Here is a 247,554-nt window from a genome sequence, read left to right on the forward strand (position 1 = left end):
ACTACTGTAACCGCCTGTTTGTATGAGATTGAACCCGATAGTGCTTCCTTCTAGCGCCGTCTCCATCCTCACCATGTACATCATATACAGCAATGGGGATAAAGGGCACCCCTGCCTCAGTCCCTTGTTTATATCATCTTTCTCCTCGCTCCTCCTCCCTTCCCATTGAACGCAAGCGGTATTTTCTAGGTAAACCTCTCCAAAAGCTGTAGACAATCGTCATCTAAGCCTTCCCCTTCCAGAATATCCCACAAAATGTTGCGGTCTACGTAGTCATAGGCTCCTGTAATGTCTAAAAAGGCCACTTATAACGGTCTGCTTTCTACTTTTGATATTTCAATACACTGAGTAAGAACAGATAAGTTATCATCCAAACGTCTACCTATTCTGAAGCCATTCTGAAGTTCTCCCAATATGCCATTATTCTCTGCCCATGCTTGAAGCTTTAATTTGATTGCCTGCATTGCTAGCCTGTACATACCAATGTAATGGTCAACGGTCTATACGAGTGAATTCTATCTTTCTCCCCCTTACCTTTATAAATTAAATTCATTTTACTTTGTCGCCAACTGTCTGGTATTCGTCTATCTTTTAAAGTTTTTTCCACTGCTTTCACCAGAGCTTCCTTACTTTTAGGTCCTAGTTCATTAATCAGCCTAACGGGAACCTCGTCTAGCCCTGTGCCTGTGCGTTTAGGAATTTTTTCTTCGGCTTTCTTCCAGTTGAAATTTGTTAGTACCAGCTCCTTTTCCACCTGGGTCTCTTTCATGCTCTTCTTTTTTTCCAAATACAACCTCGGCATTGCCTTGGAAAGATTCGGCAGTTATTTTTCGGAGGTAATTTATTGCCGCTTCTCCTTCCAGTCTGTTTTCATCTTCGTCTAGGATATGTTGTTGTATTGTTGACTTCCTGCCTAATAATTTCATGTGGTTCCAAAATATTCTAGGTGCGGCCTTCTTTTTCTCACGTATTTCTGACAACCATCGTTCACTTTCACCTTTTATCTTTGCTTGCACCAGTATTTGAACCATAGACTTTTTCTCTCGGTATATTTCCCATTTACTGGCTACTTAATTCTGCGGCAACTGCGCCTTCTTTGCCTGCCTGCGCTCTTGGGATGCTTTCTGTCGTTCGGCGAACGCTTCTCGTGTCTCCCTGTTCCACCAGCTTTTCGGTTTCTTTTTCCCTTTCCAACGAGCATGTTGTTTCTCTTTCCGTATTTCTGTCGTTATTACACTTAGAAGCTCACCATATTCCCACTGTTTACTTGGCCATTTGCCAAGTTCTTCCTCAACTCTTGTGACTATATTTGCTATTTGTTCAGCGTTCAAATTTGGACTGGCCATTTTTCGCTCCTTGCTCTCTTTCCCAACTACATATCCCATTTTCAATATGATGCGTTTATGGTCACTCCCTTTGCTGCTAAACCCTTCCTCATCGATGACCATTTCTCACAACTTATCATGAATTCCTTCTGTCATCAGACAGTAATCAATGGTCGATTGCCGGTTTCCCACTTTCCACGTGATCTGCCCTTCACACTTAGGCCCTGTATTCACGACAACGAGGTTATGTTGCTCACAAAGGTCTAGCATTGACTTCCGGTTGTTGTCAGTATAGCCATCTAAATCCTGTATGTGGGCATTCATGTCACCTAATAGGATCATTTCAGCACCGTTCCCGAAACCCTTAATATCAGCGCTTATGCATTCCACAAAATCTTTATTCTTCTCTGTGCAATTATTTCCGGTCCACAAATACGTAACACCCAGCCAAGTTTTTTCCCCACTCGTTGTACCTGATACCCAAAGATGCTCTTGACATATTGAATTTACTCTTTTCCATTTGGCTCCCTGATGGATGAGCATTCCGACTCCCCCTCCATTTCTTTACGACTTAGTTTTGTTGCACCCTTCCCAAACATAATTATCTATCACCGGCGGCTCTTCTGAGTCTCTAAGGTGCGTTTCTGTCACCGCATACACTCCTATTTGTTCTCTATTTAACTGCTCCCCAATCTTTGCCCACTTTTCCTTTCTTCTGCCGCCCTGTATGTTTATGTAGCCTATTGCATGGCGAGCTCTCTTTCTTGCTTTCCTCCCTTTTCTGTTATCGACGGCGATGCTCTTCTGAGGGGGACCTTCTTCATTACTACCTACTCTGGCCTCCTGAGGGCCCGTGGGCCCCCTAAAAGAGCAACAGCGCGACCACCATGCCGCCAGCCCCCTTCTCGTGCCAGCCTGTAATTGAAGTGGATCCCGTCTCGTTTAAAACCTCCACACCTTCTCACTTCCCTGTTTATTTCGACAACCTCGAACCCTTTCTCTCGGCTCATTTTCCATATCGCCTCATTTGCAGCCACTACGGCTCTTTGTACGTGACTGTCACGTACAGGCACCTCCATCGCCGTGCACACCACGATCTGCTGAGGGGATATGGAAAGTCGCGCAAGTCGTCCACCCCCTTCGCCAAGCGTTGGGCTAGTCCTGTCCCTTTCCTGTTTTGGACGTCATTTAGCCCACCTGCTACTATGACAAGGTTGCGCACGTGGGCATATTCCGCGAGCTTTTCTTTTGCTCGCTCCTTGACAGAACCCAGTGTCTGCCCTGGAAATGTCCCTACCGCAACTCTTTTATCGCCTTTCACCCTCTCCACAATTGCTTCTGAGCACCCAGCCAGGTTTGAGTCGCCGGCGATAATCGCGCTTTCACTCTTTCCTATCTCTCCCTACTTCCCTTTGTCCTTTTCCGCGTGATTCGAACTCGACAAGGGGCATTGTCCCCTGTGCCCCTGCTTTTTCCGCGTGGTAGCCTCAAGGTAGGTGCCGCTCTTTCCAGCTAACCCTAGTGTTCCTGTATATGCTCCCGCAGGGAGCCGAGTTGCGCATAGGTCCGGTTTATGATCCAGCCCTGCAGTGAAGCCACTCCTCGCGTGCGCAGGAGGCAAATGCCGCGCGGTCAAGTCAAGTTTATTTACAACATGTACAAAGTACAGTGTTGAAGGCCACCCTGGCAAGAAAGCTGTAAACATACAGCTTGACGAAGCCAGGGGGCCACCACCAGGCAACATCAGCATCGCACACATCCGCAGTGCAAACAATAAGCTTTCGTAAGTAGCTTCAATAATACAACACGTGGTATATATCCACTTCCCTGGGCATGAATAGATCTTCATACATGCATAATCATTCCGAGCGCATTGAAATTCGGGTGAATAACATTAGCGCCAGGGAAATATATACTGTTACACTTTAAAAAATGAACATTATTAAAAGCAATAGTTAAAAGGAAGTTAAACAACAGTAAAGAATGTGCAAGTGCAACTTACAAGAAATGAAATGAATATACATGTGACGAGTACATTCTGAATACGTATGAAAACCAACTAAATTACAAATTTTAAACAGTCAGGTGAAATTTATCAAAGACAAAGATATCGCGGAATAGCATGCGTGATAGAACCGTATCTCCATTTACACACTTCTGCAGTTGATTTAATTGCGCGGGTACGTTGTATGTCAGGGTTTGCATAAAGTAATTCGTTCGATGGTGCCTTATCATCCATTTTTCCGATCCTCTTGTTACACGGGTGCTGGGTCGTTCCATTTGTGTTCCATTTGCTTGTTCGTCTGCTGGTCGCGAGCTACACGCGGCAACTGTACGCAAGCGCTGAGCAAGGTGACACTTTTTAATGCAGGCAAAGCTCGAACGATTGGCGCAGACGGAGAGGCGCCAACCCACCGAAAGTTTTAATTTGTGTGTACATATATACACGCACATATACAAACACACGCACGAATGTACATATAAACAATAGCCCCCCCCCCCTCGATCCCTCGAAATAAAATCCTGACTACGACCGTGGCTCGAACAGCTGAAAAGTTCGCGTGCAAACGCGCATTACCTTGCAACAAAAAGCGGTGCAATGTTTTTCAGCACGTATATGAAGTTTTCTCGCGGAGTCGGAAGACAAGAAATGTTTTCGAGGGTGTTTAAAGAAAACTTCACACACGTGTGGTAGACAATTATGTGAGCACATTTTGGCTGCCGAAACGAGACGAATAATCAATGTCGCCAACAGAACTATCGTGCCTGCAATTATGGCAGTGACCGTTGCCCGTCATTCATCACTAAACGTCGTTCACAGCAACTGCGCGTTTTCTATATATACGGTGCAGGCGCGTAAATTTAAACGCATTTCAAATGTCCACGTGCGCACATCTTATGCAAAGCTTATTTTTACGATTCATACCGCAAACTTAACAGCTGCTTCGTAGCAGCAAATCTGCAAATGGAAGAAGATTGAAGAGGCACGAGCTTCTAGATCAAATTTATTTCGTACAAGGGAATGGATGAGCAATGGCTGGTAGTAGCAGGGGATGAGTGCTGGTTCTTGGAGCCTCGGGGGGAAGAATTCAAAGCCACTGGAAAGGCAAAAAGTTATTAAGAGTAACAACAGGTTATTTTTATTGGACTAATCACATAAGATGACAAACTGGCAAAGTAATTATTCACACATTACAGACTGTAATATGACAGCACATCGTTCTTTATCTCTTCATACTACTCAGGTTAATTTACTATAACACAGCGCTTACTAAACGTACAAAAATAATTTTGCATTCCTCACGTCGACTAAGGCTGATCGAACAAGCGACATATTGCGGGCGGTAAATGCTGAAGCTATCGTAGCTGTCTCATAAGCAGGAGCGCACGGTGTCTTCGCTTACTAAAAAACAATGAAAACCAGCACAGCAATCGACTTTACATGAAAAATCAGAACGCCGACAAATTTAAAAAAAAAGAACGGTGCAGAGAAAAGCCAGGGTGCAGCGGGCAAATTGTACCTGCTGGCATTTACTCTGTTCTGAAGACACTTTTCTGGAGCCGCATAGTCAGAACAATCGTACAAGCAACAAAGCGAATTGAGAGTGTTGGTAAGTTAACATTCTTGGCGTATATGTGCAGCGCGACACAGACGTGCCGTCCTTTCTTTGTACCGCGTCTGTGTCGCGCTGCACATATACACCAAAAATTGCACAACCGAACAACTTCTCATGCCAGGCGTACGCATTTCAGCGTGTACAAGAGTGTTACTCGAGATAAATGCCGCTTTAGTGTAAACAAGCTGAACTCACCTCTGTAAACAAGGCGAACGGACCTCGCATATCCCGGTCCCTTTCGGAGCCGGCCGGTCTCGTCCGTCCGCACGGCACCGCGTAAATAGCTTTGCCACCTTCCGTGCGATTTGCGCAGTTTGGTGCGCTGCAACCCGTCATACTTGAATACAAGTGTCAAAATGATCTGCTTCGTAGCACTTCACCAAAGTCATTAACTTAATATCCTCGAGTACCATACCTGCAACCCGGAGCCGATCGTTGCTACGCACGCTCGCTCGACGGTCCGCTGATTGCAATTTCGGTGGCACTGACAGAAACGAGTCGGCGCCGTTTCCGTAAAGTTGGCTTCGGAGCGCGCAGTTGATCATTTGACGTCATTTTGCGCCACGTGATTGCGCTCGGCGAATAGCGGTGCGAGCGGCGCCGGAAAAGGTATGCGCAACTCTGCTCCCTGCGGGAGCATATACAGGAACACTAGCTAACCCTTCACCACGTTGCCCGCATTTCATATACTTTGCTAGCACTCCCTCTCGTCACGTCGGGGGACTGCGTTCCATTGTCACGCACATTCTCGTTGACAATGGCGGCCCTGTTCAGCTTTTCCTCGGCTGCTTGAAGTCTTTTTTTAACCACCTTCCTTGCATCACGCTCCCTTTTCAGCTCATTTTTGAGCTGTTCCACCTGTTTGACAAGCTCTTCCTGGAAGGCCTCCATTTTCTGCAGCCTAGTATCGACATCACAGTGTGTGCCGGTTGACTCGATTCCCTCTCCATTCTCATCCGTGCCCTCATCTGCCTTGAGGGACCCCCAGCGCACTGCCTGCTTTCTCGGCTTTCTTGCCATGTATTGCACGGATTTTTGTGATGCAAATACTATAATAATATAATAAATCAGAACACTTGCCTTTTAACAAAAACAGATACGCACAGGATTCAAATCCTCAAATATTCGCAAAGCCACTCTCACCACTGTTTCAAAAGCAATCAATGCTGCGGAGACCCAAGATATGACACGCTCATGCACTTGCTCAATCACGTGCCCACGCTCTCACTTTCCTACCAAAACACGCACAGTAAGACCACTAATAGCTATTAGTCTGAACTATTAGTGAACTATTAGTAGTCTATTAGTAGTCTCGACTATTACTAATAGTTATTAGACTCTCTAATAACTCGACGTCCGACTGGGCTCGAGCCGCTGATATGTGAGCGCCATCTGGTGGGGCCTCAAAGGGGCTTCCCTCCTCACGCTCACCGTATTTAATCCCCCGCATGCGCTCGGCTACGCCAATGCTCAACGCAGGAACGTGCGCCCAAGAGCTGCGTTCTAAACGAATTCTCCTTCTCCATATATTAGGTAGGAGCCCCCGAGCTAAAGCTTCCTTCGAACATGTTTTAATTACATCCACTCGCGTGTTCGGCCAACCCTGATGCCATGGAAGTAGCTCAAAGTAGCCTTCCATAGACTGCTGGCAATCACTACCTTAGACTCACGAGGAGCCTTTTCAAAAAGATGGGATGTACCTCAAGAGCACTCAGTCAGGATCCAACAGATACGAATCCACCGAACCTGCAGCAATACCGGTTGTCAATTTGCACCCAGCGGCATTGTCACCTCGCTACCCTTTGTATCAAAACGGCAAGTTGGGCCAGTTGGTTGGGATTCATGGTAAGTTTGTTACAGCGCAACACAAGACAAGGACAAAAGAAGGTATAAAATGACGACACGGCGCTGACTCTCAAGTGATATTTTATTGAAGATATGTCTAACATATCTAACATAACCTTTTGGGGCTGGGCACTTTTTCAAGCTCGTCAGAGATTTTTCCGACAAAATGATCGTCCTGCCGAGCTTCCAGAACCTGTCCGCTGAATGCGATAGTCACAGACACTATGGGGTCCAGGTACACTTTTGTCCGGCGACGGCAGCTTAAGGGCAAACTGGAAAGGTAAATCATGGAGGCTTGCCAGATTAGCGCATATGCAGATTTGAGTATCAAGGGCATCTGATGGACAAGGAATAGTGACAGAGTTTCAGTACACCCCCTTCCCAGCCCTCGCCTTCGGTTTTGTTTTCACTCGTGCTGACCCTGCTGCCACTGGTGTCGGCAAGGTACGATATATGAAAGTTATGGCATTCGCCTCGATACCTTTCTACCCACCTCTTTTTCATGCTTGTGGGTGAATATTTTATGAATAAACCTCGGTGAGCCTATTTCATGTTCACGTCCTGTTCATTTTCCGTAGCTTATGCACAAATTGGAAAGGCCTGCTTCCGTCACAAGGGTCACAATGTTCACAACGTTCTTCAGACACTTCAGTTTCTCAGCTTCACTCGGGAGGTGGCCGAAGTGGTGGTCACGCGAACTAGCGGCGCTGCGATCGCGTCTTTTGTCACTTTTTGTTTCGTTTCTGGTAGAAGTTGCTTCATTTCTGGTAGATTTCCGGTTTCATTTTAAGTAGTGATTTCAATTCTTAATTTTGAGCCTCTTTGTCAAAATTTGTCATATCTGACCTATGTATTGTAAATGCGTTTCTGGTAATGAACTTGAAACTTCTGCTTTCACTTCTGGTTTCATGTTGGTTGCGCCGGTGGGTTGCGCTGCATTGTCTGCCGCTATCCTTCTCCGTTTTGTAGGTGTTGTGGGATGTGTCGCGATTTGCTGTCTTGAAAAGCTTCTTGAAGAAGTGTTTCCGCGTCTCATGACAGCAAGAAGTTCCCTATGCCGTGCTGTTTTGCCCCCAGCTGCACCAGCGGCCTGAAACAGGATGCCGCTGGTCGCCATTTTTTCGCACCGCCACAAGATGCTGGGGAGTTTAAAAGTTGGGAACGCATGCTACACCGAAAAGACGAACGCCTCACAAACAAATCAAAAGTCTGTGAACGCCACTTCGAGGACGACGACATTTTGAAATACTACAAGCATGTTGTGGGTGACAAAGAAATATTGATTCCTCGCGGGAAATTTATGCTTGTTCCCGGCGCACTTCGTCGGCTCTTTCCTGGGCTGCCTGAGCATATCTCAAAGCCAAAAAATGTGAAGCGACAACGACGCCCACCAAAAGAACGAGCGCAAGTGCCGGCAAGTACATCGGGCGAAGCTTGTAGTGACAGCGCTTCAACTTCAAACCTGCTGTTGGGCTTGGAAGAAGGAACTCCAGAAATATGCGCTACGCACTTTGTGCTCAACGAGCTCACGAACGTGACACTGCCTTCTGCGCCCTGGAAGTTCGACATTGTTTAGGACGACGCAACACAGAAGCGATGTGGAGTATTTTATATGAGGCAACTGGTAGCCGGGCATCTGCGAGCAATGAAAACTGTTGTGCTTGAAGATGATGGTACTTGCTGCATAAACGGCTACAGCAAAATTCACAAGAGGCTATTTCGAGCTGCGGCTAGCATTGCAAGTGTGGAAAGAATCCCGAGAGAAGCAGACAGCTTGAACATATGCGCGGGCGTGAAAGCAGGCCAGCGGGACACCGGCGACATCAGATAACATACACCGCAAGCAGTGCAATGTACTTTCAAAGCAACTAGTCTGCGCGCGTTGTCTCCGTCTACAGAGGAAACTTCGACTGAGCATTAAGACTCCGAGCGCAACGCTCAAGCGATATCAGAAACTACGCAATGTGAAGAAGGGGCTGCTAGGGCGGCTGCTGCGCATCAAAAGCAAAAGAAGGAAATTTTGGCTCTGAAGAAAAGACTTTCTGAAATGCCCGATAACAGAATCGAGGAAATGTTGGCCGAACTTCTGCCTTTACAGCGACTTGCATTTATGACATCGTTTAAACAGTTGAAAGCAAAGTATCCGTGTGGCACGCGGTACAATGGGGACTGGCTTCTGAATTGCTTAATGCTAAGAACAGCGAGCCCTCGAGCATATAAGCTTCTGACATGAACATGCTGCCCTTGCCCTCCCTGAGCCGTCTCACACAAATTCTGATAGGAATACCATGCAAGTATGGTTTCAATCCTCTCTGTATGGAAGCTATTGGAAAACAGCTGTGCAAGAGAGCAGATGGGAAGAAGTTCGGCACACTGATTTTGGATGAAATTAAGTTACGCCAGGCGTACTATTTCAACAAGTCAACCTTCAAACTTGATGGTTTTGTGGGCTACGGTGGCATTTCAAATGAAGGAACGGACCAACTTGCAGATCATGCGCTCGTGCTGATGTTTGTACCACTTCTGGAGAGCTGGGTACGTGCAACCAACTGCCATCTTTGCCACGAAAGGTGCTGCGCCTGGCAGGATTTTAGCAGAGCTGGTGTTGCAAGCAGTAATGCAATTGCATAAACATGGTGCTATGGGGATCGCCGAAGTCAGTGACGGGGCTGCCTGAGCGCGCGTACCTGTGTGATGTGACACATGCCCTGAAGTGTGTACGCAACCATTTGCTCAAGCACAAATATGGACAGGTGAGCTAGCGCAGTTTATTTCATAATAACCTGTGCTGATTGGCGCCGATAACTTTTTTTCAGGTTAGAGCTTACCGCATAAACTTTGCCCACCATCAACTCCTCTAAGAGTACGAAAGAAAGCATAATCTCAAAGTCGTCCCCAAGCTCTCAGCAGCGCACGTAAACCCAACAAACTTGCAGAGACTGAACGTGCGACTCGCTGCACAGGTGAGCTATTAAAAATAGTAATATGCCTAAATATAGAAGGTGGCTCTTTGTTGCTTTGTGAGTTTTTTTTCAATTACAACTGTTACACTTTGTTTACCTTCCACAGCTGTTCAGCGTAGTACTGCTATTGGATTACAGTTATACAGGGCAGAAGGCGTTGAAGGCCTCCAAGGGAACAGAAACGTTTACAATGACAATGAATGACGTCTTTGATGCACTCAACACAAAACATCCTGCAGAAGAAATACGAAAGGGCTCACCGAAGAGTACAGTTCAAGCCAGTGTACATGCGTCCAACTCAGTGTAATAATATTTAATGGAAGCTCTACGGTTTAGTGCAAACTATAAATTCATTTATTTGCGCAGATAATCAAGAAGTTTATCGACCTGCTCAACATCACGGAACACAACTACCACCACCGAAACATGCTTGTTTGCTTCGAGACGGACAACCGAAGCTTTGCATGTTACGCTTCGGTACTCGACATAATTGATGAGCTCCACAAAGCTGGTGTCCCCTACATACTGACAGTGAAGCTCAACCAAGATCCCCAAGAGGTAATGCGGAAATGCTTGTTGAATTTTTAGTGCATGCACAAACCGCAAATGCAGTTTGTTTTATCGTGATTACTTTTATTACTGCACGCTATAGGACCATTAAATTAAAAAGTGCGTAGGCAAAATCACTCAAAAAATGCTTTCTTTATTCATGTACAAGCATGTACAACTTTCATGTTGTCTGCTTCGTCTAAACCCTTGTGCAGGGAAGATACGCGGCGTAGAAGCTGCAACACTGATTGCGTGGAGGCCTTGAGTGTTTTAAGGGTATGGTCATTGCGTCCGGAACCCTGCAGGTAGAGGCAAAGGATGCGCAGGGTGGGAGTGATGGGGATAGGGGATCCTTGTAAAGTGATTTGGATGGGTGAGTTAGCGGCAGATTTTGGTCTAATTAGGAGGAGCGCGGACTTAGAGGGGGAACATTCGAGTCCGATAGATGATACGTGAGCGGAGATCGTGTCGACTGCTAATTGTAGAGTTTCCTCAATTTCCCCGTCTGAGCCATGAGTGGCCCATGCAGTAATGTCATCAGCGTACAGAGTATGTTTTCGGTGTGGGATGAGATTGAGCTTCTGGGCTAAGGGGATGAGAGCAATGTTAAATAAAAGGGGGGAGAGGACCGCGCCTTGCGGGGTTCCAAATTCACCGAGTGTATAAGAGGGTGTGCTGAGCTGATCAATGTGCAAGGAGGCAGTGCGGCCAGAGAGGAAGGCGCGAACGTAGTTGTAGGTCTTAGGGCCTACCTGTAGTTCCTGCAGTTCCCGTAAGATGGCAGCGTGTCGAATTCTGTCAAATGCCTTAATGAGGTCAACCGCCAGGATGGCTTTAGTAAGATGGGGGATGGTATCATCAAGCACATCGTGCGTAATTTGAAGTAGGGCATCCTGCGCAGATAGATGCGCACGAAAGCCGACCATACTGTGAGGGAAAAGGTGATTTTCTTCCATGTACGTTGTCAGTCGGGCAAGGATTATGTGCTCAAAGGTCTTGCCGAGACAAGATGTAAGAGAAATGGGGCGGATGTTCTCGAGGGTGATGGGCATGTGAGGTTTTGGGATAAATATAATTTTTCCATGCTTCCAGGAGGCAGGGAGGGTACCTGCCTCCCAGCACTCGTTAAAGTAGGTAACGAGGTGAGATATGGAGACATCATCAAGATTTCGGATGGCAGCATTCGTAATTTGATCTTCCCCGGGTGTGGTATCGCGTAATTTCAATAGGACTGCGCGAAATTCAGATTCTGTAATAGGAGCGTCAAGCTGTGGTTGGGGTGAGCCCGTGTACTCGGGATGTTTGCAAGGAGGACCTGGGGTGGTATAGGTGCATTTCACCTGCGCGAGGAAGGCGTCGGTGTCCTGCCGATGATTATGAGTGAGGCGGCGAATGCTAAGACGCGTCTGAGTTTTAGATTGCGTGGGATCGAGCATATGGCGTAACAGGTGCCAAGCGCGGGTTGTGGAGAGATTGCCTCGGAGGCCGTCACAAACCTGAGCCCAGTTAGCTTTGCAAAGAGTGGCACTATGGTGTTCTATTTGGGATTGAAGCTGGGTGAGTTTGAGTTTTAGTTCACTGTTGTGCTTTTGAGTTCTCCACCTTTGCGCTATGTTCTCTTGAGCTTCAAGAAGCTGGGTGAGTTTGAGTTTTAGTTCACTGTTGTGCTTTTGAGTTCTCCACCTTTGCGCTATGTTCTCTTGAGCTTCAAGAAGGTGGGCGAGCTTACTGTCGATAACGGGGTTGTCTGGGGTAGTATCGAGCGTTTGGGTATGTTGGCGAATGTCTTTCTGTAACTGAGTAGTCCAGGTGTCTAGGTCGAAGGGGCCCTGTGCTGGCTGCGCTTGCCTAAATTTACGGAGCTGATCCCAATTAGTGTGCCTAGCGGTAAATTTGCGCTGAGGTCGGCAATAGTTCACCGCTATGCGAATCAGGTGGTGGTCGCTGCCTAGTGTGGCTTGCGTTCTTTCCCACTGTAGGTGAGCCAAATTTCTAGCAAGCGTGAGGTCTGGGCTAGTATCGGCAGTAACACTGTTACCAACCCGCGTAGGTAGGCTAAAATCATTAAAGATGGTCAGGTGAAGTAATAGCGTATTATTGTATAAAACTGTGCCTCTGTGGTTGGTGCGGCGATAGCCCCAGTCCACGTGAGCGCAGTTAAAGTCACCGGCACCCAGTAGGGGGTTTGATCCGGCCATTTGGGTTACGGATTTGAGGAGTGGAGCAAGTAGGTGAATCGGCTGTCGTGGGAGAAGATAGCAGTTAAGCATGAACAGGGGAGATTGTGCAGGGGTGTGGGGTAAAATTTCGATGAAGGTGTGAGCAATAGGAGAGGTAACGTCGTGCTCCGCGTAATGCAGGGTGTTACAGACGTATGTAACCACCCGAGGAAAATCAGTGGAGTCAGAGGGGATAACAGCGTATCCTGGCAGTTGCCTGCAAACATTGGCATCCTGGATAGCGATAATGTCTGGTGGGGACAAAGAATTGCCGATAATCTGCTGCAGAGGGTCGCGCTTTCGCCAAAAGCCCCTGCAATTCCATTGAATAATTTGTAAGGAATTATGGTGCCTCGGAGGAGCCATGTTGAAGGGTGGCGGGGCGAAGGAGGAGTGCAGAAGGTGGGACTGCGGGAGGAGAGGCCGCTGAGAGTCCAGATATAAGGTTAGCTAAACGCTCCTCAACCTTGGCCATGATGCTAGATATGACCCTATCTATTATACCGGTAATGGTAGCTTCAATCATAGTCTGGCACTGTGCAGTGACCTGCGCAGTAATGCGCTCTGTGAACTTGGATTCTAGGTTTTGGGCGAGGTCCTGAAATTTGGCTTCCAGGTCTATAAGTTTGACTGGGCTCTCATCAGGCCTCCTCTTTTTCTGAGGAGGTTGGTCGGACGGGGTGGATGAAGAAGATGGGTATGGTGGAGTGGGGGTAGAGCAGGGGTGGAGGTAGAGGGCTGCCTTGAGCTGCCTTACCTCATCCCGCAGAGTATTCACGTCCGAGTCCTGGGAGGTCATGATGTTCGTCTTGGCAACCTTGGAAGCCCATGTAGAGGTAGACGGGAGGGTCGTGCTAAGCGGGGGAAAGTCCTTCTTGGCAGGGCACTTTGTCTCCTGGGGGGGTGGGCTAAGTCGTTTGGTGGTGGCATTTCTTGCCTTGCACGAGCCGGTGCCCGTGAGGTGCTGCCCCCCACAGAGAATGCAGATCGGGATGCAGGAGGGAACATCTTGCGGCTCATGCTTGTCACCGCACCGCGGGCAGAGACCACTCTTGGGGTGGGGGGCACACGTCGTATCTGTGGCCCGGTCGACGGCAGTTTGTGCTCGCGTCTGGACTTCCCTTGTACGTCGTGCATCTATACACTACACTCATGTAGCGTATGGTGTGAGGGACTGGGCCATGCGCAAATGTGATCAATATGGAAAGGGTCCTACCCATTCTGCGGGCTACGATGATATCAGCTTCCGAGTTGCGAGTCTGGAGGTCTTGTAGCATCTCTTCCGGTGTTTCCGCCCAGTAGGCTTGCGAGATGACTCCGCGCGCAGTAGCGGACGGCGGTGCGATGTAGGCGGCGACAGGGTAACTGGTTTCTTGAAGGACCACTTCCTTGAGTTGGACGAGGTGAAGGGCCGTTGACTCGTAAGGTGTAGCGACCGTGAAGGTGTTATTCGTCGGGTGAATCTGGAGGTGAAACTCTCCTAAGTCCCGGTCAGCGGCGGTGACTCGCAGAGCTTTCATGAGTGGCTGCGCCATGGCTCCGTTCAATGCGAGGCCTCCTTTTGGTCGGAAGACTACCCTTGTAGTGCCGGGAGGGAGTGAAGTTGCTTACTTCGCAATGCGATTGCGTGCGTCACGCGCAGCTGTTGTTGTTGAGCACGGTATGTCGGCTTGAAGGTCGCAGGGGCAGTGTCGGCCGGAGCACCGACGGCGGGCGCGGCAGGCTTATCTCGAACAGGGGCTGCATGAGGAGGCTCAACCAGCGTTTCCGGGCTTGGTTTGCCTCCCTTGTACGCGCGGAGTATCGTGGTCCACTCACTGGGTCTGAACATTGTCGGGTCGAGGTGTTCGCCCTGCAATTGCACCTCCATGGCTGTTGGGGGTGGGTGAGCTACCAGTGACTGGCCTAGCCTCTAGCGAGGCAAGTCCCATTGCGGCGGCTGGCCAGGAGCAGACTTTCCGACATCGATACGGTCCAAAAAAGGTTCGGATGTAGGTTTAGCGGTCGGCAGCGGCGCAAACGGAGGGGATTCGGGCGTATTCCGTGGTCTGCCGAGCTGAAAGGTGCAGTTGAAGCAAAGCCATACAAGAAGCTGTGTAGGATGAGTCTTTCAGTAGGCCACATGGATGACTTGGGCGACCACGGGTACCAGAAAGCAGGAACACAAGAAATGGTTGTCTACTACATGGCTGGATATACACTGAAGAAAGTTATCAAATCAGTGTCTTGCGAACGGTGTGTTGAATCACTGGAAAGTGCTTCTGTGCCACCAAGTGCGCGTGACCCACGACTCTCGCATAGCCTTTTGACAGAGTCGAGGTCATTCAAGCCAGGGTGCTTACGTGAAGTCTTTCAGAATGTTCACCGTCGTCAAACACACAGAAGTAATTCGTCACACACTCGACAGTAACGCAGTTTTTGGCGACTTATTTTGGAGCATACGGGCTAGACAAAGCATTAGGATGTGATAATCATTATGAGGAAGGAGGTGACTGCTAATGTCATCAAGTTCTATCTTGTCATGCGCGTGCACTTCTTTTCCCCCCCCAAAAAATGAACAGTGAGGCATCACTGACAGAGCAGCCAGAAAGAGGGCAAAATTACTGAGCAGAAGTAGCTCAAGATTACTTTTTTTGTGCACAAAGTAAATAAAAAGTGTCACTTTTTGTTCGTCAAAAAGAAAATGAAGCTTTGACCTAAATATGTTCATAGTATTTAACTTCGTTCTTGCCACTGCTCGCCGATCACTTCCAACGCATTCACACGTCCCATAATATCCGCGGACAAACATAAATACAGGTGTCAATTAAATTTATTAGGCGAAGAAGCGTTGACGGGGGTGGATCAATTCACCACAGCGTTGTCTCACACGACTGGTGGGCGTGATGCGTTAATGTCGCTACGTCTGCACAGGTGCTCGCCGTCTCTAATTACGACACATCTTAAGAATAAGCAGCAAAAAATAAAGCCCCCGCTGAAGGGAGAACCGTGGCGCTTTTATAGAGAAAAAGTTGGTTGAAAAGCGGAATCGCATTGCACGACCGCGCATTTGCGGTGTAGTAGCAGCCTCTAAACTAGCTAGACATGTCATTCGAGGGTCCTTGGCATAAAATATTGTGCGGGCAGCCAAAACACAATCGTCAAAGATCGAACGGCACAGGCCTGTTGGGGAAAATGACCCACCGCAGGAGTAGACGCGCGCTGCGCGAGATATGTCACTGCAGCGCCGATAGTGCACAGACACCGTGAAGTCCCCATTACTTTAGCGCGGTAGGCTTGTCACATAACTCAGACTACGTATGTAAACTACATTTACCGACGGATAAGCGCCTACAGGCCAGTCAGCGCAAACGACGCGCGGCGCATGACAAAAGACGCGACTGCAGCGCCGGTAGTTTCAGTGACACCCGTTGCGGCCACGCCGGCCAATGGGCTCGCATAGGGAGCTGCGAAACTGAAGTATTGTCCAAGAACGTTGCCTCGGTCCACTGCGCCACCAACGCAGCTGATGGCCTACGATATGTTGCTTTTGATAGTACAAAGCAGCAGTACTTAGTTCACGACCTCCCCAAGACATTACTATCTCGTGCATCTACAAGTGGAAGCATGATGAGCTGCCAGGCCCTAAAGATTAAACACAGCATTGAATGGTCATACACTTTATTCGACACTAACATGATGGAATTATGGTAGACTGTATTAATAATGCCAAGTGACTATGGCAATGTTCTGTATGGTCCACTCATGAAGGCAACACCTAAACAGTATTTAAGCCAACATCAACACTTCTTTACATTAATAGGGATAAAGTGCCAGATGTGATGCATTAGGTATACATGTATTGATGAAAAATTACTTTTCAGACATTCATACCAAAACAGAGCGATAATTAGCACTGCAATATTTATTTGGTGTTTCCTTTGAGTGAACCATACTGCACTGTCATGTTGCAAGAAGATGTCCTCCCAACCCTGCCCTTTCTTCAGTCCCTCTATTCACAGCTGTTAAAAAAACTTGTGATGCTTCTCAAGCCATGGCTGGAGTTCCTTTCATTCCTGGTGTCTTATGGTTAGGTGTTCCTTTGGGTGTCTTGGCACCTCCTTTTGCCTGGCCTGGTGTCTTCGACCCCCTCTGCCCAGGCGTCTTGGGTCCCGCTGGTGTCTTGGGCGGCCCTTGCTGTGCGGGCGTCTTGGGTCCCCCTTGCTGCTTGGGCGTCTTGGATCCCCCTTGCTGGCCGGGCGTCTTGGGTCCCCCTTGCTGGCCGGGCGTCTTGGGTCCCCCTTGCTGCTTGGGCGTCTTGGGTCCCCCTTGCTGGCCGCCGGGCGTCTTGGGTCCCCCTTGCTGGCCGGGCGTCTTGGGTCCCCCTTGCTGGCCGGGCGTCTTGGGTCCCCCTTGCTGGCCGGGCGTCTTGGGTCCCGCTTGCTGCCCGGGTGTTTTGGGTCCCGTTTGCTGCCCGGGTGTTTTGGGTCCCGCTTGCTGCCCGGGTGTTTTGGGTCCCGCTTGCTGCCCGGGTGTTTTGGGTCCCGCTTGCTGCCCAGGCGTCTTCGATCTCTTCCGCCTCTGCTTCTTCTGTGGGGTAGGAGTGTGAGGTGAGCCCTTCAGAGTAGGGCTACTAGGCTGTTTGCTGGGAGTCTGGCCTTTTGTGGGGGTCTTGGCTGCTTCTGCTTCCTGCTTGGCTGCATTTCTAGCCTTCTTGTTTTGGGGGCTTAAGACAGCATTTTGATTTGCCTTGAAGCCTGCAGCCTTGGTATGTTCTGCAAATCAAAACAGAAATAAGAATTGGCAATTTTCATCCAGGGATGCACAACAAAGCACCCAACTACAAGCGTTAGGTAAACACTACCCTAAGACCAGACTCCTCAATAAAGTAAAATGCTTGACTCAAGAACAGTGAACCACTACATCTGTTTCTGCACTTATTGCTCGAGGCAGTAGTACAGGGAGCTGAATTTCAAGTGAAATTTATGTACACAAGCCAGAGCTTGAGAATGTACAAATCACTAGTGTTAAGATTTTAACCATACTAACTTGCCATGCACATTGTCCGCCAGCAGACACCATACCAAAACACTGCTACCTAGTTTCACTTTGTCATTTAGCCACCCATCACATGGCTTTTGTCAGAAGTTACTGCACTAAATTATGAACAGTTGTGCTAAACAATAATGCCAGCTTAACTCTTTCGCTGTCAGACCTTTCTGGCCATGACGCACCCCCAATGTCGGCTTGGTTTCAGGGAACGAGCATAACAGGGAATGAATATAGCAATTTATTTTTGACTATGATTGGTGTACAAATAACATAGTCAATGGAATATGCACATTTCAGTGTTCTGCAGCTGTTGTTAGTAAACATCATCCTCATCAGCCTGACTATAAATGAGATGAGGGTAACATAGAAAAAAAAAAAAAAACGCTGCTCAATACTTCTTGAGAGTGGTAGATGTTAAAGCATGGGTCCAGGCACAAGCCTTTGTCACACTCGGCGCACATCACACGGGTGTCTTTCCTTTTCTTTTGCCCTCGAACAGTGTTCGCACACACGTGACACCTCCGATGGGTGCAGCTCCCTTTGGCTCCGCTCGCAGGAACCATCTGGGGAAAGTGTAGTGCCGTGAGCCTTGCCGGGTCATCACTGCTCCGTTTTCTACCTCTCCTTCTAGCAGTGTGGAACTCTTGTATCAGTTGGCACACGACATTCAAGCAAAATTCGCCCAATGTTTTGCGTCCACCATTTTCACGCCACAAGATGAAGGCATTTAGAAGGCACATGTAAAAAAAATGCACCACTTGAGGCTCTTCCTAATGCTTTCAGCAAAACTCACATCATGTCCGCCTTGTCCACTAATCCCATCTTCATATTGTATTCGAGAACACATGCAGGCTTTTGCTTGTTCTCGCCCATTACCCTATCCACCTTCAGTGTCTTCCAGACGTGCATCATGCATTGACGTTAGGACATGTACACCTTTCTTATGCCATTTGAGTGCAAGAAGCGTCTTAGTATGATATGACTCCATTTCCCCCCCCCTTTTTTTTTCATCTTTTTTTGAGAAATTTGGAAGACCCTTCCTGTTGGTCCGAACAGTTCCACATGTGTTGTTTTTTTTTTTTATCTTGAAGGCAGTTGAACAGTGCTGGACTACCGTACCAATTATCTACAAATAGTTAATGTTTTTTTCCGAGGTAGTCTTCAAGTAGCTCTAGAACGATGGAGCCAGAAAATCCCAAATCCTTAACCATGGTCATGTTTGTCGTCGCCCCAGTGTACACAACAAATTTCAGAATGTAGCCGGTTTTGACATAGCAGAGAACAAAGAACTTGACACCAAAGCGGTGCCTCTTCGAAGGAATGTATTGCCGAAATGACGGCCGCCTTTTCCATGGCATCGTACTCGTCTACGCACAGGTCTTGGTGTGGAATTAGAAAGAAAGAAATTATGAGGTTTTACGTGCCAAAACCACTTTCTGATTATGAGGCACGCCGTAGTGGAGGACTGCGGAAATTTCGACCACCTGGGGTTCTTTAACGTGCACCTAAATCTAAGTACACGGGTGTTTTCGCATTTCGCCCCCATCGAAATGTGGCCGCCGTGGCCGGGATTCGATCCCGCGACCTCGTGCTCAGCAGCCTAATACCATAGCCACTGAGCAACCACGGCGGGTGGGTGTGGAATTAGTAAGCTACTCAGCTTGCTCTGAATTGCTTCCATAAATGGCCGCTCTGTTCTTAGTCGATCTGCGATATCTGTGGAGTCGCTCAGACGGAGAAGCCGCAGGAGGAGCAGGAAGCGGTTCAATGAAAAAATGGCTGCAAAGAATGATGTGTGCAACATAGGGTTCGTGCTCCAGTAGTCTTGCAAGGCATTCTTTCTTATCAGGCCCATCAGCAGAATGACCGCAAGGAAACGGTACATTTCTGCTACATCTGTCTCCACCCAAGCTCTCAGCTGTGACTTGCGCGCAACTCCTTGTGCGCTTGTCTTCACTCGCGCGAATCGATTCGTTTCACTCACGATATGTGAAACGATTGGCTCATCAAAAAACAGCTTTAACTAGTTACCTTCTTGCGCATCTCGTTGAAGAGCTGCGCTCGCGGACGGTCCTGAACGTGACGTGTCGAAATGAAACGTCGGTGAGAAATCGCCTTTCTTCCATATGGTTTCCATTTGCTGAGCACGCTTCCGGGATGATGGTTCCGCCGTTTCAACATCCGAACCTGACAATGCGGAACTCACCTCTTCCTCGGATGAGACGCTGTCCGAGTCCGAGCTCGGCTTGTATGCTGTATCGGAAGAGCCACCGCTCCAATGAGCAGACGAAGGTCCCGCACACTCAGCCATCCGAAAGTAACCGCACGCAGGGAGGATGCGCTTTCAGTCGCCCGCACAACGGAGAGAAATGGGACGTTGTGTGATCAAGACAGAGGGAGATGAAAAAAGGCTAAAACAAAGTTTGAGGGGCTTTACGTTTACTGCTGCAAGCCGGAAACGAGGGTGCGGCGAGAGAGCGAAAGCAGCAATCGAGTCATGTGTCGCTCTCTTTTTGGAGGCAACAGTGCGTGCCCCTGAACTTGACGCGCCGTAGCAGACACACCAACATAAGAAAAATAAAGACCTTCGAACCAGCGGAGATGGCAGAACAACCCTTGAACCCAGAAGCACACGCGCGCGACGCGTGATCCAGCAACTGCGCCACTCAGCAAAGAGAGAGGGGGGAGTGGCAGTCGCGCCGTACTCTTCAATACATGTACCAACACAGTGCGGGGCAAAAATACGAACTTGTAGAAAGATTCAACAGATGGCGCGGCCAGTCCAGGAGCGCCAGCTTTGCGCTCAGGCACGAAATTTTGAATGCACGATAGAGAACGTACCGGTAGGTCAGTGACACTGTGGGGGGGGAAGCGCGAAGACGTACCGGTACGTCCGTGACAACGAAAGGGTTAAATACGGTACTAAAGTTGTAAACAGATCAGTTGGGAAAATACCAATGATCAGATAAGCGCTGAGGGCACAATCGTATGCCATTTCCTATGTGAAATCAGACTCTGTATCTTGAGAAATTTCCCACACTGTAATAAAGGTTTGTCATTGCTCAACTTGTCAATACTTACTGCGCTTGGGGACAAGTGCCACGGAAAACTCCAGATTTTTGCCATCAATTGTCCGGCACTTCGGATTCTTGAGTGCTTTTATCAGAGCTTCACTGGATGGGAACTTCACCTGGGCATAGCTAAGACAACAAAAAAGTAATTTGAACAACCAGAGTGCACATGTGCTTTCAGCAATCAAAAGAAAAGCTCTTTTAACAACCATACGTATCTTCAACAAAAGTTTACTGCACATGAAAAAAGTAACACACAATATTGAACCAAGGCAAACATGTACCTTCCTTCACAGCAAAGCAGAACACAAAGCATAACATTTCTGTTTCTGTGGTGGGTAGAAGACAAAAAAGGAATGCTCTGCTGCAACTACCGCACCAATGATGCACAGGAGCAGCAGCACGTGTAGCAGGGTGGTTCCTCCCTTGCAGATAGACCACAAGCGAAGATAGCCTTGCCATTCTTTCTGTTGCACATGAAGGCACAAGTCCCAAGGCAATGGATACCTTGGAAACCATTCTTCAAGGCCTCAGTGCTTAGATTGTACAGTGGAATCACGTTAATTCGAACTCCAAGGAGAGCCCCATTAAATATAGTGCCCAATCAATTGTGGAGTAGAGCGTGCAAAACAGTCACTGGGCTCACACTGAAAGTGCCCGACATTTCCTCTATCAGCTCGCTATAACATGTGCCAGAAGAAGCCCAAGTTCCAAGTGCAATAATATAGCCCCTATAGGTGCAAGGGCCAGCCAAGAAGGATGGTAGCTTGATTCGCGCCGTCCCCCTGCATGCCCAATGTGCATGCTAGGATGGAGATGAGGCGAAGACAGGTGAGTACGCGGTAGTGTGATCACGGCCCCACAAGGGGGGCGGGGGGGAGTCGTAGGTGAGTGCGTCAGGCTGGGGGGTCTTCCTGCTCCTTTTTAGCCAGATGGGCTTAATAATAACCGTTGCACGTGTTCTGGAGTTCAAATTTACTGTTTTTCCCTATTCAAACACTGAAATATTGCTGAAACCAACAGAGCAGTTAGAATTATCACACTATTGGAATTAAGAGATTTCAAATTTGGTCAATGGAATGACCTCCCTGATGGCTGTATTCATGACCATATGGCATTTAGAAATAAAATACTAACCATCTCTGACTGTTTTTGCTAACCACATGATCATTTGAAATCATGTTTATAGATTTTATAGGGATATCATGTAGGCCCACTAATTTATGTACAAAACCTAAGTATTCTATTATTACAATGTTACACCATATCTACATTTTACCATTGGATAATACCTGGTTCTTGAATTTCTTTTGTTTCCGTGTTCTAGTTAAAAATTATTGTCTAGTGCACCTCACATAATGCTCCTACATGGAGCCTGTAAGGTATTTCTAAAAAAAAAAAAAAAAAAAAAATGCATGGAGAGCTACCAGGTATGAACATATTGAGTCGGACTACAACTAAAATACAGTGAACTCTCACTTGAGTAAACTTCAAGGGACCCAAGGAAATAGTTCACCTAACTGAAAGTTCATTAAACTGAATATTCACAAGAATATGGAACAGCATAGGGCACAGCAGAGTAATAAGGGTGAAATGCAATTTATGGAGTTATGTACATCAATATATACAAAGTGTGTAACAGTTATGTTGCTGCTTATCTCATCTTGAAAAAAATATATATATAATTTTCATTTGCACTGGTAACACAGTTGTCCAAAGAGTATATATGTTTTTGTGCCCTACCTCTGGCACAAATTGTTGCTGAGACACGAAGTCTGCAGCTTTCCAAGGCATTTTTACGGCCTCTGCCAGAGTTGCAGTACAGTGCGGTCCACTTATAACGATATCGATAACGATAACGATATACTGGCAGCAATCCTTTAGCATGCATAAAATCAATTAATGAGTTGACCGACGACAGTGCACTTTGCGTGGACATCGAGGTCGGGGTCAAGGAGCCACTGTCAATCTCGTCACTGTCACTGCTGCCGTCGCCACCGTCGCACAACTTTGCCGTCTGTCGAGACAGCACATCTTCAGCGATCGCCTCATCGGTGACCTCATCACAGAACGAGGCACCACTGTCTGCAGTCAAAAACTCCTTCGATGCCCCACCTGTGTCACCAGTAGGAATGAGCTCCCAGAGCTCGGTTATGTCAGCAGCTTCCACCGTGTTGGTCTCAGTGGGTTGGGGAAGTTCGTCCTTACGCACAAAGCCCACCTTTTTGAAGCAATTGGTGATGAACCACTGGTAAAGCGTTTTAACATTGGCGTACAAAGGGTCTCTAACCCCTTTTTCCGCTGATAGCTCCTGCCTTCACAATCGCGGTGCTCCCGGTTTTCAAGATGGTTGATATCGTTAACTGGGCGAGCTCATACTTCTTCACAAGGGCGCTCACCTGAAGCCGCATCGAGAGTCCTGCAAAATATCCATCTTCGTGTCAAGCGACACAGCTTTGCGCTTTGTCAGCGCCATCTTCGAACTAAGTTGAACTGTTGGTTGCACGCTACTTCGATGGCGTCAGCCTGCTATCGCGAGACGGTCGACACCACGCCGCTTTACTTGTCACTTTTTTTGTTTTCTCTCTTTCTCTTTCGGAGCGGCTGTGGCCAACGCGCATGAAGCAGCTAGTGCCATCTTGTGGTGCCCTGCGCCTACTCAGCTATTCTCCGGTGCGCAGGGGCAGGGCGGGAAGCGCTGCACGGTAATGGCGGCAGATACGAACTTGCGGAGGTAAACATTGCCTCGTCTCGACATCGTTCGTTTCAGGGAACTAAGCAACGCAAACGTTACGATTATTTGGCATGGAAAACGCCGTCCAGACGGCAAAATTTTGATCGTTATATCCGATATGCGGTGAATATCCATACCTGCCAACCTGGGGAGACCGAAAATCGGGAGACTTTTTATTCGCGCCAACGGGGTGGGGGGTTGCATCACTGTTTCAACTTCCGGCGGCCTTAGCAACTCAGTGGAACATTTTTTTTATCAGTGTTTGTCATTTTTTCCAACCATAGACCAGTGCATGTCCCACCTTTCTTAATTAAGAATGTCCTCTGGAAGGCTGGCAAACTCAGCTTCGAGAGCATCTAAAGAGTCTTCAGCAGATTCATTGGCATCTCGGGGCAGCAGCTGAGGGAAACTGAATAAAGAAACGATGACTCGAGAGCGATGACTGTGAAATAAATTTCAGGTTGGCCACCTCCGCATTCTTCATAGTTGCGTTTTATCAGAGTTGCATCTACATCCATAGCGATTCGCCTCGTCGCATTTCGAAAATATTTTCCGTAGAAGAGGCCCAACGTAGCCGCTGACACTAAGGGGTAGGTTGTGTTCGATGAGGAATCCCGTAAACAGGCACTCCACACGTATGACACTGTCGTCGCACTTGTTCCGGAGAAAGTTCACTATGTTGCCTTGCTGCTCAGCGGTGCGAACATAGCTTTCATGCTTCGCCGTGGAAACGTGCAGTTTCAAGTCGCCGTTGACACCGTGAGACATGCTGACGTCGCACACCGACGTCGCATCCAAACGTTCTACAAAATGCAAAATGTTCTTTTCTTCATGTCAAAAAGCAAGGAAATTCAGAAGTTCGCAATAACTTATGTAAATACCTTTTCTTCGGCTTTGATAGCGCCATGGCATCAAGCACACGAGAATTCTAACTTTACACGGTGCACCGCACACACGGCCTAGCCAACACAAATCATACACAAAAGCAGCAGCAACAAGATGCACCATGGAGGAAGGCATGCATGAAATGCAACACAAATGCAAGAACTACATTGCCTCTGGCTTTGGTCGGCTTACTAGGCGCTGTAGTCGGCTGCTTAGTCAATGATACCGATGGTGCTAGTGCTGCCGTTGTTGGTGATGCTGACGATTACGATGCGGCTGTACATTCCGCGGCGCCGGTTTCGCAAAAACCATTATTGCGCGAACAGAGACCACTTTTCGGGAGATATAAGATAGTAATCGTACAATCGGAAAGTTCAGTAAAAAATCGGGAGTCTCCCGGGCGAATCGGGAGGGTTGGCAGGTATGATAACCTATCGTTATAAATGATTTTTTCCCCATAGACCTAATGCATAAAATGACACTCTCATGTCGACCCATTGTTATACAGTAGAATCTCGATGATACGAATTCCTCGGGAGCACGCGAAATATTCGTATCATCCCGAATTCGTATGAGCCAAAACAAGCCAATCTCGACATGATAATGAACACAAACTTTATTGGCCACAGCTACTTCCGGCCGAAAAAGTCAGTTATGCTCGCTTGCACTTTTTTGCCCTCGAGGTCGTTGACGAGACACGCCTGAAAGGCATAAAACCGTGCAGCGGTTTCGTCGCTCATGTTGCCGGCACTTACGGTGCGGCGCAGAACATCGACGTCAACGGCAGCTGATCGCACTTGTCAGCGTCTTCACCATCACTCTCGGTCTTGACTTCATTCACTTCGTCGACCAACTCTTCAATGGATCTTAACCCGCAGGTCGCGACGTTGTCGTCCGAGGTGACGAAGTCGTGTGCGGAAGCTTCAGTTTGCAGACTCCCCCAGCCTTCAATTCGAAAGTCCTCATCGGGCTCTTCATTTTCTCCCATCGGAGCCGCGTCCCGTCCCGTTTTAAACCCACATTTGCGAAAACAGTTCGCGATGGTGTCCGAGGTCACATTATCCCAGGACATGGCCAAAAAATGCTACGCACCGAGCAGGCTGATCCGCAAATTCTCATCTTTGCGATCAATCTTTGCCAGGACACGCCTTACTAAGAGTCCTTTGAAATGATGCTTCACATTCCGAATTATTCCAGCGTCCAGTGGCTGCAAATGGCTGGTAGTGATGGCAGGCAGGAACCTTACGGTGACGTTGTTGAAGGTCGTTTCGGTGACGTTGTTGAAGGTTGAAGGTCGTTTTTGAAGGTGTGCCGAACACTGATCTAAGAAAAGCAAGATCTTTCTGTTTTTTGCAGCCATTTTTCGATCCAGGATAGTGAGGAACTCGCGGTAAAATTCCGCAGTCATCCACGCTTTCTTGTTGCCTTTATAAAAGCAAGGTAAACGTCCTGCCGATCGAAAGCACCTCGGCTGTTTGGACTTGCCTATGACGGTAAGCTGAATTTTCTCCGAGTTGTCGGCATTCCCGCAAAAAAGCACGGTGATGCTCTCCTTACTTTTTTGGCCGCCCTGGCAAGCCTGGCCCTTCACACACAAGCTCCTCTCTGGTTGTAAATTGAAAAAGAGGCCCGCCTCGTCAGCATTAAATATGTAGCGCGGTGCATAGTCCGAAATCAGCGCCGGCAGCGTGTTCAGCCAGTCGCTGACAGCTGACTGGTCCACTTTTTTTCCTCCACCGCAAATGACTCTGTAGACAAGTCCATGCCTCTCTTTAAAACGGTGCAGCCATCCACCGGAAGCTTGGAAATTTTCGATTCCCAGGGAAAGCGCAATGTTGTCCGCCTTCTCGCGTAGCACCTTGCCGTCCACGTTGACGCCGGCCGCTGTAACTTCGCCAAACCATGTCAGCAGGACCTCTTCCAGCTTCACGTGTGTAGCAGTCTTCACCTGTTTGACATTCACGCCGTAGTGCTGGGCATTCTTCATCACAACGTCTCGCTGCCCAACAATGGTGCACAGCGTCGACGGTGCTATGCCTAGCTCCTTCGCCAACTCGACACGTTTCTTCTTCGGGTTGTCGTCGACCTTCTTGATTATTTCATTTTTCTCCTTAAACGAAAGGGCCTTCCGTTTTCGCGACATGTCGAACAGCAAACGCTTTGGTCTTTCCACGCGCACTTAACTTCCGCCCGTCAGGTTCAGGTAGTCCACGTTGCAGCGCTGTTATACTCGAATCGCACAGGGCAGCAGCAGCAGCGAACACTGAACAGACGCATGCAGCAGCAGCGCGCAGCTTCCTGTGACAGCGATGGCGATTTGGCTTTCCCTTTCAGATGGGGTCGCCCTGCGCGAAAGCGCGGCGTAGCGAAAAAAGAAGAAAAAAAAGCTAGCGCACGCCGATGGCTGCCAGGAAATGGGCGACGCAGAGTTGTCAGGCACGTGACTCGCCCTGGCTAGGCAGGTTTCGTGCCGAGCCATGTGCCGAGCGCACTTTACGCTACGGCAGCGGCGACGTGGAGGTGAAGGGAGGCGTGTGGAGAGGAGGGCCTGTGGCCGCTGCCGCTTGGCCGGCAGAGGGTGAAGGGAAGCGGGCTTGAAAAGACGTGGAGGTGAAGGGAGACCGGTGTGGCGAGGAGGGCCAGTGGCCGCTCAGCCAGCAGAGACTGGAGGTCAAGGGTAGCGGGCGTGGAAAGGGCCGGCTACCGCACATTAGCCATGGTGGCTACTCTCCCCCTCCGACACCAGCCGCGTCGCCCCGCTCACGTGCGCCTGTCGTTGGCGCGTTTGTATCATCCGCGGAGGCTTGAGAAACTGTTCGTATAATCCCAAATCATAGCGTATTCTATATAACGTAGACCATCCAAAACACTTTTGAAATTCGTATCATCGCGAAATTCGGATCAACCGTAATCGTACCATCGAGATTCTACTGTAACCGATATATTGTTATATGTGGTATCGTTATAAGTGGACTGCACTGTATTTGAATCTGCCTCTGCCATTGCATCTTCCCCGTCGCACTCTTATTTCGGGACGAACACTGGAAACAATTCCAGATATGATAGTTCAGCACAGGTAACGAGCTCACTGTCATTGCACATAGTCTTCAAACTAAGTGTTGCTGTCAACATCTAACTGGTGACAGACCTCTGCCCACATCCCGGGCTTGATCACCTCGTCTCGCTGTTCCTCTTGCTCGCTTTCACCGCACAGGGGGGGGGGAAGGGAAACGCCTGCTTTATGCCAGCAGTTTCTAATTGTAGCTGGTGTTACTATCCACCAGGAGCTTCAAGTTCATTCAACTGGAAGGTTTTTGCACAGAATTCATAGGAAAACTGCCTGGGATTTTCTAAAAGTTTGTTATTCTGAAATATTCGTTACGAGTTTACAGTATATTTTTGTGCATAGAGGTTGCAGCACCAGTCTCCCACCATTTTAGACTGCTGGTTGTTAAGTCTAGTAATCATTGAAAGCCAATGACAGCACATGCTCTCAAATGAATTTTATGACGCTTTTAAAGAGAGACAGAATTGAATTGACTTCTGAGGTTTTACGTACCAAAACCGCTATCTGAATAAGAGGCACATCGTAGTGGGACACTCCGGATTAATTTTGACCACCGGGGGATCTTTAACGTGCCCCCAATGCATGGCACACAGGCATTTTTCCATTTCACCCCATCGATATATGGCAGTGGCGCCCGGGCTTTGATCCCGCGCCCTTGTGCTTAGCAGCGCAACATCATAGCTGCTAAGCCACCAGGGCAGTTAAAAAGACATCAGATAACTTGCGGATTCATTCATCATTTCTTATAAGGTCAAAAGCAAACTAAAAGTATGCAAGCAGGACGTGTATGTGCAGAATAATACAAAAAACTTGTAATGTGCCATCGACTGCCTTTGGAGGGAATGGGGGAGGGGGTTAATTTAATTTAACTGCTAACTTGTAACTAGATGCATCAACATTAGGCCAGTTCATATCAAATTATACTAGTATCATTTAACTCCAAACAAGAGGTTCACAGAAAGATGGAGATTCGAAATGATCAATAGTGGTCAAAGAGATGTCTCATGCCCATCTATACACAGCCAAAAACCTGTCGATAGAATGAAACCAGTAGCAGTACTACAGAGAATGCGCATAGTCTTCTGTCCCTGATTCAGATCACTGCATACATATGGCACAACTATCTCAAAACTCATGCCATACAACATGAATGTTGGCTGATACCATAAGATTTTTGCTGACAACTGCTGCGCCAAAATTCAATGCCACCATGGTTCACTATATGTATTTTTATAGAAAGCCACACATGTTGCCAGTGCCTGTGAAGCTTCACAGAAGAAAAATCAGAATAAGTTGCTCAATCAGTCCAGAACAGCTTGTTGATCAAACTTTGTGCTAACTCAGCCTGGACTCTATGCAGTAGGCTACCCATTGATGTACAACCTGCCCTTTTTATGGCACGACGGCAAATGCGCCCTGACCTAGCGGATTAGTCTCGAAACGCTTTGAAAGGTTTGTGAGCACGGCCCGATCTTGGAACCCCCCCACCATCAACAAAGCACCGTGACTAGCATGCCTGTGATGCAATCCATTCGATATGGTGTGTGTGTATGATAGGGATAATACGGAAAGGCTTGAGTTTTTTATCAGTTTTGTGGCACGCATTACCTGATGTGTATTCATATAGGCCCGTTTCCATCTTCCGAAAAATATAGTTGGAAGTTTGTGCCCGTCCTGTGGACGTTCCTTTCATCGTGCTTACTTTTTTGTGCTGCCTTCCTCGGCATGCAGAAATGACTCACCTCCCATGCCAGCCTCTTGTGTATAACTTGAGTACCATTTCACTTAAGTAACAAGCCACGTGACAGTGTTTTTGTACAGGCATCTCACAGCCACCTCTATTCTTGGCAGTTAGCTAGCTGAGAGAACATAATGAAGCCAAGCCAAAGGCACCGAGCATGTATGGTAGCAGCTTCTATGGTAGCAGCTTCATTCTATGACTGGCTTGTAGTATGTTACCAACATCTGCCCAGTGCCATTAAAACTCTACTGTCCTTTGCCTTTTCAGCTCCCTATAGTTCCCTTCAGATAAAAAGTTGGTCAGTCACCATATAGTTCTGGAACCACTGAGTCCAAGTGGATCCTCAGAGCCATTCATTGGCCTGCCACTGCCACCAAAGTAAGACATCAGCATCACTGCATTTTTCAAGACTGACAACAGTAACTCACCCATCTCGCTGTACCTTGAGCACTTCGCCTGTGGGGAATAGTGCAGCAAGTTTTTGCTTGTCTTGGTACTCTTTAGGTACTCGCCGCACATCCAAAGTGTCCGGCTGGAACTGAGGGCACGATGCTGGATTGGTCCATCGCTCACCACAATATGAAACCTTGATGGGAACCCCTTTTAGGTTGGTCCCCCGCAACGAGCGCACAGCTGCCACAGCCTTTTCCTTGTTGGGATACCGCACAAAAGCACACCTGGACACACAAAAGCAAAACAAAACGCAAGCCTTACGACCTTTGTTAATCTATAAACTCGCAGGAAACTGCACATTTTCTGGAGCTAGCAAACTAAGTCTGTGCTTACGCATGTAAGCCTAAAGAAAAACAACGGCATTTGTCAAAAGATAAAAATGTAAGGGTAGATGGAGAAAAAGGTTGGTCTATAAACAAAACCAATACATAACTACATAAAGCAAGCTAGTGCCTAAAAGTACTGTCTGAGCACAGGCAGTAATCTTATACTTAAGATTACACTCAACCTCCAAATTTTGGTATGTAAGCCAGACAGCCATCTTGGTCACCTTTGGTCTCATTCAGTACAAAGGCTGTACATAACTGCATAGAGCAGCTTGATGTAGTGATATGATATTTTCATTTTTATTTTTGCATTAAATGAAGGCTCCAGACGTCAACTCTAGAAAAAATAGTGGCAAGCCTGGTTGTTTTCATGGCACTAAGGCCAGTACTGGCTAAAAAGTGCCTAAAATCGGTTGACGTATACAGTAAAACCTCGTTAAACCGTACCCGCTTAAACAGTAGTTTCGTTTTAAAAGTAGTAAAGTGAAATCCCCGACTCAGCGGCCATTGAACATAATGTGTTTTGTATCCGCATAAACCGTACCAGCTATTGCGTACGCATCGGTTAAAACGTAGCGTTTCCACGTTTCGTCGCGCAAACACGGTGGAGCGTCCACTCTATCGGGCGGTCTGGCAGAAGAGCAAGCCTCATACCGCTGTCACACGGGCACCCGCAAACTCCACTGAACTCCTTCGTCTTTAAGCCAATGGAGTTGCGCTTCGTGTCACACGGTCTCCCTTGTGCCAAGGAAGTTAAATGGAGATTTTGGGCGAAGGGAGTTCAGCAACGACCATTACAGTTGGATGGAGTACTCTAGTTCCCAGGTAGCTACAGTTCCGCAGAAAACCACACTAGTAAAATCGTCGTAACTGGGTCATTTACAACTTTTAGCATTAATTTTTTTTTTTTTGCCTTGAGATACAGTCGAAACCCGCGGTAACGAAATCCCGAGGGAACGAAATTCTCGCCGCAACGAAATATTTTCGGATTCCCGGCGAAGAGCCATAGGAGTCAATGCATTTCCTATCTCGCGACAACGAAACTTTTTTCTATAGCAATCCCTCATCAACGAAATTTTCTGAAACGACAGTCCGCAAATAATCTACTCATGTAACACTAGTAGTGTCCGGAAACTGCTCAAATGCATTCGTTGTGCGCTTAAATTGCATTAACTACCGCCACAGCACACTTGCGTGGCCGCCGCCATCATTGTTTACAATAAAAAAAGCCTCGCACCACCGCTCGTGACAGACGACAGCGATGATGATGATGGTGGTCGTTCGCCCGTCGCAACGGGTGACTGCGCAGTGTCCGGGCCAAAAATGCAATTAGCATTTAAATGATACAAATAAAAAAAAGAAGACAAGAACCGTAGGCGATCTCGCAGTGAGCACGTTTTATTTAATCCTGTGTGCCATTACAGCTTGTGCTAAATGCGGAGCGAAACGCCTGCGTGCGTGGCAGCCAAATCGACATCTACTACACGTGAAGGCTCCGATAACCCGGATGACGCTTTAGTATCAGTGGGCTTTGTGTACCGCCGCACATGGTCGTTTGCTCAGTGTCGTTGGTGCTAGAGTGCGTCAATTGTGTGTCTCTGTGCCGATCGGACCATTTGCTTTGACAGCCTGCTAACATGCCGCCTCCAGCCAAAAAGAGGAAATTTATCACACTGCAGGATAAGGCTGAAATTATTGCCCAAGCTGGAAAGGGCAGGAAGAAAATGGATATCGCCGAAGAATTTGGAATTGCGTGCAGTTCGATATCGACAATTCTGAAAAACAAGGCCTCCATTCTCGGCGCGCTCGGAAATGGTGCGAGTGCGAAAAACAAAACGGTGAGCGCTGCGGCTTTTCCAGACGTTGACAAGGCGGTGTTTGCATGGTTTTGTGAACAGTGTGCCAACAAAGTGCCGCTGTCTGGCAGAGTTCTTCAGCAGAAAGCGCTGGACTTCGCATGCATTCTCGGGCACGCTGATTTTAAGGCTAGCCCTGGCTGGTTGAGCCGTTTCAAAGCCCGCCACGACATAGTGGCCAAAGTCATTTCCGGGGAGGCAGCAGCCGTCGACCCTTTGACAACGTCGTCGTGGCTGCTGACCAACAAAGAAGTATTGGACCAGTACAAGCCCTCGGACATTTACAACGCAGATGAGACGGCCTTATTCTACGAGATGCTGCCATCGAAGACCCTGGACTTAAGGCCAAGAATGCCGCGGGGGGAAACACAGCAAGCGGCGTGTAACAATTTTGTTGTGCACCAACATGGACGGCACAGATAAACGGCCACTACTTGTGATCGGCAGAAGTAAGAAGCCCCGCTGCTTCAAGGGAAATCGTCGGCTGCCCGTACAGTACACCGCGAACCTGAAGGCATGGATGACCCGGGCCATATTTGGCAGCTGGCTCGAGGCCTTCGATACGGACATGCGGAAGGCAGGCAGATCGGTCTGCCTTTTTGTGGACAATTGCAGTGCCCACCATGTCGATGACGTGGAACTGGGAAACGTGCGCTTGGTTTTTTTTCCACCGAACTGCACTTCCGTGCTGCAGCCGCTTGATCAAGGCGTCATTCGTAGCGTCAAGTGCGCCTACAAGGAGAGGATGATTCAGCGTCTGCTGCTGAACCTCCAGTTGAAGCGTCCCACCGTAGTGGACATGTTCATGGCGCTTGAGATGATGGCCGCCGCATGGGTTGCGACGTCGCCAGGCGTGATAGCTAATTGTTTTAATCATGCCGGCTTCATTGCCACTCGGCAAGCATCATGCGCTGATCCAGTGGCATCGCAAGAAGATTCGCCTGAAGGTGCACTAGTTGACAGTGCTGACGGCGCAGTGCCGCCATCGCTGGCCCACGCATGGGATGAACTTTCTGCCGTGACAGATGGTGTTCCGGATGGCCTCAGCATCGATGAGTTCCTTTGTGTGGATGAAGGTGTTGTCGTCCATGAAGAGGTGACTGATGAAGTCATCATAAGTAGCGTTTGCCAAGGTGCCGACGACGCCGACGACCACCAGACACCAAATCAAGAGAGGACTGCGAACCCACGGGATGTGTTGAATGCCTTCGATGTAATTCGATCATTTTTCGGTGAGCATGATGACAACGTGGCAATGGACCACTTCTTGCAGTGCAAGTCGAGAGCAGTAAAATTGCTGCAAGGCAAGGCTCGGCAAAGTAAGCTGACTGACTTTTGGCAATAATTTTTTTTTTTTTGCAAGCCAGTTCCCTTCCCTGTCTTTTCTGCCTTATTCTCGCGCTAACGAAATTCCCGCAAAAGCGAAATGTTTTGCTTTCCCCGGCGATTTCGTTATTGCGGGTTTCGACTGTATATAGCACATGATGGAAGTTTTACTGTTTTTAAGGGCATCAGCGCCTGTACCCTCTACACTAATACTTCCCCACGCCGCATCGGGAAACATCGTTCTGTCATTTCGTTTGTTTTTTATACGCATGCGAGCCTCACGTGGCGTCATTCAAGCCGTACGGGTAAAACTCCGGGTGACATGCACCATGAGCGATCCCGGCGCATTATCGTTGCGAACACACGCACGCACGATTACATAGCGGAATCACAACTCGAAGCGCACCGGCCGAACAACGTGACCCGCGCTGCCCACGCACGAAAGCAAGAGCGCAGTGTGGCCAGCACCGCTTGCAACTTCGCTATGCTTGGAAAACAAAAGTCTTGCGGCAACGTACCGCAAAGTTTCTCGCTGTGATTTTGTTATTACATACTTCGTTAAAAAAATACACATGGATTACATTAACGGCGACCGTATGTGTGAACAGTTGCACGCGGAAGTAAGCGCAGCAGCGCCGTTTCTATCCCGTGCGGCGCCCGTCGAAAGCTCGCACTGTGCCGTGTAGCACGGCCGCAGCTCCATTGCCGTCAATCTCCGTTAGGGAGTTTCATGCTCAACGGAGTTCGCGGGTGCCCGTGTGAAAGGGGTATCAGAGATCGGAACAACAGCCTCCAAGCGCCCTGTGCGTTTGCGCGTGAAGCCACATCAACCTCATTTCGACGCCGTGCCAGAGAGCGTTGTGGCGTCGTGCTAACCAGGACTCGCATCATGCCGAAGCTCGGATAAAAAAGATGCCGGGTGCTCAGCATAGAAGAAAAATTAGACATCATCCGTGCTATCGAACGTAACACGAAGTCGGCGCTGGCACGCGACAGGGATATGCTGCTGACTACGGTGTGTAGCTTTTGGAATGCGAAGAAGTTGCTCGGCAGCGCCGCTGCGACCGCGAAGAGATGTCGGCTGCGAGGTTCGACTTTTCGCCATTGTTGCCTCTGTTGTTGCCGAAGTGTCGACTAGCGTCGCGGACGACACGGAAAGCGACAGCACAGGCGATTCAGGCCCGACACAGGCAGAAGCTGCACGTTACGTCAGCCTCATGAATGCAATCGTCGCGACGAGAACAGGGGCGCGATAACGTAACTCTATTTCAAACTCCGGCACCCGGCAATGAAAAAGGTGCCCCAGTACTTCAGCACTACTGCGCGCATGCACGGAGAATACGTATCGTCAACGAGGAATATGCCATGCGAGTGTTTGCCGAGAAGAGGGGGCTGGCTGAAAAGCTGGCAAGCAGCTTCAGTAAGTTTGAGGCCGCTGTCGTCGTGCTAGGCCGCCGACAACTAATTGGATGTTTCAGTGTCCCATAAGCGCTGCCAATAACTCCGTAGCTATTTCTGTAAGAAAGGCTTCAAGTCTATCGCAGGTATAGCTACAGAGAAGTTCGTGGGTTTTCTGGCTAATGATGTGGCAGTTTCAGCTGCAAGTACATTGCCCTCAATACCTCTATATCCAGGCACCCAGCATATTGTAATATGCTGCTTAGAGATATAGCTTGTAGGCAGGAGTGAATAAAGGTTATAAAGTACGAGATTTTTTAGGTTTAGTGAGCAACCTAATGAATCTTGCAGCACTTAAAGAGTCAATGAATATAATCACTTTTTTTGTCTTTGTGTTCCTGGTGTGTTTGACAGCCTTCAATACTGCATACGTCTCGGCCATGTAGATACTAGTTTCAGGATGCAGAAAATCCGATTCAGAGAAGGATGGACCAAGTGCTGCATAAAGCCCACCGGAATGTGACCTTGATGCATCAGTGTAACATTCAGGACACGAGTACTTTGCCTGGAGTATGAGGAAGTGAATTTAATGTCTCTGGGGCATTTTGCGACGTGTCACAATTATAAGCTGCCAGTGCCACGGCAGAAATGACTGTGGGGGGCCATCGGGGATTGTTCAAAAAGTGGGACACCATTTCTACACAAAGATACCTTATACATAGCGACAAGGACTCTCTTGCTGTGGGTCGTTCATGATACTCTGGCAAAGGTCACCATTTATGGTTGCATAAGAAGTGTGTTCACTGTTTGCATGTACTCTAAGAAAATATGTAAAACTTAAATATGACCGCTGTAGGTGAAAAGATCACTCATTTGACTACACAGAGGCTCTGTATTGGGCTTGTCCTGAATGCGCCGGTTGCGAGGCGGACGCGTAGATTGTGAACAGGGTCTAGAATTTTGAAAGCACTTAGTGTTGCAAAATTATAGCCTTATACAGTGTCTTATAGCACCCTAGCCAAGGCATGAGCAGGGAAGACTTACGCAAGTTCAGGAGATATTTCCTATCACTACCTCATCTGCGCAATAGACGTTTTAAAAGGTACTGCATCTTAAGGCATTTCACCTCCAGATACTTAAGATGAGGAATAAACGTAAACTTAGTTTCAGATGATTCCTAAAAACTTATGCTTGTCGCTCAGAGAAAGCTCACCTCTAACGATTGCAATACAGTGCAGTCCACTTGCAACGATATCAAGAAAAATCCAACCGTTATAACCAATCACTGCGCTATCTGAACTTCCGTAAAAAAAGATTTGAAGCTCTGAAATCAAATTCGCCACTTGTGTTTAAAAAAAGAAACATATAAAGTAGACTATCAAAAATAAACTGTTTAGTTACTCCTCCAAACAGCATATCAAGCGTTAGGCACGCTGAAATAGTAAAAAATCTGCACTTGCTTTCGCGGGGGTTTCAGGTTCACAACTGCAATGTCCAGCTGTTGTGCGAGCACTAGTGGCAATAATTTAGCTTGCATGAAATCAATGAGCGACTCGATCGACGACAGTGGACTTCGTGTGAAAAATCTTGTTGCCCCCGGATTAGAGGTCCTGGACCTTTAATCTAACCAAAAAGGCTCGGAAAAATTGTGTCAATACCCTTTTAAAGCACTGGCATACGATAGGCAGGCAATTTGGGCATACGTCCTTTCTCCATCTACAGCCATCAAAGTTCAAGCTCCCGGACATAACATCAACAGCAGTTATTACCATGAGTTAATTTAAATTAACTGCAACACATTCAAGCTCGCAACTTTTCCATAAAAAAAAATTTCAAGCCATCTTAGCAAATTGCACCACTTACGCAAGTTTTTTGTTTTGTACGATTTCTCGCACTACAGTACCGTCCTTACAGAGCTTCTTGACATCATCATTTGTGACGCCATCAGGAAAAGAAGCCAGCTTGACATCACACAGATCTCGGGCCTCTGCAATTGAAATCCAAAACAAGAACACCCGGTGCACTTCCTTAATTCAACTCAATGACACTGACAAATGCCACATAACATGCCAACAGAATAAAGATGCATGGGATTAAAACAAACCTGTGTAAAAGCACCTTAAAAGTAATGGTGCTGGAATACTGTTTATCAGAACTAATACAAATGTCCAAGAAAAACCTCCGATTATCGAACTGCATTTCTAACCAAAGTAAAATATAAAATTTTCATGGAGGCTACTTAGTAAAAATGCTTAGCCAACCACCGCACCACTCTATGCAGCTCAATACCGCTCTGTGCAGACTGATATGGACTGATGCCTCATTTTATTCACGTTTTCATTGCACGCTGTTTAGTGGAGTACATGTGTTGAATCTGAAACTAATGGCAATGCCGCGTGTTTTGCATCCCAGTGACGAGTGCAAGCAATTGAAGCCCACAGAAATATTCATGATACATGTGACAACTAGCAGGACATAACGGTGCACACTTTGCCTGATGCAGTCAATACAATAAAACCTCGTTAAACCGTACCCGCTTAAACAGTAGTTTCGTATTAAAAGTAGTGAAGCAAAATCTCCGACTCAGCGGCCATTGAACATAATGTGTCTTGTATTCGCATAAACCGTGCCAGCTTATTGCGTACGCATCGGTTAAAACGTAGCGTTTCCACTTTTCGTCGCGCAAACACGGCGGTGCGTCGTCTCCATCGGGCGGCCCAGCAGAACAAGCCTCAGAGATCGAAACAACAGCCTCCAAGCGCCCTGTGCATTTGCGCATGAAGCCACATCAACATCATTCCGATGCCGTGCCAGAAACCTGACGAATGATCTCGCCGTCGTCGAGTTCTGCGCATGTCAGTACAGCAGTGTCAGCATCTGTGAAACTGTCAAATGAGACGGTGTCAGGAATCGCAATGCAAAAACTGCGCAGGTCTTGGCAGAACATTTTCCGCGTCAGTAGGGAGCACATCGAAAGGAGATAAATCTTGGGCCTCCCGGCACCCGCTTGCCGGCATTCCCCAGCGCAGTCTGCGCGGGCACTGTCGGCGCCATTAGACACTTGACGCGATGTTTCCGTATGTCGCGTTGGATCACCGGAACCTCGAAACAGCACACAAAGCAAACACCACCATGCCGACACCAGTCGCACAAATGAAAAACGTGGCCTACTCGCAGCGTCCTGCGCGAAGAAACAAATCAGCTGCTGGATTGTCTTGACACGGCTTACTAAGCTGAAACCGGAACTGCTGTAGAACCACTCTATCGAACCAGGCAGAAACGATGATGATGAGCAGGGATTTGCAGTAGCGCCACTTCGTGGGGCAGCAAGGAGGCTCCGTTCAAAACAAAAATGGCGTTTAGCAAGTAGTTGAACCATGCAACGGCCAGAGTCGGTGCATGGTGCTCTCGATCGAGCTGGCTCAAGGAGTGTCCGAAAAATCCGACTAGAGGTTGCAAGGTGTCCAAACTTTCTGCAGTTGTTATACATTATGGTCTATGGGGAGAATGGCGCCGCCGCGAAGCAGACCGAATAATCGAGCATGTCCGAATTTTTGGAGTCCAGAAAATCAGTCGGCGACTGTATACACATACATGGGCATACATGAATATATAAACACATGCTCTCATAAATATATATAGTAAGCAAGCAAACGTGAAAAATAAAATAAAAAAAGAAACATCGAAACATGCGAACTGATTACGCCAAGTAGTTCATCGAAAAAGGCTGAATTTGATGTTTTAGAAACGGTGTCCTCAGACAGAGCATTCCATTCATTGATGGTTTTTCGGAAAAAAGACTACTTTAACAAGTTCGTTCTTGACTTCATTGGCCTTACATTTAATGTGTGTTCACGGCGATGGGATATGTATTGCAGGTTAAGCATGTATTTTGATTTATTAATGCCAGTATTGTTGTAAAAGATCTTATGAAAAAATTTGAGATGCAAGCAGCGCCGGAGTTCGGCTAACGTAGTAAGCGCTAGGCGTATTTTCATTTCTGTGACACTACTAGATCTACGATAGCTCCCAGTGATAAAGCGTGCCACTCGATTTTGTACGGGCTCTAAGATGTATTTAAGGTTGTCCTGATAAGGGTCCCATATCGTGCACGCGTATTCAAAAATAGGCCTTACATATGTCGTGTATAATAACTTTTGGGTTGCCAGAGGACAGGGGTGAAAATTTCGAGCCAAGAACATTAGTGTGTTATTCCCTTTTGCGGCAATCTCTGCAATGTGATCCTGCCAAGAAAGATCGCTTGAGAAGTGAACGCCGAGGTACTTGGGTTATTCAACATTTTTGAGAGTTTTACAGTGCACGCAACACTCATGAGGGGGTGTCGATAGTTGACAGAAGCGCCGCTGTTCCATTCGTGGCAGCACCCTCAGAACGGCGGCGCTTGCAGGGAGTATTGGTAGTTCATGGAAGAGCAGATACCGCTCGCGGGTTTCTCTTTGCCTGTTGCGCTTAGCTTTCTCTATGGTTTGATGAAAGGCATTGGTTTGACGCGTTCCACTTGACTGCCGCTACTTCTATGCTTCCTCAGTCGTCATGAGTGCTCCAGGCCCACTAATCATTCGGCACTCGTTCACAGCAGCGTTCAAGAGGGCTGCCATCCTTTACGCCGAAGAAACAAACCACTGCGCAGCGGGCCGCAAGTTCGATGTTTCTGAACAGGTGGTGCGAGAGTGGCGACTGCAGCGAAGTGAAATTTTCACCTGTGACGGCAAGTGAGGAATTTCCTACATGCTGAAGTCTGGACGCTTTCCGGAGCTGTAGGCTAAGCTTGCGGCGTACGTCGCTGAAATGCGCAATCGGTCCCTGCCAGTGAAGTGCGACATGGTCATGAAACAAGTCCGGATCTTCGCCTTTTAAGGGGGGACACGGCTCTTTGCGGCGAAAAAAATCGCGAAAAAATCGATTTTTTGAAAACGAAATTTTTGATATCTACAGCTAATATTCCTTTAATTCACCAAGTTTGGAATCTCGGGGAAGAGTATTTCGTCCGCAATATCAATTTATAACATCACTGTGAGCTGAATTCCGCGGAAAAACAGCCCTTTTTATCGCGGCGCGTAGCTCTTTTTCTACGCGCGAGATCGCAGCCATCTTGGTCTCGTTGGAAAGAGGAGCCTTCCTTCTTTAATTTCCCGCCAAAAGTGACTCCGTCGATACGCCAGTGACGTTGAAATCTGGAGAGAAAAAAAAAGCCCGAACGCGCGATCCGATTCGTTGACTAGCGCACGTGACCAAAAACGCGCGCTATGGTTGGCTGCGCGAGGTTCCCATCGTCTGCTCCACTCCGCAGGCGACGCGACTGCGCGTCTCGTAGGTTTGTTGGCACCATGCCCAACGATGTTCGCCACGAGGCACAAGTTCGGCAAAAAGAAGAAGCGATCAGCTTATAACTTTCAAAAGCGCTCCATTCCTTCTGAAAGCATCGAGAGTAGCTCGCCGCCAACCGCAAATGATGCCGAAACCGCGGACGATGCCGAAGTAGGCCTAGCCAGCTCACAAATGAGTGAAATCGTTACGGACAGCGGCCGCGTTCGGCGTGACACTGCAATGTTGCAGCGTGCGGATTTGTTGCAGAGGGAGATGAATGCTCAAAAAAAAACTTAAAGAGTTCTTGCGTCAATGCCAGCAACAAAGCGGGTGTTGGATTTGCTCACTCGCGCCGACGGCGTTGCAGCCGCGCCAGTCGACGCCGAGGCAGGCTTCGCTTTCCTCAGTAGGACCCCGTGAGCGGACTGATGTCGTCAAGTGCAAGGTGTGCGGCGTCAGCGTCGCAGTAGGCAAAAGCGAACGGTAATCTGGCCTCGCCATAAAGATCGTTATCACGTGCGCGTGTTGCGGCGATATCGCGTCGGCATGGAGCTCGACCCGCCTGAACGACAACCTTGCCGCGCGCGCGATGTAAGCCACCGGGATTCGGCGAACGGCGCTAAACGATGTTTTTGCCGCATTTGGGTGGCCGTGGTCAGAGCGACTACATTCCTGGTGGCTTTTAGCCACTTTCACTGCAAAGTAATGCAAAATTATTTCTGTACTTTTGAATAAAAGTGAATGTATTCCTTTTTTCTCGTTTTCTCAAAACACCGACTTTTCCCTTGTATACAATGTAGGGTCAGATTTTGGAATTTCTGCTTTAAAAATTTTCAATTTTGCATTAGATCAGACAGTAGGGTAGCCACAATTCGAACAGTAAAGATTGAATTGCTATAAAATTACAAATATTTGATATATCAAAATAGTATTCCTACCATTATGTTCCTTATGTTTTCTAGTACCCAGGCATGTGCCAATATGAATTTCGTAGCGCATTTTTCCCCCTATTGTTTCTGCAAATTATGAACAATGAATTTCATTTATCTTCAGAACTAAATGGCCTATTGGAAAAATAATTACATATTTGAAATCAGCACAAAGGTCTTAACAAGAATGGAAAGTTTCATGAATATTGATGGAAAACATCATGAACATTTGAATTAGTGTCCCCCTTAACGAAGCGAAAGTTTCGTTCTTGCCTGGTTGGACCCCTGTATCATCCTTGATCAATTTAGTATTCAAGCATTTGCCGTAATCACTATGAACATGTCCTGAAATGTTTTTCTCGTTTTCTCAAAACGACATTTTTGATGGTAGTGTAGTTTTGGAGTGACGATATCTCTGGTTCTACTCATCTTATTGCAATAATTCTTTTTTCATCAGAAACGTGGACAAATTGGGAGTGCAGTAGGCCTAAAATGTGAACAAATATCATTACAGAAATTTTGAAAAAGTAATAATTTCTCCAGGGTTTCACTAATGCCTTCTGCTTACAAAAGTTTGACATGCTGTAACTTCGGCATAAATCAGTTTAGAACATTCATTCTTGTAGCACTGCAACCTCTGATCATTCAAGATCATTTTGATGTGCCAGTCTCCTTCATTAACAGCCAGCATTGTAGAGAGAACTTGCCTCCAAATTAGTCCATACAAAAAAACATGAATTGCTTATATTTTGAAAAGTACTTGTTGCATGGGAAAACCAATTGAATATTTGAAATCAGCATGTCAAAATACATAAGTGATGGAAGTTTTATCAAATTGTGGCCACAAATAAAAAATAACAATTTAAGTGGGGTGTCCCCCCTTAAGGACCTGCTACGCCGTGAGTATGAGATGCTGGCGGCAGAAGACCGCGAAGTAATGCCAACCAGACCTGTCAAAAGAGCCTCCCTGACAGCTGCGTGTGGTTGGGTGCATTCGACATGGGCTGCTGTTCCACAAGATGGCGTGGTGCGGTCATTTGCCAAATGTGAGATTTCGCGGGACGACGACGCGCTGTGGGACCGTAGCAACGATAACGATGGCAGCACTAGTGAAGACGAGTAGTCTAGTGACCATACCAGCTACTAATAAATTTTCGTTATTGAATTCGCCCTAGGGTATGCTCTTTTTTTTCTTCCTGTCAAGCGATATGGGGGGTGGGGGGGGGGGTCGACTTACATTCGTGTCAACTTAGACGTGTAAATACGGTATGTCCGCCAGCCTTGCATGCGTTACACGAAGCTTGCCAACATCCTTCTTTAAGGCATCCAAGCGGTCCACACAGTGCAGCGGAATGTTCCGCACAAAAACGAAGCCCCGGAGGGATTGAATCATCTGCCGGACCTCCTGCGAGGACAACGCTGAAGTAGTCTGCCCTACCACAGCATTGCTGCCGTAGTCTCATCGGTTAGAAGCACTTAAGGGGGGGACACGGGTCTTGAGGCGAAAAAATCGCGGAAAAAAATCAATTTTTTGAAAATAACATTTTCAGTACCTACAACTACTGTTCCTTTAATTCACCAAGTTTCACATCTCGCGGAAGCGTTTTTTGCCTGCAATATCAATTTATAAAATCACTGTGAGCTAATTTCCGTGCAAAAACAACCCTTTTTATCGCGGCGCGTAGCTTTTTTCCTACGTGCGCGATCGCAGCCATCTTAGTCTCGTTGGAAAGAGGAGCCTTTCTTTGCCAAAAGTGACTCCGTTGGCTCGCCCGTGACGTTAAAATCCGCGAAGAAAAAAAAAAGTCTCTGAACGCCCGATCCCATTCGTCGACTAGCGCGCGTGACCAGAAACGCGTGCTGTGGTTGGCTGCGTGAGGTTCCTATCTTCTGCTCCATTCCGTAGGCGACGCGACGGCACGTCTCGAAGGTGTGTGCCGAATGCGCAACAATGACCGATCCACCGGAAAAGTTTGCCTGGAGGCACAACTACGCCAAAAAGAATAAAAAGAAGCGATCAGCTTATAACTTTCAAATGCGTTCCATTCCTTCGGAGAACATCGATAATCATCCGCCGCCAACCGCAAGTGATGCCGAAGCCGCGAACGATGCCCAAGTAGGCCTAGCCAGCTCGCCTATGCGTGAGTGTGTTCCGGACAGTGGCCGCGTTCGGCGCGACACTAAAATGTTGCAGCGTGCGGATTTGCTGCAGAGGGAGATGAATGCTTTAAAAAAAAAAAAAAAAAAACTTCCAAGTTTTTGCGTCAACGTCAGCGACGAAGCGAAAGTTGGATTTGCTCTCTCGCGCCGACGGCACTGCAGCCACACCAGTCGACGCTATCGTCAGTAGGACTCCGTGAACGCACTAATCGTTTCTCAAGCGCAAGGTGTGCGGCGGTAACATCGCAGTAGGCAAAAGCGAACGGGAATATGGCCTCGCCATAAAGATCGCTATCACGTGCGCGTGCTGCGGCGATATCACATCGGCGTGGCGCTCGACCCGCGTGAACGGCAACCTTGCCACGCGCGCGATGCAAGCCACCGGGAATCGGCGCTAAACGATGTTTTTGGCACATTTGGGTGGCCGTGGTGAGAGCGACTACATTTCTGGTGGCTTTTAGCCACTTTCACTGCAAGATAGTGCAAAATTATTTCTGCACTTTTGGTTAAAAGTGAATGTATTTCTTTTCTTTTTTCTCGTTTTCTTGAAACACCTATTTTTGACTAGCTGATATGTGCTGATTTGCAGCAGCCATACCTGTGCCTCCAAGGCAGGTAGAGCCATAGTTTTTGTTGTGGCTTATTTGTAGCTGAGTGTGCGAAGTACACAATGGTAGAAACAGATGTTGGAATTTATGCTTTAAAATATTTCAGTTATGTTTTAGATCAGACAGTAGGGAACTCAGATTTGGAACAGTGGATATTGAATTGCTATAGAGTTACTAATATTAGTTATATCAAAAAGGTATTCCTACCATTGTGTTCCCTATGTTTTCTAATGCTAGGCATGTGGCAATATCAATTTTTGTAGCGCGGGCATTATTCTCTTGTTTCTGCTAATGATGAACAATGAATCTAATTTATCTTGAGAAGTAAATGGCCTATTGGAAAAATAATTACATAATTGAAATCATCACAAGAATCTTAATAGGGTCCTAAAGTTTCATCAATATTGATGAAAAAATGAATATTATATCAATAGCAGTGTCCCCCCTGAAAAGGACTGTTGTCGCTGTTAGATACGGAACCTTTTGCCGAGCCTCCTTCGAGTTCACCAGACCACATCGAATTGCGCCACACCTAAGTAAGGAACGCAGAAGCAAATCTACCCCGTTCCCGAGGCGCGGCACGTGCAAACGAGTTGGCGTCCCCCACCTCGTGCGCCGCAGGTGGAGCTATTCACTGCTTGACTCTTCCCGAAAGTGTAGCGAGAGCCTGGCACTGTTCCAGGTAACGTGGGTCCCAAGGCAAGACAGCTGTAATGCACCTTGAAGCCCTGGCAGCAATACCCCAATCCGCCTTTGTGAAAGCAGTTGCAAACCGGGAAGGCAATAGCACAGAGAGAAGTAAGCCCTCGGACAATTGGGGCCCAAGGAGCGACCCTGTGCGCCGGGTGACACAATCGCACGGGCGCCTACCATTGGCCGAAAATGATGACACCTGAGCGGGCTCGTCGATTGGCCGAAAATGGCGTCACCTGAGCGGGCTCGCCGATTCGCCTAACGAGACACCGAAGGGCTTAAAAACCAGAGACCGGGAGCAGCAAGAGGGCATTCCTTCATTCATCTCTTTCGAGCTTCTTGCCACGGGCCGCAGCGTCCGAGTTGCTGCCAGCCCGTAATGACTTTATGACTTAATTTCTTTGTACTCTCACTGTAAATAATGTAAATAAACCTCCAGTTTTTCATCTCAGTCCTCCTCAACCTTGGCCAACTCCCGCACCCAACGGCAAGGTCCAAAATATGGGGGACAGCAATTGGGATTGTCCTCCAGATCCAACAACTGGTGGCAAAGCTAGGGATGAACCTTCGTCCAAAGAGATCCAACATCGTGTTGTTAGTGTGAAGAGAAAGCGAATGTCCTCGGCAGCTTTTCAAGCAGCTGCAAAGCGGAGGCAGCGAGGATATCCCCATCCAGATTATTCCCCTAGAGCCTTTCGAGCCATTGGCTGACAATTTCATGCATGCAGGATAACAAAATGCTTTCTTCACATGGTGGCTAGTTTTTTCCACTTATCTCAACACGCTTTTTTTGGTAATTAGCAATTTTCCGGGAGGCATAATTACTTGCCTAATCATCCAATTTGAATAATTTTTGCTTTATCTGATAGGCTCACAGGGAGTGCAGTAAGTCTATAATACCACATTTCTGCACCTTGAAACATATTGAAATTTTGAGGAAGGTAAATATATATATATATATATATATATTGTCTTGACATGGCTTACTAAGCTGAAACCGGAACTGCTGTACGGCCACTCTATCGAACCAGGCAGAAACGATGATGAGCGGGGATTTCCAGTAGCGCCACTTCATGGGGCAGCAAGGAGGCTCCGTTCAAAACAAAGATGGCTTTCAGCAAGTCGAACTATGCGCCGGTCAGAGTCGGTGCATGGTGCGCTCGATCGAGTTGGCTCAAGGAGTGTCAGAAAAATCAGACGAGAGGTTGCAAGGTGTCCGAACTTTCGGCAGTTGTTATACATTATGGTCTATGGGGAGAATGGCGGTGACGCGAAGCTGACCGAATAATCGGGCATGTCCGAATTTTTGGAGTCCGGAAAATCGGTCGGCGACTGTACTACACTGGTGAGCTATTTCTGATGCATCCACTTGTCTATAATGAAAGAAAATTGTGCACGAAGCCTCCTCTCCTGCAGTCACATATTGAAATCAATGTCATCTCCCACTAATCAACATCAGTTGGCAGCAGAACTAATGCATAACACACACTGCTTGAACTCACATTTTTTGTCACATCTCTTTACTGCAACAAGCACCTGTTTATACTTCCATCCAAGCACAGCAAGAACAAAAAGGTGACAATGACAACTCACCATAATCAACAACAAAGGATGCTGGAATATGGTCTGCGAAATAGAAAAAGACATATGTTCATTGAAAAACTGTCAATGTCACTCGCACATTTCAAACATTGCTTTCAACAGTGTGAGGCACATCAAAAACATTACTCTGATCTCTTTAGGAATGAAATACTGCCAGCAACAATTTACTATACTAGTGCAAATATATTGCTATAAAGCACGTTTACAACCAAAATCAGATTTTTCAGACTGCCTCGGGGCTGAGAAAACATTAAAAAAAAAAAAAAGAGGGCTGCTCTAAGCACAATTTGGTACAGCTGTTCCACCAATGTGCACAGCATTTCAATGCTACCAAATCATCCATCCATGAAAGCACCTCATTTACAGGCATGGCTACCTGGAAGGTGTAGGCACCTTATCTGCAACTTCACAACTACTAGCTAAGAGCAAAATTTATAGTGCATGGATGGCTTCTGCGCAATGCTGCCAGACTCACCTTCCAATCGAATCTTCTTGGCTGGAGAGGAGCCTGCTTCCCACTCTGCCTTACGCTTGCCATTGACAGCTGCCACCACAGGAACTTTCTCCTTAGGTGACTGAGACTGCTTGACAGGGCTTTTCTGCTGCTGTCCTTGTGCCTTTGATGCCGCAGATGCTTGCTTTGTGGCCTTCAGGGCTGGCACTATATAATAAATATCAGTGTCAATAAACCAAGGACTAGTGAGAAAGGTGAGCATCTATTTGCTGGTTAAACGCACATTTCCACAACCACAGCCTAGGCATATTATGATTCAATTCAAAATGTAATCTCTATGCCACTTATAGGAACACACTTGACTCGGAGCAACACGTGTGAGCGCACAGAACCATAACAAAGCCGCCATTGTGGCCCGAAAGGCGTGGCTGCTACAGCAAAGAAATAAAAAAAAACAGCAAAAGAGGATAAGCTTCTACGTCATTTCCTCCACACTTTTCTCCTAGCGTGCGGAGGGGGTAGGGGCCATAGAGTTTCTCACTACATTACCTAGAGGGAAATCTGGCGCTGCTGCGCTATGGTATGCATGGGAATGTCGGTATATTGTGACTTCGGATTGGCATCGTTCTCGGAGAGACAGGACACCTTGAAGACGCGCTTGGCAAGCACCGTTCCGTCTGTCACAATGAGTCATTTTCTACTAAAACAGCACGTCAAAAGTTGTTTTGGTTTTATTATTACGCAAAAGCATGTTTTGTTTAACTACGAAAACTTGTTATTGCGTGTACGATTATATGTTACGTAAAAAGTGACAGACGACACGGTTCGCGCTCGCTTTGAAACAGTTTGTCGTCTGTTCTTGCTTTTCTTTCCTTGGTCATGCATTGTAGGTGAGTAAAGATGTAATATGCGTGAATGGAAACATTTTATGAAGATTTTACTTTGAGAACGCGTTATTTGTGTAGCCATATCCACGTTTTAGACGAAGTCTCGTACAACTCATATAGACGGTGGCGCCAGATTTCTCTCTAGGTGTTATAGTGAGAAACTATGGTAGGGCCTCTCCTCAGTTTCCTTCCTCCATGCTTTGCCTCTATTTTGCTGCCTTGCAAAATGGCATTGTCGGCGCGGTTGAGGCGCTATCGGCGTTTTCCCGGCTCCCTTTGATGCCGCACCCGCCGCGCTCGCGTTGTTGTTGCCCCGTGCTCCGTCCGCCTCAACATGAGCTTGCGAGCTGTTCATCGCCTTGCGCTATCTTTTTTTAGCTAGTTTTTCGCTGCACGCGATGCTGGCAAAGCCCAAGACAGTGCAGATGTTCGGTGCACAAGAGCGCGATATGCTTCTTGTACGAGCATCGAACTTCCGATCTTCCGCAGCGAGTGCCGACTGCGTAGACGCTTTTCAGCGGCGGAATTGTGCTTTCGGCTGTCGCCAGTCTAAAATCCGACACACTCAGTGTGCCTGGAGCCGCAAGAGCTAATTAGAAGCTCCACAGGAGCTTTCTAATAAAAACAAAAAACACGTGTTCAACTTTCTCGGAATGGATTTTTTCGCTAGTAGTGGTGCTGGGGAAGGTGATATTTCTAGAACCGCTCTTCAAGTTTGTATGCCGTAATTTTTTAAAATTCTGTTCGTGAATGACTTTGCCAGGGGGTAACAGGCTTTTTTTTTTAAAGCTGGTGCAGTTAACTTATAATAAGCAATTAATTTTTGATGAATGTGGTCATTGCTGGCTGCATCAAATTCAAAGTTGCCTTAAAATTTTTTTTGGAGGGGAAATTAAAGAAAAGGGCTTTTTAGCCCCCTGGGATATCTATCAAGGGATCATCACAGTGAATTTCAGCTTCCTACGATGTCCTGGCGTTTCTCCAGGCTCTTCCTCAGGCATATACATGAATCACCTAGTTAGACCTCAATAACTCTGGAACTAATAAACATACCTTCATGAAACTTTGCAGTTCCTCATAGTGCGGTGTGTGAACGTATCCTGAAAGTTTCATCTGGATATCTTAAAAAATAAAAAAGGTCGGTCTTCAGGGTAGCCTCCCCCCTAAAGGGAGTCTACTGTATACTGTTCTCGATCGCGTGTGCCCCGCACCTCTTCTTGTTCACACGGGATCTAGCGGCCGGAATACGTATACGATCGCAGTCTGCAGCAGGGAACGGCAGCGCGTTTCTGTTATCACCTGTTAAAAGCATGCACTACGCTTCTAATGGCACCACGCACTGTGAAACTGATAGGCAAAGATGCTTATCGCAATAGGATTGGTGGTAATTGCTGTGAAGCTGCCGCGGTGGGCAACTACTATATACTGTTCTCGATCGCGCGCGCCTCGCGCACTTTCTTGTTTACATAGGATCTAGCGGCCAGAAAACGTATCATACCATCGCAGTTTGGCCACGTAATGAACCGGTCAAAAATGAGCGATTCATATTGGGCCATTTTTTGTGTTATTGACTAGCTAACGTTGGCGCCGGGAAAACCAGTGGAGGGCTAGTGTGGGAAAGCCTGCACATAGGACGATGTTTATTTACTTGCTACACGTGGTACGGGCAACATGCCAAGAGAGCTTTTCAACGAATTGCTAATTGCTAAGCGCAGGATATGTATTTATAACATAAAGATTTGAAAGGCAGGGTCAAAGCAATGCTTATGTTGGTAGTCGCAAACTACCGAAACTGGCTGAAAGTCCCGTGTTTTTTGCCAGCAACATTCATATTCGAAGCGTCGGAAAACGCGCGGCGGCAATGCATGTGAAACGAAACCTCGCGAAAAGCTTCGCAGCGCGGCGCCGCTGTTCGCTCCACTCGCTTGCATGTGAAACAGGCTTAAGGGGAACGCATTAACAAGGCTCTATTGTACATTCTACAAAAGTAAACCAAAGTTGGGATGATGTTCAGTACAGAGATTGTAGCAATAAAGAACAGCACAAATGACTGTGGGCACCCACATTCCTATTGAGTTAATGCAATACATGCCATTATTCACTTTCCAATAAGTACAATAGGTAAATACTTATAACACCATGAAGAGCTACATCAGAGTTGCTAAGTATACCTTATATTCTCATGCAAGGACCATGCTTTTATTCTTTTTCCCCCAATAAACTTGGGCTCAAATTTTGAGTGTTATCCATACACAAGTAAAAAGTAAATAAACTTGTATCTGCTATGAGAAACCAACATGCTTGTCGCCTTATGTGATGACTTTGGGAAGTCTTTATTTACCCCACTCAATGTCACTGGCACAATCGCATAGCTGGAGCAGCTGAAATCTGGTTCACCGCAAGCGTGCTGTTACAGGATAAAACTGTTCTTGGACATCATGCCACATGCAGGTTTGCCTGATTATTAACTACCAGCATTTTCGCGTAAAACATGACCCGAGTGTAATACCGGTGTCGCACTCCAGTCATTCCAAAGGCCTTTAATATGATGGTCTATTGAATCAACAGCAAAGTAGGTCCTGCTACACGGGCAGTTTCCACAGTTTGAATTAATAGTCCATCGTGTTGGCAGATTTGCGCAAAACTATTCATGCTCACATGAGCAAAAGGGGTGCGGCCTTCACAGTATATAATAAATCAAGCGAATTTAGTTGATTACCCTCCAAGAACTGCATTTCTTTAGCAGAAAAAGATGTCAAGGCCACCTTTACCGTTTTGAATTCCACAACGAAGCCACTGAACAGTTAAACCCTTGACACAGCCTTTGATATTGACATTTAGCCGACAATTTATGATACATGCAGGAATTCTAGAGCATTTTGCTTTATAAGCCTTCTGTGCAACATGCATCAAGGTGACCTGATTTGCAACATCGAAAATGGGACCAGTAAGCTCATTTACAAATACATTGCAATAATTTTTCTTAAGTTACCTCACTTCAGTCAGCCACAGAAACAATATGACGCCATAGCTGATGCTCGAATCCAGAGGCAAGAGCACCGCATGGGCCATTTTTTCCGGCCTGGGCCAAGCCCGGTGATATTAAACCTGGCCCGTACCCGGCCTGGGCCTGAAAGATTCAGGCCTAGCCTGTCCCAGTCTGACCCATTAGCCCTATAGCCTATACGAAGCTAGGTTAATTTCTCACTCATTGTGAAGATACTGTCATGTGATGAACGGGCACAAGGCGGTCTATAAGCTGCACCAAAGTAGCTTTTTGCCCTGCGTCCCCTCTTCCTGGCTACTTTGAAAGAAATAATTCGTTACTACCGAAACCTGCACAATCTATTCGATATGCAAACACACATATGCAATGGACAGTGAAGAAAATAGGGAGGCATCAGAGCTAGAAACTGCCACCAAAAGTGGAACAACTGCTGCTTACTCGTTAGGAAGGACGACATGTTAAAAGTTGATTTACAAGAAGCCAATTTCAGTGCATCAAGTTTATCACTAAAGTTGCCGCTAAATAAAACACAGGCATAGGTGAACACTCCTGTACTCACCGCTAGCCATTTCATCTTACTTTAGAATCACATAATCATTGCGACGTACAGTTATGGAACTCAAGGCAGTAAACGTGGCTTGAATGTAAATTTAAATAGGCTGGTCTATTGGCTTTCAAAAATGCCATAACACGTGATCACTAGAAGCTTTCTTTCATTGAAGAGAAACTGATTCGCATGGGTAACGCTCATGTGCAATCATATGTCACAGAACATTCCATTTTTATTGCTTTATTCAGCTTCATTATAATGCTGTCAACTTTTCAGTCACCAATTTAGACATCCTTGTTTTGGAATGAGCTATATTGGACTGTCTACAGTTGTATTATCACGTAAGGTATTAAGCACAGTGCATGTACATACAGCATAGGAAACAGTCTGTCAGATTGGGATATGATACGACTGTTTTACATATATTCACAGGGAACCCACCAAATGCTAAAAACATATACAGGGCTCTGACCACAAGGGCTTAGTCACTTAATGTGTGAAAATAACATTTTAAACAAACGCACAGAGTAATATTTTCCGCTTTTTTTTTTTCACATTCTTCTCGCCAATGTTGCAAATTTGCAGCATCTGCATAGGCTTAAAATGGGATGGGAATTTTTTTTTTAATTTTCTTTCTGATACGGTGCTGAAAACTTGTACATATATGTAATGTTATGTGCATATTTTGAATATTCAGTCTATGTTGTTATTTCATCTGGTTCTAATTTTATGTGAGCTTCCCAAGTTTTTGCAAAGTTTTACAAATCATCAGTTTCTTAAATTTTGATGAAGAGGGTACCTATGGCTTCTGTACGATTCAAGGAATGCAATAAAATTAACGTTATTGCTTTGCCTTACTTAGAACAAGAGTTGCGAGACTTCAAAGTTAGTCACCAGAAAAACTCTCTCAAGGTTCTTATTCAATACCCTGCAACTCGTCTTCTAGGTAAAGCAGAGCAGTAAGGTTGGTCTTATTGCATTCCTTGAATCATACAGAAGCTATTGACACCTTGTTTAGTGAATTCTAAGAAACAGATATTGTGCAAATCTTTCATGAAAATAAGATCATCATAGGAAGCTTGCATAAAATTGAACCAAAGGAGCCGAATGAAAATGGACCTTATATTCTAAATAAGCACATGACATTAAATGTATGTACAAGTTTTCACCAGTATACCCCAAAAAATAAACATTAAGAAAAGTTTTGGTCTAGGACTCACCCCCCCCCCTTTTAAGTATTTATCTAAGAACAAGTAAATTTAATTAGTCCAACTAATTATTCGATAGGCTATGGCAGAATATTTAACTCGCTTGAACAAATAGGGCAGAAAAATAATGGAAACCAGTAGCGATTTGAGCTATCCCTTAACACAGAAATTAATTTGCTGATGAATATCCCAAAATTAGCATGATACCACTTTATTTGAATGCTCTAAGGACTTGTGTAAAATTTAATTTGTTTTTATATTAAAATGACCAGCCACAAGGCCAGTGCAAAGTGGCATATCAATGACTCCTGCCCAAAATCCACATAATTTTGTATGGCAACAAAATATTGCAAACGACTCTGCCTTTAGCCATGTCTTTTGCTCTGGAAGAATGTAACTAGATGTACTGAAACTACTGCCCATAATTCCTCTTGTGGCTGCAATATGAATATGCTATGTAGAACCAAGAACAGACTAGCTTTTTTTTTTTAGACGTGTCTCCCACCATTCCTATAACTTCTAACCATTGCAATATATCTTTAAGGGGAGATGCGGGTCGAAAAACGGCAATTTTCATTAAAAAAGTCAGTTTTATGTTTTCCACTGTATCAGCAAGATTGATCCCTCCTCTTTCACATATAAAGAAATCAGAGCCGTAAATGATCGGGAAATTATAAATAAACTCGGTGAAAGCACTCGAGGTGGCAAGAAAAGGTGCAAATCTGGCCCATTTTCCAGCGCGTGATGCGTCAAATCGCGGCGTCGCAAGTCATTGGGCTTGTGCAAGGCAGTAGGCCTACGCTTTTTCTCTCCGAGGTCGGCTTTACCGCGTCACACTCTCCCCGGGAAGTAATAATAAAAATTAAATTTCTCCGCCGAAACCAAGCGCTTTCGCTGGATTTATAAATCACGTGGTGAGATTCCGGCCACGCCATTGGCTGCTAGCGCGCGGCACGGCCACAGCTCGTCTGCTCTTCCTGCGGCGCGCAGCTCTCTTGGTGTGTTTCCAGGCTTTCACGCATTTTTCTGCTCCTTGTTTCGATGGATCCCATGAAGAAACGCAGTGTTCGATCTCGAAAGTATCGGTCGAAGCACAAGTTCAAGAGAACTCGCCTCAAAGTCAAGCGGCGTGCAATGGAGACGTCCGTGGCAGCTAAGCCTAACCTCGGTGACGGCAGCGCTTCCGACGGTTCAGAGCCGGCCGGCCGCCCAAGATTCGTTGACAGCGCAGACGAATTCGTCAGTGCATCGGAGAAAAAGTTAAGAATCTTCGACAATCAAGATAGGAGCGGCGAAGAGACGGCAAGCACCTTTATCTGCGAGATCGGCGACGCGAACACACTGGTGAGCGCCGCGGTATTTCCGGCGTGCGGACGGCGCGACCTTTTTATCTGTGAGTTGGCCAAAAAACGGGAAGGACTCGCGTCATTTTCGGAGTTGTGTTGCAACAATGCAGCGTGTATTACGTCCGTTATTTCGTCAACATATTCGTCGCGGCGTGCATCTCCGGCAGACGACGCTAACCGTGGAGCGCGCAATTCGGCCAGCCCAAGAGAAAGTTTCGCCGTGAATATCAAGGCAGTGGTTGCGGCGCGCGCAGTTGCAGCTGGACACAATCAACTCGTCCAATTTTGTGAAGTTCTTGGTTTGCCAAAACCGATGCACCATAAATCGTTCACCGCCATAACAAAGAAAGTGCACCTCGCTGCTGCAAAAGCAGTGGCAGATAACTTGGGAGTTGGCTCGGAAGGTAACAGCACAGGGAGTGGGTCAGCATAGTGCTCACAAAGACTCTTGAGGCAAGAACATATGGCGCAGGTGAATTCTAAAGTTGTGCACTGGATCTACATACCCTGGCCTGCATTATGTGCAATTTTTATATAGATTTCAGTGCTACAACACAAATAAATAACTTTTATAACTTTCATTTGTGTTTTTCTCAGCTTCACATTTTTGGCCAAACATGGCTTTTGTGCACAACATTTTATGTACTTATTGTGGTCCAATCAAGACCAAATTTGGTGTGCGTAATCTTTAAGGTGTGTAAAATGCACTTATCTAGGTTTTAATGCAATCAGTTTATTTTTTAGGAATGAAAATGTTCCAATACACTTGGGTACCAGGCATGGAAACAAAGCACCAGATATGAAATTCTCTCAAAATGTTGCCTGTCAAGGGAATTGCATTATCTTGGTTATCGGCACTCAGTGGAGTGTTAGGGACAAGAAAAGCCATTTTGCACTGTTATATCATGCCAACTGCCTAGCCCAGTAGCTGCACAAACATGAACTGTTTTTCACCTATGCATGGCACTTAGGACATGAAAGCATCGAGCTATGCTAAATCTAAAAACAGATTTGGAATGAGGATATCAAGCTACATAAGTGGTACAATTTTCATTTTCCTAGCATTGATATTAAAGAAAAAAGGTTTCCGAGGAGCATCTCCCCTTAACTCTTGGTCATTCTGAATCAACTTGTTAATGTTTTGAGAGTGTTTAAATTCGTCCTTCACTTCCACTCCCAATCGCCCTAATGCGCTTGAACTTCTTTACAGGTGGGGCCGCTGTCAAACTTGGAGCGCTACCTCCCTTTAAGCTTTGCGTTGTCAGTCTCTTAATAACCTGGGAACTATGCTAGCCAGTTTTTTTATGGGCAAATCAGTTAGTGAAGCAAGGGTCATGACAGGGATAAATGTCATCCACACAAATGTAGCACGAAGCTACAGAGGAAACCCATACGGGTTTCTTTGAACACAAGCTTCGCAGTTAAGAAAAAATTTCTCCTGGTCTGGGATTTGAACCTGGGACCAACACCTTTCCAGGCCATCTGAGCTAACCAGGAGGCTAGCAGTCCAAAGGGTGAGGGCAAACTAACGAACAACTCGAAGCACTGGGACACTGAATATAGCAAATCAATTTTGCAGAATCCCGCAAAGTGGACTGTTTATGAAAGAAAAAATTCTCATCCACTCGAATGTAGCACAAAGCTAGAAAAGAAACCCATACAGGTTTCTCTGAAAGGAAAGTTTGCAGTTGAGGAAAAAATTCATCCTGGTCTGGGATTCAATTTAAATATTATGCCCGGGCCTGACCTGAACCTGAAGCTCCTAGGCCCGAACCCATGCAAAGTTCCCACGCACGTCTCTCTCTCATCACTCTCTATTATGCCAAACTTCTGTTCACAGTAAAACTCACTCGTTAGCTGTTCCAGGAGTGCAAACCACCAATATATCTCAGCCTAGTTTCCTTCTGAACGTGCTTAAAATTTCATCAGCATGAGGAACACATATTGTTACCTGTGCTTATTGAAATTCAGTTTTAGACAACCTTTGGATCATTCCGTGCAATGAGGTTACATTATCCACCGGCAAGTGGGACATTGGCCCATGTTGCCACAAAGTACAAAGCTACAAACAGTGGAGAGCACCAACCAGTAGTAAAGCACGGAAGAGGTAATGCTAAGCCTCCCAGCCTGAGGAGGAGTCGGCACCCCAGACAAATCTACCCCTCTTACCAATGTCCTCTTTCCAAATAATTAGGCCAAATTTCCATCCTGTTTCACTAACCATTCATTCATCACTGCATGTAATACAAAAAGGCCACTTACCATCCTCATCTTCAGATTCCTCATCAAGTTCTTCATCCAGTTCTTCATCGTCAAGTTCCTCATCGTCAAGCTCCTCATCGTCAAGCTCCTCATCATCTAAGTCTTCATCAGCTACACAGAAAGTGGTCAAGATAAGTAAAACTATTCGTCCACATATGCCTTAATATTCACTTAGGTACTATAAATTACTATCTGCAGAATGTGTTTAACACCACAAAGCTTCATCAGAACCTGATATCACTTTTGTCAGTTATAATAATTTAAGAATTTCGGAGAACGTGAAAACAAAAATATACACAAAATTGGGCAACACCAAAAAAGTTGCAGTTATGCACAAAAGGTCAAGCACTGATAGAAATAGCAAAGTATTCGACAACCACATGAAGTAAGATTCCGTTTTATCGCGCATATAAATTGCATTAAACAATCGATTCCTAATTAAATTAGCCAGCATGGCGTCACACACACACAGGCAAACACGAACACATCTCACTTGATCCCGAACACTCGCTAGCACAACGCTGGTGCAATGAAGAGTGCCAGCGTTGGGGACCGACCGCTTTGGGCTGCCTCTCGCTTCAACGTGTATCCGACATGAGATTATGCGACCTCCACCACTAAGCGCTTGGGGAAGACAGCACACATGAAGCGACCAGTCATCTCCACTAGCCCAAGCTTTAGACCTGCCACATATTACCTCCAAGATACGACAGCATGCGGCCCGCGTATGTACTCAGCCGTGAGGAGCCCCATGCTAGTGCAAAGCCACGACCGGGGTAGGAGACGCGTGCTCACCCGCCTCCTCCCCAACCATGCATTGATCAGACGACCTCCAACATTGGGTGTACAGGACGGCATGCATCAAACCACCATCCTTCTCACTTCACCTTCGCATGCTTCGCTTGCACATCCAGCAAACGGAGCACAATCTCCCTTTAGCGCGAATCTTGTGGTGGTGGCGAAAATTCGCCCGAGGGGTCCATATAATTGCTATCACAATAAAATGACATCAGAACCTTTTTTAGAGTAGGCAGTGCTATCACTGAACATTCAGTTGGTCAAGGGCGCAAAGAAAGGTTACCAGTCCCAGTTACCTCCTCCCTCCCTATATATATTATGAAGGACTTTAAAAGCTGCACCCCACCACTATCCGTCGTCAATCCCTGAGGAAGGAGGCGAGTTCGGTCTGAAACATAACAAAACAAGAGGGTTTAATAAATCCACTTTTTGGTTGGAGCCCTTGCTAAACTAATTGTCCCAACCTGACAGGTAATTCTGTCAAAATGTTTAATTTCCAGTTGTAATCATACACTGCAAAACTTTATCAGCAACCTTTACAGAAGGCAACTAAGTGAAGAAACAAATTGTCATACATTTTACCATATGTGTTGACACTCTGCCCGACAACACAACCAGATATTGGTCACGCTTGTCCTCTATTCCTTTGAATGAGAATAGGTGGCACCACAACAAGGGGTTCCACCAAGCCATTTCGACCCTACCACAGGTTGCTACGGGATCATTCTGTAAAGCCATTGTAGCGCAATTAAACACAAACAGAATACCGGAGGCCATGGCCATTCTTTTTGTTTTATTTGCACTAAATGGCTTCACCAAGTGTCAACAAACATGCCCAAGAACAAGTTATTTTAGGGTATCATTCGATGTCATGGCTTGTATGTGCACATTTTTTATTATGGTGAGTGAAGCATTCCAGCTGCAGTGGACACCAGGTCGTCTCACTTCCTGTTACTTTACTGGGACTGCATGAATGGGCAGAACAGTAACGAGGACGTGGCCTTCTTATCCCAAGCTTTTTTAGCCCACCCACTCATGGCACACCTGCCTGATTCAGTGTAGTAGCCTGGAATTGAGATTCAGATTGAAGCACTTCGTGCCCATAGTCTCATCAGGTCGGCTTTGAGGCCCAGCTGGCCTTCGCCGGTTAGCCCATCATGCCAAATGCATTGGCGATGAATGACAACCATCCACTAACTCGGCCCATGCCATCACTGAAGCTTCCATATCGAACACCACCACACAAGTGAAAAAATTAAAAATTAAATAGTGAAGTTTTACGTGCCAAAACCACGATTTGGTTATGAGGCACGCCATAGTGGGGAACTCCGGGATAATTTGGGCCACTGGGGATTCTTTAACATGCACCTAAATCTAAATACATGGGTGTTTTCGCAATTCACCCCTATCGAAATGCAGCAGCCGTGGCCAGGATTTGATCTCACGACTTCGTGCTTAGCAGCCATACACCATAGCCAATAAGCAACCACGGCGGGCATCACACAATTGAGTCAACAGTGGATGACAGTGAAGAAAGACAAGGTCTTCTTGGGCACATTAGAGCACCATGTGGCTTGTTGTTTAGACTGCACTACCTTCTCGATCGGTCCATATTTTTTTTATGATTAAGTAAAGCCATAATTGATGTTCCTGTTTTATGCGCACACAGTTTGAACAACTGCATCTGGGTTTCACCGCACCGCTGCTTTCGCGGTGCATTTCCGCGCTTGCTGAGAGGGAGATTGTAGAAGAGAGCACGGGCGGTCTCTGCTTTGCCTTTTTTTTTTAACCGTCTAGGTTAAGAGGAACTTAGCAACACAAATTTCACGATTATTCTGCATGGGAAACGACGGCCAAAAGGTAGAAGTTCGCTAGTTATATCTGATATGCGGTGCATAACATATCGTTATATACGGTTTTTCTCGTAGCCCTAAGTTGATACTCTGAAGCCAACTCATCATTATAACCGATGTATAGATATAAGTGGACTGCACGTCTACGATAAATCAGGATTACACAATTAAATTCGACAGTTATACCTGTAAGAGGTTTGAATAGATTTTTGACGGGATAAGATACTGAGACTGCAACGCTATGTACGCTATCTCTGGACAGATATTAAATAGTTCCAGCATTTGATAATTAAACGATTTCATGCCGTAGGGCACACTAGTTGTTGGGCGCAGCTAATTACAATGCTTTATCCGGACCTCCCCCCTCGGCCACAAGTGTAGCAAGCCGATTGTGTTTTCAAATACGGATATAACGGTCTCAAAAAACTAGGCATGATGCAAGTTGTGCAAACTGACATTTGTCACCGCTGGATCTGCCCAGCACCAGGCATTCTCCAGGTGTATGGTGAATCCTGCGCGTCGTCCACTACAGGGCGTACTGAGAAGGCACAAAGACAATCCTCGCTGTCGTAGCAAGGGATGCGTAGTGAGGAAAAGTATTATTTATGTGGCCACTCAATTAACCCTTTCGCTGTCGGACCTTTCTGGCCGTGACGCACCCCCAGTGTCGGCTTGGTTTCAGGGAACGAGCATAACAGGGAATGAACATAGCAATTTATTTTTGATTATGATTGGTATACAAATAACATAGTCAATGCAATATGCACATTCAGTGTTCTGCAGCTGTTGTTAGTAAACATCATCATCATCAGCCTGACTAACATCCGTTCAACATCCGAATCTGACGATGCGGAACTCATCTCTTCCTCGCATGAGACGCTGTCCGAGTCCAAATCCGAGCTCGGCTCGTATTCTGAATCGGAATTGAGCCACCGCTCCAATGAGCAGACAAAGGTCCCGCGTGCTCAGCCATTCGAAAGTAACCGCGCGCAGGGAGGATGTGCTTTCAGTCGCCCGCACAACGGAGAGAAACGGGACGTTGCGTGATCAAGAAGACAGAGGGAGATGGAAAAAGGCTAAACAAAGTTCGAAGGGCTTTACGTTTACTGCTGCAAGTAGGAAGCAAGGGTGCGGCGAGAGAGCGAAAGCAGCAATCGAGTCACTCTTTTCGGAGAGGCAACGTGCGTGCCGTAGCAAACATACCAACAGAAGAAAAATAAAAACCTTCAAACCAGCGGAGATAGCAGAACAACCCTTGAACCCATAACTACACGCGCGCGACGCATGATCCACCGAACGCGGAGCCACCGCGCCACTCAGCGAAGAGAAAGGGGAGAGTGGCAGTCGCACCGTACCCTTCAATACATGTACTACACAGGTCGGGGCGAATATACAAACTTGTAGAAAGAGTCAACAGATGGCGTGGCCAGTTTAGGAGCGCCAGCTTTGCGCTCAGGCGTGAAATTTTGAACGCACAATAGAGAACGTACTGGTACGTCAGTGACACTGTAGGGGGGAAGCGCGATGACGTACCGGTACGTCTGTGACAGCGAAAGGGTTAAGAAAGGAAATTTAGCTTCAGCTGTAGTTTTCTTGGACTTTCCAGCGTGCAGGCATAAGTGGCCACATTCAAAATAAGGGGGGGGGGGGGGGGCAAGTGCCCCCTTGTCCCCCCAGTAGATATGCCTATTGTCACGTGAACAGATGGCACCATTGTCACGTCACGCATAGGAAGCCTTCACACAAAACTGAGCAGGCGTGCATATGGAGGCTCTCTAGCCAAGCCAATGGGCCACGCATGACACAATCAAAGATAAATATACCTTCTCACTCAGCATTCAGAGGCATAGCTCAGCAGCATGTTTGTTGATCCGAGTGGGAATGGTCGTGAGAGCTCACTCAGCCATGGTAGGATAGTCCCATCAATCTCAAACTTGCACTCATTAAAATACCTATAGGCGTGGATGGATGGAAACTACTTTATAATCCGGCGAAGTTTAACGATCCGGGCTCAGGTCTCCCACAAGGGGACTTCCTGAGGCCTTGCCTCGTCACCGCCTCTGGGGCCTGCTGGGCTGCCCACTCTTGTGTTTTGAGGTTGTAGCTGCGCAGAGCAGACGCCCACTTCTATGCAAAAGCCTCCGGAGCTATTGCCACTTTAGCTGATATTACAGGACACTCCCACAGCATGTGGGAGAGCAATTGCAGAAATTTCTCACTTGCTCAGTTATAGAGCCCCCACATTCGACAAGCAGGGTCCAGAAATGGCACAAAGACTGGCAGCGAGACAGATGGATGCCAATTCATTCATGCCCACCCCCTGTGACCATGGCAGGCCCACTACAAATACAGAGCTAGCACGATTGCAAGGTTAGACCACAGGGCCCCCTCTAGCTATATAACTTAAGCATGTAAGCTTTGTATTGTGTGAATAAATGTCACTTGTGTATTTGGTTTTTTAATTTCTGTACCGTAGTGCCTAAACACCCTCAGCACTATGCACAGGATGTTTCATGTACCCCACTGCGGCTGCATCCCCAATAGAGCCCATCCCCTCATTTTTTTTTTTCTTTGCAAATGCTTTTTGTGTTGTGCCTGTGACCTCAAGGAAACTGGCACACGTGCACATTCTCTTTTTAAGCAAACTTGCTATGAGAAACCCTGCGTGTACCAAATGTCTCAAATCGCTAGTAGGCGAGGATGATTTATGTGTGCATGGCCTAATGGGTACAGTATGGGACGTTTGTGCCATGGCACCCAGGATCAAAGCCCACTATCAGAGATGGAATTTTCTTTTTCTATTGCAATGAGGTGACAGGAACCTACCTACGTGCCTGCTGCAAAGTGCCTGATATGAGGCAAAGAATGCTTCACATTAAAAATTATGCTAATCCAACACAAATGTTGGAATCTATGTGAAAGCTGTAAGCAGCTATTTACATGCTTACAAAATTAAATGTGATACATAGAAGTGTTTTTATTGTCATCCTATGCAACATGAAATATCATGCAATGTTTAGTTCATATTTCCGAGTTTTTTTTTTTTTTACTTCATGTGCTCTTTGTCGCTTATTTTTCTGGTATTCTGCACCAGTCACTCATACGAAGAAGAATGTTCAATTCTTCCCTTTGGTCTCCTCTAAACCTAGTGTCTGAACTGCCTTTGTTTACATGTCACATCAAGAGCACTGGACTTCGACACAGCAGGCCAATGGCAAGTCCCAAGTGAGAATGGCAGCCCATAAACAAATTTCATCAAACAACATTCACAGCGCATGCCTTTTATCTTAATCTTCTCAGACTACCAAATATTAAAAGCACAAAACAATATCAGAGCTCAAACTTGATTCAACTTTGAAACACCCCCAATGCAGTCCAACGTCTATTCTTGGCGATAACTAGCCAGGCAACAAAATGTTCAGAGAAGGGTTTATCGCGGGAGCTGCACGATGAATTCTTCCAGCTAGACCAGCCTGGTCAAACCTGAAACTGACAGGGTACAACAAATTATGCAGATCTCACGCTATGTGAGAATCTATGTAAGCAAAGCTTTCTGTGCTGTTTGCTTTGACTGATGGTAATTAGCGGTGATGCTGACAGCGAACGTTTAATTTGTTCAACGTTTTGTCAACACGAGAGTGCCAAGTTGATGTTAAACGTTACCTTGCATGCACCACTGCTGTTTATCTGCATAGTACACAAAACACACAGGGAGAGGTGCTTGCTTGAGGTGTTGTGAGCCATATTTCATAACCTCCAAGATCGTTGAGCATTGCCATTGCCTCACATGGCACATATCGCACCATGGCAGAAGTATTAAATTTGAATTGGATTATGGAGCTGTACTTGCCAAAATCACAATCGAATTATGAGGCACACCATAGTGGGGGACTCCAGATTAATTTTGACACCGTGATGTTCTTTAACGCGTCCAAAAATCTAAGTGCACGTGCGTTTTCCATTTCACCCTCGTCGAAATGTGGCTACCATGGTCAGGATCAAATCCGCAACCTATACCAATGCCATAGCCGTAAAGCTACTGCAGCGGACACAGAAGTGTTGATTTGATGGTCGACCGCTTCCATAGTGGTGGTGGTGGTGAGAACTTTAATTCAACAGAAAGGGTGAAGCTCGTAAGCTCCACTAAACTAGGTGCCGTCCTTAGTCCAGGGCGTCATTGGTCGAAGCCACCACTCGAGCCCGTTGGACCAGAGCTCATTCCTCTAGTCCAGAGCTACTGAGCAGGGTCGCCTCCCAGTCCTCTCGAGTGGGGTGGGAAATATTGGATAGCTTAGGACTCTGTTGGCAGGCCCAGAAAATGTGATATATATCTGCCAAATCACCACAGTGATATTTGGATCAAAATGCTTAACTATAGCTGGGCAGAGCAACGTATTAGTTTGAAGGCGTCGCAGGACGCGTTCTGTTTTGGTTAGGCCTTTCGCCGGAGAGGGATGCACGCAGCGCTGCTAGCAGAAATAATCTCGGATTGCGCTGAACCGTAGTAGAGGGGTAGGACATTCAGGCTGTTTAGGGCAACAGGGAGGTTCCTGGGGAATGAGTGTGCGGGCCGCTGCATGTGCAGCTTCATTACCTCGGAGGCCCTGATGGCCTGGAGTCCAGATTATTCATTTTGGCGCAGGCGCCTGTAGTTGCAGTACGCTTTCATCTCAAGTTTTTTCAGCTACAGCTTAGCGCTTCATTCAAAGCCAGTGGTGATGGGCTCTAAGATCCAAAAGTGTCGCGATGCAGACACAATGAAGTGATGAACACCAGGGCACAATGATGATGATGAGACATCGGGGCACAAAATTGTAAGCTGAAGGCAAAAATGGTTACACTACCAAAAGGCACTAGCTGTAAAAGTCTTGTTTATGGCAATGACAGCAGCGGTGGCAGCCGGACGAAATAGGCAAGTGGCGTGATGAAACGTCCCAAATGCTTTTGTTGCAGTCAGTTTCAGTCTGCCAGTCTACTATTTTTGGAGTTCCCATGACATATTTACTCCAAATTTCATTGTACCACCAGATAATACCAAAGGCATATGTCAGTTCCTCGGGTGTCATAAGCCCTCATCAGAAAAAATAATCCCATAGCTACACAAGTTGGCCATTAAACATGAGGTAGCTAGGATTTAACCTTTTTGTAAGAGTTTCTGTATATGGCTCTCTTTTCGTGGGTTGCATATACAGTAACTCTAGATGCCTTATTTCTTTTAATTGATGCTGCTAAAGAAGAGCACCCACCGATAATAAGTATCACATATTGAAAATAGTTGTTCTAAACTGACAGCCTTCATAGTTGCCCACACCGATGAAGCAAACAAAATGCTTCAGAGCACTTCGTATTTGCAGAAACACACAAAGACATTGAGTGAGTTCAGAGTTTCTTTTATAACTCCCATGGCCAACATTAATGGGACACTACAAAAACACAATTAGTTTAAAAAAATCATTGCCCCTTCCAGTCCAGAAGATGGTCGAACAGTGAAGCTGTGTTAGTTACACCGAGTGTTACACCATGCAAGTCTAACTTTGCAAGCAGTCTATATTGTTTCACCATTATTTCACCTCATTTTCACTTTTGCATGCTTCACGTAGTGAGCATACTTTAGGAGCGCTGCCGTTTAAACTCAGCGGATCTGTCGTGCAGCTCAGGGTCAGCCCTACGATGACAAGCCCGTTCACGAGCCAACTCGTTGATGCTCGCGGTAGGCGGCTTTTTCCTCAGGAGTACGCACTACTCGTGGTCTTCCCATTGTTGTAGCTGGGATGGAATGTGCGGAACCCCTAATCCAAAGTTCCGTATATTGGGCGCAAGGCCCACCACTAAAGATGCGGGCACTACAATAGTTTTGGCTACAATAGTTTTGACGATTGGTTTGACGATTGACGTGGCTGCCGGCACTTCTTGCGCCAGCATGAAATGCCGGCGGCCACGTGCTCCTAGTATCGGCTTTCAATCGCTGCACACTGCTCGTTGGCCACGAACCGCCAGCATAATAACATTTGTTTCTTTCGCGGCAGGGTGGGCTCAATCGCCGCAATTGCACCGTCTGACAACCACATATGATTCGCATATAAGAGCATTCTCACAGGGGGAAGAGGTCACTTAATCTCTTTCCCCCCTGTTAGCTCTTCCTCTCCCGCACGTGGCCCCTTTTCTCCGACGACGGCACAGGGTCCGCATAAACAAATTCGCTGTAAGAGTTCTCAAAACTTGCTAGGTTCAGGCTTTGGCTCTTCTAAAATCAATAAAGTCCATCTTTACAGCTAAAAAATTAACTAGCCACAAACAGACACCGGTCCAGCAGTGCCGCTGCACCGGTGATACGATAACCAAACCATGGCAATTTTAGAAATTGTTATGTAAGTGCAGTGGATAAGAATGATCCCATTCACTGTCGTTTTGTAAGGCATTTAACCCTTTTACAATCGCCAGGTGTCACAAAGGCATCGCCACGAAATTATCTTAAGCACTCTGCTAAATGTACAGAGATCCCACACGAAATTTTACAGCTGTGTTCAATATTGTATGCACAGCTTTATTATTGTTGAACAAAAGATTTGGGTTCCGACCGCGCACGAAAAGCCCATGTTGATCGATTGCAATGTCAGTGCTACCGTCACATGGATGGACGTTGGCGCCCCACGTGGTCCAATTGCAGCTATGCTACATGCAACATGCTAGATCAGCAAGCGCAGTGATACAGCTATGCTACAGCAACATGCTAGATCGCAAGCGCAGTGGTCAAGCTTCCAGCATATTACCCCAGAACATGCCATGGTATACACGCTGCAACTCGCCAGCTCAGCATTACATCGAAATCACATGAAAACAGCATGTCGGCACACCGGTCACGCAAACCGCCAGCGAGCCAAATCACCCGACTACGCTGACAGGCTGATACATGTATTTAAAATTTCATCATTAGATCTCGTGTTAAGCCGCTACGAGGTTTAAGCGCTTAATCCAGTGAAGTATTCGCGGATACGGTATACTTACCATACATGCACGCGGATATATCGCGCGCAAGCAACAAGGCTAGCAGCTGCCACAATCTGAACAGTCGGCGCGTTTTGCGCCTTTAGTAACCCCATCGCGACTGCCACAATCATACTTAACACAGTGACAACAGATCTGAATTGATTTTTCGCACGCTTACCTCCGCTGAGATCAGAGTCTTCGTCCATAGAAAAATCGTCATCTTCTTCATCCAAGTCGTCGTCGTCATCTGCTTTCGCTGCCTGCGGTTTCTTCGAGGGAGGTGCCTTCTTTCCAGCCTGTACAAGAAAACTGAACTTAGCCGCGTGCAATGTCGCGCACCGACAACGCACAAAGCTGCGCAAACACGTGGTCGTCACACGGCCTTGCGCTTGTCGTTACCTCGGCTGCACTTTTCAGGCCAGACTTCTGAGCTTGGGCGGGACTTTTTTTAAAAGCCATACTGACTACAGCATGCAAAAAATTTATACTAAGAAAAGAAAATGGCGAGCAGTCTAAACAGTTATACCGCGCGTCGTCCCGCGCTGTTCAGGCCTACCTCGCAAAAGAAACGTGCGCGTACGCGCCGCAAGCAAGAAGAGAGAATCGTTCCCGTGTTGCCGTTGCCAGACGAGAATATGAGTCTCTAGGTTGTCCGCTCAGGTCTGACGTTTATAATTTTTGCGCTTATGATGGTGCCAACAACGTAGCAGACATAATTATTAGCTGTGTTTTTTTTTTTTTTTTTGCGCATGACGCCAACAAAAGTGTCGCTAGTGTAACCAGTATAACCTTTAAGATTGGCTTTTGTTACTGAGAGGGAGCCGTCGCTAGATCGCAGTTTTGACAGAGGAAGACAACAAATATACCGATGGTGGTGCTGCGAGCGTCACTTGCTGACGTCAACTCGCGCATACATTTTCTTTTTCCTTTCTTTCTTTCTTTTTGTCGTCTGCTACAGTTTTTGTCGTCTGCTATTGCCACTGTCTGCCACAGACAGTGGCAATACAGGGCCAGGAAATACCTCGGGTAACGGAATATAAATACCTTGGATATGGACTTGTATCTTGACACGTCTGTGTCAGCACTGCGCGCGCTCTACGATTTCACCTAATTCAGCGTCTTATTTAATGCTGTTGCATTTCGTATTATCGTATAGGCTAATGGGTTCCGCTCTGTGCGTTTCGGGAAGATTACAAAAAGCATGCCGGCTGGCACACTATATATGTTCATACCGGTGTCACACGTAGACCTCTCATCGCGATCGTGGCCGATCCGGATTGGATCTGTTGATTCAACCGTGGTTGCTGCCACACCATTAATCCATCCAGATAGAGTTATACCCATCGCTACTAGATACTTTTAAAAGAATCTAGTAACGGTGGTTATACCGGTGTCACACGTACACTTCTGATCGCGATCGGGGCTGGTCCGGATCGAACTTCTCGATAGCGATCAACAATGGTCGTTGCTACACGGTCCAACGATCCGGATCGAGTTATCGTCTGCTGATCGTCAGAAACTCTCAGAACTGCATAATCTATCAGCTACAAATTCAGATTTGCAAAATATGGTTAAATTTGGACAATAGTTCAATTTTACAGTTTATTATTGCTGGTAAAAGATTTTAAGCATTTTTATTCAGCTGGCTTCACTTTTCTTTTTAGCGTTTTTAGAGTACTGCGCTAGAGGGCGCAGACGTCAGCCTGCAATGCTGCAATCACGGTGGTGTGCACGGTTCCGGAGGTGCCCAAAGTTGTTCTTTATTCTATGAGGTGCCTGTATGTGACTAAAGCCCCTCCATACACGTTTCCGCCGACAGTCACGTACAAAGAGCCGTAATGGCTGCTAATGAGGCAATATGGAAAATGAGCCGAGAGAAAGGCTTCGATGTGGTCGAAGTAAACAGGGAAGTGAGAAGGTGTGGTGGTTTTAAACGACACGGTATCCACTTCAATTACAGGCTGGCACGAGAAGTGCGCTGGCGAATTGGTGGTCGCGCTGTTGCTTTTTTAGGGAGCCCGCGGGCGCTCAGGAGGCCAGAGTAGATAGTAATGAGGAAGGTCCCCTAGGGGAACATAAGAAGAGCATCGCCGTCGATACCAGAAAAAGGAGGAAAGCAAGAAAGAGAGCTCTTTATGCAATAGGCTACATAAACATACAGGGCGGCAGAAGAAAGGAAAAGTGGGCAAAGATTGAGGAGCAGTTAAATAGAGAACAAATAGGAGTGTATGCGGTGACAGAAACGCACCTTAGAGACTCAGAAGAGCCGCCAGTGATAGAGAATTATGTTTGGGAAGGGTGCAACAAAACTAAGTCGTAAAGAAAGGGAGGGTGAGTCGGAATGCTCATCCATCAGGGAGCCAAATGGAAAAGAGTAAATTCAAAATGTCAAGAGCATCTTTGGGTATCAGGTACAACGAGTGGGCAAAAAACTTGGCTGGGCGTTACGTATTTGTGGACCGGAAATAATTGCACAGAGAAGAATAAAGAGTGGTGCTGAAATGATCCTACAGGTGACATGAATGCCCACATACAGGATTTAGATGGCTATACTGACAACAACGGGAAGTCGATGCTAGACCTTTGTGAGCAACATAACCTCGTTATCGTGAATGCAGGGCCTAAGTGTGAAGGGCAGATCACGTGGGAAGTGGGAAACAGGAAATCAACCTTTGATTACTGTCTGATGACAGAAGGAATTAATGATAGGTTGAGAGAAATGGCCATTGATGAGGAAGGGTATAGCAGCATAGGGAGTGACCATAAAAGCATCATTTTGAAAATGGGATATGTAATTGGGAAAGAGAGCAAGGAGTGCAAAATGGCCAGTACAAATTTGAACGCTGAACAAATAACAAATATAGCCACTAGAGTCGAGGAAGAACTTGGCAAATGGCCAAGTAAAGAGTGGGAATATGGTGAGCTTCTAAGTGTAATAACGACAGAATTACGGAAAGAGAAACAACATGTTCGTTGGAAAGTAACAAAGAAACCGAAAAGCTGGTGGAACAGGGAGATACGAGAAGCGATCGCAGAACGACCGAAAGCATCTCGAGAGCACAGGCAGGCAAAGAAGGCGCAGTTGCCGCAAGATTAAGTATACCAGTAAATGGGAACTATACCGGGAGAAAAGGTCTATGGTTCAAATATTGGTGCAAGCAAAATTAAAAGGTGAAATTGAACGTTGGTTGTCAGAAATACGTGAGAAAAAGAAGGCAGCGCCTAGAATATTTTGGAACCACATAAAATGATTAGGCAGGAAGTCAACAACAATATAACAACATATCCTAGACGAAGATGAAAACAGACTGTAAGGAGAAGCGGCAATAAATTACATCCGAAAAATAACAGCCGAATCTTTCCAAGGCAATGACGAGGTTGTATTTGAAGAAAAAAAGAGCATGAAAGAGACCCAAGTTGAAAAGGAACTGGTGCTTACAAATTTAAACTGGAAGAGAGCGGAAGAGAAAATTCCTAAGCGCACAGCCACAGGGCTAGACGAGGTTCCCGTTAGGCTGATAAATGAACTGGGACCAAAAAGTAAGGAAGCTCTGGTGAAAGCAGTGGAAAAAACTTTAAAAGATAGACGAATACCAGACAGTTGGCGACAAAGTAGAATGAATTTAATTTATAAAGGTAAGGGGGAGAAAGACAGAATTCACTCGTATAGACCGTTGACCATTACATCGGTAATATACAGGCTAGCAATGCAGACAATCAATTTAAAGCTTCAAGCATGGACAGAGAACAATGGCATTTTGGGAGAGCTTCAGAATGGCTTCAGAATAGGTAGGCGTTTGGACGATAACTTGTTTGTTCTTACTCAGTGTATTGAAATATCAAGAGTAGAAAGCAAACCGTTATATGTGGCATTTTTAGACATTACAGGGGCGTATGACAACGTAGACCGCAACGTTTTGTGGGATATTCTGGAAGGGGAAGGCTTAATTAAGTGATGATTGTCTACAGCTTTTGAGAGAGATTTACCTAGAAAATACCGTTTGCGTTGAATGGGAAGGGGTGAGGAGCGAGGAGAAAGTTGATATGAACAAGGGACTGAGGCAGGGGTGCCCTTTATCCCCACCGCTGTTTATGATGTACATGGTGAGGATGGAGAGGGCGCTAGAAGGAAGTAATATCGGGTTTAATCTCTCATACAGACAAGCGGGCACAGTAGTAGAGCAGCAGCTTCCAGGTTTATTCCAGGTTTATTCCAGGTTTATTGCAGCTTCCAGCTAGCAACACAACATATGTTGTGTTGCTAGCTAACAAGCAAAGTGATTTGCAACGTCTGGCTAATATCTGTGGACAGGAAGGCAAGAATTTAGGTTTGAAATTTAGCGTTTGAAAATCAGGTGTTATGGTATTCAATGAAAACAGTGGACAGGGTCAATACAGGGCCAGGAAATACCGCGGGTAAGAAAATATAAATACCTTGGTATATGGATAAACGAAGGCAATAGATATATGGAAACACAGGAAAAAACAATAAGAGTAAAAGGGAAGAGAAATGCAGTCCCAAGGAGCAGAAAGTCCCCGTTACAAAGTTCATCTTCTCGCAAGTCCTTTCAAAATTTCCTAGGAACAAGCCTATGTCGTTCCCGACCTCAAATGGCTTTAACAGCCTGTCCATGCGGTATTATTCTGCCTCACTTTATCATTCCAGAGCCCCTTAGACAACTCGAAATGTTTGCTTTCCAGCTCAAGTTGCATTTTTCTTAACTCGCGATCTTTCTGCGTTCCTCTCTGTCCCGTTCTTCTCTCTCTCTGTCCCGTTTCTCTCTTTTCCTAGAAAGTTCCAACCCAATTTCAATGTCCTCCTCGCTGGCCTGTTCGGAAATCAGCTGCAATAATTCCGATTTTATCATTTCCTTGCGTACCTCTAGGCCCAGTTCCTCACCAACAATCAACACTTCGTCTCTCAGCAGTGTACTTAACTACATGATTGCTGCTTTGCTGCCTTGGCCCTGCTCGCTAAACATACCTAGGTAAACACAACCCACCTAACAATCAACAATCCAGCTTCCCTACTGTTCTAAACTGAACAACCATAAAATGAAGCCTACAGAGTCAAAGCAAGAACCAAGCACTCACCGCTACCAGCCAGTTGTAAGCGTTGGGGTCGGACATGAAATAAGTGGTATGGCTGGCCCATGCCGTCGTCCGACTCATCCACGCTGAGGACGTTGTTGAAGGGAGGGACTTAATTGTTCTCATCGAGAACGAGGAATATGGGATTTATTTGCAATATCTACATGAAGGGTGTAGAACGTTAAATTTCATCAGTCTAGTATGACTGAAAGAGAAAGCACACCGAACAGCCGATAACGGCTGCTGAAAAACCCTCTATCCTATAGGTGAACTTGCTTGAGTATTGTGAACAGAATGGCGCACGCGTGATTGTTACAGGAGATTTCAACATAGATATGCTATCACCAAGCAACAACAAACAAAATTTTCTTGACAGAATGCTCTCTTTTGGCTATGAAAACACAATTAATGTACCTACAAGGATAACACAATTGACTGAAACTGCCTTGGATTTATGTTTCACTAACTACAAAAATGAAATATGCACATGGGTTCTAACAGCTGGAGTCAGCGATCACCTGCCGATTTTTGCATTTTCGCTGTGGTGCATAAAAGAACGAAATCCAGCAAATCCTACGCAGCGTAGACAAATTAACCAAGAAACAAGCATTTTCAGAATGTTGTCGCTGACACTGATTGGAGCTGTATTTTCAATAATACTGACCCTGTGAATGCCTACGACATATTCATAACAAAGTTAACATACCTTTATAATTTAGCTTTTCCGATTGTGGTGCATAAGATAAACAAGAGGGCGAGAAAACCATGGATAGACGCTTCACTTTTGAAAAGGATGAAAGCAAGAGATAAGCTGTTCACCGAATTCATAAAATCAAAGCGCTTGGACTACTTGGTTGAATTTAAGCAGGTCAGAAATAAGATAGGATCTGACATTAAAAAGGCGCGATTTAGCTACTACGAAAAAAAGTTTGCAAACATACTCAATGATCAGAAAGCAATTTGGAACACTGTGAACGATCTTTTGCAAAGGAAAAATACGAAGGCTATGTCTCAGCTTCAAATAGAGGGCAGATCTTGTTCAGGTACTTTACTTGCCGATATGTTCAATGAGCATTTTTTGAGTTCAGGAGCTTCTGATATTTCAAATGGTGCTGTCCAGTCTTACAAATCGTATATTAAAACACACGTCTCGGAATCTATTTTCCTAACTCCCACGAATGAATCGGAAGTAGCCTCGCTGATACAGAATTTATGTAACAAATGTGCTGTGGGTTTTGACAATATATATAAAGGCAGAACCTCTAAAAGTAGTTTCAGAAGACATAAGCGCACCATTTGCACATATTTGCAACCTTATTTTGAGCACTGGAACGTTCCTGGAGAAATTGAAAATTGCTAGAGTATCCGTTGTTCACAAAGGGGGTAATGAAAATGACATGAATAACTACAGGCCCATTTCCGTTTTGCCCATTTTTTCAAAAATTATAGAACGTGTCATATATGTACGAATTGCAAACTTTTGTAGCTTCAAAAAAATTATAACCGAACATCAATACGGATTTCAGAAGAACAAGTGTACTGAAAAGGCCTTATTATCTATTAAAGATCAAATTATTGAACATTTTGAGCAAAAACATCACACAATTGGAATATTTCTCGACTTTAAGAAAGCTTTTGACTCGATCAAGCATGAAATTCTTTTGCAAAAGCTGAATGAATATGGAATAAGAGGTACGCCCCTTGATTTAATAAGAAGTTACCTTACTAATCGGTATCAGTATACAGATATGCAGCACTCGAAGTCACAAATGGGCAAGATTAAGTACGGCGTCCCACAGGGTTCTATACTTGGGCCACTTCTATTCTTATTTTATATATGACATCGTAAACATACCTCTAACACCAGATATTATATTATATGCAGATGACACTAACGACTTTTTTTCGGGTCAGGATATGTCTACTCTAGTACAAGAAGCGAACCTTTGGCTTAGCAATTTGTCGCTATGGCTGAGAACAAATAAGCTGGAATTAAACATTAAGAAAACAAAGTACATCATTTTTAAACCTCGGAACCATTGTATTCTCCGCAATACCAAGCTCACATTACAAGGAGCTTTGATTGAGCGCGTCCAGACTCAAAAATTTCTAGGCGTTATCTTTCACGAAACATTGAGTTGGTCCAATCACATAGATAATCTTCGCACCCACATATCGCGATCCATTGGCATAATTGGCAAAATCAGATGTTTACTACCCCTCTGGGTGACAAAGCAGCTTTACTACTCTTTAGTTTACTCGCGCATACATTACTGCCTATTAATCTGGGGCACAACAACAAAAACAAATAAAGATAGTATTCACAGGCTCCAAAAAAGAATCTTGCGTATAATCGAAAATGTTCCGCGCCGAACGCCTTCTGCTACACTTTTCCATAAACACAGCATATTAAAATTCGAAAATATATTTCATAAAAAACTAGCGACAGTCATTTACAATCAAATTAAACCGGACGCAGATATATTTCAGTTTACCTACTCGCAGAAAACACACACGTATAATCTTAGGAGAACCACCTATTACAGTGAAAGGATTCGAACCAACTACGGCAAGCAAAAACTAACGCACCTTATTCCTTCATTTTTAAACTCTAACATGACGGCCATGAGCATAGTGAATGAAAGCCGATCAGTAGCAATTTTCAAAAAAAAGATACATGCTTATCTAATGGCGCTTCAAACATGACATTTTTTTTCTCTTTCCCTTCCGTGTAAGACTTCCTTATATTGTATACTTTCTTCCAGAACTGTATTGTGCCTCAAAATTCAGCCATGAAAATTTCTTGTCGATAAGCTGTTCATATCAATTATGTTCTAGTTCACTTATTAAAACTGCGGCTTAGTTCTTTTTTTTTCTCTTCTGCATTTATGTATTACATGATGTATTAGTGTTACATTATGTGTCATTATGTAGTATTATATTTATGTATTATGTATTACAGGCTGAGTGTACTGCAATAATTTTGTTTTTATTTTATTTTTTTTCCCTTTTTTACCACATTGATGTATTAGATAGTGACTCGCTGAGTGTTGTGCAATATCGTGGTCTGGGCGGGGACTGGCGCATTGTCAGGCATTCAGTTGCCTTTTCGCCACCCCTTCCCGCTGTACAGGCGCGTTCACAGTGGCGGGAAAACGGGCAACGCAGAACGTTTTCCACGAGCCGCCTCCCGCACAAACCGGTTTTTCTCCCGCAGACAGGCTGCTGTGCCGTCCCGCAGAGCGATGGGTCGGGTACCTATTTTTCCCGCGCCGCTGACGAGAACAGCCAATGGGGGCCGACCGCGAACAGTGACGTCAATCCCAGTTCAGTGACCCCGTCGGCGAGGCAGAGGCTGCGCGCGTGCTGCGGGACACTCGGCGGTTGCTTTAGGTCTCCTCGATTTGGCTGCACCTTTTGCACTAGTTCAGAAAAGTGTCGTGCCAGTGCAGTGCCAGTTCTTGAAGTGTGAGTGTGGCGCGACCCTAGCGCTTTCGGTGCAGCGGTCAAATCGAGGACAAAAGTGCAGAAACGTACAGGCCTTCGTCTGCTGCGATTGGACAGCTGTGGCTTTTCTTTTGTTGGTGTGTCATTATTCAGAAAGCATGACCAAGCGTGGTTTCCACACCTTTCTGAATCATATATGGCACAACGTTTCAAACGACTGATGTGGTTTCGCGCAAACTTAACGTCGAGGTAGCGGTAAGCTCGTGAAAATTAATACAAACGACTGTGACCTGAGGGAAAATCCCGGCCTTCAGTGCACTTAGCAGCAGTTGAACCCGGAAAGCGCCCTTAACAAGATGCTGCGTACACATCCTGAAGAAAACTGGCGTCCGTGCTGCGTTACTAATAGCAGGCGCCGTCGATGTTGTCTACCAACACCCGCATGGCCACGGAGCCGCATGTGTCGTCTGCTATCAAAAGCTTTGCACTACGTGCACGAGAAAAGAACTTGCGGAGAGTCTAGTGCCAAAGTGTACATGAACTCGTGCAGCACTACGTCAAATCGAGTGCTAAATTTTAGGTCTCCTCGATTTGGCTGCACTTTCTGCACTAGTTCATGGGGTGCAGCACTTTAGCACTCCATGAGCCTATGTTGTCTCTGCCGTATCAGACGACGGTAACGCGCGACCGGCGGAAAAGTTCGTTCGAGCCTTACGGTGCACTTTCTGAGGATAGATTTTGCTTCGTCGGTCGGTAACTGGCCGTAATAATGTCATGTTGGAATTGCGCAAAAAAATAGAGTAAAGGACTATTATTTATGATACCTTACTGGTGAAGCAGCGCACTGACACGGACACAGTGAAGACACACAAGAAAAGACGACATTCGCTGCACTCGTAACTATTTTATTTCAGAACACATACTTCATATTTATATACCTGCGCACCCTCGGGCGTCAAAGAAAATCAAGGCAAGATTAAAGGCATTTTTTTTAAACATCATTTGCCCGCACCTACTCGGGCGTCAAAGATATGACACCTATCTATCATGGTGTGCAATCCTATCGTATTTGTTGCACCCCTAACAACCATTTTCATTACACAATTTTTTTTCCTTTAGTGTACTTCCAAAAAGGCAACCTCCATGGCTTAGATGTAAAGATGGCTAACTGATACAACCCTCTCCCCTCTTGTGAATATGAAAGGCTTCGTTTATTTCCCTGGTTAGCTGATCCTTATGCTGCGATAAAACTGTGGTATCATTGTAAAGTGGCCAGCACCCATGTTGTGAGCAGTGCCCCTTAATGTGGGAATGAATGTTTCCCCCCAGTGACCTTTTGTGCTCCAAAAGTCTTGTGTTTACACACCGACCCGTTTGGCAGATGTATATTTTAATTTCCACACAATATGGGCAAACAGTAGACAACGGATGACCTGCACTCGACAAGTTTTTCTTTATGCTTGACCGTGCACTTACGACCATTTACTTTTATTTTTGTTGGAATTCTACGATCCAGTCCGGCACATATTTTTCAGAGTTTGTTCGGTTCTGAAAAAACTACTCGTACACCATATCTGCCACCTACGTTCTTTTAAGTTATGCGCAATTTTGTGTGCATATGGTATTGACACAATTTTTTTGCTGTCAATCTCTTTTATGTTGCACTCTTTCTGATAGCCATTGCGCACATAACGAATCAACTTATAGGCTGATGTATACAGTACGTTTTTCATATCCTGCATTCTTTAGTCTGATAACTTGTTGGCTGAAAGTTTCTTTTATTTTTTCTGGGCAAGACTTAGTTAACGCTGCCCTCAGGCACGAGAAAGCTATGCCACTTTTTACGATTTTTGAGTGTCCCGAATTATAGCTAAGCAAGGGTTTTTCTGATCGTGGATTGTATGACCAGCAAACGTGGTCCGGTGTGGTAGTTAACGCCAAATCTAAAGACTGTAGCTTGCCATTCTTCGGCAACTCAACAGTGAAAGCCAGTCCTTGGCTGTTGTCCTTGAACACTTTTAAGACCTCATTCACTCTTATGTCCAAAACACCATGTTCAACTATAGCCAAAAATCCTTAATGCCTTTAACCTTGCCTTGATTTTCTTTGACGCCTGAGGGTGCGCAGGTATATAAATATGAAGTACGTGTTCCGACATAACATAGTTGCGAGTGCAGCAAGTGTCGTCTTGTGTGTCTTCACTGTGTCAGTGCGTTGCTTCACCAGCAAGGTATGATGATTACTCACCAACTAGCCCAACTTTCCACTTTACAGGACCATTATTGAAGGCGCAAAGCGCCCACACGTTGAGAGTTCGTGTTGCAGAAATACGACGCATGCACACGGTGTGCTCAAATACGTGCGCAATTACCTCAGTTTCAGGTTTTCACTGCGTGGAAGTATGTGGAAGTGGATTCGTACATTCATTTACGTACCTGCAGGATCACTTTGTTCGGCCGGCGCGTGAGAGATTGCAACTGTCTGGGGTCAGAAACGCCTAGCAACACGGCCGCTTCTGCTCCGCGCCTTTTACAGATGTGTGTAGCTCATGCACGGGTTGTGGCGGCCATTAGCTACGTTTTCACACGTAGACAGTAATAATTTGAACAACGTACCAGTACATGAAATCGTTTATTTATTACAGTGCAAGTGGTTGGAATTTGATATCGCGAATGACGAACTTGATGAGACAACTGGACAGAGGTTATGAAAATAATGATTCCCTCCCCCCCTATTATTAGCACCAGTAACACTTTTGTTGAAGTGCTTATTTTATGTCTGTATACTACATGCGTCTGTATTCTGTTGCGTAGTAAGCTTTCGCAGGGAAGCAGTGTTGCTTTAACTGGAACACTCCAAGGCACGCAAGACAGAGAAAAGGAAGTTGATTCTTCAGTTTTACGTGCCTAAACCACGATATGATTATAAGCACGCCGTAATGGAGACTTCGAATTAATTTTGACCTCCTGGGGTTCGTACCCCCAATGGACGGGACACAGGCATCTTTGCATATCGCCCCCATCGAAATGCGGCTGCCGCGGCCGCGATTTGATTCCACGACCTCCCGCGATCAATCCGTCTGCGCGTACTTTCGTCGCACTGGACCAGTAATGGTGGTCGGAGCGTGCTGGAAAAAAAATATATATACAAAAGCCCGACGCGTGCTTCTACGTGACCAGATTGGGCAATGAGGGAGTGGAGGAGGCTGGGGCGACAAGAGGCGTGAAGGAGGAAAGGCCAGGGAGAGCCGTGACCACGGGAGAGCGGGGTGGCGGAAAGATGCTACTTTTGGAAAATTGAGGGGCTTTAATTGGCGGAGGAAGGGCCCGTCCTCTACTGGAAGGCGAAGGCGTTGATATGTAGTAACGTAATCGCTTCGTGATTGCGTAAGGAGGGCTGGGCAGTGGCATAGGATATGGTCAAGGGTCTCCGAGTAGCCGCATCTCCTACAGGCAAGAGATGAGATGCGCCCTATGCTGCATTTTCGGTCGACGGGCCTTGCGCTGCCTGTCCTGAGGCGTAGGAGCAGAATTTGCTCTTGCTCGGGAAGTGGCCGAGGTGGTTTGCCGCTAGTCACACGTGTGCTTGGGTTGGCTGCGGTCAGCAGTTTGAGCAGTCGGTGCTGCGTTAAATCGGATGCCGCTAATGCTGTGGCGACTGACAGGGTCATGATGTGCTACTTTGGCTGCTGCATCCGCCTCTTCGTTTCCGGCTATCCCTACGTGTGAGGGGAGCCAGTGAAGTGATAGGAGGGTGCCACTCCTTTGAATGGCTGAGAGCTTGGCCAGGAGCCGGGTAACCGTGAATCCTGCTCGGTCAGGTTGAAGTAGTGCCTGAAGATGTGGTCTAGTGTCCATGATGATGACTACGGGTAGCTTCAGTGGATGTGCGGCGAGGTAGTCTGCTGCCGTGGAGCTGGCAGCAAAAGGGAGGCGACCCAGCAGGGTCCCTCTAGTTGTAGGAAACGCAGGCTGCTACTGCCGCGCCATTAATTGGCAGGGAAGACAGACCTATCAGTGAAGAAGTGGAGTTGTCCATCTAGTTCATACAGCTTGGACATGGCTGCCTGCTGGAGTTCGCATGTGGGGGTCCTCTTCTTCGGCTTGCCTTCAAGCTGAAGATGGACCTCGAGTGGCTGCTGGTGAGGTGGGGGTGGCGTGACTTCCGCGGGGGACTGGCCTACCAACTCGTCATATAGTACGCAGATGCTGCCCATCCGGGAGGAGGGTCAGTTTAGCAGTCTGCGCACTAGGGCTTTGCCTTGAGGAGCGTGGTGCAGTCGGTCTACATGGAGGAGCCCCCGCTGCAGCACGAGCAGCGAGAGGGGCTAGGCTTGGAGCCAATAAAAAAAGCAGCCACCGGGGACTGGCGCCGTAGCCCAAGTATTGTTCGAATGGCTGCCCTGTGATGCAGTGCCAGCTGCTTCTTGCGGGTTGGCGTCAGGTTTGCCAGTGGGAGCGCATAGAGGAACACGGAGGTGGTGGCAGCATGGTACAGTCGGAAGGCCCATCGTGATGTGCAGTCCTTCCCTCATTGAAGCCGGTTGACTGCTGTACTTAACCTGCATGCATTGATGGTAGCGGCCTTGACAGCAGGTATCAATGTTAGGCGGTGGTCAACCTGGAGCCTCAGGTATGTGACCGCCTATTTCCACGAGATGGACATACCTCCAAGCACCAGCTTCCCGACAGTGGCACGAGCGGGAGCTTTGAGATGGATCAGCAGGGCCTCTGTCGTTCTGGGGGAGACTAGAAGCCCAACGCTCTGGAAGTAGTTAGCAGTGATGACCGCATAGGCTGCAGGTTCCATCAGGGTCCGTGCGTGCATGGCGCAACATCATCTGCGTAAACCAAGCTCTGGATCGGGAATTCACTTTGGCCCAGCTAAGATTGCTGTGGGAAGTCCAGCGGGGAGTCCAGCCAATGCCGCGTTGAAGAGGAATGGACTCGGGATAGAGCCTTGAGGGACGCCCGTAGCCACCTTACGGAAAGTGCTCAGGGCCCGGGCGACTTTTACACGGAGTGTCCGTCCCGGCCGTCAGGAATGAGGTGAACTGGCGGAGCCCACGATGCCAAATTCATCCAGTGCACTTTCGATGACCACGTGTCGATCGCAATCTGGACACCGAGGAGTATGAGAGCCACCTCCCCATTGTTCCTCGTCTCCTCCAGGGTGGAGACCACGTTCGCCATCAAGTCTGCCGTGCATCGATGGCGACGGAAGCCCATCTGTTGCTCTGAGAGGACGCCCGCCACCCCAGCAATCCAGTTCAGGTATGCTAGGACAATAGTCTACATTAGCTTGCAAGACGAGGAGATCAGCGATACAGAGGTGATAACCGTGATAGCAGAGGTAGTAAGGGGTGATAATCGTGGCTGGTCGCCCTGGCTTTCGCAAGCGTGCGACCACCGCTGTCAGCCAGGTCTTCGGTAGCGAGCCAGTCTGCCAGATGACGTTCATTGTCTCCAGGAGAAAATGTCGAGCACCCTTGTCCAGGCTTCATAGCATATGAAACATGATGCCATCTGCTCCAGGGGCACTGCGGCACTTGGCTTTTGCCAATGCTGTGGCCAGCTCGTGTTCCTGACAGAGGGCGGTAATCTAGCTGGTTGTCCATGCTGGGTGGAAGCCACCAGGTTGCCGTAGAGAGCGGGGGACCAGATGCTATCGCAGGTGATACTGCTGGGAGGGCCGTGAGCTGGTCGGCCAGTGGCTAGCTCTGTCAGGGGTGCCTTGCTGATGCCCATGCAGATAACCACTGAGAGCACTGGCTGTCATACCCTTAGGCCAGAGAGCAGGGACAGCAGAAGACTCCATGCTCGAGGACCGCCACTGGCCTGGCTAATAGTTACAGATTCCCTGCCAGCTCTGTTGACGGCGGCGATTGGCATGTTGCCGGCAGGCAGCGTCGATATGCGATTGTGTTCTGTGCAATGGTCTGGCTGTCAAGTTCTTAATGCTCACATTTCAGCTTGGCGTCTGGCGGCTTGCAGGTTGAGGTGTCGAAGGTCAGGAATGGGCTCGACTTCGGGCATGAAAGAGCGGACGGTATCAGCCTGAGCTGCCTCAGCCACGCATTGGAAAAAGTCCTGGTCATCTGGGACGCAGTCTAACTGTCTCTTGAAGGTCCCCCGGCCAACTGTGCTGCATCGTCTGGTCCTCAGGTCGCTTCCCTCCTGTCAAGGTGATGTCAAGGTCAAGGAGATGGGCAGGTGGTCCGAACCCCAGGAGTCTGGCTGCATGGCCCAGCTACAGTGGGTCCCTTCTAGTGACAGGCTGACGTCGAGTCGTGCAGGTCATGCGTGCTGCCCTGAGCACGTAGGTGAATGATTCGGAGTTCAGGATCTGCAAGCCCACAAGGGGAAACACCTCCTCTAGGTCCTTCCTTCGTTTGCAGCATCTGTGGCTTCCGCAGGCCGTATTGTGTGCATTCGCGTTGCCGCAAAGGATGTTGTCATGGTCAAGACATGTGGCCAGCTGCAGGAGGGTTGAAGGGTCCCAATGTTGGTTAGGCCGCACGTAGATGGAGGCCACTGTTGTGTCTACCCGTCAGGTCATCCACGTCGACCTCTGCTTGTGGCAGTTCGCAGTGTGCATAGATGGCACAGTAGGGGTAGTGACTATCCAGACAGGGGGCAGCTATGCAGATAGGCAAGGTGCAGGATGTGGTGCTGGAATACCCTATGTACCCAGGGAGTCGCAGGTTTTTCTAGCAGCCACATCAACCTAAGGCACAGCGATTACGTCAGTCTCTGCTGTAAATGCACTGAGAGGTCTGCTTGCCGCCACCGCAGCGAGAATGCGTTCCACTGGAGAACAGTGGGGTGGTGGCGGCTGGTCCTGCTGGTGCTAGCCATGATGATGACTTGAGTTTGGCAGTCCACATGGAGGCAGATAGAGGATGAAACGGTTGAACACCTGACACTTTTCTGTAAAGGGCTTCACCCTACAGTTCAAAGCAGTGGGGCTGATCTTTTCAAGGCATTGGGATTTAGGGACAGTGGAAGCAAAATAGAATTTAAGCGGGTAGAAATAACCAAATGGAGGTTATCCAATTGGTAGCTAAAATCAAGACAAGAGTGAAATTTCACTCTCCACTAATTACAAAATATATTACTAGTCAGGGCTAAGGGGGCTTGAGTTGCCGCCCGATCTAAAGGGTTCAGCTTTATCCATTCATTCATCCATCCATTGCCGTACCCCAGCCCAGCCAATTGGAACTTCAGCAGCATACGAAATGGACATGTCCACTAGGTAGACACTCACAGAACGCCCCCCCTGGAGAGGTTAGTCTAGCGACAGGCTTGGCATGTTACTTCGGGTGAGAGGCAGGTCTATAGTGTCATCAGAGACCAACTAGCATTTACGCTCGCACTAAAGTCCACCCTTTTGCTCACAGTATGTGCCAATGGGTCACAATGAGGCCTGCTTAGAGATGTCAATTACAAGCGAACCTACACCGATGTCCAAATGAACCCAATTTAACAGGTTTTGACAGCACAATAACATCCACCCCATGTTAAAAAACAAGTTTTATTCAGTTTGTCTGCACCGATTTAAGCTTATGAGCTTTTGTACAAAATATATACTCATTTTTTATTGATGCACGAGGATAAACCAGTTCGAACCAGTTTTAAACATCATTTTTTAATGTCAAAAGCTGGCGAACTGGCTGAACATGTTAATTAGTTCACAAAAATTTAGAACGATCCCTGTACAACATAAAAATTGTACAGTGGCATAGGGAATCGAACTCTTGCTTACACATCTTCAACCCTTCTACTTCTGGGCACATTCCCCAGGCCCTGTAGAATATGCACTAGGAAGGAAAAGCCTTTGGAACAATAGGTATGATGCCAGAAGTGCTATCAGTGCATTATGCCACCACGGAAAACTAAGCTTGTCACCATACCAGAATGGAGGGCTCCAGCTGGAGCATTCGCATTGACTGACCAATGCCTTATCATGCCCACTAAGAGCATGTGGAGAACAGGCATGTAGGCAGCACTGGCGGTTGATATTGAAGTGCACAAAAGCATGCAAAGCGCACATGCTCCCTCAAACCATTCAACAGAGCTATCCTCAAGTGAATAGTTTTTCAGCGAACCAAATCACACGGTGTAGCATATACTGCAAGGAACGTGTTTTCAATATCGCACTTCACTTGCTTCATTGCAAAAGTCTTCGAAAATTTATATGCAACATTTAAGTCCACATGGAAGACTTTGAAGGTACGCTAAAAATTAAGTTAAGCTGTATTAGCGATCTACTCTTATACAATACCAAGAAAGTCCCTCTTACCACGACAGAAGGCTTGGTAAACTAGAAGACTCAAAAACAAAATACAGCTGGCAACGATGCCTTGAAGTTTCCACACCAGCTTCACATGACACCACGGAGTCTGCTCGGGTTTAGTTTATCGGTAAAGCAGCTTCACATTCTAAAACTGGTACAGTGCAACATAGAAAGGAAGAAACGAGCCGGTTCTTCCTTTCTCGCTGTATCAGTTTTAGAATGCAATACCAACTTGCCCAATCCTCAACCCTAGTGAGGATCACATTATATTCTGAAGGTATTGAGGACTTCACTTTGCATGTTTTGAGAACGTTTAAGTCACTACAGCCATAATAAAAAAAAAATACTTTGAAGTTTACGTCATCCAATGTATCAGCACTGGGGTTATAGCAGAAAAATTTTAAATAAGATTATTTAGACTTATTTTCCCTTCTAATAATCACCTCTACTGCAAAGCTAATAAGTTTTTTAAGGACTACTTTATCAGTCTAAACTGATTCAAGGTCGCTTTAAAGTAAAAAAGTTGTGGTTTCGTCCAAAAGGCGAAGCATAGATTGCGATAGCAAATTAGTAGACAGCTATATCAAGTAAGGATAGTAGTTTTGTCGGCCATATAAATTTGCAAACATTCTCTTACTAACTAAATTAACAAGTATGGTGTCACACGTGCGTAAGTAAACATGAACACATCTAACTCGATGACTGCGGAAACTGTCAGAATGCAGGAGGAAGCGTGGTAGTAGCAGAGCAAAGTGACCATTGTGCTGCCTCTTGGCTTTAATGCAAACTAAGCATCGAAAGCACAGCGCATATGAAGCTACCAGCACTTGGCGCATTTTGTCCACATTGCAGATCGCTTTGAAGAAATGCGGCAGTCCTCAACCTATGTGTGTGCATGTAAGTGCACACAGGCGTACGGACAGCACAAAATTATATAACATGGCCAGCGTTGCTAATAACAACATATGCTTTATTTCACTTGAGTGTCATCGAACTTGCGTAAGTAAAGTCTATATCAAGTAAACAGCCTGTGACAACAGTCACCTGAATGAACTTTCATCCATTGTATTTGAACATTACAGGCCTGCAGAACCATGGCAACATACCTGGAGTTACTGGCACTTGAAGGCAGCATAAGTAAAAAGGAACATATTAACAGATGCCAGGCACTTATAATAGACTCCTGCTGAATGACTACAAGGACTACACAGGTACCACAATATTGCTATATTTTCTACTGACTGCCAATTGTACCCGAAACAAAGTCATTAGCATGTGTGCCTATTTTAGCCAAGTGGTGCCACATTAGCTTTCATGGCATTATTAATTACTAATGCAAAATTCAACCTTTAAAATATTCAGTCTGTGATATTGAATAAGACATTTTGTACACGAAACATGCACAGATGTGCCATAGCATAATGCAATCACCTAGTCAAGCAGAAATTGGTTAGCATCATACCTTCGTGCTTTGTGCTAAAGTGCTCAATGCTGCCTGTCACCTTCCTAATGATAAGGATAGATATGAATGACTGCATAAGGACTCACAAGAGCAATAATGAGTAAAATCATAAAGTTCAAAACAAACTTAAACAAGGACAATAAATCAAAGCAAGGGGGGGGGGTGTAACAAGAAAACCAAAATATCTTGCAAGTTAATTAAGGGGAAAACAGAGGCCTAAATGCAGCTACAACAAGCTCAAATGAACAGGATGCCCCTTCCCTCTTTAAATAAAATACAAAATGACTGAATCCCTGTTGTATGCAAACTAGTGGCAGCACTATTTATGGCATTATTGCTGGCATACTCCAAAATATTGGCTCTCCCCATATAAGAAGCTGCAGTTTGCCACTGGCATTAGGAACCGCTTACTGCTGCGCATTTTTGATACACAATAGTACATGTTGCAATTGACCTCATTTCTGCCACTGCTTACAAGTCCTCACTAAGCATGTTGCATACGTTTCAGCTATGTACGCTAAACACACCACCATGCGGGGCAGCTCTGTTCACAGGACCACCCAACACACTGTAAACTATAAAGGTTCCACACTATAAAGAACCAGGCTGATTGAGCACAAAGCTTTAGCTAAATTTTTAAGCCATGATTAACTCCGAGATGTTATGCAGAAGAACACAAGAGCTATAAAAATGGGCACATTACACTTTTGATTTTGCAATGCAATCTAGTTTTTCATTGCCAACAGCCTCAGCCGAGTGTTCCTAGCAATGTCGCAGAAAGTTGTTGCAGGCATTATAAAGCAGCGTTGCCTGTATTGCTACACCTCATGTTCTCTGGCATGTTCTGTCTTCCTTCTGGGCAAAAGTAATGTAACTTCTATTTCCAAAGAGTAACAAGCCAGCTTACCTACCTAGTCTGAAAATATTTTCCTTTAGACTCCCTTCAAACTAAGAGAGCAGGCAAATATCACAATGCTATCACAAATAGAGAAAGAAGTTGTTCAAGGCATGCAAAAGCATCTTCCAATGGCAGAGAACATCTGTGGCACCAATTGCAAACGCTTACAACAGCCGCCGTTAAGTGCACAGCTGACACAGTGTATCAATTGCACGTGACTCCTTACATTGCTAAAGGCAACATGAAACAGTGCTGCTTTCAAAAGCATCACTAACACAAAGCACTTGCTTTTTGCAAGTGCTTCAGCTATAGTGCTACAATAGAACGCTTGGCACCCCGAATTCTTGACTAGTCCTTGAAGACTGCAAAAGTATGGGCTGAAGAACATACCCTGGACACTCAGGCACAGTGTGTGGGAATATGCGACAGGAACTTGCAGCAACAATGTCAACAAATGAGCTGCTTTGAGCATGCTTTGCCATGTCACTTTGTGCAACAGGAAAGAATCCAGCCTCTGGGTCCTACACTGAGACATTACACATCCACACCTGTAGCTAAATAACTGCACTATCATGCTAGTATTTGATTACGGTGACAGATTAAACAGTCAGTTCCTCATGCAGGTACTTTACCACTTGTGCTCTTGATACAAGTGTTAGAAATATTGTACTCTCGAAGTGATAAGCAAAAAAAAAAAAAGGGCTAGTGACTCAAGCATAAGCTTTATGAGTAGCCCCCACCCTCCCCCCTGTCAACGACAGAATTGACAAGATCTCTGCACAATAATATCATGAGAATGACAGGACTAATGTGTGTGAAATGATATATAACTCCTGCAAGAAAATTTCTGCTTTAGAGACACCTCCAGCAATTTGCCCACCCATGCTGCTGAAAGGATACTAAGGTCAAATAGTATGTCAACGTGGACTGTTAAAATACAATTCCAGAAACTCTGCAGCCCATGTTTTGCGCCAAGAAAACACTTAGTTTAAGAGAAAAGCATGTCTGAAGGGTCTGCATTCCTCTAGCACAATTCAAATAGCCTGCCACAAACAAGGAGGTGCGATGCTGCATAAGCCATCACTACCCTTTACTACCGTTGGTGAGTAAAACGGTGCCTGACAGCCAAAGGCTACATTTTTTTTTCCATAAAACTCAACAGCATAGCCAGAAACCAAGCAAAGATACAAATGACAGCATCTCAAAACATCACATGGAGGTGGCATTTTCTGTTGTTCGCAGAAGTCTCGCTTGTCACCCGGAAATTTGCGCAGTGGCTCACCTGTTACCATGTGACTGCATAACAGGACAGCAACCATTGCGCCCACTATGATTGGAATTTGCTCTTGCTACTTGCTGTCCTCCGTGACAGCAATAAATGGTAAAATAAGCCACCGCTTCACCTCATCTCACACTAAATACCACATCTCTGAGATGTGGTATTTAGTGTGCCACGGCGGCCATGGCCACCAAGTCACGAAAGTGTATTTAGATTTCTAGCTATCAGATGGTGCTACAGCATTTGCCATTGGCAGCATGGAATGCATTTTTACTGGCAATGACAGCACATTAAAACTAGATGTAGTACCCTATGGTTAAAATAATGGCGCAGCACATCTAAGATTTTATGACGGGTGTATGATTGATTTGATTCAGACAACAATGAAAGTATGTTGCTAGTTTTTTTTTTCATCTTCGTCCTACAGCAATATGTGAGAGTGCAACAGGGTCCATCTGTCATGTCGCTTGTCACCGTTGTTTGATAATCGCGTGCATGCGGTTGCCTCTTTAGTGTGAGCTCTGCAAGCCAGCAAACAAGTACAGCACTATGCAATACAGAAACTACCACCCAAAAGATGAACGCGCTGGCTGCACGGATTCGAGTGAAAACAAAACTTGTTGACCACTCGCCGCATCGTTATCAAAGGTAACATCAATGAGTTTTCTTTTTCTAAGAATCAAACAGAAGTGGACAAGTATTTAAGGCAGAAAGCTGGGCTAGTTGGTGGTTATTCGTATAAGAGGACATTGCACTAGCGTTTAAAAAATGACACGGACAGGAACATGAAAAAAAAAAACGCACCAAACGCTAGTGGACAAGTAGCAATTTCTTCCATCTTATAATGCAATGCAATGATCTTTTTATTTACTGGTTGAGTGCTAGTGACACAATTTTAATGATGAGTTTAGGCACGATCAGACGAGTAGTACTTGAACATTCTGGTAGAGTCAAATCCTGTCCTACATTTATCTTAATACATATCTCACTAAAGCCCTGGTCTCGATTTTAGACTTTTGATGCGAAAGCATCAAATTGCCCATCAAGCAAGAAAGCTGCCATTTGTAGCAGCGAAATGGCACTTAAATTACCACTGGCTGCAACACCATGTCACGGGTGCACCTCGAAGAGCAGTGCGGGCAAAAGGGAACACTTGCTGGCGCGCCAGGTGTTGAGTAAGGGGAGAGGGCATCGCCATGATGCCACATCACCCTTGCTCTCACTCTCAGAAGCCAACACGCAACCCATATCTCTCTCTCTCTCTCTCTCTCTCTCATCCATACTGGGTATAGCTGCTGCCCGCGCCTACTGGTCTTGGTCGCCGCTGCTGCTTGTTGGCTCGGGCAGCACGTACTGCTACAGTATGCTATTCACAGTGTAAAACTCGAAGAACCGCTTAGGCGTTCAATTGGACATTAATGGTTTCGCATTCACAACTGGTAAGAAGTGCTTAGGTGTCCTGGGAATTTTTTAAAGTAGGTATTATCACTTTAGCTTGACTTAACATTTGCCTTTAATGTCCCTTTAAAGCACTGCATGGAAAGTAGAGATGCTGACAGTAAAGATATTCCATTTTTTGACAGCCAAGATATACAGAATGCCTATGTACCACCACTAAATGACAAGGAGGCCACTGATAAAATGCTGTATACAAATTCAGAAATTGCAAAAAATGAAGCAAGACAGGCTGCTGAATACAGGATATTCTTTGAGGCTCGTGCTTAAGGTTTGGGTGCCTTGTAGGCAACAGAAGGCAAAATAAATTACAGACAGAAAGGTCAGCTGGCACTAGGAAAGAAAAAAAGTAATTGTTCATACTGACTACCATACAAGGTGAACAGCTAACTTCTTTATGCAACAAGAAAGTTCTGAAGCATTTCAATTTTACCGTGCACTTTGAAATAGAAGCTGTACAGTAAACAATAGTATAGGTAACCATCAGCTACTCACTGTGCAATTATTAAAGCATATCAAGCTAGTTTATGTTTTTCTGCCAGAAAAACGAAAAGGCAACAGAGCAATTTTCTCCCTAAATACACACTAACAAAAGCAAAGGCATGTGTTGCTCCTCACATCTTCAATAAAAATGCTGTCACATAGTCCACTTATTTTTGCTACAACGTATGCAAAAGATTTGGTCAGTCTAATTGAGGTTCAAAATAAGAATATGTTTACAGCTTCAAGGTCAGCCCTATTTGTCTGCTTGTTTGTTAACTGAAGAAATCTAGTGACTCGGACACTCATAATCCACTTCAAAGGTGTGCTCATCACAAAAGTGGTGGGCTATTCTTTACAAGTAAGCAGCTAAAATCTCCGACTAAACTGCAGCTGCCGACCAAAACTGTTCGCCACACCACCACTATTGCGATACTTTCCCCAGGCACCACAGGGCATGACAACCGCCGTAGCATTGTCCTGAGAAGCAAAATGCATGGCCTGGTCAGTGACGAAGCCTGCTGCCTCAGCTGGTGAACTGCAGCTGTTGATGGCATCCACAATCTCCTGGTCTGACATGGCACAATTCACACCATCAGTGGTGAGGATCACAAAGGCATCCTTGCCATGTTTAACCTGGGAGCAATGAAGAAATGAGAGTGGCATGCATATCAAGATGAATGTAAAGATCTATGCAATGATTGTGTTACTACACTACTTGTGCAAACTGACATTTATAAGATGCACATCCCCTTTCAAACCATGCCATGTTTCACTTTGCCATGTTTAACGTGGGAGCAATGAAGAAATGAGAGTGGCATGCATATCAAGACGCAAGGTAAAGAGCTATGCAATGATTGTTACTGCACTGCTCATGCAGACTGACATTTATAAGATGCACATTCCCTTTCAAACCCAAACACTGGTTTTCATCATGCTCGTGGTATGTGATCGGTGAAGTGCTACAGCAGGAGAAGGATAAACATTACCCTACTTTATGCAAGACGGTCAGGTCAACCCTTTTAGTCACACCAATAGTACACTTGCATTAACATGAAGAGCAAATTTGCCACTGCATTTTAAAATAAAAATTAAGTGTGCCTTAGTTCACATTATTGGTGGGGTGAATGAGTGGAACAGTACGAAATAAAGTGCTTGCTCCACCTTCCTCCTATTCAACTTTCTTGATGTACAGTCACAAACTGACTTTTCAGACACTTGGATATAACAAATCATTCAGACACATTCCTGGCACTGTTACTTGCCTCATATATTTATGTACAGTAGGATCTCGCTATAATACAGTTAAAGGGGAAGATGAAATAACCACCGTTGTCCACCCTTAAGGCTAACATTGCCTGGCGGAAAGGTGAGCAGTTTCCACAGTGAAAAAAATAATTGAAAAATAGGAGCACAGTTGTGTAAAGAGTGCAGGATATGTACGAGCTTGCCGTAACTATCCTGCATTTTTTCACTGGTGCTGCGATGAACTAATGTACATGAATAGTGAAGTTAGCTGCATCACAGCCTTTACCTGGTGCTCTGACATTCTTGTGAAGCGCTTGGTTTATCGGCATTTCATGAGCATGCCAGCACTGGGCACTTCGCGCCAATGACAGCAAACAATGCCCATCACTGTACATAAGCTAACACCTCTAAACAACAACAAAAACTTATTTACCATATTTATTCGAATCTAGGCCGATAGTTTTAGAGCTAAGCTGTATATGGCTAGCCGATTTGTCCATCCATCCGTCTGTTGCCTGTAAATGCCTCCAGCGCAACCCCATGTGCATGTGCGAAAAAAAAAAAGGGGAAGAGAAGCACGTGATTAGCTGCGCCAGTAGTGACGTCGTTGCTCTCTCTCGCAGCTGAGCACGCACGAGGCAGTTTTTCGCATGATTTGAGGAGGACAGAAGGGATTTAAGCAGGCGTTTTTGGCTCCTCGGTGTGCTTCACTTCAGTCATGCTAGACTGATGAGATGTAACGTCCTCCACTCTTCATGTAGCTATTGTAAATAAACCCAGTACTCCTCGTTCTTAATGAGAACACGTTCCTCACTTCAACAACGTCCTTGGCGTGGATGAGTCAGACGATGGCATGGGCCAGCTACCCCTTTTTACATGCCCGACCCCAACTCTTACAACTGGCTGGCAGCAGTGAGACAGACTTTGCGATGTGGTGCTGTGCCTGCGGCGAGTACTTGGTTTTCGCTATGACTCTCTAGGCTTCATTTTGTGGTTAATAAAGGGAAAATCTGACATCCACCCTATCGTAGCAATTGCTACAAAGGAAACCCATACGGGTTCCTCGAAAGAAAAGCCTCGCAGTTTAAGAAAAATTGGTTCTGGTCCGGGACTCGAACTCGGGACCACCACCCTTCCGGGGCAGCCGCTCTACCATCTGAGCTAACCAGGTGGCTAGCAGAGTTGTAATTGTTCAGTTTAGAACAGTAGGGAAGCTGGATTGTTGATTGTTCGCTAGGTTGTGTTTACCTAGTTATGTCTGGCGAGCACGACCAAGGCAGTAAAGCAGCAATCACAGATTTGAGGACACTGCTGAGAGACGATTTGTTGGTTGTCGGTGAGGAACTGGGCCTAGAGGTACACAAGGAAATGACGAAATGGGAAATATTAAAGCTGATTTCCGAACAGGCCAGTGAGGAGGTCATTGGAATTGGGTTAGAGCTCTTTAGGGAAAGAGAGAAACGGGAGAAAGAAGAACAGAACAGAGAGGAACACGAGAAAGATTGCCAGTTAAGAAAAATGCAACTTGACCTTGAATGTAAACATTTGGACTTGTGTCGAGTGAGTGAAGTGGCTCTGGAACCATCAAGTGAGGCAGAATCATACCGCATGGACAGGCTGTTAAAGCCATTTGAGGTCAGGAACGACATAGGTTTGTTCCTAGGAAATCTTGAAAGGGCTTGCGAGAAGACAACCTTTTCTCCAAGTACATGGCCACAGCGGTTGCCGTCTATGTTGCTGTGTGAAGCTGCTGAAGTAATCGCCAGACTCAGTGCACAAGGTGCATATGATTATACGAAGGTTAAGGCTAGCTTTCTAAAGAAGTACCGCCTTTCAGCCGTAGCTTTTCGGCAAAGGTTTAGAAGCACGGGCAAGAAGGATAGCGAGCGGTATCCGGAGTTCGCATACGGCTTAAAGGCCAACCTAGTCGAGTGGTTGAAAAGCGCAGAAGCGTACGAGAGCAGAGACATGATTATTGAATGCATGTGTCTACATCAGTTTTAGAAAGGCATCCCACAATCTGTGAAGCTGTGGGTGCAAGACAGAGGAAACGTAAACACTGTGGAAAAGGCGGCTGAATTAGCCGAAGGGTACGCAACACATAGAAAGCTGAACGCCGAGGACGGAAATTGGGACGGTCAAAATGGACCGCGGAAACCATTTCCGTTCAAAAAGGGTTCGCAGACTAGACGACCGAAGCTTGTAGACGTGGAGGAAAAGACCTCAGAAAAGAGAGAGCAGAAATCAAATGAGGAAACCATGCAAAAAGAGCAGAAACGAAAATTCGAATCTTTTAGATCGATCCGCTGCTGTAAGTGCCACAACCTCGGACATATTGCTGTAAACTGCGGGAAGCCTAACACAGTTTTCTCCTACGTGGATGAAAAAGACGAGAATATGGAACGTTTAAGCCCATATCTTCACGACCTGCAAGTTAATGAGAAACCATACCGGGTGCTGCGAGACAGTGCCGCCACGATGGACATTGTCCATCCGTCTTACGTGACGGTAGATGACTTCACTGGAGAAGTAGCATGGATCAAACAGGTTGTAGAAGAACACAGTGTGTGTCTATCCATGGCCAAAGTCAAAATCAGTGAACCGTTCGGGGAGCTCGTGAGCGAGACTGCAGTTACAAAATTCTTATCTCTGCAGTTCCCTTACATTTTTTCGAATCGGTTGGGTCAGTTGCTGCGTGAAAGGGGGCTGAAACTTGTTAAGGGTGTAGCACAGCCATTGATGAGATCTCAAGCTCGCCAAATCGAGTCGCTTTCATCGTAAAATACAAAAGCCGCTCCAGCAGAAGTAGCAAAAGAGGTAGCCTCGGTAACAGAAACCGAGCTAGGCTCGAGGGATGAAAAAGCGGTTGAGGAAATCCTGCCAGCTGACCAGCTCAAGGAGAGCGTATCACAAGGCATGTGTAAATTTCACGCCTGCAGCGAGAGCCAGCTGACATACTTGCAAGCGAGACAGGGTCATTACTATCACTGGCCTCAAAGAACTTTGATCGGCTCTTATGTGTGGACAGGGAGTCAATAGCAGCCAAGCAAAAGAATGACGTCAGCCTAGCTAAATTACATGTAACAGCTAAAGAAGGCATTGCTAGACGCAACGTGACGATTCACGAGAAAGGAGGCTTGTTATATGAGCACTAAAAAGACCACAAAGGCAGGATTCTGGATTAGTTAGTCGTACCTACTAAGTACAGGGAGGACCTTTTGGGTCACTGTCATGGAAATGGTTGTTCGGGCCACCTAGGCATAAACAAATCAAAAGAAAGATTGCTTATGGAATACTACTAGCCTGGCTGTTTCAAAGACGTAGAAAAATTTGCGAGATCACGCGGCGCCTGCCAGTGCTCAGGTAAACCAGGAGAAACATGGAAAGCTCCACTAAAGGTAGTGTCCTTAATACCAGAACCCATCAGACGACTTGTGATAGACATGGTAGGCCCTTTACCAAAGACAAACTCAGGTTACAGGTACCTGTTTACCATGCTGTGTCAGGCCACAAAGCATCCTGAGGCAATCCCTCTGAAAGAACTCAGTTCCACCGAAGTAGTAGTCGCACTTTTGACAGTATTCGCCCGAGTCGGGTTTCCAGCCGAAATTGTTCTTATGCATTCTCTTTCTGTTACTTTCCTTTTATAAAAACAAATCAACTAACATTCCAACTATTACGAACATTTCGTCACCATAAAGGTGGAAAAACTATTGATGACGCGCCCTGGGCAGCCAATCGGATAGCTCACCCACATTACGTGAATGGGGTGATTTACATAACATGGGTAGGGGCGGCTGTAAATTCTGCCGAACAGTGTGCTGCAATCGGCAGTGATGTACATTTTTAAAACCTTATAATAAATTACACTTTACGTGGAGCACTTAGAAGCGTCAATTAATGATCAGAAAGACCTAACTCTAATGACTCAGTACGTTTGTACAAAATTGTCAAAATCGTTTCAGGGGCCCTGTAAGCAGGCACTTTTGGCTCCTCGGTGTGCTTCAGTCATGCTAGACTCATGAGATGCAACGTTTTCCACTCTTCATGTAGATACTCTAAATAAACCCAGCACTCCTTGTTCTTGATGAGAACACGTTCCTCCCTTCAACAACATCCTTAGCGTGGATGAGTGAGACGACGGCATGGGCCAGCTACCCCTTTTTACATGCCCGACCCCGACTCCTACACAGCCTACCAAGCAGACGCTTAATGAACCATCGGGATTAACCCAGTGATAAACACCGGGGCCGCACGTTTCAGCTTCGCTGGTTAACCATTTGTACGGAGTGCTTGGGTGGCGATTTTTGAGATGGTGCCTCGCTAAGCAGCCTGCATTCTCAAGACTGACTGACTAGCAACTGAGGTCCTGTTGGCACTATGCAGTGGCATCCCACGGGAGTGGCATCCCACAGGAGGAGTACATTATCTTTAGTTATAATTTGTTAGCCACTGACAAAATGCGCATTCTGTTTTTAAGTGAACCTTATTTCAGTTACTGTCCGCATCTCTGCTTGACCTTGAGAGTCCAGAGCCTGTAGACCGAAGCTTGGTATTTTGTTTCTGCACAGTCTCGAACTTTGAAATGTTTCTTAATAGGTTACCTTGTGTAGCTTTTGTGAGAGTGGTAACAGCATGTGGAAACACATGTGAAAACGGCCATCGCACGGCCGGTCTCTGTCTCCTCGCCCAGCTCTATCTGCCGCTAGGGCAACCCGCCCCAGAGCTCGAACATCTCAAATTTGTGATGGTCCAGCTTGGATGCAGTTTTCCACTCGTGGTAGGACGTTTTAACCTGATATACACTCACACCCTACGCCATGTACTCAACCGCATATAACATCACAGCCTTGCAGTTCTCCTTCCATGTGAAGAAGGCTGCCATGCGGGAGCCAAAATCTCATTTTTAAAAATAATCATATACCAAACTCTAGGGCGAGTTTAGATTATAGGCTTTTTAAAAAAGAGTGCCAGTTTTTAATTGAAATTGATAAATATGGTGCATAGCTATACGCGATAGTCCACGGGTAGCATACGCTGCAGGCTGCAGCGGTGGCGTAGAGATAGAGTATCCACCTTGCGTGCAAGAGGACCGTGGGTCGAATCCCAGTGCTGCGCAATTTTCCACCGAATTTTAAAAAATCCGCGTGTTGATAAAATTGCATAAAACAGGCCTGGAGTGTGGCCTGATCCCGGTGACCAGAACTGGTAACGCACTTCCTCACCAGAGCAGGATTGGCCACCCTGGTGCAGTACTTGGCCACAACCTCCTACATGAATACAACAATCAAACCCCGGCCCTCAGTCCCCAGCAGCTGCGAAGCAACTGACCACGGTGACGGTCAGACCTGTGATGCAGCAGAGGGTGCTAAGAATCTCTGGATCCGGACAGGCCGCCATTGGAATCTGAACCCGGCAATGTTTAACGCTAGAATGTTATCTAGTGAGGAGAGTCTAGCAGTGCTATTGAAGGAATTAGCGGGCATTAAGTGGGATTTAATAGGGCTCAGTGAAGTTAGGAGGACAAAAGTATATACAGTGCTAAAAAGCGGCCACGTCCTGTGCTACCGAGGCTTAGCGGAGAGACAAGAACTACGAGTCGGATTCCTGATTAATAAGGATATCGCTCGTAACATACAGGAATTCTATAGCATTAATGAGAGGGTGGCAGGTCTTGTTGTGAAACTCAATAGGAGGTACAAATTGAAGGTCGTACAGGTCTACGCTCCTACATCCAGTCGTGATGACCAGGAAGTCGAAAGCTTCTATGAAGACGTGGAATCGGCGATGGGTAAAGTCAAAACAAAATACACTGTACTGATGGGCGACTTCAATACCAGGGTAGGCAAGAAGCATGCTGGAGACAAGTCAGTGGGGGAATATGGCACAGGCTCTAGGAATAGCAGGGGAGAGTTATTAGTAGTTTGCAGAACATAATAATATGCGGATAATGAATACCTTCTTCCGCAAGCAGGATAGCCGAAAGTGGACGTGGAGGAGCCCAAATGGCGAGACTAGAAATGAAATAGACTTTATACTCTGCGCTAACCCTGGCATCATACAACATGTGGACGTGCTCGGCAAGGTGCGCTGCAGTGACCATAGGATGGCAAGAACTCGAATTAGCCTAGACTTGAGGATGGAACAGAAGAAACGGTACATAAGAAGCCGATCAATGAGTTAGCGGTAAGAGGGAAAATAGAGGAATTCCAGATCAAGCTACAGAACAGGTAGTCGGCTTTAACTCAAGAAGAGGACCTTAGTGTTGAAGCAATGAACGACAATCTTATGGGCATCATTAAGGAGTGTGCAATAGAAGTCGGTGGTAACTCCGTTAGACAGGATACCAGTAAGCTATCGCAGGAGACGAGAGATCTGATCAAGAAACGCCAATGTATGAAAGCCTCTAACCCTACAGCTAGAATAGAACTGGCAGAACTTTCCAAGTTAATCAACAAACGTAAGACAGCTGACATAAGGAAATATAATATGGATAGAATTGAGCATGCACTAAGGAACGTAAAAAGCCTAAAGACAGGGAAGAAGAAACTAGGAATAGACAAGAATCAGATGTATGCGTTAAGAGACAAAGCCGGCAATATCATAACTAATATGGATGAGATAGTTCAAGTGGCTGAGGAGTTCTATAGAGATTTATACAGTACCAGTGGCACCCACAATGATAATCGAAGAGAGAATAGTCTAGAGGAATTTGAAATCCCACAAGTAATGCCGGAAGAAGTAAAGAAAGCCTTGGGAGCTATGCAAAGGGGGAAGGCAGCTGGTGAGGATCAGGTAACAGCAGATTTGTTGAAGGATGGTGGGCAGATTGTTCTAGAAAAACTGGCCACCCTGTATGCACAATGCTTCATGACCTCGAGCGTACCGGAATTTTGGAAGAGCACTAACATAATCCTAATCGATAAGAAAGGTGATGCCAAAGACTTGAAAAATTATAGACCGATCAGCTTACTGTCCGTTTCCTACAAAGTATTTACTAAGGTAATCGCAAATAGAATCAGGAACACCTTAGACTTCTGTCAACCAAAGGACCAGGTAGGATTTCGTAAAGGCTACTCAACAATAGACCATATTCACACTATCAATCAGGTGATAGAGAAATGTGCGGAATATAACCAACCCTTATATACATGTGTAGCTTTCATTGAATACGAGAAAGCGTTTGATTCTGTCGAAACCTCAGCAGTCATGGAGGCATTACGGAATCAGGGTGTAGACGAGCCGTATGTAAAAATACTCTAAGATATCTATAGCGGCTCCACAGTTACTGTAGTCCTCCATAAAGAAAGCAACAATATCCCAATAAAGAAAGGCATCATGCAGGGAGATAGGATCTCTCCAATGCTATTCACAGCATGTTTACAGGAGGTATTCACAGACCTAGATTGGGAATAATTGGGGATAAGAGTTAATGGAGAATACCTTAGTAACTTGCGATTCGCTGATGATATTGCCTTGCTTAGTAACTCAGGGGACCAATTGCAATGCATGCTCACTGACTTGGAGAGGCAAAGCAGAAGGGTGGGTCTAAAAATTAATCTGCAGGAAACTAAAGTAATGTTTAACAGTCTCGGAAGAGAACAGCAGTTTACGATAGGTAGCGAGGCACTGGAAGTGGTAAGGGAATACATCTACTTAGGGCAGGTAGTGACGGCGGATCCAGATCATGAGACGGAAATAATCAGAAGGATAAGAATGGGCTGGGGTGTGTTTGGCAGGCATTCTCAAATCATGAACAGCAGGTTGCCACAATCCCTCAAGAGGAAAGTGTATAACAGCTGTGTGTTACCAGTACTCACGTACGGGGCAGAAACCTGGAGGCTTACGAAAAGGGTTCTACTTAAATTGAGGACGACGCAACGAGCTATGGAAAGAAGAATGATGGGTGTAACGTTAAAGGATAAGAAAAGAGCAGATTGGGTGAGGGAACAAACGCGAGTTAATGACATCTTAGTTGAAATCAAGAAAAAGAAATGGGCATGGGCAGGACATGTAATGAGGAGGGAAGATAACCGATGGTCATTAAGGGTTACGGACAGGATTCCAAGGGAAGGGAAGCGTAGCAGGGGGCGGCAGAAAGTTAGGTGGGCGGATGAGATTAAGAGGTTTGCAGGGACAACATGGCCCCAATTAGTACATGACCAAGGTAGTTGGAAAAGTATGGGAGAGGCCTTTGCCCTGCAGTGGGCGTAACCAGAATGATGATGATGATGATGATGATGATGATGATGATGATACGCTGCTGTGAACATCTAAGCCAGGTTTTGTTGTCATACGTGGTGCATGGAGCTCGCAAGGAGATTGCGAAGTCGCCGTTCTTTAAAATGCTCTCTTTTCAACAGAAGGCCCTGTCCTCACACTCTTCTGGACGCACTATTTTGTCATTCCCTTAGACGGTTTATATTGGCCGATAGTTGACATCAAGCTGCGGTTGGCTACATGGCGTAGATACCACAGCCGCCGTGGGGTGCCGCCACGAGTTCACTGGCTAAGTGAACTGCGGCTCGCTGAGAACAACCAGTTTGGCTTATGTTTAGCACGTCGTAGGCACCAAAGGTGGAAATCGTGGCATCTACGTTAACATCCAAAATGAAATTTGAACTGCTTGCCATGGTGACGTTTAGAAGGCAGAGCGTTGTGGGCATGCCCCACTGTGCCGTAGCTTTCGCAGTACAAGGCACTGAAGAAGGAATGGGAGCAAAGCAGAGGCTATGTTTGACTGCCAATAACTTCGCTTCTGCTGAACACACTGAAGTAATTTTTATGGCAAAGTATTCCTGAAATAGCCTATTTTCACCTTAAATGCCTTTCTCCACTTCGATAAAAAGTGGTTCAGGGCCCCTTTAATGAACACAAGTGTCGGTGTGCACACATATACTCTGATGAGTTTTCTTTGGCCACTTGAACAAGGTTAGTTGCTAATCAATTATTGTATTTTTAATTCTAACTATTTCGACTTCTTGTCATTACACTCAGTTCGAATAATCAGTAACTGCACATATTCTATTGCAGCCCGATGTGGCATATTCTAAAGAAATATGACTCAAATGAGGCAACAATGCTATCTGAAAATAACTTCAGGACAAAAATAAAAATACATGCAGATAAGAATAACAAGAAAATTAGTTCAGCCCTTTGTCTCAAGTTTCACCATGAGCATGCTGGTACTATATGTTTTCTCAGGGACCTAGCTAAGCCTAGTTTCATTTATATCAATTATTTCATAAAGGCACAGTGTTAGTCAAAACTTCCCACCTCAATGGATCTGACATCCGGTAGTGCAATGACACCAAATGGCTTGAGGTCCAAGTCACCCAAGCTTCTGGTCATGGCCAGACGTCCATTCACAAGATGCCGTCCATGGCTGTCTGAGATAAGCTTGCCGCCAGACATCTTGATCCTCTCCTGATGAAAGAAGGTCAACACCCAAGATTACAAGGGTCCTGCAACCCCTTTTGAGCATTGTAAACAAACCCACCCTCCATGGCAAGTAAAAGCTTTAACTCTTTTGTTACTGTGAGAAATATTAAATGTACTCATTTTTGGTGCTTTAATGATTTAACATTTTTATTTCAAGGCATAGTAATCACAATGTATATGTGATACATAAAATTATAGCCTGATCACTAGTGTTTTGAATGGATGTATAGCAGTAATAATTGCTCACACAATTTTCGAATTCATATGTGAAACTTCAAAAAAGCATCTCAAGGAAGATGAATGAACGTAATAATATGCCATATTTAGTTAAAATTTTTAGTTTAAGTACCAAGAGTAACTAAATCAAAAATATACAAAATTTGCACCTGGTTCCTAGTTCCCAATTTTTATAAGTCAGATCACACATAAAATTTTTTTATCAAGATTTCTTGATATAAATACTGCTCGTAGTGATGCCTATGCTATGCGGGAGAACAGTAGCTTCGGAAGTGTGAAAACTGGCAAGTCCCTATTGTGCAATAGCATTTATGTTTACTCACTGCAGTAGACACCCAGTTCATTTTTTACTGCATTTTTTAGGCTCACTAAGCAATAGTTGTCAGGTCAGGGAGCATGCAGAAGCCTCCTCATACTTGATAAATTCACAAGATGAGCTTTTCTAGGCAGGCAAGGTGGCCTAGTATGCGTTCAACTGGCAGTGGAGCCTCCACATGCATTGTTCAATACCTGTAGAGGGCTGTACAGCGATGTGGAATGCAGCAAAATATTGTACAGTCATGAATAAGGGCACTTGAACAGGCGGTGTTCAAAATGTAAGAGTTTAGATAGCTAGTCAAGCTTCAGCCGAAGGTCGGTCTATAATCGACTGCGGGCTATTGTGTGGGTGAAAACCCTACATAATAGTAAGGATTGCTCTTAATAATTTGTGCATATGCTGTCGAAACGTTGATGGATAAAAGTAACCCACGGGGGATAAAATAAAGTTGCACTTGATATTATATGAACATAATTATCAAAATAAGATGCATTCATGGGCAGCTACTGTTGTTTGAGACATCATTAAAACAGCGTATATGTTTGATCAGAAAAATGACCAACCGAGAGAAGCTTCTGTATCTTCACTGCTACTGTCATTTAAAAATTATCTTGCATGGTCAACCAAAGCACAAATTTTGAGTCCTTTTATTGAAGAAGTGCTAGGAGCACCGGAAGCTAATCTCGACAATACCTCCAGTCAAAGTTTTATTGTTCGAGACTCTCCAATTTGCCAAAGATTGTCAAATCTGGCAAATAGCTAAAGTTCAGTCGTCATTTCAGAGGGTGCACGATGTTGCTAATAGAAGAATTCCAAAAGAAATGACTAACAACGCATATAAAAACTGTCAATCAAATTGATCAATTTGTATAGGCACAGTAACGAAAGTGTTAAGTAAAAAAAATTAATTATTTTTAGAAAGAATCTCTATTGAAGGCCAAACTTCCCAACATCAGTTTCATAACTTCTTTTGCACCCATACTACAGCACTGACAATATTTGAGCCTAAATTTTCAAATCTTTTCATAGATTTTGGCCCTTTTCCGGCACGAAGATACAAGAGCTGTCAGGTCCAGTTTTGTTTAAATGCAGAGTAACTTTTTTTTGTAAATGTAACGAACAATAAAATAGGCTTAACCATTTGTCACCACAACATGTCACACTGTGAGAGAAGCTACTTTGGGAATATAATTACGGTTGCATGATTGCCATTTTTACACCTTAAAGGACCCCTTAACAGGTCCGGCCATTTTGAGCTGACAAGCACAGTGCATACAATGCGCACTAATGATTGTGTCTGCTAAGTATTATATCGCTACGCGCCATGGAAAGAGCCGAAATTTCAAACCAAACGCTGTTTCCCTTTTCCTCACGGGCACTGCACTCCCAGCCGGAGAGGTGACGCACAGGCGCGGTCACTGCTAGTGGGAACATGGTGCCCATGGCATCGCTCTGCAGAGTAACTCACCACCGGCGCCTCATGAAGTCTTGCGACGCAGGCACAATCAAAGCGATTGGCGAAAACCTCTGGGAGTCGTCTTCCAAGACTTCACGAGACGCCGGTGGTGGCGCTCTGCGGAGCACTGACACAAGCTCTCGTGTTCCCTCTAGCAGTAGCCACACCTGTACCTGCGCAAGTGTGCATACGTACAGTCAACAGCAAAAGATTGCGGGATGCGCGAGCGCGTGGCAAAGCGACCCTCCTCCCCTTCTAGCGGTGACCCCTGGTGTCGAGACGACGCCTGCACGCATGCGCGTCCCTCCTAGACTGCAAGCGTGCATGTTTCCGCGCTTCCTCTTTGTGCGTTGGCGATATCCGAATGTAGCCGCGAGGTAGCCCTCTTGCGATATGCAACGAAAATGAATTGACCATTTTCGTCTCGCCGGTCTCCTTCTATAGAGCGCGTCTTCTGCCACACTCTTCTGCGGTAGAACGCACCGTTTGTAAAAAGAAAGAAACAACGAAGATTGGCCACGAAAAGGTGCAGCCCAGAAAAAAAACTGACTTGTTGAGTTCGCCACCGGGCCGGCCCTATGCGTCAGCGCTCATGACTTGACAAAAAGCGGCCGTCTGATAGTTCCCGCTTCTAAACACATTTCACACAGTTTCGCCTGTCGAAGCCGCCACAGCGCATATTGCAAGAGGGCTACCTCGCGGCTACATTCGGATATCGCCGGCGTGCAAGGAAGAAGCGCGGAAACATGCACGCTTAAAGTCTCGGAGGGACGCGCATGCATGCAGGCGTCGGTCTCGACACCAGGGGTTCACAGCTTGAAGGGGAGGAGGGTCGCTTTGCCACGCGCTCGCACATCCCGCAATCTTTTGCTGTTGACTGTACATGTCTGTGCTGCAACGTCACTCATAGTGACACGCGACTTCCAGAATTATTTAAGGCAACATCTGTTATTTTCGTAATCTGTTGCTTGTATAGACGAATTAATGTTTCGAGAAACATTAAAGCACAAATCAAATGTCTGCAAGTCTGTTTTACTTTGTACTGTAGGAAGAGAGATGTACTTCCGTTTCGTCTGCTTGTTCCCATGCCATTCAGTCACGCACATAGGCAATGAAACCGTCATTTTCTACTGTGTTCATTTTCTACTGTGCAATTCACTTGTGTCTGCCTCAGTGTTCGTGTAGCACTGGCCTATACTGCTAGTCAAGTGTTCTCATGTACAGCATGCAAAGTCATGCACTGCATGAAACGAGACAAACGCATACAGCTCGCGCACGACACCATCAGCCATTCACCACATCTACCACAGATTGGTGGTTCATTATCAGTCAGCATGTCCTATCCTAAGTCAAAATAATAGGTCATTATTTCGTCATATTTTCAGTGTGGAGGGCCAGAAACCTAACAGCGGGTTAATCACATCAAGTTTATTGTTTTAGTGCCTCACAAGCACTGCCAGCGGTTTCGCAGTTTCTTTCGTAGGAAAGGCTTCAGATATGTGGCAGAAGTAGCAGTGTTAAGATTAATACCTTGCGATGCTATTGATGTGGCGATTTTGACCGCAAGCACATTACCATCAATTCCTCTATGCCCAGGAACCCAGCATATTATCACATGACTATGAGATGAATAAATGTTACTTAAGCTCGAGCAAAGCTGAATAAAAACAGGATTTTTGTGCTTTTGTAAAGACATTAACACTTTTATAACACTTAACAAGTGTGAATATAATTGCCTTCTCTAGTTTTCATTTCTTTGTGTTTCACCGTAGACAATACTGTATAGGCTTCTGCAGTCAAGATACTTGTTCGGGGGTTCAATAGGTCAGATTCAAAGGAAGAGGGACCAACAGTAGCGTAAAATACGCCAGCATATGACTTTGATGTGTCGGTGTAGAATTCACAGCAAGAGTATTTCGATTGAAGTTCAAGGAAATGCATTCGGATTTCGGACTCTGGCATGTACTTTGTAACTTCTACAACAGATATATCACATTTTATCACCTGCCACTCCTTATGCACTAACAGCTTGGTTGGAGGCATTAAGCTATGTTCGAGGAGTGGGAGATCCATTTCTTCACAACGCTCCCTCACATGCAGTAAGAAAGGCCATCTTACAGAGGGATGATTACAAAAAAATGTTGCACACGTCATATTGTAAATGGTATTAAAACACGGATGTGCATGATTAGAGTGAACTTTGAGAAAATATGTGAGGCTGATGTATATTCTCTACAGATGGAGTGACCGCTCATTTGATTTTACATATTAACTTTCAATACGGTTTGTTCTGAAAGCACCAGTGGGAAGGTGAAAACCTAGATGGTGGACAGGATCTAGCATCTTTAGCGTCCTCGAGGCGGCAGAGAGTTGCACCACAGCACCATAATCCAATCGTGATCGAATGAGGCAAAATTTTTTAAAGATTTATTAAATACTTCCTGTCGTGCCCCATGTTGTGCAAGATAATTTTTCAGTAAGTTCATTGTTTTCAGGCATTTTGCCTTGAGATATTCTATGTGTGGAATGAAAGTAAGTTTAGCATCAAGCATAATGCCTAAAAAATTGTATTCTTTGTCCACAGGTATTTCATACTGAAAAAGTTTACGCGGAGACAAGAGAACAATGCAGAGAAAAGACAAGGACGAGTGTTAACTAACAACTGAAGTTTATTCCAAACGTATACATGAATAAATAGGAAAACCAAAACAGAACAAAACAAGGCTATCATTGCGAACATCACATGTTACCCCGTGTACCTGATTGCCTACGTGCCTACGTTGCCTACGTAAAAGTAATAGCAAATGGCTGGAGGTAGCGAAGAGCAGAGCGGGTTCATGTTCACAATAAAAAGCACACAGCTGAGCATGGCTTTCTGCGGTGCCCCAGTTTCAAGCATAATTAGAAGCGAGAGTGTGTTTTCACGTGGAAAGTACATTTCAAGAGGTAACTCTCAACGTTCAGTATGTTCCCCCCAATACCTACCTATTCGTGACATGTCTTGGAGGATTTCGTACCACCATGTGGTGTCGTAGGCCTTTTCCATGTCAAGGAACACAGAATTGTTTGTGAACAAAAGCGTCACAAATATTGGCCTCAACACGCACAAGATGGTTGGTTGTTGACCGGCCTTCTCGAAATCCACATTGATACGGATCAAGCATTTTGTTCGATTCCAGATAATGTAGACGGTGACTATTCATCATAACTTGTAGAGGCAACTTGCAAGCGCAATCGGGTGATAACTTGTCACTGAAGAGGGATCTTTATCTTGTTTCAAAACGGCAATGACAATAGCTTGTTTTCTTGTGGATGGAAGATTGCCAGCTGCCCAGATAGTACTAAAGAGTGCAAGTAGTGTAATTTGCATAATTCTGTCAGGACCCCGTGCAGAGCTCTGATATGCATCCAAAGAAGCTCTCATCTCAGCAATGGTGAAAGGCCAGCTAAAAGGTTCGTTTGGGCTACATTTACGGTTGAGTGGCTTCCGTTTCTTTGTATTTCAGAGAACGGTCAGAATAATGCATAGAGCTAGAAATGCACTCAAAGTGCTCACCAAGAGCATCGGCCTGGTCCTTCAGACTGTCTCCTTGTTCATTCACCAAGGGCAATGAATGAATCTGCTGCCCCTTCAGCCTTCTCAGACCATCCCATACTTTCGCTTCCCGTTTGTACAAATTAATACCAGAGAGAAACTTCTCCCAGCTTGCCCTTCTTGCTTGCCTTCGCATCCAGCTTCCATGCGATTTGATGTGTTTTAATTCAATAAGGTTCTCTGCATTTGGGCATCGACGGAGTATGCCCCAAGCTTTATTTTGCTTTTTTCGCACCTGTCTACAGTCATCATTCCACCAAGGGACTCATCTTTTGCATGCGTTACCAATTGTCTGGGGAATGCATTTTTCTGCTGCGTTTATTATAAAAGCAGTAAAATGCTGATACTAATGCTAAATTTACTGATAAAATCTCATGATAAATAACTTGATTCCTTAAAATGGTCCCAGTCTGCCAAGGCTACTTTCCACCGAGGAACATTTGGGGGGCATTTGCGTTGCTGTATCAGGTTTAACGTTACAGGGAAGTAGTTGTTTCCACAGGGATCTTTTATTACACACTAGTCTAAATTCGGAAAGATGGCTGCAAAGCCAATTGCTAAACCTACTGAATATTAATTATGTTGGACACTGTAATATGTGGGCTCTTTCTTATATACGAGGCACATACCAGAGGATATAAGAAAGTTTTCTATTAGCTGGTGTCTTGTTTCACAATGGGAGTCTCCCCAAGAGTGTTATGGGTGTTGAAGTCACCAGTGATAATATATAATTCTGGCAGGTGGTCAATGAGGCTGTAGAAATCTGTTTTGCTGAGCTGCTAGCTGGGTGGTATGTAAGTGGAGCAAATTGTTATCAGCTTGTTTGCCCACACAGATAAAGCCTCGAGGGGTGGCTAAAGGGCAAACTGTTGACAAGCAATAGACTTATTGACAGCTATAGCTACACCTTCAGACGAGGCAGAAGTGCTGTGATGGTCTTTATAAAAAATGACCTAGTATTGCATAAGAAGGACTGACTGCATAGGCTTTAAGTGTGTTTCTTGGACACACAGCACCTTTGGATTAAATTTATAAGTGAGTTCTGTGATGTCGTCGAGATTAAGAAGAAGTCCTCCGACGTTCCACCGATTCATTTGTCCATCAAATTCTAGAAGATGTTCATGCTGTGTGTCCAGTACAAGACTAACTTAACTTACAGAGCTCCTTTCAGGCCCTGTGATGCAGGGTTTTTCTCTATTGGAGCGATCGCAAGAGCCTTGCCGCTCCTTAGGCGCTGGCGGTGCTGTCTGGCCAGTTATGTCTATCGCCTCTTGCGAGGTGCTGGACATGCACACTTGCGAGTGATTGGTTTGACGTGAAGGCCTCGTCTCAAGGAACGAGACCCTGGAGGCCACCAGCCCAGAGGCCGATGGCCCCTCCTGGCATGGCGGAGCTGCGCCAGCTGCAGCCGCCAATGGGGCAGACTATGTCGCCGCTGGGAGCCGTTGTGATGCTGCCCCATGACACGGCACTTTGGCAAAGCTATTCTTGAGCAGGTATGATACCCGCCTGCACGTCTCCTTGAAAGAAATATTTTCTGTGACTGATTGTGACAATTTCTTTCTCCTTCTTCCATCATGGGCATGACCGCAAGTATGCAGCGTGCTCCATATCACAGTTGGCATAGCGTGAAGTATTATCGCATGTTTTGGAGGAATTTTCATTGGTACTGCACTTGGCGCAAGTCAGCCGGCCTCGACAGTTGTGGCAACTGTGGCCGAACTTTTGGCACGTAAGGCCTAACACGAATCTTGATGTAGCCGGCCATGATGGACTCGGGCAGAACAGTTGAGCCAAATGTAAGTACTACGTGTTTGGTCTGTATTTCGTTTCCGTCATGCCGAATCTTTTAACATGTTCAACACTGATAACGTTCTGATCACTCCAGCCCTCCAGAAGTTCAGCTTCAGTCAGCTCCAAAAAAGCATCGGAGATGCCACCATGGGTGGTATTCATGGCACGGTGCAGGGTCACCGTTACTGGAACATCCCCAAAGGACACTAGATTGGGCAGTTTTTCATGCTGTTTCTGATCACGGAGCTCCAGAAGCAGATCACCTCTTGCCATTTTCTATGCTTTGTAACCTGGACCGAAAACTTAAGTTGAAACGAAGTCGAGGCCGATCATATTGTTATGATCGGCCTCGACTTCGACCTCTCAAATGTGGGAAACATTTTAGTGTGCTTTCCCATGTAGAGATAATTGCTCTCGTCGCCGAAAAACATCGCCCCTCTACACCCTGAGCAGACACAAAGGGGAGGACCCAAAGAAGACACAAAGGGGAAGAGGTCATCAACTTCACAACCTGACAAAGGTGAGTAAGGGCGAGATCACTTTCACCGTCTTTTCATGTTTATCAGAGTGGATGACATATAACCGTGTAAAGTACTGCATTCCGTTGCAAAAAATTTGAAAGGCATCTTTGGTACGCCTTCGTTTCTGAGGGTGAGTTCCGAGTATATCTGCAGATTTCGGCAGAAATGCCAGCTGCCGCCCAGCACGGAGCCCAACAAGGGGACGCTGCAGGTCTTATAAAAAACAGGTACTTCAGATGCAAACTGTACATTACAGATATATAACAAAATATGTATGTACAACCAAGGTTGGTTGTTCCACACAACGTTAATCCTTGTTGCCAGGAAGATCGGAAGAAAATGGAAGAGCGGAGAATACACGAAAGACTGGAAGTGAGAGAGAAAGACGAAGATTGAGAGGAGGATAAGAAAAGGCAAGTATCGATATCCCCCCGGAAGGTCAGTCCAGGGCAGGGGTGCCATCTACGTGAAACTGAGGAGGTGTGTCACCTCCACTGAAGGGCCATAAAGGTCCAAGCACTCGGAATCAGCTCAACACCCAGGATCCCCTTTTTTCTAGACACGGCTAAGCCGGGCACAGCTACATGCAGGAGGGTCCAACCACCATGTGCTCGGGTCCATGGTGTCGCAACATACCAGACACCTGCTGATGCAGAGTTCATCATATTGTTATGATCGGCCTCAACTTCGACCTCTCAAGTGTGGGAAACATTTTAGTGTGCTTTCCCATGTAGAGATAATTGCTCTCGTCCCCGAAAAAGCGTCGCCCCTCTACACCCTGAGCAGACACAAAGGGGAGGACCCGAAGAAGACACAAAGGGGAAGAGGTCATTGACTTCACAACCTGACAAAGGTGCCGACACTTCCACAAGTTCACCAAGAAGACATGGACTACCACAATACCACGAGGGGTAATTTAAGGCTGTTCTGGCCCCAGTGTTAGGCAGAACCGCTCGAGATTCTGATACAACCATGTACCAATGAAGTGAATATCCTTACTTTTTTTCCTCATCATGATACTCGCCTTCATCACCGTCTCCCAATTCTTACGGTGAAGACCCACCTCACACGGTCAAGATCGTGTCAATATGCAATACTGCAAATAATATACCCTATTTACTAGCATAACAAACACTCGTGTAATGAACGCAGCCCCCACTTTTCCAATCAAGAAGTCTGTTTTTTCTTTTCCTTGCATAATGATCGCACCCTGAACTTGCTGCTGTGAAGTAGGAAAAAAAAATATGGGGTTTTACATGCCAAAACCACGATCTGCTTATGAGGCACATCATAGTGGGGGACTTTGGAAATTTTGACCATCTGGGGTTCTTTTACGTACACCTAAATCTAAGTACATGAATGTTTTCGCATTTCATCCCCATCGAAATTCAACCGCCGTGGCAGGGATTCGATCCCGTGACCGCGTGCTTAGCAGCCCAACACCAGCCGTGAAGTAGGAGACACACAATATGATTCGGCATCTGATATGGCGTCCGGCGGGTACAATCGTATCGTAGGCCATATTGGATGCCGAATCGCACCGTGTGTCTCCTACTTTTATTGCAATAACAGTTATGTGGATGCTCCAGGGGAATTTTTGCCGCTGTCGTCACCATGCGCCGCCTGCTGTATGTGTGAGTGAAGGCATGCGAGGGAAGCCGACGATCGGCGCTCAAGCTTGCATGCTCAAGGGAGAAAATGCACCGTCTTTCGTCGTGTAAAAGGGCCCATGAGGTAGAAAATGGCGACGGAGTTGTATTCTGGCAGCAACTGCATCTTACGCGACCACGCCCGAGGGGCGCCGACGATCACGGCTCAATCTGCCACGTGCGAGTGAGCAAACACACTGTCTTCTGTCATGCGCATGGCACCGGCGGGAGGGGATGGAAGGGGGGGCGGTGTTTACTCCGGCAGCAACTGCGCATTGCACAGCCGCGACGCGACGTATGTTGAAAGCGATCTTTGTCAGGGGCCAAGTCTAGGTGCAGACGGCGGCTCATACCTGTGGGCGTGCTGTGTTCTCATCGCTTAGTTTGCATTGAAGCGATACACAGCACACAGGTCACTTCACTCGCTGCTGCTGCCGCACTTCCTCACGTCAGAGTTTTGACAGAGTTGCCATGGTCATTGAATGCAATGTATTCACATTTGCATATGCCCGCCGACACCATACTTATTAATTTCCCTAGTAAACAAATGTTTGCAAGTATATACGGCCAATAAAACTACAATCCATAATTTGTACAGCTGTGTACACCTTTGCCATTGCAATCAATGGTTTGCATTTTGGGTGAAACTGCAATTTTTTTAGAGGTGGCCGCGAAAAAAAAAAAAATATTCTAAAAATTTTACCCACATAATGAACGCACCCCCAACTTTGCACATGTCTTTGGGGAAGAAAGTGTGCTCATTATGCGAGTAAATACGGTACATATGGTTTATTTGTGCGATCTGTTAAAACAAGTTTATCACACATATTACTGGTGTAAGGCGCAGCAGTGGCGTGTAAATGAGCAAATACAAGGTGCATGAAAGGTACACAACACAAACCTCCTCAACTGCAATGTGCATTCCGCATATCACCGTCTAGTTTTGTTTTAGTTGAAAAGCAACTTTCTTTTCTAAATAATAAAAAATAAGCTAGTCAAGGCAATTTTTACAAAGAGGGCATCTAGACTAATACAGAATGCTGTACGCACTTGCAGCAGCTATGGCATGCAATGGCTAGGCATTGCGTGTATGCTACAGTTGAGAGCAATCTTAGATTAACTGTCACAGCATACACCTAAATACCCGGATAGAGTGGATGCGTAGTAGTACCTCGAACGCACTTCACACAAAGTGGCTGCATTCAGCGAGGATAGTGCCAGCAAGGAAGAAGTGCTGAAGTGCACCTTACAGGGACACAACGAAGTTTTAGATTTTGTGTACACAAAGTTGAGGACAGAAATTGCCCGGCATACAAAAGAATGCAAACAGGTATAAGGCGTAGGACAGAATGCAATCCAGGCATGACACTTTGCATACGCAAAGGTCCCTTTGGGTACCCAACCATTTGCGTATGCCACATCTAAAACTCCTTATTGCCTTGAGTTATTCAAAACTGATAAAGTGGCTCAGCAGAAGCAGTTTGATATATGCAAAATATGCTTGCAAACATTAAATTAATATTTCTCAAGAAATATGATTGTTCAATGTAAGCAATAGTTTGAAATACCTCAGCAAGTGGACTTGATTTTGGTATAATTGTCATTACTAAATAAGCAACTCCCAGAACTTCGCCTCACCCCCTAGTTCACTTGTTTATCTAAAGAAATTCAGGTGAAAGCCATATCAATTTAACTTATACACTAACAAGTAAAATGATGCAAAAATATGCTTTACGAACTGAAAAACTCTACAGCCTCACTGCAGATACAATTTCTGAACCACTGTATTTTCCAGTCTATAAGTCGCACCACCCTCAAAATGCAGTTTAAAAACAAAAGTATGTAAGTCGCACCAGTGTATAAGGCACACCTGTTCATTCAGTAAGCGATCTTAAAAAGCTGCAGTTTCACCAAGGCGAAGCCCCGATTGCGATAGCAAATTAGCAGATAGCTATTCGAAGTAAGGATAGTAGTTTTACCGACCATATAAACTTGTAAACATTCACTTGCTAAATAAATTAACAAGCGCGGTGTCACGCGTGCACAGGCAAACATGAATCCGTTGCTCGATGACCGTGGAAAGTAGCTGTGAAAACGCTGGAGTGAGGAATCGCAGCTGAGGAATCACGGCAGAAGAATCGTGGTAGCAGCAACGAGCGAATTGACCTTCGTGCCCCCCCCCCCCCCCCCCCCAATATCTCCCTTCAACGCAAACGAAACTTCGAAAGCACAACGGACAAGCTACTGGCACGACGCGCACTCTGCAAACATAGCAGATCGCTTTGAAGATGAGACCATAGGGAAAGTAATTCAACAAGAGCGGACAGTCCCATAGGGCCCAGCGGCCAAATTGACTGTAGTGCACCAAGTCGCCGACATTAATACTTGAGCCAGACTTCCAGTTTCACTTCTAGGCACGTGCATTTTGAATGCTAGCTGGAACGTGCTACGTACAACAGATGAGCTGATCAGCCCATTTTTTTTTTCCCTTCTACTGCTTAACCACGTGTGGTCTTGGTGCGGAATCGTTTTATTATTTAGTAAAAATTATTGCGAACAATCTTTACAAGCCTCCATCGCATCAGTGCCACGTGGAATTTCATAGACACAAGACACCTTGTGAAACTAGGAAATGTTTACTTCGATCTATATAAATGCTCATTCTGGGTTTTTGTGCATTCATCCAACGTGGCAGCACCAGGCAAGCAGCAATAGTACAAAGCTCCACCGGACGTCCGCTGAAAAAGTAAATTACAAGCATGTGTCATTTTGGTATTTAGACCTTATAAGAATACTGCGTGGAGAGGCGAAACGTGCCAAAGTGGTGAATGGGCGGCATTACAAAAGAAAAAAAAAAAGAAAAGGAAAAAACAATTCACTTTTACATACATCGCACACAAAATACCTGACTCCACCCAAATAATACGATAAAATATGAAGAAACTGAAAAACACTGCCGTGTCTATACAGGAGGACTTTTTCAGAGCAACTAGACTCTCGCGAAAAAAGCTCATGGACTATGGGAAAGCAAACGGCCACAAATATACTTGCAGTACAACAGGTTGTACGGTAATAAGTGTTATGTAAAATCTGCCGACACTGATGTTGGATGCGAAGTAGAGGCACCAAATGCGCGCGCCTCTGAAAATGACACTTCAGCTTCGGCTATATCAACATCATTTTCCGGTTTGGCATAGCAAAATGTGGCCGCTCACGTATTATATAGTCTAGATTACTCAATTCTTTTTATTAATATCAGGAGTATTTTAACCCTTTCAGGGTCGATTTTTTTCGCCCTATGTGAACGCCCAGGGTCAATTTTTTTATTGCAGATTTAGATGCTTCGGAGGGACCTATATCGAAAAAAATTTACCGTAATTTTTCTAGGGTGACCATAAAGTGAAAATATTTTGCATTGGTATATATGTACTGTTTATTCATGAATAACAACAATAAAGAAAGGAAATAAACTTATAAGAATTAAAAATTTGATGTATTGTTATACACACAGTTCAAGGCTTAGAAAATGCGCACACGAGAATATTTCGCAAGTCTCAAATGTTCCTCCTCTTACACTAATGTTTACGTACAAAGCATAATCGAACTGCGTAGGTGAGCGCACTCAAGAAAACTGTATGGTTGTGTGCCCGTCAAAGCAAAACGTGTGACAAACTTCCACTAATCTTCATCTTATCACCAACCGAGGCAATTAGTTTTCGAGAGTCTCCAAAAAAATAAAAATAAAAGGAAACACTTGCACGGCAACATCCTTCGTATGCGCACCCCTGTGAGCAATAAATGAGCGAGTAACAGACGGTCGCCCTTTGAACGATTAGTAACGAGATAGCCATCACATTTGCAAGCGAAAGAAACCGAAACCGCCCGTGGAACAAAACCCAAACTAGCCGCCGCCGCGCACCCCGCGCGTACTCCGGAGCAAACAAGCCATGCAACGAAAACCGAGAGAGGGATGCGCGAGAAAAAAATTCCCTGTATTCCCATATAGTGTCAGCACATGCCAGGAAAGAAAGAGTTAGGAAAGTGGTACACTTTTTAAACATACAGGCGGTGCCGCAAATATATGGCATCGACCATTTTGGACTTGTTTGCGGCGCCGTATATTTACGTCATTGATCCTGAAAGGGGTAAATGTGATTCATTGTCATCTTTAGCCGACACATGCTTTGCCAATGTGATTATCCTGACTGAGACACGGTTGTCCGAACAACTTGATTCTCGGGAATAGGTCACTTTTGAACAAAATTATAATATTTACAGATGTTATCGGTGCGAGCGTGTACGTCTCAGTGCCGCACATATATATGGCATCGACCATTTTGGACTTGTTTGCGGCGCCGTATATTTACGTCATTGATCCTGAAAGGGATAAATGTGATTCATTGTCATCTTCAGCCGACACATGCTTTGCCAATGTGATTATCCTGACTGAGACATGGTTGTCCGAACAACTTGATTCTCGGGAATAGGTCACTTTTGAACAAAATTATAATATTTACAGATGTGATCAGTGCGAGCGTGTAGGTCTGAGTGCTGTATCAAATGAAATTTCTTATAACCTGCCTGTGAGCACTTCACTGGAATTTGTTTGTACCTGCATTCGTTTGAATCACAAGGACATATTTTGCATATCCTACCAAACACCTAGCTCGCACGCTTCCTTCAGTGTCGGTTGCAGGTGTCGACGGCATGGACTATAAGCTTCTGAAGAGTATGTGTTTATATTCATCCCTGATGTCTGAAATTTTCACACAGTCCCTCCTAAGTGCATCGCTACCTGATGATTGGAAGATTGCCAAGGAGGTTCCTGTCCACAAGTCTAGAGACATTCCTTATCCTAATAACTACAGACCTATCTCCTCAACACCAATTCCGCGCAAGCTTCTTGAACGCATTTATTCACACCTTGTTCATTATTTGGAATCTAGTTCGTTCTTTACAGATTCACAACATGGTTTTTGTAAGCATCATTCTTTCGAAACTCAATTAATTGCATTTACTAATGACTTAATTTCCACTTTGGACCGCTCTTCTCTTATTGATTGTATATTTATCGACTTCGCAAAGGCTTTCAACATAAGCTACGTAAACTAAATATTGATAGTGCTGTGCTAAAGTGGATCGAGTGTTTCTTAGGTAATCGGCACCAATATGTAAATGCTAATGACCATGACTCCCCTATTTCCCCTATAACATCCGGTGTTCTGCAAGGATCAGTACTAGGACCTCTTCTTTTTCTTATCTATATTAATGATCTTCCCTCTTCAATTACTTCCAAAATAAGATTTTTCACTGATGATTGTGTTTTATACAAGGAAGTTACTAACCAAAGTGATGTGTATACTCATCAAAGTTATCTGAACAATATTGCAACTTGGTGCAATACTAGGTTTATGAAATTAAACATTAAAAAAATCCAAATTAATTCGAATTACACGCATGACATAACAAATCACTCCGTGCTCATACTCCCTTAATGACACCCCACTGACCCGCACATTAGCAAGTATAAGTACCTCGGTGTTCAAATAACAGATGATCTGTCCTGGAAGGTGCACATTGAATATATTATGAACGATGCTAACCGCATGCTTGGTTTCTTTTGTCGCAGCTTTTCCCTTGTCCCTATTCCTTTAAAACTGCTGTTGTATAAAACACTAGTGCGTTCGAAGATTGAACACGCTGCATCAGTTCAAAATCACTCCGCTAGATATACAATGTCTAATTACTCCTGATACGCTAGCATTTCAGGAATAAAAAAAACAAACCTTCCACATCTTTTCATATGACATCGCATATATCGCCTGTGCACCCCCCCCCCCCCCCCCCAATTTTATAAAATGTATTGCAATAACACCCTAAAGCAATCCCTGTTTACTCCTCCGGTGTACTTCTTACGTGGTGATCTCACAGAGATCACCACGTAAAGGCACATGTTCCACAGTGCTGGACACACCAGTACTTGAATTTCTTCGTCCCAAAAACTGCTTCAGACTGGAATCACCTGCCCTCCTCTGTCCTCACCATCAACGATTCTGCGAAATTTAAGGATGCTGTTTATAGTTACCTGCTGTAACGTTTCCTGTTCTTGTTTGTTTTTATTGTATTTTTTCCCACTCCTCTCCGTAATGCCTGACCGGTCCTGAGAGTAATAATATGAAAAGAAAAAAAAAAATGCATCACAAACACCTCACAGTACGAGTCATTAACTCAGATTAACTGTGCCAGGGCAGCCGAGCTGTATTTTGCTAACTGCGTCCCAAGTCATGGTAAGCCTAATCACTTCCAAACAGACTGTCAAACAAAACAGACAGTCAAACAAAGCACACTGTTAAACAACATTTCTCACCTTGCCACAATCCAATAGTGCTGCTGTGCCGTGTCGAAGTGCACAAGAAACGCAAGAATACGCCAGGAGCCCAACAAACTAGACAAGTATATCAAAAAAAGAAAATTCAGTTCCCTTCTACTCTGTGAAGGAAGATGACCAGTGGAGCTGTGTATGTGGGCCCCTTAATCGCGAACTGTACCTTCACCACAGGTCGGCCCGGCATTGCACCATCTTCAGGATTGGCCCACGTATAACAGGGGCATAGCCAGGGGGGGGGGGGGGGGGGGTTGTTTTGGTCAGCGGCGCTGTCGTGCGCCGCTGACCAAAACAACCCCCGGCACTGGAAATCATGATGGATTTTGTCTAGAATGTCCTTTTCACGCTCGAAAAGACATTTCAGCACGAACATTGCGAAATCGGGCTGGATTTCGTGGCAATGCCCATACACCAGGAGTCGCATATTGTAGCACAAGGAGCCCTCCCGAGTACGAAGTTTCAAGGGCGTTTTGATGGTGAACGGGCTCCTCATGGCATCTCGCGAAGGCCGCAGAATCTACGGAGCACACGGATTTCAAGTCTGAAACATTATGGGTATAAAGTTCTCATAAACTTTTGATGCAAAAGGTGCATTGACATTTCCAAAGTCATGCTTTAGATTTTCAACACCGGAACTCTGTGGGTTTAACATTGTTATAAACATTTGAAGCCAAATGTGCATTGACTTTCCTAATGTCGCACATAGGATCGTACAACGAGACAAGCCAAATCGACACACTCTCATACAAGTTGACAAAGCGTGCAGTGAGGTCCGATGAAACGAAGCGTTGTGGTGGTTCATTTGTGCCGTTATGCCACAGAAAAGAATATCAACATTGTTTCGCCTGCGCCAAAGCATCCATGTCAAGACACTGAAGCCAGCAAAGGAAACTACAATCTTATTTTTCTACTTTGACTTTTATTCGCGAGGACACATTGAGCCTCTTCAATTTTATTTTAATTTTTTTAATTTTATTTTTTTATTTATCTTTTTTTTTTTTTTTTTCCGCTACCCACGGGCTGCCAGAACCAGCCAGAGCGCATGCTTTTTTCTCGTGTTGCCTCGACCACCGCGCGGCGCACTTCGATGCGCGTTCGTTTTTCTCTGGTCGAGTGGATTTTCGCCTGGCATAGTTTTGGGCGCTTTCTGGCTAGCAGACGAGAAAAAGAAACAATGCATGGTCGCTCGACACCATCACTACAGGGACTCGATGGATTGCAAAGCGTTCGCGTGAGCGCAACCTCTCAGCAAAATTTTGTCTCGCCGGTGTAGAATACCGAGCAGTATGTCTATGGTTTTCTGCGGACCAAGCATCTCACGTTTTCTTCGATATTCCTTCGGTAGCCACATTAGGTGCCCAAAGAAGGCATTCGAATATGGCCAATGTGCTTCCTTGCATTTTTTTCACTTCAGTGCCCCCACCCCACAAAAGAAAAAAAGGCATTGTTCTGGCGCAGGAAATTGTCGCAAGGTGAAAGTTCAATTTTATTACTTCTTTTGCAGAAAGTAATGGGGCACGAGATGGTTCAGTTGTCGGATACTCTTAACATATATTGCGATAGCAATTATATACACACTCTTGGCGAATTCCTGCCGTCGACGTGGCCCTCATGTTCCGTGTAAATTCCAAGGGCGATAACATTGTGACCGCGGGCCACCTGCTGTATGTGCGAGTGAAAGCATAAGGGGGCGGGGGTGGCATGGGTGAGCTGACGATGGTGGCTCAGTCTTGTCTGCGCTAGGGTGAAAAGCGGGGAGGAAGTGCGCCGCCTCATGTCGCGCGCGATACATAACGTAGAGTGGAGCGATGGGGGGCTGTGATCTGCGAATCTGTTGTTGTGCAAGATGTTTATTTGCCTTGTTTGACGCATTATATACAGTGACTTTTTCTTAGATATGTAGATTTATTGGAGACTTATACGTATATTTAAATATCTTGTTGTGAGGTTTTGTGTATACGTGCAGCGAACTTTGTTTCCAGTGACACTTTTTTGCCCATTATAAGCTGTACCTTTGCATTTGCATATTCCATTGTATATTCACATTTGTAATGCCCGAGGGCAAGTCAAATGAAAGTGAGCCAACCCACCCCATGCAATAATGGTTCGGTTCATTATGTGCGAGGCATGCGCGTTGCACAGAGTCATCTGTTATTAACAAAAGTGACATGCAGGTGTGAGGATAAAGGTTCTTTAAAGGGCTCCTCATTAGGTCTGGCCATTTTGAGCTGACAAGCGCAGAGCATACATTGCACAATAATGATTGTGCCTGCAAAGTATTACATCGCTACGCGCCGCAGAAAGATTGAAATTTCAAACCGAACGCCGTTTTCTCTTCTCCTTGCGGCCACCACACTCTAAGCCGGAGGATGACATACTCGTGTACCTGCGCCTACGTTCTGGTGTCCGCAGTGTGACGTCGCTTGTGGCGACACGTGACTTCGAGAATCATTCAAGACAACATCTGTTATCAGTGTGATCTGTTGCTTGAATTGACGAATTGAAGTTAGAGAAATAATAAAACAAACGGAATGTCTGCATGTTTTTTTTTTTTTGTTTTGTTTTACTTCGCACCGAAGCAAGAGGGATGGTACTTTCGCTTTGTCTGCTTGTTCCCACGGTCGTGCGGTCACGTGCGCAGGTACCAAAACTATGCCATTTTCTACCATATTCCATCGCGTGATCATGTTCTGAGATCTGTTTGTTCTGCCTCAGTATTCATGTAGCACTGAATTATACTGCTAGTCATGTGTCCTTGAGCACAGCGCGCAAAATCGTGCACTGCATGAAACAATAACAGCTCGCACGCAATGCCACCAGCAAAAGTGCGCGGCGCCGAAAAAGAAAGTGAGGAGAAAAAAAGAGTGAAGGCAGGGCCCATGACGTATGTGTCGCGCGATCTTCAAGGTCCGGCATGGGGTAATGCAGGGAAGGAATCTCACTTGTGAAAGCTAGACGAGGTGAGTGGAGAGAGAGTCTCACTATGAAGTGGAGCTCGCCTCCTGAAATGATGGGTTCCCGGCACTGAAATATTTTTATCTCGGCTATTAATGAGCAGACTTGAAAAATTTTTGCAGCAGGACACTCCCTACAGCACACGTAAAAACTTCCAGCGTATAACCAAAATTTGCTAGGCGGCCTGGTGAGGGGCCCTTTAATGCGCTCGTACACTGGGTTGAACTTGGTTTCATGGCATAATGGACACTCCAAAATTTAACAGCGTGGTGTTGTGAGGTTTTTGGCAGCTGAAGATGTTTCCCAAAAAGAAATTAGTCACCTTATGGCTGCCGTGTACGTTGAACATTGCATTTCATTGGCCACTGTGAAGCGTAGGAAAAAATGGTTCAAGGGATGTGAACGTTGCAAAGACGATCCAAGACCGTGCCAAAGCCACCGTGCAATCACACTAACACAATTGCAAAGGCTGATTAGACAAGAATGGAGGATAAGCATCGATGAATTGGCAGGGCGTGTGAACATCAGTCATGGTTCGGGTCACACCATAATTCATGAACACCTCAGTTATCGGATCTTGTGTGCGCAATGGATGCCTAAGATTTTGAACCCCCATCAGAAGACGGAGAGGTTCGGCGCTGCCTTGATTCATCTAATCCAGTATCACAATGAGGGTGATGACTTTTTGTCTGCAATTGGGACTGGGGACGAATCACTGTGCCACTACTACGAGCCTGAAACACGACGGCAAAGCTTACAGTGGAAACATCTTAATTCACCACCTCCAAAGAAAGTAAAGGCCGTCATTTCCTCCGGAAAGGTGTTGACTTTTTTTTTGTTGTTGTTGTCAGCTGCCATTTGCTAAACCTGGAGAGACTATCAATCGTTTCCGATATTGCAAAACATCGGATCAGCTGCATGTCCCAATCAAGAACAAACGATGTGGAAAATTGAGGAATGGGGTCATCTTGCTTCCCGACAATGCCCGTCTCCACGACACTGATGTGGTTACACAAAACTGGCAATGTTCAAGTGGGAAACGCTGCAACATCTGCCATACAGCCCAGACCTGTCGCCTTGCAACTTGCGCATTTTGGAGCATTTGAAAAAAAAAAAAAGACAGCTCAAGTGAACCAGATTCATGTCGGACGATGACGTGAAAGAGTCAGTTACAGACCTGAAACAGCAACCCAAGGAGTTTTGTGTGACGGGAATCACGCAACTTGTTAGTCAGTGGGACAAATGCCTAAATTGCTCATGGCTACTTCTAAATAAAGTACACCGTTAGTCATATAGTCGCATTGGCTCATTTTCATTTGATTTGCCCTCGCATATTTTGCAGAACTCCTGCTTTTTATACGTGCTCTCTATTGCGACTTTAATTTCGGTGCAATTACTCACATACACGACCGATGACAGCAGCTCCTGCGCAATACATTCTAACAAAGGACAGCGTCATTGAGATTTTCCCCTGGTCGTTGCATATGTACAAAAATGTAAACAAGGTTCTTAAATGACACAGAGAGAAAGATGCAAATGAGAGAAAGACAGGGAGGTTAACAAAGTTTCATTTAAATATTTGTCCTCAACTTGTTCATTTCATGGCCTTTACATTTTTCATATCAGCGGCATGCACTGCTTTGCTGGTTTCAAATTGATATAATTCTAAAGTTCGCGTGATATTTTCTTTACGTATTAAATAGACAGAAAACATAGAAGCACCGATATAAGTTATTTCTAGCACAATTTTTGAGATATACGAGTATATTCTTTTATGAAGAAATACATATTTTACTTGTCTTGGCAATGCGTAGTGTTCAAGAATTTGTTTGCAGCATCTTTTGCAATGGCCATGCAGTTGTTATTAATGTATTTGATTCCTTGACAAATTCTATAAGGAAAAGGACGAGCTGCTGCGTGAGCCCCCTCCCCGAACGAAATTTCTGGCTACGCCACTGGTGCTTAACGCCTGCGTCACCTCTGTCATGGGTCAGCCAGGTATAGCACTATCTTCTGGCTTTCTTTCCACATGCGGACACGATAATGGGGAAAGTAGCCCTTAACAGCTCCGCTGTAAAGAAAGAAAGCGAAAGACGGGTCACAGAACAGGCGAACTTCCAAGGGCAGCCGGCCTTGCTCGCTTCGATGGCGTGTCCGGCGGATGACGCATGCATCTGGCGCGACTGGCGTCCCAGCACGGATTCCGTAAATCTTTATCTTGTGAAACCCAACTTGCTATACTTCTTCATGATCTACATTCTAATCTCGACCTCAACCTTCAGACCGATGCAATCTTTCTCGACTTCGCAATAGCATTCGATACAGTACCACATAAACGCCTTATACTAAAACTCTCCCAGCTGAATTTGCACCCTAACCTTCTCGCATGGATCACAGCATTTCTCAACAAATGCTCCCAATTTGTTTCAATTAAAAATAGCCGTTCCAGCTCTCTCCCTGTTACATCCGGCATCCCCCAAGCATCTGTACTAACACCCCTCTTATTACTCATATATATTAATGACCTGCCTGTACATGTATCCTCCCATATCCATTTATTTGCCAACGACTGTGTCAGCTATCGCACAATTACAAAGATTTCAGATCAAACTGCACTCCAACATAACCTTAACCTTGTACAACAGTGGTGTAATCTTTGGTTAATGAAGCTTAATCCCACTAAATACAAGCTCGTTTCCTTTCATTGCAAGCTTAATCCCTTATCATTCTTATACCTAATCTCTCACTCCACTGTCGAACAAGTTCAATCATACAAATACCTAGGCGTCACCTTATCCTCTGACCTTTCATGGAATGCACACATCAGCAATATCATATCATCCGCGAACAGATCCCTCGGTTTTTTAAAGCGTCATTTGCGTCACACACCCTCAGACATAAAACTTCTCGCATACAAATCACTCATCAGATCGAAACTAGAATATGCAGCGCCCATCTGGAGCCCGCACCAGGTATACTTAAGAAACGAACTAGAATCTGTACAAAATTGTGCCACTAGGTTCATCCATTCTTCATATTCATACGACATAAGCATATCATCCCTAAAACATAAAACTGATCTTGCTAATCTTTCTGTGCGTCGCCACATCGCCAGTCTTTGTTTCACAAATTATTTCACAGTTCCCTCAATCAAGCACCGTATATCATCCCACCGGCGCGCATATCTTCCCGTACGTCCCATCCTTACTCTATCGCACGCACTCGCACCACTACTTTTGCGGCCTCATTTTTTCTTCGCACAGCAGTGGACTGGAATGGCCTTTCCCGTGACATTGCAGCCATCACGTGTTCATCAACTTTTGCGGACAACTTAACTACATTTGTTTCTCATGAAGAGCACTCTCTGTAACCTTTATTTGTAAACCCACCCCTTATGTAATACCTCCTAACTGGGGTCTTTAAGGTAATAAAGTGAAGTGAAGTGAAGTTAGCTTGTTGCTAGGTGACGAAAAAAGAAATAAAGTCGCAAAGTATAAGTTAATTTATATGCAAAGCTTTTTAGTTTTAGTGGGAAAGAAGAAAAATATGTGTGTTAACTTCATTTCACATTCTTTTTTTTTCCTATGCTCTCGGCAGCTAACGGACAGCATTAATACTAGCGCAACGTATTTCCTGTTACCAGTTTTCACCGAGTGTCCCCTCTCGTTGAATTTCATTATCTATGATGAGGCCCGTGCGGGTGCACAATTCCGCCACATCGCAGATCGCTTTCAAGACATGGCATCCGCGCGGCCGCGCCGTCAGCAGCCACTGCCGGAGAGGAACGCCCCTACTCCGCCCTAGCCTCACCCAAAGTTTATATAGGTGTTTTGTGCCTCACCCCTGTACCTCCCGCATGACAAAAGAGGGTGCGCTTCCGGCCCGCCTTCCTCACTCGCACTGCGTTCGTCGGCTCACCGTCACGTTTTTACTCCCACATACAGCATACGGCGCACAGCAACGATTTTATCGCCCTTGGGCTTTATACGGAACCTCACGGCAACGCCGATGGCAGAAATGCGCCGGAATTGTCCATATAATTGCTATCACAATAAAAATACAGTGACTGTTCATTTTGTGAACGTGGGTAACGCGCAAGCGTATCAGTGCCATTCCTAAAGAAATGCGATAGCAATGATTTGGACATTCCAGGCGCATTTCTGCCGCCGTGGTAGCCACAATGTTTCGCATAAAGTCCAAGGGCGATAACATCGTCCCCATGCACCTTCTGCTATATGTGCGAGTGAAAGCGTGCGACAGTGAGCCGAATTGCACACAAGGAAGGAAAGCGGGAAGGCAGCGCAGGAGGGAGGGGGGGAGTGCCTTGTACTTTGGTAGCAACTGTGTTTGCGCAGCGGCGCGTGCCATATCTTGAAAGCGATCTGCTGATGTGACTTCTGAGCCGGTCAACTCGCGGTTGGCCTGCTGCTGCCTGCGTTGCTGCTCCGTCCTTCTCGCACAGCACTCGCAAGTCAATCACGAGAACAACCCGGTACCTCCATAGCGCGCACACAACCCGTAGCAACTGCCAGAGGAGGTCAACCCAGCACGCTTCACGTGGCCATAGCATCCAACCTAATTTTGATGGCAGTTCTTTTCAGGAAAAAAAAAGTCGCACCGTTCTGCAAGACGTAGCAGGTCACGGTCAAGAGCGCACAAAACAAGGACAGAGTGAGTAGTAGACAACACAAGCGCTTTCCTACAAAGATAGTAGCCAAAAATAACCAGAATGCTAGGGAGATAATTGAAGCAGACTGCATTAGAAAGGCAGGTGTGTCGTGTGTCAGTGCACCTTCTGTTTTTCTGTCGTCCAAAGAAACTAAGTTTCCGAGCATGGCCACCCGATGTCGGCATCTCGATCTTGTGACGTCATGAAGGAAAGTGTTGATATGATGCAATCTTGTGAATAAACGATCAAAGCGCTTGTGTTGCCCACTTCTCACTCTGTTCTTGTTTGTGCACGCTTGACCGTGATCTGCTATGCATAACGAACTCAACCAAAACTCTGTGCTCTTGAGCTGCTCCATAAGATGGCCGACGAAAAATTCAGAAAAATACCACGACTTATACACCAGAAAATACGGCATTTATGAAGCTCCCTTTTGGAGCAAAGCCTCACTTTCCTTAGCAACCTATGCAATTAAGCTGTGGTTCCTCTTCTGCTCAACTCCATTCCCAAGAGCCTGAACTTTTCACCACAAGTGACAACTGCAATTAACTTGAGTAAAAATTTTTTTGCTCACTTCAAACAAAATTTACTCAAAAAAAATTTCTAAATGGCAAGCTAGAAGGTCAGTGCCTGTTATGAGCTACCTGACATATATTTATCTGGAGGGCCTTAATGTTTAAATTTGGCCTGGATCTCACAAAAAGTCATTTTTTGCCAACTTTGGAGGTGCTTTCCTCAAAAAATATATTTCTTAATAAGTTCAAATTATTTTTAGCATACACTACAGCAACAGGTGAAAAGGGAGAATTATTGCAGCTGAAAAGTTAATGTAGTTCATGCAAAAAATTTATGAGAATGCAACTTTTCTTGCTTTTTTACTGAGCAAAATGCGGAAAGTTCTAAAATGCATTCAATTACCATGTCATATGAAAAAAGGATACCAATAAAATGCTCTAAAGTAAAATTTGATATTGCACCTAGTTTCACACTAGAACAAAAAAGAATGGTCTCCAACCAGCCTTTGCTTCTTTGCGGAAACTTCAGAGTGACCTCACGTGACCAAAAAAATTTTTTGACAAGAAAACTTTGGTGAAACATACACACAATAGCCACTTAGTGCATCTTTTTTCAAGAAAATCACTGATAGTCGCTTTTGAAGTCTGGGACGTTTCGCTTGGGATGACCCTGATGCATACCTGCCAAACTGTGAACTTTAACATTTGTAAAAATCTCAAGGATAAGTGGAAGGGGCAGAGGTGATAATATACACGTTTTTTAAAGTTTTACCTGAGTAACACACATTCTGCAGGGTATGTACACACTTCATTAACTATTTAAGTTTAGATGCAGTGCACAAGCAACCACAAACTGGTAAAAGAAGACAATGAAAGCAACACAGATCACGGTGACTACTTCAGCAACCTTGCAGTGGCCAATTTTGCCTGCTTCAGGAACATCCTTGAATAAACTTGCTCGAAGAAAATAGCAGCCTTTTAGTGTGTGGTGTCTTGCACTGCCACAAAAGCGTGGCACGGGTACCATAGTAGTTTTTTTCTTAAACTCAGCTTTTGTTGGGGGGGGGGGGGGGGGACATACACCTTCCCATCCTCTTAACATTTAACACCTTTTAAATGTTTCCGCAAACGGAATCCACTTTAGTAAAACTGGAAGCAACATTCGTAAAATAGGAGCCTCAATTCTTAAACTTCAATATGAGAAATTCACAAAAGTTGGCAAATATGGCTGATGTGGTAAACTTGCCTCCTCCAGCTTCAGGCCAGCAGTGTGGTCAGTGGTAAGTCGGCGCGACTCCCCACTGCGGCAGAGCAGGGCACGGCTGTCACCTACATGGGCTACATACAACTCTGTGCTGCTTCTCAGAAGGCACACCGTGGCAGTTGTTCCAGATGAGGCCTCGTCACCATCTGTTTGTCAAAAGAGAAAAATTGGCACAATATGCATGAGCATGGCTATCAGACACTTTCCGAAGGGATGGCACTTTCAGAACAGGGGAGAGAAGCCCGTGTCTTGCACCTATTCAAAGCAATATATTTCCAAACTGGTATCTTTTATTCCGGCTTCAATTTTGAACAATGCTCCCAAAGATTTCTTTACTTCTAAACTAGTGATGTCAACTTCAACTAAAGCTCCCATTGCATCATGACGTTGTGCCAAGTCCCATGAAGAAGAAAGCAATTACAGTCACACTAAAAGCACTATGTTTATAAAAAAGACCAACATGAACCATGTGGTTGTGGGCATATTACAAAATTACTGCTTAACTTTTCATGGTACAAAAGTGTGCTCAAAGTTTTGCAGGCCCTGGCACACATAAGCTCGAAAGCATTACATCTTATTTCTAAAAGCAAGCTTAGACTTGCATTGCAGGAAGCAGGTTGATGTATCTTGCCTGCAGTTTGTACTCCCGTTTCCTCGGGCCAAGCACGAATGTCACTTGCGATGCATATTTGCTCAACGTCCTTTTATTTTCATTTTTCATTTGTTTTCAAGAAAGTTACAGTAACTTTAAAAAATAACCTGTATGGAACTCTTTTCTTTTATTATTTATATTTTTGGTGATGAATTTAACACATCTATGATTTTAGTGGTTTAATCCTTGAACACATTTTTTAGCTTGTAAACTCCGTATGCTCACACAAAGACAGGATATTATGTGCCTCAGATAGCTTCTCGCCAGAAATGCTCTGTGAACATGGAGATTTCTGGAGCCAATACTGGAAAGAGCGTCCACACAACTCTTCGTGAAGATTTATGTGATTGTTTTAGACTGATTTGGTACAGCTTTTAAAGCTAAGCAGTTCAGTGACACTAGCACCAATTAAACTTTCACACTTAGCCATTCGGCAGAACTATCAGTTATGCCCCGTCCTGGTTTACTGCCAACAAGTAAATACTCTGTAGTGCTAAACATGTGTATAAAACTCAGTCACCTGGCCAATTAAAGGAGACATATTTGGCAAAGGAATTGTTGGTGTCGATGAATGCTGACTGGAGTAGTGCCTGTAGGTCTGTCTGGCCTCTATGAACCCAGTACATAATATGTGCCTCCATCTGTTCAGCACAGAAGTCTGCGCATGCTGAACCACCATGTCCATCGAACACCGCGAAGTACAGGAGGTCTGGTGTAAGCTCCTTGACCCTGCATTTATAATGGGATAACGTCAATTTTAAAAAAAGCATTCATGAAGCAGCACAGGCTGCAACATGGCTGTCCCTGAGTTATGCATATGCAAGGCTGCCTAATAAAGTATATCAACTACCATTCATTCAACCTTGTTGGGACATGCAAAATCGGTTCAAATTATCTGATGTTCAAATGGAGAAGCAAGCTCCAAAATCTGCCGCAAAATAAGCTTTTATGTACTAGACACACTTCACAATTGTAGCATAAGCACTTGCACTCGGAGGCTGGCACATGACCGGGGTAGTTGGAGAAGTATGGGAGAGGCCTTTGCCCTGCAGTGGGCATAACCAGGCTGATGATGAATGATGATGCTGGCACTTTACAGATGACCTCGAAGCGCTCATATACAGAGTAAAGCATGACTGGCATTGCTGTCTCTAAAGAACCATTCTGTGAGTGCATCTAGCTCGCGGTTCTGCTATCATAAAGATCCTACTGATGGCTTAAACATTGTCATGATATTGCCGCGACAAACTTGGTGACATTCAAGTTGCGCGCCCTTTGAATTGGACACTGTGCACGCCGTGCCGTGGTGTTGTTCAGCAACAACAGGCAGCGATCTTCGTGGCACGGGCTGCCAGTTGGACCCAGCACGCATGCGCCACGTGCACGAGGTGTCACATGAGGAGAAAGAGGGAAAAGACGGGGATCCCTCGCAATCAATCCCCAAGCGCACGCTCCTGAAGTTTACTTATCGCTCCTTAGGTTAGTTCTCACGCTCAACTACTTCGAATTCGATTCTACACACTACCTGCAAATTTTCGGCACTAGCATGGGTACGCCATTCGCTCCCACGTATGCGAACATTTTCATGGGACAGCTTGAAGCAGACCTGCTGAAATCCTACCCTTTAAAACCCCACACCTATCTTCGTTACATTGACGACATATTCATAATATGGGAACACGGCACAAGCGCCTTAACCGACTTAATTAGCCATTTCAATCGCTTTCACCCGAGTATTAAATTTACTGCTCACCACTCTCCTAGTCAGGTCAACTTCCTGGACACGACGGTCTACATAGAAAACGGAAAACTGAGAACGACACTTTACCGGAAGCCTACAGACAGCCAGCAATATTTAGACTACAACAGTCATCACCCACGACATTGCAAGCAAGGAATTTTTGTCGGACAAGCGAAACGTATAAGAAGAATCTGCAGTGAAGACCACGATTATATCCACCACCTAAATGACCTTAGATCAACGCTAGCAGAAAGGAACTATCCCCAAGTTGCTCTCGATAGAGCTTATGATACCGCGTCAAGATTGGAGAGACAGTCGGAATTGGCGAAGAGACAGCCCACATTAGAATCTGACAGACCGCCGGCCTTTATAACAAAATATTCTAATGCACTCCCAAACATAAACAACATCCTAAGAAAATACCACCCAATATTATCAAGTAACGAGCGTCTGCGAAAAGCGTTCCCGGATGTACCCAGGGTTACCTATCGCCGAAACAAGAACTTTAAAGACATGTTAGTGCACGCAAAAGTCAGCCAGCAGCATTCCCCCGTAATAAAAGCATGTTGTCGCCCTAGATGCAAAACCTGCAGGCACCTTCAAAGTGACATTAAAATTAAAAGCACCGCAAATAATTATACACATGAAGTCAAATCCAGCTTCACTTGCACAAGTTCGGATGTGATTTATATGCTTGAATGTTCCTTCTGTAAGAAACAATATATCGGTGAAACAGGACAATCAATGAACGTCAGATTAAACGGACATCGCGCGGACACAGCTAAAAAGCTTCCCAAAGCCGTCGCCGAGCATTTCAACCAACCAGGTCATAACTTTGATGAACTTAAACTCTACATCTTAGTCAAATATCCGTTCTGAACGAGAAAGAAAATACAGAGAATCATACCTTATCCATAAGTTCAAGACATTGCAACCAATAGGCATAAACGTTTCAAAGGGAGCTTTAGAATCTATTCGCTATGCTAAACCTCAAGCTATAGACAACAACACTTAGTTTGATTTCTTGGCGTATCCCCCCCTTTTCCTTTTTCTTCCCTTCTTTTTCTTTTTCTTTCTTTCTTTTTTTTTTCTTTCGTCAGCTGGCGTGTCAGACGCCCTTGACACGCCGGCTAACGTGCGTGGGTTGACAGACTAGGGTGAGGGGAGGGGGGGGTCCTGGCTTTGACCTTGTACACAGCGTTCCTTTACTAATTCGACACGCTAACACACTTTCCCTCGTTTCCGCGCCCTCCCACCTCACACCCCCTCCCCTTTAGAATAACCCCACCTATATATACTGTGGCGAGGAAAGCATATGTCGCCTTGAAGAAGACAAGTCCACTTGTCGAAACGTTGGCTCCTGCATTCACCTTGTTCACGTTTTGCTCATCGCCATGAGGAGAAAGAGGAAGACGGTTCGAGGCCTGTTTTGAGAACGCGGCTGCCGGGGATTTCGCAGTGACTTTTACTTGTGGGCACAAGTTCACCCTTAATAAATAACGTTGTTTTATTAACATCATTACAATATGAGAATATCGCTTGGAAGAGATTTCTAAAACAAATTTTGAAGTTTAATGTCTCGAAACTGCGCAGGATGGGTTATTAGGTTCGTGGTAATGGAGTGCTTCAGATAGATTCTGACCACCTGGGGTTCTTTAAGGAGCACGTAAAGTGAAGTACACAAGTGTTCTTGAATTTTGTCCCCATCAAGATGTGGCCACTGTGGCCAGGAATCGAATCCTAAACGTCATACTCAACAGTAGAATGCCATAGCTAGTGAGCCACTGACTGTTTAGAAAAGATTCCCACCTACAAGGCTGCTTGTCTGTCAGCACCTGTGCGGGTTGCAGTCATAGTTCCGGGTCTTCGACATGTATTTGCCTGAGTGCCATTTTCAGCTCCTTAGCCTTTGATGCTGACTTTTTGAGGCCCCTCTGCTCTCTGCAGCATGCAGCCAGTGAGTGGCAAGTTATACTCCATCTCACTGACTCTGTACAGTGCAGAAATAGCTATGGATCAGGGAAAGGTAATGGAAGGATTAGTTGCACACAATGGAACATGCAACCTTTGCTACAGTCCATGGAGTTGGTGAAACAGACTACAGGCATGTCAATGTCACTGGCCCCACAGCGGTGACAGAAGACACCCCTGCTGATGTGAATGCATTAAAGGGAGGCCCTATGCCCCAAATTATGCATGTTGTTTTTATTACGTTTGCTAGGTATAGGAATTGACGCCACAAGCTCCAGCGAAAGTGCCGAAATCAGACCATTTTATTTTTTTATTTGCTCCTGAAATCAGTTTCTGCACAGACTGCGAGGCAAAGGAATGTGACCTATGTTCGTTTTTATTCGCTCGGCATGAAGAATATATTGTGCATGTTTATGCTGTAATACAATGATGACTTTAAAAATAAGAATGTGTTTTATGTTTTTTAACAAAACAAAGAGGACACACACTTGTGCATACAAATTAATTATGTCTGCAACTGACACTAGGTACGCTGTCCAATGGTCTACACTAGGGAGCCTACATAGTCTGTCATATGCGGATGTAGGCAGCTCTTTAGTCTGCACTCAAAATATAATGCAAAAATAAGCATTTCCACATATGAAGAGCGTGTAAAGTTCATTTTGTACATATTAGAAGGGTGTGTTTATGGGTTCCTTAACTAGATGGCACCGCCATATTCAGTGAAACTCGGGATTGCCTCCGATCAAGCATCTAATCTGTATCACTTCTCGCTGTCTGTGCTTGCTGTTGAATTGTACTGAGAACTTTGCCTGTACTAGATGCAACAAGCACAGCGCAAAATGGTCAGTAAGTCTTCATTGTGAACTTATAAATAAGATCTGAAAACAGCACCAAGAAATGGGACAAGACAATGAGACAGACACTACTTGTCCCATTTCCTGGCACTGTTTTAAATTTCGAAATCATGTACAAACTAGCCCAACAGTAAGCTCTCCCAAAAGAAAAAAAAGGAAAGAAAGGAGATATTTGTTACATCCATTGAAATAATTTTTTTTTATTAAAGCAAGTTTTTAAATACACAGATTTGCAAACTGCTTTCTTTTTTAAAAATTGCATCCTACTTTAGAATCACAAGTGTAGGTGGTCGGAGGTGTCTTTTTACGGAGGAACAGAGGAGTCGCCTATTTCTTAAGGACAAGTGTAGCACAGATATGGAACCCAGCTTTCAAATTAGATATGCCAGGTGTTTCGACAAAGAAGTAATATTTCTGTCTTTTTGTTTCAATGCTACCAACTTTCAACCACTGTTAGGGCACAGATCCGTCTATCCTTTCCAGGGCATATAAACTTACTCGTGTTGTCCCAAAAAAATGCACCCCCCCCCCCCCCCCCCAGTACTAGAAAGGTAATGCGACAAAGTTATTACCAAATTAAGAGAACAATAAAAAAAATGGCAGCATCGCGAAAACAGTTATCTAAAACGTTGCTCAACCCATTTTCATGCAATTTCAGAAGTGAATAAATTAGGCAGTGTCTATTCTCACGGCAGCCGGGATAATTTCTGAAACGAATTTCTCCCAGCACTCACCTCCTACTGGCTCTCAGAAGGTTAGGTTAGATGGGAAGCCTTGCTTGTGTGCAGAGCTGAAGTTAGTGGAATAAAATGCTGGCAGTGTCTATTCTCCCGGCAGCCGCGAGGATTTCTGAAACGAATTTCTCCCGGTACTCGTTCGGTTGGGGCACATCTGCAGGCAGTCCCTCTCCCACTTGACTTCCGAGGGGAGGGGAGTGCCGGGAGAAATTCGTTTCAGAAGTTAAATTAAATTATGGGGTTTTACGTGCCAAAACCACTTTCTGATTATGAGGCACGCCGTAGTGGGGGACTCCGGAAATTTGGACCACCTGGGGTTCTTTAACGGGCACCTAAATCTAGGTACACGGGTGTTTTCGCATTTCGCCCCCATCGAAATGCGGCCGCCGTGGCCGGGATTCGATCCTGCGACTTCGTGCTCAGCAGCCGAACACCATAGCCACTGAGCAACCACGGCGGGTCGGGGGTACTAATTTGAGTGTAGCCTGCAGTAATCAGTCAGCACCATGCAAAGGCAAAACGCAGTCTGATATTGAGTATAAAACTTCGACCATGCAAGTAATCAAAGCAAAATAGCTACTTCGCAAAAGACTCACAATAGACAATATGAAACAGCAACACTATTCAGTATAATTTCAGCGAAAATGCCATGCTGTGAAAATGTTGAGACACTTTTTGCTTCGTTCCATGAGCTTCTAATTCAACGGGCTCTTTAGTTTCATCCGTCTTTACCAAAGGGAAATACATTCGACCAAAGGAAAACAACAGTACACAAAATACGACTGTATAAGTACCTGTAGCGGTCTTCATTGTAGGTTCGTCGGCCGAGAATCGTAGCACAGCCGGCATGTTCAGCCGATATTTTAGGTACGGGTTTGCCGACCTTGATACTCTGCTGCAATAGCAGTGGCAGATCGATTCGGTTGTCCCAAGTTCCTAGCGTGTCAAAATTAATGTGTTGCTGACGCTGTCCAATGTTTTCGGGGTCCGAAAGAACCTGCTTCTCGCGTACATGCAGCCAAAATAACGGTTTTAAGGCATTTCTATTCAAGCGGGACACCCGCGGTAGGTTCGACCTGAGAAGCGACAGAGACATGCAAAGGATATTGCAGGAAGAACGTCGGATATACGCACTGCCGTCAGGAACTGTCCTCAACTGTATCGCCGTTCTAAATAATTGTTGTGCGCAACGAAAAAATTCGAAGGCCGCACTGTATACGCTTTGAAACGCACACGACACAGACCCAAGTTTTAAAATAACCGACGAACCGAATACACCATAAGCACCGGAGTAGCGCCGGACTGGCCGGACCGATTGCCGATACTGCTTTAAACGTGTGTACGGCCGTGACTGGTGCGACGTCACAGCAGACGAAAGGTGTACCTTTCTCTATGGGTGTACGTTCACCTATGACGTCACCGCCGCTATAATTTATGATGTCACATCCGATCAGTTGCATGGCTTCTGTCTTTCGGGACTTGCGTCGCCGTCGCTGTCCAAACATTGCTTACAGAATCTAAACGAATGCCCTGCAAATTTTTTTTTTACTTTTAAATTAATTATAACTTATTCGATATAACTTTCCTGATTTTAACAGATAATTCTAGGTGTTCTGTGATTCTACGCTATTCAATGCCATTGTCAATGCTAACTCCATAGATATTCGAAAATTTATGCTCCATATTAATTTGGAATAATCCACCTATTTCTCGGCCAATCCCCCATCGTGAGTAGGAGCCACACATGTGATAGGTAACGACAACGACCGGATGATCTGCGAAGCGGTCCGTATTGCGTGCCCACTTAAAGCGTGAGTAATTCATATTTCCACACTGTATGCGCGTAATCAAACCATCAAGACCATCTCGCTCGAGCGAGATGGTCTTAGAACAATTTGGTACTGCTTTTTTGCAGCTTTGCTGCCGCTCATTTAATCATCACCTTGCATTCTTTTTAATAAGACAAATGGCATCACTGCGCCGAAGAGCGTCTCTTGAAGTTTACCAACAACAGCCAGTGCCGCCGTGCCTGCTGCATACAAGCTTACCTATACGCTTTCCTGACGCAAATAAAAGGATTAAGACGCGGCATCAGCCCTGCTACTGCGTGATGCAGAATCATTATGATAAGAAACTTGAAAAGAACAAAAGAAATTAATGCAGTAAATGTGGTCAAATGTTTCCAAGTGTGATAAGCGGACCTGCCCCGCAACATAGGGTGAATAAATCGACGTCCTGAAGACAGCTTCGCCGCAATAGACTTGTGTTGCGCGGTGAAGCATACAAAACAGTATTGCAGCGAAGCATGTCAAAAGTGAAGAGGGGCCACTGTCATGGGACATATATAATGTGTTCTTTAATGATGTACGCGCGCACCCTGTGCACCGTCTCCTGTTACATTACGCGCGCCGAGGCGCCTAATAAGTGTACTGGCAAGCCTTAAGAGCTATTTCGGCAGTGGCTGTGACGCTTTGAACCGATGTTTTGCCGACCTTGTAAGCCGATATTTACACGGTTATTTTTTTCTGAACTTGATTTCTTCCTTCAGTAATAGCTACGTAATTTCGTAGTTTCCTGTCCGACTGCTTTGGTCATATGCAAGTCAAGGTGTTCTTTTTAGCCGAGCGCAGTTGTCGAAAGCAAAGCGATGCTTTTGCAACAGTAGTGCTGTCACTGGGAGACAACCGAATGCGGGGTACTCGCACGCGTGTAACTGCATAACTAGCCGCGAGATATATTTGTACTAGCAAACATATGCACTAGCCTGTTTGACCACTATTATCACCGCAACACATTCGTGTGTCGCGGTGAAGCATGCCGATAGTGGGAAGGGTTCACGCGAATCGGGAATGTAGGGTTTCAGTCACCGAGGAACCTAATGTTCTAGTCTCAACAAAGTAGATTTTCGTGGCAGGATGATGTTTTTACAACTTTTGTTGGCTAAAGCCATACATGCCAGGTTAGCTCTTGTCACTATTAACATGCTTTACCGCAATACAGAAGATGCCTTACTGCAGGACACGTCCGCCGTAGATGTCCGAAACTCTACGTGACCGTTCACTGCAAAACACATTGTGTATTGCGGTGAAACATACTAAAGCACAAGTGTCAGTTTAGAATGTAAAGACCCTTCGCTTTTGTGATATTATGACATTCAGTACAATGAGAACATATTCACAGCTAAAAGCATCCACATTGAAATGCAGGCATCAACATTGATAGGCAGCATGTGTGGTGTTTTATCTTTTTGCTTTGTTGTGTATTTTTCATAATGCCATTATTAAATTTTCCTATACTTTGTAAGGCGCTGACATGCATAACATTACATTGCAAGGAGTCACTCTTTTATTAGTGTTCAAAGACCAGTGTGATGGCTTTTCTCAAGAGAGGTTGGGGTTAAGTTGCTGTGAAGGTTTTTTTTAGAGGGGTAGTTTTCTGGAGAAGAAATCAGATGTCAGAAAATAGACCTGTCGTACCCTTGGTTTGAGTATTTAATGGTGGAAAGGATGCAGAATACATGAACATTTCTTGCCTGAAACCATGAACTAGCTGAAATATATAAATATTTTAAATAGCATCTATGAGCAACTGAAAGCTGTGCACACTTAGGCCCAAAACACGCTTGTCGTGCTTCAGTCCATGCAGGCTTTCCGCTACGTTGTTCAAGCCTCAGGTACATTCTCAGTGGTGCAGTAATTTTGGCCACCTTTTGCTCAAGTGTGCCATAGACATAATTGAAAGATTTGCTCTTTCAACTGGACAGCAGCCTTAGCTTGAGAGACCAGTGGTAGGGCATATTTTATAAAACTAGATGACACAAAGCATTACCAGTCTGAGCAGGACCCTGTTTAAATGTGTGGCACCTTTAACATCTAGATTTTTGACCATGAATTCAGAAAAATCTGTAGCGCATTTAGATCCTAGATTTTAAATGCTGTATAAGTTGTTGTCATCTTCACTGCAGTTGCACTCGGCTTCTGTCCAAATGGGAAAGCACTTCTGCATAGCTCATCAGGGAACATTCTTGTTTACATGCCTTCTTTTTCTTTATCTCGATCGAATAGAGATAGAATGTATATAGAACATGAATGTGCTATGCATCAACCTAACTTACACTGCCATATTCAACAGCAGAGTTCATATAGCTGGTGTTGGTTCATTCAAGCTAAGCACTACTAGAGCCTTTAACCGTAGGTATCGTGGTATGAGAGCAGAGAAATCGATATGCAAAGACAGTTGGGCACGTTGAGATGACACCTTTTTGTGTGTGAAAAGAAGACAGATACACAAAATGGGAGAGAACATGTGCGCTTTCATCTTTTCGCGCACACAAAAAAAAGTCGTGGGAATAAGTTTTCTTCACTGTCCCATAGAAACTGCATGTTTGCTCTCAAAGGTAATTCCGATTCATTGGATTTGTTCTTGTGCTGTGTTTATTTTCTTGAGTGTGCTTTAGTTTTTACCCCTTAATGTTTCAAAGTGTTTTTATTTTCACAGACTGAACATCTCGCGTCTTGGTTTGACTTTCTGGTACAGGATACTTGCACTCGGCATAGAGTGATGAAGCAGAGCGGTGTGCTTTTATTAAAAGTGCAGATTTTAGCAGTGTAACAGCAGTTAATAAAAAAAAATGTGTGCTGATAATAAAGTGTTCCCACCCACATTCCTCACTGTCTAATTATGCTTGTATTCCTGTATTCTCTTCAGCAAAACCACTTATATGGGGAATTGATCGTGATAACTGCTCATGAGTGTTTTAAAGAACAGCCTTGAACCCTTTCTACTGGTGCACTGGTAAAATGTACACATGCAGTAAAATTGAAACAGGACGCAAAATAGCAAAAAACACCAATGCTTGATGCGGTATTTGTCAGGCTTGTACGTCAGCAATTTGCGCATAAAACAATATACTAAGACAGAGCATACTAGCACTACAAAGCACACATTTTTCATGCTAGGCATACATTACCACAAGCTCTTTAAAGGTGGTCATGAGAGAAATGCTGGCTTTAATGAGAAACTACAAATATTAAAAGCAGCTGTGAAAATGTATTGAGAAATTATGTGATGTGTAGCATTTACTCAGTTCAGAGAACTTCCAAAGTTGCCATAAGGCCTTGATAGCTGTGGATAAGCGAACTGTTGTAGCCCTAGTTGGAGTATGAGAAATATACGTTAAGATGGAAATATGAGTACCAACTCGTAATGCCATTAAAAAATCTTGCTATACCTTTAAAAAGGAGACAGCGAAATGAAATTAGTGTCATAATTTCTTTTTTTTTTACTTCATTTGGGTTGAATATATTGATTGTAATAACACAAGAAAGGAGAGGGGGTGAGGCGCATTAGAAAAATGCTAGTGTGTTTTTATATACTGCCTTCTCTACACTCAAAGTTCAGTAAAGCTAACTTGGAAAGCTATGGTGAAGCCATTGGTTGAGCCTGTATGGTGCATAACAGTGGCAATTGCCAACCTAGATGCATGGGTTTATAGTGCCTTAATTGTAGTTCATACCTATTTAAGTGCTGAGCTATTGGAAGGTTGATTATAGTGACCAACATCCCTAACAAGTAGTTTCCTGAGTAAAATACATAGAGAAGGACGGAATGATAGGACAGAGCTCAGGGGGTGTATTCTGCAAGTGTCCACCTAGTAGAAATGTTCATTTCATCTGCTGCTGAAGTTCTAATTGACTGGGCTGGGGTACGGCATGAGAAGAGAGGAGAGACAGGCGCCCCCAGCTAATCAGCACTTCAGCAGAAGACGAAATGGACATGTTCACTAGGTGAATACTTACCGAGACCCCCTTCCCCCTCTCCAGCATTTAATAGAGTACTTCTGTAACCAACATGCCTACTATGCCATCCTTGCTTTCAATGTCTGTCTTTGTCAGCAAACGTGTGCATGAAAACTTTCCTGGGGGTGTGTGCCTTGAAGCCCGTAGTGGTAATCACAGGAAATGGGGGTGGATCCAGAGTAGCACCGAAGGGCAAGCCTTCATTGAAACAAACATGGAGGGGGGTGACTGCATGCTCAAACTTGCCAGCTCACAAGTTTGCCAAGACTGAGTCATGCCAGAAGTTGATGAAGCGTACATGGTTGATGAATAATCATATAGGCTAAAATTATTTAGGTACTGTTTATGAGGACTGCATATTTACTGGAAATCTCAAAATAATTATGCTGGTGCAGAAGAATACCGTCTGCTAGTGGTGACGTCCTTGAAAGAATGAAAATGTATGAGTTGAACTTGTGTGGTGCATGAAGTTACATTTAAAAAAAACTCTCAGCAATGGAAACAAAATGCAAAGAGTAGTACTCCAAATATATTACCACCTCTTTAGGACTAGATGAATGCAAATAATAATAGTAAGCAGTTTAAAATAAAAGATACAAGATGTTTCAGCTCCCACATGAGAGCCTTGTTCACAACGATTGTGAACAAAGCTCCAGTTGAACCATCTCTTAGTTTTCATTTTTGTGGTTGGCATCCACTTTATATTTAGACTACTTGCCATGCCTCTTTCGACCAGAGCAGACGAGCTGTCATCAAACTCTCCACTACTTCAATGCAAATAATTGGAGGTTGGAAAATATCACATTTTTCTAATAGGAGTAGTAAGTATTGAATAGTCAAACACAAATGCACACATTTACAGTAGGCATATTTATCTTGGAATTAAGTGCCATGTCTTTTGCCCCACCCCCCTCTTCTGCCCCACTGGGCTTAGCTGCTGCACGTGCCTGCCGGCCTTGGCCACTGCTGCTTCCTCGGTCTCTGGTCGTGCAGGACGTCGGTGGCACGCGCCATTGGCACTGCAGGCTGCTGCTGCTTGCTGGCACAGGCACAATTAACATAGCTCTAGGGTACATTACTCGCAGCACAAAACTTGAAGGACTGCTCAGCGGCGTCCAATTGGACATTAATGCTTTCTCAATCACAATTCTCACTACTCAAATAAGACGTGCTTAGCTGTCCTCAGATTTTTTTCTTTAGTTGCCAAGTGGACGCAGGAGTGTTCACCATTCACAGGCTTCAATCTGCCGTCAGCATTGCATTGTAACTTCAAATTAGTTGTAATATCATGCCGTCGGATGCTGCCGCCTACACGCTGTGTAGTAGATACGCAATCATTGCCATGCATGCATTCATCATCCCACAGTAGTTATGCCTCAATTGTCATGACTCCAGAATTGTCATCCCATCATCAATCACACCATCATTGTCACCCCGTCAGCATTACACTGTTGTCGGCATTCAACAGATACATTACACTGATTAGCATTCCCTTTTAAGCTTCTAGAACAGAATGCATGTGGTGATCTACAGCAGTGATATTGTGAGAGACACTCGGGTGGAACAATTGCTGGCCTCGATCACCAAGCCAAACCTCCCTCCCAGCTACCACATCATTTATTTTAATCTCCACAATAATCCTAAATTGTGTCACAAAACTTCTACAACAAATGTCAACATGGTTGCCATAAGACGTTCTCTCTCATGCAAAACACAACTACTGTCATGTTCACTAACTTGATCTCCTCTCTTGAACTTGGTTCTTGCATTGAATGTATGCTTTTAGCATTTTAAATTCTGATACTTTGTGCCACTTCCTCCTTCTCCTGAATAAGCGAACTTAATATTGATCCACATGCAATTACTAAAATTCACTGAATGCTTTCTTCGTGACCAAGCACAACTTGTATATGTTAACAACTCCAATTCACAAATCTGTCTTTTGTCACTTCTGGCATGCCACAATTCTGAGTGTTTGGGCCCTTGATTTTTCTTATTTTAGATCTCTGAAACAACCTAACGTATAAAATTAAACTTTCTGTTGATGACTGTGTGTCTTGTCGTGAAACAACCAAACCCTGGCAGGTCCGTTTCAGTTCAAACAGACTAATGTCTCTTCAGAGTGTCATCACTATAGTTAAAAACACAACATCAGTAAAGGTAAAATGAAGAGCTTTTCACATTATAGCTAGTCCTTTTAGCACATTTACCTACAAAATTAAACAGTCTGTTCTTATTAAACACCTTGTACATAGGTCATATTACTAATATTCTTTTAAGGCAAATGCATATCAATTATATGACTAATGCTGATAACTGAACACTTGGCTTTTTGTGCTGCAAGTTAGACTCCTGTTTCCCTTAAACTTATACTGTATAATATATTTGCAAGATCAAAGACTGGAGTATGCTTTATCAATCCGTAATATACTTGCAAAAAACACAACTCTCATATTTACTTGAAGCCATGCAAAACCAACCTGTACATTTTATTGTACCTGCTTATTCCCATCCTGCAAGCATATCAACAATTAAAACTTGCCTTGATTGGTCAGACTTGTCAACAAGAAAGCTTGCCCGTTTATTTCACATTGTCTCACTTGAAACATGATATGTTTTTATTACCTCCTTGTACCTCATTGAGAATGAACCACAACCTCAAGGTACAGGTGCCAACTTGCCGAACCAATCTTTATTATTCCTGTCAAAGGCAGCCTCAGAATATATATATATCCATCCCATGGCACCCATTCTGTAACTCTAATGGGCCATTAGTTATCTGCCCTAAGCTCAATAAGACGGAAAATTGGGCAAATTCGCGAAGTTTCATGGTAGCTACTGTGCGACAGACGTGGACAAAAGAAACAGAACGGGACACGATACAGCGCTGACTGACAAATGAAGTTTATTGAAAGAAAACAACCAATATATAACATGCATCACGTGACCAACACTCGGCCCCCCAGTATATGCAGATACATATCAAAACAACCTTCACATCACAGAATGCACATGTTTTGACGGCAACACACGTCACGGCTGATTACTCAACATAAACAAATTACTAAGGCACGAGGCAACTCAGTGGCTTTATCCAAGATCTAACAAGGCAATCTCGCTATCTTGCAGCGAGATGGATGGCTGGCTAACACATAGTGAGCCTTTCTTTCTAATGTGATAAGCCTCCATTAATTCATGCTAGAGCTTTTCACAGTGTCTGAACAGCAGAATACTACTTTCAGAAACTGGGTGGCACCCACAGTTGCAACAATACACAGAAAGGTGCAAACCCTTCAAAGAACTATGGTACTCCCTTAGTCGAATTTTCAAGCATCTTCCAGTCTTACCGATATATTATTTTGTAGGCCGCAAGAAAAGGGAATCGAATAAACAACATTTCATGTAGAAGGGACAAACTGCATGCTATGTTTCAATTTGCAGTCCCCCATGTTCAGACACTCCTTGTGAAGAATGCGCTTGTTTATTGCTTCGCATATTCCCTTCAGCGTATTTTTTCCCGAAAACCCAATCCTGACCTGGAACTTAGAAGCACACCTTTATCAGCCTGTGTGACAATGAATAGAGGGGATAATGGCAACTTTGTTCCACTCTTGCTCCTTAAGCTTCTTCCACCCTGGTTGCGCTTTAAGTTCCTTAATTAACTTGTCACAAGATAAATAAATCCCTGAAACTGGATAAGCTGCCTCATTAAGCCTTGTCACCAGATTCCACACACTTTCAAGCATAAGGTGAGGACAGCTCTTGGTTAGGCCGTCTCTAATTGCATGAGTGGCAATACTGTAAAGTTTTGAATGGCTAGACCTATAATCAAGAAGGGACTTAGAAGTTCTCAGCTGATATCCCCAGCATACGTGATCCCTCATAAAAGTAAGCCTGATATAAGAAGTTGCAGCACATTTTATTCTGGAACTTCGAAAGTGAAGTTGAAACGTTGCTCTTGTTCTCTAAATAGCTTCAGTACTTCGATGACAGCTCTGCAAAAGTTACGTTTGCCCACAAAAATCAAATAATCATCGACGTATGTGAAAATCTTAAGAGCAAGTCCACTCAGGTTTTGATTCATTTCCTGGTCAACGTAACTTAAAAAGATATTACTGAGCACTGGTGCAACACAGGAACCTATGCAGATGCCAGATTCCTGGACAAATATTTTACCTTCCCACCAGACCAAAATTGACTTTAAATAGAAATCAAGAAGCTACAGAAAACTTGCAACCAGAATTTTACACCTTTCATCAAATTCCAGCTAATTCATTTGGTCGTGTATGCAGTCTTTAACAACTGCAGGAGATGCACCTGTGGCAAAGAATAGTATAGATCTTCTACATCTATACTGTGCGTTTCCCCAGATTATGCTCCTGCAGGAAGGGTACAACACTGAGAGCTGGGAGCAAGGAATGGGTCCTTGATTCTCAGCCTGTTAAGGTGTGTCTGCAGAAATTCTGAAACAACACAAAGCTGCGATTTATATTCCGACACAATGGTTTTGAAATGGATTCCCTAGATTGTGTGTTTTTACACTGAAGAAGGCAGATAAAAGAAGACCTCTTTCCACCTTAACAGCGTTTGAGACCATTCGCAAACCAAACTGATTCAACTTCTGACAACATACGTGCCATCTTCCTTTGCGCTAGAGCTACAGTGTACTAGCACATACTAGCATAGGTGTTCTGTGGTACTAGTGCACTCTACTTTGCGCCTTCAATCAGCTCGACGGAGCAGGTAGGCGCGAGCTTCGAACTTTAAAAATGTGAGGGTTTTACGTGCCAAAACCACGATTTGATTATGGGGCACACCGTAGTGGGCATGGTAGTGGGGGACTAGGGAATAATTTGGACCACCAAAAAAAAGATGGGTACAGGCGCTCCCGAACCCGGCGCCCGGTAGTGTTTGGGGTGTACTGCCTGGGGAGTGCACCCAGCTGCCGATTTCCCTAGTTTCGACATGCAACACTGAAGGGTGGATACGTTCCCTGGCCGTAATGTGGACACGGCTGCATTAATCAATATCATATCACCAGGGGTTCTTTAACGTGCACCTTCGCATTTCGCCCCCATCGGAATGCGGCCGCCTCGAATGTATGCTGTCGGGTAACAGTTTTAGTGGAGCAGACGCACTCCTGTGTTTTTACGTGACACGTTGAAGAAGACGTACAAGACCTGCGCCGTGATTGCTTGCGTGTCTCTGTTGCTGGCTGACACTCACACTCACAGACCCAACTTTCGAGCTTACACCCCAACTCCAAAGTCAGTTTGCCTTGCGAACAGAACGGGCTACGAGAAAAGCATGGGCCGAAAAATTTAATCTCACTTTTCAGAGGCTGAGAGGAACAGCGAGAGCTTTAGGAACGCGTTTTCTATGGCAACGTTGATGGTTGGCGCACCAGTCTCAGTGCTCCTTTGCGGAAAACACTACGTGACTTCCGCCACATACACTTCAACAGACCCAAGCCGCCCGAGCTAGCCGGGGCCTCTACTACGCCGGAGCAGATAGGCTATGGTGTACTGGAATGGGGTAGGGTGTCGTCCGTATAGCAAAACAGTGGGAGAACCAGGACTCTTCAGATGAAGAAGCGATCGACTGGTGTACTTACCTAGCGTGCGAGATTGAAACATGTTGTGCAAAGCCTTTGGCATTTATTAACTAAAACTCTCTCAAAACACAATTGATTATAATTTGCAAAAAAATAAATATACAAACTACTAGGATACACCAAGACGCCGTCTAAGCTTACACGTTTCCAACCACAAATCATGCACTGTTCCCGATTGCCTGCTCAGCGTTTAGGTTGCATGCAGAAGACAAACACTTGTATGCTCGTTCCGTTCGGTAAGCTCACGTATGTTTGTTATCAAATTATTTCAAAGCACACGAGGATGAGAAGCCCGGAAGGAGCACCTGCACTGTACCTGGTGGTTTGCACGGGATCCCTTTCATGTTTCATCAGCCAGAAAAGTGGTCGCCAGTTTTCACTGAGAGAGAAAGAATAAACTCTTATTTCGAGCAAGCACAGTCTGCGCCCTAGGTGGGCGGCCTCCTTATTCCAGGCAGCCGTGGGCCATGGCCATCTCCCGTGTCCGTTCGATGAGGCTGCGCTGTTTCTTCAGGTCCTCCCACGTGTTCTCTTCGGTTAGTGTCTGGATGTCTACGGTGCCATTTTTTTATTTCGACACATCCACATACCGTATGGCATAGGGTGTCTGGGACATTACAGTACGTGCAGAAGTATGAATGCTGAGTAGGTGAGATTCGGTGCAATAGGATAACGTGGACGTATAGCTGTTAGTTTGTAATTTCCCGAGGGTTAATTGCAGCCTCTTCCATATTTAGCCTGGGTGAAGTGGCGGGTAAGTTCTTCAGTATAGCCTGTAGTGTTGCAGAATATCACTGTACTTTTTCGAGACTTCATCTGTTTTCCTCATCCTTGGCGCGTCCTGTGAGAAAGCCCGGTGAATGTGAGCTCAGGCGGAGGCGTCGACTGCATCATTCCCCAGCAGTGACTCGTGCCTCGATCGGAGTCCAAACAATGTATATTTCTGGTTGTTCCTCTTTGCCGTTTCCTCGAGGATTTGTCCGGCTTGCCTGGAGATTCTCCCTTTCTGAAGGAAAAAAAAATAATAATGCTCTGTGACAAATGCAGCCACCACGACCCGCCGTGGTTACTTAGTGGCTGTGGTGTTGGGCTGCTAAGCACGAAGTCGCGGGATGGAATCCTTGCCACGGCGGCCGCATTTCGATGGGAGTGAAATGCGAAAACACCCGTGTACTTAGAATTAGGTCACATTAAAGAACCCCTGGTGGTCGAAATTTCCGGAGTCCCCCACTGCGGCGTGCCTCATAATCAGAAAGTGGTTTTGGCACGTAAAACCCCATATTTTAATTTAATTTTTTAATGCAGCAACTTTCGATTGGATATTTCGCTCCGTAAAAGGACACCGAAGGGCAAGAATACAGCCAATGTTCTCAATGTACCAGATGTGACGAAGTCCGAAGTTGTTCAGAAAGCGTGAACACGGGAACGCGTGGCGCCAGGCCTACGCGTTGGAACGCGTCCGCACGCGCCGCGCTCACTTGACGTCGCGTCGCGCCCGCGGCGGAGGAAGAAGGCGCGCACCCAAACGACGCAGGAGTTGCCGCGCGCTCGTCGCCGCGCGTTTCGTCGCGGCGATTCAAGGCAGCCCAGCCTACGCTTAACGGTCACGTTAAGCAATGTGCTAAAGATGGCAAAAACACGCAATAAGTTTTAACTTAAAATTTGTTTTTATATATTAAAAATGATATTGCAGGACTCCTATAGTGGTTCAGTCAGCTCTACTGTCAGTATTGTGAACTCGGTGAAACCTGCAGCAGCGTCGGCATCACTCGCGTGCTCTGTGCCTTACGCCTTCTGCACGCTGTGTCAGGTCCCGAACTTCGGCGGTGAACATTTCGTTAATAATGCACAGGGCTTACGGCTGAAGACTTCAGCTGCTGCCATCATAAAATACCAAAACCCGCGCGGAACTCCGATCACAACGCACGCAGCTTGCCCGGCCTTGGCTGCACGCCGCGCGAGGAATCGTTCCGGAAGTCACGTTGGTTCGCCGTCATCACGTGAGGCGCGTCGGGCGGGTGACGCGAGCGGCAGCTTCCGGTGTGGGCGCAAGAAACCAATCAGTGCAAGGTCTTCACGACGCCGCGCGTCAACATGCGACGAAGCCTCCGCGTCTGGTACGCGTGCAGACGCGGCGCTGCGCGTGCGGCCGCGTACCAGCGCGTGCGCAGTGGGCACTCGCCACATGCCTGGTCGCCGCCGTTGAGCATGGCTCTTGCGAGACTCCGCTTTCTTCGCCATACTCTCCTCCTCCCTCCGCTTTCCTCCTCATGCTTTAGCGAAACCCTCCTCCTCGCGTTTTCTTCGCTCTCGCCTTCTTTCATCTCCCGCTGCGGCCCGCGTTCGCCATGTCATCCTTCGCTGCGCTCGCTCGGTCACCGACGCTACAGTGAACTTGTTCACTATACGACTACACCGACGCGCTCAACGCAGGAACGGTCGCCTATATACACAAAAACGCGCGCGATGTGCCGCCGACGGCAAACCCAAAGGCGGCAGAACGGCCACACCAGCTGGCGACATAGTGCTCCAGCACCCCAGGCCGTCATCGCAAAAAGAGCCACGTTTTCGGCCCCGGACGACACACTACCCTATTCCAGTACACCATAGATAGGCGCGGGCTTTGAACTTGCATCGCTACGAGTCGCCGAATCGCCGTTCTGAGGCGCGTCAGAACAAAGCCTACGAAACTTCTGTAACAGTTTTAGCATGTTTTAGTGAAGCAGATTCGCTCCTGTGTTTTTTCGTGGCACGTTGAAGAACCATCAGTGCAGATATTTGGGCTTGTTGGTGTAACACTTTGCAGTTTTTTTCTGTAGCACAAATAGCACAAGGATGTGGACTGTGTGTGTCTCTGTTTCTCTTCTACGTCCTTAAATTTGCGCTTCAGGAAAAAAACTGCAAAACGTTGAAGAAGACGACGAAGACCCGAGCTGTGATTACTTGAGTGTCTCTTGCTGGCTGACACCGACACTCATAGACAGTGGCGTAGCCAGAAATTTCGTTTGGGGGGGGGGGGGCTGAGGTTGCAGCTTGGCCTCCTCCTTCAAAGGAAGCTTTCTTGGGTGCTCCAATGTAAATACATGTAGAAGGAGAATTCGTCATTCTCGGCAACCATTGCACCAAATTTGACAAGGTTTGTCATATTTTAAATTTAAAAAAAGCTTAAATTCTAGTGACTGTTTGTTTCGAATTTTTCATTTAGGTTGTCAACTCTTTATTAAAAATTGGCAAAAATCGCAAATTTGCTGAAAACGAAACTATCAAGTTTAAAACTGTAACTCAACAATGATAAACGATGTCACAATTCGATGAATTTTATATCTGACAGTACATCTACAGCGGACAAAATTGATGTGTTACACATGAATCTCAAAAAAATTTAGTATCGAAATACGGCTTTTGCAGAACCCTTGTACACAACGTAACCAATTCACACAAGATGCAAATTGGCACACCAAATTTGTTCGCTTTGACTGTTATAGTAGATGCCGTTTACAGAAACGCGGTATCTATTCTTGATGCAGAGCTTGTAACGTCGCAGAGTTTGTAAACGTCGTGCTTCTATTTCTTTCGAACGTTCTATTAAAAAAATATTTTAAACAAAATTCAGGCCCTAAATCGGAATTCCGCTTCCAACAGACACTACAATTCAACTTTCTCTCTCAAATCCAACAAATTTCATTAAAAGCGATCCAGAGGTTATTTCAGAAAAGCCTTTCCGCGTTCTACATGTACTTGAATATGCCGCGTCGGAGCTGGGCCCGACCTAAAGCTTCCTCTTAAACAATTTGCCGAGCGATCAAATACGTCAATAATAACTGCATTGCCATTTCTAAAGATGCTGCAAAGGAATTCTTCAACGCTACGCACTGTCAAAACAAGTAAATTATGTACTTTTTAATAAAAGAACACTCGTATGTGCCAAAGATTGTGCCCAAAATAACTTATATCAATGCTTCCATGTTTTTTTGTCTATGTAATAAGTAAAGAAAATATCACACGAATTTTAGAATTATATCAGTTCGAAACCAGCAAAGCAGTGCATGCCGCTGATATAAAAAATGTAAAGGCCACGAAATGAACAAGTTGAGGACAAACATGTTAATGGAACTTTGTCGTTCAAGAACCTCGTTTACATTATTGTGCACATGCAACGGCCAGTGCAAAATGTCAATGACGCTGTCATTTGTTCCAATGTGTTACGCAGGAGCAGCTGTCACCGGTCGTGTATCGTGAGTAATTGCACCGAAATTATAGTCGCAACAGAGAGCACGTTTAAAAAGCAGGAGTTCTACCAAATATACGAGCGCGAGTCAAATGAAAGTGAGGCAATGCAAATATATGACAAACTGGGTACTTTATTTAAGAGTAGCCTCCATGAGCATTAAGACATTTGTCCCATTGACTAACGAGTCGCCTGATTCCCGTTTTGGGACTGCTTGGGTTGCTGCTTCAAAAAGTCTGCTACTGACTCTTTCACGTCATCGTCTGACATAAATCTGGTTCCCTTGAACTGTTTTTTCAGTTGTCCAAAAATGTGGAAGTCGTAAGGCGACAGGTCTAAGCTGTATGGCGGATGTTGCAGCCTTTGCCACTTGAACTTTTCCAGTTTTATATTACTCACATCAGCGACGTGGCGACGGGCATTGTCGTGGAACAAGATGACCCCACTCGTCAATTTTTCACGTAGTTTGTCCTTGATGGCGGCACGCAGCCGATCCGGCGTTTCACGATATCGGAAACAATTGATATAGTCTCTCAAGATTTAGCAAAGTCTATCATTAATGGCCCCTGACGAACAAAACAAAAATTCACTACCTTTCCGATGGAAACGACGGCCCTTGCTTTCTTGGGGGTGGTGAATACGAATGTTTCCACTGTAACCTTTGCCGTCGTGGTTCATGCTCGTAGTAGTGGCACCATGGTCCGTCCCCGATCACAATTGCAGACAAGAAGTCGTCACCCTCACTGTGATACCGGATCAGATGAGTCAAGGCAGCGCTGAACTTCTCCGTCTTCTGGCGGTGGTTCAAAATCTTGGGCGTCCACTTCGCACACAAGAGCTGATAACCGATATATTCATGAATTATGGCGTGAACCGAACCGTGACTGATCACACGCTCTGCCAGTTCATCGATGCTTATCCTCCGTTCTTGTCTCATCAGCTTATCAACCTTTGCATTTTTGTTGGGGGTGATTACACGGTGGCCTTGGCCCGGTCTTGGACCGTATTTGCAACTTTCACGTCCTTCTTTGAACCGTTTGTTCCAACGCTTCACAGTAGCTAATGAAATGCAATGTTCAACGTACACGGCAGCCATACGGCGACTAATTTCTTTTGACGAAACACCTTCAGCTGTCAAAAACCACACGGCACCACGCTGCTCAACTTCTGGAGCGTCCATTACGTCATGCAACCATGTTCAACCCAGTCTCTGAGAGCATTAAAGAACATTTATCCTCACACCTGCGTGTCCCTTTTGTAAATGAGAGATGCCTGTGTACTACGCGCATGCCTCGCAGATGATGAACGGAACCGTTATTGTGCGGGCTGGGTAGGCTCGCCTTCATTTGACTCGCCCTCGTACATTATAAATGCGAAGATACAATGGAATATACAAATGCGAAGGTACAGCTTGATAAAGAGCAAAAAAAGTGTTTCTGGAAACAAAGTTCACTGCATGTATACACAAAACATCACAACATATTCAAATATACGTATGTCTCCAACAAGTATACGTATCTAAGAAAAAATCACCGTATATAATGCGTCAAACAAGGGAAACAAACATGTTGCGCTATCACAGATTCGCAGAATCCTGGATCCCACCCCCATTCCATCCACTCGACCCGATGTATCGCGCGCGATGGAAGGCGGCGCGCTTCCTCCCCGCTTTTCTCCTTTGCGCACACAAGACTGAGCCGCCATCGCCGCCAAATTCTGCCTCGAATCCCTTGGGCGACCCATCGTCGGCAGGAACGAGGCGGGGCGGGTGCTGACTTCACCCGCGTCGCATTCCGCTTTGGTCGCGGCAGCAGTCTAGAGCTCGGTGCGACGCGCCACCGAATTCCTCAGTTCGACCCTCAGGGAGGGGTCGGCAGTTTCTTGGAACATTGAATGCTCGTACACATAGTTGGGCGAGTTGGCCTGACATGACGATGTCAAGGTCGTCAGTGGATGTTTGAAGCCCAGTGCAAGGGCAACCACTTCAGAAGAACGAGGGGGGGGGGGGGAGGCGGAGCCCCCGTTGCCTCGATGACAGGCACGCAGTGTGGCAGAACATGGGTGATATGGAACCAGACCGCCTTTCGTGCTTTCGCAAGCACCTCGTGAAGGCCCGGCGCCCGCTCCCCGTAAATTTCATCACAGCGTGCTAGCCAAACTTGGTATGAGCACTCGACAAGTGGAAGGACGAACTGTCTGCTTAATCAAAGGGTACAAAAAACGAACTGTCTGAAACGGAACACGTGGGATGCCAAAAAGACTAGCCATCCGTTTAAGAAGAGCCGCGGGAAGCAAACAGTGCGAAAAGATATGGACCATGTCCTGACTAAAGCTGGAACCGCATGGCGCGTTTTCCGCGAGCGAAAAACGTGAGGCGCGGCGAACGCCCGCATTGCCGCCGAAGCGCGAGCAACCGCACGAAAAAAGGGAGCGGCGCTGGATGTATGGATGGCGGGTATACATCCTTTGTAACGGGCGGCGGCTGGCGCCACCTAGGCTTTTGCTCCCCCTCCTGTTTTTTTTTCTTTATATCCCCTTCTCCATAAACTAGTTTTCACTCCCCTCCCCCCCCCCCAAAATAAATATCCAAAATAGTATAGAAACCATTAGCTCCCCGATTTATGGTATTATCTCTCCCTTGACTTCCTCCACCAATCCTCTAGCCTCCCCTTCGTTACTGCCACTCTTTTCTCGTCTATTTGCCCTCGTTCCCCGGGAAAACCTAATGCCCCTTCCATATCTGTCACTGTTCCCTCAGCCAGAGTCGGGCGAAGGCCTGTGCATCTCAGCACTATATGCTCTGTGGTCTCAGTTTCGGCTCCGCAAGCTGTGCATAAAAGGTCCACTTCTTCAAATTTAGCCCTGTATGTTTTCGTTCTCAAACCCCCCGTCCTAGCTTTTAATAATAGTGAGCTGCCCTGCGAGTTATCAAATAAGAGCTCTCTCTTTATCTCCTGTTTTTGTGCCCTATACATAGATAGCGCTGGCTTTCCGAGCATTCTTTCTTCCCACATTTTTCTTTCCGTCTCCTTCACCTCTTTTCCCGCACTAGAACCACGTTGGACTCCCTCCCTCGGTTGCACTTTACCCCAACCTTTCCTTCCCATCAACAAGAATCTCCTTTTCTCTCTCTCTCTCTCCCTCGGCTGTGGGTATCTAATCCTCAGCTTCCTAGTTCTGAGTGTCCACTTTGTCTTCAAACTTTTCATGTATAGATATTTGTACACTTTTCCCGCCCACTTTTTTCCCCCAGTGCTGCGAGTCTCTGTTCATATTTTAGCTTACTTATTGCCTCTCTACCTTCGAATGACGTCCATCCCATGTCGCCCTGCACTCCCTCATTAAGTTCCCGTGCGCTCCTAAGGCCAACCTGCCTACACTTCTCTGTCTTGTTTCCATGCATGCCTGAACTTCCGATTTCATGCACAGTACTGAATTTCCGAATGTGAGGCCAGGTACCATAACGCCTTTCCATACCCCTCTAACCACCTCGTACCTATTATACTTCCATAGTGCCTTGTGTTTCATTACAGCCGAGTTCCTTTTTCACTTTTTCAATCATAATTTTTTCATGTTCTTCCAAGTACTTTTTGCCCTCGTTTAGCCATATGCCCAAATACTTGTATTTTTCAACATGATCAATCTTAGTGCCTTGTATTTCCAATGGTTCCCCCTTTTCTTCATTGTATACTACTATCCCAGACTTCTCTCTACTGAATTGCAGTCCCAAATTTTCTCCCTCCTCTCCACATATCCTCATTAGTTCCTGTAACCCTACTCGGATGTCAGCAAGCAGTACAATATCATCTGCATACATCAGTCCGGCTAGTACTTGAGCTGCCTTCTGCCCTTCCAGCATATAGCTTATGTCGGTTCCTATTGTGCTCTGTTCTAGCTTCTTTTCCATTTGGCTCATGTAAATCATAAAAAACAGGGGCGACAATGGACAGCCCTGCCTGAGACCACTTCTTATTTTAGCTGGCTTTGTAGTTTCCCCCTCCCATGTTACCTCTACCTCATTATCTGTATAAACTTGTATGAATCCAACCAACTTTCTATCTAGACCATATTCCTTCAACTGGCTCCATAACTTTTCTCGGTTTACATTATCGTAGGCTATTATCATAGGCTCCTCTAATGTCTAAAAAAGCTATCCATAGTGGTTTCTGTCTGGCTGCCGCTATCTCTATGCACTGTGTTATAACAAATAAATTATCATCTAGCCTTCTGTTCCTTCGAAATCCATTCTGCAGCTCTCCCAAGATCTCTTCACATTCTGCCCATTCCTCCATTCTCATTTTCACCATCTACATTGCTACTCTGTATATGACTGATGTGACAGTTATTGGCCTGTATGATTTAATGTTGTCCTTGCTTCCCTTACCTTTGTAAAATAATATCATTCTGCTTGATTTCCAGTCCTGTGGAACATCTCCCCCTACAACTATTTGTTCAATAAGTTGCCGTAATTTTAATTTACTTTTCTGGCCTAATATGCTTATCAATTTCATAGGTATGTCATCAGGTCCTGTCGCTGTTCCCACGGATACCTTGTGTTCAATTCTGTCCCATTCCTTACTTGTCATCCCTCTGTTCTCCTCCTCTAATTCTGTCCTTCTGTTGTCATTGTTCTCCATTTCGCTACCCTCTGGCTCTGCAAATGCTGCCTCTATTGTTAACCTAATATGTTCCTGAGCTTCCTCTCCCTCTACCTTTGTTCCTTCTGGTGTGGTAAGTGAGTGCTGAACCACCTCTGTCTTCTTACTCTGTTGCCTTATGTGTTCCCAAAACTTCTTAGAGGCATTTCTGTCTTTTTTTCTTATCGCTAACAACCACTGTATTCCAACTTTTGCTATCTCCTCTTGAATTAATGCCGATGCTTCTCTTTTCATTGCAAGGTAATTCTCCCATTTTGTCTCCACCTCTTCTGGTGGGGCTCCCCTTTTCTTTGCTGCTCTGTGTTTTCTGCACGCATCTTTGCGTTGCTCTATGGCCTCCTTAACTTCTCGGTCCCACCAGCTTTTCGGTTTATGTTTTCCCTGCTTACTTCCTAGTTTCCTAATCTGTCCCTTTTCTAGCTCTCGTTCAAAAATACCTATTAACTCGTCGTATGTCCAGGCTCTTTGCGGTTGCTTGAATACCATGTTTTCAATGTTTTTCGCCACTTCTTGTAGCTGCCTGTCATTCAGTTTGCTCATATACCTTCCCTTTCTTTAGTTTATATCAGTGGTACTGTCCTTCCAAAACTGATTTTGATTCGTTTGTGATCACTCCCCAGGCTTTTTGTACCTTCCTAATCAATTTCCATACCTCCCAACCGTTCATACAGTTTGTGGGACATTAGGCAGTAGTCGATTGTCGAGTGGGAGTTATTTCTTTCCCGTGTTATCTTCCCGTCGCATAATTTCAGTATTAACTATTACAAAATCATGGGTCTCACAAAAATCTACTAACATCTGCCCTGTTGCATCTGTCGCCCCGTCAAAATATTCCAAATGTGCATTCATGTCCCCTAGGATGATTATCTCCCGTTTCATAGCTAACTCCCTGATGTCGTTGGCCATACATTTGAAATGTTTTGCATTCTCCTCTTTCGACTCATTCCCCGTTTTCAGATACACAACTCCCAGGATTGTCTCTACATTTCCTATGGTGCCCTTGAGCTACATGTGCTCACTGCAGCTCTCCCTTTCGCGTCGCGTTTTCCGCGTTGCCAGACAACATAGCTCCCAACGACATGAATTGTCTCTGTTACCGCGTATATAATATGCCCTTAAACTTACAGAACACTACAATAAAAATAATCTTAGTGTAATTAGACAGCGACATTTTTGTCCAAAGTGTATTTATCAAGCTTAATTTCAGGCATCAAGACTGTGTGCGAAACTGCGACTATGTACCTTCCGCGTCCTGAGAGGCCGCTGCTTGTTTACAACTTCACATAGAAAATAGAGTGTCGGCCGCTTACTACCGAGCAGAAGAGGCGATTGCTACTATTTTAAGAGGGATGCTGAGGGCATCTGCTATACCGTCTACGCTGAGGGTATCTGCTATAGCTCGCCAAGCCTGGTCACGTTTGATGTTGTTCTTGTAATTGCGGTGGCGTACGTCCCACAGGACGCGATGCTTCTCCACTTAAGTTATTAGGGCCTCGTTGAAGGTTGCTTTGCCCATTTTAGGTGAACACGATGCGCGAACGAAATCACGGTAGCACGTGCTTTCTTTGACGCACGCGCCAGTTCTGCCGAGAAAAAAAATTGCGTGAGAGAAGTTCCGGGCCATCTGGTGGCAAAACCAAAAAGCCAAATGCCACGTGACCAAATGCCACGTGACTTACCTGAACTCTGATTGGCGGACGCGCCGCGCGACGCGTTTTTTTCTACTCCGAGCAGCAGCACGCGGCGGCGCGATTTCGTGACGGATCATGCTGGACACGCGTCAATCGCGCCTGAAATCGCGCCATGCGGTTCCGCCTTAAAGTGGTTGCCCCTGGTGACAACCGGCAAAGTCCCAGGAAACTGCCGGACCCTTTCCATGGCTCGAACTGAGGAGTCCGAGGACACAGAGCACCATGACGAATCCACTGGCAGACTTCAGAATTCCACCGAACTGCTGACCCTGCCGTGGAGACCGCTTTCTTGAACTTCTTCCTCCTTTGACGAAAAAGGAAAGTGACGCGATTAACGTTGGCGCCGGTCCTGCCTTTGTTCCTGCGGACGATGGGACGCCAGCCGGCCCATTGTTAGAAGAGAGAGTCTCCACCGGCCGCCCCGTCGGACTGGTGCGCTCTTCGGCTCCGGTACATTACCCATATATATATATATATATATATATATATATATATATATATATATATATATATATATATATATATATATATATATATATAGTTCTTCACCTTGAAGAAACTTCGTGTGACCTCGACGAATTGTTCACTGAAGTGACGACCTTATATGAGAATTTACAGGAGCTCATAGTAGGAGACAGTTTAATTTCACAGCCCGAGTTCTCTCCCACCACCAAGAATCTGGCGTCTCTCGGTGGTGTAATCTACCTTCGCGTAATTGTCGTATAGTTCGCTATCACTTCGCTTTTTCGGCGAAACTGCAGCCTCTCTCTCTGTCCTTCTCTTTTTGTCGTTTTCTGTGAGTCCGAGTATAAGCGCACCTGCGCATGACTGCTGTTGATTCTGATTTCGAGTGAATCCGGCCTGACCATATTTCGGTTACTGAGTGAATTATATAGGGTTCCCCGTCTACGTATCATGCGCCAAGACACCAAAAAAAAGAGCAGTTGCGTTACTCGAAGAAAACGTAGTGCATATATTGTTTCCAGTACAGTGAAGAAGCCGCCAGTAATTCTTTCGATCCTGAAATTTAATTCGGCAATTGCAATCAATTGTCTAATTCGAGAAGTACTGTCCTAATTATCAAAGTGTCAATGGGGCATTTGTAGGCACCCCCAGGCACCCGCAAATGACATCTAACTGCTGCGCTTTCAGCGACGTACTAATTGCGTGCAATTTTTTCCGACTGGCAAACAAACCTCCTGAAATATGAAAAATCCCACGTGATTGCGCTCCCACCCGCATCATCAAGCAGCGCCCTCAAATAAGCTGTCTTAAAGCAACTGCATTGCCTGTCGCAAACCCGAAGAGACAGCGCATCACCTTGATAAAGGTAAGGAACGAGCACCAACAGCAGGCTTCGCGGCTTTGCAGCTGTTCGTTCCTCTCTACGTCACTTATTATCCGACTGATCACATTGATAACAAAAGCCCCTTGATAACGCGGCGGAAGCGCCACTCTGACCACGCACGAAACGCGATAAGCAATGTAAGGCATAGCATGTTTAAAAATCCCTGCTTTGCTCGCACCGCATCGACAGAGCGCGCGCGCAGCTATTTCGCGCCAGAAACTTGCTTCGGACAAAAGCCAAATTAAATTGGCGGTGCTGCAAAAACAGGTTCATGTCAAAAAATAAAAGTGAAATAAACAGACAGACCGGGAAGCGACCAACGTGTAGAGAAAAGGCAACACCGATGCGTTGAAGAAAGTAAATAGCCACTTCTAAATGAGCCGAATTAGCAATGGAGACGCCTGCACAAAAGAAAAAAGAAAGAAAGAAAAGATACATCAGATTTCAGTGTGCCCTTATCTATGAATTCGTCAGCGTCGTTGAACACCAGCTGCTGCCTATAGAGGACGTGTTGGAATAGGTGTCCTTCTGCATGCTACGCAGTACTGAGTCCGCTTTATCACATCTTCAGTGGCTTTATTGATGACCGATGATTCATTGATTCACCGCTGTTTCGATGGAGCATTTATCTACCGCAACGTCATTTTCCAACGAGCAGAAGACGCAATCGGCGACGGAGAACGCCGCCGCGCGTCCCTCGACAACAACGAAGACGCCCGAGGTGGATACCGCGGGAGTGGCCGCCGATCCTGTCGTCGCCAATTTTTCCTTCCAACAACGAGAGGTGGACACTCCGATGCGGAAAAGGATGGAGGAAGATGCTACCCCGAACATTTACGACGACAAAGCTGACGACGACACAGGTGGCTGTTGGAAGACAGTCATACATAAGCGACGCATCCGTCAAAGACGCAACCCTCCGAGAACATCTTGGGCATTCCGGACGCCTCTCAGCCTACCGCACGCAAGCGCAGTCGGAATCAGAACCTGCCTCAACTTCCTTTGCACGATGAAAAGATAATTCTGCGGCCTCACGGAGGACTTTGCCTCGATAAGTGGACGCGCCCAGAACTCGCCAGTGCTCTATGGAGTGCAGCCGGCTTGACCACCGACGATCGTCAGGACATCATATCCCGACTGCGACCTCAGCAGAACTTGGCAATCATCAGCACACCCCAGTCACACGTAGCCGACGCATTGTACAAGGTGAGGGAGCTGAACCTTGGTCAGCGGGTCTATCCCATCACAACATATTGTGCGGCCCCAGACAACTCATGCGCAAGGGAATTGTTCCTGGTCTTTTGCCCGGTACACCGTCTTCCAAGCTAGTGGATGAGCTTTTGGCTCCTGGAACTCAAATACTTCAAGCACGAATGATGGGTCAAACCAACGTTGTGTTGGTAACATTTGAAGGACTTAAAGTGCCTCGCTAAGTGCGTTTCTATGGTGCAGAACTCCGCTGCTACCCCCATCGACCCCGCCAATTGGTCTGCAAGATATGTGACAAGCTCGGCCACTGGGCTGATTACTGTCCTACGCCGCACGTGGTCATTTGCGCGACGTGCGGGACTGACAACCCCACCCCGTCACATCCGTGCACCCCACACTGCAGATCCTGTGACGGGACCCACCCTACAGCGGATCCAAACTGCCCGCGGCGTGCTAGGCAGACACTGAACAAAGCTTGGGTGCGGAAAGCTCTCGAGAAAGAGCAGCCTGAACTCCAACCCTCCAGGGACCCGACCACTACCACAGATACGCGGAGGCCCGAACGTCGCGAGCCCCAACGAAGGAGACCAGACAAGTCCGGTCGGAGACCTGTTCGAGATCCCGTCGCAAGTTCCGGACCCGCTCCAAGTCTCGGTCCCGATCCCGCGAGGCATCGGTGCGCCTCCCAGAGAGGCACCCTCCTTCCCCATCTTCCCAACAACCCTACAAGAAGGCCCTGCAGACCAACGCCCCAGCCAAGGTGACCCTGGTCCCTTCAGGGGTGCAGCGGACCCCGGAGGAGAAAACAGCAATGGAGGTGCCTCGGGAGGTAGGTCGGGCGGAGGGTCCCCCACTGCTCGCTCCGCCCCGTAAATCTCTCCCTACCCCTTCCCCTATTACCAATTCGTTATCAAATCCCGATCCTCTAATGAATGATCCTCTAATGAGCCCGCCTACGTCGTGACATAGAGGCGCGCTGTGAGCGCCTGCAAAAACAAATGGACGCGCTGGTGGCAGACATGAGCACTAGTATGCAGGCGGCTCTGGACAGGATAGAACGCCAAATGGAGGCCCTTCAAATAAGGATTACGGAGCAAGTGAAATCATGTATAGAGTGCACTTTCGCACGCATGCAAGTTCCTGAGCTTAGCGGTAACAACGAAAGCGCGCTTTACCACCACCACCACCACCACCACCGACCAAGGCTCTCGGCCGCAACCTTCAAATGTGGGCACCAGGCGCCCGCATCCCTATGCACGACCGCCTGCTTCCTCTCGCGATGATGATGGCTCCGCGTAACGCGGAGCAACTAGTGGTGTGGCAGTGGAATTGTAGGGGATTCCGCCGAAAACAAGGTTCCCTACAGCAGTATATCGCCACATCCACGAACCCTCCCGATGTAATCCTCTTACAGGAAGTCAATTGCACCCCTTCTTTATCCGGCTACAGCGCGCTCTCGGGTGTCTCTCCTCTTGTGGGAGCCTTAGTTTCGAAACCTGTTACATGTCACATGCATACCACTAACATTGACATTCCTCACCAAATATTGGAAATAATTACGCAAGGTAAACGCAGCGAGAGTCTGTTTATACTCAATGCATACAGTTCCCCCCGTTCGCGAACGCACTGTTTTCAGCACCTACTAACATAATTTGGTAGGTTTGGACGGGTTTGTGTGGTGGCCGGCGACTTTAACGCTCCGCATACTGCATGGGGTTACGTTAAATCGCAGGCTAAAGGGACCCGCTTATGGAATGCCATCTGTAACATGAGATACACACTGCTTACCGACCCAGAGCACCCCACTCGGATAGGCAACAGCGTATCTCGTGACACCTGTCCTGACCTTACCTTCGTGCGCAATACTGGCCCAGTCGTTGCGCACGGGCCTTTAGAGGAGCACCTTGGTATGGCCACTACATTGTGGCGACAACCTTGTTATTACGGAGTGCGCGCAGGCCCGAGCGAAATGTGCGTATAACGAATTGGGCGAAATTCAGGGAACGTCGCCAGGACCCACCTGAGCGCCAAGGGTACGAACGCTGGCTTGACTCTCTCGCACAAGATCTAGAGGCCACCACGAGCACACTGCGCACCACAACCGAGACACCAGACATAGACCCGCATTTACTTCATTTTTGGAACGCCCGCAGAGGGTTGACATGACGATGGAAACGACAACGCCTCAACCGAAAACTTAGGAAACGTATAGATCAAATTACACGGGAATCTCAGGAGTATGCATATATCCTTACGAGGAATAACTGGCGAGGATTTTGCGATCGCCTCTCAGGCACATTGAGCACAGCAAAAACGTGGTCGATTCTTCGCTCACTCGCTCACTCACAGATCCCACCACAACAAAGGGAAAAACATTTCAACAGCTGCACATCTTAAGAGGAAGCTTTAGCTCGGGCCCAACTCCGACGCGGCCTATTCAAATACATGTAAAACGCAAAAACGTTTTTATGAGATAACCCCTGGACCGATTTTGATGAAATTTATTGCATTTGAAAGAGAAAGTTAAATTCTAGTGACTGTTGGAAGCGGAATTTCGATTTAGGGCTTGAATTTTCTTAAAACGATTTTCAAATATTTGACCGTTTGAAAAAAATAGAAGCACGAAGTTTACAAATTCATAGCTCTGCTTAAAGAACTGATATCGCGGTTCTGTAAATGGCATCCATTAGATCATTCAAAGCGGACAAATTCAATATGTCATTCTACATCTTACGTGAATTTGTTACGTTGCTTACAACGGTTTTGCAAAAGTTGTATTTCCCTATGATTAAATTTCTTTATATTCATGTGTAAGATATCAATTTTGTCCGCTTTAGATGTACTATTAGATGCAATTCACAGAATTGTATTATAATTTTTCGTGGTTGAGTTACAGAGTTGTAAACCTGATAGTTTCGTTTTTTGAAAATTTTTGATTTTTTCCAATTTTTAATAAAAAATTGACGAACTAACTCAAAAATTCGAAACCAACAGTCACTAGATATTAAGTTTGTCTTTTAAATGCAAAAAACCTCGTCAAATTTGGTGCAGTGGTTGCCGAGAAAAACGAATTCTCCTTTTACATGTATTTAGATAGGAGCCCTCGAGCTAAAGCTTCCTCTTAATACACGAGTACAGGGACGATGTCTCGACACTCCTCAGAGAGCTAGAGAAGCACTTCATACCCACAGGCCCGCCGCCGCAGTACCCTGACTATCCTTATGTAGGCGAGGCGAACGAATTGCTCGATGCAGACATCACATCTGACGAGGTGCGGGTGGTCCAGAAGACCTACGCCGCCACACGGCACCGGGAGCCGACCACATCCGATTCGCCACCCTTCGTAACCTCAGTGACGCGGATATTCACCACCTCACCCATATCTTCAATGATTGCTGGCGCAAGGGCATGCTTCCCCAAGCATGGCGACACGCCGTCATCACACTGATCCCCAAACCGGGCAAGCCTGTTAAGGTTGAAAACTTACGACCCATCTCCCTAACATCCTGCATTGGTAAGCTCATGGAGCATGTACTCTTGCGGCGTCTGCAGCCCTTCCTCGAAGAAAAATCATTCTTTTCTAACTCTCAATTTGGATATCGGGCTCATCTGTCTGCCAAAGATGTGCTTTTACAATTGCGGGAGGAAGTCATAGGACCTCCGTCGTCCGCCCAAACGAGAGCATGCACTCATCGCCTTAGACCTCAAAGGGGCATTCGATAATGTTGAGCATGACCTCATCCTTCACAATGTTGCACATTCACACTGTGGAATTCGTATGTACAACTATATCCGCGCATTTCTTCGAGATCGCACAGCCACCGTAGGAATGGGACCGCATCGATCCGGTACGATTCGCCTTGTAGAACGTGGGACACCCCAGGGCTCAGTTCTTTCCCCTACTCTATTAAATATCGCGCTCGCAGGGCTCCCCCCGGCTACTCGACCAGATCCCTGATGTCGCCCACGCTATTTGTGTGGACGACATTACTATCTGGTCGACACGGGGTTCCGACGGAGCCATCCAGGACCGACTGCAGCAAGCAGTCGATACAGTTTCCGAGTACGCGATAAAATGCGGCTTAAGATGTGCTCCGGAAACGTCGGAGCTCATAATCATTCGCCCCCGGAGCCGTTCCTCTACTCCCCTTATCACTGTGCACGTGGATGGCACACCGATAGCACAGGTTACTCGTGCTCGTATCCTCGGCCTACACGTCCAAGCGGATGGCAGGTCAAACTACACTGTTTCCCTTCTATCCAGACAGATTGAGCAAATTCTGGCCATGATCCGGAGGGTCTCCAACAGGCGCTCGGGCCTTCGAGAAGAGGACCTGCTGCGCTTGGTGGAGGCATGCGTGATCAGCCGCCTTACATACCATCTCCCATTTCAGCGGTTGACCCAAGCGCAACAACTTCGCATAGACGCAATGATTCCCAAAGCGACGAAGCTGGCCCATGGTCTCCCGAATTATACTTCCACACGCCGTCTTCTTAACTTAGGGACACATAACACACTAGGCGAGCTGCTAGAGGCACATTGGGTCAGCCATCGCCAGCGCCTCCTACTCACTCCTACTGGCCACCATCTTCTCACACGGCTAGGATACTCTGTTCCACCCCTTGAGTCTGAAACCCGTCCAACGATCTTGTCGTCAGCGATACGCCAAGCACTAAGTATTCATCCATTGCCACGTAATATGCACCCCGAGCATGACAAAGGGCGGCGCAAAGCCCGTGTACGATACATTGGCCACATGCTTGAAAACATCCCGGAAACACATACTTTATGCACGGACACATCACGCACTCAAGAGGGCTATACCTCGGTAGTTTTGGATGGTACCGAATCCCTGAGAGACTCTGCTGCAATGCGCGGAACAAATGCCGCTTACGGAGAAATTCTCGGTGTTGTTCTTGCAATTCGATACGCCATCCGTGTTCCTGAGGAAGTGTATACATTGACGGACTCGCAACAGGCATGCCGGGCGTTCCTATGAGGACATGGCATCCCGAGAGCGGCGCACCAAATTCTCAAACAGATACCGCAAAATACACCAACCACACTTCCCCGCATCCACTTACTCTGGACCGCTGGTCATACCTCGCTGCCGGATAACGAACGCGCACATGCGGTTGCCAGAGAAATTTCCCTCCGCGGGCGACTCGGCGTGGTGAGGCGACTAGTTCAGAGTAGGGGGATCCCTTGCTCCGTTACAAAGACATACTCCGTCATTATACACGCATTCGTCGCACCCACACCGCACCACCGCCGTCCTTATCGCGGGAGGAAGCAGTGGCATTACGCCAGTTACAAACCGCAACTTCTCCAAATCTTGTCTCTCTCAATAAATTCTACCCACACTGTTATGCAGATCGTTAATTGCTCTGGCTGTGGCAGCTCGCCCACTATCTTCCACGTCACGATTGAGTGCACTGCAAACCTCTTTCCTCCCTTGCCAACTCTCCTTTACCCCCTACGCAACAAAGAGCTGTGGGACGATGCCCTCAGCGACGGACCTCCCGAGGTCCTCCGAGCTGTGATACTACGGGCTCGAAACATCGCCGGAATCATCTTAGGGACCCTGGACTGAGGGTTCCTCCCACACTGCTCTCGCCATTCAAATATTATTAATAAAGATGTTTTACTCTCTCTCTCTCTCTCTGGCTAGCAGACGACTAAAAGAGGCGATGGGCGCTCGCCGCCATCTTTGTGGGGACTTCACGGATTGCAACGCGGGCGCTTGAGGACTTAAATTTACCTCGCTCAGCCAACTGTCTACGGTCATCTTCGGATTTCCTTACTTCTAGCGTTATCTTTTTTAGGTGCTTACGCTCCGTTCCGCATTGCGAAGTGGTGTGATACGAGCAGTGGTGAACCGTTTGAAGCATTCGTGTGTGTGTCCCCTGAAGGCTTCTTCGCGGTGCGTGTTATCTGCATCGTGTTCCACGCATGTTGTAGACGCTCATTCACAAATTGCGGTACATTTTGGTTTCGTCTTTCTCTGGTGGCCTTCCTTTTCACATACCTGGCGTATGTATATATCTCCTTTTTCTGCAGTTGGCGAAGGCTTTGCAGCTAGCCCGTGTTCGCTCCGTTTCTCCGTCGTATGCTTAGGTGGCAGCTCGAAACCGATATGTGTTCAACTGCAGGCCGTTGATCTAAGAATGCACTGATTGCACTCGGTACATTAGACACACGTACATTGGCTTATTGCTCTCATGATCGCTACCAATGTGTGAAACGTTTCGCTGGTCACAGGCGGCGTGCATTTTCATGCGCCAGCCGCGTCCTCATCTCCTTAGGGTCAAAATTAGAAGCACAATCAGCCACAACAAACTTTCTGAAATCGAAGCCCAAGCAGGTCGGCACGAAATTTTATGCGTATGAGACGTACTCGATAACCTGCTTTTTCATGTCTTGTGATGACACAACGCCAACTCGTCAATGTCGCCGTTGGGCGACGTGATCGCTGCGAGCAGGGATCCTCGAGATATCGCTTTCGAGTATACAATCACTTACGCGCGATTTCGCGTCTTGTCATCCGCCGCGTCGGAGGCCATCTGTTGCGCTGCGCAAGGTGAGGTTGCCCCAGTGCGCGTCCTGCGCCGATCGAGTCGCGTGAAATCGCGCGAAAGTGATCGTATCCCTGAATGCAACTATACATTTTCAAGCTGGCAACGCATAAATGGGCCGACTACGCCGAGCCCGCGCCGGCCTCGCCGGGCGCTGCAATGGTGGTAGCGTGTTTACATTTGGCCAGCTGTACCGGCGTTCGATTTTGCAAACTTCGGGCACGTTCGGTTTGTCTAGGGATCCCAGCCCACGTGATTTCCTATCAGAACCAGAACTAGCTGGCTGCCATCTGGCACTGGAGTTCTGGCACTGAAACGCGCGGGGATTCTCGCGGGCTCCCGAGGAATCTCGAGAGAGGGCGAGAACTCTCGCCTGCCCGCCGCTCTCCGCCACCGCGAACGCGCAGTGGTGCAGCCTTCGGAACGCGACGCGCGTTCTTATGCGCGCCGCCTTGCGCACGCTTATTTCTGCAAGGGAGGACGCAAGGTCGATTCAAATAGGTCGCGAAGCTTCGGGCGAAAAGCGGTTCAGTACAGATTGTCACCGACATCAGCAAGGGGGGTTATGGGAGCAGCGATTGAAGCGCGACTAGGTTTGGAGGGAACAAACATTGGGAAAGAAAAAAAGCGTCTTTTAGTTCAAGCGAGACATAGTTAGATTCATTCAACGAAAATAAAATTTCTGATAAATTTTATATATTCGTGACGAGTTAAGAAAATACGAGTTTATTTAACTTTATTATTATTAATAAATGCATTTCTTTTCAGCGCCCATCGTTACAGGGGACGTTGACACCACTATCACTCGCAATGTAATGCGTGTCTTGAAATGAGCAAAAAGGTGCGCTCGTAAAGTTGACCTGTTGAAATACGCCCCCTCACGCGTTGTGCTTTTTTGCTTGTCGAAGTTTGTCTGAACTTGGTGACACGGGTAGCTTCATCGCTTCTTAATCTGTTCAGTCAAAAGTAGTGAGTTACGACCGCCAGATAATTGTGCAGTTGTTCTCGTGCGACTGCGTCCGACGATAGGATCAGCACTCAACACCTAAGGCTTTCGTCGGCCTCCAAAGAAAGTATGTTCTGTGCAGGGGTGCGATTTCGAGAACCGTACGGCTGGCCTTTTCCTACATCGCTTTCCGCGCTGAAAGCTCGAAACGCCCATCAAGTCGAATGGCGGGGCATTTGAATATATACCTCCAAAGAAAGGCCAACAAAACAAATTTCGCGCCTTCAAAAACAAAATTACGTCACTTCTGCTTTTAACGGACATGGCGTCACATTATTTTTTCTTCCGCCGGAAGTGTTCCCACCACATACAGATGGCGCTAAGCCCCATAAACCTCCGATGAACCGCCATGTTTTGAACGTATGGGTTCTTATGGAAGCTTCGCTACCTGGTGTATTTACCTTGGAGGACGTACCTTTACGCTATGCACGTTTTCGGCACCGCACCGACACCGAGCTACCAGTGGAATTTCAACGCGGTACACGGCACGAGTGTCTGCAGCAGCGCGCGTCCGATCGGGCCTCGCGGCCGCGCGCGCGACCCTTCCAACACGTTGCGCAACGCTAGTGCAGCGCGCATGCGCCGCTTCGCGCGCCGTGAAAAAGGCGGGTTGTGCACAGACGACATCTGACCTTGGTTTCCGCGCATATTTGAAATAATCATTGGTCAAAAGTGATTATAGAGTGCCTTGGACCTCTTTTTTTTTTTAATTCTATTGGTGCATGGACTTGCCGCTAGGCATATGCAGAAAGGATTTAGCAAAAGGAGTCAAAGTACCTTGGATCACTTTGCACATTTCGCAACGTATAGGTGGTATAGGCATGTCCAGGGCAACCGCTGTCACCGCGTACGAATAATTTCGGAGAGAATGTGTGCAAAGAAAAGCTAAACTAAATCTCCGTTTACAAGCCTGGGCTTCTCGTGCTTTAATTGTATACAGTGATAAGCTCCCAAGCTTGGACAGTTCTAGAGTAATACCGGTTGTGACTGCGGTGGAGATCGCCAGCGATTGCCTTTACGTTCTATCAGCGTCAAATGAAAGTTGAACAGCGGAGCGCGTTCAACTTTCATTTGACGCTGATAGTTCATATTTCGTTCGCTGTCTACGTAGTTGGTTCTACCACGTGTACATTACCTTGGTTCTGTCCACCTAGCTGGACAGAACCAAGGTTTGCATTCCGCCTAATTAAATAATTAGTCCTAATTGATTGTTCAACTTCTCAAATGTTCTAATTAGGTGGAAAATGTCAATGAGGAAATGGTAGAGCAACATGAAAAACTCCCGATACAAGTTTCTGTTGCTCAATACGCGCGACATACAAGTGTTTTTCCGAGCGTGATGCCCTCGAATACACGCGGCTGGCGGCTCGAAGCGGTGGGCCGGGTGAGGTGGGTCTCCACCGCAAGAACTAGGAGACGGCGACGACGACCTCTTCTCCTTCGTGTCTTCTCATTGGGTCCTGCCCTTTGTGTCTGCTCAGGGCGTGAGGGGTGGCGCTTTTTCGGGAGGAGCGCAATTATCTCGACATGGGAAATAACGCTGTAATACCGCCTTTGTGGAATCGAGCTAATCGCTTCCTCCCCACCTCCAATTTCGCCCCGTCAGAGAGTTAAATAAGCGAGGTCATCAGCGCGGCAGCAAGACGGGAGCGAATTCCCTACTCCCTCCTTTATACTCAGAGATATGTGCTCCCTTACTCCACACTGCTTTGTTAGGTGCTGGCTACTTTCCTGTCGAGAACGCTGTGTCAAACTGATAACGCGCGACCTGTTCGTGGCTAGGAAGTACCGGGCTCGCAGCGTTAAAGAAGGGAAATGCGGGCAAGACGCATGACGATTATCGTTTGGGAACAAAATACAACCCAAAAGGTGTAAACTTTTTTTTTAGAGTGCAACTTTACACGCTTTCACCAGTCAGGTGAAGCTGTGAATTAGGCCTACGAGTCATTGAATCGAAAATCGAATTCGGAATCAGCGGCGTCTAATGAATCAATGCTCATTACACAAGTAAGCTGAGAGAAAGCGATCACCGCGTTCACTTCTCCTAGCTTACGAACTTAATTCATACGTTACCACGAATCGAGCCCAGTTTGGTGCTAGGTTAGAGCCGTCGCTTCGATGGGTGCCGCCATGTTTGTTGGCGCAAATGTTTTGGACCATAGAGTTTAATGCAATAGTTACGATAGGGAAGTCTTGCAGTGGTGTCTGCGGGAAGCTCTGTTGAACGCTGTTGAAAACATTTTAAATGATAGGCAAAGTAGAATGAATTTAATTTATAAAGGTAAGGGGAAAAAGAATTCACTCATATATACCATTATATATATATATATATATATATATATGCCGTCCAAAATACTACACCGCTAAACGCCATTACGAAGACATTGCGCTTCATCTCATGGATGGGAGCCCCATACCCCTAGTCACCAATATCCGTGTGCTCGGCTTGCTCATAGAGGCGAACGGTGCGAATGGCATGGCCCTCGCCAAAATCAAGATGAATGCAGCCAACACCATGAGACTTTTGAAGCGGGTCTCCAACCGCCGTGGGGGTATGAAAGAGGAGAATCTGCTCCGATTAATCCAGTCATTCGTAATTTGCCACATCACCTACGTTGCTGCGTATCTAAACTGGTACAAGGCTGAACACACCAAGATCAACATACTTATACGCGGTGTCTATAAACAAGCCCTCGGCCTCCCCGGTTGCACCAGCACTGACCTCCTCCTTCAACTAGGCGTCCACAACACACTGGACGAACTCATCGAGGCCCAACGTCGCTCTCAGCTGGAGAGACTCACTCTCACAGCGACGGGTCGCCATATCCTCACCTCGCACGGTATCACCTACCACCATCAACACGGCCATAAGCACCAGATCCCCTCCACCATACGAGCTTGGATTCACGCCGATCCTATCCCCAGAAACATGCACCCCGAATACAACCACGCACGTCGCACAGCACGTGCCACGGTTCTCACCAAATCCCTTACTCGCCACGACGGTGTGAGTTTCGTCGACGCCGCCGAATATCCCCACGGTACCCGCTTTGCAGCCGTCACCACGCGTGAAGGCTCTCTCCACCATGCTATCAGCCTAGTAACCCCACACGCTGAGGAAGCTGAAGAAGTGGCCATCGCGCTAGCCACACTAGACCCAACATGCCATACCATCGTCTCTGACTCCCGCTCCGCCGTTATCAACTATATCAACGGCCGTATTTCACACCAAGCCTTGCGCATCTTGCAACAAGCGCCCCGCTCAACCGACCATCAGGTTACACTCGTCTGGTTCCCGGCTCATGTAGGCACCGTCCACCCGCACCTCCCCAACCTCAACGAGGTTACCCACTCCCTAGCGCGAGGCCTAGTTAACCGCGCGGGAGAAGGGGAGGCTGCCCCCACCGGTAGGAATCGCCTGACACGCTACAATGATCTTGTGAAGTCCTTCTACTTAGAGCGTAGAACCTTCCCCGGCCCACACAACAAACTATCCCTAGCGCAGGCTACAACTTTCCGCCTGCTACAAACCAATACTTACCCCTCGTTACAACTTTACAACAAGATTTACCCAGACATTTACCCCAATCCCACGTGCCATATCTGCAAGACACAGCCAGCCACACTTCCACACATGCTTTGGGACTGTACACACCAATACCCCGACACTAACCCCACGACCCTCTCGTTGAGATGGCACGCTGCCCTGCGTAGCCCCAACCTTGACGACCAACTCTGGGCGACCCAGCAGGCCTGCGAGGCGGCGAAGAGGCAACACCTCGACGTCCCCACGTGGGAGGCCTAGGCCCAGCTACCATCTCTTGCTGGTTTCAATAAAGTTTATTCAGTCAGTCATATATACCATTGGCCATTAAATTGATAATATACAGGTTAGCAATGCAGGCGATTAAATTAAAGCTGCAAGCATGGGCAGAGAATAATGTCATTCTGGGTGAACTTCAGAATGCCTTCACAATAGGTAGGCGTCTGGGTGACAACTTATTTGTCTTTACTCAGTCTACTGAAATATCCAGAGTAGAAAGGAAATCCTTATATGTGGCCTTTTTGGACATTACAGGAGCGCATGACAACGTAGACCGCAACATTTTGTGGGATATTTTGGAAGGGGAAAGCTTGGGTGACGATTGTATACAGCTTTTGGGAGATAGATTTACCTAGAAAATACTGCTTGCATTGAATGGGAAAAGGTGAGCGAGGAGAAAGTTGATATCAACAAGAGACCGAGGCAGGGGTGCCCTTTATCCCCACTGCTGCTTATGATGTACATAGATATATACATGATGAGGATGGGAAGGGCGCCAGAGGAAAGGCGGGTACAGTACGGGAGCAGCAGCTTCCAGGTTTGTTTTATGCGGACGACATTGCGTTGCTAGCTAACGAGCAAAGTGATTTGCAACGTCTGGCTAATATCTGTGGACAGGAAGGCGAGAATTTAGGTCTGAGATTTAGCGTTAAAATATCAGGTATTATGGTATTCAATGAAACCACTGAACAGACAGTGTTAATTCAGGGCCAGGAAATACCTCTGGAAAAAGAATATAAATAACTTGGTATATGAATAAACGAGGGCGATAGATATTTGGAAACACAGGAAAAAAGAATAACAACAAAGGGGAAGGGAAATGCGGCCATAATGAAACACAGCGCTATGGGGATACAATAGGTACGAGGTGCTCCGAGGTATGTGGAAAGGTGTAAGGGTTCCAGGGCTTACATTTGGAAATGCTGTTTGCTTGAATTCAGGGCTACAATCAGGACTAAATGGCAACCAAAGGTGAGTGGGACGCGGCGCATTGGCCGCTCACGGGAAGACTACAAATGAAGCTGTGCAGGGTGATATGGGCTGGACTAGTTTTGAAGTGAGGGAAGCTCGCAGTAAAATTGAGTATGAAGAACGGCTGAGGAATATGGAAGAAAGTTACATATATATATAAATGGGCTGGGAGAGTGTTCAGGTATCTGTACAGGAAAAACATTGATTCACTGTGGAGGAAAAGAACTAGGAAGCTTACCAGCAATTATGCGACCTGTATGGTGAGCAACATGGCAACAAAGAACATCAAGCGGAAAGTCAGAGAGGCTGAGATAATCTCATGGGAGGCGGCAATTGAAAAGAAACCTGCTATGAGTAACTACTTAAGAGGAAAAACGAAATCAGAAAATAAATAATTTATGATAACTCAAAGGGATCCAAGCTCATTACTTTTCGAATCAAGATCAGGATGCCTTAGAAGACGCTGGAAAAAGCATGTGCTTGCTGCGGTAAAGCTAGGGAAACGATAGAGCATGTTTTATTAGAGTGTGAAGATATCTGCTAAGGGGTCGATTTAGGCATCTCTGGCCTCCTTAAACCTTTGGGTTCAGCGAAAGCAGGGAAAAGTAAACATGTCTGCAGTAGAGATTAGTAAGCGGCGATTGGAAGATTAGTGGAAGAAAAGTAGGGAAACGACAAACAACGGAGGCGTGCAAAAACAAAGTTCACAATAGAGGTTCAGAAGATTTGGTTATGGGAATTCATCGTGGGTTTGTTTTCCCTTTCTTTTTATTTTTTCTTTCTTTAACATAGGTATAGTACATTAGGCAATTTAATAACAAGAGCTTGCTGGCGCAACCCACCACCCCGCTCCAAAGGGGACGCTCATACATCCATCCATCTACGGGAGCTGCAATGGGAGCGGCTGTACCTAAAGCCCCTTTAGTTGTACCAGCATGGAAATTATGGTAAGTGCATGGATTTGCCTAAACTTCGCCCTTCTGGCTTCAAACGGTTTTGTGACTTTGTAAACTCGTCATTTTCAACAATGTACTACGTATTAAATAAGCACCATTATTAAAATTGTCCGACGGCAGGATTCGAACACCGGACCTATAGCACAGAGGCCTGCTGTTGAGGCCATTATGCCACAGACGCATACACCGAGAAGCGATGTGAAACGCCCTTATCAATTTATCGCGGGCATGCCAGTGCCTTGAGACGCTTGGCGCGTTTCGATTTGGCCACCTCGACAAACTCAATCGTTGCAATTAGTAGCGATTGTGCGTGTTCGCAGCGCCTTCTGCACTTCGAAGAATATAGATTGCTCTGAAATTTACGACAATGAAGGCATATAAAGCGTAATAAACAAAGCCACAAGAACGTCAGAAGTCGCACGCACGAAGATCAGACAAATCCATGTACTTCCCATCATCCCCATGGTAGGTCAACGACTGCAGCGCCAGAGTTCCCTCTAGTATATTGTAGGAAACTATTTTCTGGGCAACTTTTGTGGCTTCCACTAAATCAATGAAATAGCGTGCCCGACGCAAAACCCAAACGCAATTTGTGTCTCGCGCATGCGCAGTAACTTCGATGCTATTTCTCTGGGACCCCAAAAACGATCGAGGCCCCTATTCTAAGACGCTCTATTAAAGAGTTCTCGACTTCGATAAAAGTGGTTCAGGGCCCTTTTAATGCTACCAAAGTATCAAAGGACTCTGATACTACCCTCACTGCCATGCTAAAAAATAATCCGATGGGCTCCTGGTACGCTATAAAAGAAGTGTCTCACAAATGAATGAATTAATTTATTCAGAAAAATAATCCGGTGATCCTGTACCACGTCATTTGTGCGCCACTGTTCTAAACAATGCTTTCATACATTTTCAGTCGTAACACCAAGTTACGTACTGCCCTCCCTACCATTTGGCAACCTTTTTCCAATAGATCGGCTATTATCATAATTATTTTTACTCTTTTGTCGTTAAAAATAATTCACAACCTATAATTTAGCTCATCCTGTGGAATTGATGACATCACTACCAAATTTCTTAGAAACACACGCGTATATTCCTAGATCATATTAGAACGTATTTTCTTCAGTCATAAAATTTGCTTGCTTGCCGGACGATTGTAGAACCGCCAAGCGTGTACCATTACACAAATCTTGTGCCACTCATAATCTATTTAATTGTAAGCCGATCTTTCTTACTTCAGTACCTTGCAGATATTGTAACATATGTATTTTTCACATATATTTAACTTTCTTGATGGTAACAGCTTTTTTCCCATCCAATTCTCAATATGGGTTCCGAGAATCCTTCTCCTGTGATACTCAGTTACTAACGTCCACTCAAGATTTGTATTAATAGCTTGACAGCGTATTTTCTCATCGACTGCATATTTCTTGATTTTTCTAAAGCCTTTGTCAAAGTTAACCATTCATTACTCTTGGACAAACTAAGCGTTCCTAATGTCTATACGTAAATAATCAACTGTATTCGTGTGTTCCTACCATCTTACGTCCGATTTGTTTGTACTAAGGGATCTGTATACCTCCGATATAGAAGTAGAATCAGAGGGTTCCCCAAGGTTCGGTTCTTGGTCCTCTTTTATGTTTAATATACTTAACCCTTTGATGGATGCAACGAGAACAAGTAATTTAGGCGCAATTTTTCATCACCAGAGGCTTTCTGGGGCAGTTTTATTACAAACAAAACAAACACGAGTGGAAACTGTCTGCTTACAAAAGAGAAAAAAGTGGGACAGCGTATGTCCCACTAACCACATAGCATGTATTCACTATGTGGGACAGGGTATGTCCCACCATCCACTTCAGTCAAATTGTCAGCAGCAGTGAAACGGGCCAAAGCAAGTGACGCATAGTGGCACATTGCACATTTTGCAGAAGTATTTGGTGCGCACTTCCTTCTGCTTTGTAGAGCACCACCGGCACCGCAGTCGCTTCCCAGTGAGGACGGGGTGGTGACCATTTCCGGCAAATCGGAGTTCATCTGGTACACCACTCATTGCGCGCCCATTCTTCTTGCCTTTCTTGTTGTAGTGGGCTTTCAGCGTTGTTTTCGATTTTCGAAACGTGTTTTGGGCAATCAGGAGACGCCCAAGCATCAGGCGGAACTGCAGATAGGTGACAGGACTCATGGAGGAAATTTGAATGAAAGCATTGACCACCGCTGCGGCCAAAATGAAGTAAAAGATACGGCTCCACCAGCGCTTTGAACGGCGGTCCGCTGGATAGGCATTCCTTTTCTGGTCAAATTTATCAACCCCTCCCATCCATGCGTTGTATTCTTTCACAACACATGGACAGTCCACTTCCTTTCTCTTCCCGTTTTGAAGGGTTCGCTGGACCTGCACGACGCTTTCTGGGTCATGATAGTTGGACATGATGTGCACATTTTTAGAGTCTCGCCATTGGTAGGCTACCACATCAGCCTTCTTCCTCCAAATGTAGGACCCTCGCTCCAGCTTGTTGTCAACTTTGACTTCGGATGGCAGATCCCTCTTGTTCACTCTAAATGTGCCACAAGCAAGGATGTCTTTCTCTCGCAGCTCTTGAAGCAGCTTAGTGGAGCTGAAGAAATTATCAAAAAATAACTGCGAGCCAGCAGGGACGGCACCATCGGCCAAAGTCAGGACAACGTGTTCGCCCAAGGTTCTGTCTTCTGGCTTCTGCATACTCTTTCCTTCGTAGAGCTGGAACTTTAGGAGATAGCCCGTCTCAGAATCCGCTAGAGACCAAACTTTGTATCCTCTCTTGATTTTTGGTTTCATTGGCATGTATTGTTTCATGCTTGAGCGGCCTTTGAACAGAATCATGCTCTCATCGACAGAGAGGTGACTGGATGGCGAGTAGTGGGCCTGGAACCTCTCGTTCATCATCTCTATCAATGGCCGAACTTTGTATGCACGGTAAAAATCTTTTGAGCCGTAGTCGGGCATTTTTTCATTGTCGTTGAGGTGCAGGCAGTTTGTTATGTGTTGAAATCGTTTGTAGGTCATCACTTGGGCGATTTCTTTCACATGAAATAAGCTGTCTGAGCACCAGTACATTTGCAGGTGGTGCATGCGATTTACACTCATCAAAATGAGGACTCCAAGGTAGGCACGAAGCTCCAAGCACGTGAGTGTCGTCCATCGTTTCCGGTTGGTTGTTGCTGCATACAAGTTTGTTTGATCCACGATATGTTTGATCACGTCCTCATCGAAGTAAAGCATGAATGCTTCAATGGCAGTGCTTCTTTCCAAGATCTTCTGCGATCCAGATGCATTATGATTTGTCGGAATCGTCGCAATGAATTTGGACGTGTCCCACTGGCTGGATGTATTATCATCACCTGACCCTTCAGGGAGCTTCTTCACTTTTTTTGGTTTTGTTCTTTTTCCTGAGTAAGGCTTGCGCGCAATTTTTTTGCGCTTGCTTGTCGTGGGAACAGGCAGAGGTGGCGAAACGTCGTCCTCTTCGCTGCTCTCAGTGCTTCCAAGCACAAAGTCTTCCTCATCAGAACTATCGCAGTACTCATCGGCGCTGTCATTCGACTTGTCCGGTAATCTAAAATAAAGCTCCAAGGCTTCTTCCCGACTCAGGTTTTTTCGTTCTCCTACGCAAAAAAAAAAAAAAATAAATCGTGGCATTCAGCTCCAGCGTCATGTTTGCGCACACACAAGACTCGCTAAGCCTAACACTACGGGCATCAAAACAGACCACTGCCGCAAGACTCATACATGCAACATTATTTTTGCCCGAAAATGGTAACTATTGCGCCCTTATTTTTCTCTCAACATTGTTATAGTGCAAGAAATAGGTAAACTTACTTACCAGACATCTCAAAGCAGTTCACGCAGCTTTGAAAACAGGAGAAAATCACGAAGTGGATCCAAAAACTGAAGAAAACAAAACTGACGGAATTTGTGGCTCCATCTGTTGCTAAGTGCAGAAAACAGCTGTGAATGTTTTCTTCGAAGTCTCATAGAGGGAGCCACATCACTCAATGCCGTAATACGTTTTGATTTTGCGTTCAATCTAGAAAGAAAGTGAGCGCGTCAAGTGGGACCTCTGTGTCCCATCATCCATCAAAGGGTTAAATGATTTACCTAACAACATAGCTTCACATATGTTTGCTTATCCGCAGATGACTGCATTATTTATTTACACTTCTCATGTCGTAGGCCTTCAGGTTAAGTAACGTCCACGACTGATGTCAATCTTGGCAGATAGTACTTAACGTTAACAAACGCAAAGCTGTGGCGATATCCTGCAGTAACACGGCTTGCCCCAATGTCCCACCGCAGTCATAACATGGTACCGTTACCTTGGCATCCACGTAGCTAACAACCTGCCCTAGAAACGACACGTACAAGTTGCAACACGCAGTATTTAAAGCAAACCGCACCCTAGGCTACCTAAAAAGAAATTTTTACTTCGCTCCAATTTCATTAAAGCTACTGCTATACACCACTTTTCGTCTATCCACAACACGAATAGGTTTCATCTACATGGGACCCACATCTGGCCACATTGATCGACGCACTCGGAGCACTACAGAATCGTTCCATTCGCTTCATCTTGTCGATTTGCCGTCGAACTGAGAGTGGGAGTGTCACACAAATGAAGGACTCCCTTAGCGTTCCATTACTTTCTGTTCGTCGCAAGCAATCCCGTAGTTCTTTTTCGGGATTTTTCGTGTCCATTAGAGAAAAAAGAAAAAAATTGAACCGAAAGAAAGTGCATATCTCCTTTGGAATCAGGCATACAACACACAGTTCAGTATTCATTTCAATAACGAAAAGCACAAAACAAGTGTAAAAACTGAATATTGGATGATAAGACGTTTGTGAACAATGCTAAGCACATTCCTTCTCACCGCGTGTGTTTCCCGGTAAAGATTACGGTTGCATAAGCTGCTCCGCTGGGGAAGGGGCAACAGCATCGTACGAATCAGTGAGTGACGTCACCAAACTTCCTATCCCTCTTTTGCCTAACAACTCGTTCAGTTCAGTGCGACACCGCTATGGGTAGATCACGCAAAGTTAAGACTCCCGAAGAGCAGCGTGAGTACGATGAGCGTCGAAGAGTGCAAAATCTTAAAACAAAGGTGTCGTGCTAAGACTAGGCAGAACTATAAAACATTTCATATCCCCATCGATGGCATTTGAGTAGTTTTTTAACAGCTTCGCAGGTCATCCACTTTTGCAGGGTCGGGATGGCGAGTCAATTTTTTTAGAATATATGCTATCATAACACAACTCTTCGCTCCATATGGATTCACCCAGCGCCATTTCTTTCAGACGGCCGAGAACACCAGCATAGTTCAGAAGGGTTTTGGGTGCGAGCTAGTTGGTACGGATCATTCATATTTAAAACAGCGCCAAAAAACACGGACAAGGGAGGACACAGGACATCGCTCGTCCTGTGTCCTCCCTTGTCCGTGTTTTTTGGCGCTGCTTTAAATATGAATGACTAGCATAGTATCAATACCCCAAGATAACACTGTCACGTGTTTTTCATCATCATCAAACGGAGGGGCCTCAGAAGAAAAGCCCAAGGAACCTATCGCGTGATAGGGTCTGGGCCCCGTTTACAAAGCAAAAGAGCAGTCGCGTAATACAATGAAATCCGACATAAGTCTTGAACACACATATATATGGTAATATACAACTTAACGTATCTAAATATTGGGATACTATACTCATATTATCTATACAAATGGCAATAAAGCAGAACAAAATACATTCATCACATGTACAAATAAATAAATAAATAAATAAATAAATAAATAAATAAATAAATAAATAAAAAGTTCACTTTTGTTTGCAGCCATATAATAAAAACTGAAGATACAAGACTAGTTCAAAATAAAATGAATATATTCACAAACAAAAACGAAACAACAAGAATCGCTCTTTTGCACTTTTACCTCAAAAAATTTAATTTTGGGGTTTTACGTGCGAAAACCACGATACGATTATGAAGCGCACCGTAGTGTTAATTTTGACCACCTGGAGTTCTTTAACATGCACCCTCTGCACATTCCGTGTGTGTATTTGCACATTGCCCCCAACCAAATGTTGCTCCTCGCTTTCCCTTTCCTGTTAACTGTGTATATGTGTTCAAAACAAATAATCCAAATGCGGCCGCCGCGGCCGGGATTCGATCCCGCAACCTCCGGCTTAAACAGCGCAACACCAAAGCCACTACGCCACCATGTATCTGCCTGAAATCACCTATAAGAACAAAAAAAAAAAAAAAAAAAGACCGTACCATAGAGGCAGATGTTTTTTTTTGGGGGGGGGGGGGGGAGGAGGGGGCGATTCGGCGTCATGTTTATGAAGGTTGTGAAGGGTACTTATAACTTCTGGTCGTTAATTCTGCAAGTGAACAATACTGCAGTTCAACGCTAACCGCGCGCCCCGCGCGCCGAACAAGCAGACGACAAACGTGAGCGACGCTCGCAGCGCCATAATAATCTCGCCGTTGCATTGGCCATATTATTTTAAAAAATATATTTTTCAATGCAATGTAAGATAATTTTTTTTTGCCGAGAATAGACAGTCTTACTTGAAGAGTATTGTATTATGGCAAAAAGGCAAATATTTTAGTTCACTAAAAGCTGACGTTAGGGAGTCACTTTAGCAACCCTGTGGCGCCGATAGAGGCTCCCTCGCCCCTCTCGCGTTCTGGGAGGCAATTTCTTTTTGTCCCCACGTGCTGTTCGCGTCGGTGGTTGCAGCGCTTGACGTCCTGGTATTCGATTCTGTCGGGACGGTTTTCGTGAAGTTTGGACCATGCCTCCCAAGAAGACGGCGGCCAAGGCACAGCCTACGCCGACGAAGGCCAGTGTAAGTTGAAACGTTTGCCGAATACATATATTTTTTTTAATATAAGGGCTTTGCGTCGGTACACGTGTGTCGGCCAGCGCGCCGGGATTGCCGGCACACAATTTTTCTTATGCACCTGTTCTTTCCTCACAGGGTAAAAAAGCCGTGAAGAAGGTGGTTCCCGTCGAAGAAGTGGAGGAAGAGGACGACAAAATGGAGGACGATGAAGAGGCAGAAGACGCAGATGCCGGTGAGCGAGACGTAACGTGGCGGTTACTTTGCGCGATCGCCGGCGGCCGTGGCGGCACCAAGCTCTTGGCGTGGCTTCTAGGACTACTTTTGTCGTGAAGTGAACGTTGCTGTTTCTTGGCCATTTTTGCCGTTCCTTAGCGTCTGATGTGTTGCAGGCAAATTTCAGAAGCTGCGTATTTTTATGCGCCTACTAAATATGTTTGATTTGTTTCATATTCTTAATTTACATTTGCCGATCGTCACTGGCGCGAAATGGCGCCCTAGGGGTAGCAAGTGCGCCGACGGCTTTCGCGTCTTGTCTCATCTCCGCTGGTCTATTGTTTTCGGAGTGCTATTTGCTTTTTTACAGTTACTATTTTGCCGATCGTAAATTTGTCGATCAGATGAGACTTGGCCTCGTGGTCTTTGTGGCGTAATCCCGGTGCATGTGCGGTAGGCAGAGGCAAGCCTTTGCGCGCGTCACGCGAACTCTATTCGTAGGCACAATGGAGCCGCGGATCGCAGAGATGCGTGAATGCGTTTTTCTCTGCAGATTGGGAGTTAGAACGTAATATTGACGCACCTGGCGAACACGTGCGAAGGAAACGCACTGGCGTTGTGTATCGTATCAAAAAGGCGGCAGCCGCGTTCGGTAGCCGGTGTGAACTCGATGGCCAATGCAAATACCATTTCACGAGTTGTGGCCGCATCTCCGGCAATGCTACGGCCTACCGCGCGCAACTTTTCTTTGTTACTAGAGCCACGCACACGTGGCTGTTAAGTCGACCAAATAGTCTGCTGTAGGGTTACAGAATGTAAACTATTAACGATGTATGTTGATATAAACCGGCATGCTTAGCTAGCTAGCGCACTTTTTTTTTTTGCTTTGTGGTTTCTTGCATCCATCTTGTGTCGTTCTGTGTTTGTGGTCGAAAGAAGCGTGGCGTCATTCATTTTTCTTGTGCCGATGCTTGGACGGCGCTTTGATTGATTTTATTTTTATGCCTGGGTTAGTCCGTTGAGCGCCGCATGTGTTGTACCTTTAGAGAAGCCAGGCATAGCTCTTATTGGCGCTTCCACTTAGTTGAAACTTTCGAGAGCATTTTCAGCACGCAGCTCTGAAAATGCTCTCCTACTGCGAAGGCTAGTACTTATCAGATTTTTTAGAACTATTTTAGATAGGAGTGCTAGCAAAACGTGTTACTTGTACTATAAGCTTTTTGTTTTGTCTTGATGGCGGTTGTACATGAATTCTAGGAGTAAATTTGCATGAAGAATGGCCGTTAATTTCGTTGCGTATGGACATGTATCTCGCGAAAAAGCTTGAACTCAACCATCTCCTCAGCAAATTGAACAATGAGGCGAGTAATTTTCATTTTTGAAACGGTGCAAATGGTCTAAAGATACGAAAAAAAAAATGTACACATTGCAGGCGCTGAGAAAGAAAATGAATCATGTCAAATACGTGATTTGCCCACCACTATCCGTAATAAGTGATCGTACACGTGTCGCAGGATTTGTAAGCCAGTAAAGACAAATGTTTGCATCTACTGTGAAATCTCGAGTCTAAAGCAAGGCGCGCTTGTGCACTGATGCTTTTGCTAATCTGGCACAGTCCCAGTGCAGTCTAAGTCGTTAACAAATGGTTCTTTTGGGAAGAACCATGAACGCAACGTCTGTCTTAATGGTTGGTTCTTTTTGTGCGGCGATTAACTGAACTTTTGGTCGTAGCGTTGCGGCTACCACTTTTCTGGAGAATGTAGCTGTTAGAGCGAAGCACAGCTCGCGCATATTGGTACGTGTTGTTGCTGCACAAATGTTCGATCAAATTGTGCGTGTTGTGCGATCGCGTATGCCGCTTCTGCGTAAACATGGATAGCGATTCGACTTTTGGTTGGAGATGTGTGCATGTGAGGGCGTAGTTGCTGACGCGGGTGTAACGCCGGTGTCTCAGGAGGTAGTCACGTGGGCGGCGTTCGCAGGAGTGCGCGGATCGGTAGGGGGAGAGGGCCGCTCACGCCTGCGTGGTGAAAAGACTGCGTCGCTTGAGGAGCGAGGAGTATTGTTTGCGCGGCAGATTTGAAGTGCAGGCTTCACTATTCGCAGGCAGTCTCTCCCTATGCGATCTCAGAATTCTCATGCTTGCCTGTAACAAGACCGGTTTATCTGCGAGATGTCTCGCAGGTACAATTAATCGTTCGTCATAGGTGGTTTTAATAAGCGCATGGTCTTTCACTGGGGCAGATGTGATGTTGCCCAAGCTAAATATGCTCGTAGCATTTGGCTGCAAATCGTGCCCCGGCAGAGGTAGCCTGCGGAAAAATGTAAAATCTGCCATTCGATGTTCTTTATTTCATGGTCTCATAATTTGCACTGTTCCTGGGCTAATCGTCTGCAGAGTACAAAGGCTTGCATTTATGTCCGTGGCAGCTGCTATGAGTAACATTAGGGTAACAGGCCAATCTAATCAAATGATCTCTATCTAGCATTGTTTGTAGCTGTGAATTTGATGTCAATGAGGTATCTGATGAAATGTGAAGCGGAAAATATTCCTTTGTCTAGGAGCTTCTGTGCTTTTTGGCTGTGTTCCCTGAAATTAAGGTATTGGTGTTGAAATAACTTCTTGTTCAAGAATGTAGAGTAACTTGATTGGTGCTCCACTGCCATGTTAAGCTTAGGTCAATAATGATTAGCAATTAAAATTTCTTCCGACACTGACCAGTGGCAACATTCTCAGAAATATATTACCTGCTGTTTTATAGTGCCCTTCGTTGAGCATCAACCAGTGTGACATTGTTGCATAGGGCTGAACACAATGTACATGCAATTGTATTATGAAATGAACCATGCCCCGTTCTAAGCACACATTGTTCATTAGTGTTTTGCATTCCTGTTGCAAGGAGCACATGAGCTCATGCAAAGCACATCATGCGCTTTGATTTTGAATTTACCATGGCATCATCCGCACAGATGCTTTAATAGTTTGTGAACTGTAGCATAATCATAGTTTCAAAAGGTGAAATGTCGGCAAACTTCCTGTCAGATTCTCATTCAGCAAGTTGCATCTGATGGGGTGAAATGATGAGAACCCTAATGAGCTACAGGCTATAATTAGGAAGAGGTCAGGCATTTATAACTGCTGCATTGCAAAATACCGGATGTGAGCTGGTTTTACTTTCTGCAACTCAAGTAATTTGTTTTTGTCTCATCAGTTACAAAACTGGTATAGTACATTTAGCATTGTGTTAGCCATTTGTAGCACATCTACAGTTTTGAGTTGGCAAATTTGAGCCTTATTTGTGCTGCATGGCTGACCAAAATGGTTTCTGCTGAGTGTATAGTGTTGCTATGTTTCATCTCTGTAAGTACATTCAAGTCCTTCTTAATAGTTACACTCTAGCGTCCTCTAATATTTTTACTAGTCGTGAAAATTATCCCTCATGCTATGGGACTGCTTCATTCCTTGCCAGCCGTAACTATGCAGTTGTGCCACCAGTCATTAGGGGGCACTCGGCAAGCAGCGTAGCAGCTGGGTGTTGTGTTGGCATGGTGCTATCAAGACACTAGACACTACTTTTTATCTTGTGTGGGAAATTTGAATGGTCATTGCAAAGCAAGAGTAGAAGGTCGGTGCTTTGCATATAACCTAAGCCATGCCAGTTTGTGCGCAGTTTGAGATCTTGGCGAAACTACACTAAGCACTCCCTTGTGCGCATAGTGTGCAGTAACGACCATGCTCCGCAGCACTTATTCTGTTTAACTATTCAACCTTTGAGAACAACTTTAAGCCTTATGAATGTTCTGGTGAACATTGTTCTAGACTGTGCTTCAGAGCTGTATTAATATTGTGAAATATGAGAGATAGTGCGACTGTACTCTATCTGAGGTAGTTCACAGCACTGTGGAAGCTGCAGGACTCTTTAGCCAATAGGAAGGCCGAATGGCCCTCGAAATGTAATCTGTGCCGCTTTGTCTGCCCAGCGGCTGCTACCTTCACAGTATATGACGTGCATGCACAAAGAACGTAACATGTCATGTAATCGCTGTAACATACTGCGTACCAAGCAAAAATAAAATTCTAATCTGACGATTAAACAGACAGTTACTCTGAACTTTATCCACTGCATAAGGATATTGCCTGTGTACACCTTGCACCATTGTCAGCGCTGCGAATGACTTGTTAAATAGAGTATAGTGACAAGCACATAGTCATTTTGTAGAACCCAGGTAGAGATGCCTTTGGTGCACATGCCGTGCCGACAGCAGCTAAAGTGCTGTAATTTGTGACCATCTGTAAACCTACAGCGACGCAGAGATAGTGCTGTGCAGTTGCTTTCAGCAGAGTTTAGCTGTGATGCCACAAAGCATTCGAAAATAAACTTGTAAAGTAAAATTTGTCTGAAATATTTAGGTGCTGTTCAGCAGAGCACTTTAGGACAAGGATTCTTTCACACAGACAAAAGCGTCTTATCACTCCTGTGCTCTGGAAGCTATGAATTCACCGTAAAGCTTTGCTCATGTATTTGTTCTACGAAAGTTTTGGTGAGACCAAAATGTGAAATAGCTCTAAAAGGTGTCTGCCAAACAATGTGGGCAAGTTAGAATCAGCTACAATTGCCCCGATTGTAGCCGATTGTAAGTCATGATTTATTGGCCTCTTCTTTGAAAGAGGGCAGTGACCAATACTCCAATCCAGCGTTTTGTCTACTGCTCCTTAATCTTTTTTTTCTTAAACCTCTGTCTGTCTTGTATAATTGCCTATGCCTGTAACGGATCCAGTCTTGTCGATCTCTTCCCTGCTTTATTTCCACCAATACTCCAAACGTCTCGCTTATCTCAACTGCTGACTGGTTAATGCTTCCATCTGCTTTAAACCCCAGTGCTTGTGGAAGGTGGGGTGGACTTTACCAAAGGGTCTCGCTTGGTGAACACCTTCACATTTTGCTAGAACAAGCTGATTTGTCACTGGACCTGTTGCGAACAATTGCTATGGCATGTTTTGGAGCGCAGCTCTTAGATGTCCGTTCCTGCGGTGGGAATCCGCGTAATCTAGTGGGCGACCAAAGGATGGAAGAGCGAATGCGGAGGGCAGTGGGGGATGAGACTCGGAGAAAAGGGGAGGGGGAGGGTATGGCAAAAGCGCGAGAAGAAAAGCATAGTGCGGCGATGATTGCTAGGAGATGGCACCAGAGTAGCGCGCGTAGTCTAGGATTTCCATCTGTGGCAGCTGCTGTGAACGGTGCCCATGCGTTGCCTCTCGCGATCTCCACATTAGCGAGGCAGTCGCCCCACACGTCGCTTTGTTTGCAACGTGCCTGTACAAGACAGATAGTCCGGGCCAGTCAATATATTGCGAAATAAAAACGCATATAGAGCTGCGCTCTTAATTTCGCACTAAGGAGTCGTAATTGTCGGTGATTTTTGACCTTGGACAACCATCTAGGGCCTCAAATACTGCATTTAGTCGATTGTAAGGTGAAGGTACCAGTTAGAGGGACCAAGAAAATATCGCCTTGTGTAGCTTCATGGCATTGAAGCACGCGCTGCCATAAAGCCGCACTGTAAGGCCAAAGTTGTGTTGCTGTGAAGCCACTCTATGCTGCGAAATTCACGTATATGGCGGGCGGGGGGGGGGGGCTTTAAGGCTAAAGATTCTGGGGAAAAAGCTCTGCTTATATTTCATTAAATATGGTAGCAAGGCACTGCCTTTGTATTTTATAGATTTTTAAAATTTGTCTCTTGTTACTGTCTTGTTCCAACCCATTGCATACAAAATACTGTCCATTTCTCACTTCCTTTTTGATGACTCCTGCTGGTAGGTTTACACTTCATTTACCTCGTACTTGGTTGCCAACTTTCTTGATCCCTCATTAGCCACAAGTTTATTTTTATTCATAATACTGAGTCCACTTTCTGAAATTGTGTTTTACCGTGCATCTCAGATTTCAAAAGGCCAAACTGATGTCACCCTGCACTGCCTCATTCGTGATTCTATCATGGGCCCCCAAAGCCAACCAGCCTCCCAACTTCCAACCCAGACAAGACTCCTAGTTTTAGGCTCAGAGTAGCATTTACAAATGTCAGCACTGGCACTATTGCCTTTTTGCCTGCAGTGGGGTCTCTAGCGGCAGCTTCTATGCCTATGGCAAATGTGGCCTGAAGTTTCGTGCCAAAAAAAAAAAAGGTAGTATAGGGCTGATGTTCCTGTACTGGTCGGCATGATCTTTTTGCATTTGAAATGCTGATGCACAATAACTGGACAGACTACTGGTGTCCATAACTGAAAAAAGCGTTGGCAATGTCTTTGACAGGCAGTATTTAAGCAGTGCTGAAACCTTTTGTCCCATTTCTATTGCTTTTTGGATAGTTGTCAATCTAGTATATACTGCATGCAATTTCAACTACCCTGCAGCACAATAATTACATTAACTTCTATATATATATATATATATATATATATATATATACGTACATATACATACACTGGGTGTTTATTTAGCTGCGCCCAATTTTTTTTAAAGATTGCCTATAGCAGATAGCACAATTCTAACCCTTGATCTATATTACACAATGAGGCAGCCATTACTTCTATGAAAAATCAAGACAGTCAATTGAATAACTAATGTAATTATGCTAAAACTTATTAATTACTTTATGCCATATATTTCAATCTACGAATTATAGCTGCCGAGTTCCCATGGCACATCCGTTTCGAATGAATTCTCTGGCCGCACTATATTAGTTTTCAAAGTGTCTGTTTCAAAGTGTCGAACTGGTGCTGACCAGAGAATTCGGTCCCAAGTGGATACGCCATGCAAACTTGGCGGCTATAATTAGATTGAAATGTGTGGTGTAAAGTGATTAATTAGGAAGTTAATTCGCATAATTACATTAACTTTAAAGTTAATATTTCGATTTCTCATAGTAGTGGCCACCTCATCGAGTAATTTAGATCAAAGGTTAGAATTGTGCTTGCTGCCATAGGCAATCTTTACAAATTTTGGTGCAGCTAAAGAACATACACCCTGTGTGTGTAATATATATAGAAATATAATGTGTGTGTGTGTTTGCAGTCACACCTTGTTATAAGGAAGCAGGATATAATGGAACTAATGGATATATTGAAGCAATTGTGGCACTTCCTTCAACAGTGTTATAAGGTTTTGATATATATATATGTATAGCAGGACAGTCTCAATACTTCTTTAAATGGAAATCTCCACGAATAAATCACATTTTAGTGTTTTCTGGCCCTGACCCTAGTAGTGTCGAATTTCAAGGTTATTTCTGCATGTAGAATGGTCAGTGGCAATAGAAGTGGAATGGGAGCCATGATTTTAAAGCTGTGTTAGCTCTGCAGTCAGAGTATGTCACAGTGCTGCCATTTACCTTCTGTCCATCAATTCTTGATAGCAATGTGCAGGGTAGTAAAAAATAGTTTTATGCCTACACCTACCAACTCCCCAATCTTTTTGTGAAGTGTATCACGCTTGGCTTTCACTAAGACTATGAATGAAGGCTATAACCAAGAATTGTAGAAAATGAATTTTGTACACATGAACATTTCTATCATTGGTCCCCGAACCTTCTGTTGTACCAGACAGGCACTTGCTTTGAGCAATTCTATACATATGTTTCTGAAGCAGGCAAAATCTGCAACAAAAATGTTGCTGAGAAAGGTCGATGCATTGAATGCTATCTCTCCCCCCACAGTGTTGTGTTCATGGGATTTCTACGGCTTTTACAATTCACTGCTATTTATGAATGAATTTCATTTTCACCTGTTATCTTAGGCCTGTTTCTTCTTACCACAACTCAGGGATTCAATGACACTAAGAAAGCAAGCAGTAGATGCTTATAACTAGACTGGATGTTTGGGCTCTATAAATTGTGGTTTTAGGCATATATAGGCAACACTTAGTGTCACTTAGGTATGTATTGGTTCAATTAAACACTTACGCTGTGCACCTGAGGATAAAGTATGATTCTCTAATGAACACATCCCACTAAACCCCTTTTTTGTGAAATTCGGTATATCCTCAATAAAACTGAATGAGGCAAGTTCTGTAGGTTAAAAAAATTATCTGAAATGCAGTTAAATTAGCGCCACAGGAACAGTTGTGAAAGCAGTGACAGAAGCACCATTCCAAAATTTTCTGGTTTCATATTGTGCTTTTTGTACTGAGTATTAAGGAGAAAAGGAACACTCCCAAGACCCACCGGAGTTAGCAGCACATAGGTGTGCTTTGGAACGTTTGATGATCCAATGCCCTCTGAAATTCCAGAACAATTCTTTCAGTACCAAAAACCTGCGATTTTTATCCGAGACAGATTGAAGCTTTAAACTATCAGCAACAGGTCCATTGGGGATAGTGGCGAACCTTTTCTAAAGGTGCAAGGTGCACCCTACACTTGTGGTCAGAGTTGACCCCAAGCATTCAAGTATATATATAAAGTCCAGACCACACGTACGCTTGCGGACGCGCGCAAGCTCGCGTTCACGCGCCCACGCATGCGCAGATGGTGCGACATGCCTCGTACGCGTCGAAACGCGGCGTGATCTCGGGGAACAGCTCCTCCCTGTTATCGCGCGCTTGGGTTGCCTCACGTCAGCGCGCCTGGCTACGCAGCTACGGCGCGGAACGTTCAACTCTCCGTGAAGCAGATTTATATCATGCACAAAAGTGGTTCTTCTTTCCTTTATGCGCTGATCTAGCAGCTATAAAAATATAACAATTACGTTTATAGATATCGAAGCATTTTGAAACACTGTCGATATCAAAGTACGAAGCGGCGCCTGCCAAGGCGTCTGTGAGTGGGCCCAGTGAGCGCGCGCTGTCGCATGTCTTTGTGGATGCAAACCGCCATTCCTCGCGAGGCGCGGAAGGCGCGCGGACGCGAGCTTACGTGTTGTCTGGGCATAAGATTGCAAAAAACAAGTGACCGTACGAGTAGGCCAAGTTAGCTTCAAGTGTATAGTCACATGGAGCAGTTCGAGCTGCCCTGACAGGAATGGGCTAGTCTGCTGCAAAGCTGTTAAAGCACCCTTTTAACTGCGAAGTGTTTGCGGTAATAATTGGCTGCCTTGAGCCAAGTTCCCGAGCAAGTTAAAACATTATAAACCAGGCGTGGTTGGAGCAAAACACAGAAAAAGGCATTGTTAGACAATGAAAATCTAATAGAGGCACTATCATCGAAATGGGCATTTATGATAAAGGTGCCACTAAGATGTTTCTAGACTATTAGTTTGTGCATATATCATAGATAGGTATGGTAAGGATGTATTGAAAAATGGGCATTTCACCTAAAGTCTTGGTTACTAATAATAACATTGCATTGTTTCAGGTGCGGTACTAGCAAGGTAAAAAGAAAGTAGAGAAAAGCTGCAGTATGCTACATATGCTAGCTTGGGCTCCACAATATGTTACCTGGTCACTGAGCCCGATGATTTCAGGTTGTTGCTGCTATTTTGCTGAAAGCCCAATGTGCTTGGGAATGAGCATAACATTTCTTTTGTGCGCTTTGTGTAACCTGATGTGCTCAATGAATAGCACCTTGTTGCATGCTCTGCAGGACTTGCTTGTGTCAGTGCAGTTAGACTTGTGAAGCTGGTGGTTTGGTCTGATGCGTTCACACATTGCTGTAAATGGTCTGTACAGGAACTGGCATGTTGCGTGTAGCGGTCCTATTGCTTAAAGAATTTATTTATAGAAGCGAGATTACTAGATATTTACAAGTTATTTACGTTCACCTTCAGTAATGGTTGACATTGAGACTTGCACAACAGCAGTGTTATTTTTGAGAGCGAGATTAGTGGCATTGGCTATAGGCAACTTTTTTTTTTTCAGGCATGGATGACGCTGGAAATGAGGAGGAAGAGGAGGTCGCTGCCAATGAGGAAGAGGAGGAGGAGGAAGAGGAGGAGGAGGAAGCAGCCCCTGCTCCAGCTAAGTCCAAAGCCAAGAACGGCCTCCAGGTCAAGGCTAATGCAGCCCAGGAAGAGGAGGACGAAGACGATGAGGTTGAAGAAGTAGATGCTGAGGAGGAGGAGGAAGAACAAGAGGAGGATGAGCAGGAAGAAGACGAACAGGAAGAGCAGGAAGAGGATGAGGAGGAAGGTGAAGGTGAAGGTAAGCTCCTCCACAGCATCTATAGAAGTGTTGCCTGCTGCTGTTTACGTATGCCCATCGTAGCGTTGCCTGCTATGTTCAAGAGGCAGGGCAGTGAAAAATATTAGGATATGCAAGTTAACTGTTTTACCAATTAGAGCAGCCTGACATGCTTGCAACATTTTTGAATAATGGTAGTGCTGCATTGTGTGGTTGGAAGTGTGGCTTGCAGTTGTCAGCGTCTGGCTGTGTAATGTTAAGTGATGGTACTGCACTGGTGCATACATGGCAACTCATTAGTACTTTGTGCCACAATGGAGAATTTTTTTTTCTTTATTTGAGAAGATTGTAGAAGTGAGGGTGGGGTAGCTCATTGAGTCTCGAATAAAGGTTAAACATAGCCAACAGAGAATAAAGGTTACACATAGCCATGAATGAAACCTTGAACTGGCCTGGTAAATGAAGTAGCTAAAATGGACATAAACTCAGAGCTGTAGTCTGTATGCCTAAGTGCTACCCACCAGTGGGTGAAACGGCGCAGGATTTCCAGAAACGAGGCAGTTTTGATCTTAGACCTTTATTTGGCAGGTGGGCACCTGTCGATCATGTGGGGTACAGGCTGCTTAAGTAGCCTTATCTTTGAAGTTTGTTTGTCAGTGTGCACAGCTGCATGTAGTGGCATGAATAACTGGGTACAGTGTCATACATGCACAAATAAGCGGTATGGTACAAATGTGCACGGTGGAGGAGCAATCTAAAGGAGGCAGCATTGAGGTGTAATTTTGTTCTTTGTATGCAACAGCATAAATACCAAAGTAGACATTTCACTTGCCAACATATGGTGCAGGTATCTGAACTTGGAATGCATGTTGCACCCTAGATTTTTCCTTTTATTCTTCCTAGCAGAGTGCCGTGTCCACAACTATTTTAAGAAACGCTAAATTCCTCTTTATCAAGAACACACCTCAGTCCTTCAAGGCAAGGCACTACAATTGTGTGTAAAGTAAGTTGACATGCAGGTGGCCCTGTACCTGTTGCAGGGTTTAAAAATCTGCAAAGAGATAATTTAAAATAAATTTCCTAAAGGGGCATCTCATTTTGGGTTTTTGTTTTCTGCCTTCTTTTTTGAGCACAAGCTTGACAATAAATAACTTGTCACATTTGTGCTGCCAAAACAATGCTATGCTTTTTGAGCACTAGTTGCCGAATTTCTCTTGCTATTTGCTCTGACAGTACCAGTTGAACCATATGAATGTGCCAGATATAGTGGCTATACCATAGTTGTATATGAATGGGGTTGGCTCTTTTCTTTATCTCTTACTAATTAGCAAGTTTTTCTTTAGGTGACACTCCAAAAAAGCAGGCCAAGAAGACTGCTGCTAAAGGTGATTATTGATCTTATAGTTTCTTAGATTATGTAGTGTGTGGGTAGAGCTCCTGGCTTTTCGTTCATGACAGGAGATTTTCTGCATTCAGTGAAGCTAGAAATGCTTAGGCATCACTTAGACTGAACAAAATAATTTGTTATAGGAAGCCTATGTACCTGCAGTCAACTTGAATGGGCCAATTGCTGTTTGTGATTGAAGAGTTCTAGTCATACTTACAGTGTGTAATGATTAGTGATCTAACAAATGTATGTGTAATACAGTTGTAACTTTTCATAACTTTCATGTGAAAATAAATTTTTAGGCATGTCCTTTTTAGTAAATCCAGATTCATCTCCTACATTACAAAGTGTTAACTATACAGAAAGTGTGGAGAGTAACTTTGTGACCACCCTCCAGATTGAAGGTCTATGATAAACGTATGCTCTTTATTACTTCAGCTTGCTCTAGTCTAACAATTTTTATGATTACGTGCATTGTGGAATGCAATTTCTAGTGCTGACTAATGGTGCAGGGTTTTAAAGGTGTGCATTGATAGGCCAAGCTGATATCGAAGTGTATAGAGTTCTGTGCTTGTCTTATGGATAAAAGTGTAGGAGAGTTGCATACTCAAGATTTGCTCTATGGCCTTGTCAGTCAGTAAACTGATGTTTTTTCTGTGCATCTAAGAAGCCCATAGAGTATTTATTGCAATTTGTAGCACACTTGTTGCCGGCGTTTGCCTTTTTCTCGTATGACGTGACTGGTAATATGTGCTCTCTCTACAGACAAGAAGGCTGCAAAAAGTGGCAAACGGAAGGCAGCCGATGACGAGCACAGTGCTGGAGGCAGCGACGCCAAGAAACTGAAGCTAGAAGGTGCAGTTACAAGTCTTTTAAAGCTTGCTGATTCGTAGCTTCAGGCACTTGTCCCAAGTTTTTCTTCAAGTATTCATGAAGAATGGCGTTTCTTAGTAAACCCAGTTGTAAAACTGATGCCATTTGCTCGCTTGTGGCTTATGTAGCTTTCAGGGCTCATATAAGGGCATTTTACTGTATTGCTGTGTACTATATAGAGAGTTTTAGCTGTGCCACATTACTGTATGGAGTGCGGTGTACGGTACGGTATTACTGTTCCATACGAACCTACCGTAATGACCGAAGACGTTTTAACTGCGTGTGGCTCAATGCGAACGGTAATGTGTTGATGATAGTGGCTAACATTCAGGCCTTGCAGAATAAAGAATTACGTGCTGAGTGCGAAATATTCATTTTGACAAATAATAAACCGCTTTAGCTCGTCCACATGCACATGTTGTTCTTTATGGAAGGGCCGGGTTATGGCAAATGTGGATGCCAGTCAGAAAGCTGGTAGGCGCTCTGTCCCGTTTCTTTTCTCGTTACTGTGTGTTCGCGCCTAGTACCTAAGATGATCTTGTTAACACTTTGTCATATTTGTCATACAAGAGGTGAAACTTTTTGTTTGTTAGGTGTTCTTGTCTCTGCATTATATATATATATATATACAGTGCAGTCCACTTATAACGATACCACATATAACGATATATCGGTTATAACGATGGGTCGACATGACAGTGTCATTTTATGCATTAGGTCTATGGGGAAAAAAACCATTTATAACGATAGGTTATTCACCGCATATCGGATATAACGATCAAAATTTTGCAGTCTGGACGGCGTTTTCCGTGCCAAATAATCGTAACGTTTGCGTTGCTTAGTTCCCTGAAACGAACGATGTCGAGACGAGGCGATGTTTACCTCCGTAAGTTCGTATCTGCCGCCATTACCGCGCAGCGCGTCTCGCCCCGCCCGCGCACGAGTAGGCGCAGCCAACGTTGGCGCCGCGCGCCACAAGATGGCGCCAGCTGCTTCATGCGCGTCGGCCACAGTCGCTCCGAAAGAGAGAGAAAGAAAAAAAGAAGCGACAAGCAAAGCGGCGCGGTAGCGCCCATCCCGCGTCTCTCTTGCGATAGCAGGCTGACGCCACCGAAGCAGCGTGCAACCAACGGTTCAACTCAGTTCGAGGATGGCGCCGACAAAGCGCAAAGCTGTGTCGCTTGACACGAAGATGGATATTTTGCAGGACTCTCGATGCGGCTTCAAGGTGAGCGCCCTCGTGAAGAAGTAGGAGCTCGTCCAGTTAACGATATCAACCATCTTGAAAACCGGGAGCACCGCGATTGTGAAGGCAGGAGCTATCGGCGGCCATTCCGATCAGCGGAAAAGGGGTTAGAGACCCTTTGAACGCCGATGTTGAAGAGGCGCTTTACCAGTGGTTCATCACCAATTGCTTCAAGAAGGCGGGCTTTGTGCGTAAGGACGAACTTCTCCAACCTGCTGAGACCGACCCGGTGGAAGTCGCTGACATAACCGAGCTCTGGGAGCTCGTTCCTACTGGTGACACAGGTGTGTGTCGAAGGAGGAGTTTTTGACTGCAGACAGTGCTGCCTCGTTCTGCGATGAGGTCACCGACGAGGCGATCGCCGAAGATGTGCTGTCTCGACAGACGCGAAGTTGTGCGACGGTGGCGACGGCATCAGCGACAGTGACAACGAGATCGACAGTGGCTCCTTGACCCCGATGTCCACGCAAAGTGCACTATCGTCGATCGACTCCTTAATTGATTTTATGCATGCTAAAGGATTGCCGCCAGTGTTCGCGCAGCAGCTGGAATCTATGCACACCGCGGTTGTGAAGCTGAAGCTGCCGCAAAAGCAAGTGCAGATTTCGGACTATTTCGGCGCGCCTAATCCTTGAGACGGTCATTGGCGCTAGAAATAAAGTTTGTTTTTCACGGCCTACTGTCTACAACATCTATTCTTTAGAGCAAGTAGCGAATTCGAGTTCAGAGCTGCAAAGGTAAAGAGCGCAAACGCGTTTATTTATTTATTTTTTTTTTTTTGATAACTGCAGTCCAGATATAGCGATCATCGGTTATAACGATCATATTTTTCGTCTTTCTCGATATCGTTATAAGTGGACTGCACTGTATATATATATATATATATATATATATATATATATATATATATATATAGTCATATCATAAGAAGCCAACAAACGCTGACACCAAGGACAACATAGGGGAAATTACTTGTGCTTAATAAATAAAATAAACAATAAATTAATGGAAACCAAAGTGGATGAAAAAACGACTTTCTGCAGGTGGGGAACGACGACCCCACAATTAACCCCCTTCCTGCTCGTTAATATTTATCTTTGTTTAAAAATGTCCTTACAGGCCTCGTATGAGGCATTGGGTTAGGGGCATTACAGAAGAATTAAGAGTATATCGGACACACACACACATGCACACACACATATATATATATATATATATATATATATATATATATATATATATATATATATATATGCACACGCACATATACAAGGACTCCTAAATTTCGCTGCTGCTGACACTTCACACCAGCAGATAAGTAAAATATAGTTGCTGCAATAAAAACTCTCTAGATGGTGCCACCAACCTGAAGGTTTTTCCAATGTTTTTTGTTTTGTTTTAGTTGATATTAGATGTTTTTAAAATCGTTTTTCTCATTCGACCCGAGTATATTTCTCGCCTGTTACGAAGGGTACGGCCACAAGTTCAGCTCAGGTTTATGCTCCTGGTTAGAAGGGCTGGCATACTTGGTGTCATTTTGTTGCAAAAGGTATTAGCTCGTGCCTTGGTCTTACCATGGTGAAAAACGCATGCGAGACGCAGACATGCACGGCATCGACTCTGGCTGACACCAGCTTTTTGCTATGTTTTGCGATGGTATGGCTTGGCTCGCAAAACACAATGCGAGCTGAGCTTTACAGACTCATCTAGTATGCCATACGGAAAGTCTTTCCATATGGTAAAGTGCACAGTCCCCGGCCAGCACAGTATTACTTCTCTTGTGTATCCAATCTTAGCTTCAGACATTCAGCTTGCTTAAAAAAGGTTTGCTTCTTTTTAATTCCTTGTATTTCTCATATTTACAGACTATGTTCCAGAGTCTTGCATCGACAGCCAAGGTGAGTACATTTGGCAGTCCTAGGTCTACTAATTCGTATGGCCTGTTTTCACCAATTTGTGAACATAGAAACTAAAGTAGAGGTTGAGTGTAGTTGTACTCTGCATTAATGTAATCACTTAGGAAAGTGAAAGCACTTGATTTTGTGATAGTTTTGTTTGCGCATTGAGACAGCAAAGATTAGGAATGCAATGCCAAACCATAGTACACTGAAACAAATTTATTCATTCTCAAGTCTATCCAGAACTGCATAATGACTGGAAAAAGGTTGCCCCAAAGTGTTTGTTAGCAGTGGCATGGAGTGGCATTCTAGCTCTCTTACTTTTTACGATCTCTCAGCTTTTGCATGACTGCGACGAATGTGTCGGTGTCTATGAGCAACAGTCTATGAGCTGCAGCATTCCTCTGATGTTATGCACATAGTTTTTGCATGAAGCTAGGAATGCTGTCGCCTGTAGATGCTGCCATGTCTGGCGGCATGTGAAATCTTGCAAGTGAATGTATCCCCGAAAGTAATCTGCCGAGAATACGACCCATGAACTGCCCCTTCAAGCAAATCTTCGTCTGGCAGTGTTGAAACCACACGAGATTGGTGATGGATGCTTTGTCCCAGTGAAAACAATTTGTCCATAGGACATTTGAATCGTGGGTCAATGTCCATGCGCCATTCAATAGGACATCTGCTGGTCATGCAGTGTGCTTGGTGGAAAGCCTAGGAGAATGAGTATGCTGCCCTTCCGCACATGTACCTGAAGGCGTAACCTGTGCACGCACTGCATCTGTTCTTTGCATGAGTGCTCTTCCCATTGCACCTGTTGCACTGCGTGTGCTGCGACCTTAATTGATATTATGGCAGAATTCAAGACCTGGGCACATGTCCATGAAATGTGTGCAGCATGTCCTTATAATGTCCCTGGCGCACATGCAATGGATGTCTGCAGGACACTGTAAGTGCAGCCGAACAGTCATGTGAGGAACATCCGCAGGACGTATTTGCCACATCCCTAGGATATCCACGTCCTGGCAGTAGATGTCCGTAGGATATCCATAGGACATCATTGTTGTCGCTGGGGTGTTGCCGAAACCAGTGTGCTTGAAGCCGGGACCATATCCTCGGATAAGTGCTCATGTGTGATGGTGCAAATAAAGATTTCGTTTTAAAATGAGATTTTTTTTCTCCATTTTGCATTACTTTGTTAACAGAAAAAAGAGACAGCTGTAGCCTCGTCATCACCATGGCACGGGGAGCTCGGCCAGGTGACATCACAGAACTGTCGGGCGACATCATCAACCTCGTCATTAAGGGAGAGTAAGTTGGCTTGGGGTTTCTTCCCTAAAGTAGATGTGGCTTCTTGATGACTACGTGTGTGCTACCCTGCAGAAGCACGAACACAATGGTTGGGGTAAATTGTGCTAAAAATTAAAAAAAATTGTGTGAACATGATGTGGCCAGAATGCATTGTAATGGGTATAAGCTAGATGCTTAAAGTAACTCGTATTATATGACTAAAGCGGTGTGCACCTGCGGGACAAAGGGCAGATGCATGCAGGTGTTTATAGTAAGAAATTGCCCCTAGTGCTATGCAAGTTCTGTTAGGACTGCAATGGTCTTATTGGAGGGCCAGATGGTTGCAGCTGTGTTTGCAAGCAAGGATATTTCCATGTTGCTGTAGCTGATGCAGCTGTTCGTTTCCTAGTTTCATGCCATGGCCGAATGCATTCCTTGTAGCACTAAGTTGTGCAAAGAGCTCTGTTTACTGCATGGGGCAGCGAAAGTTAACGTCCAAGCAAAAAGCTCCAACCTGAATATGCCTAACTCTGTCTTAAGGGGGGACGCGGGGATCAGATCGCGAAAATCGCAAAAAAGATCGATTTTTGGCAACGACGCGTTTCGGTATCTGCAATGCCTAATCTACATTGTATCAAAATGGTTTGGCTGAAAACGCGCTAAAAGTGCCCGCAAAAAATTAATTTATCGGTGCGTAGGGCGAGAAAACAGCTTTAAATCGCGTAAAATCGCCGCAGTTCGCGGAGCCCTAACTCGTCTTTCCCGCCACCGAACGCCGCCATCTTGGTATCGTTCGAAAGCTCGAAGTTTCGCCATTCCGTTTCTGAATTCTTCGGTCGTCGCCATTTTGCAACAAACACACAAGCACAAAAGAAGCGCTGGTCTGCTAGAGGCGGTCACACGGGCCCTGCGATGAAAGCAGGCCTCCGATTGGTTGCCGTACTGAAAGGCGTCTCGCCATTGGTTGCTGCTGCAGCAGCGGGCAAGCTGGCAACCACAGCGGACCGCAGTTGTCTGCTTTGAAAACCACGCCGGCGTCGTTCTTCGTTTGACACTCGCAGAATTCGGATTTATGAAAGCTCCCAGGTCAGTGATGGATCGTCGCTCATTCGAAAAGAACTTTTAAATGAAGCATGCCTTCGGAAAACGGAAGCGCAAGCCTCCTACGGCAAGAAAAAGGCGGCGGCCAGCGGGGGAAGCGGAGAACCCGACTGAACACGCGAATAACGTGCCGCGTTATCTTGCACCGTGCGATTCCAGCAGCGATACCGACAATCGCCCTGTGACATCGACACTGATAACCAAGCCACCGGAAGACGTGCCACCGGAGGCTCTCGCACCTGTGCGTACGGCCGCGCGAGTCTGCAACCGAGATTGCGTTGTTGGAGGCGACGCGGGTCGAAGGTCTCCATCGCCGGCAGAGACGGTGTGCGTTTCCGATGCATCGTGCGACAGGGACACGCAGCCTGCGAGTAAGCTTCAACCGTCGACGAGCTACATACTGTATGGTGACTCAAGGCTCACCAGACGAATCGTCGCACGATTCAGACGCGCCTCGAGCCGCGTTTTGTGTCAGCGGTGACTGCAGAAGTGCAGGCATGCAGTGTTCGCGACTCCCTTCGCGCAGTGTCCGCGACTGAGCGGAAGCAGCAATGCCAAAAACAAATTTCGGCCTCTTGTGACTGAATTCATTATTATGCCTGTTTCCGCGATGAACTCTTTGATCGCTAAAACTCTGTGCCCAAGATGCCAACAGCGTTCTGTGGGTGTGCAGTGCGATACCAGGCTCGGTCTGGCAGTGAAAATGGTGGTCATGCACTACTCCAGACGGCGCAAGAAAAGGATAAAGAACGCCTGAAGAAGGCATCCAAAGCTCACCAAACAATGAGGCAAAGGTGTAAGAAGATGCCTGACAGCAATGATTCAAAATATTACAGCCCCGGTGCTTTTTAATAAATTTGCAGTGCTTTTAAAACTTTGCAGCCAGTTTTCTCAATTGCATTTTTTTGTCAATCACCTCGCTCGTGGAAAGCGTAGCACAACAATGGCTGGACCGATTTTGGCCCAGTTTGTTTTGCTGTGATCCACAAGCTGTGCTGCACTTAAAGACAGTCCTGAAATGTTTCTTTATCTTTCCATTATTTAATTATTTCACAATTACTACATGGCTCCATGCAGTGAAGCACAGTCATGTGCATGTTATGTTGAGCAAAAAATTATTAGTGCACTAAAAAAAATAGAACACTGTCTTGATGTAGATTAGACATCTGGGCAAACATGCAAAGTATTCCCAGCTCCCTATCATGTTTCGTTACTGTGCCAGGCTTTCCACAAGCAAGGAACTTATAAATTCTTATAAAACAAAAACTAATTAAGATATCCTAATGAAATTTTAGATTTGTCTCTTTATGGCAATGTGCAGTGTGTGTGCCAAATTTCAGCCCTTTCTGTCAAAAAAACAAAAAAGTTAATTCTGATCCCCTCCTCCCCCCTTAAGGGCTCTGCGAGGCCTGGGTCTCGGACAGAAAAATTGCGGGAAAACACTTTTTTGAAAACATCATTTGTTGAAAGCATTATTTTTTGGATTCTACTGTGTCTGATGCATTATCCCAAAAATTATCCTGCATCTTGGACCAATATTTTGGTTGTAATAGCCGTTTATATCATGTCAGCAAGCTGTATTTTTTACTGATAAACGCGCAAAAAAAGGGCCTTTTTCCGTGACACGCAGTCGCCGTTCGAAGTTCTTATCGCAGCAGTCCGTCTTGTTTGAAAGGTTATATGAATATTATATCAATAGCAGTGTCCCCCTGAAAAGGACTGTTGTCGCGTTGTTAGTGTGGAGAGAAAGCGAATGTCCTCGGCAGCTTTTCAAGCAGCTGCAAAGCGGAGGCAGCGAGGAAATCCCCATCCATATTATTCCCCTAGGGCCTTCTGAGCCATTGACTATGACAATTTCATGCATGCAGGATAATAAAATGCTTTTTTCACATGGTGGCTAGTTTTTTCCACTCACGCTCAAGGAGTGTCCGAAATTTCGGCAGTTGTTATACATTATGGTCTATGGGGAGAATGGCGGTGCTGCGAAGCAGACCGAATAATCGAGCATGTCTGAATTTTTGGAGTCTGAAAAATCAGTCGCTGACTGTACTGAAATATGAGAAGTGAGTGTTAAATACCAGTGGGATATTTTTGCAAGCTTATAGGCAAAGGCTAAACTGTGTTTTGAGTATGGTTCTGGAAAAAAATTTTTTTAAGCGGATACTATACCTAAAATATTTCGAACTGTTTGTTTTTTGCAAATGCTTTGTAAAAGCCTTCACAAAGCACTTTTGCTGAAATAGCTAGTGCACACTAGCAGTGTTTATTTCATTGGTGCTATTCAGAGTGTTGCCATTGTTCCATGCATAATAGTGTTTCATGTGTTGTGCACCTGTGTGAAGTTGGTCAATTACGTTCCATTTGCTGGTGTTGTATGGATATCGAGGTCTGTGAAATGGTCCTCGGGGAAAATTTCTCACTCTGTGTGTATGGGGTATCTGCAGGAAAGCCTTTGCACGCTATGTGGATGCCGAAGCAGCAGCAGCCAACCTGAAGCTGCTGGAGAAGGAAGTTGGGAACGGCAAAGTGACACGGGTTGAGAAGTGCACATCGCATGAGACAGAGACACAAGACAACCTGCTGGATGTGTTCCGAGTGCCTTTTGAGTGCACTGTGAGTCGGCTCAAGGAACTCTTTCCTGGTGCCAAGGTCTATGTGCTCAATGATGGGTGAGTTTCTGCCATTTTAACATTCTTTGATGGGGCACAAGCCAACAAATGTAATTTATGCTGATATCGAATCTGAAATTAGTTCAGTTATCTGTTATTGCTTTTGATTTACAACAGGCGGCATTCTCCACTTGTCTCCCAAATAATTAAAATCAAATTACCCATGGTTCTTCGGTCATAATGTTCACAAAATCCTATTTTGTGCTTTAAAGTTGGTGTATATTTTCCTGCGCAGTACACGTAAGAAAAACTTGTGCATATTGCCTTACAAATGGCTTTTATAGAAGGCGAACTTAAAGGGACAGTAAAGGCAAATATTAAGTCAAACTATAGGGATAGATTAGAGAATCTCCAAGGTGCCAATATTATCGCGGACAGAGCCTTAATAATCGTCAAATTGAGGTAAATGCAGGACATGATTAGCACGATGGCACTCCTCAGTTAAGAGGAAGCTTTAGCTCGGGTGCTCCTATCTAAATACATGTAAAAGGGGAATTCGTTTTTCTCGGCAACCACTGCACCAAATTTGACGAGGTTTGTTGCATTTAAAAGACAAACTTAAAATCTAGTGACTGTTGGTTTCGAATTTTTGAGTTAGGTCGTGAATTTTTTACTAAAAATTGCCAAAAATCGAAAATTTTCAAAAACGAAACTATCAAGTTTACAACTCTAACTCAACCACTAAACATGATAATACAATTCTGTGAATTGCATCTAATAGCACATCTAAAGCGGACAAAATTGATGTGTTACGCATGAATATAAAAAATATTTAATCATAGGGAAATACAACTTTTGCAAAACCGTTGTAAGCGATGTAACAAATTCACGTAAGATGTAAAATGACATATTGAATTTGTCCGCTTTCAATGATCTCATGGATGCCGTTTACAGAACCGCGATATCAATTCTTGATGCAGAGCTATGAATTTGTAAACTTCGTGCTTCCATTTTTTTCAAACGGTCAAATATTTGAAAATCGATTTAAGAAAATTCAAGCCCTAAATCGAAATTCCGCTTCCAACAGTCACTAGAATTTGACTTTCTCTTTCAAATGCAACAAATTTAATCAAAATTGGTCCAGGGGTTATCTCATAAAAACGTTTTTGCGTTTTACATGCATTTGAATAGGCCGCGTCGGAGTTGGGCCCGAGCTAAAGCTTCCTCTTAAATTCTGTCACTAGTGCTGAACCACTCGTTGCGAAAAACATCCTTGAATTACTAGACTAAATGAAAGGGCTACTTGTCCAGTTCTACTTCATTTTTTAAAAAACTCATTAAAATTACCCTTGACAAAGACGCGGGCGGTCAAAATGTTTGTTTCGCGTTTCAGTAGTTTTGTTATCGCATAGTGCTGCGCTGGTTTTGCTGCCTCGCAAAACTCTCACAAACTGCAAGGAGCAGAGAATTCAACTTCCATGTGATGTCGCATGATGCTCGAACAGTCTACGCCATTTGACCAAGAAGTAGCTGCAGCGACAAATCCACCGCTCTGTCTTGGCTTAGTACCGCCGTCTGTCAGGCGCTGTTCTACTCACCGATGGCAGTAAAAGGGTGGTGATGGCGTATGCAACGTCACCACTCCCCTGGTTAGGTGGCGGGAGATTTGAATTTCAAAAAGGTATTCAGACCCTTCAGGTGCAATATTCTCGTAAACTAAGTCTTTTCTTGGCAAGAAACAAGCGTTGCGAGGTTTCTGGAATGGTATTAAACAGTCCACATCGACTTAGTATTTGCCTTTAGTGTTCGTTCAGATTTTACAGGATGCAGAAAATAACGGACAGCTTTCTTGCACTCCTCACTGCTTCAGAACTTCAAAAACAATCCACCTTCAATAATTGTGGAATGGCGAAGATATTACCAACAGCAACTGCCAAAAAAAAAAAGAACTGAATAAATAAAGATAGCCGCAAATTTTGTTGTTAGTCATAGCAAAAAGCCTCAGAGCACCTAAAACCTGCCGGGAGAGTAGCCCTTTGCCAGTGAGGTCACATTCTTACGTTTCTATGCAATGCCTGACCTTTCTTTCTTTTTTTTTAAAGCAGTATCATGCAGCTTGTTGGCAGTTGTCAAACTCCTTGCAACCTTATCAGCAGCCTGCAATCGCATGCGCGTGCCATCTCGATCTAACATTGGTCATGCTTTGTCAAGATTGGCAACAGTCACTTCCGTGTGTTGCCTGATCTGTATTTTTTGCCCTCCTTAGTCTTCTGCACTCATTAAAAGTTCGAAACTTTATTGCCTTTGCACCTGTCAGATCGCACAACTATGTGAAATAGCTTTGCCACTGCAAAGAAATAGTCAACACACAGCCCCTTATCTTCTTGTGCAAATAATGTCCTCACCTTTTGGCAGCAGATATGGCCCAGCAACTAAAGAAACTTCATATAATGCACGACATGTGCGCCTGTGATTCAAATATGCACCAAGTGATGGGAGTGCGCAGCTCCTATTGTCCAGTGCCTATTTTATGCCTATTTCAACAATTTGGAATCGCCATCTATGTCGTTCCACCGTGGGAGAAGCCACTTCAGCGTTCCTCTGTAATGTGTGCTGCCTGAGTCAGCGAGAATGCTGCACTACGCACTGCTGGCAAGTGCTGGTCGGTGGTTACCATACTCTCATCAGATCATGAGTCAGCGGAACTTCATTTACACATTGCGGATTGCTGATAACTGTTTGCAGTGACATTCTGCCTTTTAAACATAGCATTTCTTTGCACTGAAGGGACATAAATAACTTAGTTTTACAGCTTTTGTGGGGCTGATGCGTAGTCGTAATGCAGAGACCATGATGTCTGAGACCTAAGCAGAATACAGTCGACTTGTTAAAACGGACCCCAATAATCCGACAAAAACGTCCATTTTATCCGAAGTCGGTAATATCTGAAACTTTCCTCGCATTCTCCAACTTGTGAGCGAGTGACGATGTCCAAAGTAAAAAATAAACAATAAAAGTCGCAGTCTCACCCAACAGGTGAAGCATCGATTGCAATAGCAAATTAAGCAATGTAAGTGCTGCAGCAGCAGCGAGTGATGACCTTCGTGCTCTCTCGCTTCAACGTGAACGAAACGTTGCAAGCACAGCTCATCCGAAGCTACCAGCACTGAGCGCGCTTTGTCCACATTGCAGATAGCTCTCAAGATACCATGGCTGTAGCGTAAGCAGCAGCCGCAGGAGTAGAAGTATAACGCCCTCCTTCCTTCCTTGCGTGTGCAATATTGAGCCGCGATCGTAAGCTGACCCTCGCAAGTTAGTTGCCAGGCTGTTGACAATGCAGAAGTACGTTTTTTATACCCAATTTTGAAAATTGCCGCTAATTTCGTCCCCTGTAGCTGATGGTCTGTTCTAGCAAGGTCTGTTAAAAGCCAACTTCGTTACATTAGTAAAATAGGTAGAACAAACAGGCTGAAATGTGGTCAGTTATATCTGAAAGTGTTGTACGCGGGTCCGTTGTAATGAACGTAGACTGTATTGGCATGCCGCAGTAGTTTCAGATGTTAATGCATCAGGCCAACTAGAACACTTTGCTATCTTGTGCAGAATACGGTCATGCATTTTACTCCCACTGGGAGTAAAATCAAAATGGTGGCTGTGCTTGCAGTTTCAAAAATAACAGGTGATCGGAACCGGGTGTCGTTTTGAAAGAGCTATATGCGACATTGCATTTCATTCTTTAAGCGGAAGTTTACAACAGAAGTTTGTGGCTAGATGCAGGAATGCACTACGAGCAAAAAAACCAAAAATCAAGTATTCAGACCAAAGTGCTGCCGAATTGTAACTGCTGACGCCAGCTTAATTGCTGTTAACTTTTGAGGGTTTTTAAGGGGGTTCATTATATCAGTACTTTGTTTATATAAACTCACTTTTCTCTGAACTAATGAGTTGGTTTTAAAGAGGTTCGACTGTGTTTCATTTTGCGAAGTGTTAAGTTTCAATCCCAACCGAGACCTCGGTTCTTGCCAGTATCTTCCAAAATTTAACCAGTCTTTTTTTTTTTTTTTTTTCATTTAGGTTTGCACGGTTGCATTTTGACTCCTCTGAAGACCTGCTAAATGCAGTGCAGAACCCTGCATGCCATACCATTGATGGCAGCAGCATCCGTTTCAGCCTTGTTAAAAAGTTTGGACAAGGTATGTCCCCTCTATTTTGACGTAGATGTGCCATGTTAGTTCTTAGACCCAGGGTATAGCATACATCATCATCGTAGAACTTGTTAAATCTGATTGACTTGCACCTTATGCTTTACAGGTGGGGGCTTTAGGGGTGGAAACCAGTCCCGAGGTGGCAACTCCCGGGGAGGACGGGGGTGGCAATTCCTTTGGCCGTGGACGAGGCGGTGGAGGCGGCGGCGGAGGCGGCGGCTGGGGCAATAACAGCTGGGGTGGCGGCGGTGGCCGTGGGGGCTGGGGCAGCAGTGGCGGCAGTTGGGGTCGTGGCGGGGGTGGGGGCCGTGGAGGGGGCAAGTTCGGCGGAGGCCGAGGAGATTTTGGTGGCCGTGGTGGACGAGGGGGCGGCGGACGCTTCGGAGGCCGTGGTGGCGGCGGCCGGGGCCGGGGAGGCCGTGGGGGAGGACGTTTTGGGGGGGTGAGTGATAGTTGGCTGGAGTGCCTGCCTGCCTTCTAATTTCTTTTTCTTCTGACAGTGCTAGTCATTGCGTGTGTGCATCATGTGTGTGCATGGCGCGTTTGGTGTGAGTGACAGTGTAGAAATTTGCACGTCACTGCAACATGATATACTCTATTGCAAAAAAAAATATGCAGCTATCAGTAGTGGCAAGTTTAGTCCTTGCATTTTTGCAATAGGGTGCACATTTATAACAGTATGGCACCAATTATTTGGTAAGTCAAGGTCCTGTATTTGCAGCAAGGCAACAGCTGTGCAAATTGCACCATTTTGAAACAATAAGCTCGCTCATTTGGGCTATTTGATTACATTGACAATCATTGTTTATAGTTTCTGCATGATTTCTTTGTTAAACTGCTCCAAATTTGGAATTGTGTGCTTCAAAATGTAGTTGCCTCGTAACCTGCGCTAAATGCTAATTCAGCTGTTGCACCCCTGATTATATTGATGTCACTGCAAAAAGAGCAGCTGCAGTTGAATGAAATGGGAGAAGCAATTTATAATGGTTTCTCATATACAATGCAGGGGCTGCTTTAGGAGTACATAGATGGTGCCAGTTTCATTATGCTGTAGTGGTCAGCATAAACAAACTAGTTTGCAGTCTTAAAAGTAATTTACCTATCTTTGATGCAAACGTTTTCCTCTTTATTTTAACTATGCCATATTGCTCTTTTTACTCTCATTGTAGGAGTATTGAGGTGTGCAGAGGAAATTTCATTTACGAAAGCTGGTCTAAATGTGGCCTAATGCTTGTTTGATTGATGAAACCTAAATGTATATTTTGGCTTGGATCAGTTCTCCCAGCACCTTTAATGCAGTACACTGTCTTACGTTGCTTGTCAGATATCCGTGCCATTGCTAATAGTGTCACTGAGATTTTTGGCTGCAGCATCTGCATGCTGCTAATGTTCCAGGGCAATTTAAATGATCGAAATATTTCATGCCACTATGGGCTGACAGCAACATGCCAAGTTGAACTTGGCCTGCTTGAAGTACTTGCTCTGCCAGTGCACGTTAGGTGGTGTGCAAGCAATTCAACAACCAATAAGCTATAAAAGTGCATGCCTGCACTCATTACTAGGTTGTTTGTTTTTTTGTCGGCATTGTGCAATGGTTTTCCTTCTCTGGACTGATTTAGTTGGGCAGACTTGGGGCATGTTTTGATGTTAGTGCATGTGCTTCAGTCTTCAATGTTTTTACTGCTATTGTATTGTGAAAGCAGCATAACCTGGGTGCTGCTTTGTGCATAATTAATTGAATTGTGGCTGGGACTTGCTTCTTTGCATTTTCGTTTTGGTCCTGCATAAGCAGGCATCGCTTCTGTAGATGTGGCCAGTTGTTTCTGTGTAGACTTTTCTCCGTGTGCATACTTGTTTGCTTGTGTGAACTGAAAGCATGCTGGCACTGTTTCCTACTCTGTTCAGTCCTCTGTGATCTGGCTTCTATGATCTAACCTCTAGTTAGTTGCTTGGATTTATTGCTTCCTTGTAGCAATGTGCATGGCTGTCTACTTTCTCTCTTTCACTAAGGCACTGTAAAACCAGCGTTTTCACCAATGCTGTAAGAATTAACATTCAAGATTTTAAGATATTTCTTTGAAGAGGCCAATGCAAATGGCATATTACCATTCCATTGAAAAGTGGGCCAATGCAAACTGCACATTACTTCAGCACTGTTGGCCATTTGTCACAGGTTCAGTGCTAAGTGCTGTGAAGTGCTGTGAATGAAATGTGACTGATGAAGAAACTTTTCTAGGATTCATGTCCTGTGGAGTCCATTCAATGAATGCAATAAGTCCACAATGAAACTGACGTGGACTATGCCAGTGCAATGAAACCTGCCTGTGCCTGACATGGTTGACTCGCCATAACTTTAATCTTTACAGTTTTATTATTGAAGGGCCAAGTCTCCGCTGCTTGGACGGCAAGGTGCATGTAAGATTTCCTTGTTAACACAGCTTTCTTCGCGATTTTCCTTCCTTGTGGCTGGTTGTGCGTGTGTGGAAAGTAAATGATGGATTAGGTCTGTGTGTTTGCCGCTCGGTGGTGTGTGTCTGAGTGGTTTGTCAAGAGGTGGGGCACAGAGTGGCCAGCAGCTGAAAATTAGTATATCGTTTTCACAAGGCTTTAGTTATACCGTAATTTGGGCCTCTGTAGCAGGGCAGTGTTGCATACCTCAATGGGTGTATGCTATGGAAGACGAGTGCGTTTACTTAATACGTGATGCACTGCCAATGTACACTGCAATGAGCTCATTTGAAAACTGATGTACTTGATGGGAGCCTGTGTGTCCTGCCCAAAGTGTGATGAGTCACCAAGGAAAGAAAATCCTCAGTGGCCATAGGGGGAGGTAATGAGGCCAGGATCTGTTATGCTGCATGTTCACTGTGACGTGACACATTAGCACACAATTGGCTCTGAGCGTGCATGCGCAGCCATTGTGAAATGTGTGAGAGTGCCTGTTGATTGTAATTGTGTCCAGACCCTAAGTTATATTTATGGCTGCAAGTATAGCGCCTTCATGAAACTTTGCTAACATTTAAATTATGTTGGCTGGCTGGTGACTCTGTGCCTTTAACGAGAAGCTTTATGTTTTAAGTGTACTGATCCTGTATGCCACTAATGTGTGGCTTTTTCACTCCTATTTTCAGGGTGAAGATTAGACATTGAAGACAACCACTACATCACCATAACCACCACCACCACCACATCTGTGACTAGCGTTCCTTGTTTTCATCGGCGCCATTTGTTTGTTTCAGTCTTCATTCAATTTCACATTGACCACTGCATGCACTGAACGCAAATGCCATTGCATGGCGTTTTCATGCTTGGCGTCATCCATGTGGTGTTATTAAAGGACTAAATAAGAACTGGTAGCACTCTTAGTTCTATTTGTCTTTGAAGATGTTGGGTTGGAGGCTTCTGAAATTATGCCCTTGTAGTCGGTAGGGAAAATGTTCACCACCTGACACCTTTGGTTTTTGTTTTCATGCATTTTAAGAATTAAGCGACTGACTTTCTCACATTAGTGGACCTGCATTTAATGTTGCAATTGTGTGGCGCTGTCTGCTAGATGCGAAAGTCAAGGCTAATATATAAGGAAACTGGTGTTTTTCGGAAGCAACTTCCAAAAGTAATATTGGCTCTAAGATTTGCTGTAGTGGAGGGTTCCAAAGGTGTCCACAATCGCCGAGGTGTTGCAAAAATACTGACCCAACATTTGTGTTAAAGCTTCAAGCAGATGCAGAAGCCACCCATCCTAGACATCGCCCGTAGAATTACCCAAAAGCAGGATCAGCCAAGAAAGCTACAAGAGGTTCGACACAAATTCCTAATGTAATCGTTGATGCTGCCGGTACGATTATGTGATGGCGGAGAAAATGGTTTTCGTAGTCGCTGTTAGTGGTTAGCTGTATTCCCGGCATAAGTGCGTTAAATGTTGATAGCCGGTGGTGTGCATGTTAGCCACAACTGCACCTAGTGGAAAGAATGCGGTACAGTCGTATCAAATGCGCCAAAACCGTAAAAGGGCCTTGAAGCTGCATCCGGCAGCTGCTTATTGCTTCATTGTTTGCGCGAATGTTCAGGGCTGTTGCATGTTAATGTTCGATTCTGTCGGGGGACTTCCGGCGCCGAAAGTGAAAAGGTCATGTGGCGAGAAAAGAAAAACGGTAATATATGCTGTACGTTCAAGACTCAAATTACTACAAGCAAATTTGAGTACAGTGATGTGCAGATTTGTTGTACGAGGCGTGTGAAAATAAGTTTTGAAGCTTGCTCCTGGAAGGAACGCACTGTGCTGGAGACTGCACGAGCGCGTTTCGGAAGACAAGCTCCTGAATGCGCCTCTGTGGACAGACACAGATTTAAAGAACACCCCACTGAAAAGGGGTGTGGCCACTAGGCTCAATGTGTTCAAAAATTTTGATAAGCCACAGTCTACATATTTTTCACATAGCCCTAATGTAGAAGTTTATACTCTTAGACGGCCCCTCGCCCCGCCCCATAGCAGATTTGGATTATACGCTGAAAGTTGCTTGTCCTCTGGGGAAATACATCGTTTTCGCTTTATTACTGCAAATCCTGGCATAAGGACAAGTGCGTTAAAGCACCTGTGGCGGCTACCTCGTTTTTATTTTTAAATAGGGGGTGTGCACGAAATCAGGCGGCGCGGTGCATTGTGGGTGAGCGGCCATATTGTAGTACTCCTTAGCAGGCGCCCGCTGTGGCCTCCGCACCTGCTAGTGCAGCGTGCTGCGACGATAAACGGGATAACCGCTCCAGTGACGCGCTACAAGTTGCCTGTTCACAAGAACAATAATGACTTCATTTGTTGAACACTAATGCAGCAACGTTATCTGAACGTGACAGACAACGTTACGAGATCAAAACAAAAGCAATTGGCAGCTTCACGACGAGTAAGCAGTTGAAGGCGCTGGAGGGCCACAATTTTGTGACGAGCGGCTGGGTGCACGAGCCGTCTGTGAAGGTTGTGTCTGCCGATACCGTAGTCATCATAACAAAGGTAAGGCGTCTTCTTTTGCACCATAGCATGTGCTGATGGCGCGTTTTATTTGCAGGTAGACCACTCACAGAGCCTCAACCAGGCTCCGCTAACAGTGTGGGTGTTGGCCAAGGGCGACGGCGACACACTTGCATGGCAGGGAACGGCGAGGCCTGCGCTCATGTTGCCGCCGTTCTTTTTTTTTCCTCGAGTACGGTGTGCGTGGGCGGCAAGAGCGTTCTTGCACTGACAGCGCGAATGCCTGGCTTCCAGCCCACATACGAAAAGTGGAAGTGCGGCCCATTGCTGCTATGGATTTCGCGTCGAGTGCGCGGAAGAAACGTCGGCTCGATTGTGAAGGAACTTCAGTTTGTGCGGCCAGTGTGACCGCGCGTACTAAGGCCCCTGCTCCAACGAAAGAAGCGTGGAACAGCTTCTTTGGCGATCTTTTAAACCCCGGATATGAATGCAAGAGCGTTCGTGCATCGTCAGTGCTCTTGCCGCCCAAGCACAGCGTACTCGAGGAAAAAAAGAACGGCGGAAACATGAGCGCAGGCCTCGCCGTTCCCTGCCATGCAAGTGCAGTGCGCAGCGGTTATGTCGCCGTCGCTCTTGGCCAACACCCACACTGTTAGCGGAGCCTGGTTGAGGCTCTGCGAGTGGTTTACCTGCGAATAAAACGCGCCATCAGCACATGTTATGGTGCAAAAGAAGACTCCTTACCTTTATGATTCCGGTATCGGCAGACACCACCTTCACAGACGGCTCGTGCACCCAGCCGCTCGTCACAAAACTGTGGGCCTCCAGCGCCTTCCGCGACTTAAACTGCTTACGCGTGGTGAAGCTGGTCCTCAGAACCAAGAATTCGGAGATGTCTGAGCTATCCACGCACGACCGCAAGCCAACGTCTTTGATGCAGTCGCTTGCACGCATCGTAAAAGGGTCCATGCCAATCGCTTTTGTTTTGATCTCGTAACGTTGTGTCACGTTCAGATAACGTTGCTGCATTAGTCTTCAACAAGTGAAGTCATCGTCTTTGTGAACAGGCAACTTGTAGCGCGTCACTGGAGCGGTTATCCCCTTTATCGTCGCAGCATGCTGCACTAGCGGGCGCGGAGGCTACAGCGGGCGTCTGCTAAGGAGTACAAGAGGGCCGCTCACCCACAATGCACCGCGCCGCCTGATTTCGTGCATGCACCCTACATCGTCTGAAGGCCACGTACAGGAAATATATGTAAACATACAGGGTGTCCCAGCTATCAAGCACAAAGATTTAAAAATACGTAAATGTAGCTGGGCAGAAACAAGGTAACGTTTATAAGACGCCCGGGGAAGTCGCACGAATATCCAATCGGACAAGAGTTCAACGTGCCATAACGCAGGGAGGTGGAAGGGGGAGGGCAAGCCGCTTTTTCTAGATTGTGCATCCGCTTTCTCTCTGCGCGACTCGGGGTGCTATTCTCGACACTCATGGCGGCACGGCCGCCATGTTGACTCTCTCATTGGCTGTGAAGAGCTCACGTGCCTTGCAAAATGCAATTTTGCGTTTTCATTAAGGCGACGGAGCGTGACGTGGAGCAGCAAATTTTGTCGAGTAATAAATTTTGGTTTTTGGCAACGTTAGCGCTTCGAAAAGGAAATGAGTGGTAACGTACAGAAGCCAGTGGAGTGAATCTGCAATTTCGCGAATATGTGGTGGCGTTATATGCCAGCTTGCTGATTGGCTGAAGGAATATGCCGTGGGGAACGTCACAGGAAGGGCTGTTTCGTAAACGTAAATTTGATGTTGCGCTGGGCCGCCATTTGCAGAGATTTTCCGCCAGAATTTGTGGCGCGACGAGCCGCGCGACTTATGCTAATTTCATGAGCAGCCATATGCGATGGCGGCCGAGAGGAATGTGTAGCGCCCCATTCTCCCCGGCGTTTGGCGCCATGAAAATCTTATGTTCATAACGCATCGCTCTCGGGTAGTGTTCGTATTTGTGTTGCGGGCCATCATTTTTTAAAAGAACGCGTTTATACGTAAAATTGGTTGAACATAGCAAACTTTCTGCAACGTTTATTTTCACTGCTGCGTTTGTATTGTAATGAAGATTAATGCTTTTTCGCACAAAGTTATGACAACAGCGTCTTTTTAATTTATAAAAAAAAAAGGAATGTACGTACGTAAGGCGGCGCCTTGTTTCCCCCCGCGGTGCGAGTAACCAGCGAAGTGAACAAGAGAGAGCAGCGCCGGCGATTGCGTCGCGCTAGCGGATATCTGGCGGGCGCAGCGTATCTGTGATATTTGGCCTTTCTCAGCCAGCCGAGTCGGGCTGAGTCACTTACGTTTCACGAGATAGCGATTACGTGTCCTATAACGTACGCGCATCACCACTGGTAGGTCGTGTATGTTGTCTCAAGGAAGAAAAGAGCGTTGGCGCCAGCACACGATGACTCATTACATTTCCCGGGGACACGCATCTTAGCTAATGAAGCAGACAACGGAAGCGAGAAGCGTTTTCGACGGAATAATCATGCGCTTTGAGCTGGCTGCTTTATTTTTACTGTGGAGGAAAACCGAGAACCTTACGTTCAGTGCCTTCATTTGAGTTTCTTAGGCAAAACGTGGCCATTAGCGCCATATTATTCGCGTCTACGTCACGCATCAAAGAAAATGGCGGAATGTCCAGAACATAGTTTCCTACAACAATTACTAGAGGGAACTCTGGCGCTGCAGTCGTACCACCAAGGGAATGATGGGAACTACATGGATTTGTCTGATCTTGGTGCTTGTAGATTCAGACATTGCGCAGTTACAGCGCAATCCATACTCATCGAAGTGCAGAAGATGCCGCGAACACGCACAATTACGTTTAATGGCAACGATTGAGCTTGTCCAGGTGGCCAAAGCGAAGCGCGCCTAGCGTCTCAAGGCATTGGCATGCCCGCGATAAATTCATAAGGGCATTTCATTCGCTTGTCGACGCATGCTTTCGTGGCTTAATGATTTCGATATTAGGCTTCTGCGCTAGAGTTCCCGTGTTCGAATCCTGCCGTCGGACAGTTTTAATGTTTATGTAATTATTTATTACGCAGTACACGGTTGAATATGAGTTTACAAAATCGCAAAGCCATTTGAAGCCAAAAAAACATCCGTAATAGAGATATTAGAGGCGGTTTGGAAGATTGGTGGAAGAAAAATGTAGGGAAACGACAAAAAACGGAGACATAGAAAACCAAAGTTCTCAATAGGGGGGTCAAAATTTGGTTATGGGGATTCATCGTGCGTTTTCTTCTTTTTGAACCTAGGTAGGACATTAGGCAGTATGTAGCAAGAGCTTGGTGGCGGAACACCCCACCCCGTTCCAAAGGGGACGCTCATAACATCTATCCATCCATCCTAGCCGTGCCAGAACATGCTGGTGAAAGACGTTCGCTCGCTTAACCTAAAGGACACCAACGCCGAGCTGCGAGTACCAAGACGTACCTATGTCAAGGATTATGGTCGCCTACCATTTTTTTTATTATTATTATGTGTATTCTGTTTTCGTCCAGTACGCTGCGTGTCATCGCGCAAATTTTGAATCTTGAAGGTCCGTACGTCACGGACGGACGGACGGAAAAAACTTTAATGGAAAAAGGACCTGCGAGGTTGCCAGCCCGGGCTCAGGCCACCCGGGCACTGTGTGCGGTGAGGCATAGCCTTTCCACCGCTGCCCGGGCCCGCTGGATAGCCCATAATTGGTCGTGTAGTTCTGAGCTAGTCAGAGCGCTTAGCCATCGCTCCTCGAGAAGGTCCGGTTCTATGTTGTCCTCTACGTATACTGAACTGATCTGTGTGCACTTCCGTGGTATAAAAACTGAACTAAAGGCAGTGTCGCGGGGATGTATTCTGCGACGATCACTTTCGGCGATACTATCGCCTTGGCCACGGCTTCGCCATCGGAGCGCGCTGATTGGCTGGTTGAGCACTATGTCATCCGATTTTGCTCAATCTGACAATGAGCCTGCGCCTTTCGGCGATACTATCGCCGAAAGTGATCGTTGCATAATACGGACCCTGCTGGGTATATTAACTCTGCTGCTGGGGTTGCTAATCACAGGGGTGGGACTCCTGCGCCAATTGCGCCACGGTGCGCCAGAACGCCTTCGGCATGTGAGCTCCGGCAGTGACCGCGAAGAGCGAGCAGATTCGTTCTGCGAAAAAGAGTGCAGCCATTCACATTCCGCGCACCGCGCTTCCCGCACAGTTTATCGTAATTTTCGCGCCTATTACACTGCGCTTTTCCACACTTCCGGTAAGTGGCCGGCGCGCCTGTGGCCACTGTCGGCTGTTGTCGCTGCTGTCTGAACGGCCAGGGCGGCTGTATTTAGAGTGTGCTAGAATACGGTTTAGCGGGCCGAGCGGCCCGGCGATCCCTGGCTGAGGCGCAAAACAACGAAAAGTAGGCTGAGGGCACTGCGTGCAAACTAGCGGGCGGGCGTCTCTTCCCCAGGGCCTGTATAACGTAAACCTATTCCTGTCTATTTTTATGCCCATATGGTTGAGACCTGAGCCATTTTGTCCAATCACGAAGGGCTAATGGCGGATTTGGAATAAAAAGTCACAGTTTCGCCAGAAAGGCGAAGCATCGATTGCGATAGCAAATTAGCAGACGGTCATACGAAGAAAGGACAGCACTTTTATCGGCCGTATCGACTCGCAAACATTCGCCTGCTAACTAAATTACCAAGCATGGTTTCAGCGCGCACAGCACACATGAACACATCACAATCGATGACCGCGGTCGCTGTCGAAACGCTGGCGTGAGCATGCGCGGCAGCAGCAATGAGCGAAGTGACCTTCGTGCTGTCTATCGCTTCTACGCAAGATGAGCGCCGAGAACAGACATCACGCACAAAGCTACGAGCGCCAGACGCACCTAGACTCTGCCCCCAATGCAGATGGCTCTCAATTATGATACGGCCGCACGACCGCGCGCAGCCGCCACATGCGCATTTTGAAAGCGATCTGCGATTAATGTAATGCAGTCTAGGTGCACCGGGTGCTCATAGCTTGGTGTGCGCTGTGTTCTCGCCGCTTAGTTCGCATTGAAGTCAGAGGCAGCACGAATGTCAATTCCTCACTCCAGCGTTTTTACAGCTAGTTTCCGCGGTCATCGAGTGACATGTGTTCATGTTTGCTTGTGCGCGCGTGATACCATGCTTGTTAATTTAGTCAGTAAGCGAATGTTTATAAGTCGATACGGCCGATAAAACTACTATCCCCTACTTAGTATAGCTGTCCACTACACTCAGACAAATGTACACCCTTTTGGGGTGTATATTTGCCACACAACGATTATCGTCATCTGCTGCTTTGCTTGCGTTTCCTGAATTTCTTGAAAACGCTGCGCCCTCTACTTTCCTGTCGAGAATCAACGATAAACGTCATCTGTCTTGTCCGCATTTCCTTTCTTTAACGCTGCGAGCCCGGTACTTCCCAGTAACGAACGACATGCGCGTTATCAGCATGACGTAGCATTGCCGACAGGAAAGTGGCGGGCACGGCGTTTTCAAGAAAGGAAACGCAAGCAAGGCAGATGATGATTATCGTTGTGTGGCATACATACACCTCAAAGGGTGTACCTTTGTCTGAGAGTGTGCTAATAACGCGCACACTCTAAAAACAGTTGCACCTTTTGGGGTGTATATTTGTCCCACAACGATAATCGTCATCTGTCTTGCCCGCGTTTCCTTTCTTTAACGCTGCGAGCCCGGTACTTCCCAGTCACGAACGGCACGCGCGTTATCAGTGTGACGCAGCATTCTCGACAGGAAAGTAGCGAGCGCCGAGTTTTCAAGAAAGGAAACGCAAGCAAGGCAGATTACGATTATCGTTGTGGGACAAATATACACCCCAAAGGGTGCAAACTGTTTTTAGAGTGCATGCCGTTCGTGAATTGGAAGTACCGGGCTTGCGGCATTAAAGAAAGGAAATGCGGGCAAGACAGATCACGATTATCGTTGTGTGGCAAATATACACCCGAAAGGGTGCAACTGGTTTAAGAGTGTAATTTGCTATCGCAATCGATGCTTCGCCTTTCGGTCGAAACTGCGCCTTTTTTTTTTTAAAGATGGCTTCTACTCTGTTAGAGAAGAGCACACCCTTTGGGATGTATATTTGCCACACAACGATAATCGTCATCTGCCTTGTCCGCATTTCCTTTCTTTAACGCGGCGAGCCCGGTACAGTCGCGATCAATGTGAAGGTGATCGCGCGAGCATCGACCGGCGGGCCTTTCCAGCTGCATAGCGGCCGATATCGTAACTGCGACGACAAAGATTGCGTTTCCTTTCTTTAACGCGGCGAGCTCGGTACTTTGCAGTAACGAACGGCATGCGCGTTATCAGCATGACATAGCATTCCCGACAGGAAAGTAGCGGGCGCGGCGTTTTCAAGAAAGGAAACGCATCAAGGCAAATGACGATTATTGTGTGGCAGATATACACCCCAAAGAGTGCAATCTTTTTTTTAGAGTGTAGGCAAAAAAAGATTAAGGAGCTGCGTACAAAAATTGCTAGGTCAAAAACATGTATTGCATACCTGATTAAATCAAGCAGGCTAGGTGACTATTTTTCATCGCCCCGTTTCAAAGGAGATACCACAAAATGATGGTGACGATCATCATCATTATTATCGAGGTTTTCAGTGATATTTGTGGCGGACTGACGTGTTTTTCCAGAGCTCCGTGGCGGCGACAAAAACATAAGTATTTGTGCATGCTTTGAGCTTGCTTCTATATTTTTTATTTGCTATTTTTTCTCATTCTTTATATAGTAATTTGCTAGTTTTCTTTCTTTTTTTTTTCATGTGCGCGGGTGTGTTTCGCGTATATTTAGTTTTGCAGGATAATTGGAGTGTCCTTTCGTGCCACGTGTTTAAGCACGTGCAACCGTTGCTACGATCGGCCTACGGGGGCTGGCGATCTTCGGAGGAGCGACCTCCCAACCCTTAGCCCGCTGCGACGACTCGCTTTATAAAGACAATGCTCCGCCTCAACAGCCCAACAGCGCCGGCATGTCTAGCCACGTCCGGCGGGCCGAGTATTGTTAGTTGATTCACTGCCGCATTCACGGTTTGCTTGGAGCAAGAGAACTTCTGGAAAAGTATGTTTTGCGGTGCTTTCTCACGGGCCTCAGAAGTCGTCACAGTCAATGGACGACGCGACGGCTACTGGCTGCGGGGTCAGCTCTGGGATCAAGAGGCGCCTGCTTGGGTCAAGACCCCTGCTTACGAGAACCCTATCACCTGGGTGTGTTCAGTGAAGCCAAAGTGTGGCAGTGAGTGGGTGAACCCTCCCCCTCAAAGGCGGGTCGACGACGATGGCTTTGGTCGAAGGTTGAACCGCTGTTTTTTCTCACCTAGGGATCTAGGGAGGACAGAGCAGTCGTTTACGGCTGCTTGGTGTGCTTTCTCTTTCAGTCATGCTAGACTGATGAAATGTAACGTTCTCCACCCTTCATGTAGATATTGTATATAAATCCCATATTCTTCGTTCTCGATAAGAACAAGTCCCTCCGTTCAACAACGTCCTCAGCGTGGATGAGTCGGACGACGGCATGGGCCAGCTAGTATTTATTTCATGCCCGACCCCAACCCTAACAACTGGCTGGCAGCGGTGAGACGGACTTTATGACGTGGTGCTGTGTCTGCGGTGAGTGCTTGAGTCTTGCTTTGACTCTAGGCTTCATTTTGTGGTTGTTCAGTTCAGAACAGCAGGGAAGCTGGATTGTTGATTGTTAGCTAGGTTGTGTTTACCTAGGTAGGTTTAGCGAGCAGGATCAAGGCAGTAAAGCAGCAATCATGGAGTTAAGGACACTGCTGAGAGACGAATTGTCGATTTTTGGTGAGGAACTGGGCTAGAGGTACACAAGGAAATGCTAAAATGGGAATTATTCAAGCTGATTTCCGAACAGGCCACTCAGGAGGACATTGAAATTGGGTTAGAACTTCTCAGGAAAAGAGAGAAACAGGACAGAGAGAGAGAATAACGGGACAGAGGAACGCGAGTTAAGAAAAATGCAACTTTCACCTTGAAAGAAAACGTTTGGTGTTGTCTCAAGGAAGTGAAGGGGCTCTGGGACGATCAAGTGAGGCACTCATACCGCATGGACAGGTTGTTAAAGCCATTTTAGGTCGGGAGCGACATGGGCTTGTTCCTCGGAAATATTGAAAGGACTTGCGAGAAGATGAACTTCGGTCCGAGTACATGGGCACAGCGGTTGCCGTTTGAGGCTGTGGAAGTAATCGCCAGACTCAGTGCGCAGGATGCATATGATTATGCAAATGTTAAGGCTAGTCTTTTGAAAAAGTACCGCCTTTCAGCCGAAGATTTTCGGCAGAGGTTTAGAAGCACAGGCAAGAAGGATAGCAAGGCATATCCGGAGTTTGCATATAGCTTAAAGGCCAACCTAGTCGAGTGGTTGAAAAGCGCGGAAGCGTACGAGAGCAGAGACATGATTATTGAATGCATGTGTCTAGAGCAGTTTTACAAAAGCATCCCACAATCTGTGAAGCTGTGGGTGCAAGAGTGAGGAAAGGTAAACACTGTGGAAAGGGCGGCTGAATTAGCCGAAGAGTACGCAACGCGCAGAAATCTGAACTCCGAGGACGGAAATTGGGAGGGTCGAAATGGACCGCAGAAACCATTTCCGCTCAAAAAGGGTTCGCAGACTAGACGACCGGAGCCTGTAGACGTGGAGGAAAAGCCCTCGGAAAATAGCGAGGAGAAGTCAAACGGGGAAACCGTACAAAAAGAGCAGAAAAGAAAGTTCGAATCTTTTAGACCGATGCGCTGCTATAAGTGCCACAAACTCGGACATACCGCTGTAAACTGCGGGAAGCCTAGTGTAGTTTTCTCCTACGTGGATGAAAAAGACGAGAATATGGAACTTTTAGGCTCATATTTTCACGACTTGCAAGTTAATGGCAAACCAAGCCGGGTGCTGCGAGACAGTGCCGCCACTATGACATTGTCCATCCGTCTTACGTGACGGTAGATGACTTCACGGGAGAAGTAGCATGGATCAAACAGGTTGTAGAAGAACACAGCGTGTGTCTACCCATGGCCAAAGTCAAAGCCAGTGGACCGTTCGGGGAGCTCGCGACCGAGGCTGCAGTTTCCAAATTATTGTCGCTGCAGTACCCTTACATTTTTTCCGAATCGGTCGGATCAGTTACTGCGAGACAAGGGGCTTAAACTGGGAGACAGCGTAGTACAGGCGTTGGCGCGAGGCCAAGCTCAAAAATCGCGTCGCTTTCGGCTGAAAATGCAAAAGCTGCTCCAGCGGAAGTAGCAAAAAAGGTAACTTCAGTAACCGAATCCGAGCTAGGCTCGAGGGATGAAAAAACAGTTGAGGAAAGCCTGCCAGCTGACCAGCTCAATGAGAGCGTGCCAAGGTGTCAAAGTTCACCCCTGCAGGAAGAGCCCGCTGATGCACTCGCAAGCGAGACAGGGAACTTTGATCAGCTCTTACGTGTGGACAGAGAGTCACTGGCAGCAGAGCAAAAGAATGATGGCAGCTTAGCTAAATTACATCACACAGCTAAAGAAGGCATTGCTAGGCGCAACGTGACGATACAAGAGAGAGGAGGATTGTTGTATCGGCACTACAGAGATCGAAAGGGTAGGATTCTAGATTAGTTAGTCGTACCTACTATGTACAGGGAGGACCTTTTGAGTCTCTGTCATGGAAATGGGTGGCACGGCCACCTAGACATAAACAAATCAAAGGAAAGATTGCTTACGGGATACTACTGGCCTAGCTGTTTAAAAGACGTAGAAGAATTTGTCAGATCATGCGACGCCTGCCAGCGCTCGGGTAAACCAGGAGAGACATGGAAAGCTCCACTAAAGGTAGTGCCCTTAATAACATAACCTTTCAGACGACTTGTGATAGACACGGTAGGGCCTCTACCAAAAACAAAATCGGGTTACAGGTACTTGTTTACCATGCTGTGTCCGGCTACAATGTTTCCAGAAGCAATCCCTCTGAAAGAGCTCAGCTCCACCGAAGTAGTAGATGCGCTTTTGACAGTATTTGCACGAGTTGAGTTTCCAGCCGAAATTCAGGCGAATCAAGGGTCAGTATTCACCAGCTCACTGACTTCCCCATTCTTACAAAAGTGCGGGGTAAAGTTGATACACAGTCCCGTCTATGACCCTCAGTCAAGTAGTGTAGAGAGGTGGCATTCAGTGCTTAAGCGAGTTTTGCGTGCGCTCTGTTACGAGCACAAGAAGGACTGGGAGAACTGTCTGCCGGCAACTTTGTTTGCTTTGCGAACGGTTCCACATGAGGCTACAGGGTTCTCGCCAGCAGAACTAGTGTATGGGAGGACATTCCGTTCTCCACTGAGAATATTAAGAGATGTGGGAGGAAAGAGGAGAGAGTCCAACAGTGGTAGAATACGTGCTAAATCTGCTGGAACGGCTAAGTGCAACCCATGAACTAGTCGAAAAGAACATGGGAGTAGCTCAAAAGAACGCCAAGGCTTCGTACGTTTAACGCCGGAGACTAAGTAATGATTCTCAAGCCTTCAAGAAAGAACAAGCTTGAAGTTTACTGGGACGGACCCGTTAGTGTTGCACAAACTTTCACAAACTTTTTGCCCGGTCGCAGGAAGGAGGTGAGGATATACCACTGCAATTTCACGAAGCGGTACGTAAAGCGGAGCGTAGTCGTTAACTGTACCATCAAAGAGCAGGATGACACTAATACCGAGTTTAATGAGCGTAAGGCAACCTACAACTCTGAAATCAGCCTGGAAGAAGCGGTAAAACATTCGGTAAGCTCGCACGCTCTTAGACCTGAGCAGCTAGATGAGCTAAATGGTATGTTAGGGGAATATCTCGACAGATTCAGCGATCGGCCGGGTAGAACCGAACTAATAACGCATGAAATAGAGCTGACATCGACCGAACCCGTAAGATCAAAGCCTTACAGGGTGTCGCCAAGACAGAGAAAGATTATGGAGGCAGAGATACAGCGCATGCTAGAGTTGGGAGTTATTGAGCCCGCTGAGAGTGACTACACGTCACCGCTAATACTGGCAGAAACCCCTAACAAGGACCCTCGTCCGTGTGTTGACTACAGGAAGATAAATGCCATCACTAGGGATCAGCTGTACCCGATACGCAACATTGAGGAACGAATTAAAATAGTTAGCGCTGCGAAATACATTTCGACTATAGTTCTCGTGCGGGGATACTGGCAAGTTCCCCAATTCAGAAATTGCCAGCCGCTATGCCGCATTTATCTCACCTGTATGCACTTTTCGCCCTCTCGCCCTCAGCTTCGGGCTGAAGAACGCGCCGTTTAGTTTCTCTAAGTTAATGGATATTGTCCTAAAGGACTTGCAGGAGTTCGCCTTGCCATATCTTGATGATGTCGAAATTTTTTCTGACAGCTGGGAACAGGACGTGTCGCACTTCAAGCAGATGTTCTCACGGTTGAGGTAAGCAGGCTTAACGATGAAGATGGAAAAGTGTAGGTTTGGCTGCTTGTAGGTTACTTATCTGGGCCATATTGCCTGCCAGGGCACGAGACGGCCGGCCGAGCTGAAAATAGCTACGATTGGAGATTTTTCACAGCCGCGCACGAAAACAGACATTCGTTCATTTTTGGGACTTGTGGAGTACTATCATCGGTACATTCCGAATTCCTCGCAAATAGCAAGTCTTTAACAGAGGCCCTCGGAAAGGGAGCTCCTAATAGCGTGCACTGGGATAGGAACAAAGAGAACGCTTTCCAAGGTTTGAAAACGCTTTTGGTTTCTCGTCCTGTGCTTCGAGCGCTAGACTACACAAAAGAATTCATAGTTCAGTGTGGCGCGCAAGCGACAGGGGTATGGGCGTGGTACTTTGTCAGGTCGGCGACGATAATTAGGAACATCCTATCCCAGGCACGTACCCAGGCCCCCCCCCCCCCCCCCCCCCCGAAATCAAGTGGCATACCCCCTCCCCACCCACGCCACCACTCCTCACACTTTCCTAACGCGCCGCCAGATCAATGTTGAGACTTGGCAGCTGTTCATCGGTCAGCATTATGCTGCCTTTTTCACTCCTTTTAGATGGCGGTATAGTTATCGGCATCTCTTGTAATGTGAAGGACAGTTTTCTCATAGATTCCGCACCCGCGCGATTAACTCGAGATGCGTTCATTTGTCACCATCTATTCAACCGTCACGCGCATAGCTGTTGCTTTTGTTAGTTAAACCTTCTCTGTTTAGGCTGATCCTGGGACCAGGAGAGGGATGCGACTGTTACTCAGCTGGTCTGTACTCTCATGGAATGAGTTGCGGCCGGAGAAAACGCCAATTGCGTTTAACTTTTGCCTTTGCTTCGTTATTTCCTTGAATTACGGCTCGCCGCGACGCTGGCAGATTCCCGGAACCATATACACGTGATATGGGTTAGATAAGGTGGGAAATAAAATAATGTGAAAGAGCGTCCATCATGAAACCCTGCAATAACCCTTAAACCCATAAGCAAGATGACTGTCGCCCGTTACCTCGTCTGTTTTTCCCTAATTGTATAGCACTTTTCGTGCAAAATTGGCAACTGGAAACAAAAATCGCAAGGAGTTGAGAAATTAAGCGATCTACTAAGGGAGAGAGCCATGGCAACAACCAAAGTGCAAGCAAAAGCGAGTAATAAAAAAGTTAACCGTTGTTTATGAAAATATTTATGGATCAACACCTTTTCATTTAAAAAGGAAGTAGAGAAAACGCCGCCGGAAGTGGAGAGGAATTACTTGTTTTGAATGACGCTTCTACAGTTATCGGTCGAACCGCCTCACGTAGCCACTTCTGTGCTGTGCTTATGTGGGTGTCTTTCTAACCTTTCGCGGTGAGCGCAGTACGTCTAGAATCGCAGAGTCCTGCGTTCTACGCGGTTGTATGAGCCTGGCGGCCGCACAGCGTTACGCAATTCGCGGAACTGTCAAAACTGATCCACAAGGCGAAAATAACTGATATTCGAAACTATAACGTGAGAAAGACTGAAGAATCCGTAAAAAATGAACGCAGCCTGAAATCAGTAAAAAAGAAACCTGGCATAAGACAAACCATGATGTATGCACTAAAAGATAAAAAGGATAATATCATAAGCAATCTCGAAGATATAGTAAAAGCAGCGGAAAAATTCTAAGCTGACCTGTATACGGTACCCAGAGGAGTCACGATACCTCACTTAGAAACAGTAATGAACAGGATACAGAAACTATCCTATAACTAGCGATGAGGTCAGAAGGGCCCTGCAAGACATGAAACGATGAAGAGCGGGAGGAGAAGGTGGAATAACAGTCGATTTAATCAAAGATGGAGGAGACATAATGCTTGGAAAACTGGCGGCTCCTTATACGAAGTGTCTATCGACTGCAAGGGTCCCAGAAAACTGGAAGAATGCAGACATTATACTAATCCCCCAAAAAGGAGACGTTAAAGAATTGAAAAATTATAGGACCATTAGCTTGTTCCCAGTATTATATAAAATATTTACCAAAATAATCTCCAATAGAGTAAGGGCAACACTGGATTTTGTCAACCAAGGGAACAGGCTTGCTTCAGGAAGAGCTACCTTACAATGGATCACATCCATGTCATCAATCAGGTTATCGCGAAATCTGCAGAGTACAATATGCCTCTCTATGTGACTTATATAGATTACGAAAATGCATTTGATTCAGTAGAGATACCAGCAGTCATACAGGCACTACGTAATGAAGGACTACAGAACGCTTACGTAAAAAGCTTGAGTGAGTGAGTGAGTGAAAACTTTTGAGTCTTTCAAGAGTTTCGCGGTTACGAGGTCTCCGTCGTCTTCATCTTCTTGGCGCTGGCGACTTGAGACTCCTCTTCAGCAAGGGTTTGCCCCTATTCCAAGGCTCCACTGAGTCGTGCTGCATCGCTCGCGTGCTGCACTAGGGCCCTTTGGGCCGTGAGCTCGCTGCTGGTGAGCCGACTCTCCCATTGCTCCGCACTCGGGTGTTCGTGTTTGTGGAATGCTTTGTTGCGTTCGCACTCCCAGGTGATGTGGTAGAGTGTAGGTTTGGCACCGCACCAAGGGCAGGTGGCCCTGTATTGTGTCGGAAACATCTTATTGAGCACGTGTAAGTTGGGGAAGGAGTTTGTTTGTAGTCTGCGCCAGCTGGTCGCTTCCTCCTTTGTGAGGTCTTTGTGTGGTGGCGGATATCTAATTCTAGTTCCTCTATGTAAGTTCAGGGTCTCTGCGTATCCCCCCTCGCAAGCCTGTAGGTGGGTCTCCGGGGCATCCGACCGTCCAGCTCGGAACGCTTGAAAAATATTGCTACATGCGTGTGGTATTTGTTTGTTTGAACGAGGTGCGTGGGCGCCATCACTCCAGAAAAGAGGAGGAAGAACGAACTGGGCTCGCGCTGTGAATCTAACCGGTCAGCGCTGCAACCGTTGTTGTAAATATAATGTGTAAATAGTTTCTCGTCTTACTGACTCGTCCTTCGCTTAAGAATATCTACAGAGGTTCTACAGCTACCTTAATTCTACACAAGAAAAGCAGGGAGATACTTATAGAGAAAGGGGTCAGACAGGGAGACACAATTTCTTCAAAGCTATTCACTGCGTGCTTAGAATTCAAGCTATTAAACTGGGAAGGCTTAGGAGTAAAGATCGACGGCAAATATCTCAGCAACCTTCGGTTTGCCGATGACATTGTTCTAGTCAACAACAATGCAGACGAGTTACAACAAATGATTGGAGACCTTAACAGAGAGAGTGTAAAAGTGGGGCTGAATATTAATATGCAGAAGATGAAGATAATGATAAATAGCCGGGCAAAGGAGCAAGAGATCAGGATCGCCAGTCGGCCACTAGAGACTGTGAAGAAGTACGTTTACCTAGGTCAATTAATCACAGGGAACCCTGATTATGAGAAGGAAATTCACAGAAGAATAAAAATAGGTTGGATCGCATACGGCATACATTGCCAGCTCCTGACTGGAAGCTTACAATTATTATTGAAAAGTAAGGTGTACAATCAGTGCATTTTGCCAGTGCTGACATATGGGGCAGAGACTTGAGAACAAGTTAAGGACCGCGCAAAGAGCGATCGAACGAAGATTGCTAGACATAACGTTAAGAGAGAGAAAGAGAGCGGTTTGGATCAGAGAGCGAACGGGTATAGACGATATTCTAATTGACATCAAGAGGAAAAAATGTAGCTGGGCAGGTCACGTAATGCGCCGGTTAGATAACCGTTGGACCATTAGGGTTACAGAATGGGTACCAAGAGAAGGAAAACGTAATCGAGGACGACAAAACACTAAGTGGAGCGATGAAATTAGGAAATTCGCGGGCGCTAGTTGGAATCGGTTGGCGCAGGACAGGGGTAAATGGAGATCGCAGTCTTCGTCCTGCAGTGGACATAAAACAGGATGATGATGATGATGGTGATGATGATGATGGAGGTGGTGGGCCCCCCCCGAAAAAAAATCCTGGGTACGTGCCTGTCCTATCCTCTATGCCAGCCGCAAACTAATTGTAAGAGAAGAAGCCTACAGCGCTTCAGAGAAGGAATGTGCTTGTATAGTTTGGCCAGCCCAGAAGTTGTCGTGTTACTTGAACGGAGCGAGGTTCATCTTCGAGGATCACCGACCACTGTCCTTTGACGTGGCTAAACCAAATGTCACACAAAAATGGCCGCTTGTTCCGATGGAGCCTCACTCTCCCAGAGTACTTCTCCGGTAGATATAAGAAGGGAAACTTGCATAGCAATGCGGATGGTTTCCGCAGGCTAATTTGAATTCTGCGTTTAGGGATCCCCCCTAAACCTTGGGGTTATTATTGTTAATTTTGTTAAGCCAAGAAGATGCCCTCTCATTTAGCAGGTCTCCATCCATGATTGCGGAATTTGTCAGCACGAAATTCCTTCAAAAATTGGCGTAGCGAAATGCAGCATTTGTTGTTTCTGCACTTATGTTTTCTTTGAAGCCTAGCGGGTCTAAAGTGAGATCCAATATACGTCATCTCGCCGCGGAGCAGTGTTGTGGGGTTCGCTTTGCGGTTGCCTGTCCTTGTTGGATGTGTTGGGGCGGTGTCATCATTTCACAGCAGTTCGGTGCAAGTCAAAGCACCCCCCCTTGCCACCAGCAATTGTCTTCTTGCCCAGCGGAATGGCTGCTCAGCACTTCACAGTGGAGATTTTCTGGGCCATGGAGGAGCATTTACGATCGGCCTGCGGGGGCTGGCGATCTTCGGAGGAGCGACCTCTGAGCCCTTCCCAGCCCGCTGCGACGACTCGCTTTGTAAAGACAACAATGCGCCGCCTCAAGAGCCCAACGGCGCCGGAATGTCTAGCCACGTTCGGCGGGCCGAGTATTGTTAGTTGATTCGCTGCCGCCTTCACTGTTTGCTTGGAGCAAGAGAACTCCTGGAAAAGTATGTTTTGCGGTGCTTTCTCAAGGGCCCCAGAAGTCGTCACAGTCAATGGACAGACGCGGCGGCTACTGGCTGCGGGGTCAGCTCTGGTATCAAGAGGCGCCTGCTTGGGTCAAGACCCCTGCTTACGAGAACCCTATCACTTGGGTGTGTTCAGTGAAGCCAAAGTGTGGCAGTGAGTGGATGAACCCTCCCCCTCAAAGGCAGTCGACGACGATGACTTTGGACGATCCCATTGGTCGAAGGTTGAACGGCCGTTTTTTCTCACCTAGGGATCTAGGGAGGACAGAGTGTTTTTAAGCAGCCCTTTACGGCTGCTTGGTGTGCTTTCCCTTTCAGTCATGCTAGACTGATGCAACGTAACGTTCTCCACCCTTCATGTAGATATTGTATACAAATTCCATATTCCTCCTTCTCGATGAGAACAAGTCCCATCCCTTCAACAACGTCCTCAGCGTGGATGAGTCGGACGACGGCATGGGCCAGCTACCATTTATTTCATGCCGTACCCCAACTCTGACACCGTGCGGGACGTTAAGTGTGTGTAGCCTTTAAATGGTTGTTTGGAAGTGGCAAGACTATCAGCCATTAGTGGTTTTAATGTGTGTGCATTGGTATTGGGAATATTTCTTTGGTAGGGCAGCGAGAGCGTGGCCGCGTGTTTAACACGTTCGAACACGTGGCATACCTCAAGTCTGTGCGGCATTTGCGGCTTTTAAAACATTGGTGATCATTACGGCATTTTAAGGATTTGCGTTCTAAGCGTATCGGCCTTTGTTAGTAGGCACGTACTCGGAAAACTTCGGTGTTTGTAGTAGAAAAAAGCCAAGTGCAACACATGGCAAGACGGTAAAGCGTGCAGTGTGCGGGGGGTCCCTCAAGGTAGACAAGGGGAAGGATGAGAATGGAGAGGAAATCGAGTCCATCGGGAGACACTGTGATGTCGATGCTAGATTAAAGAAAATGGAGGATTTCCAGGATGAACTCGTAAACTAGGTCGAAAGCTCAAAAATGAGCTAAATATGGAGCGTGATGCACGGAACCACGTGGAAGAAATGTCTTCAGGCCGCCGAGGAAGTGCTGAATAGGGCCGCCATTGTGAACTAGAAAGGTCCTGACAATGGAACGCAGTCTCCTGACGGGACAGGAGAGAGCGTGTCAACAAAGCACGTGGTGTGCGCGCAACGTGGGGAGGGGGTAGCAGGAACGCAGTGGTCAATGGCCCTTGTCAAGTCTAAATCGCACAGAAAAGGATGACAAAGGGCAGCAGGGAGGGGCCTCGCAGGTAGGAGAGAGTGAAAGGTTGATAGTCACCGGTGACTCAAACCTGGCTAGGGGCTCAGAGGCAATTGTGGAGAGGGTGAAAGGTGACAGAAGAGTGGCGGTAACGACATGGACATTGGGTTTTGTCATGGATAGAGCAAAAGAAAAGCTCGCGGGAAATGCCCACGGACGCAACCTTCTCATAGTAGCATGTGGGCTAAATGATGTGCTAAGCAGAAAAAAAGGCAGGACGAGCCCAGCGCTCGGGGAAGGGGATAGACGACTTGCTCGAGATGTCCTCTATGGTGCAGATCGTGGTGGGCACGGTGCCGGAGGTGCCTGTGTGTGACAGTTACGTACAAAGAGCCATAGGGGCTGCTAATGAGGCTATATGGACAATGAGCCGAGAGAAAGGTTTCGAGGTTGTAGAAGTAAGCGGGGAATTGAGAAGGTATGGTGGTTTTTCAAGAGACGGGATCCACTTAAATCACAGGCTTGGACGAGAAGTGGGCTGGCGAATCGCTGGTCGTGCGGTTGCTTTTTGAAATATTTTGAAACCACATAAACTTATTAGGCAGGAAGTCTGGAACAATACAACATATCTTAGACGAATATGGAAGCAGACTGGACGGGGACGCGGCATTAAATTACATCCGAAAAATAACAGCCGAATCTTTCCAAGGCAATGACGAGATTCTATTTGAGGAAAAAAAGAGCATGAAAGAGATCCTGATGGAAAAGGAGCTGGTGCTGATAGATTTCAATTAGAAGAAAGCCGAAGAGAAAATTCCGAAGCGCACAGCCACAGGACTAGACGAGGTTCCCGTTAGGCTGATTAATGAACTAGGACCGAAAAGTAAGGAAGCATTGTTGAAAGCAGTAGAAAAAAAAGCTTAAAAGATAGACGAATACCAGACAGTTGGCGACAAAGTAGGATGAATTTAATTTATAAAGGTAAGGGGGAGAAAGATAGAATTCACTAGTATAGACCGTTGACCATTACATCGCTAATATACAGGTTAGCAATGCAGGCGATTAAATTAAAGCTGCAAAGCATGGGCAGTGAATAAGGACATATTGGGAGAACTTCAGAGGGGCTTCAGAATCGGTAGGCGCCTGGATAATAACCTATTTATTGTTACTCTGTGTATTGAAATATCCAAAGTAGAAAGGAGACCGTTATACCTGGCTTTTTAGACATTGCATGACCGTATGACATCGTAGACCGCAACATCTTGTGGGATATTCTGGAAGGGAAAGGCTTAGGCTACGATTGTATACAGCTTTTGAGAGAGATTTACCTAGAAAATACCGTTTGCGTTGAATGGGAAGTGATGAAGAGCGAGGAGAAAGTTGATATCAACAAGGGATTGAGGCAGGGGTGCCATTTATCCCCACTGCTTTTATGATGTACATGGTAAGGATTGAAAGGGTGCTTGAGGTAAGTAATATCGGGTTTAATCTTTCGTACAAACAGGCGGGTACAGTAGTAGAGCAGTAGCTTCCAGATTTGTTTTATGCGGACGACATTTTGTTGTAAGCTAACAAGCAAAGTGATATGTAACGTCTGGCTAATATCTGTGTACAGAATGGCGAGAATTTCGGTCTGAAATTTACCATTAAAAATCAGGTGTGATATTGATATGACCTCGACCGGGATAGGTAGGTCTTCACCGCAGGAATCAGGAAACGACGACGAAGCCAGGCAAAGTGGACGAAAAAAAAGAAAGATTGTATATTATTATTATTATTATTATTATTATTATTATTATTATTATTATTATTATTATTATTATTATTATTTAACAGTACTGTCAATCCCGATAGGGATTATTACGGGAGTGGGCACATGATCATCAAAAAAGTACCATGAGAACAAAATAATTATGAACAACAAGAAATTAGCATAGAAAGACATGGACACTTACAATCATTGACTAACGCATTGGGCTTCACACAACTCTTGCAAAAAAAAAAAAACTAAGTTGTGGTCACGACTGTTTCTTCTAAATGATTAGTAAATGTTTCTAACGTGGGGTGGGTAGTAATAGCAGGGTTTAAGCAGTTCTACTCTCGCACAGCTCGCGGAAAGAATGAGAAGAGGAAAGTATTGTTGTTACGAAGAAATTCTTCTAGCGTGAAAGCGTGCTTATGTCCTGTCAGTCTGGTGTGTTTGTACTTCACAAAAGCGGCGGGATCCAACTTCAGCGCACTGTGTCATACTAAGTATAGGGACTTTAAACGTTGAACCGTAGCTCGAATTTCGAGGGTAGCGAGGCCTGCGCGAGAATGACGTTCGGTTTGTGAATCTGTGCGTTTAAATGGATTATAGATAAATCAGGCAGGTTTTCTTTGTATTCGTTCAAGCGTATGAATGTGGTTTTTGGTATGTGAAAACCATACTATGTTGGCATATTCGAGTAACGGTCTGATAAGGCTGACGTAAGCAAGCTGCTTTGTCTGGCTGGTGGAATGCGATAAGGTGCGTTTGAAGTAGAACAGTTTGTGTAGGGTTTGTTTTATAGGCTCATTCAAGCTTATGCCGGATGAAATGATTACGCCTAAGTATTTGTACTGGGTGACGCTTTGGAAAACAATGCCATTGAAACCGTATGGGAACTGTAGACTTTATTTTTTGTTTGTGACCGACATGCAGACAGTTTTGTCGGAATTTATCACCATTTGCCAGTCTGCACACCACGGCGCTACCTTATTTAGGGAATAGTTCAGTTTTGCTTGGTCTTCGTGGTTACTCATAGTATGATAAATTAAGAATGCAGTCGTCTGCAAAGAGGCGAATAGTGACGTCGACTTGGTTTTTTATATCATCTATGTACAGTAAGAACAGATGTGGGGCCAGAACAGAGCCCTGGGGAACGCCGGACAAAACAGGAACAGTATCAGAAAGGTGATCATTGTATTCTACGTATTGGAAGTGGTTTGACAGAAAATCATTGATCCAGCGAACAAGAGCCGTCACCAAGCAGGTGGTTATGTTTGTTTGATCGTGTTTCCCATGTTAAATTGCTTCACACTTTAGAGAAATCCATAAAGATTATGTCTACCTCTAGTTGCTCATTAATGTTTTCAGTTAAGTCGTGAAGGGTTTCCACGAGCTGGGTGACTGTTGATAAACCGTTTCGGAAACCGTGCTGCTTTGAATGGATTAAATTGTTTGATTCCGTGGATTCTGTCAAGTGTTTCAAGATTGCGTACTCGAGTATTTTGCAGCACGTGCATGTTAAAGAAATTGGCCGGTGGTTAGACAGGCAAGATGTGTCACCTGATTTTGGTATGGGAATTGTATTTGCAACCTTCCACTCTGCAGGACAGCGGCTCCCACGGAGTGACTTTAAGAAAACTAAACGAAGAAACTCGCTTTCTGGTTCTGCGTACCTTTTCAAGAAACTCTACGGAATTTGATCTGGACCATTGCCTTTCTTTTCATCTAAATTCAACAAGAGAGATAGTATGCCAGCTTGTGATATTTTTGGGATGCCCGAAACACTTTCTTGGTAGTGGCTAGGTACGAAATTGTTCAAGGAACCATTATCGACGGTGAAAATGGATTTAAAGCACTTGTTAAATGCGTTAGATTTTTGCTTACTTTCCCGAGCATTCAGAGAGTTGGAGCGTTTGACGGTTAGATAGCGCCAGCATTTTTTAGGCGAGTTCCTGATGAAGCTGCGTAATGAAATTTTGAGAAAACTGTTTTTAGCACAGCGTATTTTACTTTTTAATGACATCGTCAGCTGGGTTGTTTCTGAGTCAGTTTTTCTACACGTATGCGATTTTCTTTTCCTAAGTCTCTTTATTTCGCTCTTCAAGTGGATTATATTTCGACTTATCCAAGGACTGTGTTTTCTAGTTTTTCTTTGAACTCGTGGATCAAAGGCGTTTATACAGTGCGTCACAATGGTTTTAAACTCGGCCCACACTACATCAACGGACGACTGCTCGCCGGAAGTGAGGTAAAAAAATATATTTGTAGGCAAGGTAGCTGCATCGTTGAGCGAGAGCACTCGCTTTATAGGATCGAGCGTTCGTACAGGGTTTGGGAATTGCAAAGAACAAAAGATGATCTTGTGGTCAGATAATCCTTCAAGAGGTTCAACGTGAACAGTACGTATTCTCAAGGAAATGGTCGCTAATGAACACAACGTCTAAGAGAGAACTTGAGGCACCGTCAACCCTGGCTGTGAAGTCGACAATTTGTTTCAGGTCATATGCTAACGGGATATCTGATATGGTGTCAAGCGTAACATTTCCCGGGGTCATTGAATTCCACCTTATGTCAGGCAAGTTCAAGTCTCCCGCCATTATTATTTTGCTGCCATAGGTTATGCGTTGTTGCATGTATTCTGAAGGAGATTCCAAGAATAGTGGCTCAGCATCAGGCGACCGATAAACTGGACATATATGGAAGACATCTTTTAGACGGACGGTGCACCAAACAGCCTCGATGACTGTAGCCTCGGGCATGACATTGCAAAAACAGCAGTGCAACGCCCCACCTCTTGTCTTTCTATCCTTGCGTACAATTGCATATTACGGTGGCACACTTTCTTGGTTTAAAATATTCGAGTGAAGCCATGTCTCTAATGATGGCGATAACAGGCTGGTAAGCAAGTAGAACAGCTTCTAGTTCGTGGAATTTGTTTACCGGGCTGCGCGCGTTTATATTTGCGATTGTTGTTGATCACGGTTTTGAGCGCTGCGCGTGCGCACGCTGATGTGTTAGTTTTTTTTACAGTCTCCGATATCGTTTGAATCGTCCCAAGCGAAAATGCAGACATCAATGCGGACTTTGTCGTAGACTAGAAATACATTTCCCTTGCGATCACGATTCGCTTTAGTCTTTTTCCCCACAAATTCTTTCTTACTTGCCGGATAGGTCGCGAAAAATCTTCGCCGATTGAGTAGCCGCACCCTCTTAGCCTGGAACATCGTTTTAGAATAGTCACTTTGTCACGGAGATCAAGTAACTTCAAAATTACGGGCCTGCTTTTATCGTCATCCGGTTTCCGAGGCGATGGATTTTTTCGATGCCTGGGGTATTAAAGTCCAGCACGTCCCGAAAACTTTCTTCGAAACCGTTTCGTGCAGAATTTCTGGGGTTTCATCTTGTTCCTCTTTCGCCCCATAAATGATCAAGTTCGATCGCCGATTTCTACTTTCTAGTTCCATTTTCTTCCGCGTGAAGGCAAGGTCACTTTCAAGATCACTTATACTTTTCAGACAGTCGGAAACCTACTTTTCAAGCCTTGCGATTTTTTCTGGCGTTTTATCAATGGCTTCCAACTTTTCCATGGTTTCAGCCTTGCCAATTTTTTATTCCTGTATGTCCTCGTATATCAGTTTTAGCTTCTCTGCCACAGAGGGACCGGGGTTTGTCTCGATGTCGCCACTAAGCAGGAGCATTGACTGCAGATAGGCACTTATGCTACTAAACATTTCACACAATGCATGAGTGAATGGACCGTCGACACGGCAGCAACAGCAAGCGAACGTTGTCACTGCGATACGACTTTACGGCAGTATTTTCTCACCTGAATGAACAAGAGAAATGGGTTTGAGCACTTCATCTTGGTGTTGCCGCCGAGCCCACTGCCAGCCGATCGCCAAGAAGCTCCTTTAATACGGACGGGTCTCGATGACATTTGGCTTGCCGGTTCCGTGAAAGACGTGGTCACTTGGCGAGGAACGTCGTTATCTGCGACGGCGAGTAGGGGCACATGCGCCGCTGACACCAGGATCGGCGCGCACGAGGCCGAGACGGAGGGTTGATGCGCACGGTATCCCGGAGCAAGCGCTGTCGTCACGGGCAGCATGCCTATCATTGCCTGAATGAACAAGAGAAATGGGTTTGAGCACTCCATATTGGTGTGGCCTCCATGGCCACTGCCAGCCGATAGCCAAGAAGCTTCTTTAATACGGACGGGTCTCGAGGACATTTAGCTTGCCGGAGCCGTGAAAGACGTGGTCACGCGGCGAGCGCCGCTGACACCAGGATCGGCGCGCACGAGGCCGAGGCGGAGGGTTGATGCGCACGGCATCCCGGAGCAAGCGCTGTCGTCATGGGCAGCAAGCCGAGCATTCCCCGAAGGAACAAGAGAAATGGGTTTGAGCAGTTCAACTTGGCGTTGCCGCCGTACCCACTTCATTGGTACATGGATGTGACTCTCATCTGAGTCTCGTGCGGTTCTATTAACACGGGGGCGAGCACGGCCTTAAATAAGCCTGGATGTGCTGTGGTCGTCGCCGTCTTCTTTTGGAGCCTGTGGAAGTAGTAGTGCTTAATTTCGCGGTCCATCCTTTTGTTTCCGCTTGTGGTAAGCGGGGGAGGGGGGGGGGGTCGTCTTGCCCTTTGGTTTGTCTTGCTTCGTTTCCCCTTTCGTGTCAGCTTGTGGAGAGCGGGGTGGCGTCGATTCGGAGAAGAGGGCAATTATGTTGACGTGGGGAAGCCCGTTTGAATGCTTCTCACACCTGACAGGTCGATCATAACATGGTATTCAATGAAAACAGTGATCAGACAGTGTCAATACATGGCCAGGAAAAACCTAGGGTAAAAGAATATAATATCTTGGTATATGGATAAAAGAAAGCAATAGGTATATGGAAACACAGGAAAAAACAATAGCAGCAAATGGGAAGAGAAATGCGGCCATAATGAAGCACACAGCGCTATGGGGTTATAATATAGGTATACGAGGTGCTCCCGGGTATGTGGAAACGTGTAATGGTTCCAGGATTTACATTTGGAAATGCGGTTATTTTCTTGAAATCAGGGGTACAATCAGGACTCGATGGCAACCAAAGGTCAGTGCTACGTCTCGCATTGGGCGCTCACGGGAAAACTACAGATGAAGCTCTGCAGGGTGACATGGGCTGGACAAGCTTTGAAATGAGAGAAGCTCACAGTAAAATTATGAAGAGCGACTGAGGAATATGGAAGAAAGTGAATGGGCTCAGAGAATTTTCAAGTATTTGCACAGAAAAAACATTGATTCACAGTGGAGGAAAAGAACTAGGAAGCTTGCCAGCAAGTATGCGACCTGTAAGGTGAGCAAAATATGGCAACAAAGAACGTCAAGCGGAAAGTCAGAGAGGCTGAGATAATCTCATGGGTGGCGGCAACGGAAAAGACACCTGCTATGATCACTACTTGAGAGGAAAAAATGAAATCAGAAAAGAAACAATTTATGATAACTCAAAGGGAAGCTCATTACTTTTCGAAGCGAGATCAGGATGCTTTAGAGCACGCACTTATAAAGCGAGATATAAGCAGGAAGAAGAAGCATGTGCTTGCTGCCGTAAAGCTAGGGGAACGATGGAGCATGTTTTATTAGAATGTGAAGATATCTCCCCAGCGGACAATTTACGCACCTCTGGCCTCTTTGAAGCCCTTGGATTCAGCGAGAGGAAGGGGAAACTAAACGTGTCCGCAATAGATATTAGTAAGAGGCGATTGGAAGATCTGTGGAAGTAGGGAAACGACAAACAACGGAGGCGTGCAAAAACAAAGTTCACAATAGAGGTTCAGAAGGTTTAGTTATGGGAATTCATCGAGGGTTTGTTTTTCCTTTCTTTTTATTTTTCTTCTTTAACATAGGTAGGACATTAGGCAATATAATGACAAGACCTTGGTGGTGCAACCCACCGCCCGGTTCGAAAGGGGACGCTCATAGCATCTATGCATACATCCTATTGCGGCGATCATTATTTATAGAGGTGGCGGTGTCTGCAATATAAGTTAGTAAGAGGCGATTAGAAAATTGGTGGAAGTAAGGAAACGACAAACAACGAAGGCGTACAACAATGTTCCCAATAGGGGTTCAGAAATTTTGGTGATGGGAATTCTTCGTGTTTATTGCTATTTTTTTTAACATAGGTAGTACATCAGGCAATATAACAACAAGAGCTTGGGGGCGCTCCCCCCCACCCCCAACCCGGGCTCCCTGACTTTAAACACTGCATATCAGGATCCGCACGTAAGCACGCGAAGTTGTACCGTGCTTTCAAAATATAATCTAGTCACATGCCTTGCAGGGCGAAACAAGAGGCGCATGAGCCACGCCGGAAGTATATTTTTTTTAACGGCTGCCTGCAAGTGGCTTGGAATGCGTAGAAAGACAAACTTATCAGTTGTAACCAAACAGAGAGAACCTCTTGTCGGGCAATTTGCCAGCAAGCGATCTATTTCGCCAGTGCTGTTTGTATATTTCATGAGTCCGTTCGACGCTGTCCAGTCTCCCATTGTTTCGCTATCGTTCACGTTGGGTCACTGGTCAACGTGCTATAAGCTCTGTGTAGTGTACGGGGTGATCGTTCTTAAGCTTTGCACAATATTAAAAATCACCTGTGGCAGATAGCTTCATTTTAGTCCTTGAGCTCGGTTATATAAGAGGCGGATATTACCTGCACGCGAAACCGAAAGCATGGGGACACAGATAGGGAAGTAGACAGGACGGCACGAAATCGAAAGACATAATTATCTTGCGATTTCGCGCCGTCCTGTCTACTTTCCTATCTGTGTCCCCGTCTTATGTGCGCTTTAATCAAATTTCAAACATGACCGTCAACCAACTAGCCCAACTCGCCACTTATTGTTGTAATTAATTAACTGACGAAAATTCACGAATTAACTTCTTAATCAGTTACATTACGGCACATATTGCAATTTACAATTTGTAGCTGGGGAGCTTGCAAGCCATATCCACTTGTAACGAATTTGTAGGATGGCATTGGTTTCGAGATATGCGCCGTCAAACTGGCGGGAAAAATGTGTTCCACTTTCTTTTTTAAGAAAGCGCTCTTTTATGTATTGAAGCACACAAGTAACTGGAACGCCCATATTTCATCGCACACTTTGGGAAATAATATCTCGACACTGGTGTCATCCTGAAAATTATTTATTAGTAGACACGGCTTGCACACTCACCGGCTACAATGAACAAATTGCAATATGTGCCTCAAATTAGTACTTAAGAAGTTAATTAGTGAATTTTTGTTGATTAGTTGAATACGTGTTTTGATTTCTTGTGCGTGTAATGTCGAGCAGATGGCGCCACGGTATGTCCTCGAGGCCATATCACAGATATGGCCATATGGATATGTGTCCTTTCCTTGATCGCCGGCGTGTAAATTTCCTTGCTCGGCATGAGGCGTTTCCATTTTTCTATTTCACACGCAACACGCTCTTCGGAAGAAGCTGTGACGATGCGCTTCTGTCTCGATAAGCGCTATCATTGTAAGTGATATCAGCCGCGCGCCGCTGGGGTGATGATGAAGCAACATTTACTGGGCCCGAAATAAATCGGTGGTGCACGCAGGCACCAGACGGGGTGGTTCCCTAGTTACGGGACCCATATGTTCCCAGCAGCTCCTAGCCCCTGTCCGTCAGTGCGAGCTGAATCGGTAGGGCGGGGCTGGTCAACAAGGTCTCCCATCGCTCAAGGGGTTGGGGATTGGGGGTGTTGGTGGGAAGGGGAGGAGGGGGGGTCTTGAGTTCTGTGCACTCTGCCAAGACGTGCGGCAGGGTGCCCTTTTCTCTTCTGCAAAAAGGACAGAGCATATCGTATTCCGCAGGGTACATGCGGTTCATGAGTACGGGATGCGCAAGCGATCCCGCCTGCGCTCGACGCAGGATCGTCTGTTGTTGCCTGGTGAGTTTGGGATGCGGTTTTGGCAGTCTGCACCTTTCCTCTCGGTACATCCGGGTAATGTCCCGAAAGCTGGTAACCGGGTGCGGTAGCTCTTCCGGCTCGTGCTCGGCCCGGATTGACATTTCTCGGGCATGGTAGTCGGCGATGGTGTTGACTGCTACCTGCGAGTGAGCCGGGACCCACACGAGCTCTATGGCTCTTCCCGGAGGCTTGTGCTTGGCTAGATTGGCTCGGGCCGCGGAGGAGATTACCCCCCTGCGGAAGCTTCTGTAGACTGTCTTTGAGTCGGTGACTACGGTGTCCACGCTCGGCTGTGCGAGTGCGAGGGCCACGGCCGCTTCTTCGGCAACTGCGGGGTCTGTTGTCTTCAGGGACGCGCTGACGATTAGCCTGTCTTTTGATGTAACCACCACCGCTGCACGGTCACTGTGTTTTCGGAGCGAGGCGTCCGCGTAGAGGAGCCTGGGGTTCTCTTCCAGCTTCCGGGCTAGGGCTTTGGCTCGCGCGGTGCGCCTCTCGTCGTCCTTGTCCGGCGTCATGTTCCGTTGAAGGGGTTTTGTCTGACTGATCGTTTTCCAGTCTTCCGGAAGGGCCGTATTTATGGGTACTGGCTCGGTCTGCCATCCTATTTTGCGTAGGACGGCTCGTCCGTCGCCGCTGGGGCGGGTAACAAGAGGACACGTTTCCGGCCGATGGCGCTGCTCTCGACGGCAGGTCGGCAGGTGTCGCACCGTTATGGGTGGCACTAGAGTGCTAAAGTTACTGTATATGGAGGGCCATATAGTACTACAGTAACTCTCGGTGGCCCGGAGGGACAGTTTGGTTGGTTTGGTGCAGAGTTCGGCACGCGCTCGACTTCGTCCGTAAACGTTTGCTGCCTATTGCATATACATTGTGCGGGAATCTGCGACAACACATTTTGCGCGAACCTGATCGCTTTGCTGTCGGGCACTGAAAGGTCGCTGACGGCGACGGCACTCAGGCGCGGTGGATTTAGAGTACCGATATCTGTTGCACGGGTCAAGATAGACTGTCGAGCTAAGTGAAAGCGCTATTGCTTTCCATTCAAAGGTATATTCTCTTAGTGTACAGTTGAACGTTTGAAATCACAAATGAGAAGTTATTCAGTTGCATTGAGTTGGAACGGACTTGAGCCGCGGAAGAAACGAGGAGGTTCTAAGAGATTAGTAAATCATAAAACAATCACGTAGTGCGCTGGCTTTTCATTATAGCATTCACATAAGTACAGCACTAGCGCGAAAGGTTTCCCCGATTTCATCCCCGTATTGTATTCGAAGATAGGGCCGTAATGTACTAAAACATGGCACGGAAAGCTAGGTGCGCAAACACGAACAGAAATATACAGTGCAGCTTTTCTCTTACTTCGGGCACTAATAAATAAGGCCTAGAAAATTTGCTCGAATTACGTCACTACAGATTAATTATCTGCCCAGGCGGACGTTGTTTACACGAAAAACCGAAACAATCCATTAACTAATTAAAATAATTTCATTGGTTAGTTTTTGTTGCGATAGGAGACTCCAGGCGCATTTCTGCCGTCGCCGGGGGGCGGGGGGGGGGGGGAGGAAACGGTTCTCCGGCGGCCGCGCGTTCCCTATCTTGAAGCGAAAGACAGCACAAAAGACAGCTCGTTGCTGCTGCCGCTCTTCCTCACGCCAACGTTTTGACAGCGAGATGTGTTTATGTTTGCCTATGCGCGCGTCACGCCATGCTTGTTAATTTAGTTAGTAAGCGAATGTTTACGAGTTTATATAGCCGATAACGCTATTATACGTACATCGTAAAGCTGTCTACTAATATGCTATCACAATCGATGCTTCGCCTTTCGAGCGAAACTGCGACATTCTTTTTTTGGGGGGGGGGATGAAGGCAACTGGTCAATAAACCCATGCACGCTACCTGAAGGCATCAAAGCTGCCGGATTCGAAACCCTCGCTATATAATGAACCAGGAGAAAGGAAGCCGAGAGGGTCCGATTTTTAGTTTTCATATCATAAGAAGCCAACAAACAATGACACCAAGTACATAAATAAAAGACCCCAGAAACATAAATACTCCATAAACTGGATGGGAAAACGGCGCCGCGGTAGCTGAATTGGTAAGAGCATCGCTTACGTAATGCAAAGACGTGGGTTCGTGTCCCACCTGCGGCCAGTGGTTTTTAATTCACTTTCATTTCCATTTATTTATCATTTGTTTAATTCAATTAAGAACTGCAGATAATTTGTCCTATGCTGTCTTTGGTGTCATTGTCTGTTGGCTTCTTATGATATGACGAATAAAAATCGGGCCTCTTGATCGGTTTTCTTTGTTCTCGTTCATATAGTATATACGTATTGTTGCAATCGCACCGCTGGCACGAGTTGTTGCAGATGGGTCGCAAGCCCCAAGGGTAGCGTTGGCCTGGCGGCCTGGGGCACAGCTGAAAGCATCCGAAGGTCCCGGCAAAGGATGAGTCGACTGCTAACAGAACAACTGGTTTATTTTAGCATCGCAAAAGAGCGGCCGGTCAGGTCGACCAAAGTGGAGAGACGGGAGAGCACGCTACTCAACGGAAGAAATCGGAGCCTCTCTCTTGGCGTCCGGGGGCAGCTGCTTTTATACTCTCGCAGTTGAGGGCAAGAAGGAACGTCTCGTCAGAGGCGCACGTGACGGGGCACGGACAAGCTGAGAGACAGGTTGAGACGAGTGTAGTGACGCATCCGCCGGGCCGGCGCCGGTCAGACCTCCTCGCTTCACACTTGGGGAGCTCCTCTCCCCGGCTGCCGCGCTTTGACAAGCGTGGGCACCAACATGCACAAACACACACACGCACACTTGAAGACACGTAGCATTGAAACATACCTGGACGCGCTTGGCGGGGAGGCGTATCGGCGGCGCTGAACGGGCCAAAATGTCCGCCGCTTTGAACGAAGCCCCGGCGTCCGTTGCATCCGCGCCGGCTATACCGCGCGTCGTAGGCGAAACGTAACAGACCGCCCCGCCGGGGGAAGGAGATCCCGATGGTCAGGGGACTGCATCCGCTGTCCGGAGGGATGTCGCTCGATGATGCTCATAACCGAAGTCGGGCGTCCTTCGGCGTTTCTTGAGCGCAGCGCACAGAGAAGGCCTCGTTCTCTCGTTCAGGTTCACACAGGACACTGCAAAGTGACTTCGGGAGAGTTGACATTTTTGTTCTCGTTCCCGGCAAGCGTTAGAACTACGCCGAAACTCAACCGCTCAGTCAGCAAGCACGAAACAACCCTCACCAAGTCCTGCCAGGCTCTTTCCCCTTTTATACCACTGCCTAGTTCCTTACAGTAGTCTAGCAGCACTCAGAACGCGTCCACAAATTGGAAAATTGCACTAGAAAGCACGTCATCACTTTGAAACACTAAACAAAAGCAATATGTTAAAAATCCTGCCTCAGGAAGAAAAACATCAGTAACAAATAACTTTGAGGCTGATTCCTACGTTAGGGGCTTCGACTTAAGCCATCGGCGTTACCGTTGAGACTCCCCTTTTTGTAACGCACCTCAAAGGAATATTGTTGCAAAGCGAGGCTCCAGCGCAGGAGGCGGCCATTTGTGGAAGAGATGGTCTGCAGCCATTGGAGAGGGCAGTGATCCGTCTCCAAGCATGCGAAGCGGAGAACGCAGCGAGCGACCGTACACTAGCTCAGCTGGCGAAAACCCCGTAGCCGCATGCGGCGCGGTCTTTAATGCCAACGTCAACCCAGGCAGACACAGCTCCCAGTCAGTTTGTTGTTCAAACCACAATGCTCTCAACACGCGCTTCATGACGGAGTGGAGCTTCTCAACGTAATTCGACTGTGGGTGGTACACTGAGCTGTCTAACAGCTTTACCCCACACCTTTCGAGAAAAGTTGTCGTCAAAGCGCTAGTAAACACTGTGCCCTGATCTGATTGGATTTCCGCAGGAAAACCAACTGGCGCAAGTATGGACAGTAGTGCACTGACTATCTCAACTGAGCTGAGTTCTTTAAGCGGCACTGCTTCAGGGAACTTTGTCGCTGGGCAGATCACAGTCAAAATGTGTCTGTACCCCGTGGTTGTTACCGGCAGAGGTCCCACTGTATCAATAACGAGCCGTCTAAAAGGCTCCGTAATGATAGGTACCAACTTCAACGGCGCCCTCGATTTGTCCCCTGGTTTGCCCACCCGCTGACAGGTGTCACATGTCCTCACAAAGTGGTCTGCGTCCCGAAAACACCCTGGCCAATAGTACTCTTGCAAGAGACGGTCCTTAGTTTTCTTAACTCCTAGGTGTCCGGACCACGAACCCCCATGCGACAAGCGCAACAGATCCTGACGGTAGCACTGAGGCACGATCAGCTGATCGAACTCCACTCCCCTGCGGTCTAGATACTTCCGGTACAGGACCCCACCTCTTACCACAAAGCGAGCATTTTTCTTGCCGATACCTTCCTTGACAATGCAGCGTATGTTTTCTAGGCTGCCATCCTTCTTTTGCTCGGCTATCAAAGCCGACCGGCTGACTTTTAGCAACCTATTAAGTCCGTCTGACGTAGGCGCGATGAGCAAATCTGCAGATAGCTCTTCTAACTTTCCCGCATCGGGAATTTCCTCTCCAGTATCTGGTGCCTTCAACGCTACAGGCTCAATTTTATTCAGTTCGGGCGTGCTCTGAATATCAGCTTGCTGCGCCTCTGACCCTTTCTCATTGTTCGACAACGTCGGCCCCGCAACTACCGCCTTTGCAGCGAGCTCCCGAACCTTCGATCTGGTTAAGGCCTGAACGCTAGCCTCACCAAACAAAAGCCCCTTCTCGCGCAAGAGGTGATCGGACCTGTTCGAAAATAGGTACGGGTACTGGGGGGGGCAGCATAGATGACACTGCGGCCTCCGTCTCAAGCGCTCCGAAAGGTCCTTCAATAAGCACTTTTGCTACGGGCAGACACACGCTATGAGCTTCCACGGCTTGCTTGATCCACGCGCACTCGCCCGTGAACATAACGGGTTCTACGTAGGAGGGGTGAACTACATCCATTGTAGCTGCGGAATCGCGAAGCACTCGGCACTCTTTCCCGTTCACGAGGAGGTCTCGCATGTAAGGCTCGAGAAGCTTCATGTTCTCGTCAGTGCTGCATAATGACAAAAACACGACTTTTTTTTTTTTTTTTTTTTTTTTTTCTGGACACTGCGCCGAAAAGTGACCCGGCTTCTGACACGTATAACACACGCGCGCTTGCCTCATCTCGAACCGTTTTCTGCGTTCGGCTTCGGCTGCCACCGCAGCCGTGGCGTTGTGCATAGGGCGCCTGCCACGGCTTCGGGAGGTGGTTGGTTCGAAACCCGCCGCCGGAAACCCACCGTTCTTCAGATGGGTACAGGCGCCCCCTTTACCGGGCGCCCGGTAAAGTAAGGGGTTAGTGAACGCCTGGAGGAGGTGAACCGGATCCCCGCAACGCTAACTAGTTTCGAACCGCGGCCCCAAAGGGTCGTGTATCGGTCGGTTCAGTATGCGCATGGCTGCCCCCGGCTTCGGCTTCCGCCGTCTCCTTAGGTTCGGTCGGACTGCTTTCACTCGCATCCGCACTACGTGTGTTCCCCCTTGCTCTCATGGGTGTGAACTTCGGCCTCTCAAACTTCGAGCCAAATTCACCGTTTTGACCGTCCTTAGCTCCGCGAGCCCGACGCGTCACAAACTCCTCGGCTAGCTCGGCGGCTTTAGCCACTGTACTAACGTCTGGCCTATCCAAGACCCAGTACCGCACGTTCTCAGGTAACCGACTATAAAACTGTTCCAGCCCGAAACACTGCAGAACTTTCTCGTGGTCACCAAACGCTTTCTCTTCTTTGAGCCACTCCTGCATGTTTGACATAAGCCTGTAGGCAAACTCTGTATATGACTCACTTCTGCCTTTCTCATTTTCCCGAAACTTCCGACGGAACGCCTCCGCTGACAGCCTGTACGTTTTTAGCAGACTCGATTTCACTTTGTCGAAATCCTCTGCCTCCTCTCTCTTCAAGCGAGCGACTACGTCGGCCGCCTCGCCGGGCAACAAAGTGAGCAAGCGCTGTGGCCACGTTTCCCGAGAGAACCCCTGCTTCTCGCACGTTCGCTCAAAGTTAACCAGGAACAAACCAATGTCCTCTCCAAGCTTAAACGGCCGCATCAGGTCAGTCATTTTGAACAATACTCGTTCTTCTGCACCGTGTGCCTGACTTCCATTACGAGCGCGTTCCATCTCAATCTCGAGACGCTTCATTTCCAAAGCTTGTTGACGGTCGCGCTCTTTTTCTTTCTCTTGTTGCTCTCGCTCTTTCTGTTCTTTACGTTCGCGCTCATCTTTCTCTGTCTGTTCTTTACGTTCGCGCTCCTGTTTTTTTGCCGTCTCCCTCTCCTCAATGGTCTCAAGGCATTCCGACAGCTCGTCATCCTCAGCTTCTAACTCAAGAATAGCCCTTAGCAGTTCTGGTTTTCTGAGTTTGTCTGAGACATCCAGACCCAACTCTCTTGCAAGCTCCAGCAATTTCGGTTTGCGCAACGACTTCCAATCCATGGCTGCTCTGAATGCTGCTTTCTCTACTGCCTACTATTGTCTTGCCGCAAACTAACCCGGCAGCAACGACAACCACAATTACCAGCTCTGTTTCTGACACTAACAAAAGCCTGGCAAAACTCAGAAGAAGAAAGTCCCGCACTCACCAAACCTCGCAGCCAAGAATTCAGCGCAGTCGTTCCGCTGCAGGCAACCAGTCATCACACAGGGCTCGTTGCACTGCTCCCGGATGGTTGTTGTGCTGCTCAGCATACTGTCAACCGCATATCTTCGCTGCTGGCCTCCGTTGTCGCGATCTCACCGCTGGCAGACAGTTGTTGCAATCTCACCGCTGGCACCGGTTGTTGCAATCGCACCGCTGGCACGAGTTGTTGCAGATGGGTCGCAAGCCCCAAGGGTAGCGTTGGCCTGGCGGCCTGGGGCACAGCTGGAAGCATCCGAAGGTCCCGGCAAAGGATGAGTCAACTGCTAACAGAACAACTGGTTTATTTTAGCATCGCAAAAGAGCGGCCGGTCAGGTCGACCGAAGTGGAGAGACGGGAGAGCACGCTACTCAACGGAAGAAATCGGAGCCTCTCTCTTGGCGTCCGGGGGCAGCTGCTTTTATACTCTCGCAGTTGAGGGCAAGAAGGAACGTCTCGTCAGAGGCGCACGTGACGGGGCACGGACACGCTGAGAGACAGGTTGAGACGAGTGTAGTGACGCATCCGCCGGGCCGGCGCCGGTCAGACCTCCTCGCTTCACACTTGAGGAGCTCCTCTCCCCGGCTGCCGCGCTTTGACAAGCGTGGGCACCAACATGCACACACACACACACGCACACTTGAAGACACGTGGCATTGAAACATGCCTGGACGCGCTTGGCGGGGAGGCGTATCGGCGGCGCTGAACGGGCCAAAATTTCCGCCGCTTTGAACGAAGCCCTGGCGTCCGTTGCATCCGCGCCGGCTATACCGCGCGTCGTAGGCGAAACGTAACAGTATACACTTAACAACCCCTTACTATATATTGAACCGGATATCGAGTGTTTCCTCGTTTCTAAACAAAGTTAAATATTAAGTTTACGTGGAGTCCGTTTGTCAAAAATATAACACGTTATTTTAGTTATTTGATACGCGCTTGTACTGCAGTTCGCAACTGGACGCCCAGTCAGCTAAGGAGCTTGTAAATAAGAAACAAGTGTTTTCATTTATCTGGAGTACCATGATAACGACATCAATGAAACAAGATAGCAGTGCGTCACGAGATGAACGCAGATTTTGTTCTTTCAACGATAATCAGATAGATAGATAGATAGATAGATAGATAGATAGATAGATAGATAGATAGATAGATAGATAGATAGAAATAGAAGAAGGGAAAGACTGGGAGGTTAACGAGAAGAAAAGTCCGATTTGCTACCCTACACTAGGGTAGTGGAGAGAGGGACGCAGAAATATAATAGGGAAATAGAGAGAGAGATAAGCGAAACAGAGCACAGGCACGCAATCACTGCTGTTCACAGCACAGGAAACAGTTAACACTTCTCAGAGCTACAGTTGCTCGCGCTACTCATCTGCGACGCCTTGTGACGTCAGTATTTCTAAAATGATTTGTTCTGACAATGGTCCGTCGTTGATACGAGTTCGCGCAGTCGTGAGCGTTTGTCTCTGTCAGTTGTATCGATGACAGTCCCACAAAATGGGTTCAAGTGTCTCCTCGAGACCGCCATCATCACAGGAGGCGTTGTCAGCCATTCCAATACGGAAAGCAGTAAAGACTACTCCTAGCCACAGCCGACAAAGCAGGGCAGCATCGCGTCGGCTGAGTCCTGGTGGATTGCAAAGGCGGAATGAATGCTTCTCAACCACAGAATACTTTCAGTAAAAAATCATGTTAAATATAAGTTAGCTGCAATATTATTTAAGGTAACACGTAATCCTCCCCCAGTAAATATATTTTCTGAGGCTACTTTGGTTAACTTGAACCGTACAAGATTTGCACCTAACAACAATTTCTTATTCCCACTAATACATACCAATTATGGAAAACAATCTGGATATTTCGCAGCATTGTCTACTTGGAACAGCATCCCACTAGATGTCAAGCGATCTTCGTCTTTACGTTTCTTCAAGAAAACATTATTCACTTTTCTACTAGATAGCCAAAATAATCCACATATCTAAGCTATTCACTTCACTCCTGCTCATTTCCTTTCCGTTTTTCCTTTTTCTTTAGTTCTTTTTTTCATTTGTAGCCTTTATAAATATTTTTGGTTTATTCTGTTGCGAATGCCTTAAACTGCTGTTTTAATCCTACGACTAGGCATTCACTTTATATTATTTTGCAGTTTGTACTACATCTACTTTGTATAATCTTCCACTTAGTGACTACTGTACTGCTGTTTTATGCTGTGTATTTGCTCTAATGTATATATTTTCTGACAGGAGGTCCCCTTTCAGCCACCTCCTTCTGTATACTTGTGTAAGCATGTATATCTACTTATTAAAGAAATAAACTGAAACGGAAACTGAAGAGTTCAGGTGGTGTAGTCGGTGTTTTGAAAACTTCGTGTGTGCCACAGAGAAAGCGTGATCTTTCGTGCGAGCAGGCGAAGTATTGTAGCTGCATCTGAGCGTAACAGCGGTATCCATTCTTGCGTGCCGTCTTCTAGAGCTATCCGAGCAGCGTTATTGGTGTGCTCGTCGCCCATAATGCTGCAGTGACTTGAAAGCCATTGAAACCTGATGTGATGTCCTTTCTTGGTCAAAGTAAAAATGAACTCTCCACTCGAGCACCAGGTGTTCGTGGGGTCCGTGGCGCAGAACTGAATGTAAAGTCTGTAGCGCCGCTTTCGAATCGCTGAATACAGACCATCTATGAGGTTCTGCTTGGCTCACCAGGCGAAGTGCAGCACGAAGAGCTGCAAGTTCTACAGCTATCGACGTGGTCCGGTGGCACGTTTTGAAACCGAACGTGATGACTCTCACTGTGAACACCACGGCTCCTGCAGAACCCTAGACAGCGGCCATCAGCATAAGTGTGAACGTGGTCAATGTACCTCTCATGCAGTGTACTTCTCAATGTACCTCTCAAGAGCAGATGGCAGCTCAAATTTTTTATTGCGATAGAAATTACATGGACACTCCAGGCGCACTTCTGCCGTCGCCGTGATGTTCGGTATAAAGTCCATGGGCGATAAAATCGTCGCAGCGCGCCGTATGCTGTATGTGCGAGTGAAAGCGTTGCGAGGGCGAGCCGACGATGGCGGCTCAATCTCGCGCACGCAAAGGAGGAAAGCGGGGAGGAAGCGCACTCTCTTCCGTCGCGCGCAAAGCACCGGGGGGAGAGAGATCGGTTCTACGGCGGCTGCTGCGTATGGCGCGTGCACTATTTAGAAAGCGATCTGCGATGAGTATAAAGCAGTCTAGGTGCGCCGGGAGGTCATAGCTTGGTGTGTGCTGTGTTCTCGCCACTTCGTTCGCATTGAAGCAAGAGGCAGCACGAAGGTTAATTCCTCACTCCAGCGTTTTCACAGCGAGTGTCCGCGCTCATATGGTGAGCTGTGTTTATGTTTTTCTGTGCGCACGTGACGCCATGCTTGTTGATTTAGTTAGTAAGCGAGTGCTTACAAGTTTATACGGGCGATAAAGCTGCTATTCTTACTTTGTATAGCTGTCTACTAATTTGCTATCGCAATCGATGCCTTTCGGGCGAAACTGCGGCTTTCTCGATTACGCATTTTACAGCACATGTTTATATTGGGAAGTTGAAAGTAATTGTCATAAAAGTTTAGTTACGTGTTTCTACGTTCCAAAACGGCCATGTAGGCGGAAATATCTGGCATCAAATTATTCATTCCCTACTTCCATTCTTTAGTACCGAATTTAAACATATGCCATAAAATTTGTAATCAATAAGTTAATTCATTAAATTAGTTTAATTTCTAAATAAACTGCCTTCTTCATACACATGATGTCCGCCTGAGCAGATAAATATAGTTAGTGACGTGATTCGAATAAATTTTGTAGGCTTTGAAGAAAGTCGCAGTTTAGCCCGAAAGACGAAGCATCGGTTGCGATAGCAAATTAGTAGAGAGCTATACAAAGTAAGGATAACAGCTTTATCACCCGTATAAACTTGTAAGCGCTCGCTTACTAACTAAACTAACAAGCATGGCGCTACGGGCGCACAGGCAAACATAAACAAAGCTCACTAGATGACCGCGGACACTCGCTGTCAAAACGCTGGCTTGAGGAAGAACGGCAGCAGCAGCGAGCTAATTGACCTTCGTGCTGCCTCTCGCCTCAACGTGTATTAAGCGGCGAGATTACAGCGTACACGAAGCTATGAACCCCCAGCTCACCTAGCCTCTACACTCATAGCAGATCGCTTTCAAGAAAGGGCCCGCGCGGCCGCGGCATACGTAGCAGCCGCCGGAGTAGAACGTCCCCCCACCCTGTTTTTCTTTTTCGTGTGCGCCATTTTTTCTCAGCTCGGCTGGCTCAGCGCTTTAGCTAGGCGTAGCGAACGTTGTACGCAGCGTTTCCTGGGGCCCTATAACTTAAACTATTCCAATATGTTTTATTCCAATCTCCTGACGTCAAACTTGCGTAACCGCAGACCCAAGCATCGGGTGGTGACCCGCATGGTTGTCTGAACAGACCAATCAAACGTTCTTCTCGTTTATAAAAGGTCACGTTTGTTTGCTTGAAAAAAGAATAAAATTGCTTACACTGGGCGGCTTGTCTCAGCTAATTGGCTGACAAGAGGCGAGGAGCACGCTCAAGGGAAGAGGGATTGAATGGGGCCGAGCTAGTGCATTGAAAATCGATAACCTGATGAAGAGGGTGGTGCCGGTGTCTGTGATTGGTCCGCTTTCCCTTACTTAGCTTGCTGTGGCCGGTAGAAAATCGCGGCGACGTGCAATGGAAGGTTAAGAATGCCTCCAAAACGGATCCTCAGCAAAACGTTGGCAGAACCAGGCCGTAAACGTGCCGAAAGTGCTCGAAAATGTTACACGGCCACGCAAAAAGCTTTATTGTATGCACTTGACGTTATTGACGACTACCTGCCACAAGTTGGCATGCGGGCATCTCCAGAGCAGACAACATATATGTGGTGATCGGAGGTTCAACGCAGGACGAAGCAGCCCTCACGCTCACAGGCGAAACGCTGCAGCGAGCGGAAAAATCAGTATGTGTTCTAGGGATACCTATTGACCGCACAGGCACAGTGGATGCGTGACTCGCAGACCTTCGTCGGACATGGCACAACACTATGCACCTCATAAAACGAATCTGTTTCCGCATGGGCGGTGCTAGTACCGACGTATACCGAAAGCTTGTTAGTGCTTTGCTGACAGCCCGAGCGATATACGGAGCACGCTGTTATGACCTGCTTGCTCGGCACTGGACACAGCTAGAGGTGCTCCACAGATCAGCTCTCCGTGTTATCACAAGGCTCCCGAAACACACACGCGTCGAGGAGCTACATCGCTATGCGAAGTTGCCTACCCTCCGTGCAACCATCGAAGCATCGAAGGCAGGACACGAGGAACGCCTGAAGCACACCAGACAAGGCAGGACTCTACTGGCCTACATGGGAAAGGATATATGAACTTTGCCACAACTGCCATCCGACATCTCACCGTGGGATGACATTGTTGTCGTCGACACTACACCAACGCCCCGAAACATGGGTGCCCAACATGCGCACCACCTGGCAGCATTCGCTGCGCGTCATGCGCAGACTCTGGCAGACGCACCGCTAAGCCACGAACAAGTGTACACTGACGCAGCTTTCGACCCACGCAGCAGCGAGGGAGCAGTCGCCTACCACTTAGTGGGTTCTTGTGCGACACATTCTACCTTTACAACTGCTGATGCCGACGACCCAACGGAACTTGAACTCCGCGCAATAGTCTGGGCATTAGATAGAGTTTCAAGCACCACGCAAGCAAAACACATCGATATATACACCGACTCTCAGTACGTGCTGCATGCCTGCAAGTCGCGCCACACAGCATTCTTCCTATTCCCCGTTATAGGCCTTCGAGCCTTAATAAATACATATTGTCATCATTATCATTGTATGCAAATTAACCCATGCTCTCCGCCAGGTGCGAGTAGCCAGTGCCTGAGCAATTGGCGGCACATCTTTTATTCCTTTCGGAACGGGGCAGCCTGCAGCTATTCAGAAGAAAAATCAGTTTTGTTCAGCATACTAATGCATCTTTGACGCGTAAACGTCACTTTGACGCGGTGAGTTTTCGCGGTCATGTGACGTCGAGTGACAGGCAGGTGAAGTGGGTGTCACCCGAAAACTTTTGACCAATAGCCGAGGGATAATGGCGAAAAGGCGTCGAATCAGAAATAACTATTTTTCTTTTGTTCTTTCCAATCATGCATAATTGCAGTAGTAACTTAGCGCGATAAGAACACGGATAAAAGAATTTGTATCCGTGTTTTTATCGCGCTAAGGTATTACTTCAATTATGGACGACCAACTAGCCCAACAATCAACTCTTCTACAATCATGCATAATCAGTGTGTACACGTCATATCAGATGGGGAGGTAGCGCGGTTTTCGTGACGTTGCGTGACATACAGGCGAAGTGGGGGTGGTCCAAAAAGTTTTTGACCAATCGCGGAGTGCTGATTGCAGAATTGGAATAGAAAAGTTTGGAATAGCTTTACGTTATAGCGCCCGTGCTCTCTGTGCTAGCGTTATGCCGTGCTGTTGCGCTAACTGCAGCAAGAAGCATGAAGATGGTTATGCAGTTTTATGATACCACAAGGAAAGCGTGACGGCTTGCGCAGGAAGCAGTGGCTGCATAGCATTGGGTGAAAGAACTTTGTTCCGACAAAGAACAGTGTTGTTTGCGAGGTGAGGCATCTTTCTTATTGCTCGTATCAAAGCATCCCCTAATGCTAAATTTTTAAAATTCTTCCGTCCTGCTCAACAGCGTTATTGTTGCGCAATTTGTACGTTGCATAAAAATGGGGTTGCCCTGAGATTGCTTAATATTCTTCTGGGACTCCATTACCTTGCACGTCGCCAACTGTTGTTATTCAGTCAGAAAAAATTCTGCTTTCCGCTGTGAATATTTATGTGCGAAGACACAGCCTCTCGATCGTACTTTTCGCGATTGTTAGGATCCGTCGCCTGTTTTACTGAAAACTGAAATAGCGGCTTGTAGAGGAACTATTATTTTCAGCTTACGTCGATGTATGCATCAGTCATACAATGAATGCAGTCCCTGAAAAAATTAGTGGCAAGTATACCCGTGGTCTTGCAGGTGATGAGCGCTAGCTAGTCCACATTGCGTTTTTTAAGTTTTAAGGCGAAAGCCTTTAGATCTCTCTTTCAAGATCGCGTTGTGAACAGAAAATATCACGAGACCCAGGAAGGCCAGAAGCGACCCAAAGCATGTCTAGCCGTGTATGAGGTTAATGATTATGATTGACTTAAGGTGGATTAGCGAGGATTAAGCTTGATTAGGGTGTATTAAGGAGGATTAAGGTGCATGAACAAAAATTAAGGAGGATTAAGGTGGATTCGTGCTGGAGGAGGTGGATTAAGGTGAATAACAGTAGGCTTTACAAGGCTTTCGCATTCGCGTCTCTCAGGCGATACCTAAAGACACGTTGGATTTTTGTAATTGGCTTTGAACTGCACTTCCACGCACGAATGAGGGGCGACGATTATTATTTGGCTTTCTCACGGCTAGAGGCAATGTGCAGTGGGTGTTCACGTGATCGCGCACGCTTGCTGTTGATATCGACATCTAGGCGGAGGCCGGGAATCTTCGCTTTAATAGCGAATGTTTTAAAACCACCTTTCTGCGGTTTTGTTTTGTGAGGACACTTTTTCCTTTGATTTAACGTGAGCCGTAATCATTGCATCAATGCGCTTTGATTACGAAGGTTGAGCAATCAATCATGACTTTGGTCATGATGTAGTAATGCAGATAATATCCTGTAGGCAATAATGTTTAGCACTGCAACGTATTTCACCCTATAATCCACCTTCATCGACCTTAATCCTCCTTTAATCCACCATGATCCTCCATCATCCACCTTGATCCACCCTAATCCTCCTTAATACATCTGCATCCACCCTAATCCACCTTCGACCTTAATCCACCTTAACACACTCACTAATCAATCATTAATTAACTTTACTACTCAGTAATCATCTCGTATACACGGCTGGATAAACCTTGGTTTGCTTCCGGCCTTCCTTGTGTCACGTGATATTTTCTATACCTCACAACGCGACACCTTGAGACAGAGATCTAAGGCTTTTGCTTAAAGCCACACACAGAGGGATGTTCCACAAGCAATACTAGATCAGACGCACAAAGTAAAGCATCTCATCATGTGGCAGAAAAATTGTCTGGAGCATAGAACTCGCCTCAAAGCTCATTTTACATCAGTATACACCGTTCATATGGCTTTAAGAAAAAAAAAAAAAAACAGCCTCCTCATTAACGTTGCCTTCAGCATTATCGATGCTGTTATCAGCGTTTGTCAAAAATTTCCACACCACTGGGGCGCGCAAGTGGCCCAAAATAACGCGCCTCCATAGAATGCTGCGGCCCGTCCGCGGGAGCTCAGGAGAAAAAGCGTGCCGTGCACAGCGCGCGCGGCCGGTGGGCGAGGAGAATAGAGGAGAGCGCCGCGGGGAGGAGAGTGTAGCTACTTTCAAATTATCAAGGGGTTTTTGAATGCAGGGAGGAACGCAGTCACGTGGTATTTTCCATATTTCGCGGGGTTTACTGAACAGTCGGGAAAATTAGTACGCAATTTGAACGTCACCGAAAACAACGCAGTTAGATGTCCCTTGGTTGTGCCTACACATGCCTCATTGACACTTTGATAATTAGGACAGTACGTCTCGAGTTATATAATTATTTACAGTTACCCAATTAAATCTCGGTAACGAAAAAATACTGGCAGCTACTCCACTGTACTGGAAACAATTATGCACTAGGTTTTCCCCGAGTAACGCATTGCTTTTTTTAAATCTTTGTGCATGATAGTTAATTTTTACACCCTGTATATATTTATGACCTCTGCATGCAAGTTACGATGTTTCCATCCCTAATAAATGTTGGAAAATATTAGAAGTGTTTTTTTTTTTTGCATGAGTCGTTAGCATTGCTTAATGAAAAGAGAAGAAATACTAAGACACATAACATTCATGTGCATTTCACACGCCGTTAATAAAAGACTCTGCCGAAAGGGTCACTGAAGTCTACAGGTTTTTTCCAGGGTCCAAAAAGCACGCAAAGCAATTTGAAGCGAGGTGAACACACAGCAACGTATTCATTCTCTAGGCATAGGCTATCCATACCTTTAGATATAATTGTTAATTGGCTTCTCTTTCAAATATATAATAAACTTTATCCTGTGCATAAGTGAAAAAGTCGAGGCAACTCAAAAGAAACTTCAGATAATGTGGGTGACCAAACTCTGGCAATTACACTTTAGGTGG

The 247,554-nt window shown here is 46.0% G+C and overlaps 4 protein-coding genes and 3 long non-coding RNA genes across 8 annotated transcripts; 3 read left to right on the forward strand and 4 right to left on the reverse strand.

Moving 5' to 3' along the window:
- Positions 1 to 4,317: 4,317 nt before the first annotated feature.
- LOC140215268 (uncharacterized) lies at positions 4,318 to 5,946 on the reverse strand. Its single transcript, XR_011892226.1, has 2 exons — positions 5,138 to 5,946; positions 4,318 to 4,423 (listed from the first exon to the last, which is right to left on the reverse strand). It is a non-coding gene; the product is annotated as an uncharacterized lncRNA (long non-coding RNA).
- A 10,215-nt stretch (positions 5,947 to 16,161) lies between these two features.
- LOC126547249 (uncharacterized) lies at positions 16,162 to 65,676 on the reverse strand. Its single transcript, XM_050195201.3, has 9 exons — positions 65,478 to 65,676; positions 65,257 to 65,374; positions 55,441 to 55,551; positions 46,202 to 46,387; positions 45,718 to 45,750; positions 36,270 to 36,393; positions 29,476 to 29,724; positions 20,631 to 20,749; positions 16,162 to 17,272 (listed from the first exon to the last, which is right to left on the reverse strand). Exons 1-9 carry the CDS (start codon positions 65,535 to 65,537, stop codon positions 16,545 to 16,547), a joined length of 1,728 nt encoding a protein of 575 aa, XP_050051158.1. The 5' UTR covers positions 65,538 to 65,676; the 3' UTR covers positions 16,162 to 16,544.
- An 8,836-nt stretch (positions 65,677 to 74,512) lies between these two features.
- LOC140218614 (uncharacterized) lies at positions 74,513 to 85,536 on the forward strand. The gene is made up of 2 exons (XR_011894820.1): positions 74,513 to 82,910; positions 82,994 to 85,536. It is a non-coding gene; the product is annotated as an uncharacterized lncRNA (long non-coding RNA).
- Positions 82,861 to 130,825, reverse strand: LOC126547263 (protein phosphatase Mn(2+)-dependent 1K-like). 2 transcript variants are annotated; one of them, XM_055062843.2, is made up of 6 exons: positions 130,286 to 130,825; positions 124,706 to 124,914; positions 123,516 to 123,679; positions 113,831 to 113,905; positions 98,010 to 98,159; positions 82,861 to 88,121 (listed from the first exon to the last, which is right to left on the reverse strand). In XM_055062843.2, the coding sequence occupies exons 1-6, from the start codon at positions 130,585 to 130,587 to the stop codon at positions 87,855 to 87,857; spliced, it is 1,167 nt and encodes a 388-aa protein (XP_054918818.1). In that variant the 5' UTR covers positions 130,588 to 130,825; the 3' UTR covers positions 82,861 to 87,854. The 2 variants fall into 2 exon arrangements, with proteins under 2 accessions (XP_054918818.1, XP_050051183.1); XM_050195226.3 differs by lacking the exon at positions 113,831 to 113,905 and having other exon boundaries at positions 130,286 to 130,822.
- A 95-nt stretch (positions 130,826 to 130,920) lies between these two features.
- On the forward strand, positions 130,921 to 134,154 carry LOC129380819 (uncharacterized). Its single transcript, XR_008609020.2, has 2 exons — positions 130,921 to 131,302; positions 133,989 to 134,154. It is a non-coding gene; the product is annotated as an uncharacterized lncRNA (long non-coding RNA).
- A 35,089-nt stretch (positions 134,155 to 169,243) lies between these two features.
- On the reverse strand, positions 169,244 to 171,243 carry LOC126547221 (piggyBac transposable element-derived protein 4-like). The gene is made up of 2 exons (XM_050195120.1): positions 171,237 to 171,243; positions 169,244 to 171,018 (listed from the first exon to the last, which is right to left on the reverse strand). Exons 1-2 carry the CDS (start codon positions 171,241 to 171,243, stop codon positions 169,244 to 169,246), a joined length of 1,782 nt encoding a protein of 593 aa, XP_050051077.1.
- Positions 171,244 to 174,095: 2,852 nt separating this feature from the next.
- Positions 174,096 to 199,427, forward strand: LOC126547261 (uncharacterized). Its single transcript, XM_050195222.3, has 10 exons — positions 174,096 to 174,256; positions 174,389 to 174,485; positions 184,315 to 184,596; positions 185,919 to 185,960; positions 186,728 to 186,817; positions 189,947 to 189,979; positions 191,182 to 191,287; positions 194,812 to 195,036; positions 199,051 to 199,169; positions 199,288 to 199,427. Exons 1-10 carry the CDS (start codon positions 174,203 to 174,205, stop codon positions 199,410 to 199,412), a joined length of 1,173 nt encoding a protein of 390 aa, XP_050051179.1. The 5' UTR covers positions 174,096 to 174,202; the 3' UTR covers positions 199,413 to 199,427.
- The last annotated feature ends 48,127 nt before the right edge of the window (positions 199,428 to 247,554 follow it).

This window comes from Dermacentor andersoni, chromosome 1, assembly GCF_023375885.2.
Source record: "Dermacentor andersoni chromosome 1, qqDerAnde1_hic_scaffold, whole genome shotgun sequence".
In the NCBI taxonomy this organism is placed as follows: Eukaryota; Metazoa; Arthropoda; class Arachnida; order Ixodida; family Ixodidae; genus Dermacentor; species Dermacentor andersoni.

Coding starts and splice junctions, on each gene's coding strand:
- LOC126547249 (XM_050195201.3), bottom strand. CDS start 65,537: ATGGCTTTTAAAAAAAGTCCCGCCCAAGCTCAGAAGTCTGGCCTGAAA. Junction 55,552..65,256: donor AGACTCTGATCTCAGCGGAG/GTAAGCGTGCGA, acceptor CTTTCTGTGTAG/CTGATGAAGACTTAGATGAT. Junction 20,750..29,475: donor CTCAAGGTACAGCGAGATGG/GTGAGTTACTGT, acceptor TTGTTGTCTTAG/CTATGCCCAGGTGAAGTTCC.
- LOC126547261 (XM_050195222.3), top strand. CDS start 174,203: ATGCCTCCCAAGAAGACGGCGGCCAAGGCACAGCCTACGCCGACGAAG. Junction 184,597..185,918: donor GGAGGAAGGTGAAGGTGAAG/GTAAGCTCCTCC, acceptor GTTTTTCTTTAG/GTGACACTCCAAAAAAGCAG. Junction 185,961..186,727: donor CAAGAAGACTGCTGCTAAAG/GTGATTATTGAT, acceptor CTCTCTCTACAG/ACAAGAAGGCTGCAAAAAGT.
- LOC126547263 (XM_055062843.2), bottom strand. CDS start 130,587: ATGTCTCTGTCGCTTCTCAGGTCGAACCTACCGCGGGTGTCCCGCTTG. Junction 124,915..130,285: donor TACAATGAAGACCGCTACAG/GTACTTATACAG, acceptor TTATAAATGCAG/GGTCAAGGAGCTTACACCAG. Junction 88,122..98,009: donor CGGATGTCAGATCCATTGAG/GTGGGAAGTTTT, acceptor CATTGCTCCCAG/GTTAAACATGGCAAGGATGC.